Source organism: Mobula hypostoma, chromosome 4, assembly GCF_963921235.1.
Source record: "Mobula hypostoma chromosome 4, sMobHyp1.1, whole genome shotgun sequence".
Taxonomy (NCBI): domain Eukaryota; kingdom Metazoa; phylum Chordata; class Chondrichthyes; order Myliobatiformes; family Myliobatidae; genus Mobula; species Mobula hypostoma.
The window spans coordinates 2,760,001-3,012,094 of NC_086100.1; the positions used below are offsets into that span (position 1 = coordinate 2,760,001).

The following is a 252,094-nucleotide window of genomic DNA, read 5'->3' on the forward strand; positions in this document are numbered from 1 at the left end:
ATTCTCTGTACTCTTTCCTGTAGGCAGGTGACCAAAACTATGCACAACACTCCAGATCAAGGCTCACCAATGTCTTCTACAACTTCAACATAACATCCCAGCTCCTGTACTCAGTGCTTTAATTTATGAAAGCCAATGTACCAAAAGCTCTCTTTATGACCTATCTACCTGTGACACCACCTTCATTGAATTATGGAGCTGGAAGATTGAAACAAGATGCTGGTATCCAGAAAGAAAGTCAAGCAGTTGGACGAACTCAGTGGGTGAGGCAGAACCTGTGGAGCAGAGAAATGGTGAACATTTCAGGTTGAAGCCTAGCATCAGGATTAGGCGGAATTATATTTACAAAGATCTCCTTTCTAACAAATATTGGATAAATCTTGAGTGCAGATTTGGAAGATGTGGATCACACGTGAAGTTGTGTGGGGCTGGCGGTTGCTCTGTACGTTTGGGGTGTGTAAATGTGTGCCTGACATTCCTGGGAGCTGTGACGTTATCAGCTGCTGGTTAGGAGAGGTTGGAGCTGTCTTGTGTCGCTGCATTCCGTACTGGGTGGGGCTGCCCCTCCCACTGGTACTGCCTGGGTGGGGCTGCCCCTCCAGTGTCCACCCAGTGGAATACAAGTCTGCTTGTGTTCATCTGCAGCTGCCCTTGCGCAGGTTGAGATGTACAGGCTCAACTCCAGGACCACAGCCATGCAGCATCAGTCCAACCATGATGCTCAGGGACTGGGGCTTGACTTTTTAATATATTATCTGTAACTGTATGACTTTCTGCTGCCACGATTACACGTGCCCTGCGCTGCTGGTGCTGCAGTTTGCACCTTGGCCCCTGGCCCCGGTGGAACACCGTTTCATTTGGCGGTATTCATGTGTGTGGTTGAATAACAATTAAACTTGAAGCTGAACTTGAACTTCTGTCTCTTCTCTTTCAGACCATCGATGCAGTCACAACAATCGTTTGGGCCTTCGCCCCCGCCGATGAATAAAATGCACAGCACCGGGAACAAGCTGCCGTCTGTCAGTCAGCTGATCAGCCCTCAGCGCAACACTCTCACGCAGGCAGCCATGCCGGGGAGTATGGGTAAGAGTGATCTCCACGCGGCTTGACCAGTCTCACTCGAGAGATTCATCTCTCCCCTACACAAGCACAAATGTCATCTCTCCCATCTCCCTGCCAACCATTACCAATGCCCTTGTCTGGGGTTGATCGTAGATGTTGTGTCCTAGCTGTCTATGTACTCAAGCCAGGGCAGCACAATATTGAGAGCAAGCTGTTGCCCATGTAGCAGGCACCCCTCTCCAAACAGCTGATGAATCCAGAGACACGTACAGTTTGGCACAAGTGTGGAAGTTGCTAATTAGTGTTGAACTCAATGTAGATCAGCCTTAGGAATTCCAGCTCTGGGTAAAGCCACCAGCCAGAGGAGATCAGACTTTTCTTTCCCCGAGATGAGCTGCCATCACGGCTGCTGAGCCCATCTCCCCGAGGTGCCAGTAACCCGCCTTTGCTCTTTCTCCTCAGTAGAAATAATTCAGAGGGGTGTAGTAGCTAGTGAAGGCCAGGAACTGGACTTGGCTCTCAGAGACTATTTGAGACGCATGCCATTGGGAACATTTAATAGGTAGTGGGAGCTTGTACCCACTACCACCCCTCACCCATTCTTTATGGGCTATGACAACCTTAAGGTATCCACCTATACCAAATCCACCTGAAAACCACTGAGCCCACCTTTGCCTCCCATGGTCTTTCCCTCTGATTTGCCAACCTGGTCATTTGCCTGAATGATCAATAAGCAAATACAATATTTAGGAACACTTCTAATCAGACCATACGACATAGGCAGAATTAGGCCACTCAGCCCATTGAGCCTACTCCGCCATTCCATCACGCCTGATTTATTATCCCCCTCAACCCATTTCTCCAGTCTTCTCCCCATGACTTTTCATGCCTTTACTAATTAAGAACCTATCAACCAACGTCTTAAATATACCCAATGACTTGGCCTCCACAGCTGGCTATGGCAATGAATTCCACAGATTCACCACCCTCTGGCTAAAGAAATTCCTCCTCATCTCTGTTCTAAATGAAGATAGTTCCCATGTCCTCCATCTCTAGGTTAAGTAGCTTATTCCCATAGCGTATACCCCAGTGTTCCTGGTGGGCTTGACATTTCATCCTCATCCCTTCAGTCCCTGGAGTCATAAGTCAGTAGCCAATCTTCTGTCCATGCTAGCATCTTTCCTGTAATACCGTGGGCCCTTATCTTGTTCATTAAGTGATAGATCACCAGAACACAGACGTCGGCCCTTTGGCTGAACTATTAATCTGCCTGGTTCCGTCCCCGTCCCATCCACGTACATCCAAACTTCACTTAAATGTTGAAATGGAACTCACATCCGCTGTTTCCACTGGCAGCTCGTTCCACACTCTCACCACCCTCAGAGTGAAGTTCCCGCAGGCTCTCCTTAAACATTTCACCATTCACCCAGAACCTCTAGTTCTAGTCTCACCCAACCTCAGTGGAAAAAAAACTGATGAAGGGTCTCAACCCAAAACAATACTTTATTCATTTGCATAGATGCTGCCTATAAACTGTTGAGTTCCTCTATCATTTTGTGAGTGTTACTCTGGAAACAACCTGCTTGAATTTACCCTATGTATATCCCTTATAATTCTGCACACCTCTATAATATCTCCACTCATTCTCCTGCGCTCCAGAGAATAGAGTCCTAACCTACTCAACCTTGCCCTATTACTCGGGTTCTCAAGTCCTAGCAGTTCCACAAAGGGGTTTCTCCAGCCTCCCCCTACCTACATCTAGAAAGGAGATAGGCACAAGGGAGAGAAACTCCTCTCTCACATGCTGTCCTCTTGTTCAAGGGTATGTTTACTAATGGGTCAGAATCAGAACGAGTGTACAAGACCCTGAAAGTGACTAAGAAGGCATATGGCATCTTCGCCTTTATTAGTTGAGGCATTGACATCAAAAGTCAGGAAGTTACGCTGCAACTTCATAAAGCTTTCGTTAGACCACATCTGGAGTATTGCTTATAGTTCTGGTCACCCCACTATAGGAAGGATGTCGAGGGTGCAGGATGCTGCCTGGATTAGAGGGTGTGTGCTATCACAAGAGGCTGGATAAACTAGACTGTTTTGACATCCCTCCCTTACTTTCCTCCAATCATCTCAAAATTATGCCCCCTCGTATTAGCCATTTCCACCCTAGGAAAAAAGTCTCTAGCTGTCCACTTGATCTGTGCCTGTTATCATCGATCAAGTCACCTCTCATCCAAGTTCAAGTTTCTGGTCATCTGACGGTACGTATATACAACCAAGCGAAATATCATTCCTCAGGACCACGTACACCACAAAACATATATCACACTCAACACATAAAGCAGAGTATTACCACAAATAAATCAATGAAATATAATTCAAAATGCATGTGGTGCACAGCACAGGTAAAGAGTAAACAGCTCGCTATCCTAGTGACGAGACCTCGGTGATGGCAGGGTATTCATTAGTCTCACAGTCTGAGGGAAGGAGTCTGACATTCCTATTCCTGAGGTTCCTGTACCTCTCTCCTAATGGTAATGGGTCGAAGAGATGGGTGGATGCAGCACTGGTAAAGAGTAAACAGTTCACTGTCCTAGTGACGAGATCGCAGGGTAGCGGCGTATTCATTAGTCTCACAGAAGCATCCTTGATGGAGGTGAAGGCTAGTTTTGAGTCTCCTGTTAGTGGTGAAACAGACCCTGTGTTTCAGACTGCTTCCGCCACCTAAAATGTAGTGGGAAGAGCCTGAGGAAGCTCGGTCTGCGCCCTGTACAGCCACACCACACACCGGGGTTGAACAGAGGAGTGTAACCCCTGCCTGCCTGCATTGTCACGTGATATGGAATCTCCAAAGTATCGGACCACAAGACCAGCAGAGGATAGTAGGATAGTAAAATCGATCAGAACATTGTAAAAACAGGCGTAGACGAGTGTGTCCCCACAAAATAATTCAGAGTCATCCTCAACCAGAAGTCCTGGATGAACCATGATGTCCTCAGTCTGCTGAGGGCCAGATCAGTGGCATTCAGGTCTGCCAAAAGGTCCAGGTACAATATCCAGAAAGCCATCTCACAGGCAAAGTGGCAATTCTGGATTAAACTTAAAGGATGCTCGACAGCAGCTTGAATGCCATTACCTCTTACAAAACGAAACCAAGTGACGTAGTGACAACAAGGCTTCGCTTCCAGATGAGTTCAGTGCCTTTTATGCTCACTTTGACCAGCTTTCATGAGCTCCCACGGTCGCTCATGACCCTGTGAGTTCAGTTTCTGAGGCCGATGTGAGAGCATTCTTTAGGAGTGTGAACCCACAGAAACCATCTGGCCGTGATGGGCTACCTGACCGAGTACTAAAGACCTGTGTTGATCAACTGGCTGGAGTATTCACTGAGATCTTTAACCTCTTGTTTTGGCGGTCTGAGGTCCCTACATGCTTGAAGCAGGCTGCAATTATACCGGTGCCCAAGAAGAGTGTGGTGACCTGCCTGAATGACTGTCATCCAGCAGCACTTACATCCACAGTGATGAAGTGTTTTGAGAGGTTGGTGATAAAACATATCAGCTTCTGCCTGAGAAGCAATTTGGATCTGCTCCAGTTTGCCTACCAGACAACAGGCCCACAGCAGATGGCATTTCATTGGCTCTTCACTCAACCCTGGAACATCTGGACAGCAAAGGTGCATGGATCGGGATGCTGTTTATGGACTCCAGCGTGACCTTCAGTACCATCATCCCCTCAAAACTAATCAATAAGCTTCAACACCTTGGCCTCAATACCTCTTGATGCAATTGGATCCTGGATTTCCTCACTTGCAAACCCCAGTCAGTTCGGATTGGCAACAACAGTTCACAAGGCTGTGTGCTTAGCCCCCTGCTCTACTCACTTTATACTTATGACTGTGAAGCTAAGCACAGCTCCAGTGTCATATTTAAGTTTGCTGAGGACACCACTGTCATTGGCCAAGTCAGAGGTGGTGACGAACCAGCGTACAGGAGGGAGATTGACAATCTGGCTGAGTGATGCCACAACCATAACCTCTCACTCAATGTCAGCAAGACCAAGGAGCTGATTATTGACCTCAGGAGGAGGAAACCAGAGGTCCGTGAGCCAGTCCATCATCAGAGGATCAGAGGTGGCGAGGGTCGGCAACTTCAAATTCCTCGGTGTGATCATTTCAGACTGTGGGCATGTGGCCAAGTTGTTTAGGGCATTGGACCAGCGACCTGAAGGTCGTGAGTTTGAGCCCCAGCCGAGGGAACGTGTTATGTCCTTGAGCAAGACACTTAACCACACATTGCTCTGCGACGACACTGGTGCCAAGCTGTATGGGTCCTAATGCCCTTCGCTTGGACAACATCGGTGTCATGGAAAAGGGAGACTTGCAGCATGGGCAACTGCTGGTCTTCCATACAATCTTGCCCAGGCCTGCGCCCTGGAGAGTGAAGACTTTCCAGGCGCAGATTCATGGTCTCGCAAGACTAACGGATGCCTTTAAAAAATCATTTCAGAGGATTTGTCCTGGACAGTTATGAAGAAAGCACGGCAGCACCTCTACTTTCTTAGAAATTTGCAAAGATTCGGCATGACATATAAAACTTTGAAAAACTTGCAGTATAGAGCTGTGTAGTGGAGAGTATATTGAAATTGCATAAAAATTATAAATTAAAAGAAGAAATCCATCATTAGAGCCCCCCATGCGCTCTTCTCACTGCTGCCATCAGGAAGGGGGTACAGGAGCCTCAGGACCCACATCACCAGGAGCAGTTATTACCCCTCAACCATCAGGCTCTGGAATCAGAGGGGATAACTTCACTCACCCCAGCACTGAACTGTTCCCACAACCTATGGACTCACTTTCAAGGACTCTTCATCTCATCTTCTCCATACTTATTGTTTACTTATTTATTATTTTTTTTTACCTTTGTGTTTACACAGTTTGTTGTCTTTTGTACATGGGTTGCTTATCCTGTTGGGTGCAGTCTTTCACTGATTATGATTGATTTACTGTGAATGCCCACAAGGAAACAAATCTCAGGTTGTATATGGTGACATATGTGTACTTTGACAATAAATTTGCTTTGAACTTTTTGCACTTTGAGAGGATCGCTGGGATCTCCCTCCCCATTATTTCTCATAATTAGCGAGAGTGTAACGGCAGAAGAGTCGAAAACATTGTTGAGCACCCCCCCCACCCATCCCACAAACTCCTTGACCCAGTACTGTCAGGAAGGAGGTACAGGAACACCAGGACCAGGACTGTCAGACTGGGAAACAGTTTCTTCCCTCAGACTGTGAGACTAATGAATACCCTGTCACCACTGAGATCTCATCATGAGGACAGTGAGCTGTTTACTGTTTACCTGTGCTGCATGCATTTTGAATTATATTTTATTAACTTATCAATAATCGTATTTAGTTTTGTGTGCTGTGAGTGATCTGTGTTTTATGGGTGACTGTGATCTGGAGGAACATTGTTTCGTTTGGTTGTATATATCACACCTTCTGCCTGCTCCTGTAGCAATGGGATTTTACGATATGGGGTTGCTAGTCCCATACCCAACTCTCTTCCTTTTGCAACCGGGATTTGGGACCATCCACAGTGGAGTGTCTGTCTTATGTGATGTAACTGATATATGTTGTAAGGGTACACTGTGTTCTGGAGGAATGTTGTTTTGGTTGGCTGTATATTTGTACAGTCAGATGGCAATTAACGCGAACCTCCAGTGAGCCAGCTGTTGTTTTATGTACAACACACTCCCTTACTCTGTGACTAGTGGTGTGCCACAGGGATCAGTGCTGGGTCCATTGTTATTTGTCATCTATATCAATGATCTGGATGATAATGTGGTAAATTGGATCAGCAAGTTTGCTGATGATACAAAGATTGGAGGTGTAGTAGACAGTGAGGAAGGTTTTCAGAGCCTGCAGAGGGACTTGGACCAACTGGAAAAATGGGCTGAAAAATGGCAGATGGAGTTTAATACTGACAAGTGTGAGGTATTGCACGTTGGAAGGACAAACCAACGTAGAACATACAGGGTTAATGGTAAGGCACTGAGGAATGCAGTGGAACAGAGGGATCTGGGAATACAAATACAAAATTCCCAAAAAGTCTCGTCACAGGTAGATAGGGTCGTAAAGAGAGCTTTTGGTACATTGGCCTTTATTAATCGAAGTATTGAGTATAAGAGCTGGAATGTTATGATGAGGTTGTATAAGGCATTGGTGAGGCCGAATCTGGAGTATTGTGTTCAATTTTGGTCACCAAATTACAGGAAGGATATAAATAGGGTTGAAAGAGTGCAGAGAAGGTTTACAAGGATGTTGCCGGGACTTGAGAAACTCAGTTACAGAGAAAGGTTGAATAGGTTAGGACTTTATTCCCTGGAGCGTAGAAGAATGAGGGGAGATTTGATAGAGGTATATAAAATTATGATGGGTATAGATAGAGTGACTGCAAGCAGGCTTTTTCCACTGAGGCAAGGGGAGAAAAAAACCAGAGGACATGGGTTAAGGGTGAGGGGGGAAAAGTTTAAAGGGAACATTAGGGGGGGCTTCTTCACACAGAGAGTGGTGGGAGTATGGAATGAGCTGCCAGACGAGGTGGTAAATGCGGGTTCTTTTTTAACATTTAAGAATAAATTGGACAGATACATGGATGGGAGGTGTATGGAGGGATATGGTCCGTGTGCAGGTCAGTGGGACTAGGCAGAAAATGGTTCGGCACAGCTGAGAAGGGCCAAAGGGCCTGTTTCTGTGCTGTAGTTTCTATGGTTTACCCTGTGGGTATGGAAGGTTGTGTGGGTGGATTACTTCAGTGACATAGTTGTGGAATAATTCTCATCGTCTCCTTTCTCTCTTTTCAGTTGCTCCGATGATGAACATCCCAATGCAGATGAATGGGGAAATGAATGGTCTGAGCCCAACGCAGGGGTTGTCTTCTCCAATGGCATCGACCTCTCACTGCACGCCCCCACCGCCGTACCCGTCTGACAACAGCATCTCCAGGTCAGAGGTGGTGATTCGATTAATGACTTACTCTTCTGGCTAGCTATTGAGGGTGAAGCCTGCTTCTTACACTTCTTGTGAAATCCCAGACCCCACATCCGCTCCCCCATCGCTTCACTGACAGCTCAGCTTTCCTGCTCTGTGTCACTCTCCTGGAATGAACCTTCAGCTTGAAACGTTGCTCCTTGGAAGGCAAACATAAAGAGACAGTACACTGTTAAAGGCAAGATGCTTAACAGTATTGATGAGCAGAGCGATCTTGGCATTCAAGTTCGGAGCTCCCCGAAAGTGTCTACACAGGTTGGTAGGGTGGTTCAGAAGGCATTTGACATGCTTCCCTTTATTAATTGAGACATTGAGTTGAAAGCTCAGGAAGTTATGTTGCAGCTTTATAAAGCTCTAGTTTGGCCACATCTCGAGTTGCATACATTTCCGGTTACCCCATTATCGGAAGGATATCGAGGTTTTGGAGAGGGTGCAGAGGAGGTTCATCAGGGTGCTGCCTGGTTTAGAGGGCATGAGCTGTAACGAGAGGTTGGACAGACTTGGGTTGTTTTCTCTGGAGTGGCAGAGGGTGAGGGGAGATCTGACAGAGGTTTATAAGATTATGAGAGTCATAGATAGAGTGGACAGGCAGTATCCTTTTCCCAGGATTGAAATGTCTAATACCAGAGGGCATGCATTTAAGGTGAGAGGGGGTAATTTCAAAACCGATGTGAGGGACAAGTTATTTTTACACAGAGAGTGGTGGGTGCCTGGAATGCGCTACCTGGGGTGGTGATACATCAGAGACTTTTCAGAGATGTTTAGATAGTCACATGAATGTGAGGAAAATGGAAGGATATGAATGTTGTGTAGTCAGAAGAGATTAGTTTGCCATTTGATTACTAATTGATTTGGTTGAGCACAACATTGTGGGCTGAAGGCCCTGTTCCTGTTCTGTGCTGTTTCAAAACAAGTCACCCTGCTTCTCGTAATGACCTTGATTATGTCCCATCTGGCCCCTGGGATTCATCTTTCATGACTTAAAATTACTTCTTCTGCCGTGCATGGACTTTCGCTTGGCATGTTTTCTGTCATGTGTTGTTTTCATTGGCTGGTTGTATGTGACTTTGGTGAGCTATAGCCAGCATTCAGAGATGTTAAAGACTCGGAGAAGAATGCATTGCTGACCGATCCTACCCTCTCTGCCCACAGTTTCCTGACGAGAGCTGGTTGTGCGTCATGCCTGGAGTATTTCACCACCCAGGGACTGATGAATGTTTACCAGATCGAACATTTTACCATGGATGTGAGTAGCTCTCATTGCCCTTTGTGCCTCCAGTTCTCCCCGTTTCTCCTCAAGCTGTCTACATTATAAGCTTGGCATTGTGTCAGCTATCTGTCAGGCCAAAGTCCTCAATGTCTGGACCTTGACTTTGAGAAGGCAATGTAATGAATCTGAATCAGGTTAATATCAGTGTTGTATGTTGTGAAACTTGTTGTTCTGTGGCAGCAGTACCTTGTAATATATAATTAAAAAAACTATAACTTACAATAAGAAATCCATTCTTTAAATATCACCTTAATAAGTGGTGCAAAAAGTGCAAAAATAAACTGAGTTAGTGTTCATGGGTTCATTGTCTATTCAGAAATCCGCTGGTGGAGAGGAACAAGCTTTTCTGAAACATTGAGTGTGCCTCCTCCCTGATGGTAGCGATGGGAAGAGGGCAGGTCCTGGGTGAGGAGGCTCCTTAATGACAAATGGCGCCTTTCTGAGGCATCGCCTTTTGAAGGTGTCCTGGCTGATGGAGAGGCGGATGCCCGTGGCTGAGCTTACAACTCTCCGCGGCTCTTTCCGATCCCGTGCAGAGACCCCTCCATACCAGACAATGTTGCAACCAGTTACAATGCTCTCCACAGTACATCTGTAGACATTTGCTGGAGTCTTTGGTGACAAACCAAGTCTCCTCAAACTGCTAATGAAATATAGCCACCATCGTGCCTTCTTTGCTTTAGACCAGAGGCTGCCAACCATTTTTATGCCATGGACCAGCACCATTAAGCAAGGGGTCTGTGAACCCTGGGTTGGGAACTCCTGTTAAGACATAGGAGCAGAATTAGGCTTTTTGGCCCATTGAGGCTGCTCCACTATAACATTGACTGAGTTATTATCCCTCTCTTGCCTTCTCCCTGTAACCTTTGGTGCCCTGACTGATCAAGAACCCATCAATCTCCACTTTAAATATACCTTTCCTCCACAGGCATCTGTGGCAATGAGTTTCACAGATTCACCACCCTCTAGCTAAAACAAAATACTCCTCATCTCTTCTAAATGGGCATCCACTCTACCTAGGCCATTCAATATTCAATACGTTTCATTAATGGCATCAATATGTTGGCCCAGGATAGATCTTCAGAAATGTTGACACCCAAGGAGGTGAAATTCCTCACCTGTTCCACCGCAGATTTGTCAATAAGGACTAGTGTGTGTGCCCTTGACTAGTTGTTTAACATGGTTTGGAAACTCTGTGGTTTTTCGATTTCTCACTTTCCTGGTCTTTAGATCTTGGACAAGATCTCTACAGGAAATCTGGCAATCTTTTTGCATCCATCCATACCTTTGCTGCAGATTACCAGAGAGAGGATGTGGATGGAGTGTGTCCCCAGCTTGGTCTCAGCGTGCGGAACAGGAGCACCTGACCAGCTCGGCCTCAATCCCACCCGCCCAGCTCGTGGCTGGTTTGTCCCATTCCCATCAGGGAGGAGGCTACATAGCATCCACACCAGGACCACCAGACTTAAAGACAGTTACTTTCCCCAAGTAGTAAGACTGATCAACACCTCCACCCAGTAACCCACCCCTCCACACCCCCAAACACCACTACTTTATCATTTCCTGTCAGTCACAGACACTCCTGTGCCTAGTGTCACTTTATCAACCTACTATCCACGTATGTAACTATCTTGTGTATTTATATTGATTGTGTTTTTATTATGATTGTGTTCTTTATCTTATTGTGTTTTTTTTGTGCTGCATAGGATCCGGAGTGACAGTTATTTCGTTCTTCTTTACACTTGTGTACTGGAAATGGCATTAAACAATCTTGAATATTGAAAATATCCCGGCTCCTATCTGTCAATAATCAACATCCTTCCTTCCACCTTGTTCCCAGGACCTGATCAGCCTGAAGATCCCCGAGCAGTACAGGCATGCCATCTGGAAAGGAATATTGGACCACAGACAGTCCCTCGACTTTGCCAACACCCCCCAGCTCCTGAGAAACACCAGCAGCAGCTCCACCGCCAGCCTGGGCTCCCAGAGCGAGACGCGGGGCGAGCGTGTAATCGACGCCGTCCGCTTCACCCTGCGCCAGACCATCTCCTTCCCTCCCCGTGATGACTGGAACGACTTCGGGTTCGATGTGGACGGCCGTCGCAGTAAGCAGCGGATCAAAGAGGAAGGAGAGTGATGTGGCAGCCATCATGGCCAGATTCATCCCCAAAGGACGATGTTCCAAGCTCTTTACCAAGCATAACAAATCGAGGGGACACTGTTGGAACAGTTTCTGTACGCGCACTCGCAATCATCTGGTTGCACTTAACCTAGTTTTGTTTTCCGTCTTTATTTTTACATTTTTTTTTGTCTTAAGCCCAAACGGCCCATTATTTTGGTAGCTGTATGAAAGCTTATAGGGTGCTTGAGGGGCTATGTGGGGTTTGCATCAGCTGTATTTTATACATCTCTTCCTGTTCGAAATGGATCGTTTCCATCAGATGCACAAAGGAGTGGGGTGAGCGGACAGTCACAGGCATCCTTCCTCACTACACCCCTGGCTAGATGTACTTTGGAGAGGACACCAGGACATTCCACACAACCAGGGGAGATGTCACTGATTGTCATTGTAACAGTGGTGGTCAGTCTCTCAGTGGGAGGCTGTGCTGTCGATTGTAGTAACTGTATCGAATCTGTCCGCCTGTGGGGTTTTGAACTCAGTTTCAGTCCTGCAGTGATAAGCTTGCTACTAAACCTGCCACCAGCCGGTGTCTGGTGAGAAATGGCTAGGCACTGCCCCCTGTTCCGAAGGTTCTTCTGGCTGACCCAGTCTCCCTGAGTAAGCCTACTCTGGGGTAGCTGTGGTGAAAACCTGCAGCTTTCCGATACCAGCTCAGAACGTTACCATTGCGGAGAGAATATTGCTCCCAGCACTGGGCTGTTGACTGACCCAGATGAATACTGACTCAGTCATGTGAGTTAGCCCAAAGTTAGAAGGGCTGAGGGAAAAAATGTTTGATTTCAATGTTTAATTTTATAACTTTTCAGAATGAAATGTTGGGACCTGTCTCCATGTGCATTTCAGTTGTGGGAAGCTGCAGGATGTGAGATTTTCCTGACCCTATAGGTGCAGCCCAGACTCTGAGGGACACTGGAGAGCACGTCCAGTTCCACACTGTCCCAGTGTCAGTCCGACACTGGAGAACATGTCCAGTTCCACACTGTCCCAGTGTCAGTCCGACACTGGAGAACATGTCCAGTTCCACACTGTCCCAGTGTCAGTCCGACACTGGAGAACATGTCCAGTTCCACACTGTCCCAGTGTCAGTCTGCCACTGGAGAGCATGTCCAGTTCCACGCTGTCCCAGTGTCAGTCCACCACTGGAGAACATGTCCAGTTCCACACTGTCCCAGTGTCAGTTTGCCACTGGAGAGCATGTCCAGTTCCACACTGTCCCAGTGTCAGTCCACCACTGGAGAACATGTCCAGTTCCACACTGTCCCAGTGTCAGTTTGCCACTGGAGAGCATGTCCAGTTCCACGCTGTCCCAGTGTCAGTCCGACACTGGAGAGCCTGTCCAGTTCCACGCTGTCCCAGTGTCAGTCTGCCACTGGAGAGAACATCCAGTTCCACACTGTCCTAGTGCCAGACTGTCACTGGAGAGAACATCCAGTTCCACACTGTCCCAGTGTCAGTCCGTCACTGGATGTGCTCGGAAACCCCCCCTCCCCCCAGTTATGACAGTGTGCAGAGGACACTGGATAATTAGTACACCTTTCTGAGGCAGTGTCAAATCTGGACAGTGACTGATAACTATAATAGTCATTCCTGGATCCCATGTCATGTGGAAATTAGGTGATAAAAATGTGTGACAGCCTGTTAATCTTACACTTCATAGCACTGTCACCTGGTTACATGCTAGTGGGTAGTCTGGCCTGATTTGGCATGAAGAAGATGTTAAACGAGAGACTTTGTTAAAACATTGACTGAAGCCACCACTTGTCTGGTGACTGTTTGTGTATGGTGCCATTGTGTTTCCTGCTTGAACGGGCTGTCTGTCTGTTAACCATTTTGTATCTGAGTCCTAGATTTCAATGTTATATGCAATGATCTTTTGATATTTTGCTATAGAGACTGAAGCTGTCCTGCTGGTGAACTCCAAGCATTTTGGTGCTATTGTCTGAAGGGGAGGGGGTCATCTAATTCCTCACAAACTGTGCGGTGAGGTGAAGTCTGCAACAGCTACACTCAAACTTGCACTTCAACAGTTTACAATTGTTCTAAACTTCCTGCTAAGCCCATCGCCCCTACTGGGGCGCAGGCCACCGAGACCAGCTGGCTGGGGTCCTCCGTCCTGGGGCAGTCGTTCAGGTTGTCCCCAGGTATAGCCCATCTTCTTGGTGTTCTTCCCTCCAGGGATGAGGACTTTGGAACTTCTGTTGCACTGTTCTACCTATCAAACCTATTCCCCGCAGTTTCTGTGGCATATACAGAGAGACCATTTAAGCTCTGGTAATTTTGACCACTTCGAAAACTGATTGATTTCCAGAGTTTAGGTCCACCACTGAGGAATTGTCGGCCAGCCTCTTCTCTGCGTCATCGGGGTGGGAGGGGAGTCTGTAATGTTGCACAGACCAGCAAGGTCAGCCGGAGAGAGGGAGGGACGAAAAGCATGAGCATTTCACGCAAGGCCTGCGTTGTGTGACGTGCCAGACACCCCAGTGGATGAGGCTAGAAACAGTTTTGAGATGCTCTCTGTGCAGGCAAGGAGGAACATAACTGATGTTTTCTGCAGAGTACAGACGTGGCTGGGACAGACTTCAATATATTACAGATATTTGTTAACATTTAAATGGGAGTTCTTCTACAATGGATTTCAGAATCATTAACAAACTGGTCAGTCTTCATTTCACATTATTGTAAATATATCATTGGAATATTTTGTCATTTTCAATATATAAAAAGATAAATATATTTGTTTAAGGTGGTCTAATCGGTAACTAACTTGGTCAACTGTGCGTGCACCAACACTGGCGGTTACGGGTCCCGGAGAGAAAGAGAGTGGGTATTTTTTACCCACTGTTTTAAGCCTGGGTCTGCAGTAAGGCTGCAAAGAGGGTTGGTGAACAATGGATGCTATTTTCATTCAGACTGTTTTGCTGCGTAGGTAATTGGCTGTTGTGAACAGCAGGTGTTGGGGCTGCCGGCAGGTGCATTGTCGTGTTTGGAAGTGGTATTTACATTTCAGCCTGTGTAACTCTGCCGTCATGTGTTGGATTTGATGCACTTTACTGTCGTCTGTGTTAAATTCCACCACAATACTGATTTTTTTTCTTTTTGCAGTATTACGCATTCAATTAAAACTCTCGAGATTCCTTTGACTGTTGTTTCAATTTTTATTTTGTCATAACATAATGATTTTTAGCAAAAGACACTGAGACACTTGAATAGGAAAGCTTTAGAGCGGGGTTCCCAACCTGGGATTCACCGACTCCTTACTTGCTGGTATTGGTCCATGGCATAAACAAGGTTTAGAGGGATAAGGGCCAAAAGACACAGGAGCAGGATTAGGCCACTCAGCCCATTGAGTCTGCTCTGCCTTTCCATCATGGCTGATTTATTATCCCTTTCAACCAAATTCTCCTGCTGTCCTCCTGTAACTTTTGACACCTGACTAATCAAGAATTTATCAACCTCTGCCTTCAATATACCCAATGACTTGTCCTCCATAGCCATCTGTGACAATGAATTCCACAGATTGGCTATCCTCTGGCTAAAGAAGTTTCTCCTCATCTCCCACTATTCTGAGGCTGTGCCCTCTGATCCTAGACTCTCCCAGTATTGGAAACATCCTCTCCACATTCCCTTTATCTCAGTCTTTCAATATTTGATAGGTTTCAGTGAGATCCCCTCTCATTCTTCTGAAAGCTTTTGTTGGATTCTGATGGTTTGAGTCATTTATATAGTGATAGTGTGCTGAGTAGACCCTTCTGGCCCACGAGCCACGTCAGCCCAGCAACCCAACAACCCTGATCTCTGACCTAATCATGGGACAACTAACAGTGACCAGTTTACCTACTCGTTACCTCCTTGGGCTGTGGGAGGAAATCCACACATTCCACAGGGAGGATGCCAACTCCGACACCCCAATCTGTAATAGGGTTCCGCTAACCGCTACACTAATGTGGTGCCCACGGTTCTGTCAGAAGTCAGTGAAGAGGCACAATACTTCTTGCTTCATGATCGTTTTTTTAAGCACTCACAGAGCAAAGGGCATTGGAGATGGGAGAAGCAGACGTCTAGTAGGGGATGGGAAATGGGAGAAGCAGACGTCTAGTAGGGGATGGGAAATGGGAGAAGTAGACGTCTAGTTGGGGAAGGGAAATGGGAGAAGCAGACGTCTAGTAGGGGATGGGAAATGGGAGAAGCAGACGTCTAGTAGGGGAAGGGAATTGGGAGAAGCAGACGTCTAGTAGGGGAAGGGAAATGGGAGAAGCAGACGTCTAGTAGAGGAAGGGAAATGGGAGAAGCAGACGTCTAGTAGGGGATGGGAAATGGGAGAAGCAGACATCGAGTAGGGGATGAGAAATGGGAGAAGCAGACATCGAGTAGGGGATGGGAAATGGGAGAAGCAGACGTCTAGTAGGGGATGGGAAATGGGAGAAGCAGACGTCTAGTAGGGGATGGGAAATGGGAGAAGCAGACGTCTAGTAGGGGATGGGAAATGGGAGAAGTAGACGTCTAGTTGGGGAAGGGAAATGGGAGAAGCAGACGTCTAGTAGGGGATGGGAAATGGGAGAAGCAGACGTCTAGTAGGGGAAGGGAATTGGGAGAAGCAGACGTCTAGTAGGGGAAGGGAAATGGGAGAAGCAGACGTCTAGTAGAGGAAGGGAAATGGGAGAAGCAGACGTCTAGTAGGGGATGGGAAATGGGAGAAGCAGACATCGAGTAGGGGATGAGAAATGGGAGAAGCAGACATCGAGTAGGGGATGGGAAATGGGAGAAGCAGACATCTAGTAGGGGATGGGAAATGGGAGAAGCAGACGTCTAGTAGGGGAAGGGAAATGGGAGAAGCAGACGTCTAGTAGGGGAAGGGAAATGGGAGAAGCAGACGTCTAGTAGGGGATGGGAAATGGGAGAAGCAGACGTCTAGTAGGGGAAGGGAAATGGGAGAAGCAGACGTCTAGTAGGGGATGGGAAATGGGAGAAGCAGACATCTAGTAGGGGATGGGAAATGGGAGAAGCAGACGTCCAGTAGGGGAAGGGAAATGGGAGAAGCAGACGTCTAGTAGGGGATGGGAAATGGGAGAAGCAGACGTCTAGTAGGGGAAGGGAAATGGGAGAAGCAGACGTCTAGTAGGGGAAGGGAAATGGGAGAAGCAGACGTCTAGTAGAGGAAGGGAAATGGGAGAAGCAGACGTCTAGTAGGGGATGGGAAATGGGAGAAGCAGACATCGAGTAGGGGATGAGAAATGGGAGAAGCAGACATCGAGTAGGGGATGGGAAATGGGAGAAGCAGACGTCTAGTTGGGAAATGGGAGAAGCAGACGTCTAGTGGGGAAGAGAAATGGGAGAAGCAGACGTCTAGTAGGGGAAGAGAAATGGGAGAAGCAGACGTCTAGTAGAGGATGGGAAATGGGAGAAGCAGACGTCTAGTAGGGGAAGAGAAATGGGAGAAGCAGACGTCTAGTAGGGGAAGGCAAATGGGAGAAGCAGACGTCTAGTAGAGGAAGGGAAATGGGAGAAGCAGACGTCTAGTAGGGGATGGGAAATGGGAGAAGCAGACATCGAGTAGGGGATGAGAAATGGGAGAAGCAGACATCGAGTAGGGGATGGGAAATGGGAGAAGCAGACGTCTAGTAGGGGAAGGGAAATGGGAGAAGCAGACGTCTAGTAGGGGATGGGAAATGGGAGAAGCAGACGTCTAGTAGGGGAAGGGAAATGGGAGAAGCAGACGTCTAGTAGGGGATGGGAAATGGGAGAAGCAGACATCTAGTAGGGGATGGGAAATGGGAGAAGCAGACGTCCAGTAGGGGAAGGGAAATGGGAGAAGCAGACGTCTAGTAGGGGATGGGAAATGGGAGAAGCAGACGTCTAGTAGGGGAAGGGAAATGGGAGAAGCAGACGTCTAGTAGGGGAAGGGAAATGGGAGAAGCAGACGTCTAGTAGAGGAAGGGAAATGGGAGAAGCAGACGTCTAGTAGGGGATGGGAAATGGGAGAAGCAGACATCGAGTAGGGGATGAGAAATGGGAGAAGCAGACATCGAGTAGGGGATGGGAAATGGGAGAAGCAGACGTCCAGTTGGGAAATGGGAGAAGCAGACGTCTAGTGGGGAAGAGAAATGGGAGAAGCAGACGTCTAGTAGGGGAAGAGAAATGGGAGAAGCAGACGTCTAGTAGAGGATGGGAAATGGGAGAAGCAGACGTCTAGTAGGGGAAGAGAAATGGGAGAAGCAGACGTCTAGTAGGGGAAGGCAAATGGGAGAAGCAGACGTCTAGTAGGGGATGGCAAATGGGAGAAGCAGACGTCCAGTAGGGGTTGGGAAATGGGAGAAGCAGACGTCTAGTAGGGGAAGGGAAATGGGAGAAGTAGACGTCTAGTAGGGGAAGGGAAATGGGAGAAGCAGACGTCTAGTAGGGGAAGGCAAATGGGAGAAGCAGACGTCCAGTAGGGGAAGGGAAATGGGAGAAGCAGACGTCTAGTAGGGGATGGGAAATGGGAGAAGCAGATGTCTAGTAGGGGAAGGGAAATGGGAGAAGCAGACATCGAGTAGGGGAAGGGAAGGAAACAAGACTAACTGTGGTGCAGCAATGCTGCCTATCTTTTATCCCAGATAAGCAAGCGATTGTAGAAAAGGTTTCACCTATCAGCCCCTATCAAATAATGCAATCCCAAGAGAAGCTTCTGAAAAGAGACCAATAACTTCTAATTATGAGGGAACACACTGAACAATTGCAGATATATACTGACCACCTCTGGTGATGGGGCAGCTCACTCACCTTTGATCTGCACTGGACACTCAGCTCTCACTTGTGGCTCCACGTAGCTGTTTGCCTGTGACAGCGCCCATAGCCTGGTACCCGGCTTCGGTAGGCAGGCTAACCCAAGTGAGGGTAGCCGGTGGGACATAACTCGGTGAGATAGGGACATGCCTAGCCTGGAACGTGAGATCAGCTCCGCCAGACTGTGTGGATAAGACCCTAAGACGTAGGAGCAAAATGAGGCCATTTGGCCAATTGAGAGCTCTGCTGTTCCATCATGGCTGATCCAATTTTCCTCTCAGACCCAATCTCCTGCCTTCTCATATCCCTTCATGCCCTGACCAATCAAGAATCTATCTACCCCTGCCTTAAATATACAGAAAGACTTGGCCTCCACAGCCGCCTGTAGCAAAGAATTCCACAGATTCACCACCCTCTGGCTAAAAAATTCCTCCTCACTCCATTCTAAAAGGATGCCCCTCTATTCGGAGGTAGTGTTCTCTGGTCTAGACTCTCCTGCCATAGGACACATTCTCTCCACATCCACTCTATCGAGGCCTTTCACCATTCAATGGGTTTCAGTGAGGTCCCCCCTCATTCTCCTGAACTCCAGTCTATGCAGACCCAGAGCCATCCAACACTCCTTGTACGACAAGCCATTCAATCCTGGAATCATTTTCATCAACCTCCTTTGAACCCTCTCCAGTTTCAGCACATCCTTTCTAAGGTAAGGGTACCAAAAACCTGCCAACAAATCTCCAAGAGAGGCCTCACGAGTGCTGTATAAAGTTCCAACATTACATCCTTGCTTTTATATTCTAGTCCTCTGGAAATGAAGGCTAACATTGCACTCACCTGCCTCGCCACGGACTCAACCTGCAAATTAACCTTTAAGGAATGCTGAACTAGGACTCCCAAGTCCCTTTGCACCTCATTATTTTGTATTTCTCTCCATTTAGAAAATAGTGAAACCTTTTATTTTTTCTTCCAAAGTGTGACAATACACTTCCTGACACCGTATTCCATCTGCCTTTTTTTTGCCCATTCTCCTAATCTGTCTGTCCTTCTGTAGCCTCTCTACCTCCTCAAAACTACCTGCCCCTCCACCTATCTTCTTATCGTCTGCAATCTTTGCACCAAAGCCATCAATTTTATTATCTAAATCATTGACATATAACTTAAAAAGAATCGTTCCCAATACAGACCCCTGCAGAACACCACTAGTCACCGGCAGCCAGTCAGGAAGGGCTCCCTTTATTCCCACCCTGCCTCCTGCCAATCAGTCAATGCTTTTTATCCATGATAGAATCTTTCCTCTAATACCATGGGCTCATAGCTTGTTAAGCATCTTTATGTGTTCACCTTGTCAAATGCCTTCTGAAAATGCAAGTACACACTATCAACCTTTGTCCTTTGTCTATCCTGCTTGTAATTTCTTCAAAAAATTCTATCAAATTTGTCAGTTAAGATTTTCCCTTGAGGAAACCATGCTAACTACAGTCTTTATCATGTGTCTCCAAGTACCCCATAACTACATCCTCAACAATCTACTCCAACATATTCCCAACCACTGAGGTCAGACTAATTGGCCTATAGTTTCCTTTCTTCTTCCTCTTCCCCTTCTTGTAGCGTGGAGTGACATTTGCATTTTTCTAGTCTTCCGGAACCATTCCAGGAACTAGTGATTCTTGAAAGATCATCACTAATGCCTCCATGATCTCTTCAGTCCCCTTCTTCAGAACTCTGGAGTGTACACCATCTGGTCCTGGTGACTTATCTACCTTCAGACCTTTCAGCTTCCCAAGAACCTTCTCCCTAGTAATGATAACTGCACACACTTCATGCCCTCTAACACCTGGAACTTCCACCATCCTGCTGGCATCTTCAACAGTAAAGACTGATGGAAAATACTTATTCAGTTTGTCCCCCATTACTGCCTCTTCAGCATTGTTTTCCAGCGGACTGATATCCAATCTCATCTCTCTTTTACATTTTAAGTACAGTGCCTAGAAGTATTCAACCACACCCCCAAAGGTTTTCCCTGTTTTATTGTTTTTTCACACTGATCAACAGAAAAAGACTCTTTCGTGTCAAAGTGAAAACTGACCTCTACGAAGTGATCGAAATTAACTACAAACATAAAACACAAAATAATTGATTGCATATGGATTCACCCCTTTAATATGACACATCATATCATCACTGGTGCAGCCAATTGGTTTTAGAAGTCACATAATTAGTTAAATGGAGATGACCTGTGTGTGGTCAAGGTGTTTCAGTTGATTGTGGTAAAAAACACACCTGTATCTGGAAAGTGCAACTGCTGGCTGGTTGAAGAGGAGGCTGCCAGGGGCGAGAGGTTCCTGACTGCAAGGGAGTTGGAAATATCTTACCCAGATTCAGCTGAGTAGTTTGGAAAGGGTTAGTTTGTAGCCTATGGCTGCAAAAGGGTGTGGGGGGGTGAGATTGAAGGGGGAGACTGTGGATACTCCAGAAGTAAGGGTAGCCAAAAAAGGGGTGCATCAAGTGAAAGACCCGAAGTAATTGGGGACAACAAATTGAGGGAAATGAGTGAATTTGAGGAATTTATAGTTCTGTATAAAATTAAACGTCAGAAGGAAGGAGGAGGAGGATTTAGAGTCCTTAATCCTTTGAAAGTGGCAGCAGCATTAGAGAACCAAATAGGTAAAGGATTCCAGGCCAAGATTTTGTCTAATAGATTGCTGAAAATTTGTTGCAAAGATATTGATTTTAGTGCTAAAATGGTGGGAAAATTGGTTGTGAAAGTGGAGTGTATTACTCTGAAAGAAAGGAAGGGAGTTGGGGGGTAGTGTATGGTATTTGGTCTGGAATGACTGAAAAGGAAATTTTGGACAATATTAACGGTGGTTGAGTGATTGAAGCCAAATGATTAAAATCAAGAGAAGGTGGTAATTGGGATTCTCCTGTTCTTCTGGTTTTTGCAGGTGATGTTCTTCCAACTAGAGTCTATCTTGGGTGCATGTCTTATCAAGTTAGAGAATACACTAGAGCTCCCTTGCGCTGTTATAATTGCCAGAGATTTGGACACGTTGCTGGTTCATGTCGAGGTAAAAGAAGATGTGTGAAATGTGGAGAGGATCATGATATTAAAGCATGTAAGGCAGCGGTGCCTAAATGCAGTAACTGTGGAGGGGACCATATACCGGCGTTCAGAGGATGTGAGTATTTCAGTAAGGCAAAGCAGATTCAGGATGTTAGTATCCAACAAAAAATAGAAAGTTGATAGAGAGCAAAGGATAAGTAAAGAAAAGATTGGAACGATGGGGAGTCAGCACATTCTGAGTTCTCCAACTATGGTTCCTTCAGGCATGTTGTTGATGACTAAAGAGTCTTTTTTGGCGTTTGTTGTTGATGTACTGGTCGGGGTTAAAACTACAACCAAGAGATCAGGTATGATAAAAGTAGTTGTTGGAGCTGCAGAGATTCCTTGATATGAAATGGATTTTGCTGGAAAAATTACATGAGTATATGACAGACAAACAATCACTGAATATTTCCCAATTGTCGGGATCAGAGAGCACGGGGGAGCTTTATGTGGATGAAGAGGCCAATAATTAGTATTTGGATGTTTTTAATATTACAATGAAATGCAAGAAGTTTATCTGCAAATGGTCGAGAATTAAAAAGATTTGTTGGAACTTTTAAATACAAGCCTGATTTGATCTGTATACAGGAGACATTTAGATTTTGTGATCCCTGGATATGATAGTTTGAGAGCTGACAGAACAGGTAAATCTGGTGGAGGGTGTGAAACTTTCATAAAAACAGGACTTCAGTTTAGAAGACTTGATTTTAAATCTAACCTTGAAATTGTGGCTGTGGAGGTTTGGAGCTCTCGTGGTCAAACAACTGTGATTAACTTTTATAATCCAGGTAATATGATGTTATCAGATTTGGATGAAATTATGAATAAGGTAGGATCCCCAGTAATCTGGGTTGGAGATTTCAATGCCCATAATCCTATATGGGGCAGTGAAAGGAAAGATAGTAATGGAGCAGTAATAGAGGGGTTTCTAGATAAATACAACATGGTACTGCTAAATGATGGAAGGCCTACAAGATTTAATATTGTAAAGAATACTTGTAGTCACTTAGACTTATCTATCACTTCCTCCCCCTCCCTTCCCCTATCCCTATGTCACTCTGCCCCCTCCCCCAGCTGCCTACCACCTCCCTCATGGTTCCATCTTCTTCTACTACCCATTGTGTTTTCCCCTATTCCTTCTTCACCTTTCCTGCCTGTCACCTCCCTGCTTCCCCTCCCCCCCCTTTAACTTTCCCCTTACTGGTTTTTCACCTGGAACCTACCAGCCTTCTCCTTCCCACCCTCCCCCACCTTCTTTATAGGGCCTTCGCCCCTTCCCTCTTCAGTCCTGACGAAGGGTTCTGGCCCGAACCGTTGACTGATCGTTTCCACGGATGCTGCCTGACCTGCTGAGTTCCTCCAGCGTGTTGTGAGTGTTGCTTTGACCCCAGCATCTGCAGAGTATTTTGTGTTTTCTATCACTTCCTCAAACTTAGCTAGGGTTGGGGAGTGGGATGTTATGGACAGATACACACTAGGAAGTGATCACTATCCTATATTATGTAGATTTGGTAGAAATTTGATAGTAGAAGTTGAGGAGAGGTCTGCTGGGTATAATTTTTCTTTGGCCCATTGGAATGAGTACCAGGAGAAAGCTGTGGATATAATAGAAGAGATTAATAGTGAGGGCTCCATAGACGATTGGAATGAATCCCTCTGTTCTATAATTCATAAAGCTGCTCAGTTGACTATTCCGCTACAGAATGTACTTAAGGCTCGAGCGTTAGTTCCATGGTGGAATAAAAATTGTGATATAGCAGTAAGAAACAGAAATAGAGCTTACAGGAAATTAAGAAAGTACCCAGTGTTAGATAGTGTTATGGATTATAAAAAGGAAAGAGCAGTAGCAAGGAGAGTAATTAAAAATGCAAAGAGGGATAGTTGGAGAAGATCTTGTGGAATCCTGGGCCCTGAGACACCTATAAAGCAGCTATGGACGATCATTCACAGAATGTCAGGGATATATAGGAAACCATCTATCCCAGCTTTGCTGGAAGGAGATATTGAAGCTATAACCAATAAGGAAAAGGCTGATATGTTTGTAGAGGTGTTCCAAGCGTTACACAGTTCTGGAGAGTTAGGTGATTTGAGAAAGGAAATTATGTTAAAGGAAAGTTGGAAATTGGACAGGAGTTTGGATGATAATAGCTCCATAAATTTGTTTTTTCTCCCTTCAGGAATTGCAGGAAGCTGTCCAGTCAGGTTGAAACACTTCTCCTGGTAGGGATGGACTGTGTTATGAATTGCTTAAGCATTTAGATGACTCTGTATTAATAGAAATTCTAGCATTGTTTAATTCAGTGTGGAAAGGAGGAGAATTACCAGTAGAATGGAAGCATGCAGCAGTAGTTCCAGTTTTAAAGCCAGGTAAGGACGTGTCTAGTCCTAGTTCGTATCGGCCTATAGCTTTAACGCCAGTGCTTTGTAAAACTATGGAACGAATGGTCACCAACAGACTTGTTTATTTTTTGGAAAATAAGAGACGTTTTGCTGCCTATCAAAGTGGTTTTAGAACTGGAAGATCAACAATGGAATCTGTTGCCCTTTTAGATCATGATATTAAAAAAGAGTTTCAAAATAGAGAAGTAATGGTAAGTGTATTTCTAGATATTGAAAGAGCATATAACTCGCTATGGAAGGATGGCTTATTAATTAAACTCTATGATGCGGGAATTAGAGGTAGAATGTTTAATTGGATCAAAGATTTCCTTAAGGAAAGGCCAATTCAAGTAAGAATAGGCGGAACAAGCTCCAAGTCAGTTAAAATAGGTAATGGTACCCCTCAAGGAAGTGTCATTAGTCCAGTTCTTTTTAATGTCATGATAAATGATATCTTTGATCAGGTAGAGACAGGATTTGGCAAATCATTGTTTGCAGACGATGGTACCATCTGGAAAAGAGGAAGAAATGTCAAGTATATATTAAGGCAGGTACAAAAGGCTTTAAGATCAGTTGAAAACTGGGCTAATAAATGGGGTTTCAGGTTTTCTGCTTCTAAGTCCAAATACATGATTTTGGGCTTTAGAAGAAAGATTCCTGATTGTGAATTGTGTCTATATGATTCTCCACTAGAAAGAGTCAAGGTATTCAAGTTTTTAGGTGTCTGGTTTGATGAAAGACTTACTTGGAGGGTTCATATAGATAAACAATTGGAAAGTGTGAGAAAGTTTTAAATGTTATGAGAAGTATTGCTGGATGTGACTGGGGAGCAGGGCGGGAAACTATGTACTTAATATATCTAGCTATGATTAGATCAGTTATTGATTATGGTTGTATTGCTTATGGTTCTACTGCTACGGCGGTGCTTGGAAAACTAGACACTGTGCAGTCAAAAGCACTTAGACTCTGTTGTGGAGCTTTTAGAACAACATCAGTCCTGGTATTACGTGTGGAGATGGGAGAAGTGCCTCTGCTTAAGACAAGTTTTTCTTCGGCAGATGAACGGGGCATGACTGCGCAAGCGTGTGTAAGTTGGACCGTGAGGCAGCGGGAGTGTTTAAAAGCGAGAAGATTAACAAAGCGGGCGACGGAGTGGAGGGAGACAGAGTAGGAAGGCTTTGGCTCCTGAGGCTTCGGCGAGCAGAGGCTGAGGAAGAGCTTCATTCCAAGTGAGGAAAGGCCGGATAAGTTCCTTTAATAAATCTAATTACCTTAGGAGTAGGTAATGGAGGCAGCAGTTAGGGCAGTTGAGTGCTCCGTTTGCAGGATGGGGGAAGTCAGGGAGAGCACAATTGTCCCTGATGACTACACCTGTAAATTCCCCTTCCCTCTCCTGGCAGTCACCCAGCTACCTGTCTTCTGACTCTTAAGAGTGACCATCTCCCTGTAACTCCTCTCTATTTCTGCCTCGGCCTCCTGAATGATCCGAAGTTCATCCAGCTCCAGCTCCCTAACTCGGCTTGTCAGGAGCTGCAGCTGGAAGCACTTTTTACAGGTCTGCAAGCCTCCAGGCAGACATGGTGGGACATCATGAAGGCTTCTCTGTCTTGGGGAACACAGAGACCTTAGGGTCCACATTCCTAGATCCCTCAAAGTTGCGATACAAGTTGATAGGCTTGTTAAGAAGGCGTATGGACTGTTGCCTCTCATTAGTCAGGGAGGGGAGCTGGGGTGGGGGGATTGAGATCAAGGTAATGTTGCAGCTCTATAAAAACCCTGGTCAGACCACACTTGGAATATTGTGTTCAGTTCTGGTCACCTCATTATAAGAAGGATGTGCAGAGGAGAATTACCAGGATGCTGTCTGAATTAGACAGCAAGTCTCATGAGGAAAGGTTGTGCGAGCTTGGGCTTTTCTCTTTGGAGCAAAGGAGGATGAGAGGTGTACAAGATGTTAAGAGACATAAATTATGTGAATGGCCAGACATTTTCCCAGGTTGGAAATGGCTAATATGAGGAGGACATAATTTGAAGCTGACTTGGGGCAAGTATATGGGTGTGCCAGAAGTTGTTCATTTGTACACAGAGTGGAGGGGCCATGGAATGTGCTCTCCAGAGGGCTGGTAGAGGCAAATATATTAGAGGCATTTAAGAAACTCCTAGATAGGCACATGGATGATAAAAAAAATGAAAGGTTATGGGCTGTGTGGGAGGGAAGGGTTAGGTTGATCTTGGAGCAGGTATTCTAAGGGTATGTAAGTATTTGGACAGACAGGCTGATTAGAGATGGTCAACGTGAATGGTAGGCCTTGTCTAACCAATCTTAGAGTTTTCTGAGGAAGTTGATTGAGACAAGGCAGTGAATTTTAAATAGAACTTTCATGGGATATTGGCTTTTGTTGGCGGCACAGTCACGATTCATCAACAAGGGCAAATAAAAATAAGGCAGGGACAAGTGGAGAGGCCATTGTGTGAGTGAACCAGGGTTAGAGTGGAGAGGCTTTTGTTCATCAGGTTTGGGCAAGGTAAGTATCCGGTGAGTTTCTTCATTCTTCGTCTGTGCACAGTTAGAGCGATGGGAATGGCTCCAGGGGCTGTGTTGTGTTAGTAGTAGTCATACTTTATTGATCCCGGGAGAAATTGGTTTTCGTTACAGTTGCACCATAAATAATAAATAGTAATAAAACCATAAATAGTTAAATAGTAATATGTAAATTATGCCAGTAAATTATGAAATAAGTCCAGGACCAGCCTATTGGCTCAGGGTGTCCGACCCCTTGTGTGAGATATGGGAATTCTGAGAGACCTCCAGCCTCTCAGATAACTACTTCTGCACCAGATGCACTGAGCTGCAGCTCCTCAGAACGTGTTAAGGAACCGGAGCTGCAGCTCGATTACCTTCAACTCGTACAGGAGAATGAGGAGGTGATAGATAGAAGCTACAGGCAGGTAGTCAACCCTAGATTGCAGGAGGCAGGTAACTGGGTGACTGTCCGGAGAAGGAAGGGAAATGGACAGCCAGCGCAGAGTCCCCCTGTGGCCATTCCCCTCCATAATACATATACTGTACGACTTTAGATACTGTTGGTAATGAGACCTACCGAGGGGGAGCCCCAGTGACCGGACACAAATCGGCAGCTGAGAAGAAAGGCAGTGCCAATCACACCGAATGTTCAAAACAGATTGAAAAAGTCAACTCTCAGCTCAGAGAGGAGTGATAAATGCATCTGGTGCGAGGGGGTGATGACGGTGGTGATATAGATTGGGTTGACTTAGATCGATGCTGCTCAGAGAGGAGTGATAGGTGCATCTGGTGCGAGGGCTGATGATATAGATTGGGGTGTTTGGTGTGTAGGGTGCGACACTATAGTAGTGAGGATGATTGGGGAAGTGCGCTTCCTTTCTATCAACACCCGCTGCCCCAGTGGCGCCCGTTGTAACAGAGAGAGTTCAGAAAACACCACAGCCAGGGGCACCAGTTGTGACATGGCATTCTACCCCTTCCATGTGGCTCAATTGATTGTTATAACTGCGAATACACCAAAGTGTGGAATTGGGAGACGATCCACAGGAACTTCTCCAGTGCATTCAACAGCACAAGATAACTCATGGTTCAGATGAAGCAGAGGAATGGTAGTTAACCGTTCTGTCCCACCAGAGGATCAGGCACAAGGCCAGGGACACTGGGTGATCTACAGAGGCTAATCGAGGTGACCTGGTGGAGGTTTTGCGCAGGTGCAGATAGCGCAGAGGAGAGCATTTGTGGCCACGTTGTGGCTGGTTTTCCAGTGTTCATGGTCCTACTTTGCATCGGTAGTATTTGACCCAGCGACTGAGTAGTGACTGGCTGAGGACCTTGGTATCACACAGTACTGACGAGAGCAAAAGAGTGCTAGAACTGTTTGATCCCAGTGACCCTGCACACACTGAGGCGTGGGTGCTTAGGAAAATGATTGGAGCTTGGGAGAAGTTTGTGCAGGAGTTAGATTTCAATTTTAGGAATATTTCAGACAGCTGAAGTGTTGTACCCTCAAAGTATTGTGTAGTGAGATACAGGTCAGGATAGAAGCTGGCAGAGAAATTGCTGGACTGAAGTAACACAGCGTTGGAGTGCATTTTCACCAAATCAGGGAGGCTGTTGTCTGTGGCAAGCTTCCCAGTGCAGTACTCAAATCTGCTGGTAATGTGGGTCACTATGCTAGAGCTGTACAGACAAAACAGTTCATTTAATCTGAATCCCAACATAGATCAGCGACTGGAGTTAGAGAAAGGTCAGGATATGCTGGAATGTTGGTTAATCTGGGGATTTCTGTGTTTTAATCTTGTTGAATTTTCAGAAGGCCTTTGATGAGGTGCCACACATGAGGCTGCTTAACAAGTGAACTGCTATGCTTTTACAGGAAAGTTACTAGCATGGATAAAGCAGGAAACAAAGAGTGGGAATAAAGGGAGCCTTTTCTAGTTGCCTGCTGGTGTTACGAGAATACACATAAAATTAAGATGTTTGCTGGCCTGGGCTAGCATCAGTGGCATCAGCAGTTGGTCTGCCACCTGCCCTCAGGGGAAGGAGAGATGAGGAACAATGGAGCAGCGTCTGGAGATGTGTAATGAAGGGACGGGGGAGAGAGAGCTGTCTGGAGCAGCTCCCCCTTTGAACCCTGAACTGTTTGAAGTGATGGACAGGCGATACCCCAGCAGGGGGATAAAAAGGGACAGGTTCGCTAAGACAAGCACACACGCCACCCGAGGTAACGAGACCCTGGAAGCGGTGCGCCTCTCACGAGTGGGTGAGAAGTACCAGACAACGACAAGGGTGGAAAGGTATGATCAGCGGGAACCCGGTGTGTGTCCGCCCTTGCCTGGGTGCCGGGTTCACTGCAGAGGATCGACCGCATCTGGAGGAGGGGTCACAGTCGGTGACCTCAGGTGACATCACCAAGGACCCGCCCAAAAGCTGTTTGTGAGCAATCTCGCCGGTCCGTGAGTGAAGCCGTGTCTGAATGATCAGTTGTTCCTGTTCTATCTCTCTCTTCCCCCACGTTGTCCATCGCCATGGCAACGATTACTGCGAACTGAACTGGACTGAACTTTGAGTCATTTTGAAATTTGGTCATTTACCCCTAGACAACGATAGAGCTTGATTGATGCTGTTATCTTAATTCTGTGCACATGTGCGTTTATCATCGCTGAACTGTTGCATTTATTATCCTTCCGATTACTGTGTTGCTCGTTTCTTTAATAAAACTTTCTTAGTTCTAGTACTCCAGACTCCAACTGAGTGATCCATTTCTGCTGGTTTGGCAACCTAGTTACGGGGTACATAACACTGGTGACTAGTGGTCATGATGTAATGGTCTTGTGGAGGTCACATGATGACCTGCTCTCAACAGGTATATAAAGGGAAACACTGGTGATGCAGTTAGTTTCAGTTGAGTTGTTGTTTGCTTTGTTAGTTACTCCGTTATGCCGCGCATTTGTCATGACGCAGTTTTGTTTTCCTGTCTATTTTAAAGTGCAAAGATTGGTGCTGGCAGTTTCACCAATTACTGCCAGGTTTGTGTGTTGCATCTATAATTTTCCCTTTTCAGTACTGGAGAGTGAAGACTTTATTAAAGGCTGTGAACCTGAAGGATCGGAATAAAGTTGGAGTCCTTTGGTGGTTTTATAAAGGATTGACCTTATTGAGGATTAGTTTCAGAAATGGTGGCCTGTATCTGAGATAACTGCCGCAAGAGCAGAGAAGTCCCCAGCAAAAGGTCAGTTCCTTTAAGCGGTTTTATTTCCTTCGTCGTGAATGCTTTGGAGAATCAGCAGTAACGTCACGTCTTTGAAGAAATTCGTTTCCAGAAGTCTCTCCTTATTGACTCTGTGAATCAATTGGACTTTTGAATTTACCACTTTAAGAACTGTTTCAGAGTTGCCATATAGCAGTTAACTTCTGGTTAAGTTAGTCGCTTGAATGCTATTTGTTGAGTGGAGTTTAATAAATGTTTGTTTTTATAATTGATAATTCATTGTTGCCGATCACGTGACCCTGTTCTGTTTTTCTTCAGTGCAGGGAGGGGGAGTTTTTTGGGGTTAATGATCATGCTGCCTTTCTTTTCTTGGTTTCATGGCTACCTGGAGAAGAAGAATTTCAAGTTGTATGCTTTGATACTAAATTAACCTTTGAATGTCATCAGCAGTAGGACCTGTCCTGCGGTGTACTAAACATGTATTCTGTGCAACAGAAATGGCCACACACAGCTGAATTTTAACTTTTATTCATAGATTCAAGTCTTTCACTTTTCACAAAGTATTAATCTTTAAAAATTCTCATCATATATTCAAATAATATGAACCAGTAACCCGTGTCATCCCCCCAGTTGCTAGAAGGGTACAGGAAGCAGGGAGTTGATCAGACAGACCAGGTAACAGGGACAAGGCACTACAACGGATCAAGACTGCCCACCACATCACCTGCACCAACCTACCCCAGCAAATACAGAGAAAAGGCCCAGTAACATCATGAAGGATCCCACCCACCCTGCTCATGGCCTGTTTGTCCCACGCCAGGACCACCAGACTCAAAAACAGTTACTTTCCCCAAGACTGACGAACACCTCCACCCACTAACCCACCCTCCACTTTATCATCTCCTGTACGGCCACTCAATCTATGGATATAAGCTATCTTATGAATTTATTGTTAGTGTCCCTTTTTTGTGCTGAATCAGATCCAGAGTAATAGTTATTTTGTTCACCTTTAGACTTGTGTACTGGAAATGACATTAAGCAATCTGGAGTCTTGAGACCAAATCACAGTACATTATCATTGCTACAAACCTCAGCATTGTGAAACCCATCCAAATCCTGGCATTGACCCAGAGGGGCAAAACAAATGAACAGTCCCAGAGTGGGGTGTGAGGCCACTTACGCTACCCAAGACTGGTGACAGTGAAGCCCACACACTTCACAGACTCACCAACATAATACATTTCCATAGTATCTGCAAAATATTCATTTTATAAATAATCTGTTAACCACAATATCATAAATTCCTGTGCAGGGTGTAAATACATTGCACTCAGATAAACCAGACCACAAACTCAGAACACACCACAGTGACCCCGTCGCCTTCCCTAGGGTGTGGCGCAGTCGGGGCACAACTCCTCATCTCCAGAGCCATGGGAATTTCGTATCGTCTGCACTTCAGAATGAGTTTCCCTCCACACCGACCATCTGACGCCGAGTGAAGCTTTCCACCATTCAGTTGCACGCTCCCCGATGGGACAGGCTGGCTAGTGATGGAATGAAGCTCTGTTGTCAGTGGTGACGATGGGGAACGGGAGGTGAATGGCCAGGGAACGAGTCTGCCTGTGAAGCAGACACCATCCGCAGACCGGACATACCTGGAACTACCTCCTGAGGCAGAACAATTGATGTGCTCACACTGTGAAGTTTAAAACTTAAATAATCTTTTTACAGAAAATTAGAATTTCTACGGGGGTTGCCAGAGATTTAAATAAATATATTCTAAACCAGGATTCATAATTCATCTCGTGGGTTTATATGGAATTTGTTGTCCAAACTCTGTTGGAGAGAGATGAGCTGAACCACCTCGTCGGCCCGGATCCGCTCCTGTGGGGCAAAGGGAGGCAACTATGTGAGAACAGGGACACTGAGGGGGTGTTGTCAGTGTCTGGCTCACACCCACTGACCCCTACACCCAGACCCAAACCATTAGTCATAGTCATAGTCATACTTTATTGATCTCGGGGGAAATTGGTTGGGAAATTACCCCCACACCTCTTCTTCCTCCCTCCTCTCCTTTCCACCTTCCCCCCAGACCCCTGACCCAAACCATTACCCCTACACCTCTCCCTCCGCCCCCCCCCCAGACTGCGCTGGACTCACCTGCTCGCGGAAGCGGGGGTTGAGGGTGAACCAAAGAGCGACAGCACATCTCTGACCCCGGGTGACAGCCATCACCCCGTGAGGGTTCTCTCCCCCCGAGGAGAAGCTCACCACCCTTCCACAGCGCGGCTTCACCGCGGCCTATGGGGGGGGGCGGGGGAGGAAGGGAAGGGAGACGGGGAAGTGGGGAGAAATGGGGCAGATGGGGGGACAGAAGGGGGCAAGGAAGAAAATTAGTTTTGTTACTGAACCACAATCCAGTGAAAAGCTAGTCTGACAGATCAGATCATTACACAGAATGCTGGAGAGACTTAGCAGGTCAGGCAGCATCTATGGAGGGGAATGAACCCATTCATCAGGGTTGGAAGCACAGCGAGGGCAGAACAACAGGAAACGACGACAGAATGAAATGTAACAGTTACAGAGAAAGTGCAGTGCAGATAAACCATATGATGCTGATTCAGAACAAGGTACATTGTGAAATTGAGTCCAATTCTCCGCTCAAAAGTTTTAGAACAGCAGGAAGCCTTTCCGGAGGACAGAACAGAGGATGCCCACTGAGCAGAGGAGAGGAAAGGGGTTGGCAGAAGGACACACTCACCGTGATTGTTTTAGCATCAGCTTCGGTGAATATAAATTCACCGCCTTCAAAATCTCCATTCAAATAGAGGATGGCACTGCAGAGAAAGCAGGAACTGTTACTGGCGTACTGGACGGAGGGGAGAGGAAACACTGACAACACGACAGCAGTCAGAGATATACATAGGCTGTGTGTGTGGTCACACTGTGCTGGGGGGGGTCGCGCGGCTGCTCAGTGAGTGGGGGGTGTGGAGGGGTGGTGATACTTGTAGTCGCAGTGTGTGTGGGGGGGTGGTGATACTTGTAGTCGCGGTGTGTGTGGGGGGGTGATGATACCTGTAGTCATGGTGTGTGTGGGGGGGTGGTGATACCTGTAGTCGCAGTGTGTGTGTGTGGGGGGGATGATACCTGTAGTCATGGTGTGTGTGTGTGGGGGGGTGATACCTGTAGTCACGGTGTGTGGGGGGGTGATACCTGTAGTCGCGGTGTGTGTGTGTGGGGGGGTGATACCTGTAGTCGCGGTGTGTGTAGGCAGGCGGCTCCTTCCAACACTCCTGTGCGTCGGGGTCCAGGAGGCAGTTGTCGGCGTGGATTGGGTGACTAAGGTCGTTGCGATTGTCCTGTTGACCTAGAATGCCATTGACAACAGCAGGAAAACCATGAACAACACATCCTGTAGCATTGTCTGTGTCACTGTGCGGAAGGTGGTGCGAGGAGAAGAGTCTCTGAACGGGAAGGAGGGTGGGTGAATCCTATCGAATACTGAGCGGCCTCGATACAGCGGATGTGCAGATGCTGTTTCCTGAGGTGGAAGTGTTTAGGACAAGAGTGCTCAGCCTCAGAGTAGAGGGATGTTCATTTGGAACAGAGATGAGGAGGAATTTCTTTAGCCAGAAACTGCTGAATTTGTGCAATTCACAGCCTCAGGCAGCTGTGGAGACCAAGACATTCGGTATATTTAAATCAGAGGCTGACAGGTTCTTGATTAGTGAGGGTGTCAAAGGTTATGGGGAGAAGGCTGGAGAATGGGGTTGAGAGGGATAACAGATCAGCCAGGAGGGTCTGAGTTCTGCTCCGTGCTCTCATCAACACAGTAGCCTAACAATTAGTGTCGTCAATGATCGATCAGCTTTCAATTGCCATCACAGTCTGCAAGGAGTTCACACGTTTTACCCACTAATGTGTGACATTGCTTATGCATTCCAGCACAACATACAGGAGAGGGTTAATGAATTGTGGTCAGGAGCCAGTGAGTGACGGTGTTAATCGACAACGGTTCAGAGTGGCAAACGCTGAGGAAGAAAATACTTCAGCGAGGATAATGGAGAGACAGACAATCCAACCGGTCATCACCCCCTCCCTCCCTCCCCCGGACAATCCCACCGGTCATCACCCCCTCCCTCCCTCCCCCGGACAATCCCACCGGTCATCACCCCCTCCCTCCCTCCCTCCCCCGGACAATCCCACCGGTCATCACCCCCTCCCTCCCTCCCCCGGACAATCCCACCGGTCATCACCCCCTCCCTCCCTCCCCCGGACAATCCCACCGGTCATCACCCCCTCCCTCCCTCCCTCCCCCAGACAATCCCACCGGTCATCACCCCCTCCCTCCCTCCCTCCCTCCCCCAGACAATCCCACCGGTCATCACCCCCTCCCTCCCTCCCTCCCCCAGACAATCCCACCGGTCATCACCCCCTCCCTCCCTCCCTCCCCCAGACAATCCCACCGGTCATCACCCCCTCCCTCCCCCAGACAATCCCACCGGTCATCACCCCGCCCCTCCCTCCCTCCCCCGGACAATCCCACCGGTCATCACCCCGCCCCTCCCTCCCTCCCCCGGACAATCCCACCGGTCATCACCCCGCCCCTCCCTCCCTCCCCCGGACAATCCCACCGGTCATCACCCCCTCCCTCCCTCCCCCGGACAATCCCACCGGTCATCACCCCCTCCCTCCCTCCCCCGGACAATCCAACCGGTCATCACCCCCTCCCTCCCTCGGACAATCCAACCGGTCATCACCCCCTCCCCCCCCCGGACAATCCAACCGGTCATCACCCCCTCCCTCCCTCGGACAATCCAACCGGTCATCACCCCCTCCCTCCCTCGGACAATCCAACCGGTCATCACCCCCTCCCTCCCTCCCCCGGACAATCCCAACGGTCATCACCCCCTCCCCCCCGGACAATCCCACCGGTCATCACCCCCTCCCCCACCAGACAATCCCATCGGTCATCACCCCCTCCCTCCCTCCCTCGGACAATCCAATCGGTCATCACTCCCTCCCTCCCTCCCCCAGACAATCCAACCGGTCAACAGCCCCTCCCTCCCTCTCTCCCCCAGACTATCCCACCGGTCATCACCCCCTCCCTCCCCTGGACAATCCAACCGGTCATCACCCCCTCCCTCCCTCCCCTGGACAATCCAATCGGTCATCACTCCCTCCCTCCCTCCCCCGGACAATCCAACCGGTCATCACCCTCTCCCTCCCCTGTACAATCCCGCCGGTCAACACCCCCTCCCCCTCCCCCCGACAATCCCACCGGTCAAGAACCCCTCCCTCCCTCCCTCCTCCATATTGTGTCAAGAAACCTTCCTGAACACACCTAATAAACTCCACCCCATCTAAACCCCTTGCTCTAGGGAGATGCCAATCAATATTTAGGAAATTAAAATCTCCCATCATGAAAACTCTTATTATTGCACCCCCTCAACTCTGTTCTAAAGTTCACCCCTCAATTTTGAGGCTGTGCCCTCCAGTTCTGGATACCCCCCCACCATAGGAAATATCCTCTCCACATCCACCCTATCTAGTCCTTTCAACATTCTATAGGTTTCAATGAGATCCCCCACGTTCTTCTAAATTCCGGTGAGTACAGGCCCAAAGCTGCCAAATGCTCGTGTTAACCCCTTCATTCCTGGAATCATCCTCCATGACTTTTCCAATCACAACACATCTTTTCTGAGATACAGGGCCCAAAACTGTTGACAATACTCCAAGTGCGGCCTGACTAGTGTCTTACAAAGGCTCAGCATTATTTCTTGTTTTTATATTCTGTTCTCCTTGAAATAAATGCCAACATTGCATTTGCCTTCTTTACCACAGACTCAACCTTCTGGGAGCCTTGTATGAGGACTCCTAAGTCTCTCTGCACCTCTGATGTTTGAACCTTCTCCCCATTCCTATAATAGTCTGTACTTTTGCTCCTTTTACCAAAAAGCATTATCGTACATTTTCCAACACTGTATTCCATCTGCCACTTTTTTGCCCATTCTTCCAATTTGTCTAAGTCCTGCTATAATCACATTGCTTCCTCAGCACTTCCTACCCCTCCACCTATCTTTGTATCATCTGCAAACTTTACCACAAAGCCATCAATCCCATTATCTAAATCATTGACAAACAATGTGAAAAGTAACAGTCCCAATACTGACCCCTGAGGAACACCACTAGCCACTGGCAGCCAACCAGAAAAGGCTCCTTTTATTCCCATTCACTGCCTGCTGCCTGTCAGCCATTCCTCTATCCACACCAGTATCTTTCCTGTAACACCATAGGATTTTATATTGTTAAGCAGCCTCATGTGTGGCACCTTATCAAATGCCTTCTGAAAATCCATGTAAATGACATCCACTGCCTCTCCTTTCTCCACCCTGCTTGTTACTTCCACGGACTCTAACAGATTTGTCAGGCAAGATTTCCCTTTACAGAAACCATGCTGACTTTGACTTATTTCAATAGGTACATTTAATGTCAGAGAAATGTATAGAATATACATCCTGAAATCATTATTAGTCTCCAACGAACTGCATCGTCTAGCACCCCACTGACTTGACCCGACCCTAATCACCGGATCACTTACAATGACCAGTGAATCTACAAACCAGTACGTCTCTGGACTGTGGGAGCTAATCGTGCATCCGGAGGAAACCCTCAAACGCATGGGAAAGGCTTAGAAACTCATCACAGGGGACAGCAGAACTGAACTGTGAAATGCCCCGAGTGGTAAGAGTGTCGTACTGACCGCTACGCTACAGTGGCGCCACACTAAGGGGAGAAGAGAACGGCCTTACCTTCGATGGCCGTGCGGCACACCAGGTGTGTGAACGAGAAGTAGAGGGTGGAGTTCAGCATGAAGTAAGACTGGACAATCCGGCGAACCCTCTCACTCACGTCATAGAACAGCTTAGCTGCACGCATCGAGATCCGGCCCTCGAATCCGTACTGAAAGACAGCAGATCAGAACTAGTTAACCACTGGCACATGCACCATTAGCAAAAAAAAATGTGCTGGCATTGGAGAATGATTCCAGGAATGAAAGGATTAACATATGCGGATCATTTGACTGCTCTGGGTCTGTACTCACTGGAGTTTAGAAGAGACAGGGGATCTCACTGAAAGGCCAAGATAGAGTGGATGTGGAGAGGATGTTTCCTGTAGTGGGGGAGTCTAGGACCAGAGGCCACAACCTCTCAATAGAGAGACGGCCATAGCGAGGAATTTCTTTAGCCAGAAGGTGGTAAATGTGTGGAATTCACTGCCACAAATGGCTGTGGAGACCAGATCGTTGGGTATATTTGAAGCAGAGGTTGATAGGTTCTTGATTATTAAGGGTGTCAAAGGTTATGGGGAGAGGGCAGGAGAATGGGGTTGGGAAGAATAATAAATCAGTTATGACAGACTGAGCAGACTCAATGAGACGAATGGCCTAATTCAGTTCCAATCTTATACTCTAATTGTACCGAGGGAGGGTGGAAAACTGTCCTTACAATCAAAAATGATTTAAGATTGTCATATGTACTGAGATAACAGTGAGAAGTTTGTCTGGCATACCAGTCGTACTAACCGATCATTACACAGTGAACTGAGGTGGAATAAGGTAAAACAATAACAGAATGTTACAGTCACCGTGAGTGAACATAGAACAGTATAGTCAAGTACAGGAACAGGCCCTTCAGCCCACAATGCTGAATCAATTAAATCAGTAATCAAATGGCCAACTAAACTAACCTCTTCTGCCCACACAATGTCCATGTCCTTCCGTTTTCCTCACATCCATCTGCCTATCAAAACGTCTCTTAAAAGTCTCGAATGTATCTGCCTCTACCACCACCCCAGGGAGCAAATTCCAAACACCCACCCCTCTGTGTGTAAAAAAATCACCCCTCACACCTCCTGTGAAATTACCTCCTCTCACCTTAAATGCATGTCCTCTGGTATTACACATTTCAACCATGGGAGATCAATACTGTCTGTCTATTCTATCTCTGCCTCTCATAATCTTATAAACCTCTATCAGATCTCCCCTCAGCCTCCAGCACTGCAGAGAAAACGACCAGGTTCTCATGATAAGCTCATGCCCTCTAATCCAGGCAACATTTGTTGAACCTCTTCTGCACCCTCTCCTAAGCCTCGACATCCTTCCAAAAATGGGGTAACCAGAATTGTATACAATACTCCAGATGCGGCCTAACTAGTTTTATGAAGTTGCAGCATAAACTCCTGACTTTTGAACCTGTGGGTGTTGTAGTATGTCTCTCCGTCCCCATGCCAGACTGCTGTCTGGGATATGGTGACAGGCTGCACTGGGAAAATCGGTGGTGGAGAGGGTGTACCTTTAAACTCCTGGGCATTAACCTATCAGATGACCTGTTCTGTGCCCAGAATACTGATACAGTCACGAGGAAGGCAGGCCAGTATCTGTGGAGTCATGGAACAGAAACAGCCCCATCTGGTCCATGCGAGATTAATCTGCCTAGTCTCGTCGACCTGCACCCAGATTATGGCCCACTGTACCCTATCCACATGTTAAAATCATCCCCACATCCAGCACTTGCCCAGGCAGCTCGTTCCACACTCCCACCACCCTCTGAGTGAAGAACCTCCCCTCATGTTCCCCTTGAACAGACGTTTCAAATATTTCCGCTGGAGCCCTGCAATTTCTGCACTTGCCTCCCACAGAGTCCGAGGGAACACCTCGTCGTGCTCTGGGGATTTATCCACCCTAATTCACCCAAAGACAGCAAACACCTTCTCCTCCGTAATCTGTATAGGGTCTATGACCTCGCTGCGGCACAACCTCAATTCCATAGACTCTGTGTCCACATAGGAGATTAGTGTGCAAACTTAAAGCACACGGTATTGGGGGTAAGGTATTGGTGTGGGTGGAGAATTGGTTAGCAGACAGGAAGCAAAGAGTGGGAATAAACGGGACCTTTTCAGAATGGCAGGCGGTGACTAGTGGGGTACCGCAAGGCTCAGTGCTGGGACCCCAGTTGTTTACAATATATATTAATGACTTGGATGAGGGAATTAAATGCAGCATCTCCAAGTTTGCGGATGACACGAAGCTGGGTGGCAGTGTTAGCAGTGAGGAGGATGCTAAGAGGATGCAGGGTGACTTGGATAGGTTGGGTGAGTGGGCAAACTCATGGCAGATGCAATTTAATGTGGATAAATGTGAAGTTATCCACTTTGGTGGCAAAAATAGGAAAACAGATTATTATCTGAATGGTGGCCGATTAGGAAAAGGGGAGGTGCAACGAGACCTGGGTGTCATTATACACCAGTCATTGAAAGTGGGCATGCAGGTACAGCAGGCGGTGAAAAAGGCGAACGGTATGCTGGCATTTATAGCGAGAGGATTCGAGTACAGGAGCAGGGAGGTACTACTGCAGTTGTACAAGGCCTTGGTGAGACCACACCTGGAGTATTGTGTGCAGTTTTGGTCCCCTAATCTGAGGAAAGACATCTTTGCCATAGAGGGAGTACAAAGAAGGTTCACCAGATTGATTCCTGGGATGGCAGGTCTTTCATATGAAGAAAGACTGGATGAACTGGGCTTGTACTCGTTGGAATTTAGAAGATTGAGGGGGGATCTGATTGAAACGTATAAGATCCTAAAGGGATTGGACAGGCTAGATGCAGGAAGATTGTTCCCGATGTTGGGGAGGTCTAGAACGAGGGGTCACAGTTTGAGGATAGAGGGGAAGCCTTTTAGGACCGAGGTTAGGAAAAACTTCTTCACACAGAGAGTGGTGAATCTGTGGAATTCTCTGCCACAGCAAACTGTTGAGGCCAGTTCATTAGCTATGTTTAAAAGGAAGTTAGATATGGCCCTTGTGGCTACAGGGGTCAGGGGGTATGGAGGGAAGGCTGGGTTCTGAGTTGGATGATCAGCCATGATCATAATAAATGGCGGTGCAGGCTCGAAGGGCCGAATGGCCTACTCCTGCACCTATTTTCTATGTTTCTATGTTTCTATCTCCTGAGTAAACACAGATGCAAAAATCTATTTCAGCTCTGCCCCATCTCTTTTGGCTCCATGCATGGATTACCATTCTGGTCTTCCAGGGGACCAATTTTGTCCCTTGAAATCCTTTTGCTCTTCACATACCTGTAGATTCCCTAAGGATTCTCCTTCACCTTGTCTGCTAGGGCAACCTCATGTCTTCTTTTAGCCCCCATGATTTCTTTCTGAAGTGTTCTCTTGCATTTCTTATACTCAAGTACCTCATTTGCTCCTGCCTATCCCGGGGGTCAAACATTTTAATTCCCATTCCAACATGTCGGTCCGTCACCTCCTCTTGTGCCAAAATAAGGCCACACTCGGGGTGGAGGAGCAACACCTTATATTCTCTCCAGGTGGTCCCTAACCTGATGGCAGAGACTGATTTCTTCTTCCAGTAATACAAACTTTTTCTCTCCTCCTCCCCTCTTCTTCTATTCCCCATTCTAGCCTCCTACCTCATGTAACCCACCTATCACCTCGCCCAGCTTCCCTCCTCCCTCCTTCCCTTTCTCCTGTGGTGTACTTGAATAAGATTCCCTCCTCCTCAGCCCTTTATCTTTCCAACCACTTGGCTTCATCTATCACCTTTTCACTATCCTCCCTTCTCCCACCCCTCCCCACCATTTTATTCCCCTTTCCTTTCCAGTCCTGAAGACTGGTTTGACTGGTTCAAACCATCGACTGTTTACTCTTTTCCATAGATGCTGCCTGACCTACTGAGTTCCTCCACCATTTTGTGTGTTGCTCTGGATTTCCAGTATCTGCAGAATTCCGCGTGTTTAAACTTCCACAGAAGTTTTGAACATACCCTGACAGGCTGCATCATGTCCTGGGTACGGCAATTTGAATGTGCAGGAAATTAAAAAGCTGCATAGCGCAGTGGACTCTGAGCAAAACGTCACAGGCACATCTCTCCCCAGCACGGTTAGTTTCTACAGGGCAGCATTTATCAAAGACCCCCAACAGGCCACCTTCTCACAGCTACAATCGCACAGGAGGAAACCTCCAGTCCCACATCAGCAGCTCCTTTTCCTCAACCATTCGGTTCTGGAAGAACCCAGCACAACCCCAATCACTACCTCACTACAACACCAGCATTTTGTACTAAAATGGAGTTTTGTTTTCCTGAAAGTTCCCTGCATAAATTTCAAAGATTTATGTTGATATTTTGCTGTGAGGTAATGCTGCAACTCGTTAAAAGCCTGGTTAGACCACACTCAGAATACTGTGTTCGGTTCTGGTCGCCTCATTATAGGAAAGATGTGGAAGCTTTAGAAAAGGTGCAAAGATTTTCCAGGACGCTGCCTGGACTAGAGAGTATGTCTTATGATGAGAGGTTGAGTGAGCTAGGGGTTTTACTCTTTGGAGCGGAGAATGAGAGGTGACTTGATAAAGATGTACAAGTTGATCAGAGACAGAGATCGAGGGGATAGCCAGAGACTTTTTCCTAGGGAAGAAAGATAGAGGATTGGGAAGCTTTTAAAACCCTACAGAGAGCAACTGTAAGACTCATTAGAAGGGTAAAGATGAAATATGAAAGCAAGCTACCAAACAACATCAAAGTGAAAAGTAAATGCTTTTTCATATAAAAAATAAAAGAGAGACAAGAGTGGATATAGTGCCACTAGAAAATGAGGCTGGACAAATAATAACAGGGGCCAAGAAGATGGCAGATGAACTAAATAAGCACTTTGCTTCAGTCTTTACTGTGAATGGTACTAGCAGTGTGTCAGACGTTGAAGGGTGTGAGGGAAGAGAAGTGAGTGCAGTTACTATGACAACGGAGAAGACTAAGAGTACATAAGTCACCTGGACCAGATGAACTGCACCCTAGGATTCTGAAAGAGATTGTGGATGTATTAGTATTGATTTTTCAAAAATCATCGGACTCTGGCATGGTGCCAGAGCACTGGAAAATAGCAAATGTCACTCCCCTCTTTAAGAAAGGAGGGTGGCAGCAGAAATGAAATTATAGACCAGGGGTCCCCAACCTTTTTTGCGCTGTGGACCGTTTTAATATCGACAATACTCTTGCGGACCGGCCGACCCGGGGGAAGGGGGTAGGGTTGCCAACGGACAAGAATAGCAGTCAAAAAATACATTGGGTTTACCGTGAGAAAGACTACAATGACCATGAAGCCTTGCGCGGGCACCAGTGCGCATGCGTGACCTGAGCATGTGTGTACCTGCCGATATTATTCTCTGCAAACCGTTTTTGGCGATTCTGTTCGGGGGGGGGTGTTAATCATGACCGGAATATTGGTAATAAGGGGCTAATACATTCAATTTTGTTTCTAAAAGGGTTTATCTAACGAATTTAATATTAAACACACAGCGCATATTTTCCTCGCAATGAATATAGTGATAAGTCAATCATCAGGGGAGGATGGGGGAGCTTGAAGTAAGTGTTGAACGAACTTCCAGTAGAAGTGGTAGAGGCAGGTTCGATATTATCATTTAAAGAAAAATTGGATAGGTATATGGACAGGAAAGGAATGGAAGGTTATGGGCTGAGTGCAGGTCGGTGGGACTAGGTGAGAATAGCTTTCAGCACGGACTAGAAGGGCCGAGATCACCTATTTCCGTGCTGTAATTGTTATATGGTTATATACGTCACTTATCAGTCAATAGCATCATAACATTTTAAGTAACATTTGGATATTAAACACACGGCACATATTTTCCCCGTATGAACATATAAAATCATTGCAACACACCAATATCGCTGAATCAGTGGGAGCCCTGGACTTGTTTTCCTGCAACAACACGGTCCTATCGAGGGGTGATGGGAGACAGCGATACTCGAAGGGGGTTCCTTATGTCCAGTCTATTCCGCAATTTAGTTCTCGTTGCATTCATTGCAGAGATATGTTGGAAATGGAAGCAACGTTTTCAGTGCTTTCGTGGCTATCTCAGGATATTTAGCCTTGACTTTGATCCAGAATGCCGGCAGAGATGTTATGTCAAACGTACTTTTCAGCCCGCCGTCATTTGCAAGCTCGAGGATTTGATCTTCTTCCCGCGCTGACATGGATGACGCGCGGGTAATGACCTCGCATGCGTTCAAGCTCAACAGTGGGCGTGACAGGGAATGAGGAACGGTGCAGCTGACTCATACCGTTTCCTCGCGGCCCGGTAGCAAATGCTCTGCGGCCCGGTACTGGTCCGCGGCCCGGTGATTGGGGACCGCTGTTATAGACCAGTTAGCCTGACCTCAAGTTAAGGATGAGGTGATAGAGTTCTTGGTGACACAGGAAAAGATAGGACAAAGTCAGCATGGTTTCCTTCAGGGAAAATCCTGCCTGATGAACCTGTTGGAATTCTTTGAGGAGATTAAAAGTAGGATTGATAAAGGGAAATGTAGTGGATGTTGTATATTTGGACTTTCAGAAGGCCTTTGACAAGGTGCCACACATGAGGCTGCTTACCAAGTTAAGAGCCCATGGTATTACAGGAAAGTTACTAAGGTGGTTAAAGCAATGGCTGGTTGGTAGGAGGCAGCAAATGGGAATAAAAGGATCCTTGTCTGGTTGGCTGCCAGTGACTAGTGGTGTTCCGCAGGGGTTGCTGTTGGAACTATTTCTTTTTATGCTGTATATAAATGATTGAGATGACAGAATAGACGGCCTTGTTGCCAAGTTTGCAGAGGATACGAAGACTGGTGGAAGGGCAGGTAGTGTTGAGGAAATAGGTATGATGCAGAAGCACTTAGACAGATGAGGAGAATGGGCAAGAAAATGGCAAATGAAATTCAATGTTGGAAAATTTATAGTCATGCACTTTGGTAATAGAAATAAATGTGCAAACTATTTTCTAAATGGGGAGAAATTCCAAAAATTGGAGATGCAAAGGAACTTGGGAGTCCTTCTGCACAACACCCTGAAGGTTAACTTGCAGGTTGAGTCGGTGTTGAGGAAGGCAAATGTCATGTTAGCATTCATTTCAAGAGGTCTAGAATACAAGAACAAGGATGTGATGCTGAGTCTTTATAAGGCACCGGTGAGGCCTCACCTTGAGTATTGTGAACAGTTTTGGGCCCCTCATTGTGGAAAAGATTTGCTGGCATTGGAGAGGGTTCACAGGAGGTTCACAAGGATGATTCCAGGAGTGAAAGGATTATCATACGAGGAATGTTTGATGGCTCTGGGTCTGTACTCGCTGGATGGGGGAGGGGGGGATCTCATTGAAACCTTTTGAATGTTGGAAGGCCAAGACAGAGTAGATGTGGAAACGATATTTCTGATCGTGGGCAAGTCTAGGACAAGAGGGCACAGCTTCAGGATAGAGGGCGTCTATTTAAAATGGATGCAGACAAGTTTCTTTAGCCAGAGGGTGGTGAATTTGTGTAATTTATTTCCACATGCAGCTGTGGAGGCCAGGTCATTAGGTGTAAGGCAGAGATTGATAGGTTCTTGACTGGACACAGCATCAAAGGTTACAGAGTGAAGGCTGTGGAGTGGGGCTGAGGAGGGGAAAAGGATCAGCCATGGTTGAATGGCAGAGCAGACTCGATGGGCCAAATGGCCTAATTCTGCTCCTGTGTCTTAAGGTCTTATGGAAAAGGCTAATACAAGGGGGCATAATTTTAGTGATTGGAGGGAAGTACAGGGGTATGTCAGGGGTAATTTTAGTGATTGGAGGGAAGTACAGGGATATGTCGGGTAATTTTAGTGATTGGAGGGAGGTACAGGGGTATGTCGGGTAATTTTAGTGATTGGAGGGAAGTATCGGGGTATGTCAGGGGTAAGTTTTGTGCACGGAATGCCTTGCTAGCGGTGGTGGTAGGGGCATTTAACAGACTCAAACACGGATGATAAAAAGATGTTGGACTATGTGGGAAGGAAGGGTTAGATTGATGTTGAGTACGATTAAGGGGTCAGCACAACATTGTGGGCTGAAGGGCCTGTACTGTTGTAAATTGCATGGAGTGCACATAATAGATGATCTAATTTAGACCCACAACTCCTCCTCACCAGTCAGGAAGGCACAGCAGCCTCTACACTGAGGAGACTGAAGAATTGCAAGGCTCCGCACCCCATTCCAACAACTTCCTACAGGAGCACCATCGAGCCTGTCCTGACCGGCTGCATCATTGTGTGGTACGGAAGCTGCAAGGCATCGGACAGCAAGAACTTACAGAGGACAGTAAAAACTGCTGAGACGATCACCAGGATCTCCCTCCCTCCTCCCAAATGGTGACATTTACCAGGATCATTGTAAAGGGCGCAAAGTATCATTAAGGATCCCACAATCTCTTTGACCACTACCGTCAGGAAGGAGGTACAGGAGCATCAGGACTAGGACTGTCAGTCTGAGTTTCCCTGCGCCTGTGACGCTGTGTTTCCCTGCGCCTGTGAGTCTCCCTGCGCCTGTGACGCTGTGTTTCCCTGCGCCTGTGAGGCTGTTTCCCTGCGCCTGTGAGTCTCCCTGCGCCTGTGAGTTTCCCTGCGTCTGTGACGCTGTCAGTTTCCCTGCGCCTGTGACGTTGTCAGTTTCCCTGCGCCTGTGACGCTGTGTTTCCCTGCACCTGTGACGCTGTGTTTCCCTGCGCCTGTGACGCTGTGAGTTTCCCTGCGCCTGTGACGCTGTGTTTCCCTATGCCTGTGAGTCTCCCTGCGCCTGTGACGCTGTGTTTCCCTGCGCCTGTGAGGCTGTTTCCCTGCGCCTGTGAGTCTCCCTGCGCCTGTGAGTTTCCCTGCGCCTGTGACGCTGTCAGTTTCCCTGCGCCTGTGAGTCTCCCTGCGCCTGTGACGCTGTGAGTTTCCCTGCGCCTGTGACGCTGTGTTTCCCTATGCCTGTGAGTCTCCCTGCGCCTGTGACGCTGTGTTTCCCGGCGCCTGTGAGGCTGTTTCCCTGCGCCTGTGAGTCTCCCTGCGCCTGTGACGTTGTCAGTTTCCCTGCACCTGTGCACAAGTGCAGGGGTCCCCAACCTCTTTTGCACCACAGACCCATTTAATATTGACAATATTTTTGCCGACCGGGGGGGGGGCGGGGGGTGTTCAAGTGGGGTTAAACTCACCTCAACATGTCTTTTACAGTTAGGGTTGCCAACTTTCTCACTCTGAAATAAGGGACACAAGTAGCAGTCAAATCCTGGGACACTTTACCCCAGGAAAGACTACCATGACCATGAAGCCTTGCGCGGGCACCTGCATGCACATGCGTGACGTGCCGATATTTTCCCCACAAATCGGTTTTGCCTTCATCTTCCCGACTATACTGTACATACATTATTTCTACTTTATATAGGCTGTGTATTTATCTTATCATTCCTGCTTTTACTATATGTTAGTGTTATTTTAGGTCTTATGTGTTATTTGGTTTGATTTGGTAGTTTTTTTGAGTCTGGGAACGCTCAAAAATTTTTCCCATATAAATTAATGGTAATTGCTTCTTCGCTTTACGCCATTTCGGCATGAAAGGTTTCATAGGAACGCTCTACCTTAGCGAGGGAAGTACGGGACAAACCAATTTAGTCCAATATATGGGATGTCCCGGCAAGTACGGGACAGTTGGCAACCCTATGTTCAAGTTCAGCCATGATCATAATAAATGGCGGTGCAGGCTCGAAGGGCCGAATGGCCTACTCCTGCACCTATTTTCTATGTTTCTGTGTTTCAACAGTGCCTGACAGGGAATGAGAAAAGGTGCAGCTGACTCATATCGTTTCCTCACGGCCCGGTGGTTGGGGACCGCTGCTCAAGTGGACTCATGTAGAGGGAACATCGTGCAGACAACAGCTAAGCTCAGCTTTGTTTTTAGTGAACAGTTGACAACGTGTCTCACCGTCAGGGCCCGGTACACTGTTGCTCCCTCAAAGCGCTCATTGGGTGTGTGAGGGGACATCTTCCCTCGGTAGCCGTCCCCCTCCGTGGCGATTCTCTACGGAAACAGGAGAGACAGGGCTGGAAGTAAGGATGGGCTCTGAGGCTGTGTCGCTGACGGGGACGGAGAGACAACGCACCAGGCCACTTACGTTGGCCACGCGGTACAACTCCCGACACTCCTGGGCAGTGAGGACGTCATCAAGCAGCACCCGCTGCGTCCCGTTCAGCTCCTGGGAGTTGTGAACGACCTTCACATGCTTGAAAAGCACTGGCCCACCTGGAACGGGAGAGTCAGTAGTGGGTCACGTTTCATTACAACAACAGGTTCTTGGAATCAACTTGATGAGACAGAAAGACACAACTTCCAAATCAACACACAAAATCCTACAGGAACACAGGACAGGCAGTGTCTTCCAGTTATCTACAAACACCAACTATCTACTGAGAACAACAGAACTAAATTGGGACAAAAGTAGAATGTTTCTGGGAAGGAAAGGGTTAATGTATGAGTTGCGTTGGATGGCACTGGGCCTGTACTTGCTGGAATTTAAATGAATGAAAGGGGGAGTGAGAATCTAACTGAGACCCATCAGACACTGAAAGGCCTAAACAGAGTCCGGGACTGAAGGAGGCTGACAGTTTCTTGACTAGGGTGTCAAAGGTTACAGGCGGAGAAGAATGGGGTTGAGAGTGATAATAAATCAGCATGATGGAATGGTGGGGCAGACTCGATGGGCTGAATGGCCTAATTCTGCTCCCAGGTTTTATGGTCAAACAGTACAAGTATTAAAATACTGATCTCAACACACACAGACCCTCTCACGACAGCACTCTCCCATTCCACAGCGCCATTCATGAGCAGCCCATCAGTAACGACCTGAGAGAACTGACCCCCCCTCCCACCCTCAACTGCTGTGTTCAGAACATCAGCACAGGTGTGAAAACTGAACCCCCGTCCGACCGTTCTGATTCCACACCCCCTCCACAGGTGTGAAAACTGACCCGAAACCCCCCACCCCGATCGTTCTGATTCCCCACCCCCTCCACAGGTGTGAAAACTGACCCGAGACCCCCCCGGATCGTTCTGATTCCCCACCCCCTCCACAGGTGTGAAAACTGACCCGAGAACCCCCCCCACGATCGTTCTGATTCCCCACCCCCTCCACAGGTGTGAAAACTGACCCGAGACCCCTCACCCGACCGTTCTGATTCCACACCCCCTCTACAGGTATGAACTTCCGCTTTTAGTATACCCAGTGACAGCCTCCACAGCATCTGTGGCAATGAATTCCACTGATTCACCACCTCTGGCTGAAGAAATTCCTCCTCATCCCTGATCTAAACGGACATCTCTCTGCTCCGAGGCCCTGCTTTCTGTTCCTCATCTCTCCCACTGTAGCAAATACCCTTTCCATATCCACTCTACCCAGGCCTTTCAATATTCAACAGGTTTCAATGAGATCTCTTCTCATTCTTCTAAACTGCAGTGACTACAGGCTCAGAGACTTCGAATGCTCCTCATATATTAGTTAACCCCTCATTTGCGTGAGCCTCCTCTGGGCCTTCCCCGATGTCAGCACTTTCTTTCTTGGATAGGAAACTGCTCCCAGTACCCCAGGTGAGGTCTGAGCAGTGCTTTGTGAAGCCTCAGTATTACACTCGTCAATGCTGACATGGCAACCGTCAGGGGCCAGAGCCATTCGTGGCACTCAGCTGTGGTCACAAAATGCCACACGAGGCACCCGGCATGCCCTCTCACAGAGCAGTCTTTATCACAGGGTCTTCTGCTCTGTATTGAGGTTGAATGAGGTGGGGAGATGGCCGGGGTCTGTCTGACCCAGTAAGATCATTGCTGCTAGCCAGAGAGAAGATTGTCTTCCTCCCTCCCTCTCCTTGAAGGAGGACTATTCCAGGGCCAACATATTGACAAAGAAGGTACAACAGCAGCTATATTCCGTTAGGAGTTTGAGGACACTTGGTTTGGTCACCAAAGACTCACAAATTTCTACAGATGTACTATGGAGAGCATAGTAACTGGTTGCATTGCCGTCTAGTATGGAGGGGTCACTGCACAGAGCTGCAGAAAGTTGTAAACTCAGCCAGCTCCATCATGGGTATTAGCATCTCCAGCATCGAGGACAGCTTCAAAAGGACGGCTTCTATCATTAAGGACCCCATTCACCCAGGACAGGCCCTCTTCTAATTGCTGCCATCAGGGCGGAGGTACAGCAGCCTGAAGACACACACTCATTGTTTCAGGAACAGCTTCTTCTCCTCCACCATCAGATTTCTGAGTGGACAATGAACCCATGAACACTACCTCACTATTTATTTTCCTTTCTTTTTTGTTTTGGTTATTTATTGCAATGTACTGTTGCAAAAACAGCACATTTTACGACACATGCCACTGACATTAAACCTGCTTCTGACTCTGAACTCCCTAACCTGTCAGCTTCCTCCATCTGCCTCACCCCAGAGGTGAATTCATTAGTCCATAACACCATACGACAAGGAGCCGAATTAGGCCATTCCGTCATTCTATTACGGCTGATTTAGAAATTACTGGTCACATGCACGTTGAAGAAAGCTAAAGTATAGACTGAAGTGTGCCACTTGTGTCAATGACCAATACAGTTGCAGGGTGTGCTCGGGGCAGCCTGCACGCGACACCCTGCTTCCAGCACCAACGTCCCACCACTCACTAACCCTGACCGATGTGTCTTTGGGCTGTGGGAGAAACCCATGCGACAAGGAGCAGAATTAGACCATTCTGTCATTCTATTACGGCTGATTTAGAAATTACTTGTCACGTGCACGTTGAAGAAAGCTAGAGAACGTACAAAACCTGACAGACAGCGGCAGGATATGAACCCTGATTGCAGAGGCCCTATCAGCAGCAGGAGCAGAAGACTGCAAACTAAATAAAAGTACAGGAGGGACAAGCGGAGCACCCATTGTCAGGGTGGCCATTGTTGGGGATAGGCCAGTGGCAAGAGTAGAAACATCAGGTTTTGGTTCAAAGGAGGCTTCGGCTTGGAAGAGGCATGGGCTCTGGGTAGGTTTTGTTTTGTTCTTCTCTTACTGTACCTGGCGGTTGTGTGTTCTTCGTACCGGATGTTGGAGTCCTGGAAGAACCAGAGTCTCTCTGGGAACTACATCTGTGTGAAGTGCATCCGGCTGCAGCTCCTTGGAGACCGTGTTAGGGATCTGGAGCAGCAGCTGAATGACCTTCGGCTCGTACGGAGAGTGAGGAGATAATCGATCAGAGCTACAGGGAAGTAGTCACCCGAAGTTGCAGGAGGCGAGTAGCTGGGTGACTGTCAGGAGGAATGGAAATGTGAATAGGCAGTTAGAGCAGAGCACACCTGTGGCCATTCCCCTCGATAATACCACTTTGGATACATAAGTGGGGGATGACCTCCCGGGAGAATGCCACGGCGACCGGGTTACAGGCACTGAGCATGGGTCTGTCGTGCAGAAGGGAAAGAGGGAGAAGAAGGGAGTGGTGGTGATAGGGGACTCAATAGTCAGGGGAACAGACAGGAGATTCTGTGGACGTGAACGGGACACCCAGATGGTATGTTGCCTCCCAGGTGCCAGGGTCAGGGACATTTCAGATTGTGTCCACAATATTTTGGAGAGAGGGGGAGCAGCCAGATGAATTAGTACATATTGGTACCAATGACATTGGATGAAAAAGCAAAGAGGTCCTGAAAAGAGAATTTAGAGAGCTAGGTAGAAAGCTGAGAAGCAGGACCTCCAGGGTAGTAATTTCTGGATTGCTGCCTGTGCCACACGCCGGTGAGGGTAAAAACAGGATGATTTGGCAGATAAATGCGTGGCTGAGAAGCTGGTCCAGGGGGCAGGGCTTCAGGTTCTTGGGTCATTGGGATCTCTTCTGGGGGAGGTATGACCTGTTCAAAGGTGACGGGTTGCACCTGAACCTGAGGGGAACCAATATTCTCAAGGGCAGGTTTATTAAAGCTGTTGGGGAGGGTTTAAACTAACCTGGAAGGGGGGTGGGAACTGGAGTGATTGAGACGCAGGACAGATTGTAAAAAAGTAAAGATAGCGTGCAGCCAGACTATCAGGAAGGGCAGGCAGGCGATGGGACACAGTCGCAGACAACAGGGTGAGTATCAAAACATTAGGGATGCAGAATCAAAAAAGGGTAGCAAATACGGTACTCAAGGTGCTCGATCTCAAGGCAAAGAGTATAAGAAATAAGGTGGATGATCTTTTTACACTATTATAGATTGCCAGGTATGATGATGTGGCCATCACTGAATCGTGGCTGAATGATTGTTGTAGTTGGGAGCTGAATGTCCAAGGCTACACATTGTATCGGAGGGACAGGAAGGTAGGCAGAGGGGGTGGTGTGGCTCTGCTGGTAAAGAATGGCATCAAATCAGTAGAAAGATGTGACATAGGATCAGAAGATGTTGAATCCTTGTGGGCTGAGTTAAGAAACTGCAAGGATAAACGGACCTTGATGAAAGTTATATACAGGCCTCCCAACAGTGGCTGGGAGGTGGACCACAGGTTACAACAGGAAATAGAAAAATGGTGTCAAAAGGGCAATGTTATGGTAGTCACAATCAAATCAGGTTGGTAATGGATCTCGAGACTGAGCTTGGTGAATGCCTACGAGATGGCTTTTTACAGCAGTTCGTTGTTGAGCCTACTACGTTCAGCTATACTGGGTTGGGTGTTATGTAATGAACCGGAGGCGATTAGGGAGCTTAAGGTAAAAGAACCCCTAGGAACCAGTGATCATAATATGATTGTGTTCAACTTGAGATTTGATAGGGAGACAGTAAAGTCTGATGTAGCAGTGGAGTAAGGGAAATTACACTGGTATTAGAGTAACCAAAGTTGACCAAAGTAAATTGGCAGGGATGTCAGCAGAGCCGCAATGCCGTGCATTTCTGGGGAAAATGAGGAAGGTGCAGGACATGTGTATTCCAAAAATGAAGAAATGCTCAAATGGTAAAATCGTACAACCGTGGCTGACAGGGGAAGTCAAAGCTAATGTAAAAGCAAAAAAAAAAGATATACAACAAAGCAAAAATTAGTGGGAAGATAGAGGATTGGAAAGTTTTAAAAAACCTGTAGAGAGCAACTAAAAGAATCATTAGAAGGGAAAAGATGTAATATGAAAGCAAACTAGCAAATAACATCAAAGTAGATAGTAAAAGTTTTTTCAAGTATGTAAAAAGTAAAAGAAAGATAAGAGTGGATATAGGACCACTAGAAAATGAGGCAGGAGGAATAAAAATGGGGGATAAGGGGAAGGTTGATGAACTAAATGAGTATTTTGCGTCAGTCTTCACTGTGGAAGACACTAGCAGTATGCCTGATGTTGTCGAGTGTGAAGGAAGAGAAGTGGGTGCAGTTACTGTTACAAGAGAGAAGGTGCTCAAAAAGCTGGAAGACCTAAAGGTACAATAGTCACCTGGACCAGAGGACCTGCACCCTAGGTTCTGAAAGAGGTGGTGTTAAGAGACTGTGGTGGCATTAGAAATGATCTTTCAAAAATCATTGGACTTTGCCGTGGTGCCAGAGGACTGGAAAATTGCAAATGTCACTCTGCTCTTTAAGAAAGGAGGAAGGCAGCAGAAAGGAAATTATAGACCAGTTAGCCTGACCTCAGCGTTTGGGAAGACGTTGGAGTCAATTGTTAAGGATGAGGTGATGGAGTACTTGGTGACACAGGAAAAGATAGGACAAAGTCAGCATGGTTTACTTAAGGGAAAATCCTGCCTGATGATCCTGTTGGAATTCTTTGAGGAGATTATATGGTTATGGTGATATAGATTACAAGTAGGATAGATAAAGGGGATGCAGTGGATGTTGTATATTTGGACTTTCAGAAGGCCTTTGACAAGGTGCCACATGAGGCTGCTTACCAAGTTAAGAGCCCATGGTATTACAGGAAAGTTACTAACATTGTTAGAGCATTGGCTGATTGGTAGGACACAGTGAGTGGGAATAAAAGGATCCTTGTCTGGTTGGCTGCCAGTGACTAGTGGTGTTCCACAGGGGTCGGTTTTGGGACAACTTCATTTTCTGCTGTATATAAACGATTTTGAAAATGAAATAGATGGCTTTGTTGCCAAGTTAGCAGATGGTACAAAGACTGGTGGAGGGGCAGATAGTGTTGAGGAAACAGGTAGGATGCAGAAAGACTTAGACATATTAGGAGAACGGGCAAGAAAGTGGTAAATGAAATACAATGTTGGAAAATGCACGGTCATGCACTTTGGCAGTGTAAATAAATCTGCAGACTATTTTCTAAAAGTGGAGAAAATTAAAATATCTGAGATGCAAAGGGACTTGGGAGTCCTTGTGCAGAATACCCTAAAGGTTAACTTGCAGGTTGAGTCAGGGGTGAGGAAGGCAAATGCAAAGTTAGCATTCATTTTAAGAGGTCTAGAATACAAGAGCAGGGATGTGATGCTGAGGCTGTATAAGGCACTGGTGAGGCCTCACCTTGAGTATTGTGAACAGTTTTGTGCCCCTCATCTTAGAAAAGATGTGCTGGCATTGGAGAGGGTCCAGAGGTTCACAAGGGTCATTCCTGGAATGAAAGGGTTATCATTTGAGGAACGTTTGATGGCTCTGGGTCTGTACTCACTGGAATTTAGAAGGATGGGGGGGGTGGGATCTCATTGAAACCTTTCGAATGTTGAGAGACCTAGACAGAGTAGATGTGGAAAGGATGTTTCCCATGGTGGGGGAGTCTAGGAAAAGAGGGCACAGCCTCAGGATAGAGGGGCTTCCATTCAAAACAGATGTGGAAAAATTTCTTTAGCCAGAGGGTGGTGAATTTGTGAAATTTCTTGCAACGTGAAGCTGTGGAGGCCAGGTCATTTGGTGTATTTAAGGCAGAGATCGATAGGTTCTTGATCGGACATGGCATCAATGGTTACGGGGAGAGGGCCAGGAAATGGGGTTGAGAAAGATACCTGCATGTCTTTTCATAGATAAGGAGCTCAGTATTCCAACTGTGATCTGACCAATGTCTGATAAAGCCTCAGCATTACCTCTTTGCGTTCTTTCTAAATGGATGTCCCTCTGGTGCCAGACTTCCCAGCACTAGAAACATCCTCTGAACAGCCACTCTATTGGTAGGTTTCAATCTCGTACCTTCATGCAGATTTCGCTCAGCCTTCCTTTCTGTCCTCTTCTTCTGCATTACCGGTGCCGGTGGTGCCTTCAGGGTATTCACCTCAGTTGCTGGGGACCTGTGGACAGGAGGAACAGGAGTTAGCTGGCACAGCCAGGAGCTCAATGGAAGGTCGTTCCAACACCTCATCCCCATCCCACTGGTGTGTCCATCTGTCCTGTGGCCAAGGGCTACACCCCACTCTATCCCACACAGGGGCACTGAGACCTTCCAGGACATGGGCTCTACAACAACTTACTTTGTGGGACAACGTACCACGTGTGGATGCTGAGACTCTGCTCATAAAGCACCTTCGAGTGGGGGTGCGGTGGGGGGGCGGTTGCTCGGAGAGGAGGTCGGGGGCTAACGCCCTGAAGAAAGCTCTCAGGCTGAAACACCCGTACACGCTGCCTGACCTGCTTAGTTCCTCCAGCATTAGGTGCACGTTACCACGGGCAGGCAGTAACACTGGATGCCACCGCACAAAATGCTAGAAGAACTCAGCACCGATGGAAGGTGTCCGATTTTCAGAAGGCCTTTGACAAGATGCCACAAATGAGGCTACTGAACCAGCTACGAGCCCATGGTATTACAGAAAAGATTCTAGCATGGATAAAGCAGTGGCTGATTGGCAGGAAGCAAAGAGTAGGAATATAAGGAGCCTTTCCTGACTGGCTGCCAGTGACTAGTGGTGTTCCTCAGGGATCTGCGTTGGGACAGTTTCTTTTTGATACACGTCAATAATTTGGAGGAAGGAATTCATGGCTTTGTTGCAAAGTTTGCAGACGATATGAAGATAGGTGGAGGGGCAGATAGTTTTGAAGAAGTAGAGAGGTTACAGAAGGACTTGGACAGATTATGGATGAAGAAGTGGCAGATGGAATACAGTGTCAGGAAGTGTATGGTCATGCACTTTGGTAGAAGAAATGAAAGGCCTATTCACTAAATGTAGAGAAATTACAAAAAACTGAGATGCAAAGGGACTTAGGAGTCCTTCCATAGGATTCCCTAAAGGTTAATTTGCAGGTTGAGTCTGTGGTGAGGAAGACAAATTCATAATTCATAAGACAAAGGAGAATTAGGCCATTCAGCCCATCGAGTCTGCTCCACCATTCTATCATGGCTGATCCCGGATCCCACTCAACCCCATACACCTGCCTTCTCACCATATCCTTTGATGTCATGACCAATCAGGAAATGATCAACTTCTGTTTTAAATATACGCATGGACTTGGCCTCTATCGCTGTCTGTGGCAGAGCATTCCACAGATTCACTGCTCTGTCCAAAAAAATTCCTCCTTACCTCTATTCTAAAAGGTCGCCCCTCAATTTTGAGGCTGTGCCTATAGTTCTGGATATCTTCACCATAGGAAGCATCCTCCCCACATCCACCCAAAAAAGCCTTTCAACATTCAGTAGGTTTCAATGCGATCCCCCCTCCCCCATTCTTCTAAATTCCAGTGATTACTGCCAAATGCTCCTCATATGTTAACCCCTTCATTCCCAGAATCATCCTCGTGAGCCTCCTCTGAACTCTCTCTCCAATGGACTTCTCTGGACATAGCAATAAGACTACAAAATAAAAGAGAGGATATAATGTTGAAACTTCATAAATTACCAGTGAGCCCTCAGCAGAATATTGTGAGTGGGTTTGGGTGCCTTATCTTAGAAAGGATGTGCTGAAACTGGAGAGGGTTCAAAGGAGGTTCATTAAAATGATTCCAGGATTGAATGGCTTGTCATATGAAGAGCATTTGATGGCTCTGGGCCCATATTCACTGGAATAAGAAGAATGAGGGGTGACCTCATTGAAACCTATCAAATGGTGAAAGGCCTTGATAGAGTGGATGTGAGAGGATGTTTCCTACGGTGGGAGAGTCTAAGACCAAAGAACAGACCCTCAGTATCTCCCAGGGAACAACATCTGCTGCAGCTCCTTGAAGTCCATGTTAGGAATCTGGAGCAGCAGCTGGATGACCTTCAGCCTGTACGGGAGAGTGAGGAGATAATTGATCAGAGTTACACGGAAGCAGTCACCCCAAAGTTGCAGGAGGCGAGTAGCTGGGTGACTGTCAGGAGAAATAGAAATGGGATAGTCATGGGAGATTTCAACATGCAGGTTGATTGGGATTATCAGTTGGTAATGGATCTCAAGAGAGTGAGTTTGTTGAATGCCTATGTGATGGCTTTTTAAAGCAGTTTGTCGTTGAGCCTACTTGGGGATCAGCTATACTGAATTGGTTGTTATATAATGAACCGGAGGTGATTAGGGAGTTTAAGATAAAGGAACCGTTAGGAGCTATCAGCCATGATCATAATAAATGGCAGTGCAGGCTCGAAGGGCCAAATGGCCTACTCCTGCACCTATTTTCTATGTTTCTATGAGACAGTAATCACAATATGACTGAGTTCAACTTGAGATTTGATAGGGAGAAAGTAAAGTCTGATGTAGCAGTATTTCAGTGGAGTTAGGGAAATTACAGTGGTATGAGAGAGGAGTTGGCCAAAATAAGCTGGCAGGGATGTCAGCAGAGCTGCAATGCCGTACATTTCTGGGGAAAATGAGGAAGGTGCAGAACATGGGTATTCCAAAACTGAAGAAATACTCAAATGGCAAAATAGTACAACCATGGCTGACCAGGGAAGTCAAAGCTAATGTAAAACCAAAAGACAGAGTATACAATAAAGCAAAAATTAGTGGGAAGATAGCGAGAGCAATTTAAAAACCTACAAATGAATCAATAGGAGGGAAAAGATGATATATGAAAGCAAGCTAGCAAACAATATCAAAGTGGATAGTAGATGCTTTTTTTAAGTGTATAAAAAATAAAAAGAGAGATGAGAGTGGATAAAGGACCACTAGAAAATGAGGCTGGAGAAACAATAACAGGGGCCAAGGAGATGACAGATGAACTAAATGAGTATTTTGCATCAGTCTTCACTGTGGAAGACATTAACAGTGTGACAGATGTTGAGGGGTGAGGGGTGTGAAGGAAGAGGAGTGAGTGCAGTTACTATTACCAGGGAGAAGGTGCTCAAAAAGCTGAAGGTCCTAAGGGTAGGTAAGTCACTCCGACCAGATGAACTGCAGCTTAGGGTTCTGAATGAGGTAGCAGCAGAGATTGTAGATGCATTAGTAATGATCTTTCGAAAATCATTGGACTCTGTCGTGGTGCCAGAGGACTAGAAAATAGCAAATGTCACTTCACCGTTTAAGAAAGGAGGAAGGCAGCAGAAAGGAAATTATAGACCAGTTAGCCTGACGTCAGTGGTTGGGAAGATGTTAGAATCAATTGTTAAGGATGAGGTTATGGAGTACTTGGTGACACAGGACAAGATAGGACAAAGTCAGCATGGTTTCCTTCAGGGAAAATCCTGCCTGACAAACCTGTCGAATTCTTTGAGCAGATTAGCTAAAGGGGATGCAGTGGATGTTGTATATTTGGACTTTCAGAAGGCAGCGAGTGGGAATAAAAGGAAAATTGTCTGGTTGGCTGCCAGTGACTAGTGGTGTTCCACAGGGGTCAGTGTTGGGACCATTTCTTTTTATGCGAAATATAAATGATTTAGATGATGGAATAGATGGCCTTGTTGCCAGGTTTGCAGATGATATGAAGATTGGTGGAGGGGCAGGTAGTGTTCAGGAAACGGGTAGGATGCAGGAAGACTGAGACAGATTAGGAGAATGGGCAAGAAAGTGGCAAATGAAATACAATGTTGAAAAACGCATGGTCATGCACTTTGGTAGTAGAAATAAATGTGCAGACTGTTTTCTAAACAAAGAGAAAATCCAGAAATCTGAGATGCAGAGGGATTTGGGAGTCCTTATGCAGACACCCAGAAGGTTAACTTGCAGGTTGAGTCGGTGGTGAGGAGGGCAAATGCCATGTTAGCATTCATTTCCAGAGGTCTAGAATACAACAGCAGGAATGTGATGCTGAGGCTTTAGGAGGCACTGGTGAGGCCTCACCTTGAGTATTGGGAACAGTTTTGAAAAGATGTGCTGACATTGGACAGGGTTCAGAGGAGGTTCACAAGGATGATTCAAGGAATGAAAGGGTTATCATATGAGGAACGTCTGATGGCTCTGGGTCTGTACTCGCTGGAATTTAGAAGGATGAGGTGGGATCTCATTCAAGTCTTTCGAATGTTGAAAGGCCGAGACAGAGTAGATATGGAAAGGATGTTTCCCATTGTGGAGGAGTCTAGGACAAGAGGGCACAGCCTCAGGATAGAGGGGCGCCCATTTAAAACAGAGATGCGGAGAAATTTCTTTAGCCAGAGTGTGGTATGTTTGTGGAATTTATTACCACAGGCAGCTGTGGAGGCCAGGTCGTTGGGTGTATTTAAGATAGAGGTTGTTATGTTCTTGATTGGACATGGCATCAAAGGTTACAGGGAGAAGGCTGGGGAGTGGGGCTGAGGAAGGGGAAAACAGATCAGCCATGATGGAATGGCACAGCAGACTCGATGGGCCAAATGGCCTAATTCTGCTCCTATGTCTTATAACACTTACAATAAAGGGGCAATCTTTTAGAATGGAGATGAGGAGGTATTTCTTTAGCCATACGGTGGTGAATCTGTGGAATTCTTTGCAACAGGCAGCTGTGGCTGCAATGTCATTGGGTACATCTAAGGTAGAGGTTGATAGGTTCTTGATTGGCATGAAGGGATACGGGGAAAATTGGATCAGCCATGATGAAATGACGGAGCAGACTCGATGGGCCAAATGGCCTAATTCTCCTCCAGTCTCTTGTGCTGTTGGGAAGGAAAGATGTTTGGCTCCCTATCGGCTCCCAAGGATCAATATGGACATCCCAGAGCATCTCTCCTCTGCTGAAACGAGCTGACTTCGGATGTTGAGATAGTTCATTACAGCAGAAGGCATCTGACCACAGGACGTCCTGCTGACAGGATATCAAGGATATTTATCAGGAGCCTTGTCAATAATTTCTCCATCCATCCATCCAACAATTGATTTGTCCCCTCCATCAAGCAGGAGGTAACTTAGCATTAGGACAAGGGCTGTTCGGATGGGAAAGAGCTTCTTCCCCTGGGCCGTGAGTCTATTGAACTCTCTGCCACCAACCAGGTCTCATCACACATGAACAGCCAGTAGAGTAACACTGATCACTTTCCAGCTTGTGTGTTAAACGCACCTTCCTATTTGTGGTAATATTACCTTGTGTGCTGTCTGTGAGTTACCCGTACTGTGTTGAATGCCTTGGTCCGGAGTAAAGTTGTTTCACTGTGTGTGAGTTGCATGTACTGTGTTGCATACCTTGGTCCAGAGGAACGTTTTGTTTGACAGTATACGTGTGTAAAACTGAATGACAATAAACTGAACTTGAAATTGAAGTGCTGCTAATTGTCTTAAGATGTATGAGGGTGAATAAATCCCCTGGGCCTAGTCCGGTACGGTGTGAGGGTGACTAAATTCCCTGGGTCTGGTCTGGTACAGTGTGAGGGTGAATAAGTCCCCTGGGTCTGGTCTGGTGTGAGGGTGAATAAATCCCCTGGGCCTAGTCCGGTACGGTGTGAGGGTGAATAAATCCCCTGGGTCTGGTCCGGTACAGTGTGAGGGTGAATAAATCCCCCGGGCCGGGTCTGGTACAGTGTGAGGGTGAATAAATCCCCTGGGTCTGGTCCGGTACGGTGTGAGGGTGAATAAATCCACTGGGCCTGGTCCGGTACGGTGTGAGGGTGACTAAATTCCCTGGGTCTGGTCCGGTACAGTGACAGGGTGAATAAATCCCCTGGGTCTGGTCTGGTGTGAGGGTGAATAAATCCCCTGGGCCTAGTCCGGTACGGTGTGAGGGTGAATAAATCCCCTGGGTCTGGTCCGGTACAGTGTGAGGGTGAATAAATCCCCCGGGCCGGGTCTGGTACAGTGTGAGGGTGAATAAATCCCCTGGGCCTGGTCCGGTACAGTGACAGGGTGAATAAATCCCCTGGGCCGGGTCTGGTACAGTGAGAGGGTGAATAAATTCCCCGGGCCGGGTCCGGTACGGTGTGAGGGTGAATAAATTTCCCGGGCCGGGTCCGGTACGGTGTGAGGGTGAATAAATCCCCTGGGTCTGGTCTGGTACAGGACGGTGTGAGGGTGAATAATTCCCCTGGGCCGGGTCTGGTACAGTGAGAGGGTGAATAAATCCCCTGGGTCTGGTCCGGTACGGTGTGAGGGTGAATAAATCCCCTGGGCCTGGTCCGGTACGGTGTGAGGGTGAATAAATCCCCTGGGCCTGGTCCGGTACAGTGTGAGGGTGAATAAATCCCCTGGGTCTGGTCCGGTACAGTGAGAGGGTGAATAAATCCCCTGGGCCGGGTCTGGTACAGTGTGAGGGTGAATAAATCCCCTGGGTCTGGTCTGGTACGGTGTGAGGGTGAATAAATCCCCTGGGCCTGGTCTGGTGTGAGGGTGAATAAATCCCCCGGGCCGGGTCTGGTACAGTGTGAGGGTGAATAAATTCCCCGGGCCGGGTCCGGTACGGTGTGAGGGTGAATAAATCCCCTGGGTCTGGTCCGGTACAGTGACAGGGTGAATAAATCCCCTGGGCCGGGTCTGGTACAGTGAGAGGGTGAATAAATCCCCTGGGTCTGGTCTGGTACAGTGTGAGGGTGAATAAATCCCCTGGGCCTGGTCCGGTACGGTGTGAGGGTGAATAAATCCCCTGGGTCTGGTCCGGTACAGTGACAGGGTGAATAAATCCCCTGGGCCGGGTCTGGTACAGTGAGAGGGTGAATAGATCCCCTGGGCCTGGTCTGGTACAGTATGTTCAACAACAGTGGGAAACTAGAGAGGATTTTGCAAGAGACCTGGCTGTGATGTGTGCATCATCTTGTTGGGAAATTGGAGGGTGACTAAAATTGGGCTTGTAATTAACAAGGATGGTGAAGAATATTAAGGGAACTGTAGAGCAGGGAACCTAACATCTGTGGTCGCTACCTGTAGGTGACTAGAGGGGATTCTGAGGGGTCAAAAATCCGAGGTGCAAAGGGACCTCCTCGTACAGGAGTCCCTGAAGGTTAATTTACAGGTTGAGTTGGTGGTGAGGAAGGCATTCATCTCAAGAGGACTCGAATATAAGAGCAAGGATTTGATGCTGAGGCTTCATAAGGCATTGGTCAGTCCACATTGGGAGTATAATGAGCAGCCTTGGACCCCTGATCTAAGAAAGGATGTGCAGAAATTGGGATGCTCCAGAGCAGTTCACGAGAACGATCCGGGAATGAAAGGGTTAGTGTATGAGGATTCGATGGGTCTGGGCCTGCGCTCGCTGGAGATTAGAAGAATGAGGGAGATCTCACTGAAGCCTAGATAGAGTGGATGTGGAGAGGGTGTTTCCTACAGAGGGGGTTCAACAACAGAGGGCACAGCCTCAGAATAGAGAGACGTCCATTTAGAACAGAGATGAAGAGGAATTTCTTTAGCCAGAGGGTGGAGAATCTGTGGAATTTATTGTCACAGATGGCTGTGGAGGCCAAGTTACTTGGTATATTTAAAGCTGAGGTTGACCAATTCTTAATTAGTCAGAACGTCAAGAGGTCACAGGGAGAAGGCAGGAGAATGGGACTGAGAGAGTTAATAAATCAGCCATGATGGAATGACAGACCAGACTCGATGGGCCAAATGGACTGATTGTGCTCCTGTTTCTTACGCTCGTACGTCATACAGTCCTTTGCATGGAGAACGTAATCTGACAGCCCCCCACCTGTCTGCACGGCGCTCATCTTCGCTCTTCTCTTGGGACACACTCCAGCTCATCTGCCGACAACAAAGAAATTCTATTCAGTCACACAGCACGGGCATTCAGAGTTCAAGGTTCAATGAGGCACGATCAGGTTGTATGTAACCAGGGAATGAGTCAAACAACACACTGGTCTTCACCAACTCAGAGACGAGAACCTCTCGTGGTTCCGGAACATATCCTACTCACTTGGGAAAGCTCACAACACCTCTCCATTACGAGGAGGCGTTGCACATCTATACTCACGTCCTTCTACCACATGGGGAAAGGAACTGTCTGAGCCTGGTGGTCCTGGTGTGGATGCTACGTAGCCTCCTCCCTGATGGGAGTGGGACAAACAGTCCATGAGCAGGGTGGGTGGGATCCTTCATGACGTTACTGGCCCTTTTCCAGCACCTTTCTGTTTATATGTCGTTGATGGCGGGGAGACTCCTGCTGGTGAGACGTTGGGCAGTTTTGACTACCTGTCTGCAGCAATACAGTTTCCGTAGCAAACAGTGACACAGCTTTTTAGGATGCTGTCTACAGTACAACCACAGAATGCCGTGAGAATGGACATGCAAGGCCCAGTTCTCCTCAGAGAGTAGAGGGTGCTCGTGAACTTTCCTAACTGAGGAGGATGTGTTGGGTGTGATGTGCACTCTCAGGGGTTTGAAACTCCTTGCAGCTCCCTGAGGGGTGTGAGTGGTGCCAAATCTCCTGAAGCTGATGAACATCTCCTTCATCCTGTTGACATTGAGCAGGAAGTTATTTGCTGGGCATTCGGCCTCAGGGAGGAGATCATAATGGGAATGGTATGAGGGTGGGGACTGAACCAGGATGGGAACAGTCTGGTCTGGAGAGGCCACTGCACAGGGTCAGAAAAAGCTGCAGGAAGTTGTAAACTCAGTCAGCTCCATCACGGGCACCAGACTCCCCAGCATCCAGGACAGCTTCAAAAGGTGACGCCTCAGGAAGGCAGCTTTCATCATTAAGGACCCCATCACCCAGGATATTCTCTCTTCTCATTGCCACCATCAAGGCGGAGGTACAGAAGCCTGAAGACACACTCAACGTTTCAGGAACAGCTTCGTTCCCTCTGGCATCAGATTTCTGACTGGACAATGAATACAACCTCACTATTTCTTCTCTTTTTATACCAGTTATTTAATTTTTAATTTATCTTTCAGATTGCAATTTATAGCTTCATCATTACATATTGCAATGTACTGCTGCCACAAAATAACATATTTCACAACATCTGCCAGTGATATTAAACCTTATTCTGACTCTGGGATCACATTCACTTTCCTGGCAGTTCCCCCAAACCACCACAGGGTGGCAGCAGTGATCTGTCCGCAGCATCAGCAGGAAATCAAAATGTGGCAGCCACAGGAACCCTGAGATAAACGCTGGAAACACTCATCTGTGGAGGGAGTGACTCTTTGCCTCAGCTTCACACCCTTCATCAGAGATCCCGATCAGGTAGTGCCAACTCTCTCCACCTTCCCACCATGTGTCCTGTACCTCCTGTACACAACTTTTCCACCAACAGCCCATGCAGCTTTATGGCAAGGTCTGCACACCATCGCAGACTTCAAAGCTAAACGCAGTGGAGTTTCCAACATTGATGCCTCTCTCCCAGACAAGCCAAATCTTTTTCACGCTCAATTCAATGTCGCCAGTACTGAGCCCCTGAGGAGACCTGCAGAGGATGCGACCACCAGCTTGGTCATCTCCGAGGCTGAGTACGCAGGTGTTTCCGAGTGGACAGTCGCCAAGGCTGCAGGACCGGACGGCATCCCAAGACGGGTACGCAGGACGTGCGCAGCACAACTGGCAGGTGTGCTTACAGATATTTTTAATCTCTCCCTCTCCTGCTTCAAAACATCCACCATTGCCCTGTCCCTAACAAGGCTAAGGTAACATGTCTGAACGACTGGTGTCCTGTCACACTCATCTCAATAAGCAAATGCTTTGAGAGGCTGGTCAAGGATTACATCTGCAGCTTGCCACCACCCAAACTGGACACCCTACAATTCACCCACCGACACAACCGATTGACAGATAACGTAATAGCCACTGCTCTACGTACCGTCCTTACACATCTGGAGGAGGAGGATTATGTGAGAATGCTGTTCTTGGACTACAGTTCAGCATTCAACATAATTCCCTCCAGGCTTGACAAGAAGCTCAGAGGCCTCGGCCTTCACCCAGCCTTGTGCAGCTGGATCCTGGACTCCCTGTCAGATCACTGGCAGGTGGTAAGAGTGGGCTCCCTGACCTCTGCCCCTCTGACTCAATACAGGAGCCCCTCAGGGCTGTGAACTAAGCCCCCTCCTTTACTCTCTGTATACCCTTGACTGTGTCACCACCCACAGCTCCAATCTGCTAATTAAATCTGCTGATGACACTACACTGATTGGCCTAATCTCAAACAATACTGAGGTGGCCTACAGGGAAGAAAGAAGTCATCTCTCTGACACAGTGGTGTCAAGAAAGCAACCTCCCCCTCAATGTCGCAAAAACAAAGGAGCTGATTGTGGACTACAGGAGGAATGGAGACGGGCTAATCCCTATTGACGTCAATGGATCTGGGGTTGAGAGGGTGAACAGCTTTAAGTTCCTCGGCATCCACATCACTGAGAATCTCATGTGGTCTGTACATACTGTCTTTGTGGTGAAAAAGGCACAACAGCACCTCTTTCACCTCAGACGGGTGAAGAAGTTTGGTATGGGCCCCCAAATTCTAAGAACTTTCTACAGGGGCACGATTGAGAGCATCCTGACTGGCTGCATCACTGCCTGGTATGGGAACTGTACCTCCCTCAATCGCAGGACTCTGCAGAGAGTGGTGCGGACAGCCCAGCGCATCTGTAGATGTGAACTTCCCATGACTCAGGACATTTACAAGAACGGGCGTGTAAAATGGGCCTGAAGGATCATTGGGGACCTGAGTCACCCCAACCACAAACTGTTCCAGCTGCTACCATCTGGGAAACGGTACCGCAGCATAAAAGCCAGGACCAACAGGCTCCGGGACAGCTTCTTCCACCAGGCCATCAGACTGATTAATTCATGCTGACACAATTGTATTCCTATGTTATATGACTATCCTGTTGTACATAATATTTATTATTAATTACTATAAATTGCACATTGCACATTTAAACAGAAACGTAATGTGAAGATTTTTACTCTTCATGTATGTGAAGGATGTAAGTAATAAAGTCAATTCAATTCAATTTTGTTGACTGGTCAGCAGCAGCACTGTGGGCCGAAGGGCTTGTCCTTGTGCCGTTTGTTCAATGTTCTATGGTCACTTGAGAACAACTGCCCCAGAGGCTAGACCTTTCCAACCCATGGCACACACCCCCCTCCACACACACAGCCCTGTCTCACTCCCTATCAATCTCCAGCTGCCTCTGCCCATTCCTGTCCTGTGCCTGTTTCAGCCCCTGCTCCTGCCCCCGTGGTTCAGGTGGGAGATCTTGACGCTACGTGCAGGGGGGTTCTGGCAGGGGACGGGGTGCAGCCTGTTCGGGGCAAGAAAGCGGAGAAGAAATATTTTTGCATCTCCCCCTCCCCCTCCAGCTTTCAAATCCCTTACTCACTCTTCCTTCAGTTAGTCCTGACGAAGGGTCTCGGCCTGAAACGTCGACTGCGCCTCTTCCTATAGATGCTGCCTGGCCTGCTGCGTTCACCAGCAACTTTGATGTATGTTGGTTGAAGAAATATAAACCCCATTTCCAGAAAAGTTGGGATATTTTCCAAAATGCAATAAAAACAAAAATCTGTGATATGTTAATTCACGTGAAACTTTATTTAACTGACAAAAGTACAAAGAAAAGATTTTCAATAGTTTTACTGACCAACTTAATTGTATTTTGTAAATATACACAAATTTAGAATTTGATGGCTGCAACACATTCAACAAAAGTTGGGACAGAGTTAAAATAAGATTGAAAAGTGCACAGAATATTCAAGTAACACTGGTTTGGAAGACTCCACATTAAGCAGGCTAATTGGTAGCAGGTGACGTATCATGACTGGGTATAAAAGTAGCGTCCATCAAAGGCTCAGTCTTTGCAAGCAAGGATGGGTCGTGGCTCACCCCTTTGTGCCAAAATTCGTGAGAGAATTGTTAGTCAGTTCAAAAGGAACATTTCTCAACGGAAGATTGCAGAGAATTTAGGTCTTTCAACATTTACAGTACCTAATATTGTGAAAAGATTCAGAGAATTCAGAGACATCTCAGTGTGTAAAGGGCAAGGTCAGAAACCACTGTTGAATGCGCGTGATCTTCGAGCCCTCAGGCGGCACTGCCTAAGAAACCGTCATGCTATTGTGACAATTATAGCCACCTGGGCTCGGGAGTACTTCGGAAAACCATTGTCACTCAACACAGTCCGTTGCTGCATCCAGAAGTGCAACTTGAAACTGTATTACGCAAGGAGGAAGCCATACATCTACGCTATGCAGAATCGCCAGCGAGTTCTCTCGGCCTGAACTCATCTCAGATGGACCGAAGGACTGTGGAACCATGTGCTGTGGTCAGATGAGTCCACATTTCAGCTAGTTTTCGGAAAAAACGGGCGTCGAGTTCTCTGTGACAAAGATGAAAACGACCATCCAGATTGTTATCAGCGAAAGGTGCAAAAGCCAGCATCTGTGATGGTATGGGGGTGCATCAGTGCCCACGGCATGGGTGAGTTGCATGTATGTGAAGGTACCATTGACTCTGAGGCGTATATTAGGATTTTAGAGAGACATATGTTGCCATCAAGGCGACGCCTCTTCCTGGTACGTCCATGCTTATTTCAGCAGGACAATGCCAGACCACATTCTGCACGGGCTACAACAGCGTGGCTTTGTAGACACAGAGTGCATGTGCTTGACTGGCCTGCTGCCAGTCCAGATCTATCTCCTATTGAAAATGTATGGTGCAACATGAAGAGGAGAATCAGACAACGGAGACCACGGACTGTTGAGCAGCTGAAGTCTTATATCAAGTAAGAACGGACAAAATTTCCAATTGCAAATCTACTACAATTAGTATCCTCAGTTCCAAAACGATTAAAAAGTGTTATTAGAAGGAAAGGTGATGTAACACAATGGCAAACATGCCTCTGTCCCAATTTTTGTTGAGTGCGTTGCAGCCATCAAATTCTAAATTTGTGTATGTTTACAAAATACAATTAAGTTGGTCAGTAAAACTATTGAAAATCTTTTCTTTGTACTTTTGTCAGTTAGATAGAGGTTCACGTGAATTAACATATCACAGATTTTTGTTTTAATTGCATTTTGGAAAATATCCCAACTTTTCTGGAAAAGGGATTTGTACAAACACCCTAACAAGTCGGACCCCGAGAACGCAGAGCCCAGGCCCACTTGCCCTGAAGTGGAGCGGGAAGTTCGGGGAAGTGGCGATGGAATTGGAGAGTGTCGCTGCATCAGTGAACCCTGCAGCGTGTGCCCCTCCGGCGTGAAGAGGAGACGGGAATGTTCCCCCAAGAGGGCAGGGCAAGAGGGTAGGTGCGGGGGAGTCCCAGGAAGAGGTGGGAATCCGGGTGGAGGTTGGTTCCAGACCTGAATCCCCAGATGTAGCCTCCAGTACTGTGGTAGGTGGAGTGCTTGTGCAGAAAGGTAGTGTTAGCCCTGTTTGCACAACTGAGACAGCCCTGGAGCCCTTCACCCAGGACTGAGCAGTTAGTGCCTCCCTGGAGGCAAGTGTATTGAATAATGCAAGTGCAGAGGAGAGAGCGGCCTCAGGCTGCTGGTTGACCCCTAGGACCAGAGTTACTGGGGTCCACCTCGTACCCGTCTCCTGGGGAGGGTGACGTACTCTGCATGCCGATCCCATCAACTAGTCCCTGGGGATTATCCCTCCATTGTCGTAACTGTGGATAAGGCTGATGCGACGGTGGAGCGGGCAGGTATGAGTGAGGTACCCGCTGTGCAGTGTGGGTTACAAGTGCAGCCGTCTATTAGAAAACACGGGGAGGAAGATGGGGGTGTGGGAGACCCCTTTGATAGCGAGACAATGAACATCCTCACCCCTCCTGAGAAATCGGTATTGATACCTGTGGAGGAAATCAGAAAGCTCATTCTCACCTCTGAGGGTGAAGCATCGGCCGAAACTAGCCTCTCTTTGTTGGTCTAGATTGCCGAGGCTGGTCAAGTCTCTGCCCGTCACCCTCAGATGGAAGGGGGAGGGGAAGAGGAATGCTGTGTCAGGGAATAACAGGCGACAGCTGAATCCTTCCTGGATGACCTGGTGAGGGAAGCAGCCTCGCTCCTTTGGGAGATGACGGGTCACAGGGTGGCGTTGGCAACACTCGGGCCCGGACAGCAAAGAGCATTCTTGCTTTTCTTCGGGATATTGTGGTTGAGAGCTCCTCCACTCTCACCGGGAAGGGTACTGGTGCCGAGGCCTAGTGTACTCCTGACATGAAGCTCACCATAGCTAGTCTAAACATGGATGGTAGCAGGGGCCCTCTCCACAGATATAACAATCTCTCAGTCCTCAGGGATGGGAGATGTGCGATGAGTTTCCTGCAGGAAACCCATACCATCCCGGGGGACGAGTCCGCTTGACTCATGGAGTGGCAGGGCGGGGTCTACATGAGCTACCTCAGCTCCAACTCTAACGGGGTGGCGATCCTGTTGGCCCGGACCTTCCAGCCAGAAATCCTAAGAGTCCAGGATGTCGTGCCCGGCCGCCTGCTCCACCTGGCTGTGCGCCTGGATGATATACCTCTTTATTTTATCAATGTGTATGCTCCGAGGCGTGGGGTGATGCAGACGCGCCTATTCTGTCAGCTGTCCACTCTGCTGAGTTCCATCGATCCTGGGGACCGCATCATCCTCGGGGGAGGCTTCAACTGTACCCTCGAGGTGGAGGACCGCTCGGGCCTCCAACGCGACCCAGCACCGGCGAAAAAGTTAAAGGAGCTAGTTGGCTCCTTTGACTTGGTGGACAGCTGGCGGAATCTTCACCCCGACTCTAGCGCCTTCTCGAGAAGGTCTGGAGAGGGAGGTTCCCGCATAGACCGCCTGTATATCTCTCGGGCTCACATCTCCCACGTGTCGGCGTCCTCCATGCGGCCAGTGTCATGCTCGGATCCGGGTATTGGCATTTTAACAACCGGCTGCTGGAGGACAGCCGATTCCAGGATTTGTTCCGAGCGTTCTGGGTCACCTGGAGAGAGAAACGGGCAGATTTCTGCTCCCTTCGGCTATGGTGGGATGTGGGCAAAGCCCACATCCATTTTTTATGTCGGGAGTACACTAGGGGGTTGACAGAGGCGGGGCTCTGAGATTCAGTGGCTTGAGAGAGCATTGCTTGACCTAAAGTCCCGTCTTGGTCTGACCACTGGGACCAACTTCCATGGCAGGAACACCAGGAGAAGAAGGACGCACTAAGGAATCTGCAGTTCCAGCAGTCCCGAGGTGCAGGATTTGGACCGTGGCTCACCCTTCTTCTACTCGTTGGAGAGGTGGCGGGGAGTTCAAAAGCAGCTAGTGGAATTACTGGCTGCTGATGGCTTCTCCATCACGGACCCTGATGAAATCAATAAAGAAGTCCGCTCATTCTATCGGTCCTTATTCTCACCAGATCTGTCAAATGCAGAGGCGTGCAGTGAGGTCTGGAAAGATTTGCCTAAGGTCAGCCCAGAGGATGCACCCCTGGCTCGGGAGGAGTTGTCCACTGCCCTTCAGCAACTCCAGAGGGGCAAGTCCCCTGGCTTAGATGGACTGAGTGTAGAGTTTTATCAGGCTTTCTGGGATGTCCTGGGAGATGATTACAGTCTTGTCCTAGGGGAGACCTAGCCACCGGGGAAATGCTTCTCTCATGGCGGAGAACTGTTGTGGTCTTACTGCCCAAGAAGGGAGACCTCCGCCTGCTAAAGAACTGGAGGCCGGTCTCCCTCTTGTGCGCGGACTACAAGATCTTCGCCCGGGCAATGGCCAACTGTTTTGGTTCAGTACTGAGACAGGTGATTCATCCTGACCAATCTTACACAGTCCAGGGCCGCTCCATCCAGGACAATGCCCACTTAGTACGGGACCTGATTCACCTGCAACAGGAGACTGGGTCCCCGGCAGCATTTCTTTCTCTTGGCCAGGAGAAGGCATTTGACTGGGTAGACCAGTTTCCTGGTGGACACTCTGCAAGGTTTTGGGCTCGGACAACACTTTGTGGCCCGAGTTCGGCTCCTATACTCTGCCGCAGAGCGCCTTGTTAAGATCAACGGATCACTGACAGCACCTGTTCCCTTCAGAAGAGGAGTACGTCAGGGGTGCCCCATATCCGGCCAATTGTATGCGACCTGTGTCGAGCCATTCCTGAGCCTTCTTTGGCGAAGGCTGACAGGTCTGGTTCTGCGTGAACCGGACATGGAGGTCGTCCTCTTGGCCTACACCGACGACGTACTCCTCATGGTGACAGATCCCAGTGATCTGCAGAGGGTGCGCGAATGCCAAGAAGTTTTCTCGGCGGCACCCTCCACTAGATCAACTGGGCGAAACGTTCCAGACTCTTAGTGGGTCAGTGGCAAGTGGATCCCCTGACGGAGGAGGTTAAAGCTTTTGAGTGAAGCACCAGACGTCTCCTCTATCTGGGAGCCTACTTGAGTCCTTCTGGGGAGACCTGGCTGGCGGACTGGCAGGACCTGGAGACGAAAGTCATGGCCCGGCTGGGGCACTGGTTAGGCCTTCTCAGGGTGCTTTCCTATCGAGGCAGGGTGGTGGTCATAAACCAGCTGGTGGTCTCCATGTTGTGGTACCAGATGGTCACCTTGGCCCCTCCTGCCCCTTTAGTTGCGAGAATGCAGAGGAAGTTAGTGGATTTCTTCTGGGGTAACAGGAAACACTGGGTCTCTGCAGCGGTTCTGAGTCTCCCAGTGGGAGAGGGAGGACAGTCGCTGGTGTGTGTACGTACGCGACTGGTGGCTCTCCGCCTCTGGACTCTGCAGAGATTCCTGTACGCCGAACACCCTCCCAGGTGGCACGTGTTGGCAACTTTCTTCCTCCGGAGGGGCTGCTGTCTTCACGAAGACACGCAGCTACCACTGGCGGGCGTCAGCCATGCTGCTTTGCGGAGTCTGCCCGGCTTCTATCAGGACCTACTGAGAGTCTGGAACATGGTTGCCTCACGCCGGGAATCCCCTCCTCTGGCAGAGGGCGGAGTCCTGGCCGACCCTTGCCCTACCTCAACGGATGTCAGTGCGGCTCGGGTATGTGGATCGACTCAAGCTGAGCTGCTGGTCGGGCCCAGGCCCCGCAGCCTTATCCGAGAGACGAATCCACACAATTTGAGCCGTCTTTCATCAACACCCACAATCCCATTCAGGGATACAAGTTGGAGGTATCTGTATGGGCTGCTGCTCCACACCCTCCACTTCCTTGCCCTTGTCCACCGTCCCGACACGCCATGGCGGTCAGTCTTTCCACCTGGAGGTGAGGGGGTCCCCGGTGGAAGTCCTTTTACGAGGGAGTTCTTCCCATTCACCTGGGAAATCTGGGTGGAGGCTTCTGCACAGAGCGGTGAACTGCAATAAGTTCTTTAGTTTGTACACGGATCTCCCAGCTGCATGTCACTTCTACGGGATGGAGGAGACCGTGTACCACATGTACATGGAGTGTGTGAGACTGCAACCCCTTTTTGTGTATCTGCGTGGGCTGTTTCTCACCTTCTGGGTACACTTTAGCCCCACCCTATTTACATACGGTCATCCAGTAAAGAGGGGGGCATGGAGGGATGAGGATGTCCTTGTCAACTTGCTCCTGGGGCTGGTGAAATCAGCCATCCGTGGCTCCTGCAAACGGGTGGTGGGAGGATCTGCCCGGGTAGACTGCCTGGCCATGCTTAGGGGGTATGTTCGTGCTCGGGAAAATATTGAGAAGGAACACGCGCTCTCCATGGCCACCGTAGAGGCGTTCTGGGACCGTTGGGCTCCGCGGGAGGAGGGGGGTGTTATTGCCGTCATTGACGGAGATGGAAACATTTTAGTTTAATGTCATTTGTCTATTTGTAGTGTAGTAATTCTGTTAGTCACTGGTTTGAATATATTGTAGAAATGAATTTGTAATAAAGATATTATGTAAAAAAAGAGTCAGACACAGAGTGAATCTCCCTCCACACACCATCAGGGTCAGACACAGAGTGAATCTCCCTTCACACACCATCACGGTTAGACACGGAGTGAGGCTCCCCGGCACTATACTGTTCTGTAACTACCTGCCACCATCCCATCCTGTCCCAAATCATGAGACACAGACTGCACAGTCCCTGCTGTAGCCTTCCAACATTGTCACACTTTTGGCCCAACAAGCCGCAGCCTCATCTCAGGACAATTTAAAATGACCAATTCACAACCGGCACGTCGTCGTATCGTGGGAGGAAATCGCAGGTAGAATGGAGAAACTTGCGTGCAGAGGATATCAGAACTGCACACTGACGGTCCGAGCTGAGACACCATAGGGCAAACCGTTACGTTAGGGTGGTGCCCTGTGATCTCCCCCTCCCCCACCCCAGCCGGATTACAGAGGCATGGGCTCATCCTCTCCCACCTACCGGATCCACGTACGTGAATTCCCAATCCACTGCGAGGGACTGTAAGAGCTTCTTCTCCAGCCGATACCTCTCCATGTACTGGACCAGCTCCTGCGCACACACACACACCGACAACAGGCGTCACTCACAGGCACTGCACACAGCACTGGCTGTTCCCCGAGACTGGGCTGACAGGGCCATGTGTGCTGAGAGGGGGAGGGATTCTTCAGTCATTTGTGAGGAAGGCTAATTCAATGTTGGCATTCATTTTGAGAGGACTGGAACGTAAAAGCAAGGATGTAATGCTGAGGCTTTATAACACATTGGTCAGACTTCACCAAGTATTCTGAGAGTTTTGGGCCCCTTATCTAAAAAAGATGTACTGGCATTGAAGAGGGGCCAGAGGATGTTCACAAGAATGATTATGGGAATGAAAGGGTCAATGTATGAGGTGTATTTGATAGCTCTGCGCCTGTACTTGCTGGAATTTAAAAGAATGAGGGGTGATCTCATTGAAACATATGACTATTGAAAGGTCTAGATAGGGTGGATGTGGAGAGGGTATTTCCTATTGCAGGGAAGTCTAGGACTAGAGGGCACAGCCTCAGAATACAGCGATGTCCATTGGAAGGGGAATTTCTTTAGGCAGGGGATGGTGAATCTGTGGAATTCATTGCCACAGGTGGCTGTGGAGGACAAGTCAATGGGTATATTTAAAACTGAAGATGACCAGTTCTTAATTAGTCAGGGTGTCAAAAGGTTATGAGGAGAAGGCAGGAGATTGGCGTTGAGTGGGACAATAAACCAGCCATGATGGAATGGCAGAGCAGACTTGATAGGCCGAATGGTCTAATTCTGCTCCGATGTCTTATGGTCTTAACTGCCCACCCCTGCCTGCCCCAGAGATGGGCCGAATAGCCCTGTGTGTATGTGTGTGTGGGGGGCTTTGGGTGCAGTTGGTTTGTGGGGAGGGGTTGGTGGCATTCCTGGGTGGGTGGGACCGGCGGTGGACAGCACAGACCTGGCGAGGGTCGACAAAGGCAGGGTCTCTCTCCCGCTGAAGCAGATGCTGGTGGGAGGCTACGCTTGCCAGCATGTCCGCATCCTCAGGCACCAGTAGCAGGTATGACCGCGCGGCCTCCAGTGACTTCTTGTAGTCTTTCACTGCAGAGGGAGAGAGGGAGAGGTGAGTCGGGGCCTGGACTCTGGCCAGAGGTCACCACACAGGAAAGTGTACAATTGAAAAGGACAACACACACAAAATTCTGGAGGAACTCAGCAGGTCGGGCAGCATCTACAGAAATGAATAACCAGCTGACGTTTTGGGCCCAGATCCTTCATCAGGACTGGAGAGGAAGGAGGACGGAGCCCGAATGTGGGGGTGGGAGGGAAGAAGGGCAACCTAGAAGGTGATAGATGGAGCCAAGTGGGTGGAGGAGGGGGGGAATGAAGCAAGAAGCTGGGTCTTATGGTCATATCACAAGCTGGAAATGTCAGTGGATTCTTGGTGAGGGTATTGGGACGGACACGGCCCGGGTCGGCGTGTGGTGTACGCGGTCCGGGTCGGCGTGCGGTGTACGCGGTCCAGGTCTGTGTGCGGTGTGCAGTCTCACCCTTGTAGTAGGAATACTGCAGGCAGTGGTAGTGCAGGGGCAGGTAGCTGTCAATGGGCGAGAGTCGGCCTGCGCGCGTCGAGAGCTCCCTCACACAGCTGTGTTCACACACCAGCACCTGTAGGTAGTGAGCTGGAGGGGGGGGGGAGAGGAGGAGGAAGGGTTACAGTACACTCCATAAGCACCTCATTTGTTCCTACCTGCCTATACCTGCTCTGCACCTTTTTCCTCTTAACCAGGGCCTCAACATCTCTTGAAAAACAACACTCCACACATCCGTTGTCTGTATCTTTTATTCTGACGGGCACATACGAGCTTTGTACTCTCAAAATTTCATTTTTGAAGGCCTCCCACTTACCAAGTAGATCTTTGCCAGAAAACAGCCTGTCTCAATCCGCACTTGCCAGATCATTTCTGATAGTCAAAATTGTCCTTTCTTTAAATTAGAACTTCACCCTGTGAACTAGACCTATCTCTTTGTATATTCTTTGAAACTAATGGCATTGTGGTCACTGGATACAAAGCGTTCCCCTACACAGACTTCTGTCACCTGCTCTGCCTCATTCCCTACCAGCAGATCCAGTATCACACGCTCTCTCATTGGGACTTCTACGTACTGAAAGAAACTTTCCTGAACACATTTGACAAACTCTATCCCACCTAATCCTTTTACAAGTAAGGGATTCCCAGTCAATATGAAAAGTTAAAATCACCTACTATAACAGCCTTACATTTCTTACAACAGTCTGCGATCTTTACAAATCTGTTCTTCTAAATTCCAAGGCCTGTTGGGTGGTCTGTAATATAGCCCCATTAACATAGCCATACCTTTCTTATTTCTCCAGTTCACCTATCATGCTTCACTGGTCTAGCTCTCCGGTCTGTCCTGACGCAGCACCGTATGACGCTCTCCTGTCTGTCCTGTGTGACACTCTCCTGTCTGTCCTGTGTGACGCTCTCCTGTCTGTCCTGACGCAGCACTGTGTGACGCTCTCCGGTCCGTCCTGACTTAGCACCGTGTGACGCTCTCCGGTCCGTCCTGACTTAGCACCGTGTGACGCTCTCCTGTCTGTCCCGTGTGACGCTCTCCGGTCTGTCCCGTGTGACACTCTCCGGTCTGTCCTGACTTAGCACCGTGTGACGCTCTCCGGTCCGTCCTGACTTAGCACCGTGTGACGCTCTCCGGTCCGTCCTGACGCAGCACCGTGTGACGCTCTCCGGTCTGTCCTGATGCAGCACTGTGACATTTTCCCTGACTAACAATGCCACCCCTCTTCCCGCTTTGCCAGGTATGAAACAATGGAACCCTGGAACTCTGAGTCCTACCCCTCCTGCAACCAAGTCTCACCGCTGGCTACAACGTCGTAATTCCAGCGGCTGATTCATGCCCTGAGCTCGTCTACCTTTCCTATAATACCACTTGCTTTGAAATGTACGCAGCTCAGGACACTAGTCGCACCATGCAGAACTTTTTAATTCCTGACTTTGTCTGAGATCTTACCAACATCTGCCTTCACAACTTCTCCACTCATTGCTCAGGCATTCTGGTTCTTTCTGCAACTCTCCTTTAAATCCCACCGTGCAGCATTAACAAACATTCACACTAGGATATTGGTTCCCTTCCTGTTCAGGTGCAAACCGTCCCACTTTCCCTGGTGTAGCATCCTAACATGCTATATCACTGCAGGGTATGGAAACTACATCATGACAGACAGGAAAGCTCTACAATGGGTCATCAGAACTGCCCAACGCATCACCAGCACCAGCCTACCTGCTATTGAGGACATTTATACAGAAAGATGCCAGAAACATCATGAAGGGTCCCACCCACCCTGCTCATGGACTGTCTGTCCCACTCCCATCAGGGAGGAGGTTATGTAGCATCCACACCAGGACCACCAGACTCAAAAACAGTTACTTTCCACAAGCAGCAAGTCTGATCAACACCTCCACCCACTAACCCACCCCTCCACACCTCCAACCACCACTATTTTATCATTTCCTGTCAGAGTCACCTTATGTACAGACACTCCTGTGCCTAGTGTCACTTTATGGACATAATATCAATCTGTGTAGTGCTTTTTTAAAATTATTATTGTGTTCTTTATCTTATTATGTTTTTTCTGCTGTATCGGATCCAGAGTAACAATTATTTTATTGTACTGGAAATGACATTAAACAATCTTGAATTGGAACAATTAAGACAGGTACATGGATAAAAAAATTTACAACAGGGATTCCCAACCATTAACCATGGGCACCCTGTTCAGTATGGGCAGATGTACTGAATGGCATGTTTCTGCGCTGTTTTATACCAGGAATATTTAACATCCTGCCCTTTCCACCTTCCCCAGTCCATCTCTACATTTACACAGAGCGCTGTCACAGGAGAACAGCATCCATCATCAGGGACCCCACACCCAGGTCATGCTCTCTTCTCACTGCTGCCATCAGGAAGGAGATACTGGAGCCTCAGAACCCACACCACCGGGTTCAGGAATATTTATTACCCCTCAACCATCAGATTCCTGAACCAGAGGGGATAATTTCACTCAACGTCACTTGACCCATCAACCAATGGACTCACTGTCAAGGATTATTCATCTCATGTTTTCGGTTGATTGCTTACTTATTTATCTGTTTATTTTTATTTATTATTATAATTTCTTTATTTCTATTTTTATATTTACAGTTTGTTGACTTTTACACATTGCTTGTTTGCCCATCCTGTTGTGTGTGGTTTTTCATTGATTCCATTGTGTTTCTTTGTATTTACTGTGAATATCCACTGGAAAATGAATCTCAGGGTTGTGTAAGGTGACGTATAATACTTTGGTAATAAATTTACTTTGAACTTTCACACTGACAGGCTGTTTCCCTACTGAGGGAATGGTGGACTCCCAGTAAAGACAAACACAGACATACCTGTGATAATTTCATAGAGGTGCAGGCCCCGCCACTGCTGGGTCCGACTGTCAAACACCAGCGGGCCCTGACAATAGGCCCTGCACTCCTTTTCCGCCTGCCAGAACTGACTCAGGGCCTCTTCAAGCGCAGTGATGGCCAGACCGTACTCCTCCTCCTCAAAGTGCTTCAGCCCCCTGTTAAAGGCCTCCTGCCAATGAAGCAGCCATGGGACAGCTCACACAGAACTTCAACTGCACCCTCCGCACCCATACCCCCACCCTCACCCCACCGTGCCAAAACCAGCAGTCCCCCACACCCACCACCGGTGATTGCTGTTCACTGACCAACACCGACATTGCTGGGACCCCTGACCCCACTGTGACCTCTGACCCTGACCTCACCAGGATCCTGAAGACTGGGGGACCACTTGGTCAAGCATCTCAGCTCCAACTGCAGAAATCAGGATTTCCCAGTGGCCAATCACTTTAATTCCAATCCCCACTCCCATTCTGACATGTCACACCATGGCTTCCTCTACTTCCACGACACAGGCCATACACCAGTTCCACTCGCTCCGTCCATCGGGAAGGCAATGCCAGTGGCCCACTGGTTGCCTGTCAATGCACAGTGTCCCAGCCTGGTACAGCCCAGTCAAGAGAACAATGATTCCTTGGGTGACATCTTCCAGATAGTCAATCACTTCAGCTTTGCTATGTCTCCCACTTACTGTTAACATTTTAATTGTTTTGAAACTGTTGAGCCCTGTGACTAAGAGTCTGCAGTTCAATTGAGCGAGCTAGCACTCTACTGTCCTAAGAAAGCTCCAGGAGACAAATGTGAGCACGAGGAGAAGCTCAGAGATGAGACAAAGGACCATAACTGACAATATTTCTCACTGATTAAAACATCAAGTAAAATTGAAACATCAAGGCAAATGCAGAGGACAGCAAGCCGCTGTCCTTGGGAGGGGCCACTGGTTCCGGTCACGGTCCTCGGAGGGGTCGCTGGTTCGAGTCACTGTCCTTGGGAGGGGCCACTAGTTCGAGTCACTGTCCTGGGAGGGGCTGCTGGCTGGGCTACTGCCCTTGGGAGTGGCCACTGGATCGAGTCAAAGCCCTTGGAGGATCGCAATGATCACGGAGATGCTATCGAAATTCTGAGATTTATGGATTGGACCAGTTTAAACTAACTGTAGTTCACAACCTCTTTCAGGTCTGTGTTTTTATCTTCTTCAGTTCTCACCCTTTCTTTCTTGTTGCAGCTTGGAGCGCTGAGAGTTTGGAGTTTGATGTTCTTGTTCTCCCTCCTTGTGGGTGATCTGTTAGTTTTCGTGCAAGGGAGGGGTTTGCAAGTTTTTCTTTTTCTTTTCATGCAGGGTGTGATTGATGTCTTTCGTTCAACTACTTCTATGGTTTCCTGTATTTTGTGGCTATCTGGGGAAGACAAATCTCAGGGTTGTATTCTGCATGCATACTTTGAAAATAAGGTGAACCTTTGAACCTGGAACCCCCATCACTAGACATCCAGCTACCTACACACCGGCCCACTGGATGGCAGATTCCCAGAAGGCAGGGACTGACAATCTCCACCGTCCCTAGCCCCAGCACACCCTACCATGTACGGTCGTATCTCCCGGTCGGCGAAGTGGCTCTCCTGGACGCCCTCCATCTGCCTGTAGCGCTCAAGGCTCTGCCTCATCTCCACGTGCTCGGGGTTGGCCAAGAAGAAGGTGTGGGCAGCAGCTGCTGCCTTGTCCAGTTCACCCAGCTGGAAGAGACACATAGTGCATTACCCACATTTACACTTGCAAATTTCTAGGAATACCATGGAAAGCATTTTTAAAAACCAATAGAAGGCAGCTGAAAGTCATTAAGGCAAAGATGGAATACGAAAAGTAAGCTAGCCAATAATATTAAAGAGGATACCAAAAGTTTCTTCACATAGTGTACATAAAGTGTGAAAGAGAGCCGAGAGTGGATACCAGATCACTGGAAAACCATACTGGAGAGGTAGTAATGGGGGACAACAATATGGCTGATGAACTGAATAAGTGTTTTGCATCAGTCTTCAATTTGGAAGACACTAGCAGTATGGTAGAATTTCCAGGAGTCAGGGAGCACGAAGTATGTGAAGTTACCATAACTAGACAAAATGTTCTTGGGAAACTGAAAGGTCTGAAGGTAGATAAGTCACCCAGACCAGATGGTGTACCCCCCAGAATTCTGAAAGAGGTGGCTGAAGAGATTGTGGAGACATTAGTAATGATCTTTCTAGAATCACAAGATTCTGGAATGGTTCCAAAAAGACTAGAAAATTGCATATGTCACTCCACTCTTCAGAAAGGGATAGAGACAGAAAAAAGGAAATTAATGGCAGGTTAGTCTGACCTCAATGGTTGGGAAGATTGTGGAGTCAATTGTTAAGGATGTTGTGGTTTCGTGGTACTTGGAAGCACATGTTAAAATAGGCTGTAGTCAGCATGGTCTCCTCAAGGGAAAATCTTGCCTGACAAATCTTCTTTGAAGAAATAACAAACGGGAAAGACAAAGGAGAATTGGTTGATGTTGTGTACTTGGATTTTCAGAAGTCCTTTGACGAGGTTCCACACACAAGGCTGCTGAACAAGCTACGAGCCCAAGGTATTACAGGAAATATCCTACCATAGATTGGCAGGAGGCAAAGAGTGGGAATAAAGGGAGCCTTTTCTGGCTGGCTGCCAGAGACCAGTGGTGTTCCACAGGGGTTTGTGTTGGATCCCATTCTTTTTATCTTACATGGTGTTGATTTGGATGATGGAACTCATGGCTTTGTTGCAAAGATTGCAGACAATATGAAGATGGGTGGAGGGGCAGGTAATTTGAGGAAGTAGAGAGGCTACAAGAGTACTTAGACAGATTAGGAGAATGGGCAAAGAAATAGCAGATGGAATACAGTGTCGGGAAGTGTATGGCCATGGAGCTGGTGGAGGAAATGAAAGGGTTGATTATCTTCTAAATGGAGAGAAAATACAAAAAACTGAGGCACAACAGGACTTGGGAGTCCTTGTGTAGAATTCCCTGAAGGTTAACTTGCAGGTTGAGCCTGTGGTGAGGAAAGCAAATGCAATGTCAGCATACATTTCAAGAGGACTAGGATATAAAAGCAGGGATTTAATGTTGAGACTTTATAAAGCACTGGTGAGGTCTCACTTGGAGTATTGTGAGCAGGTTCGGGCTCCTTATCTTAGAAAGGATGTGCTGAAACTGGAAAATGTTCAAAGGAGGTTCATGAAGATGATTTCAGGATTGAATGGCTTGTCATATGAAGAGCGTTGGTGGCTCTGGGCCTGTATTCACCAGAATTCAGAAGAATGAGGGGTGACCTTATTGAAACCCATCGAATGTTGAAAGGCCTTGATAGAGTGGATGTGGAGAGGATGTTTCCTCCGGTGGGAGAGTGTAGGTCCTGTGGCCGACCCTATTAACAATAAGTACTCCATTTTGAATACTGTTGGGCGGCGGGGGGAGCCTACACTCACTGAAGAGGATGGCAGCAGTGATACGGGACTCTATAGTCGGGGGACAGATAGGCGATTCTGTGGATGTAAAAAGGAAACACAGACGGTTCTTTGTCTCTCAGGTGCCAGGGTTGGTGATGATTCTGAATGTGTACACAATATCTGGAAAAGGGAGAGTGAGCAGCCAGAAGCCATGGTACATATTGGTACCAATGACATAGGAAGAAAAAGGGAGGAGGTCCTGAAAAAAGAACACAGGGAGTTAGGAAGGAAGCTGAGAAGCAGGACCTCAAGGGTAGTAATCTCAGGATTGCTGCCTGTGCCATGCGGCAGTGAGGGTAGGAATAGAGTGAGGTGGCAGATAAATGCGTGGCTGAAGAATTGGAGCAGGGCGCAGGGATTCAGATTTCTGGAGAATTGGGACTTGTTCTGGGGCAGGTGGGACCTGTACAAAAGCGACAGGTTGCACTTGAATCCGAGGGGAACCAATATTCTTGCAGGCAGGTTTTGTAGAGCTGTTGGGAGTAGTTTAAACTAATATGACAGTGGGGTGGGAACCAGTATGATAGAGCTGAGGGTGAGCCAGCAGGTTTACAAGTAGATGATGGGTGTACCATGAATGTAAGGAAGGACAAGGCAATGACTGGGAACAAATGCAGACAGAGCAAAGAGTTCAATTGTACCACGGAGGCAAAATTCAGAAAGGGCGAAGAATGTAGGACTGATGGTGCTGTGTTTGAATGTGCGTAGCATTCCGAATAAGATGGACGAACTCGTGACGCAACTAGAGATTAGTTGGAACAACGTTATGGGTATCACTGATTGTGGCTGAACTAAGGCCACAGTTGGGAAATTAACATCAAAGGATGTACTTTGTATTGACAGGAAAGCATAGGTGGCGGTGTGGCTCTGTTGGTAAGAGATGGAAACTGCTCACAACACGACAAGAGAAGGAATTACATCTTTAGAAAGAGGTGACATAGGTCAGAGAATGTTGAATCTTTGTGGGCGGAATTAAGAAACTGCAAGGGTAAAAAATAACATTATAGGAATCATATATAGACTTCCAAATAGTAGCCAAGATGTGGGGTTGAGATTGCAGAAAGAGCTGGAAAGGGTAATGACACAATTGTAATGGGGGACTTCAATATGCAAGGGGGTTGGAAAAATCAAGTTGGTGTCAGATCACAAGAGAGGGAACTTGTTGAATGCCCATGAGATGGCTTTTTAGAGCAGCTTGTGCTTGAGCTTATTCAGAGAAAGGCTATCTTAGATTGAGTGTTGTGTAGTAACCCAGATCTTATTTGGAAGTTTATCATAAAGGGATCCTTAGGAGACAGTGATCATAATATGATTGAATTCATACTGCAGTTTAAGAGGGAGAAGCATAAATTAGATGTATCAGTATCACAATGGAATAAAGGGAATTACAGAGGGATGAAAGAGGGACTTGTCCTGCTGGATTGGAGGAGGATACAGGTGGAGGTGACAGCAGAGCAGAGATGGCTGAAGTTTCTGGGAATACTTCACAAGGTGCAGGATAGATATGTCCCACAGAAGAAGTTGTTCTCAAATGGCAGAACTAGGCAACCGTGGTTGACAAGGGAAAATAAGGACTGCATAAAATCCAAGAAAAGGGTATATAAGGTAGCAAAAATCAGTGGGAGTTGGATGATTGGGAAGCTTTTAAAATCCAACAAAAGGCTACTAAAAATCTATAAGAAGGGAAAAGATGAAACATGAGGGCAGACCAGTCAGTAACAGAAAGTAGGATACCAAAAGTTTTTATAGTTTATATAACGAGTAAATGGGAGGTGAGAGTTGATATTGGACCACTGGAAAATGATGCTGGGGAGGTAGTAATGGAGGACAAAGAAATGGCAGATGAACTTAATGGGTACTTTGCACCTGTCTTCACTGTGGAAGACACTAGCAGTGTGCCAGAGGTCCGTGAGTGTCAGGGAGCAGGAGTGAGTGACATTGCTATTACAAAGGAAAATGTACTCGGCAAACTCAAAGGTGTTAAAGTAGGAAAGTCACCTGGGCCAGATGGACTACATTCCAGGGTCCTGAGAGAGGTTGCTGAAGAGATAATGGATGCATTGGTCATGATCTTTCAAGAATCACTTGATTCTGGCATGGTCCTGGAGGATTGGAAGATTGCAAATGTCACTCCAGTCTTTAAGAAGAGAGGAATGCAAAAGAAAGGAAATTATAGGTCAGTTAGCCTAACCTCAGTGGTTGTGGAAGTGTTGGAGTCTATTATTAAGAATGAGGTTTTGGGGTTCTTGGAGACTAATGATAAAAATAAGTTAAAGTTAGTATGGTTTCTGTAAAGGGAAATCTTGCCTGACGAATCTTTTATAGAGTTCTTCGAGGCAGTAACAAGCAGGCTGGACAAAGGAGAAGTAGTGGATATCATTTAATTGGATTTTCAGAAGGCATTTGATAAGTGCCACACATGAGGCTGCTTAACAAGATAAATTCCCATGGCATTACAGGATAGATACTGGCATGGATAGAGGAATGGCTGACAGGCAGGGGATAGTGAGTGGGAATAAAAGGGGCCTTTTCTGGTTGGCTGCCAGTGACTAGTGGTGTTCCTCAGGGGTCAGTATTGGGACCGCTACCTTTCACATTGTTTATCAATGATTTAGATAATGGAATTGATGGCTTTGTGGCAAAGTTTGCAGATGATATGAAGATAGGTGGAGGGGTAGGTAGTGCTGAGGAAGCAATGTGCTTATAGCAGGACTTAGACAAATTGGAAGAATGGGCAAAAAAAGTGTCAAATGGAATACAGTGTTGGGAAATGTACGATAACGTATTTTGGTAAAAGGAACAACAGTGTAGACCATTCTCTAAATGGGGAGAAGATACAAACATCAGAGGTGCAGAGGGCCTTAGGAGTCCTCATTCAAGACTCCCAGAAGGTTAATTTACTGGTTGAGACTGTGGTAAAGAAGGCAAATGCAATGTTGGCATTTATTTCAAGGTGAATTAAAAATAAAAGCAAGGAGTTAATGCTGGGCCTTTACAAGACACTGGTCAGGCCGCACTTGGAGTATTGTCAACAGTTTTGGGCCTCGTATCTCAGAAAGGATGTGTTGTCATTGGAGAGAGTCCAGAGGAGGTTCATGAGGATGATTCTGGAATGAAAGGGTTAACACATGAGGAGCATTTGGCAGCTTTGGGGCTGTACTCACTGGAATTTAGAAGAATACGTGGAGATCTCATTGAAACCTACCAAATGTTGAAAGGACTAGATAGGGTAGATGTGGAGAGGATATTTCCTTTGCTGGGGGTATCCAGAACTAGAGGGCACAGCCTCAAACCTGAGGGACATGGTGGAGGAACAGAGCAACTCAATGGGCTGAATGGCCTAATTCTGCTCCTATGTCTTATGGTCTTAAGACCTCAGAATACACGGGCGTCCTTTTAGAATGGAGATGAGGAGGAATTTTTTTTAATCCAGAGGGTAGTGAATCTGTGGAATTCGCTGACACTGGAGGCCAGTTTTTATGTATATTTAGGGCAGAAGTTGAAGGGCAGAACGGGATACAGGGAGTAGCAGGAGATTGGGGCTGAGAAGGAAAATGGATCAGCCATGATGAAATAGTGGCAGAGCCTCGACTGGCCAAATGTCCAAATTCTGATGGTCCTATAATATGGAGGGGCTACTGCACAGGATTAGAAAAAGCTGCAGAAAGTTGTAAACTCAGCCAGCTCCATCATGGGCACCAGTCTCCCCAGCATCCAGGACATCTTCAAATGGTATATAAATCTATCATACTGTAATGTTATTGTTTTGTTACTATGGGTCACACTGTACTTCTGCAAACAACAGATTTCATGAAACGTGCCAGTGATATGGAACCTGATTCTGATTCTGGACTCACTGCTGGAAACACCTTTCAGCCTGTTGAGTCCTGCTAGCCCACAGTAATTCCACCAATCTCACTATTTCCCTCTGACCCAATCTCTTTACCACATCCAGAATCCCTCCAGTTCTTCCAGAACCCTGTGACGTAGGAGCAGAAATCACACCACTTGGCCCATCGAGTCTACTCTGCTATGGGTGGTGGGCGCCTCAGTAGTGTAGCAGTTAGCACGGTGCGGAGTTCAGAGTTCAATTCCGGCGTTGACTGCGGATCCTCCCCACGGAATGTGAGGGTTTTCACCAACAGTAGAAAGACAGAGCAGGTAGGTTACCTGACTGTAAATTCTCCCATGATTCCTTTCAGGTTAGAATGGGTGTCGCCTGGGTTACTGGCCTACTCCCTGATTCCTGGGATGGCAGGACTTTCATATGATGAAAGACTGGATCGCCTAGGCTTATACTCATTAGAATTTAGAAGATTGAGGGGGGATCTTATTGAAACATATAAAATCCTAAAGGGATTGGACAGGCTAGATGCAGGAAGATTGTTCTCGATGTTGGGGAAGTCCAGAACGAGGGGTCACAGTTTGAGGATAAAAGGGAAGCCTTTTAGGACCGAGATTAGGAAAAACTTCTTCACACAGAGAGTGGTGAATCTGTGGAATTCTCTGCCACAGGAAACAGTTGAGGCCAGTTCATTGGCTATATTTAAGAGGGAGTTAGATATGGCCCTTATGGCTAAAGGAATCGGGGGGTATGGAGGGAAGGCTGGTACAGGGTTCTGAGTTGGATGATCAGCCATGATCATACTGAATGGCGGTGCAGGCTCGAAGGGCCAAATGGCCTACTCCTGCACCTATTTTCTATGTTTCTATATCGCTAAATAAATAGAGGCAGATACATTTGGGACATTGAAAGACTCTTTGATAGCCTTATGGATGATAGAAAAATGGAGGGCTTTGGGAGAGGGAACGGTTAGACTGATCTTGGAGTAAGTTAGAGGTCAGTACAATATCGTGAGCGGAAAGGCCCGTACTGTGCTGCAGTGTTCGGTGTTCTGTTCAGTGGAGAAACAGGGAAGGCTGATGAGGCTGGCTGTTGCTGTGGCATCTTCACTCCCCAGACAGGGCAACAACAGAAAGACACCCTCACAGCACCTGCACCCTGCTAACCAACATGATGAACCTTCAGATGAATGGTTCATAGTTTAAAGTAAATGTATTATCAAAGTGTATATATATATACTGTACACATCACCGAATACAACCCCAAGAACATACACAGTAAATACAAAGAGAAAACACAAAATAGTAATAATAATAAGCAAAAATACTGAGAACATGAGATGGACAGTCCTTGAAAGTGAGTCCATAGGTTGTGGGAGCAGTTCAGTGATGGGGTGAGTGAAGTTATCCCCCCGGTTCAAGACCCTGATGGTTGAGGGGTAATAACTGTTCCTATACAGCTCTTCCAGATGGCAGCAGTGAGAAGAGAGCATGGCCTGGGTGGTGGGGGTCCCTGACGATGGACGCTGCTTTCCTACGACAATGCTCCATGTGCTGAATGGTGGGGAGGGCTTCACCCATGATGGATTAAGCCGTATCCCCTACGATTTTCCATACAAGTGCACTGGCGTTTCCATACCAGGCAGTGACACAGCCAGTCACACAACTATAAAGTTTGTCAAAGTTTTAGATGACATCACATATCCTCAACAACCTCTAAGGAAGTAGAGCCAGTTTTAACTGAAGTTCCCCACACCACTTCTCTTGTTTGTAAAAGCGAGTTGCTCTTGGCCGGGAAGATTGAGAAGTGATAAACATTTGCTCTGCTCCAGCCCACACAGTAGTACGTGCTCATTCACACTGCAGGAATGCGAGACGTACCAGCAAACTTCTGGAATACAGGATGCAGCTCGTCTCTCAGCAGCCCAGACACGGCTGCATCCACACACAAACGCAAGCGCGTACACACACACACAAACACACACACACACCGCACACACACACAAACACATACACACACACAAACACACACACACACCCACCGCACACACACACACACACCCACCACACACACACAAACACACACATCCACACACCCACCCACACAAACACACACACACACACAAAAACACACCCACACACACACACCACACACACCCACACACCCACCCACACACACACACAAACACACACCCACACCACACACACACACACATCCACACACACCCACCCACACACACACACAAACACACACCACACACACACACACACACACCCCCACACACACAAACAAATGCTGAGCATTTTGACAGACTTTGTGGAGGGGCAGGTAGTGTTGAAGAAGCACGGTATCTGCAGAAGGACAGACAGATAGGGAGAATGGGCAAAGAAAGGGCAGACGGAATACAGTGTCAGGAAGTGTACGGTCATGCACTTTGGTAGAAGAAATGAAAGCATAGTCTATTTACTAGATGGAGTGAAAATTCAAAAATCTGAGGTGCAAAGGCAAATGCGATGTTAGCATCTATTTCGAATATCACAAGATCACACAAGATCACAAGACAAAGGAGCATCGATTCTGCTCTGCTATTCCACCATGAGCTAAACTATTCTCGCATCTAGTTCCAATTTCCCGCTTTTTCCCTATATCCCTTGATACCCTGACTAATTAGATACCTATCAATCTCCTCCTTAAACCCGCTCAATGATCGGGCCTCCACAGCTGTATGTGGCAACGAATTCCATAAATCCACGACCCTCTGGCTAAAAAAATTTCTCCTCATCTCTGTTTTAAATGGGTACCCCCTAATTCTAAGACTGTGGACTCTTGTCCTGGACTCACCCACCAAGGGAAACAGCCTTTCCACATCTACTCTGTCCAACCCTTTCAACATTCGAAATGTTTCTATGAGATTCCCTCTCATTCTTCTACACTCTAATGAATACAGTCCAAGAGCCGACAAACGCTCCTCATATGTTAGCCCCTGCATTCCAGAAACCATCCTCGTAAATCTTCTCTGAACTCTCTCCAACATCAGTACATCCCTTCTAAGATAGGGACCCAAAACTGCACACAGTATTCCAAATGAGGTCTCACCAGTGCCCCATAGAGCCTCATTAATGCCTCCTCACTCTTATATACTATTCCTCTTGAAATGAATGCCAACATAGCATTCACTTTCCTTACTGCCAATCCAACCTGGTGGTTAACCTTTAGGGTATCCTGCCTGAGGGCGCCCCCCCCAAAGTCCCTTTGCACTCCCAATTTTTGAATTTTCTCCCCACCTAAATAATAATCTGCCCAATTATTTCTTTTTCCAAAATGTATAACCGTACATTTCTCAACATTGTATCTCATCACCCACTCTCCTAAACTGACCAAGTCTCTCTGCAACCTTTCCGTTTCTTCAACACTTCCTGCTCCTCCACCTATCTTGGTGTCATCCGCAAACTTAGCCACAAAACCACTTAATCCATGATTTAAATCATCAATATACATTGTTAAAAGAAGTGACCCCAATACCGACCCCTGCGGAACACCACTAGTAACCGACAACCAATCAGAATGGGATCCCTTTATTCCCACCCTTTGCTTTCTGCCTATCAGCCAATGCTCCACCCATTCCAATATTTTTCGTTATTCTATGGGCTCTCATCTTATTAAGAAGCCTCTTATGCAGCACCTTATCGAAAGCCTTTTGAAAATCCAAATATTCAACATCCACAGCCTCTCCCTTGTCAATCTTATTTGCGATTACCTCAAAAAATTCCAATAGGTTGGTGAGGCAGAATCTTCCCTTCATGAAACCACACTGAGTTGGGCCTATCTTGTCATGCACCTCGAGGTATTTCATAACTTCGTCCTTGAGGATCGACTCCAATAACTTTCCAACTACCAATGTCAGACTAATAGGTCTGTAATTTTCTTTTTGCTGCCTCCCTCCTTTCTTAAACAGCGGAACTACATTTGTGACCTTCCAGTCCTCTGAAACCATGCCAGAGTCTATTGATTCCTGGAAGATCATTTCTAATGCCTCCACAATCTACAAAGCCACCTCCTTCAGAACCCATGGGTGCACCTCATCTGGTCCGGGAGACTTACCTATTCTTAGTCCATTTAGCTTCCCAAGTACTTTCTCTCTAGTAATCTTGACTGTAGCTAATTCTATTCCCTGAGACCTCTGGCTATCAGGTATGTTGCTAATGTCTTCCACTGTGAAGAAAATACTCACTTAGTTTCTCTGTCATCTCTTTGTTACCCATTATAATTTCTCCAGCATCATTTTCAATCGGTCTTATATCTACCCGTGTCACTCTTTTACTCTTCATATATTTAAAAAAACTCCTAGTATCCTTTTTTATGTTAATTGCCAACTTCCTTTCATAATTCATCTTTTCTTTCCTAATGACTTTCTTAGTTTCCTTCTGTAAGTTTTTAAAAGTCATCCAGTCTGTTTTCCCACTAATTTTTGCTTCCTTGTATGCCGTCTCTTTTGCTTTTATTTTAGCCTTAACCTCTCTTGTTAGGCACATTCATGCCATTTTTCCACTCATGATTTTCTTTTTTCTTGGAATATATTTTTCCTGCACTTTCCTTATTTCTTGTAGGAATTTCTTCCAATTCTGCTCTACTGTCCCTCTATCTAGCTTACTTTTCCACTCGACTTGGGCCAGTTCCTCTCAATGCCACTGTAATTTCCTTTGTTCCACTGAAATATCGATACACCTGATACCAGCTTCTCCTTTTCAAATTTGAAACGGAACTCAATCATATTATGATCACTACTTCCAAGGGGTTTCACTACCTCCAGCTCCCTAATCGCCTCAGGTTCGTTACACAGCACCCAATCCAAAACAGCCGGTCCCCTGGTGGGCTTGTGGTCAAGCTGCTCCAAAAAGCCATCCCGTAGGCATTCTACAAACTCCCTCTCCTGAGATCCAGTACCTTCCTGACTTTCCCAATTCACTTGCATATTAAAATTCCCATAATTATCTTGACATTTTCCTTCTGACACGCTTTTTCTATTTTCAGCTGTAACTTGTAGTGCACATCCTGGCTGCTGTTTATATATAAACTGAATATAAAAGCAAGGATTATTCCCAAGGCTCTGTAAGGCATCCATCAGACTGCACGTGGAGTATTGTGAGCAGTTTTGGTCCCCTTATCTAAGAAAAGGTGTGCTGGCATTGGAGAGGGTCCAGAGGAAGTTCATGAGAATGATTCTGGGAATGGAAGGGTTAACATATGAAACGTATTTGATGCCTCTGGGCCTATACTCGCTGGAGTTTAGAAGAATAAGGGGGATCTGACTGAAACCTATCGAATGTTGATAAGCCTCAATAGAGTGGATGTGGAGAGGATGTTCCCTATAGTGGGGGGGGTGGGGGTGGTCTAGGCCAGAGGACACAGTCTTCGAATAGAGGGACATCCATTTAGAACAGGGATGAGAAGGAATTGCTTTAGCCAGAGAGCGGTGAATTGGGGAATTGTGGCTGTGGAGGCAAAATTGCTGGGTATATTTTAAAGCAGAGGTTGATCATTTCTTACAGCTTAAAGTTATGGGGAGGAAGGCGGGTTGAGAGGGATAGTAAATCAGCCACGATGAAGTGGCAAGCAGACTTAATGGGCCGAATGGCCTAATTCTGCACCTATGCTTGTGGTTAAGCATCTTGCCCTTAACCACGTACTTTTTTTTTTTAACTTTTGAACTACCAAGGTGCAGTATTGAGGATAAAGGGGAAGCCTTTGAGGACCGAGATTAGGAAAAACTTCTTCACACAGAGAGTGGTGAATCTGTGGAATTCTCTGCCACAGGAAACAGTTGAGGCCAGTTCATTGGCTATATTTAAGAGGGAGTTAGATAAGGCCCTTGTGGCTAAAGGGATCGGGGGTATGGGGGGAAGGCTGGTACAGGGTTCTGAGTTGGATGATCAGCCATGATCATACTGAATGGCAGTGCAGGCTCGAAGGGCCGAATGGCCTACTCCCGCACCTATTTGCTATGTTTCTATGTATTGCACATTCGGTCGGTTAAACTCCATCTGCCATTTCTCCACCCATATCTGCAACTGATCTATATCCCACTGTACTTCTACCACCTTCAAATACTCCTGTGGTTGGGGAGGGGGTAATATACTGGAGGGGTGCAGCACTGTTTGCAAAACTGGTTCAGTTATTACCCCTCCACCATCAGGCTCTTGAACCAAAGGGGTTAACTTCACTTGCTCCATCACTGAAATGCTCCTACAACCTATCGACTCACTTTCAAGGACTCATCTCATCTACTCAATATTTATTGTTTATTTATTTATTAATATTTTTCTTTTTATATTGCACAGTGGTTGGACGCCCAAGTTGGCACGGTTCTGTTAATGGTTATTACTCTATTATGGATTTACTGAGTGTGCCCACAAGAAAATGAATCTCAGGGTTGTATGGTGACATATATATACTTTGATAATAAATCTACTTTCAACATTGAAAACACTCTCTTTGTATGACAAGACCATGATATACTGAAGCAGAACTTGGCCTATTGTACTGACAGAGCGGTACCAGCAGGATTTTCCGTCACCAGCTAGACAGACTGGGAGCAGTTTCTACACAGGGAAACTTCTCCTACCCGATGGCAGGTGTCTGTTGGAGCCCTCATGCATCACTGACGAAGGTCCTCAGTCCGAAACCTGGCCAACTACTGCTGCATTGACGGAGACTTTCCTTTCGGCCTGAGGCGAGATGTGAGATCTTCACTACCCAGTGTTCCCACCCGTCAGCCCAGTGACTGAAACCGCCCACACCTCCCTGCAGCAAGGCATGGACAGTCCTTACGCACAGACATGAGAAGACTCACAACACAACTGTCCATAAAAACTACGCCATTCAGTCCATCGAGTCAGTTCTGTCATTCCATCATGGCTGATTTATTATCTCTCTCAACCCCATTCTCCTCTCTTTTCTCAATAACCCTTGATGCCATCACTAATCAAGAACCAATCAACCTCTGCTTTAAATACACGCAATGACCTGGCCTCCACAGCCGTCCGTGGCAATAAATAACAGACTCTCCACCCTCTGGCTAAAGAAATTCCTTCTCACCTCTGTTCGAAATGGACATCCTTCTATTCTGAGGGTGTTCCCTCTGGTCGTAGACTCCCTCACTATAAGAAACATCCTCTCCACACTCACTCTACCTAGGCCTTCCAATATTTGATAGGTTTCAATGACGTCCCTCCTCATTCTTCTAAACTCCAGAGTGTACAGGCCCAGAGCCATCAAATGTTCCCCATACGTTAACCCGTTCTTTCCCAGAATCATTCTCGTGAACTTCCTCTGGACCCTCTCCAACCTTTTTTTAGATAAGCGGCGCAGAACTGCTCTCAATACTCCAAGTGAGGTCTGACCAATGCTTCAGAAAGCCTCAGCATTGCATCCATGTTTTAATGTTCTATAGAAGATGAGATAAGGGAGAGGACAGAGCCAGCCTCAGCCATGCTTTGCTTCACACACTGCCCACTGCCTCCACTCTCTCTGGGTCTCCTGGATGGGCAGGGGCCTATGCTGGAAGGAGGGGCGGGCAGTTAACTTGGACAAAACACCCACTGCCTCCCTCGGCCTGGTGGTGGAGCTGACCGACAAGGAGACCTCTCACTGATACCACCTTCACTATAACCCCCCTCCTCCATAACAGCCCCACGCAGCAGTGTTTTGGCTCAAATTCTGGTTGCTGTAGCAACAGCGAGATTCTTATGTAATTCCTAAAGAATTCAAGTCTGCCACGGTCCAATGGAAAAGTTTTCACAATCCACATTCCAGAGTTAGAGGGGGCGAGTTAACCCTTTCCAGCCTGCTCAAATCTAGGCATCCAACCCACACTTGTCAACACTGTCTCCTTACCTGTCCCCCAACAGGTCAGACTCTCTGAACAGCCAAGTAGTGGTGCGGAAAGCCTCGCTCCCACCCTTTTCCACTCCGTCCATTAGTGTGGGAGTGTAGAGATGTTTCCCCCTCCAAGGTTAACCACGAAGGGAATCTATTGACTCCAGGAATGAAAGTGTTAACTTATGAGGAGCATTTCATGGCTCTGAGTCTATAGTCACTGGAGTTTAGAAGAATGAGAGGGACGTCGATGAAACCTGTGAATACTGAAAGGTCTGGCTAGAGTGGATGTGGAGAGGATGTTTCCTATAGTGGGAGAGTCTGGGACCAGAGGGCACAGATAGAGTGGATGTGGAGAGGATGTTTCCTATAGTGGGGGAGTCTGGGACCAGAGGACACAGATAGAGTGGATGTGGAGAGGATGTTTCCTATAGTGGAGGAGTCTGGAACCAGAGGACACAGCTGGAGTAGATGTGGAGAGGATGTTTCCTATAGTGGGGGAGTCTGGGACCAGAGGACACAGATAGAGTGGATGTGGATGTGGAGAGGATGTTTCCTATAGAGGGGAGTCTAGGACCAGAGGACACAGATAGAGTGGATGTGGAGAAGATGTTTCCTATAGTAGGGGAGTCTAGGACCAGAGGGCAAAGGTGGAGTGGATGTGGACAGAATGTTTCCTATAGTGGGGGAGTCTGGAACCAGAGGGCACGGATAGAGTGGATGTGGAGAGAATGTTTCCTATAGTGGGAGAGTCTGGGACCAGAGGGCACAGATAGAGTGGATGTGGAGAGGATGTTTCCTATAGTGGGGGAGTCTGGGACCGGAGGGCACAGGTAGAGTGGATGTGGAGAGGATGTTTCCTATAGTGGGAGAGTCTGGGACCAGAGGGCACAGATAGAGTGGGTGTGGAGAGGATGTTTCCTATAGTGGGGGAGTCTAAGACCAGAGGACACAGATAGAGTCGATGTGGAGAGGATGTTTCCTATAGTGGGAGAGTCTAGGACCAGAAGGCACAGCCTCAGAGCAGAAGGGCGTCCACTTAGAACAGGGACAAGGAGGAATTTCTTTAGCCAGACGGTGGTGGAATTGTGGAATTCATTGCCACAGTCAGTTGTGGAGGCCAAGTCATTGAGGGTACTTAAAGTGGAGGTTGCTAGATTCTTGATTAGTCAGGGCATCAAAGGCTATGGGAAAGAAAGCGGGAGAGTGGAGTGAACAGCGGGGCAGACTTGATAGGCCGAATGGCCTAGTTCTGTTCTTATGTCTCATAGAATTGAACTTACTGTAGAACATAGATTAGAGCACAGGACAGGCTCCCAGGCCATCAATGTTGCACAGATCTTTTAACCTACTCCAAGATTAATCTAACCTTTCCCTCCCACGTAACCCTCCAATTTTCTATCTTCTACAGTATGTGCTGTCTAAGTGCCTCTCAAATATCGTTAAAGTTTCTGCCTTTACCACCACTCCTAGCAGGGTGCTCCAGTCACCCACCACTGTAAAATCTTACCCCTGACATCCCCACTGTACTTTCCTCCAATCAGCCTAAAATGATGCCCCCTCATGTTCGCCATGTCCTCCCTGGGAAAAGTACCTGACTTTCCACTCAATCTATGCCTCTTATTCCGTACACCTCAATCAAGTCACCTCTCATCCTTTTTCACTCCAAAGAGAAAAACCCTAACTCACTCAGCCTATACTCATAAAACATGCTTTCTAACCCAGGCAACATCCTAGAAAATCTCTCCTGCATCCATATCCCATCCTTCCTATACAGAGTCTATGAACATCATTGCTTAGGGTCCTGAAGACAAAACTGTTCTCTGCCCAAGCTCTGAGCCAGAAGTCATTTGCTTATAGCACCAGTAGTTTCCGTTAGATGTCTGTGCCTGGAGGAACAGCTGTCCCGGTGGCTCTGATTGCCACCGTCACAATTTCAACCACTAGGTGTATGTACAGAGAAAGGTGCCGGAAGAGGGCCAGTAACATCATGAAGGATCCCACCTACCCTGTTCACGGACGGTTTATCCCACTCCCATCAAATACCCCTCATTCTTCTAAACTCCAGCAAGAACAAGCCCAGGGACCAGAGCCATCAAACACTCCTCGTACATTAACCCTTTCATTTCCATGAACCTCCTCTAAATCCTCTCCAGTGCCAACCCATCTTTTCTCAAAACATTAAAAATTTTTAAATGTTAGCTCTTTTCTTAAATAAATCTGTACCTGTGAACTGAATTTGATTTTTACAACCTTAAGTTACATCTACTAATCACTGCTTGGTACGGAAACTGCACTGCAGTGGAAATGAACGTTTGACAACGTGAGTCACAACTACCCAACGTATAAATAAGTACTGCAAGAAGAGAGCAGTAGCAAGGTACTGTACATGGGGTCATTGTCCGTTCAGAAATTGGATGGTAAAGGGCAGGAAGCTGCTCCTGAAACACTGAGTGTGTGGCTTCAGGCTCCTGTACCACCTTCTTGATGGTGGTATTGAGAAGAGGGCAGGCCAGGTGATGGGCTCCTCAGTGGTGGATACTTGATGGTAGCACTGAGAAGAGGGCAGGCCAGGTGATGGGCTCCTCAGTGATGGATGCCGGTTTGAGGCATCACCTTTTGAAGTGTACTCGATGCCGGGGAGGCTGGTGCCCATGATGGAGCCGAATGAGTTTACAACTTTCCACAGATTTTTCCGATCCCGTGCAGTGGCCCCTCCATACCAGACAGAATGTTCTCCACCGTACACTTGCAGAAATTTGTTAAAGACTTTTTTTGACATACCAAATCCCTCAAACTCCTAATGACACGTAGCCAGTGGTGCACCTTCTTTGCGATTGCATCAATATGTTTGGACAGACCTTGGACAGATCTTCTGGGATGTTGATACATTACCCCTCACCTTCACTCAAAGGGCACAGTTTACGACAGCTGCGTAACTTCCCAACATGCACACATCTGTGATGTGGAAGGTCAGAGCTGTGAGATGCAGAGGGTTCTGGGTGCTTGGACAACTAGAATATGGGTGCATCCAACTAGTGAGCATCACTTAGCAACACACACAAAATGCTGGAGGAGCTCAGCAGGTCAGGCAGCATCTGTGGAAATGAACAAACAGTCAATGTTTTGGCCTGAGACCCGTTTTCAGAACTGGAAAGCAAGGGGGAAGATGTCAGAATGAGAAGGTGGTGCGGAAAGGGGGAGGAGGACAAGCTAGAATCTGATAGGTGGGTGGGGAGGGAGAATAAAGTAAGAAGCTGGCAGTTGATAGGTGGAAGAGGTAAAGGGCTGGAGAAGAAGGAATCTGATAGGAGAGTGGACCATGGGAGAAAGGGAAGGAGGAGGGGCACTGGGGAAGGTGATAGGCAGATGAGGAGCAAAGGTAGTCAGAGTGGTGAATTGAAGGAGGAGGAAGGGGTAAGGGGGACAGGTAAAGAAAGTTTAAGAATCCATATTTATGCCATCAGATTCAAGGGTACTTAGACAGAAATATAAGGTGTTGTTCCTCCAACCTGAGAGTGGCCTCATCATGATAGAAAAGAGGCTATGGACTGACATACTGGAATGGGAACGGAGATTGGAATTTCAATGGTTGGCCATCATGAAACAGATGGTGCACAGGTGCTTGGCAAAGGGGTCCCCCAGTCTATGTAGGGTCTCATCAACGTAGAGGAGGCTACATTGGGAACACTGGATGCAGATGAACGGGCTCAGCCCGGAACATTGACTGTTCATTGCTCTGCAGACAGGCTGCTGAGCTGCAGCATTGTGTGTGTCGCTCGGGATTTGCAGAATCTGCTGTGTCGGGACATTATACTGGTATAACACGTGGCATTAATGAGATCAAATGTGGAGTATTGTGTATACCATTTATTCACTGTGTTAAGGTCTGCAGTCCTTCCCTCTCCCACTGTGAAGAACATGATCTGATATTTCTTTAGCAGGAGCTAAGGAACGCTCGCAGAAGGCCAAACGGAAGCGTGTTAAATCACTCAAGCACTGAGAGAGTCAGACAGGAACAGCATCTCATCAGATTTCTGAATGGAATATGAATCCATCTATGTTACCTCACTTTTTTCTCTTTATTTTGCTCTTTTTACACTGCTTATTGAATTTGATTGTTTAATATATTTATTGTATTTTATTGACAGGCCCTTCCACCTATCTAACCCTTAGCTTAATCACAGGACAATTTACAATGACCAATTAACCTTTGAACTGTGGGAGGAAACCAGGAAACCCATGTGGTCACCGGGAGAAAATACAAACTTTCTTACAGAAGATGTGGGAATTGAACTCCAAACTCAGACACCCTGAGCTGTAACAGCGTTGTGCTAACCGCTTTGCCTCTGTATCTTTTTTGTTCTGTACTGCTGTCACATATTTCACAACAAACACTCGCTTCTGATAATAGACTGGATTTGCATTCTGCTCCTGAGGCAAGAGGCAGTCACCCACACAATCTGTGCGGCAGATAGTGCACACTCTACCAGTAGCCTGGTCCGTGAAAGGACATCGTGTGGAGTTCTCAACATCACAGCCATTCAGCACAAGCCTCACATTCTTACCTTCCGGCTTCTCAGAAACCATGCCACCTCTGGAAATAAAAGCTCCTCTGGCCAACTTCACATCAAAGGAAAGTGGTATGCAGACATTCTAAACAGATCCCACTGTGGGGACCGCAGCAATGCCCGATCCAAGGGCCTATATCCGAAAGACATGGTGAATGGGTCCTTTGAAAGACTGGGCACACGATCAGCAGCTGTTCACGTGCCTGCTGAGCAGCATTTTCCTCCACAGGAATTTGGGAATCAAACACCAGCTCACTCTTTCCTCTCATTACCCGAGTATTGCCGCGGATGACAGCCTGCGAGAGAGTATGGGTACCACGCTAGCATAGTGGTCAGTGTGACACTTAAAGCTGGGGGTGGAGTTTGGAGTTCGATTCCAGCGACCCCTAAAGAAAGTTTGTACATTCTCCCAGTCTGTGCGTGGGTTTCCCCTGCGTGCTCCAGTTTCCTCCCACAGTCCAAAGACGTTCCAATGAGTAGATTAATTGGTCATTGCAAATTGTCCTGTGATTAGGCTAGGGTTAAATCGGTGGGTTGCCGGGCAGTGTGGCTCATTGCCTGGAAAGACCTGTCCTGCACTCTATCGAGAAATGCTCCCTAAAGTGACTGGGGAGTCTAGGACCAGAGGGCACAGCCTCAGAAATGAGGATGTTCATTTAGTACAGAGATGAGGAGGAATTTCTTTAGCCAGAGTGTGGTGAATCTGTGGAATTCACTGCCAAAGATGGCTGAGGAGACCAAATCATTGGGTATATTCAAAATGGATGCTGATAGAGTCTTGATTAATCAGGACGTCAAAGATTACAGGGAGAAGGCAGAAGAATGGTGTTGAGAAGGATGATAAATGGGCTGAACGGCCTAATTCTGCTCCCATGTGTTTGTGGTCAGTAGAGCAGCCCAGCAGTTAGTGTAACAATTGACAGCGCCAGCCACTGGAAGATTGGGTTTCCATTCCCACCGCTGTCCTTTCTCCCAGTGACAGTGTGGGTTTCCTTCAGTTTACTCCCACATTCCAGAAAGACGCAACTGGTTAGGGTTAATGAGTTGTGGGCATGCTGTGTTGGTGCCAGACAGGTGGTTACACCTGCAGGCTGCCCCCACCAATCCCTGGAGTGTTGAAGTAAATGACAAAATTCGCCGTATTTCGATATACCTGTGACAAATAAAGCTAATTTTTAACGTGGAACCTAGAATGCGACAGCGCAGTAACAGGCCCTTCTGCCCACAATGCTGTGCTGACCTTCGCTAAGAGCAATCTAACCCTTCCCTCCCATTTTTCCATCTGTACCTGAATTCAGAGCAGGCAGGGGATAGGATATCCTGTCTCAGAACCTGCCCACCAGAGAAGTAACACCCAGGGCTATCCCTACTCCCTTTCTTGAACAAAGAAGTAACATCCCTCAAAGTTGCCTGCAAGCTGATAGGGTGGTTACACAGGCATAAAGTGTATTAGCCTTTCATTACTCAGGGGATTTGAGTTCAAGTGCCGTGAGGTAATGTAGTACTTCGATAAGATTAGTTAGACCACACTTGGAATGTTGTGTTCAGTTCTGATTGCCTCATTGTAGGAAGGATGTGAAAGCTTTAGAGAGGGTGCAGAGGAGATTCACCAGGTGCTGCCTGGATTAGAGAGGGTGCCGAGGAGATTTACCAGGGTGCTGCTTGGATTAGAGAGGGTACCAAGGAGATTTACCAGGATGCTACCTGGATTAGAGGAGGTGCAGAGGAGATTTACCAGGGTGCTGCTTGGATTAGAGAGGGTACCAAGGAGATTTACCAGGATGCTACCTGGATTAGAGGAGGTGCAGAGGAGATTTACCAGGATGTCGCCTGGATTAGAGAGGGTGCAGAGGAGTTTTACCAGGATGCTGCCTGGATTAGAGAGGGCGCCAAGGAGATTTACCAGGATGCTGCCTGGATTAGAGAGGGTGCCGAGGAGATTCACCAGGATGCTGCCTGGATTAGAGAGCATGGTTTATGAGTATAGGTTAGGTGAGTTGGGGATTTTCTCAGAGCAGGAGGTGGCAACTCACACAAAGGGCACACATAAAACACACAGCAGGCTGGGCAGCATCTATGGAAGAGGGTAAATAGACGATATTCTGGGCCAAGACCCTTCATCAGGATGAGAGGTGATTGATAGAGCTGTAAAAGATGATAAAATACTGCACATCCAGAGACATTTTCCCTGGGTGGAACAAGCAGGTGTAGTTTTAAGGTGATAGGAGGAAAGTATGGGGGGACAGGGAGCTGTCAGAGGTAAATTCTTTACAGTGGAGTGGTGGGTATGTGGACACACTGCCCGGGGTTGGTGGTAGACGTGGGTACATTATGGGCATTTGTTAAACAAAATATGCATTTATATAGAAACCATAGAAATTACAGCACAGAAACAGGCCTTTTGGCCCTTCTTGGCTGTGCTGAACCATTTTCTGCCTAGTCCCACTGACCTGCACATGGACCATATCCCTCCATACACCTCCCATCCATGTATCTGTCCAATTTATTCTTAAATGTTACAAAAGAACCCGCATTTACCACCTCGTCTGGCAGCTCATTCCACACTCCCACCACTCTCCGTGTGAAGAAGCCCCCCCTAATGTTCCCTTTAAACTTTCCCCCCTCACCCTTAACCCCTGTCCTCTGGTTTTTTTCTCCCCTTGCCTCAGTGGAAAAAGCCTGCTTGCATTCACTCTATCTATACCCATCATAATTTTATATACCTCTATCAAATCTCCCCTCATTCTTCTACGCTCCAGGGAATAAAGTCCTAACCTATTCAACCTTTCTCTGTAACTGAGTTTCTCAAGTCCCGGCAACATCCTTGTAAACCTTCCCTGCACTCTTTCAACCTTATTTATATCCTTCCTGTAATATGGTGACCAAAACTGAACACAATACTCCAGATTCGGCCTCACCAATGCCTTATACAACCTCATCATAACATTCCAGCTCTTATACTCAATACTTTGATTAATAAAGGCCAATGTACCAAAAGCTCTCTTTACGACCCTATCTACCTGTGACGACACTTTTAGGGAATTTTGTATCTGTATTCCCAGATCCCTCTGTTCCACTGCACTCCTCAGTGCCTTACCATTAACCCTGTATGTTCTACCTTGGTTTGTCCTTCCAACGTGCAGTACCTCACACTTGTCAGTATTAAACTCCATCTGCCATTTTTCAGCCCATTTTTCCAGCTGGTCCAAGTCCCTCTGCAGGCTCTGAAAACCTTCCTCACTGTCTACTACACCTCCAATCTTTGTATCATCAGCAAACTTGCTGATCCAATTTACCACATTATCATCCAGATCATTGATATAGATGACAAATAACAATGGACCCAGCACTGATCCCTGTGGCACACCACTAGTCACAGGCCTCCACTCAGAGAAGCAATTCTCTACCACCACTCTCCGGCTTCTTCCATCGAGCCAATGTCTAATCCAATTTACCACCTCTCCATGTATACCTAGCGACTGAATTTTCCTAACTAATCTCCCATGCGGGACCTTGTCAAAGGCCTTACTGACGTCCATGTGGACAATATCCACTGCCTTCCCTTCATCCACTTTCCTGGTAACCTCCTCGAAAAACTCCAACAGATTGGTCAAACATGACCTACCACGCACAAAGCCATGTTGACTCTCCCTAATAAGCCCCTGTCTATCCAAATGCTTGTAGATTCTGTCTCTTAGTACTCCCTCCAATAACTTACCTACTACTGACGTTAAACTCACCGGCCTATAATTTCCCGGATTACTTTTCGATCCTTTTTTAAACAATGGAACAACATGAGCCACTCTCCAATCCTCCGGCACTTCACCCGTAGACAGCGACATTTTAAATATTTCTGCCAGGGCCCCCGCAATTTCAACACTAGTCTCCTTCAAGGTCCGAGGGAACACTCTGTCAGGTCCCGGGGATTTATCCACTTTAATTTTCCTCAAGACAGCAAGGACCTCCTCCTTTTCAATCTGTACAGTTTCCATGGTCTCACGACTTGATTCCCTCAATTCCATAGATTTCATGCCAGCTTCCTTAGTAAATACAGACGCAAAAAACCTATTTAAGATCTCCCCCATTTCCTTTGGTTCCGCACAAAGCCGAACACTCTGATCTTCAAGAGGACCGATTTTATCCCATACAATCCTTTTGCTCTTAATATACTTGTAAAAGCTCTTTGGATTATCCTTCACTTTGACTGCCAAGGCAACCTCATGTCTTCTTTTAGCCCTCCTGATTTCTTTCTTAAGTATTTTCTTGCACTTCTTATACTCCTCAAGCACCTGATTTACCCCCTGTTTCCTATACATTTCATACAACTCCCTCTTCTTATCAGAGTTGCAATATCCCTTGAGAACCAAGGTTCCTTATTCCTATTCAATTTGCCTTTAATCCTGACAGGAACATACAAACTCTGCACTCTCAAAATTTCCCCTTTGAAGGCTTCCCACCGACCAATCACATCTTTGCCAGAGAACAACCTGTCCCAATCCACGCTTTTTAGATCCTTTCTCATTTCTTCAAATTTGGCCTTCTTCCAGTTCAAAACCTCAACCCTCGGACCAGATCTATCCTTGTCCATGATCAAATTGAAACTAATGGTGTTATGATCACTGGAACCAAAGTGCTCTCCTACACAGACTTCCGTCACTTGCCCTAATTCATTACCTAACAGGAGATCCAATATAGGCATATAGATGATGGAAACGTTCAGTGTTATGCAGGAGGGAAGGGTTAGATTGATGTTAGAGTAGGTGAGAAGGTCAGTAAGACACAAAGGGCCTGCACTGTGCTGTAATGTTCGATGTCGAATCCAACCTTCTGGAACTATGCACGTGGCCAGTGAGGACTCTGTATGTGACCAACCACCTTTACGGCCCACCCGTCTGCCACTTGCTTGCAAAATCAAAGACACCTCAGCCAGATGCAGGAATACCTCCCTTGAGCATATGATCAGAGCCAAGCCTTGGGCGCTGTGGCCAAGCCCGATGCTGGGCTGCACAAGGCCACTGTGATCGCTAGCCAAGAGCAGCACACATCTGAGGGACACTAAAGAAACTTTGATTACGTTTCTAACTCGGTCTGTGAGTTTTCAAACACGGTCTGTCTGATATTTGAAAGGAATGATTACTGACTGCAGGCATTTGCACTCTTAGGTAATTTTTTCCACCAGGAAGTACACTTACAGGTAACTCTCAGAATGGGTCACAGAGACATTCGATTTCGTAACAGCACAAGACATAGGAGGTGGTTTAGGCCATTCAGCCCATCAAGTCTGCTGTGCCATTCCCTGATACCCGATTTAGAATCAAAATCAGGTTTAGTATCACTGGCAAATGTCATATTGTTTATTTATCCCTCTCAACCCCATTCTCCTGTCTTCTCCCCATAACCTTTGACACCATGACTAATCAAACACCTATCAACCTCTGCTTTAAATATATCCGATGACTTGGCCTCCACAGCCGCCTGTGGCAGTGAATTCCACAGATTCACTACCCTCTGGATAAAGAAATTTCCCCTCGTCTCCATTCTAAATGGACGTCCCTCTATTCTGAGGGTGCGCCCTCTGGTCCTAGACTTCCCCACTATAGGGAACATTCTCATCACATCCACTCTATCTAAACTTTTCAATATGCAATAGGTTTCAATGAGATTCCCGCTCATTTTTCTAAAGTCCAACGGGCACAGGCCCAGAACCATTAAACACTCTGTATACATTAACCCCTTCGTTCCCAGATTCATTCTCATTAAATTCCTCAGTTAAATTTACTTCAGTAAATATAAATATATTTAAGACAAGGTTGGATAGATTTTTACACAGCAGGGGAATTAAGGGTTTATGGGGAAAAGGCAGGTAGGTGGAGATGAGTCCGTGGCCAGATCAGCCACAATCTTATTGAATGGTGGAACAGGCTCGACAGCTGACTCCTGCTCTTGTTTCTTATGTCCTGTCGACCCTCTCCAATGCCTCTACTTAGATAAGGGACCCAGAATGACTGACAATACTCCAAGTGCCGTGACTGTTTTACCTTGTTCTGCCTGTATGATGATCTGATGTGTATGGACAGTAATGAATCAATGGGAATTCTCAAGCTCAGTTCTGGACAGTCAACCTTGAATTCTGAGACTACGCCTAACTGCTGTGCACCGGGACGGGCACAGAATCAAGCACTGGCCAGACATAGAATTGTCTTTGAATTGTAAAAAAACAAATTTATAAAGAGAAAAGCACCTTTGGGTGGCCTTTGAGGGACCGCTACATTCGCACATGCTGCCAAAAGGTGTGGAGAGTGGAGAGGATGTTTCCTACAGTGGGGGAGTCTACGACCAGAGGGCACAACCTCAGATTAGAGGGACATCTATTTCAAACAGAGATGAGGAGGAATTTCTAGCCAGAGGGTGGTGAATCTGTGGAATTCATTGCCACAGGTGGCTGTGGAGGCCAAGTCATTGGATATATTTAAAGTGGAGGTTGAAAGGTTCTTGATTAGTCAGGATGTCAAAGGTTACGAGGAGAAGGCAGGAGAATGGGATTCAGAGGGATAATGAATCAGCCACGATGGAATGCCTATTTCTGCTCCTATGGTCTTATCCTGGCCACCATCTTGCTTAGTCATCCTCAACCCCCACACCTATATTCCCAGAGGGCCACACAGACAGCTGCCTGTGTGGAGATCAGCCATGATTCTCCGACTAACGGCAATGGGAAGGCTACATTTTCATATCCAACACGAGCACCAGCCTCCCCAGCACTGAGGCCATCTTCAGAAGGATCTTCCAGTAACACGAAGGCATTTTTGATCACAGCAGTTTCTACAGGGTCAACCAAAGGTGCTATTGTCCTTTTTAAACATCATTTTTACCATCTTAAGGCCCTGCTGGACATCAAGAACTGAAGGTACTGCAGGTCTACCTCATCAGTGAGTTGTTCATTGGCAGAGGAACTGAAGGAGCCAAACTTGGTACGGTTCGAGCTGCTGACTGTGTCTGAGGGGCTTCTGAGGAGCTGATACAGGAAGGAAGCGTGCAGGCCTACAGCAGTGATTCTCTCGGTCGTTTTCTTTTGACCGCAAGATCCTGCTGGGCATTGTTAATGTGGAATGCTGCAGGTCTGAGTCGCTGGTTCACTGGTGGACAGCAGGGGAGCTGTGTGGCCTTGCTTGTAGTGAGGACCAGGCCTTAGGCCACAGTCTCACCTGCCGACAGCCACTCAGGAGAGAGGCATTGGAGTTGGTGCACTCCAACAGAGACAGTGTGGCGCAGTGTCCGTGATGGAGTCAGTGCTGCCCCCCAGTGTTCACTTGGCAGAAGGCAAGTTGTATTGTGTTTGACTGCAGACTGCTGCAACATTCATGGACTCAGGGACTAGGGCTATTTTTTTCGTGTGACTGTATTTCACTGATATTTTATAATGCTTGCTATCTTATACGTGCCTTGTGCTGTGTGTGACTGTTGCACTGTTTCACAACTTGGCCCCAGAGTAACACTGTTTCATTTAGCTGTATTCATGAGTATTCACGTGTGGTTGAATGACAACTTGAACTTCAAAAGGCGGCACCTGTTGTGAAGGGCCTCCATCACCCAGGAGATGCCCTCTCCTCATTGCTACCACCAAAGGCTCTCACAGATGTCTGCAGATGGAGGCATTCTGACCGGCTGCATCACCCAGGACATTTTTAGAAAACATAGAAAACCTACAACACAATATAGGCCCTTCGGCCCATAAAGCTGTGTCGAATGTGTCCATGCCTTACAAATTACCTAGGGTTACCAATAACCCTCTATTTCTCTAAGCTCCATGTATCCATCCAGGAGTCTGTTAAAAGACCCTATCATATCCACCTCCACCACCGTCGCCGGTAGCCCATTCCACGCACTCACCATTCTCGGCATAAAAAAAACTTACCCCTGACATCTCCTCTGTACTTACGTCCAAGCACCTTAAACCTGTGCCCTCTTGTGTAGCCATTTCAACCCTGGGAAAAAGCCTCTGACTATCCACACGATCAATGCCTCTCATCATCTTATAGACCTCTATCAGGTCACCTCTCATTTTTATTCAATGTTTATTTTTACGTTAGTGATAGACCGTACAGTAGGTCCTTTTGGCCCTTCAGGCTATGCCTCCCCAGCAAACCCAAATCATGGGACAATTTGTAATGACCAGTTAACCTTCTCTGTTTGACTTTCGACGGTGAGAGGAGTCCGAAGCACACGGGGAAAATTCACACGTGCCACGGAGAGAACATACAGAGACTCCTGACAGAGCGGCGCAGAACTGAACTCTGAACTCTGATGCCACGAGGTGCAATGCCGTCGTGTAAACTGCTACACTACTGTGACCTGCCCTCTTCACACTGCTACCATCAGGGAGGAGGCACAGGACCCTGAAGACACACACTCAGCGTTTCAGGAACAGCTTCTTCCCCTCGGCCATCAGATTTCTGAATGGACAGTAAACCTGTCAACACTACCTCATTATTTCCTTTTCTTTTATTGGTCTCTTTTTGCACTACTCGTGTAATTTAATTTTGTATATTTCTTATTGTAATTTATAAATGTTTTAATCTTTTGAAGGCGTGCTGGATACTGGAGAGGATAGTGCCGATGAACGAGCTGGCTGAGTTTACAACTTCCTGCAGGGGGTTCCTGTGGGAGAACCAGCTGATTTATAGTCTCTCCCGAGCCAACCATACACACGCCAAACAATCAGGTCTGTGTGGCAGTTAATGAGCCTAGTTTTCCACTCCTGCCCATTCATTTAAAACCTTTCTTCTTTGCAAAAACATCCCTGGATTGAGGAGAATTTGAAAGACTTTGAAGCCAGCTCTCCACGGTCACTACAAACACCAGCATAATGCAGCTGTTATGACTGCATGCCTGTTGGGGAGATGCCGGAGAGCCAGTGGCGGGAGTGGGGGCCTGCAGGTAGTAGGCAGATGATGCAGGGCAGGACAGCCCGGGGGGTGGGGGGGCGCGGCGGTTCAGGAAAAATTATCCTTTTTTCCCTGGGTGGAAATGGCTAAAACAAGGGAGCATAATTATCAATTGATTGGAGGAAAGTATTGGGGGGACGATGGGGGGGAATAGCAGAGGTAGATTTTCCCCCCACACACACACAAAGAATGGTAAGAATTTTCTGTACGTTTTACAAGATTTCTAGTATTTGTAAAATGTCTTCTTTTTCTGATCAACTTTAGAGAGAGTGCAGAGGAGATTTACCAGGATGCTGCCTGGGTTGGAGAGCGTGTTTTATGACGAGCGGCTGAGTTAGCGAGGACTTTTCTCTTTGGTGTGTTAGAAGATGAGAGGCAACTTGACTGAGGTGGTACAAGATGACGAGGCATGGATCAAGTCGAAAGCCATACCTCTTTCTCAGGAGAGAAATGGCTAATACCAGGGGGCATAATTTTAAGGTGAAAGTACAGGGGTGTTTTATTTTACACACAGAGTGGGGGGTGTGTAGAATGTGGTACAGGCAGATACATTAGAGATATTCAAAAGACTCTTAGACACATGGATGATAGAAATGTGGAGGGTTTTGTAGGAGAGAAGGTTGAGATCGATCTTGGAGTCAGTCAAAAAGATCAGCACAACTTTGTGGGCCAAAGGACCTGCACTGTGCTGTAGTGTTCCAAGTTTGCTTATTGTCATCTGACTACGTACACATAACCAAATGGAACGTTCTCTGGACCATGGTGCAAGCACACAACATATATCACACACAGCACAACAAAATATCATAAACAGCTTAATAAAATAAAATTCCACACGCATGTCGTACACAGCTCAGGTAAACAGCACATAGAATGTAGAACAGTACAGTACGGGAACAGGCCATTCGGCCCACAATGTTGTGCTGAACCAGCTAAAAAGCAAATCAAAAACACCCAAACACTAATCTCTCCTGCCTACACCATGCCCAGATCCCTCTATCTTCCTTATATCCAAACATCTCTTAAAAGCCTCTATGAATTCACCTCTACCACCACACCAGGCAGCATATTCCAGGTATTCACCACTCTCCGAGTAGCCCTCACATCCCTTTTGAATCTATCCCTTCTCACCTTCCATGCATGCTCTCTAGTATGGACATTTGAACTCTGGGAAACACACACTCTCTGTCCACTCTATCTATACATCTTGTAAACCTGTCGGATCTCCCATCGGCGCCTGCCTCTCCAGAGAAAACAAATCAAGTCACTTTTTTTCCCCCAAGTTTACCCAGCCTCTCGTGATAGCACATGCCCTCAATACCAGGCAGCATCCCAGTAAACCTCTTCTGCACCCTCTCCAAAGCCTCAACATCCTGCCCATAGTGGGACAACCCGAACAGCTGTCTTAGTGACGACACCTCAGTGGTGGCAGGGTATTCATTAGTCTGACAGTCTGCGGGAAGGAGCTGTTTCCCAGTTCACTGTCTGAGTGACGACACCTCAGTGGTGGCAGGGTATTCATTAGTCTGACAGTCTGCGGGAAGGAGCTGTTTCCCAGTTCACTGTCTGAGTGACGACACCTCAGTGGTGGCAGGGTATTCATTAGTCTGACAGTCTGAGGGAAGAATCTGTTACTTAGTCCTGACGCTCCTGACCGGAGTCGGTCAGAGAGATTGTGGGATGGGTGGTAGGGATCCTCAATGATACGTTGGGCTCTTTGTCCTCAACACTCTGGTAAATGTCATAAATAGCGGGGGGGGGGGGGCGACCCCAGTGAGTCTCTCAATGGTTTTATGGGGGGGGGGGGAGAGAGACAGACCCCAATGAGTCTCTCAATGGTTTTATGGGGGGGGGAGAGACAGACCCCAATGAGTCTCTCAATGGTTTTATGTGGGGGGGGGAGGAGAGAGAGACAGACCCCGGTGAGCCTCTCAACAGTTTTATGGGGGAGGGGAGAGAGAGAGACAGATCCCAGCAAGCCTCTCAATGGTTTTACGGAGGGGGGGTGACCCCTGTGATGACATCCCTCACTGTACCTACACTCCGACCCCACTCTGAGTAATGACATCCCTTACATTACCTACACTCCCACAGTATAGCACACTTGACCAACACCCCCTGGAAGCGAGTCACACCAACCCACCAAACACTGTAATGACATAACCACCCCCCCCCCATACTTTCCTCTAATCACCTAAAAAATGAAAGAAATAGGAACAGAATTAGGCTAATCAGCCCTTCGAGTCTGTTCTGCCATTCCATCATGTCAGATTTATTATCCCTCTCAACCCCATACTCCTGTCTTCTCCCTGTAACCTTTGACACCCTGACTAATCAAGAACCTCAGCTTTAAATCCACCCAGGGACTTGTCCTCCACAGCCGTCTGTGGCAATGAATTCCACAGATTCGCCACTTCTGGCTAAAGAAATTACTCATCACTGATCTAAATGTACATCCCTCTATTCTAAGTCTACGCCCTCTCGCCCTAGACCCTGCTACTATAGAAAACATCCTCTCCACATTCACTCTATCTAGGCCTTTTGATATTTGATAGGCTTCAATGAGAACCCTCATTCTTCAGGCCGAGACATCAAACACTCCTCATACATATCCCTTTCATTCGCAGAATCATTTTCATGAACCCCCACTAGCCATTCTCCAATGCCAGCATATCTTTTCTTAGATAAAAGGCCCAAAACCACTGATTATGCCCTCGCAGATACCCCAGTTGCATCCTGGGAAAGTATCTCTGCTATCTGTGCTTCTTATCATCTTGTATCCCCTCTCATCGTCTTTGCTGCTCTGTACGGCTGCGATAAGTAGTGCTCCACGTAAGCAGTTTGACCAGTGCTTTGGATCGGGAGGCACGTTGTGTGCAGCGGAGAGAATGCGATCCACGATGTCGTCACAAGAGATAACAAGGACTGGTTTCTGTGCTGACATCATCGAGGGGCTGCTCGTGAGAAGCTTCAAGTTCCTGGGTGTCAATATCTCTGAAAATCTAGCCTGGGTCCAACATATTGATGCAATTACAAAGAAGGCACAGCAGTAGCTATATTGCATTAGGAGTCTGAGGAGATTTAGTATGTCACTAAAGACTCTTGCAAATTTGTACGGATGTACCATGGAGAGGATTCCAAGTGGTTACACCACTATCTCTGACTGAGGACTGAAATAGGCTGCAGAAAGTTGCAAACTCAGCCAACTCCATCAGGGGTACTAGCCACCAGAGGATCGAAGATACCTTCAAAAGGTGATGTCTCAAAAAGGTGGCATCCATCATTAATGGCCCCCATCACCCAGCACATCCCTCTTCTCATTGCTACCATCAGGGAGGAGGTACAGGAGCCTGAAGACACACACTCAACATTTCAGGAACAGCTTCTTCCCCTCCGTCATCAGATTTCTGAATGGACAATCAACCCATGTACACCACCTCACTGTTTGACTTTACTTGCACTACTTATTTTTTATATTTTTTATGCAAGTGATTTTTCACTATGTATTTCACTGTACTTCTGCTGCAAATTTCATGACATATTTGGTATATTTAGAGTGAAGCCTGATAGGTTCTTGATCAGTCAGGGTGACAAAGGCTACAGGAAGAAGGTAGGAAAATGGGGCTGGATGGCAGAGCAGACTCAATGGGCCAAACAGCCTATTTCTGTTCCTATGTCTTAGGGGCATTTTTCAGTAATAAACCTTATTCTGATTCAAAAGTTTATTCTCATCTGCATGAGTGAGTGATTGAAAAACTGACTTGCAACAGCATTGCAGGCACAGAGCGTCAGAGACACAACATTCATGAGAAAAGCATCAATTAAACACAATTTATTCACATTTTTTACAAGAAAACAGTCAGAAGAAAACCAGATGATTTTATTGCTAAGTGATTGTAGTGGCCCTGGGGTTGCTGTATTGCAGTGGTGTTCAGCGTTGTTCAAACACTGAATGGTTGAAGGAGGGACTGTTCGTGAATCTGGGCTGGTGTGGGACGCAGGCTTCTGTAGCTCCTGCTCGATGGCAGCTGTGATAAATGAATAGACCAGATGGCGGGGATCTCTGACGGTGCACACTTATCACAGTCCATATACCACTGAGAATTACTATCCTATAGGCCTTTACAGGATATAATAATAACTCAGTTATAGAGCACTTTTCATACAATCCAGGTCAAATTGCTTTACAATGGGATGAAGTGCAAACAGGAAACTAAAATAAAAAATAAAAATTAACATGAAAATAAAAGACAAAAAGGTGTTCATTAAAAGCAAGGTTAAATAAATAGGTTTTGAGCTGTTTAAAAGTGTTGACTGGGTCTGCATCCCTTACAGTTTTAGGTACTGAATTCCACAGTTTAGGAGCAAAGTTCAAAAAAAAAAGCTGAGCTAATTATCTTTTGAGGGAGACCCTGCAAAAGAAAACCCTGCTCAGGCAGAATTAGAAATCAGTCCCCACAGTTGAGAGCTTTAAGAGAACTTTAAAATCAATTGTAAAAGATACAGGAAGCCGATGCAGAGTAGCTGGGATGGGAATTGATATGTTCTCTCACCCTGGTTTTAGTTCAAAGTCTAGCAGCAGCAGTGTTCTCAATGAGTTGAAGTTCATCAATAGATTGTTCTGGAAGGCCAATAAAGTGTATTTACAGCAATCTAGTCTATTCGATATAAAGGTGTGAATTAGTTTTTCAGCATCATTACGGGACAGAAACAGACGTATTGTAAACAAATCCAAAAGCACACAAAATGCTGGAGGAACTCAGCAGGTCAGGCGGTGTCTATGGAAATGAATAAACAGTCGACGTTTCAGACACTTCAGGAAGTAGAATACAATATTTTTGAAATAAGCATACAAAAAACCTGCCAAAAAACCAACGTGTAAAAGACGATAAATTGTGCAAAGATAATTAAGGCTGAGAGCGCGAGTTGCAGAAGCTTTGAGAGGTTGCTGAATCAGTTTAGAGTCGAGGTGAGTGAAGTTATCCACGCCGGTTCAACAGCCTGGTGGTTGAAGGTTAATAACCCAGTGGGTTGGAACCTGAGGTTCATTTTAAACATTTAAGTTTCTCTTCACCCTTTGGAGGCCAGATGGTGCTGATGAACCACAGAGACATTCTGTGGTCTACGTACAAGATTTCAGAATGAACCTCTCAAAATTTATTGCTTATTCTTAATTTATTATTACTTTCCTTTTGTATTTGCACCATTTGTGTTTAGTACACTGGTTGCAGTTTTTCATTGAGTCTGTTATAGTTATTATTCTATTCTGAATTTATTGAGTATGGTGACATACATGTACTTTGATAATAAATTTACTTTGAATTTTGAAGACTAGTCCCAAAGAAAGGTCTCAACCCAAAACGTCAACTGTTTGTTTAGTCCCATAGAGGCTGCCTGACCTGCAGAGTTCCTCCAGAATTGTGTGTGTGTTGCTCTGGATTTCCAGCGACAGCAGAATATTGTGTTTGTAAGTTTAGAAATGTGTGCTTGTTTCTTCATGAGGCAAATGACCCTGTCAGAACATGCCAGCTGAGGAATTAACTGAGTTCTTTGCAGGAGACGAACACCTCTTCCTGCTGCTGTCAGGGTTGTGCAGACATGTTGAGTTTCAGCTGCCAAAGGGATGCTCACGCTCCCATTAACATGGGCGTTGTAAAAGAGGGAGAGAATTTAGCTCATATCTAAAGCTCAGCTTAGCAGAGGACGGTACACCTCGCCCCTGTGATTCAGTTATCCAGCAATGCAGAGCTGAACCTAATCACAGGGTGTGATCTCCAATCTGTTGTACACAGAGTGGTAACGGATGGAATTGAATTTTATTAACTTATTTGTGGTAATATTTTGCTGTGTGTGATCTATGTGGTGCATGATGGTCCGGAGGGACATTGTTTCATTTGGTTGTCTACATGCAGTCAGATGACAAAACTTGACTGTGAACTTGAGTGTTGTTCCAGGGACCTCTGTTCTATAAAACTTTCGTCAGAACACACTTGGATCCCTCATAACAGGAAGGATGTGGACGCTTTAGAGTGGGTGCAGAGGAGATTCACAAGGACGCTGCCTGAATTAGAGAGCTTGTCATGAGGATAGGTTAAGAGAGTTGGGGTTTCCTCTTTGGAGCAAGGAGGATGAGATCTGACTTCATAGAGGTGTAAAGTATGCTAAGAGGCAGAGACAGAGCGGACAGACAGCAGGGAGGAAATACCAAACCACATCCATTTAGGTGACTGGAGGGAAGTTTCGGGGGGCAGGATGTCAGGGGTAATATTCCATTTAGGTGATTGGAGGGAAATTCGGGGGGGTGGGGGGGCGGGGAATACCAGAGGTAGTTTTTAAAATTTTACACAGTGGTAGAACACACAGCCATGGGTGGTAGTGGAGTCAGATAATTACAGTAAGAAACTCTGGCACAAGGAGAGCTACGTGGGAGGAAGGGGTTCGATTGACCTTAGAGTAGATTAAATGGTCATGGGCCAGAAGGTCAGCTGTTCACAGAGAGCGATAGGAGCGCAGAATGCACTGCTGGCACTGGTGGTACAGGCAGATACATTAGAGACATTTCAGAGACCCTGAGATAGACACATGAATGAAAGAAAAATAGACGGAAGGGTTAGTGTGACTATGGTATGGTTTTATATGGATCAAGTTCTTGTCATTCAGCCGGTCACATATACAACCAAATGAAACAGCGTTCCTCAGGAACAAGATACGCAACACAGTTATTTGTGGTAACATTATTTTGTGTTGTGTGAGAGTTACTGTACAGTGTCCTGTGTTACTGTACAGTGTCCCACACACACAGGATACTGTACAGTAACACACACACACAACACAAAGTAATGTTACCACAAATAATACATAAAACACCGATGCCTTTGAAGAAAAATCCGACAGGAAGTGGTGGACAGAGCCGAGGCCACCATGGGGAAAGTCCTCCCCACCACTGCACAACAACATGGAGCGTTGTCACAGGAAAGCAGCATCTATCATCTGGGACCCCCACCACCTCTTCTCGTGGCTGCCATTAGGAAGGTGGTATAGGAGTCTCAGGACTATTACCCCCAGAACCATCAGCCTCACTAGCCTCATAATTGAAATGTTACCCTCAACCTACGGACTCACTTTTCAGGACCCTTCATCTCACATTCTCGATATTTAATGCCTATTTATGATTCTTATTTCTTTCATTTTGTATTTGCACAGTCTGTGTTTAGTACACTGGCTGCAGTCTTTCATTGGTTCTGTAATGGTCAATTATTCTATGATGGATTTATTGAGTATGCCTGCAAGGAAATGAATCTCAGGCTTGACATACATATACTTTAATAAGTTTACTTAGAACTCTGACAAATATAATTAGGTGCATTTACCACTCAAGTTACAAAGTAAATAGGGTACCACAGCTGGTGCTTCATACATGATGAGGTCTGGGTGGTGGCAAGTTGTTCTGTAGTCTCACGGCCTGGGGGAAGAAGCTCTTTCCCATCCTAACAGTCCTTGTCCTAATGCTACGGTAGGTACATCCTACCTGATTGTTGGGGGTCAAAGATAGTTAGAGGGACGAGGGGGATCACTGACAATGCTAAAGGCCCTGGGGACACAGTGCTCCTGATAAAGTATCTCTGATAAGTGAGAGAGATCACAGCGACCTTCTCAGCAGACCTCGTAGCACAACACTGTGGGCCAAAGAGCCTTACTGTTCACTATCCATAGTAACCTGCATCACCGTCTGGACACATCTGAACAAAACCACTAATCATTCCCACCATCTCTCATCTCCCACCGTGTGACATACAAAACCAAGCACATTGACACCAGGTCCCTAAAGACAGTGCCCAACTGTACCTCTGTTACGCCAGACCTCCCACACCAGTCCTCCAATCACCTCACTGACTGAAGTTCCCATCACACAGACACAGAGAGAATCGCCCTCTACACCTTCCCATCAGATACTCCCAGGGTCAGACAGAGTGAAGCTCCCTCTACACTATCCCATCACACACTCCTGGGGTCAGATATGGAGTGAATTTCCACAGATGCACCGTGCAGAGCATTCTAACTGCTTTCATTACTGTCTGGTATGGAGGGGCCACTGCACAATAAGCTGCAAACTCAGCCAGCTTTATCACAGGCACTAACCCCCCCAGCACTGAGGACACCTTCAAAAGGCAATGCCTCAACAAGGCAGCATCCATCAAGGACCCCCATCACCCAGGACATCCCTCTTCTCATCAAGGAGGTGGTCCAAGAGCTTGAAGATACACATTCACCATTTTGACAACAGCTTCTTCCCCTCTGCCATCAGATTTCTGAATGGACAATGAACCCATGAACTCTACCTCTTTCTTTTACTCCATTTTGCACGACTGATTTAATTTCATACATAAACAGTACTGTGAAATGGGACAGCAAGTTTGTAAGTCTGGTGGGAGCAAAGGATGTTGGGAATGGTGAGGGTGGAACACTATGGGAGGGGTGCGGGACAGAGAGCTGAGAAGATATGCCAGCAGCAGGTTTGTGGGGCGGGGGGTCAAGTGATGTGGGTACAGACACACCCACCTGAGATACCATGCAAGGTCACTTGATTCCAAACAGCTGATTTATTGATCATTACAGAATGTGTCTCCGGTGCTTCCCATTCCCTCATCTCTCCCTTCCCTTTTCCCCAACCATGATTCACCCCTCCTTGCCCTTCTCCCACTTTCAGCCCACAATAGAGACCCATGTCATAGAAACATAGAAAACCTACAGCACAATACAGGGCCTTGTGTCAAACATGTACTTACTTAGAAATTCCCTAAGGTTACCCATAGCCCTCTATTTTTTCCAGACACTTATTTCAGAATCACGTTTATCATCACATCTGTCATGAAGTTTGTTTTTGGTGTAACTGCAGTACAGAGCAACATATTTCATGACATATGACAGTGATATTAAAGTACACTGCCCCATCACACACCTCTGGGGGCAGACAGACAGTGAAAGTCTCTACACTCACAGGGCAGGTACAGAGCTTGAGACAAGGATTTAAAATCTAACATACCGACTCCATGATGCTGAGATACATCCTGGGGTATACTTGGATACGTCACCAGTGCTGTAAGCTGGGGCCATCGAGTGTTTCAGGTCTTTCAACATCAGGCACTCTAGCGCAGGTGATCCAGCCAGGGTTGATCAAGTGCTGGATTATGGTGTGGGATAGCACAGCAATATTTCAGACAGACCAATGTTAGTGATGGGTCTCTGCAAGTGAGCTGATGTAATTATAGGAGGGAGAATCTGGGTCTGACCATAATTACAGGTGTACAGTAGGAATATACGGAACCTGGCCTGATCCCAGCAAGAAAGAACAGAAGAAATGAAGGATTAAACTTCTCCATTTCTCTGCATCGACTCTTACCCAAACCTTTCCCACAACGGTAACAGGTTCTGGCATTTAGAGATTTGGTGTGGCACAGGCCATCTCAGCCAGAGCCACACCACCCAATTTCACCTTGGGGCAAATTAAATGACCAACACACCTTCGGGCAGTGAGAGGGAACTGGAGCGCCCAGGCAGGACATACAAATTCCGGGATGACCTCTGAACTCTGACAGCCCGAGGAGTAATAGCGCTGTGCTAACCTCTACCCTACGGTATTTTCAATTGGTTCAGACTGGCTAAACTGGAATGAGTGGGTAGGGGTGGGGAAACTATACTCATCACAAAAGACAATGTTGTTATGGTCGGGGGTCAATCCTCTCCTCCACAGAGATTTTCAGGGTAGTGTCCTAGGCCCCACCACAGTCATAGAGGACTTCAGCACAGAAACAGGCCCTTCGGTCCATTGAATCCATGGTGAAATGTTAGTCTTGTCCCTCTGACCCATATCCAGACCACAGGCCTTCATAACTCTTCCTCCCACGTACTTAACCAAATTTCTCTTAAATTGAACCCCCATTCACCACTTCCACTGGCATTTTGTTCGTTCTACACTCACCACTACAGACAGAAGTTTGCCCTCATGTTCCCCTTAAACATTTCACCTTTCACCCTTAACCCATGTTGTAGTCTCATCCAATCTTAGTGGAAAAAGCCTGCATTTACCCTATCTATACTCTACATAATTTTGAATGCCTGTCAAATCTCCGCTCAATTTGCTACACTCCGGGGAGTGAAGCCCTAACCTATTCAGCCTTTCCCTATAACTCAGTTCCTCAAATCCCAGCAACATCCCAGTAAATTTTCTCTGCACTTTTTCAAAGCTCTCTTTATGACCTTATCTACCTGTGATGCAACTTTCAAGAAATTATGGACCTGTATTCCCAGATCCCTCCGATCTACTGCACTCCTCAGTGCCCTACTGTTCACTGTGTAAGACATAACCTGGTTTCTCTATCTTCGGTCATTAGTCACTGATGTTCATTCAGTTAAAAGTCTGCCCTGTCCAGCTGCATTATTGTGTGGAATGGACGCTACAAGGCATCAGACAGCAAGACACTACAGAGGACAGTAAAAATCACCGAGATCACCGGGATCTCCTTCTTCCCAAATTGTGATATTTACCGGTGGTGTTGCAGACGAAGGGCCCCAAAGCATTGTTGTGCATCCCCACCACCCATCCCACAATCTCTTGGACCCACTATTGTCAGGAAGGAGGTACAGGAGCATCAGGACTAGGACTGTCAGAGTGGGTAACAGCTTCTTCCCTCAGGCTGTGAGACTAATGAATACCCTGTCACCACTGGAGTCTTGTCACCAGGACAGTGAACTGTTTACCTGTGCTGTGCACTACAGCTGTTGAATTACACTTTATTCACTTTGGTTTACGTGCTGTGTGTGATGTATGTTTTTGTGGGGACACCATGGTCCGAAGGAATGTTGTTGCATCTAGTTGCATTTACAATGCCTATAAAATGTATTCATGTCCCTTTGGAAGTTTTCATGTTTTATTGTTTTACAACATTGAATCACAGTGATTGAATTTGGCTTTTTTTTGACACTGATCAATATAAAGACTTGTGTCAAAGTGAAAACAGATCTGTACAAACAGCAGGGCTGGGACAGGATAAATGCTGGCCAATGTTGAAATCCAGGAGGAAATCCCCAGTCATGACCCCTAACACTAGGTGACATTACCATCACTGAAACCCCCACTATCAATATTTTGGCAGTTACAATTACAGTCACCATGCACACAGTGCGACCACAGGCTGGGGATCCTAAGTGAGCAACTCACTTAACTCCCTATAGCCTGTCCACCAGCTAGAACCTGAGTTGGGAGCAACAGAATGAGTGTAGCTTCAACAACAGTCACACCCCTCGATACCATTCAGGACACAACAGCCCATCTCATCTACAACCATCCGAGATGGTTTCTGATTTGTTCCTTTGTCCAGCAGACATGGAGAGACATACACCAAAAGATGGTGGCATATCAGTTGGCAGAACACCAATCCACTCCCAGCGATCTGGGTTCCATTCCTGCCACTGGCTGTAGGGAGATTGTACCTTCTCCACGTGTCAGTGTGGATTTCCTCCGGGTGCTCTGGTTTCCTCCCACATATCCAACGAACCTGAATTAGGGGTCGCTACAGCTGGCGCTGTTAGTGCAACACTATTACAGCTCAGAGTTCTGAGTTCAATTCCGGGCTCCTCTGTAAGCAAGTTTGTACGTTCTTCCCATGTGCATGTCAGTTTCCTCCAGGGCTCCAAGAAATAACATTAAATTATTAGAAAGTGATGACATAGGATCAGAAGGTGTAGAGTCTCTATGGGTTGAGTTAAGAAATGGCAAGGGCAAAAGGACCCCAATGGCAGTTGCATATAGGCCTCCAAACAGCAGCCGGGATGTGGATTGCAAATTACAGCAGGAGATAGAAAAGGCATGTCAGAAAGGCAGTATCATGATAATCATTAGGGATTTTAATATGAAAGTGGATTGGGAAAACCAGACCAGTACTTCAGTACTGGACCTCAAGAAAAAGAATTTGTAGAATGTCTAAGGGATGGCTTTTTAGAACAGCTTGTTGTTGAGCCCACGAGGGGATCGGCTGTGCTGGATTGGGTGTTTTTGAGAGGGAAAAAATAAAATCCAGTGTATTGGTATTTCAGTGGAATAAAGGAAATTACAATGGCATGAGAGGGGAACTGGCCAAGGTTGATGCGAAAGGGACATTTGCAGGAAGGACAGCAGAGCAGCAATGCTGGAGTTTCTGTGAAAAATAGGGAAGCGCAAGACAGATATATTCCAAATTAGAAGAAATTTTTGAAGGGAAGAAGGACACTACCGTGGCTGACAAGTGAAGTCAGAGCCAAAAAGTAAAAGCAAAAGAGAGGGCATACAAGGAAACCAGAGCTAGTGAGAAGATAGAGGATTGGGAAGCTTTTAAAAACTTGCAGAAGGAAACTAAAAAGGTCATTAGGAAGGAAAAGATGAATTATTAAAGTAAGCTGGTGACTAATATCAAAGAAGATACTAAAAGCTTTTTTTTTAAAGTATATCGGCAATCGCCTCTGATCTGGGCCGACATTTACGTGCCAGGCAGCACCTAACTAATTAGCTTGTTTATTTCAGCCTTTTTTCTTAAAGATGTGCTGGGTGCATCCCGGCCACCGCTGCATTCTCCATGGCAATGTATCGGTCCGCGGCCCAGGGGTTGGAGTGGTGGGACACTGGGGTGTCATCTCATTGTTGTGTTTCCATCAGGGCAGGCAGGTCATTTTCTTCTATGTCTGCCTGCCTCGATGTCGAAGGGCGAGGTCCGTCGTCTGCTGTGGCTGATGCGGGAGGCTTGAAAAATGACAGTATGCTTGACTGCTTAGCTTTGCGCGTTTTTCTATCATACAGTTCTTTGTAAGCACTCAAACCATCTTGCAAATAAGCCCTAAAGCTACGTATCCTTCCAAAATTAGTCATACTTTTCTGCAATCATTGCAGCAGAAACCTCACGCAGTTGCTTCATGTTCAGTTCCTGGACGACTTCACTTTCGGTCTGTCTGCTACTGCATTCAGTTTCGATTGTTATCCTTTCCTCTTCCAATTTCATCAGCTCTTCAACTATCAGTTCTTGGTCATGGGATGCCAAAACCTCTTCAACATCATCTTCGTCAACTTCCATAAGCCAAACTCACTCCTTACTTCGTTCACCACGATCGAAATGCTTAATTATGTCTAGTTTTACACTAAGTGTAACACCCTTATGAGCTCTTTTAGGCTTTTCTGATACCTTAGAACTCATCTTGCTCACAGGCACGTGTTTAAGCAATGCCGGCTAAAATGCAGTTCCGGGGGAGGAGCTTGGCTGCTCGGGGCACGCGCTACATTTTTCGCACGCTGTATTTTTTCGTAACAGTATAACACCTTCTGTTAGCGAAAACAGGTAACTAATGTAGGTCTTTCGTAACAGCGAGGTTTCGTAAAGCGAACGTTCGAAAAGCGAGGAACACCTGTAAAGGGTAAAAGAAAGTCAAGGGTATATAGAGGACCAGTACAAATGAATGCTGGAGATATTGTAATGAGAGATGCAGAGATGGCAGAGGAACTGAATGCATATTTTGCATCAGCCTTCACAGTGGAAGACATCTGCAGTATACCGGACATTCAAGAGTGTCAGGGAAGTGAAGTATGTGCAGTGAAAATTACAATTGAGAATGTGCTCAGGAAGCTTAATAGTTTGAGGGTGGATAAATCTCCTGGACCTGATGGAATGCACCCTCGGGTTCTGAAGGAAGTAGCTGGAGAGATTGCGGCGGCATTAACGATGATCTTTCAAGAATCGATAGATTCTGGCATTGTACCGGATGACTGGTAAATTGCAAATGTTACTCTGCTATTTAAGGGTGGGAGGCAGCAGAAAGGAATCTATAGACCTGTTCGCCTGACATCAGTAGTTGGGAAGTTGTTGGAATCGATCATTAGGGATAAGATTACGGAGTACCTGGAGGCATATGACAAGATAGGCCAAAGCCAGCATGGTTTCCTGAAATGAAAATCCTGCCTGACAAACCTACTGCAATTTTTTTGAGGAAATTACAAGCAGGGTAGACAAAGGAGATGCAGTAGATGTGGTGTACTTGGATTTACAGAAGGCCTTTGACAAGGTGCTGCACAGGAGGCTGCTTAACAAGATAAGAGCCCATGGAATTACAGAGGAGTTACTTGCATGGGTGGAGTATGGCTGATGGCAGAAAACAGAGTGGGAATAAAGGGACACACATCAAAGTTGCTGGTGAACGCAGCAGGCCAGGCAGCATCTGTAGGAAGAGGTGCAGTCGACGTTTCAGGCCGAGACCCTTCGTCAGGACTAACTGAAGGAAGAGTGAGTAAGAGATTTGAAAGTTGGAGGGGGAGGGGGAGATCCAAAATGATAGGAGAAGACAGGAGGGGGAGGGATGGAGCCAAGAGCTGGACAGGTGATAGGCAAAAGGGATACGAGAGGATCATGGGACAGGAGGTCCAGGAAGAAAGACAAGGGGGGGGGACCCAGAGGATGGGCAAGAGGTATATTCAGAGGGACAGAGGGAGAAAAAGGAGAGTGAGAGAAAGAATGTGTGCATAAAAATAAGTAACAGATGGGGTACGAGGGGGAGGTGGGGCCTTAGCGGAAGTTAGAGAAGTCAATGTTCATGCCATCAGGTTGGAGGCTACCCAGACGGAATATAAGGTGTTGTTCCTCCAACCTGAGTGTGGCTTCATCTTTACAGTAGAGGAGGCCGTGGATAGACATGTCAGAATGGGAATGGGATGTGGAATTAAAATGTGTGGCCACTGGGAGATCCTGCTTTCTCTGGCGGACAGAGCGTAGATGTTCAGCAAAGCGGTCTCCCAGTCTGCGTCGGGTCTCACCAATATATAAAAGGCCACATCGGGAGCACCGGACATAGTATATCACCCCAGTCGACTCACAGGTGAAGTGTTGCCTCACCTGGAAGGACTGTTTGGGGCCCTGAATGGTGGTAAGGGAGGAAGTGTAAGGGCATGTGTAGCACTTGTTCCGCTTACACGGATAAGTGCCAGGAGGGAGATCAGTGGGGAGGGATGGGGGGGACGAGTGGACAAGGGAGTTGCGTAGGGAGCGATCCCTGCGGATTGCGGGGGGGGGGGGGGAGGAAAGATGTGCTCAGTGGTGGGATCCCGTTGGAGGTGGCGGAAGTTACGGAGAATAATATGTTGGACCCGGAGGCTGGTGGAGTGGTAGGTGAGGACCAGGGGAACCCTATTCCTAGTGGGGTGGTGGGAGGATGGAGTGAGAGCAGATGTACGTGAAATGGGGGAGATGCGTTTAAGAGCAGAGTTGATAGTGGAGGAAGGGAAGCCCCTTTCTTTAAAAAAGGAAGACATCTCCCTCGTCCTAGAATGAAAAGCCTCCTCCTGAGAGCAGATGCGGCGGAGACGGAGGAATTGAGAGAAGGGGATGGCGTTTTTGCAAGAGACAGGGTGAGAGGAGGAATAGTCCAGATAGCTGAGAGAGTCAGTAGGCTTATAGTAGACATCAGTGGATAAGCTGTCTCCAGAGACAGAAAGATCTAGAAAGGGGAGGGAGGTGTCGGAAATGGACCAGATAAACTTGAGGGCAGGGTGAAAGTTGGAGGCAAAGTTAATAAAGTCAACGAGTTCTGCATGCGTGCAGGAAGCAGCGCCAATGCAGTCATCGATATAGCGAAGGAAAAGTGGGGGACAGATACCAGAATAGGCACGGAACATAGATTGTTCCACAAACCCAACAAAAAGGCAGGCATAGCTAGGACCCATACGGGTGCCCATAGCTACACCTTTAGTTTGGAGGAAATGGGAGGAGCAAAAGGAGAAATTATTAAGAGTAAGGACTAATTCCGCTAGATGGAGCAGAGTGGTGGTAGAGGGGAACTGATTAGGTCTGGAATCCAAAAAGAAGCGTAGAGCTTTGAGACCATCCTGATGGGGGATGGAAGTATATAAGGACTGGCCATCCATGGTGAAAATAAAGCGGTGGGGGCCAGGGAACTTAAAATCATCGAAAAGTTTAAGAGCGTGAGAAGTGTCACGAACATAGGTCGGAAGGGATTGAACAAGGGGTGATAAAACCGTGTCGAGGTATGCAGAAACGAGTTCGGTGGGGCAGGAGCAAGCTGAGACAATAGGTCGGCCAGGACAGGCAGGTTTGTGGATCTTGGGTGGGAGGTAGAAACGGGAAGTGCGGGGTGTGGGAACTATAAGGTTGGTATTTGAAAGTTGGAGGGGGAGGGGGAGATCCAAAATGATAGGAGAAGACAGGAGGGGGAGGGATAGAGCCAAGAGCTGGACAGGTGATAGGCAAAAGGGGATACGACAGGATCATGGGACAGGAGGTCCGGGAAGAAAGACAAAGGGTGGGGGGGACCCAGAGGATGGGCAAGAGGTATATTCAGAGGTTTGAAAGTTGGAGGGGGAGGGGGAGATCCAAAATGATAGGTTTTCTAACTTCTCTAACTTCCGCTAAGGCCCCACCTCCCCCTCGTACCCCATCTGTTACTTATTTTTATGCACACATTCTTTCTCTCACTCTGCTTTTTCTCCCTCTGTCCCTCTGAATATACCTCTTGCCCATCCTCTGGGTCAACCCCCCCCCACCTTGTCTTTCTTCCAGGACCTCCTGTCCCATGATCCTCTCGTATCCCCTTTTGCCTATCACCTGTCCAGCTCTCGGCTCCATCCCTCCCCCTCCTGTCTTCTCCTATCATTTTGGATCTCCCCCTCCCCCTCCAACTTTCAAATCCCTTACTCACTCTTCCTTCAGTTAGTCCTGACGAAGGGTCTCGGCCTGAAACGTCGACTGCACCTCTTCCTACAGATGCTGCTTGGCCTGCTGCGTTCACCAGCAACTTTGATGTGTGTTGCTTGAATTTCCAGCATCTGCAGAATTCCTGTTGTTTGCATATAAAGGGATCCTATTCTGGCTGGCTGCCAGTTACCAGTTACCACAGGGGTCAGTGTTGGGGCCACTGCTTTTTACAATGTATGTCAATAATTTGGACTACAGTATTAATGGATTTGTGGCTAAATTTGCCAATGATACAAAGATAGGCGGAGGTGCAGATAGTGTTGAGGAAATAGAGAGCTTGCAGAGAGACTTAGATAGTTTAGGAAAATGGGCAAAGTGGCAAATGAAATACAATGTTGGAAAGTGTAAGGTCATGCACTTTGGTGGAAGAAATAAACAGGCAGACTATTCACAGGAGAGAATGCAAATGCAAAATACGGAGATGCAAATGGACTTGGGAGTCCTTGTGCAGGATACCCTAAAGGTTAACCTCCAGGTTGAGTCGGTGGTGAAGAAGGCGAATGCAATGTCGAGGCTCGATAAGGCACTAGTGAGACAACACTTGGAGTATTATGTGCAGTTTTGGGCTCCTTATTTTAGAAAAGATACACTGACATTGGAGAGGGTTCAGAGAATGATTATGGGAATAAAAGGGTTACTTTATGAGGAACGTCTGGCAGCTTTTGGGCTGTATTCCCTGGAGTTCAGGAGAATGAGGGGGGATCTCATTGAAACATTCCGAATGTTAGAAGGCCTGAACAGATTAGATATGGCAAAATTATTTCCCATGGTAGGTGAGTCTAGAATAAGAGGGCACGACTTCAGGATTGAAGGACGTCCTTTTAGAACAGATGTGGAGAAACTACTTTAGTCAGAGGGTGGTAAATCTGTGGAATTTGTTGCCACGAACAGCTGTGGAGGCCAAGTCATTGGATGTATCTAAGGCAGAGATAGATACGTTCTTGATTAGCCACGGCATCAAAGAGTATAGGGTGAAAGCAGGAGAGTGGGGATGACTGGAAGAATTGGATCAGCCATAATTGAATGGCAGAGCAGACTCGATGGACCGAATGGCCTACTTCTGCTCCTGTATCTTACGGTCTTAATGCGTGGTTAAGGAGTTGGTGAAGGAGGGAGAGCATCAGATTTTTGGATCATTGGGCTCTCTTCCAGGAAAGATGGAGAATATACAGAAGGGACTGGAGGGAGACTAATATCCTACCAGGAAGGTTTGTTAATGCCGCAAGGTTGGGTATAAAATAAAGTTAGGCCATAAGACCATAAGGTATAGGAGCAGAAGTAGGCCATTTGGCCCATCAAATCTGCTCCACCATTCAATCATGGGCTGATCCAATTCTTCCAGTCATCCCTACTTCCCTGCCTTCTCTCCATACCCTTTGATGCCCTGTCTAATCAAGAACCCATCTCTGCCTTAAATGCACTCAATGACTTGGCCTCCACAGCCTCTCGTGCCAACAAATTAGATATGGCAAAGTTATTTCCCATAATAGGGGAGTCTAGGACAAGAGAGCACGAATTCAAGATTGAACGATGTCCATTTAGAACAGAGATGAGCAGAAATTACTTCAGTCAGAGGGCGGTAAATCTGTGGAATTTGTTGCCACGAGCAGCTGTGGAGTCCAAGTCATTGGGTGTATTTAAGGCAGAGACAGATAGGTTCTTGATTATCCAGGACATCAAGGGGTATGGGGAGAAGGCAGGGGAGTGGGGATGACTGGAAGAATTGGATCAGCCAATGACTGAATGGTGGAACAGACTCGATGGGCCAAATGGCCTACTTCTGCTCCTATATCTTATGGCTCCAGTTTCCTCCCACTGTCCAAAGATGTACTGGTTAGTAAGTTAAATGGTAACTAAATTGTCCTGTGACTAGACAAGGGTTAAATCGTTAGGGTGCAGTTGGGCTGGGAGGATCCGTTTCCAGATGTATCTCTAAATAAATTAACACAAAAGACGGAACATCACGGTGAGCCAAGGGGACTATTTGCTGCTTCCCTAACAACAGACCGTGGGTCACCAGTGACCTAAAGGCCCTTCTCAACCACAAAAACAGAGCCTTTAGATCAGGGGACAGGGAGGGATTAAACGTGCAGAGGGAGTTAAAAGAGAAGATCAAGGAGGCTAAAGAGGAATTCGGGAAAGAGCTTGAGAACAAGCTTGGGCAGAGTAGCACACGGGAGGTGTGGAAAGGCGTGAAGAACATCACCGGCTTCAATCAGACTCACTGTAGAGCCTCGGAATGCAGCTGTGAATGGGCTAATGAGTTAAACCAATTCTTCAATAACTTTGACAATTCACCTCCTGTTCAAACCCCCTCAGTACGCCAATGCTCCCTCAGCACCAACACCTCCCCTCCTCCCTCCAGTTCAACACATGAACAACAGACTACCACCGTCTACATCCCCTCCTTGCCCTGCACCTACCATTCACACCTCCACGTACCGACTGCTATTGGCCCAATCTTCACCTCCTCCAGCCCTAACTTTCACCAACTCCCCAATCATCACGGACTCACCTTCACTACTGAGCGGGTGAGAAGGGCTCTGAGGGAAACGCGGACACGGCAAAGCATTGGGGCTGGATGGTGTGAACTCCAAAGTCTTGAAGGAGTGTGCTGATCGGCTATGTGGAGTTCTCCAGCGTGTTATCAATTAGTCTCAGCCTGGAAAAGGTCCTGACCGTGTGGAAAACATCATGTGTTGTCCCAGTACCGAAGGGCTGACCGACAGTCTTGAATGACTACCGTCCAGTGGCCCTGACCTTGCACATCATGAAGACCCTAAAGAGGCTTGGCTCACCTTCAACCCCTGATCCCCTGCAGTTTGCCTACCAGGAGCACACTGGAGTCAACAATGCTGTTATCTACCTGCTGAACAGAGCCTGCTCCCATTTGGATAAGCACAGCAGCACTGTGAGGATCATCGTTTGATTTCTCAAGTGCCTTCAATACCACACAGCCCTCATTGCTGGGGCAAAAGCTCCGTTCAATGTCGGTATTCTGGATAATGGACTACCTGACTGGCAGACCACAGTGTGTGCGCAGCAGAGCTGCATGTCAGATGTGGTTATAAACAGCACTGGGGCCCACAGGGCATGGTATTGGAGTCCCTTCCTGTTTACCCTGTACACCTGGGACTTTAGATACAACACTGAGTCATGTCATCTGCAGAAATTCTCTGACGACTCAGCAATCGCTGGGTGTACAAGTGAAGGACTGGTGGATGAATACAGGGCTCTAGTGAGGACTTTGTCCAATGGAGCAAGTTGAATCATCTTCAGCTCAACATCAGTCAGACAAAGGGGATGGTAATGAACTTTTGAAAGACTAAGCCTGCAGGGCTCCCTGTTATTACTGATGTTCAGGACGTGGGTGTGGTGAGGACCTACAAGTACCTGGGGGTGCATGGACAACAGACTTGAGTGGAGCACCAACACAGGTTGTGTAAAAGGGCCAGGGTTGCTTCTACCTCCTGAGGAGACTGAGGTCCTTTGGAGTATGCAGGCCTCTCCTTCACTTGTTCTACCAGTCTGTTGTCACCAGTACAATATTCAATGCTGGGGCAATGGCATCAACACAGGTGATACCAACAGACTCAACAAACTGATTAGAAAGGATGCTCTGTTATAGGAGTCAAACTGAGCACACTGGCGGCTGTGGTAGAACAAAGGACCCGACGTAAAATCCCAGCAATTCTGGACAGTGTTTCTCACCCACTGCCTACCACCTTGGCTGAACAGAGGAGCTCTTTCGGTAATAGACCAAGACAACTGCGCTGCTCTGAAGAGCGCTATACGAGGCCATTCCTACCCTCAGCCATCAGACTCTATAATGAGTCAACCTATAGCCGAAGATGTAATCTTGTAATGTTTAACTTGTATATCTAGTACATCTTATTTTTAAAGTATTTTTTTTTTAAATTCTTTTTTACTTCTCTTCTAATATTTGTATATCTGTGCACATGCAATGCTACTGTGACACTAATTTCCTTTGGGATCAATAAAGTACCCATCTGTCTGATCGGCACTGTTGTATCCTGCATTGTCACACCACTCCCTCAACTCGGACGGTCACTCCACTGAACAAAGCACATTAAATGGTCTTTAAACATATATAATGGCTTGCTGCAGGAGTGTTCAATAGCAGTAAAGCATTTGTAGGATTGTGAAGGCTTCACTGCCCAGCCCCAGTACCTTCGGCAGATGGAGAAGGATTTGGCCAGCTGCCCGAGCGGGGGATCGGAGCTGAGAGAGGAACGCTGCTTGGCTGCAGACAAGTACAGTCACGGAGAAGGCAGCCAAACCTCAGCGGGAGCCCAGCCAAGAGCTCCTGTCTCACGCCAGCACTGAAACCTAGCCCCACATCGCTTGCAGGTTGAGCCGGTGGCGAGGAAGGCATTACGAGAGGACTAGAATATAAGATTCAAGATTCAAGACTCAAAAAACTTTATTGTCATTCTAACCATACATCAGCTCTGCAGGGCAGAATGAGACAACATCTCTCAGGGGCAGTGCAATCATAACAGAACAAACGCAATACCAAATGCAAAGATATAACGCTGAGGTTTTATAAAGCATTGGTCAGACCACACTCCGAGTATTCGGAGCATTTCTGTGCCCTCTAAGAAAAGGTGTGCTGGCATTGGAGAGGGTTCCAAGGAAGTTCACAAAAATGATTCCAAGAATGCAAGGGTTAAAGTACGAGAAGCATTTGATGGTATTGGGCCTATACTCACTGAGGCTTAGAAGCATGAGGGCCTTGCTTAGTCACGGTATCAAAAGTTCTGGGGAGAAGCACAGCTTAGTAGGCTAGAAGGCATGTTCTGTGCTGTACCGTACTGCTCTGTGTGAATGTCTTGATGAACCCTCGAATCTCGAGATCTAGGAGGCTACAGGCCATGTGATGGGCATAGGATTAATACTGACAGGCCTGAGGGGGAGCTTCTTCAGAGAGTGGTGAGAGTGTGGAATAAACTGCCAGAGGAAGTTGTGGATGAGGGTTTGTTTGCAATACTTGAGTGAAGTTTGGATAGGTACATGGATGGGAGGAGTATGGAGGGCGATATTGCAGATGCGGGTCAAGCGCACTGGGCAGATTAATGGTTTTGCATAGACTAGACGGGCTGAAGGGCCCACTTCTGGTGCTCTATGACTACTCACAGGTCAGCATGGACGAGGCGGGTCAGATGGCTTGTTTCCATGTGTAAGGGAGAGTGCAGAGGATGAAGATAGGGAGGAATAAACTCTTCTCAGGCGTCCATCTGGGTAACGGTATCAATTATAACCAAAGTTTCGATGACAAATTCCGCCATCACAGATGAAGATGGCAGAGATGGTCACTGAAACTGTTATAATCGATACCTGTACCCGGCTGGAAGTCTGAGTAGAGTTTATTTGTCACATATGCTGGGAAAGCACTAGAGGATAGGGAGCTTATATATCAAAACATACAATGAAACAGGCTTTGTCTGTGTCAATGATCAACGCAGGTCGAGGATGTGCTGAGGGCAGCTCACAAGTGTCGCCAATATAACATACCCTCAGCTGATTAACCCTAACCCTGACTTCTTTGGACTGTGGGAGGAAACCAGAGCACCCGGTAGAAATCCACACGGTCATGAGTGAACGTACAAACTCCTTACAGACAGCAGTGGGTATTGACCCCTCTCCCTCCCAGATCTTACTGTGGCAATCTCACTGTGTTGTAGACTGTGACAATCTCACTGTGTTATTGTGCAGCCCAGTAAACAGTGACTGGGGGGAGGTGAGTGTAACTGTGGAATGATAATGTCAGTTGTTAAGGCAGCCAGTGGACCTGCCAGGGACTACGCAGAATGTGAAGACCAAGCCTACGAGGAATACTCAGGCCTGGGCAATCTGGAGGGATGATCCAGACTTCCTGAAAATGCTAACAGAGGGCTGATCTCAGCCCACCAGGAGGTTTTAGACTTGGGATAACTGTAGGATCCATCTACTCCACAACAGTTTCATGGGCTGGGACCAAAAGAGAGGGAAGAGGGATTGTAATGTGTCAGTGGTGCTGCACACAGAGAGGACTCACCACTGGCCAGGGCACCAAACAAGAGACTGTCAAAACAGACAGACGGGTGAAGGAGATGGTTTGTTACAGCTGACCTCACAGGCCATAGCCAGAGGCAATGTTGCAAGGAGGAAAGCTGGTGTAATCACCCAACCAAGACAGGCGGAAACTCCACACCCACACTGAGCAGAGTATAGACCTAGTAGAGCCAGCATCCGTCAGTTAGCTGTTGGCAGCCGCCATTGCCTGTCCTGTTCACCCATGGTGCACACAGTTGGGGACTGCAATGTGATATTAGTGGACACAGGGGTTTCAGTATCCATAACTGACCCGCCTTTGCCCACAACTGGAGAGGCTTTTTATTTTGCAGGTGTAAGGGGGTAGCAATGAGGTCGGGAAGAAAGGAGCCGCAGGTACCTGGGAGAGATGGAGTGCACTTTCAGTGGATATCTGAGAACGGCTGAACAATGAAGTTACTCTCCTGGGGAGATATGCACTTGATAAGGCAGGTGCTGGCATAGATTTAGGGACAGATTACATGGACAAATCAATGTAGCACTCACAAAATTCACAGAACTGACAATATGGCCACAGAAGCCCCGATCAGCAGGGACCGGATGGTGTACATAGATTATGTCAAGATCCCAGGGTGAGGGGTGAACACAAACAAGATTGCGAGCCAGTCAGAATAAATGCAATTAGAACACACCGAGTGGGAGCAAAGGCGAGAACTAAGGGATGGTCCTAGAAGGACCAGTTGTTCTAAAGTTAAGCACATTGTCCAAGACCGAGAACAACAGGTCACATCATCAGAACTTTATAGAGTTCAATCTGAGGAAGCTCAGATGTTGGAAATTTGCTAGATATAATGTTTGCTAGGCCATGACGGCTAATTTCTGGTATTGTTTATTTCAAACCCTTAAGATCTGAGACTCGGGGAAGTGGTTGTGAGTGTCTGTTTCAAAATGTTTTGCTGAATGTTTAACCACTAAAATTAACTACAACATGAATGGTTTGAGTTGGGGGGGAGGGGGCAAGGGGGGTGAGAGGGAAAGGATGAGCGCAAGGTCATGTTTGTAAAATCTGTCTTGGAAGGGTGTTTGAATTCATCCAAGAGGGAGATCTGTGTTGCAGAAGCCCCAGCTGTCCAAATTTTCCTACTCCTTTCATCTTTGGAATGTGTTTATTGTGCATTAAATGCTTGTTCCAAGTTTCTGTTAGTTTGTGAAGCTCAGAAGGAAAGTGTGAGCATAAATTTTGTTCTGTCTTATCTGTCTTTTAAGTTCATGTCCATTTATTTCTTTACTTTAAAATCAGTATTAAAGTGAGAGAGACCAGATTCCACAATGGCCACGTGCAATCCAGGTTAAGGGAACAGACATGTGAGTGTCTTGATAACAGATACAGGATTTCCACATTCTAGAGAGGAAGTGTACACTCAAATTGGGAATTCTAGACAGAACATCAGATTTGTGAATACTCAAATTGGGAATTTTTAATTTAAGCTGCTGGAGGGAGATTAGAATTCTTGGTGAGTGATCAGAAAAATTACTTTTTTTGATATGATGTGCTGACATCGGAGAAGGCCCAGAGGAGGTTCATGAGATTGATTCCAGAAATGAAAGGGTCTTCTTCTTACCGTGTCCACGGACAGTCTATACGTGGCCCAGCCAGAACTGGACACATTTTTGCGCCTTGTTATTGAATTTGGCAAGATCTGTAACAGTACAGGGTTCCTCTAGCGACGGGCATTGCAGGAGATGTTGCATAGATTGTGGCTCAGTTCCACATTCACAAGTTGTCGGGCTGGTTGTATATCCCCATTTGCTTAGTGACACCTTTGAACGACCTATACCAGTCCTAAGTCTGTTTAGGCACTTCCAGGTTGCCCATTTGCAATTAGCTCCTGGGGGAAGGCTTTCATCCGGTGGAATCTCCATCATTGGGGTTTGTTTGAGACTGGCGAGCTGGTCTTTCCACAAGGTGATGAGGGCTTCAGATGGGGTTGATTGCAATGAAACAACACCGTTCATGAAGCTCTTCCTTGACTTTAGGCGGCTGGGTGTATGACCATGTAGAGGGTGCCTCTCATCTGATGTTTGACGTTCTTTTTTGCTGGCTAGACCTTGAAAGGGTGAATGTATGAGGAGTATTTGATGGTTCTGGGCCTGTACACACTGGAGTTCAGAAGAATGAGGAGGAGATCTTATTGAAACCTATCAAATAATGAAAGGGCTAGATAAAGTGGGGGTGGAGAGGATGTTCCCTTGAGTAGGGGAGTCCAGGGCCAAGGGCACAGCCTCAGAACAGAGGAATGTCCATTTACAACAGAGATGAGGAGGAATTTCTTTAGCCAGAGAATAGTGAATCTGTGGAATTCTTTGCCACAGGCAGCTGTGGAGGCCAGGTCTTTGGGTAGGTTTAAATCAGAGTTTGATAAGTTCTTGATTGGTCAAAGAACTAAAGGTTACAGGAAGAAGGCAGAAGAATGGTGTTGAGAGGAATAATAAATCAGACATGACAGAATGCAGGAGCAGACTTGATGGGCTGAATAACCTCATTGTGCTGTGACTTGTTATGGATAATGACAGGATTTGGAGTATGTGGCAATGACTCTGCTTGGAGATGCTGTCCATAGCATTTGGGACTGTGGTTTACCTCAGACTGGGCCGTGCCCAGGGACAACACGGAAGGAAACACTCAGCAGTTTGGTCAGGATGTGTGTGGATAGAGCATCACTGTTAGAGAAAGGGAGGGGTGAATTTATTCCTTGGATGAGCACACCCACATAGCAAATTTGTTCCGATCAAGCACAGAGGAGCAGTTCATTCACCAAGGGACCGGATATCCACCCAAGGCAGGAGATACCCTGCTGACTCTGACAGACCTCCAGAAAAAAGCAAAGCTTCCATAACACCTGGAGCCTTGTCATTAGACTATAGGACATAGGAGAGAACTCGTCAATTTCATATGGCTGATTTATTATCCCTCTCAACCCCATTCTCCTGCCTTCACCCTGTAATCTTTGACATGCTGACTAATCAAGAACCTATCAATGTTCACTTTAAATATACCTAATGGCTTGGCTCCACAGATTCGTCACCCCCTGGCTGAAGAAATTCCTTCTCACCCGTTCTTAATGGGCGTCCCCCCATTCTGAGGCTGTGCCCTGTAGTCCAAGACTCCCCGTCTATAGGAAACATCTTCTCTGCATCTGCTCTATCTAGGCCTTTCAATATTCAACAGGTTTCAATGAGATCACCCCCTCTTTCTTCCAAACTCCACTGAGCAGAGCCGTCAAATGCTCCCCACACATTAACTCTTTTGTTTCCAGAGTAATTCTCATGAGCTTCCTCTGAACCAACTGCGATACTCGGGAACTGAAGTTTACTGTTGGAACCTTGAACACCACAAAGCCTGTTCTGGTAGCTCCAACAGGGACCATCCTTCAAGCGAGGGAGACTGGTGTTGTACTGGATTTTAGAACGGAGGTGGTCCAGTCCAACATACAACTCTCAACAGGATGCCATGGAAGTGATATCACAAGCCTGGAGTGGCCACGGAATAGGACTGGAAAAAAAACTGCTCCCGAACGTTGTAAACTCAGCCAGCTCCATCACGGGCACCAGCCTCCCCAGCATCGAGGACAGCTTCGAAAGGTGATGCCTCAGGAAGGCAGCTTTCATTATTAAGGACCCCCATCACCCAGGATATACCCTCTTCTCATTGCTACCATCAGGGAGAAAGTACAGGAGCCTGAAGACACACACTCAACATTTCAGGAACAGCCTCTTCCCCTCCATGTCTCTTAAAAAGCTCCTCACGTTTCTCCCTCTACCACCAGCCCAGGCAGCGCATTCCAGGTACCCTCCACTCTGTTTAAAAAAAACTGTGCCTCACATCTCCTTTGAAATTACTCCCTCTCACTTTAAATACATTCCCTCTACTATTAGATATTTTAACCCTGGGAAAAAGATACTCCTTGTCCACTCTATCTATGCCTCTCGTAACATTATGAACCTCTGTCTGATCTTTGCTCATCTGATCGGTGCTCCAGAGAAAACACCCCGGTCTGTCCAGCCTCTCACTATACCACATGCCCTCTAATCCAGGGTAGATCGAAAGGCCAACACAACATCACAGGCTGAAGGGCCTGTACTCTATTGTAACGCAGTGTTCTAAGTAACCCAGGATGGTAACACATGGAGAGGCCAGTCAGCCCATCGATGTTATACTAGATCTACAAAGAACCTTTGGCCCTTCTTTTACCATCACCCCTCCATGTCTCCACTCGCTCTTGACCCTCCCACCAAATGAGAAGTTTCTCTCTCTAGTTCTCTGGATATTGAATCTCTCCACCAGCTCCTGCCCCGTAGTTACAGATACAGCACAGTAACAGTGCCTTCCAGCCCGGTGAGCCCATGTCACCCAGTTAACCCAGCCTGAATGTCTGTGGAATGTGGGGTAGTACTCAGCAGAAACCCACGTGGTCATGAGGAAAGCGTAGAAAATCAGTCATAGAAAAGGCCCTTTGGCCCATCTAATATGTGCCAAACCATTGAACTGCCTACTTCCATCGACCTGCACCACTTGGCCCATCGTGTCTGCTCTGCCTTTTCATCATACTTGATCCAATTTTCCTCTCAGCACCAAACTCCTGCCTTCTCCCTATATCCCATCATATTCTGACCAATCAAGAATCTATCTACCTCTGTCTTAAATATACATGAAGACTTGGCCTTCACAGCTGCCTGTGGCAAAGAATTCCACAGATTCACCACTCTCTGGTTAAAGAAATCCTTCATCTCCTTTCTAAAAGGACACTCCTCTATTCTGAGTCTGTGTCATCTGGACCTAGACTCTCCCACCATAGGAAACATCCTCTCCACATCCACTCTATCAAGGCCTTTCACCATCTGATAGGTTTCAATGAGGTCACCCCTCATTCTTCTGAATTCTAATGAATACAGGCCCAGAGCCATCAGACAGTCTTCATAAGACAAGCCATTCAATCCTGGAATCATTTTCATGAATCTCCTTTGAATCTTCTCCAGTTTCAGCACATCCTTTCTGATAGGGTGTCCATACCTGCTCACAATACTCCAAGTGGGGCCTCACCAGTGCTTTATAAAATCTCAACATTACCTCTTTATCCAAATTTCTCTTAAATGTTGAAATCGAGCTGAGATGGACCACTTGTACTGGCAGCTCAGTTCACACTCTCACCACCCTCTGAGTGAAGTTTCCCTTCATATTCTCCTTAAACTTATCACCTTTCACCCTTAGTCCCACCCAACCTCAGTGGAAAAAGCCTGCTTGCATTTACCCTATCTGTACCCCTCAATTTTGTATACCTCTATCAAATCTCCTCTCAATCTTCTATAGTCTAAATATAGTCCTAAGCTATTCGATCTTTCCTTATAACTCAGGTCCTCCAGACCCAGCAACAACCTTGTAAATTTTCTCTGTACTCTTTCAACCTTATTTTCGCCTTTCCTGTGGGTGCAGGACATGCAGTCCTTGCAGACAGCAATGGATTTAAGCGGGTTTGCTGGCACTGTAAATGGGACACTAACCACTAGGCTGGCGTGCCACTCTCTCTCCCCACACGTCACAACTGGAAATCTTTCTGCCAACCCCTATTCACCACAGAAATTACACAACTCAATGGTATACCCAAACAGACTTAAAGTTAGACTATAACACATAGGAGCAGAATCAGGCCATTTAGCCCATCGAGTCTGTTCCCCCAGTCCCTCATGGCTGATTTATCAACCCTCTCAACCCCATTCTCCTGCCCTCTCTCCATTACCTGACTAATCTAGAACCTATCAACTGCGACTTTAAATATACTCAACTTCTTGGCGCCCACAGCCGTTTGTGGTAGTGAATTGCACAGATTCACCACCCTCTGGCTAAAGAAATTCCTCATCTGTTCTAAATGGACGTCCCTCTGTGCTGAGGCTTTGCCCTCTGGTCCCAGACTCCCCCACTACAGGACACATCCACTCCATGTCCACTCTGTGTAGGTCTTTCAGCACAGACAGATTGTTTTTATTGGCAGATTAGTGAGAGGAAAGAGGATGTGATCTAAAAATGAGTAGCAGATATTGAAGCACAGAGGTAAGTTCTCTGGAGATTCTGGAATGAAAGCTGGCCTGCCAGAAGCAGTGAACGTTGCATCGATTGCAGAACTCAAGTGACAGGAGAGAGGCCAAAATCCAAAGTTAATGCAAAATAAGGAATAAATGCATTCTTTCTCTGCCAAACTTGATCCCACACCAGCCCTCCCATCACTGACTTCCCCCCTCCCCCAAACTTCCTCCGCCAAATGCAAGCAGAGAGGAATGTCTTTGTTTAACATAGTTGAACCCCAGGAATACAAAACCAAGAGGCAAACAGCGATATTATCCTTCTCAAATCCCATTCTCCTGCCTTTTCCTTGTAACCTTTGTTGCCCTAACGATTCAAGAACCTATCAACCGTGTTAAAAATATACCCAATGACTTGACCTCCACAGCTGCCTGTGGCAATTAATTTCACAGATTTACCAGCCTATAGCTAAAGAAATTCCTCTTTATTTCTGTTCTACAAAGACGTCCATTCTGAGGCTGTGCCCTCAGATCCTAGACTCTCCCACTATAGGAGACATCCTCTCCATCTACAGCTTTTAATATTCAATAGGCTTCAATTTTCTTCTAAACTCCAGCAAGTACAGGCCCAGAGCCACCAAATGTTCCCCAAACTTTAACTCTTTCATTCCTGGGATCAATCTCACAAAACTCCACTGGACCCTCTACAATGCCAACAATGTCTTTTCTTAGATAAGGGGCTAGAATCTGTTCACAATGTGGTCTGAACAATACCATATGCCACACATTATCAAGTTATTTACCACAGTATTTCTCAGGAGGGAGGACAAAAAAAATGCAAAGCAACTTCCTTCAAGCATGATTGGGTGGATTAATGAGTTAACACTATCAGCATTCTACAGAACCAGAGGAACATTGGTGAAGCAGCCTACAGCTCACCTCGGAGACAAAACATCTGGAAAGTTCTGCACAGCTGGTCACAGCCACACACTTGAACGGAAAATACAACAAGTAGTGTATATGGCCTAGTAGGTTACAGGTAAAACCCTCCCTACCACTGAGCACATCTACATGAAATGGTGCTGCAGGAAAGCAGTATCCATCGGGGCCCACACCACCCAGGCCATGCTCTCTTCTCGCTGCTGCCATCAGGAAGGAGGTACAGGAGCCTCAGGGCCCCAACAACCATCAAGACCATGCTCTCGTCTTGCTGCTGCCTTCAGGGAGGATGAACAGGAGCCTCAGGGCCCACACCACAAGGTTCAGGAAGTTATTACCCTTCAGCAATCAGGCTCTTGAACCAGACAGACAACTTCACTCACCACAGCATTGAACTGTTCCTACAACCCACACACTCACTTTCAAGGACTCTTCATCTCATGTTCTCGATATTTATTGCCTATTTATTAATTTTTCTTTTCTTTTTGTATTGGCACAGTTTATCGTTTTCTGCACACTAGTCGTTGTTTGCCCATCTAATTATCTAATTGCACGTGGTTTCTCATTGATACTACTGCCTGTCTCGTGAACGTCCTAAAGAAAATGAATCTCGGGGCGGGTTTGGTGACAAATATGTACTTTGATAATAAGTTTACTATGGTCAGAGAGGCAGGCTTCCTGCTTATGACGTGCACCCGACTGTCTAGACTTCTCATTGTTGGGTAAAGCAGTCCCACATCAGGGACATGCTCTCCCCTCGCCCCTCCCATTAGGCAGAAAAGAGAAAAGCCTGAGATCACATTCCTTCAGGCTGAGGAATAGGTTCTACCCCAGTGTGGAAAGACGGACTCAACCTCAATTTACCTCGTTAATGGCTCGCTCCTAATTGTCTGCCTGCACTGCACTCCCTCTGTAGCTGTTACACTTTATTCTGTACTCTGTTATTGTTTTACCTTGTTCTACCTCAGTGAACCACATAATGAATCCATCCACAAGGACGGCATGCAATATTGTCTCAAGATTCAAAATAGTTTGTTATTTCCAGTACACAAGTGTAAAGGAGAACAAAATAATTATTATTCTGGATCCAAGGCAGCACAAAAAAATTAAGATAAAGAATACATTAAATATAAATATGTAAGATAGCTTGTATACCGCTTTGAAAGGGCCCAGGTTACAGACAGGTACAACTGGTCCGTTAAGTAGTGTCAGCTGCTGGTGTGCCAGCAGGAATGGAGCAACAGGGAGCTTGGACAAGGTGGGACGGCACAACGAAGCACCAGATCTCCTGATCAACATCTGGCAGGCAGAACTCCAGGACACTGAGGAAAGGGAAGCAGAATAAAGGGTGTAAAGACAGTAAGGTAGAAGGGCTAAAGTGTGTGTACCTCAATGCAGGAAGTATCAGGAACAAAGGTGATGAACTGAGAGCTTGGATACATACATGGAATTATAATGTAGTGGCCATTACAGGGACTTGGCTGGCACCAGGGCGGGAATGGATTCTCAATATTCCTGGATTTCAGTGCTTTAAAAGGGATAGAGAGGGTGGAAAAAGGGGAGGAGGGGTGGCATTACTGGTCAGGGATACTATTACAGCTACAGAAAGGGTGGGTAATGTAGCAGGATCCTCTTTTGAGTCAATATGGGTGGAAGTCAGGAACAGGAAGGGAGCAGTTACTCTACTGGGGGTATTCTATAGGCCCCCTGGTAGCAGCAGAGATACGGAGGAGCAGATTGGAAGGCAGATTTTGGAAAGGTGAAAAAATAACAGAGCGGTTATCATGGGTGAGTTTAACTTCTCTAATATTGATTGGCACCTGATTAGTTCCAATGGTTTAGACGGGGAAAAGTTTGTAAATCGTGTCCAGGACGGATTCTTGTCACAGTATGTGGACAGGCCGACCGGGGGAATGCCATACCAGATCTAGTATTAGGTAATGAACCAGGTCAGGTCACAGATCTCTCAGTGGGTGAGCATCTGGGGGACAGTGACCACCGCTCCCTGGCCTTTAATATTATCATGGAAAAGGAAAGAATCAGAGAGGACAGGAAAATTTTTAACTGGGGAAGGGCAAATTATGAGGCTATAAGGCTAGAACTTGCGGGTGTGAATTGGGATGATGTTTTTGCAGGGAAATGTACTATAGACATGTGGTTGATGTTTAGAGATCTCTTGCAGGATGTTAGGGATAAATTTGTCCCATTGAGGAAGATAAGGAATGGTAGGGTGAAGGAATCATGGGTGACAAGTAAGGTGGAAAATCTAGTCAGGTGGAAGAAGGCAGCATACATGAGGTTTAGGAAGCAAGGATCAGATGGGTCTATTGAGGAAAATAGTGTACCAAGAAAGAAGCTTAAGAAGGGGCTGAGAAGAGCAAGAAGGGGGCATGAGAAGGCCTTGGCGAGTAGGGTAAAGGAAAACCCCAAGGCATTCTTTAATTATGTGAAGAACAAAAGGATGACAGCAGTGAAGGTAGGACCGATTAGAGATAAAGGTGGGAAGATATGCCTGGAGGCTGTGGAAGTGAGTGAGGTCCTCAATGAATACTTCTCTTCGGTATTCATCAATAAGAGGGAACTTGATGACGGTGAGGACAATATGAGTGAGGTTGATGTTCTGGAGCATGTTGATATTAAGGTTGAGGAGGTGTTGGAGTTGTTAAAATACATTAGGACAGATAAGTCCCCGGGGCCTGACAGAATATTCCCCAGGCTGCTCCACGAGGCGAGGGAAGACATTGCTGAGCCTCTGGCTAGGATCTTCATGTCCTCATTGTCCACAGGAATGGTACCGGAGGATTGGAGGGAGCCGAAAGTTGTCCCTTTGTTCAAAAAAGGTAGTAGGGATAGTTCAGGTAATTATAGACCAGTGAGCCTTACGTCTGTGGTGGGAAAGCTGTTGGAAAAGATTCTTAGAGATAGGATCTATGAGCATTTAGAGAATCATGGTCTGATCAGGGACAGTCAGCATGGCTTTGTGAAGGGCCGGTCCTGTCTAACAAGCCTGATAGAGTTCTTTGAGGTGGTGACCAGGCATATAGATGAGGGTAGTGCAGTGGATGTGATCTACATGGATTTTAGTAAGGCATTTGACAAGGTTCCACACAGTAGGCTTATTCAGAAAGTCAGAAGGCATGGAAGGGAAGTTTGGCCAGGTGGATTCAGAATTGGCTTGCCTGCAGAAAGCTGAGGGTCGTGGTGGAGGGAGCACATTTGGATTGGAGGGTTGTGACTAGTGGTGTCCCACAAGCATTGGTTCTGGGACCTCTACTTTTAGTGATTTTTATTAACAACCTGGATGTGGGGGTAGTGGGGTAGTAGGGTAGTAGGGTAGGTTGGCAAGTTTGCAGACGACACAAAGGTTGGTGGTGTTGTGGATAGGATAGAGGATTGTCGAAGATTGCAGGGAGATATTGATAAGATGCAGAAGTGGGCTGAGAAGTGACAGATGGAGTTCAACCCGGAGAAGTGTGAGGTGGTACACTTTGGAAGGAGAAACTCCAAGGCAGAGTACAAAGTAAATGACAGGATACTTGGAAGTGTGGAGGAGCAGAGGGATCTGGGGATACATGTCCCCAGATCCCTGAAAGTTGCCTCACAGGTAGATAGGGTAGTTAAGCTTCTGGAGTGTTAGCTTTCATAAGTAGAGGGACAGAGTTTAAGAGTCGCGGGGTAATGATGCAGCTCTATAAAACTCTGGTTAGGCCACACTTGGAGTACTGTGTCCAGTTCTGGTCACCTCACTATAGGAAAGATGTGGAAGCATTGGAAAGGGTACAGAGGAGAATTACCAGGATGCTGCCTGGTGTAGAAAGTATGCATTATGATCAGAGATTAATGGAGCTAGGGCTTTACTCTTTGGAGAGGAGGAGGATGACAGGAGACATGATAGAGGTGTACAAGATAATAAGAGGAATAGATAGAGTGGACAGCCAGCACCTCTTCCCCAGGGCACCACTGCTCAATACAAGAGGACATGGCTTTAAGGTAAGGGGTGGGAAGTTCAAGGGGGATATTAGAGGAAGGTTTTTTTACTCACCGAGTGGTTGGTGCGTGGAATGCATTGCCTGAGTCAGTGGTGGAGGCAGATACACTAGTGAAGTTTAAGAGACTACTAGACAGGTATATGGAGGAATTTAAGGTGGGGGTTATATGGGAGGCAGGGTTTAAGAGTCGGCACAAAATTATGGGCCAAAGGACCTGTACTGTGCTGTACTGTTCTATAACATCAAGTTCATGATACAGACTGTGTACAACATCCTTCCTAGTCCAGCAAACCTTTTTGCTCGGGGCAAGTGAAGCTCCATCATGTCCTCTCTGCTCTGGCAGATGGACCCTGAAACGCATCCCCAGCAGCTACCCAAAAGCCCTGGGAGAAGGCCACTACAGCAGGTGCCATGACCAGGTGCTGAAGGCAGCGGCAGAAAGCATCTCCTCAGCCATTAGCAACAGAAGGCATCTGTCAACCCAGAAAGCCCCGTGGCCTTTGTCAAAGGTGGGGACCAACTGCAGCCTCAGACCAGATCACCAGCAGGCCTGCTCACCACTGCGTCTGACTGACAACTGAAAGGCGATCTTGGCAAGCAATTACCCTAACTCCATCGCATCATCAGTGAGGCCTGATATGGTGCTTCTGTCAGAAAACCTGAAGCAGGTGAAAGTGCCTTGGGAAGACTAAATTGAGGAGGCACCTGAACACAAGAAAGCCAAAGACCAGGAGCTGGTAGCAGCAGTACCAAAGAGGGGTGGAGGGCACGATGCGAGCCTACAGTGGTTTTGCTGTCTGCTCGCTCTGTAGGAACGACTCTCTCTTTGGCATTACGGGGACTGCAAAGAAAAGAGCCATCAGGACCGTGACAGAGCCTGCAGAGCAAGCCTCCAGAGTGTGTGACCCGTGGACCAATACGGCTGGGGCACAAGCCAGGACCTGAGCAACCCTGGCTCGGTCGCCTGGGCGAGAGTACCTGATGTTGAAAGACCCCAAACACTCAATCATGAACAAGAGAAAATCTGCAGATGCTGGAAATCCGAGCAACACATACAAAATGCTGGAGGAACTCAGCAGGCCAGGCAACATCTATGGAAAAAAGTACAGTCGACGTTTCAGGCTAAAATCCTTGGCAGGACTGGAGAAAAACGGCTGAGGAGTAGGGGGAGGAGAGAGAGAACCACCTGGAGGGGGAGGGATGAAGTAAAGAGCTGGGAAGTTGATTGGTGAAAGAGACAGAAGGCCAAGGAAAGAAGAAAAAGGGGGAAGGAGCACCAGAGGGAGGCGATGAGCAAGGAGATGAGGTGAGGGAGGGAAAGGGGGATGGGAAATGGTGAAAGGAGGGGGTGGAGGCATTACTGGATGTTTGAGAAATCAATGTTCATGCCATCAGGTTGGAGGCTACCCAAACGAAATACAAGTTTTTGTTGCTTCAACCTGTGTCCTCATCACGACAGTGGATGAGGCCATGGATGGACATATCAGAATGGGAAATGGAATTAAAATGGGTGGCTACTGGGAGATCTCGCTTGTTCTGGTGGATAGAGCGTAGATGCTCGGTGAAGTGGTCTCCCAATCTACGCCGGCTCTCACTGATATACAGGAGGCCACACCGGGAACACTGAACACAGCAAATGACCCCAACAGACTCACAGGTGAAGTGTCATCTCACCTGGAAGGACTGTTTATGACCCTGAAAGGTAGCAAAGGAGGTGGTGTAGGGGCAGGTGTAGCACTTCTACAGATGCAGAGTGGAAAGAGTATTGACTGGTTGGAAACACTAATGCCCATGAATGGAAAAGGCTACAGAAAGTGATGCCCAGTCCATCATGGGTTAGGGACTCACGACCATGAACACATCGATAGGGAGCGCTGTCGTAGGAAAGCAGCATCCAAAATCAAGGAACCCCACCATCCAGGCCAGGCTGATGTCATTGGGCAGGAGGCACAGGAACTTCAGGACTCACACCACCAGTTTAGGGACAGTTACAACCCCTCTACCATCAGGATCTTAAACACAGGGGATAACTTCACTCAGCACAACTCTGAACTGTTTCCACAACCTATAGTCTCGCTTTCAAGGACTCTACACTCACGTTCACAGTATTTTTTTATCTACATAGTTTATCTTCTTTTGCACATTGGTTGTCAGCCTGTTACGGATTTTTGTAAATTCTATGTATTCCTTATTTTCCTGTAACACCCTGCCAGGGATGGAGGTAAAGGCAGATATATTAGGGACAACAGACTCAGGTAAGCACATGAACAATAGAAAAAAAAAGGAGGGCTCTGTAGGAGGGAGGGATAGATTGATCTTGGAGTAGGCAAAAAGGTCAGCACAACATCACGGGCTGAAGGGCCTGGACTGCAATGCTCTAGTTTTGTTTGAAATGGTCCCTGTTACCTGGAGTTGTTTTAATGTTCCCCTTTCAATTACTGGTTCCAGCCCTCTGAAACTTGCCTTAAAGGTTGTCACACAGCGCCCCAGTCACTGGCCGGCTGTTTTTGTTTGTTAGACTTCTCCTCTGGGATTAGTTGCCCATAGCCTCTGGCATAGGGAACAGCTGTTTGCTCCACCACAAGCCTTCATGATTCTGAACATCTATAACCACCCTTCGAGCTCTCCTTCAAAGCAAATAATCTGAGATTCTGTAGCTTCTCCTCACAACTGAAGCCCTTTCATTCCCAAAACTCTCCTCGCCAGTTTCTGTTTCCATATAAAGACCCATCCTTCGCAGTGTGAGATCAGAACTGACCCTACTCTCCATCCGGGGTTAGCCAGTGTTTTTACATGGGCATTGCTTCCTTGTTTTCTGTCCGCCTGCGGTGCCTCTATAAATAGGACCAGGCTCCAAGCAGCTTTCTCAAGTTCTCCACTGGGTTTGGAAACATTATTACCTCACACCATCAGGCTTCTAAACCAATGTGGATAATGTAGAACACAGAAGGTGGGCTGCCTCCCACATTTCAAAGGGATACGGATTAGGGTTAGCGAGCTGAAGGCCTGCTACGTTGTCGCTGGAAGCGTGGTGACACTTGCGGGCTGCCACCAGCTCATCCTCAGACTGTCAGTCATTGGCACAAATAACATGTTTCAATGTATATACGACAAAGTGAATCCCTCCTTCTGCTTCCTGGCCCAGACCCCTCCCTCTAATATCCATGTGAACGGTCAGGATTTGCTGCTTGAAACAACGCTTTGGCTTTGTGGAAGGCACCATGCAAATTCAGGCTACATCTCTGCCCTGCACACCGGGTGAAGATATGTGACCATTCCCACAGCAGGCAATACTGACACCCAGCTCCCCTGGGCACTGACCTGTAGGGTTTAGCAACCCCTGGGCACAGTACCCACTCCCTGCAGGGTCCAGTTGTGTATCTTGTGCCTCACCCCATCTCCCGGGTACGGAGGGGCCACTGCACAGGATCAGAAAAAACTGCATACAGTTGTAAACTCAGTCACTTCCTCACGGGCACCAGGACATCTTCAAAAGGCAATGCCTCAAAAAGGCAGCATCTGTCCACAGAGCCTCTCGTCACCATGACATGCCCTCTTCTCATCACCTTCCTCAAGCCAGACCAACCATCACATTTCTGAATGGACAATGAACACTACCTCACTTCTTTGAACTCTTTTTGCACTACTAATTTAATTTTTAATCTATATTTGTCATTGTAATTTATAGTTATTTTATTATGTATTGCAATATACCGCAGTCACAAAATACAGATTTGACAACATATTAAACACTATTCCAGTTTGGGTGGGACTGGGACAGGGTATCACACGTACACATGACCTATCACCACGTTTCCACCAGGGCCTGTGAGCGGCAAAGGAGTTGTGGATGGGGACGGGAAACACCATGAGGAGAAGGAGTAGGTGAGGGAGGAAGTGACAACAGAGGGTGAGTGGGTGCAAAGGGGAAGGGGGCACAGAGAAACAATGTGAGACTGGATACAAGGACATGGGAATGGACAGAGGGTCATTGGCCTGGCATTACTCACACCGATTTGTGCAGCACCAAACTATAATAGACACTAATTATGGGCCACTCAACTTCCTCGTCCTGCTGTCTGCCCCCAACCCCAGCACCAGACTGCCCCGAGCCCATCAAAACCACCCCCCCACCAACCGTCCCAGGGAGACTCACACCACACCCCATTCTCCCGGTCCCGTCTCCCCCCCACCCCCCATCCCCCAGGTCCCGCCTTCCACACCCCTGCCCCCCCCCCGGCCTCCCCGTTCCCCCGGTCCAGTCTTCCCAACCCCCCCCCCAGTCTTCCCGTTCCCCCGGTCCAGTCTCTCCCCGTCCCCGTCCCAGTCTCCCCCCCCCCCTCCGGTCTCCCCGTTCCAGTCTCTCCTCCCCCCCCCCGTCCCCTCGGTCCAGTCTCTCCCCCCCCGCCCCCCCCCGGTCTCCCCGTTCCCGTCTCCCGATTCTCCCGGTCTCCCTGTTCATAGTCATAATCATACTTTATTGATCCCGGGGGAAATTAGTTTTCGTTACAGTTGCACCATAAATAATTATATAGTAATAAAACCATAGATAATTAAATAGCAATATGTAAATTATGCCAGGAAATAAGTCCAGGACCAGCCCAGGTCTTCCCGTCTTCTTCTCCCCCCGGCTCCGGTCCCCCCCGTTCTCCGGATCCCATCTCCCGGTTCTCCGGGTACCTCTTACCTTGTAGTAAGCCAGCTGCAGGTAGTTGTAGGGGCCGCGCCGCTCGAACTCGTGTTCTATGTCCGAGCTAACCCGGTAGATGGAGGCCGGCCCCATGTAGCCGGTCTGGCACCGGCGGATGCAGTTTGCCCGGTGCAGGACGGCGGCAACCAGCTGGTCTCCGGACTGCCCCAGGCCGTGACGGGCGGCGCACTCCAGCCGGCAGCGCACCTGGAGCCGCCGCAGTTGCCGGTAGCTGTCGACCGCTGCCTCCATGGCCCGCACCACCTCCGGCCAGTCACTCCGGTAATAGGCGCGGATGCCTTCCTCGTAGAGTAGATCGAAGGGCTCCAGCAGAGGACCGTCGGCCACCCCACAGCCGAGGTACAGCGCCAGGCTGAGCAGCGACAACATCCCCCCCATCACTCTCTCCCTCCCGCCCACCACACCGAATGAGGAGCGTCCGCCCCACTCTGCTCTTATATAGGCCAGACCACAACAACCGAGTCCCGAACAACGCATCTGGCCAGCCCTGATAATCGCCCCCAGATCATCCAAAGTGCAAACTGATTACCAAAGTACACATATGTCACCATATAAAACCGTCAGATTCATTTCCTTACGGGCATTCACAGTAAATAAAAATAAACAGATAGTAATAACAAACAAGCAATAAATATCGACAACAAGAGGTTGAAGATTCAAGATTGTTTAATGTCATTTCCAGTACACAAATGTAAAGAACAAAATAATTGTTATTCCGAATCCAATGCAGCACAACATATAAATCACATAAGATAAAGAACACAATAATAATGTTCTTTATATTTATAAATACAACACAATAAATATAAATATATAGCTTATATACATAGATTGATTGTATGTCCATAAAGTGACGCTAGGTACAGGAGTATCTGTACATAAAGTTGTGGTGATGTTGCTTTACCCTGAGAAACAATCCAACACATTAACGGATTCTGTAGTTGGTTAACACAATCTGATTACTTACACATGCACAATCAAGTGGCAAGCATCCTTCACCAAAACCTGGCTTTAGAATACAAACCCATAAAAGACACCATACCTCACTGTAAATACAAGCCTGCTCCAGTTTTAGAGTCAGTCCCACAAATTATATTACAACCATAGTCATAGTAGTCATAGTCATACTTTATTAATCCCAGGGGAAATTGGTTAAATATGTAAACTATGCCAGTAAATTATGAAATAAGTCCAGGACCAGCCTATCGGCTCAGGGTGTCTGACCCTCCAAGGGAGGAGTTGTAAAGTTTGATGGCCACAGGCAGGAATGACTTCCTATGATGCTCTGTGTTGCACCTTGGTGGAATGAGTCTCTGGCTGAATGTACTCCTGTGCCTACCCAGTACATTATGTAGTGGATGGGAGACATTGGCCAAGATGGCATGCAACTTGGACAGCATCCTCTTTTTAGACACCACCGTCAGAGAGTCCAGTTCCATCCCCACAACATCACTGGCCTTACGAATGAGTTTGTTGATTCTGTTGGTGTCTGCCACCCTCAGCCTGCTGCTCCAGCACACAACAGCAAACATGATCGCACTGGCCACCACAGACTCATAAAACCAATCCATTATTACAGATAAGACAATCCATAGTAACTCTCCAGATACGATATGCAGGATAAACAAGCAAGATCAACTTATTTAATCGATATATCCATTCCAAACACACATAACATGCAGAAATCAGTACGTGAAAAACAACAGAAATATGCTGAATTAAAAAAGAAATTGAAAGACTCTGGTTGTATATTGTCCCGATGGTAATATCTGCAACTGGTATCACCCCAAAGTCACTACACAATAGTATTAAACAATTAGTCCTACAAAGCAATATTTATGTAAATCTCCAGAGAGCCACAATACTAAACACCACTGGAAAAGACAATAGACAATAGGTGCAGGAGTAGGCCATTCGGCCCTTTGAGCCAGCACCGCCATTCACTGTGATCATGGCTGATCACCCACAATCAGTATCCAGTTCCTGCCTTATCCCCATAACCTTTGATTCCGCTACCTTTAAGAGCTCTATCCATCTCCTTCTTGAAGCATCCAGAGACTTGGCCTCCACAGCCTTCTGGGGCAGAGCATTCCATATATCCACCACTCTCTGGGTGAAAAAGTTTTTCATCAACTCCGTTCTAAATTGCCTACCCCTTATTCTTAAACTGTGGCCTCTGGTTCTGGACTCAACCATCAGCAGGAACATGCTTCCTGCCTGCAGTGTGTCCAATCCCTTAATAATCTTATATGTTTCAATAAGATCCCCTCTCAGCTTTCTAAATTCCACCGTATACAAACCCAGTTGCTCCAATCTTTCAACATATGACAGTCCCACCATCCCGGGAATTAACCTTGTGAACCTACGCTGCACTCCCTCAATAGCAAGAATGTCCTTCCTCAAATTTGGAGACCAAAACTGTACACAATACTCCAGGTGTGGTCTCACCAGGGCCCTGTACAGCTGCAGAAGGACCTCTTTGCTCTTATACTCAATTCCCCTTGTTATGAAGGCCAGCATGCCATTAGCTTTCTTCACTGCCTGCTGTACTTGCATGCTTGCTTTCAGTGAGTGATGTACAAGAACACCCAGATCTCGTTGTGCTTCCCCTTTTCCTAACTTGACTCCATTTAGATAATAATCTGCCTTCCTGTTCTTACCACCAAAGTGGATAACCTCACATTTATCCACATTAAACTGCATCTGCCATGCATCTGCCCACTCACCCAGCCTGTCCATTCTAGCATCCTCCTTCCTCCCCCCACCCCACCTTCTAATTCTGGCCTCTTCCCCCTTCTGTTCCAGTCCTGAAGAAGAGTCCTGGCCAGAAATGTTGACTAATTATTCCTCTCCACAGACACTGCCTGATCTGCTGAGCTCCTCCAGCATTTTGTGTGTGTTGCTTAGGAAAGGGAGAGGCTTGGAAGAGGGAGGATTTGAGATGTTGGAGGAGGGGAGGACCAGAGGAGGGAAGGTAAGTGGGCAGATGGGCAGAATGGCTGTGGAGTGGCAGGGCAGCTGGGGATTGGGATGGGGGGAGGGGGGAGGTCATGTTCTTTGTGGTCTGTGAACATGTCCTTGACTTATTAATTTAATTTGTAATTCATGCCTTCACAGCATATTTGTGAAACAAAGCATGTCGTATTTGAGTGCTAATGTCTTTACAAACTTCTATAGAAGTGTAGTGGAGAGCATATTGACTGGTTGTATCACAGCCCGGTATAGAAACGCCAATGCCCTTGAACGGAAAATCCTATAAAAAGTAGTCGATGCAGTTCAGTCCTTCATGAATAATGCCCCCCAATCATTGAACACATGTACACAGAGCATCATTGAAAGGGAATCATCAGAGACCCCCACCACCCTCGCTATGACATCAGAGACCCCCACCACCCTTGCTATGACATCAGAGACCCCCACCACCCTCGCTATGATCTCTTCTCAGTGCTGCCATTAGAAAGAAGATACAGGAGCCTCAGAACTCACACCACCGGGTTCAGGAACAGTCAACCATCAGGCTGTTGAACCGGAGGGGACAACTTCACTCAACTTCACTCACCCCACAACCTATAGACTCCCTTTCAAAGACTCTTCATCTCATGTTTTCAATATTTATTGCTTATTTAATTAATATTACTTTTGTTATATTTTTATTTTTTATCAGTTCAAGCTAGTAAAACCTGAGGGACGGGCATAGCCAAACAGTCATTTCTCAATTGCTAGACACTTTTGGACTATGATAAATTTTAATCTACAATTTGAGAGGGAGAAGGGAAACTCAGAAGTGTCAGTATTACAGTTGAACAAAGGGAACTATGGTGCTATGAGGGAGGAGCTGGCCAAAGTTCAATGGAACAATACCCTAGCAGGGATGACAGTGGAACAACAATGGCAAGTGTTTCTGGGAATAATGCAGAAGGTGCAGGATCAGTTCGTTCCAAAGAGGAAGAAAGATCCTAAGGGGAGTAAGGGGAGGCCGTGGCTGACAAAGGAAGTAATGGACAGTATAAAAATAAAAGAGAGGAAGTATAACATAGCAAAGATGAGTGGGAAGCCAGAGGATTGGGAAACTTTTAAGAGCAACAGAAGGTAACTAAAAAGGCAATATGCAGAGCAAAAATGAGGTACGAAGGTAAACTAGCCAAGAATATAAAGGAGGATAGTAAAAGCTTCTTTAGGTACGTGAAAAGGAAAAAAATAGTTAAGACCAAAATTGGGCCCTTGAAGACAGAAGCGGGTGAATTTATTATGGGGAACAAGGAAATGGCAGACGAGTTGAACAGGTACTTTGGATCGGTCTTCACTAGGGAAGAAACAAACAATCTCCCGGATGTAATGGTGGCCAGAGGACCTAGGGTAATGGATGAATTGAAGGAAATTTATATTAGGCAGGAAATGGTGTTGGATAGGCTGTTCGGTCTGAAGGCTGATAAGTCCCCCGGGACCTGATGGTCTGCATCCCAGGGTACTTAAGGAGGTGGCTTTAGAAATCGTGGATGCATTGGTAATCATTTTCCAATGTTCTATAGATTCAGGATCAGTTCCTGTAGATTGGAGGGTGGCTAATGTTGTCCCTCTCTTCAAGAAGGGAGGAAGAGAGAAAACAGGGAATTATAGACCAGTTAGCCTGACGTCGGTGATGGGAAAGATGCTGGAGTCAATTAAAAAAGATGAAATTACGACACATTTGGATAGCAGTAACAGGATTGGTCCGAGTCAGCATGGATTTATGAAGGGGAAATCGTGCTTGACTAATCTTCTGGAATTTTTTGAGGAGTGCAGCGTAGGTTCACAAGGTTAATTCCCGGGATGGCGGGACTGTCATATGTCGAAAGGTTGGAGCGACTGGGCTTGTATACTCTGGAACTTAGAAGGCTGAGAGGGGATCTTATTGAAACATATAAGATTATTAAGGGATTGGACACGCTGGAGGCAGGAAGCATGTTCCCGCTGATGGGTGAGTCCAGAACCAGAGGCCACAGTTTAAGAATTAGGGGTAGGCCATTTAGAACGGAGTGGAGGAAAAACTTTTTCACCCAGAGAGTGGAGGATATATGGAATGCTCTGCCCCAGAAGGCTGTGGAGGCCAAGTCTCTGGATGCTTTCAAAAAAGAGATGGATAGAGCTCTTAAAGATAGCGGAATCAAAGGTTGTGGGGATAAGGCAGGAACTGGATACTGATTGTGGATGATCAGCCATGATCACAGTGAATGGCGGTGCTGGCTCAAAGGGTCGAATGGCCTACTCCTGCACCTATTGTCTATAATATGATAGGTGAAGCCAGGTGGGTGAGGATGAAGCAAGAAGCTGGGAGGTGAAGGTTTCCTAAACCTCTTTCCCAATCTCCAGCTTTCAGGAACTCTCCCATTTCCAACTGCAACCCTCTTCCAAACTCTTTGTTTTCTAAATTCCCTATTCCTATTCCTCCCCCCTCCCAGTCTCATCCGTTCCCAACCACACCTTTTCTCATCCTTTCCCAACCACTTTCCCATAATGTACTCCTTTACCTTCCAAAGACAGGAATTACTCCATCCAGCCCCCAACTACTTAAATAATGGGCCCTCTCCTCCCCAGCATTGAGGACATCTTCAAAAGGCAGCATCCATCATTAAGGACCCCAATCCCCCAGGACGTGCCCTCTTCTCATTGCTACCATCAGGGAGGAGGTACAGGATCCTGAAGACACACACTCAATGTTTTGGGAACAGCTTCTACCCCTTGGCTATCAGATTCGTGAATGGACAACGAACCCATGGACACACCTCCTTTTACTTTCCTCTCTTTTTTCATGACTTGTTTAATTTATTTTATATACTGTGTATATGTATTGTAATTTATAGTTTTTATTATCATGTGCTGCTGCCACAAAACAGCAAGTTTCACAGTATGTGCCTGAGACGTTAAACCTGATTCTGACTCTGAACGACTGGCATGCTGTTAAGGTCGTGGGGTTAAGGAGATGAGCAGGACGGTTTTTACACAGAGAGGGGTGGGTGTCTGCGATGTGCAGCCTGGAGTGGTAGCAGGGGCAGAGACATTCCAGAGGGTCTCACAGAGGGACATCAATGTGAGGAAAATGGGCATTGTGTTAGCAGAGATGAGTTTACTTGGCCATTTGATCATTAATGTATTTGGTTTGGCAGAGCATTGTTCCTGTGCAGTACTGTTCTATTTCATACATAACATGAACAGTGGTTAACTATTCACATATAACAATCTGTACAATGAGTTCATTATTTATCAATGTTTACACATAAATATCTACAAACTAATCCAGTCTCCTCACCTCATACAAAACACGTCACTCTGAATGTTAACTGTTCACTCCCCACTGATAATTCCACCTATCACCTCTCCAGGCCGCCTGTTCACAGTCAGCCTTATAGCCTGTTCAGCAGCTGTTATTTCAACACAATTGTTTTCATCAGCTTGAATACAGTATTACATATTCGACATTCCAAGCTGTGCACACAGAACGTACCTCGTTTATCAGATACCACACCATATCGCTATGCTCCTGTACATCATCAACTCACTCACAACAATCTCTGGCTGCCTCTCAAGGCTTCCATCCCCTGGCACTGTTCTGATGTGATCTGCACCCTCTCTGACTGCCCACAAACCTCTGTCTATTGCAGACAGTGTCAGCCTGTCCGAGCTGACCATGGTGCCCACCAAACCAGTCCTGTTTGCACCATTGTTTCTCTAAACCTTTCCTATCCACGTACCTGTCCAAATTCCTTGTTACTGACCCTCCTTTGCCAGTTGGTCTGGCAACGTGCTCCATATACTGCACCCATCATCTCCTGCCTGGAAGTCTTTACCCCTCAGCTCCCATTTAAATTTCTCCCCTCCCTCCTTCCAACCTGTGTCCTCTAGTTCTCAGTTTCCATCTCTGGGAAAAAGACTGTCCCCTTCACATATGTGTGCATCTCATGAGTTTGTAAAGATTTTCAAGGTCACTCCACATCTCCTAAATTCCTAGTATTAATATCTGTGATAGTCCAGCTTTTATTTATGAGGAAGTTGCCAGGCCAGCGAGTCCTGGCAATATATTTGTAAACGTTCTCCCCCTCCTTCCAGCATAATGATGTCTTTCCTACAACAGAGTGACCAAAACTGTACACTGCACTTTGAGTGTGGTCTCACAAATGTCCTGTACAAATGGAATGAAACATCCTCATAGAGTCATAGGAAAGTACAGCACAGAAACAGGCCCTTCTGCCCATCTAGTCCAGGCCAATCCATTTAAACTGCCTACTCCCATTGACCAGCACCGGGAACTTAGCCTCTATCATCATCATCAGGTGCCGTGTCCAGTTTGAGCTTTGACTGCCATGGCCCACACACTCCTGTTTCGGGTCAAGTGAATCAATTCATTGGTATTCATTTCCAGTTCTCTGGCTGCTGTCTCCATCATCATTTGTCTTCCCTTCCTTTTGCTTTCTTCCCTTCAATCTGTCCCATAATTACCGTACATTCTAACTCCTCTTTCCTAATCACATGTCCAATGAGGTTACGTTGACTTTTCAGGATCTCATACATTATTTCTCTTTTTGTGTTTGCTCTGTTCATGACATCCTCGTTAGATATTCGTTTCTTCCGTGATATTCTTTGCATCCTCCTCAAAAACCACATCTCTGCTGCTTCAATTCGTTTCCTCATGTTACTAGATATTGTCCAACATTCTGAGCTATATAATATAACTGGATAAATATAACATTTCAGTACTCTGAGGTGGGTTGTCATGCCTAGTTTAGTTTTGGTCAGTATACTCTTCATTCTGGTAAAGGTGTCTTTTGCCATCCCTATTCTTCTTTTGATGTCCATGTCACACCTACCATCTGATGTCACCCAGCTTCCTAAGTAGCAAAAGTTCTGTACTTGTTTTATGTCTTCCCCATTTATTCTCAGCCTGCAGATAGGATTCTCCTTCTTTTTGGATATCACCCTACGTTCTGTCTTTTTGCAATTGATAGATAGACCCATTTTTGCACATTCTTTAACAATTATATCAATTAAGCTTTGTAGTTCTTCCTCCGTACTTGCAATTAACACAGTGTCATCTGCATATCTAAAATTATTGATGTTTTCACCGCCAACTTTGATTTCTAAAATGTCTCTTATTTTTTTGTAATATTGTTTCACTGTACACATTAAATAAATCAGAGGAGAAAACACACCCTTGTCTAACGCCTCTCTTGATTTTCATAAACTGACTCACTTCCCCATCTATTCTTACAGCGGCAGTTTGTTCCCAGTACAGATTTCTGATTAGGCGGAGGTCTTTCAAATCCAGATCTAGAGTTTCCTGTAATATTTCAAATAATTTATTGTGCTTCACTTTATCAAATGCTTTTATGTAGTCCATAAAACAAACAATTTTTTTTTGCATTTGAATAGCTCCTTCTGATAGTATCCTGAACATCAATATCGTCTTTCTTGTACCTTTGTCTTTCACAAAACCACATTGTTCTTTACCTATTTCAGCTTGTATCTTACTTTTAGCTCTTGTCATCAAAATTCTTAGAAGTATCTTAGTGATATGACTCACCAAACTTATGGTCCTATGTAACTCACATTCTATTGCTCCATGTTTCTTAGGAAGAGTGATAAATACTGATTTTTTCATCTCTTCTAGTATTATTCTAGTCTCATAAATGTCATTGATTAAATCGGTAAGTTTTTCAATTCCATAATCTTCAAGGGCGATAATTTGTTCAATTACTAATTCATCAGGACCTGCTGCCTTTCCTTTCTTCATCTTATTTATTGCATTACGAACTTCAGATTTTAAAATACTTGGACCTTCAACGTTCTTCTTGATTTCTGTTTTTTTGCCTCGATCGTCTTCATACAATTCCTGAATATACTCAGTCCATCTGTTCATAATCTCATTTTTTTCCATGATAATGGTACCGTCCTTTGCTTTAAAACATCCACCTGAAGAGCAGAGGAGCTTTTTACCAGTGATATTCTTGATTTGTTGATGATGAAGAGATATGAGAACACTCAGTCCTCTTTTATTGTCATTTAGAAATTCATACATGCATTAAGAAATGAAACAACGTTTCTCCGGAGTTAAAGGCATCCGTTAGTTTTGGGAGACCATGGATCTGCACCTGGAAAGTCTTCACTCTCCAGGGCGCAGACCTGGGCAAGGTTGTATGGAAGACCAGCAGTTGCCCATGCTGCAAGTCTCTCCTCTCCACGACACCAATGTTGTCCAAGGGAAGGGCATTAGGACCCATACAGCTTGGCACCGGTGTCGTCGCAGAGCAATGTGCTATTAAGTGCCTTGCTCAAGGACACAACATGTTCCCTTGGCTGTGGCTCGAACTCACGACCTTCAGGTAGCTAGCCTAATGCCTTAACCACTTGGCCACGTGCCCATGGTAGTGGAGTGATATCTGCAGATATCTCCGGAGTGATATCACAGAAAACAGGACAAACCAAAGACTAACACTGACAGAACCACATAATTACAGCAGTGCAAAGCAATACCATAATTTGACGAAGAACAAACCATGGGCACGGTAAAAATAGTCTCAAAGTCCCTGAGTCGATTGACTCCCAAGTCCTCGGTAGCAGGCGGCAAAAGGGAGAAACTCCCTGCCATTAACCTCCAGGCACCATCAACTTGCCGATGCCTTGGAAGCAGCCGACACTGAGTCTGTCCGTCCAAAAACTTCGAGCTTCTGACCAGCCCTTCCGATACAGCCTCCTGAGCGCCATCCTCTGCCGAGCGCCTTCGACCTAGCCCCGGCTGCTGAAACAAGCAAAGCCCAGGTTTCGGGGCCTTCTGCTCCAGAGATTCCGGTTACCACACAGTAGCAGCGACAGCGAAGCGGGCATTTCAGAAGTTTTCCAGCTGTTCCTCCATACTCTCACGTCTGTCTCCATCAAATCAGAATTGTGCACGGCATCCTACTTGACAGATAACAGATATTCATCACCGGAGAGGCCGCGCGTGCTGCCGTCGCGTCACCATCTTCTTCTCCTCTTCTTTGGCTTTTTGACATAAGCTTTTAACATTTTTATTTAAGGACTTATATTCTATAGAATTTGCTTTCTTCAGTCTCCTTTCTTCCATTAGATTTTTGATTTAGTCTGACATTCTTTGTGCTTTTTTCTTTTTTAGGAATCACTGACTTTGCTGATTCTATCAAGGCATCCTTCAGAGAGTTAAACTTCATTTCTATGTGTTTGCTATCATCTTCAACAGATTCTATTTCTAGACTTTGAAATCTATTCCTTACTTCAATTGTAAATTTTTGTCTTAAGTTTTCTTCTTTAATTAATTACAAGTAGTCAAGGGATTGTTCAGGTTTTTGCTTCTCGTCACCGGTTGCAGTTTAGAGTCATACTCAGGACTATAGCTGTCCATACCCCCTGTCTATTTCCTGGTGAACGATAACTGTGTACAAGGCAGCATTTACACAACATTCACAGACATCCCACCTCTCCCGGAAGTTCCGGGAGTCTCCCGCATATTAATAGTGTCTCCCTGATGCCCGCAAATTATATACAATATCAGGGAAATCGATTTTTTTGAGAGCGAGCAAGAGAGAGTGTGAGAGTGACCACGAGAGAGAGTGCACGCGAGCGAGAGAGAGCGAGAGAGAAAGCAAGCGAGAGCACGCGAGCGAGAGAGCGAGAGAGCACGCGAGCGACCACGAGAGAGAGGGAGAGCGCGAGCGAGAGCGCGCCATGGCAGAGTGTTCCAAAAAATATATAAAACGTACGTCACCCCAGACTACCCTAAAGTGTACCCCTGCCTAATAGGGGTCAAAAATAATGACAGTGTTGCTCGCTGCACTGTTTGCAACAGTGACTTTTCTATTGCCCATGGTGGGTTAAGACTGTAAAAGACATGTTGAGGTGAGTTTAACAGGTGTCATTCGTTCATTAGCATAGCTAACGTTATTTAAACTAGCTGGTTGGCTGCTAAGGAGCTACTCTATTGCAGACATCCCACCTCTCCCGCAAGTCTCCTGCAAATTGATGGTGCTACCTCCCTGAAATGAGTTTTTGCAGGGTGGGATGTCTGCATTCACTCCAATCAGTTGGAACATCCCAGCTTTCCTGTGTGGTTGAAGCCCAAAACAATGGATGTATGTTAACATGAGGAAATCTGCAGATGCTGGAATTTCAAGCAACACACATAAAAGTTGCTGGTGAATGCAGCAGGCCAGGCAGCATCTCTAGGAAGAGGTACAGTCGACGTTTCGGGCCGAGACCCTTTGTCAGGACTAACTGAAAGAAGAGCTAGTAAGAGATTTGAAAGTGGGAGGGGGAGGGAGATCCAAAATCATAGGAGAAGACAGGAGGGGGAGGGATGGAGCCAAGAGCTGGACAGGTGATAGGCAAAAGGGATATGAGAGGATCATGGGACAGGAGGCCCAGAGAGAAAGAAAAGGGGGAGGGGGGGGAGAAACCAGAGGATGGGCAAGGAGTATAGTGAGAGGGACAGAGGAAGAAAAAGGAGAGCGAGAAGAAGAATGTGTGTATAAATAAATAACAGATGGGGTACAAGGGGGAGGTCGGGCATTAACAAAAGTTAGAGAAGTCAATGTTCATGCCATCAGGTTGGAGGCTACCCAGACGGAATATAAGGTGTTGTTCTTCCAACCTGAGTGTGGCTTCATCTTTACAGTAGAGGAGTCTGTGGATAGACATATCAGAATGGGAACGGGACGTGGAATTAAAATGTGTAGCCACTGGGAGATCCTGCTTTCTCCAGCGGACAGAGCGTAGATGTTCAGCAAAATGATCTCCTAGTCTGTGTCGGGTCTTGCTAATCTATAGAAGGCCACATCGGGAGCACCGGATGCAGTATATCACCCCAGCCGACTCACAGGTGAAGTGTTGCCTCACCTGGAAGGACTGTCTGGGGCCCTGAATGGTGGTAAGGGAGGAAGTGTAAGGGCATGTGTAGCACTTGTTCCGCTTACAAGGATAAGTGCCAGGAGGGAGATCGGTGGGGAGGGATGGGGGGGACGAATGGACAAGGGAGTTGCGTAGGGAGCGATCCCTGTGGAAAGCAGAGGGGGAGGGGAGGGAAAGATGTGCTTAATGGTGGGATTCCGTTGGAGGTGGCGGAAATTACAGAGAATTATAGGTTGGACCTGGAGGCTGGTGGGGTGGTAGGTGAGGACAAGGGGAACCCTATTCCTAGTGGGGTGGCAGGAGGATGGAGTGAGAGCAGATGTGCGTGAAATGGGGGAGGTGCGTTTGAGAGCAGAGTTGATGGTGGAGGAAGGGAAGCCCCTTTCTTAAAAAAGGAGGACATTTCCCTTGTCCTGGAATGAAAAGCCTCATCCTAAGAGCAGATGCTGCGGAGACGGAGGAATTGCGAGAAGGGGATGGCATTTTTGCAAGAGACAGGGTGAGAAGAGGAATAGTCCAGATAGCTGTGAGAGTCAGTAGGCTTATAGTAGACATCAGTGGATAAGCTGTCTCCAGAGATAGAGACAGAAAGATCTAGAAAGGGGAGGGAGGTGTCGGAAATGGACCAGGTAAACTTGAGGGCAGGGTGAAAGTTGGAGGCAAAGTTAACGAAGTCAACGAGCTCAGCATGCGTGCAGGAAGCAGCGCCAATGCAGTCGTCGATGTAGCGAAGGAAAAGTGGGGGACAGATACCAGAATAGGTTTGGAACATAGATTGTTCCACAAAGCCAACAAAAACGCAGGCATAGCTAGGACCCATACGGGTGCCCATAGCTGTACCTTTAGTTTGGAGGAAGTGGGAGGAGCCAAAGGAGAAATTATTAAGAGTAAGGACTAATTCCGCTAGATGGAGCAGAGTGGTGGTAGAGGGGAACTGATTAGGTCTGGAATCCAAAAAGAAGCGGAGAGCTTTGAGACCTTCCTGATGGGGGATGGAAGTATATAGGGACTGGACATCCATGGTGAAAATAAAGCGGTGGGGGCCAGGGAACTTAAAATCATCGAAAAGTTTAAGAGCGTGAGAAGTGTCACGAACATAAGTAGGAAGGGATTGAACAATGGGGGATAAAACAGTGTCGAGGTATGCAGAAATGAGTTCGCTGGGGCAGGAGCAAGCTGAGACAATAGGTCTAACTGGACAGGCAGGTTTGTGGATCTTGGGTGGGAGGTAGAAATGGGAAGTGCGAGGTGTGGGAACTATAAGGTTGGTAGCAGTGGATAGGAGATCCCCTGAGTGGATAAAGTTGGTGATGGTGTGGGAGACAATGGCCTGGTGCTCCTTCGTGGGGTCACGATCGAGGGGTAAATAAGAGGAGGTATCCGCGAGTTGTCGCTGTGCCTTGGCAAGGTAGAGGTCAGTACGCCAGACTACAACAGCACCCCCCTTATCGGCGGGTTTAATAATAAGGTTAGGATTAGTGCGGAGGGAGTGGAGAGCAGAGCGTTCGGAAGGAGTGAGGTTGGAATTGGAACAAGGTGCGGTGAAGTCGAGACAGTTGATGTCTCGTCGGCAGTTAGCAATAAAGAGATCCAGAGCAGGCAGAAGACCAGAGTGGGGCCTCCATGAAGAGGAGGAGGATTGAAGACAGGAGAAGGGGTCATCGGTGGGGGTGGAAGAGTCCTTGCCGAAGAAGTAGGCTCAGAGACGGAGACGGCGGAAGAAGAGTTCAGTGTCATGGCGAACACGGAATTCGCTGAGGTGTGGGCGAAGTGGAACAAAGGTGAGGCCCTTACTGAGACAGCTGAAGGTCGGAGGGGATGGTAAAGACCACGCACGGATGAGAGCTGGGATGAGAGGGGGGAGGCTGGGGGTGTCAATGGAAAGGGGAGAGTTGGGGTGAGAGGAAGATGGAGCCTCTGAGGACCCAGGAGCTGACGGTGGGATCTGAGGGAGACAGGATTGCAGAGTATTGGTGGGGGAAGGGGAGACGGGAGTCACAATAGCAGCACATAAAGACCTGGCCTGGAGTTCAAGGCTGGAGTCGCAGTTGGTGGTTGCGCAATCGCTGTGAAGGTGTCCATGGTCGTTGCTGGAGTCCGGGTTTTGAATGTCCCGAAGGTGTGGAAGGGTCTGGGATGGGGACGCCATGGCGGAGAGGGTCGCCTTCAGAGCTTGATGGGAGAAACGACAAGAGGCAGAGTCAATAAAATGTGAGTACCTGGGATCCTCAGAAGGTCCAAATTGAGAGCCTCGGAAACAAATCCTAAAGCCAACTGGAGTAAGTTGGCGACGGAGGCACGTTCCAAGGAAGGATATATGGCTGCGATAGCGAGTCTGAGTCAAAATGTGGTCGAAAAGTTGAGGAGCCCAAGAAATTACAGATGGGGAGCAGTGAGAGATGGTGACGGGGAGCAGTGAGAGATGGTGACGGGGAGCAGTGAGAGATGGTGATGGGGAGCAGTGCGAGATGGTGATGGCGAGCAGTGAGAGATGGTGACGGCGAGCAGTGAGAGATGGTGACGGGGAGCAGTGAGAGATGGTGACGGCGAGCAGTGAGAGATGGTGACGGCGAGCAGTGAGAGATGGTGACGGGGAGCAGGGCGAGATGGTGACGGGGAGCAGTGAGAGATGGTGACGGGGAGCAGTGAGAGATAGTGACGGCGAGCAGTGAGAGATGGTGACGGGGAGCAGTGAGAGATGGTGACGGGGAGCAGTGCGAGATGGTGACGGGGAGCAGTGAGAGATGGTGACGGGGAGCAGTGAGAGATGGTGATGGCGAGCAGTGAGAGATGGTGACGGGGAGCAGTGAGAGATGGTGACGGGGAGCAGTGAGAGATGGTGACGGGGAGCAGTGAGAGATGGTGACGGCGAGCAGTGAGAGATGGTGACGGGGAGCAGTGAGAGATGGTGACGGGGAGCAGTGAGAGATGGTGATGGCGAGCAGTGAGAGATGGTGACGGGGAGCACTGAGAGATGGTGATGGGGAGCAGTGAGAGATGGTGACGGGGAGCAGTGAGAGATGGTGATGGGGAGCAGTGAGAGATGGTGATGGGGAGCAGTGAGAGATGGTGATGGGGAGCAGTGAGAGATGGTGATGGGGAGCACTGAGAGATGGTGATGGCGAGCAGTGAGAGATGGTGACGGGGAGCAGTGAGAGATGGTGATGGCGAGCAGTGAGAGATGGTGACGGGGAGCAGTGAGAGATGGTGACGGGGAGCAGTGAGAGATGGTGACGGGGAGCAGTGAGAGATGGTGATGGCGAGCAGTGAGAGATGGTGACGGGGAGCAGTGAGAGATGGTGACGGGGAGCAGTGAGAGATGGTGACGGGGAGCAGTGAGAGATGGTGATGGCGAGCAGTGAGAGATGGTGACGGGGAGCAGTGAGAGATGGTGACGGGGAGCAGTGAGAGATGGTGATGGGGAGCACTGAGGGATGGTGATGGGGAGCAGTGAGAGATGGTGACGGGGAGCAGTGAGAGATGGTGATGGGGAGCAGTGAGAGATGGTGATGGGGAGCAGTGAGAGATGGTGATGGGGAGCAGTGAGAGATGGTGATGGGGAGCACTGAGAGATGGTGATGGCGAGCAGTGAGAGATGGTGACGGGGAGCAGTGAGAGATGGTGATGGCGAGCAGTGAGAGATGGTGACGGGGAGCAGTGAGAGATGGTGATGGGGAGCAGTGAGAGATGGATGTATGTTGTTTATGAGGGGTGGCTTTTCCACCACGGACTCACATGGCTGTTTGCAGAGTTAGCAAGTTTGTATACGAGCCCTGTGAGTGGTTACATTGAGGGGACTCATGCGCGGTCGGATGCCGTATAAGCATTGATTAAGCAGTTTATTTGTGTATTTAAGCCAGTGTTTAAACTAGTGTTTGTGGAAAGTGAGGTGTGTCATAGTTAAGGTATGTTATGGATGCCACAGGGGTTAAGGTCTGGTGCAATATGAAGAGGGTATCCACACGTAATGCTTGTGTTCTGAGCAGGGTGGACATCTGAATTCCCAACGAACTGCTACTTAGAGCACTGAGTTCTGTGAAAGTGTTGGGAGAAATTACACTGATTGAATGATGTCTTGGTACAGAAGTTGCGTTAGTCCAGACCACCAGTGTCATGACTGAAGTCACACTGCCCGATAGGATGGGCACCTGGAGAGGTGCGGTGGGGGGGCGGGGTTATGGCCAGTTCATATCTCCAGAGAAGTGGGGAATGTAGCTGAGTGCGAAAACTTTAAAGACAAGCTGTTCTCATTTCTGTGAAGTGAGGAAAAGGGAGTTGTCTGATGTGAGAAGTCTAATAAGTCTTTCAGCTGTTGGACTGAGCTGGTTTCGGCTAGTACATCAGTGGTTGATAAATGCCAACGTGTACCTGCGGAGAGCCAAAGTTATCGTAGGCTGAGAATGTTCTCTGGGGTCAAGCCCATGCTGGATGGGGAAGAAGAATCTGAGGCTTGGGCTGAGTTACTGGAGGAATGGCAGAGCTCAGATAATATGAAAAACAGAGACTGGTAGAGAGTTTAAAGGGACTGGCAGCTGATAGAGAGAGTTTCCCAAAGGCAGAAAACCCATTAGCCACGTCAGCTCACTACATGCAAGTTCTGGAAGAGGACCAAGCTCTGATGTATCTGTACAGATTGAAGACATTTATGCCAGAGAATTACTTGACACAGGTTCTCAAGTTACTTTCCTTTTACAACCGGTATTTGATGCATTTACCATTGATGCCACTCTGTGCCCTTGAGATTTTGGGGCTTAGTGCTGATGGGTACTTAGATCAGGGGGCTTAAAAAGAGGATTTTCATAGCAGTCATAGAGTCCATTCTCACGTACGGATGCGAGACGTGGACACTCACCAAGACTATGCGAAAGTCTCTAGATGGTTGCTATACACGAATGCTCCGGATGGCTCTTGACGTGAGTTGGCAACAGCACATGACGAACGTCGAGCTCTATAACGACCTACAGATGCTCACCACTAAAATTGAGGCGAGAAGACTGCAACTAGTGGGGCACTGTCTACGCCATCCCGAGCTACCTGCCAGCCTAGTCATCATATGGGAGCCCAAGCGTGGGAGGAGGAACCCTGGGCGCCCTCCCAAGACTATGGTCAACACACTCCTAGAAGACAGCGGCGCGGCTAATGTAGATGAACTGAACACACTGATGAGGGAGAGGGAGAAGAGAGTCCATCATCGTGCCCGACGCCGGCCCCCTAGGCCTGAGTCAACGTAGTAGTAGTAGTACTGATGGGGGCCCACACGATGGTTACTTGTCATTGAAACTGGAGTTTTCGGAAGCAGATGTTGGAGTAACTTAGACTATTGACACACCAGTGTTGGTTTGCCCGGATCCGGTTGAAAAAAGTGAAGCTTCCATTTTTTGTGGGAACAAATATTCCCATTGTGAGAAGGCTTGTGGGAGCATGCAAGGAGAGAAATGGAGAGAATTTTTTGAAGACCTTTTCCATTCACCCAGTGTTCAGAGCTGATTTTGAGAAGCTGCTCATTGTCCTCCTAAGCAGGATGATGAGCAGAAACAAGGAACTGTGTGGTGCATCCCATGTAAACCTGCCATGTTTGTCCCGGAGCAGTAGCTAGAGTGACAGAGCACAACCCTTTCCAAGAGAGGTTGAAGACGTTCGGCAGCACCTGCTTAAACTGAAGGAAACTGAGTTCAGTCAGAGGTTGGAGGAATTGAATCACCGGGAGGTACGAGTGATAGGGGAAGCATCCCCAAGTAATCAGGAAGAGCTATGAAGAGTGCCTGAGGGTGAAGAAGCTGAAGATGAGATACAAAGATGTCAGAGGGTCAGGAAATCTCCAGATAGCCTGGCATATGATGCACTGGGAAAACAGAGTGTTGCATCTATCCCACCAGTGAGATACCTTACTGCCATTTACAAAGGGATTGGGGGTCCTGAAATCATAAAATTCATTTGAATATTGTGTTATAAATAATGGTTCCAAAATCATGAGGACAGGACTATTTTTTGGTGGAAGAAGAATGTAATGACCTGGTTAAGATTTCTACTGCTATGCTATGAGGTATTTTATTTTAGCAGTTTTTTGTAAAATAGATAGATAGACACGCTTTATTGATCCTGAGGGAAATTGGGTTTCGTTACAGTTGCACCAACCAAGAATAGAGTATAAATATAGCAATATAAAACCATAAATAACTAAGTAGTAATATGTAAACTATGCCAGATGGAAATAAGTCCAGGACCAGCCTATTGGCTCAGGGTGTCTGACCCTCCAAGGGAGGAGTTGTAAAGTTTGATGGCCACAGGCAGGAATGACTTCCTATGATGCTCTGTGTTGCATCTTGGTGGAATGAGTCTCTGGCTGAATGTACTCCTGTGCCCATCCAGTACATTATGTAGTGGATGGCAGACATTGTCCAACATGGCATGCAACTTGGACAGCATCCTCTTTTCAGACACCACCGTCAGAGAGTCCATTTCCATCCCCACAACATCACTGGCCTTACGAATGAGTTTGTTGATTCTGTTGGTGTCTGCTACCCTCAGCCTGCTGTCCCAGCACACAACAGCAAACATGAGCGCACTGGCCACCACAGACTCATAGAACATCCTCAGCATTGTCCGACATCGTTAAAGGATCTCAGTCTCCTCAGGAAATAGAGACGGCTCTGACCCTTCTTGTAGACAGCCTCAGTGTTCTTTGACCAGTCCCGTTTATTGTCAATTTGTATCCCCAGGTATTTGTAATCCTCCACCATGTCCACACTGACCCCCTGGATGGAAACAAGGGTCACCGGTACCTTAGCTCTCCTCAGGTCTACCACCAGCTCTTTAGTCTTTTTCACATTAAGCTGCAGATAATTCTGCTCACACCATGTGGCAAAGTTTCCCACCGTAGCCCTGTACTCAGCCTCAACTCCCTTGCTGAGCAATAGGTCCTGCTAGTAAGAGTGTTTTGGCTTCAGCTAAAGATAAGAAGCTTATCTTTAAATTATTCAATTCCTCCAAACCCTGACTGAAGCTTGTCCAACTTAAGAATGTTATGTCAGCCATATGGGTTGCAACTTTCTACCCAGTGGGACGCCATGGAACATTCGAGAGACAATAGACAATAGTCAATAGACAATAGGTGCAGGAGTAGGCCATTCGGCCCTTCGAGCCAGCACCGCCATTCACTGTGATCATGGCTGATCATCCACAATCAGTATCCAGTTCCTTCCTTATCCCCATAACCTTTGATTCCGCTATCTTTAAGAGCTCTATCCATCTCTTTCTTGAAAGCATCCAGAGACTTGGCCTCCACAGCTTCTGGGACAGAGCATTCCATATATTCACCACTCTCTGAGTGAAAAAGTTTTTCCTCAACTCCATTCTAAATGGCCTACCCCTTATTCTTAAACTGTGGCCTCTGGTTCTGGACTCACCCATCAGCGGGAACATGCTTCCTACCTCCAGCGTGTCCAATCCCTTAATAATCTTATTTGTTTCAATAAGACCCTAGATGTATATTGTTTACGAACCCGAGGCGTATATTGTTTATGAAAGGTGGCCTTCTCACTGCTGAATCACGTGGCCGTTAGCAGAGTTAGCGATTGGGTCTAGTGAAAGCGTTGCACTAACTATACTCTACATAATTTTGTTTACCCTATCAAATCTCCCCTCAAGGAATAAAGTCCTAACCTATTCAATCTTTCCTTATATCTCAGGTCCTCCAGACCTGGCAACATCCTTGTAAAATTTCTCTGCACTTTTTCAATCTTATTTATATCTTTCCTCTAGGCAGGTGGCCAAAACTGCACAAAAATACTCCAATTAGGCCTCACCAACATCTTATATATCTTCAGCATAACACCCCAACTCCTGTACTCAGTAGTTTGATTTGTAACGGGGTTTTGCCTTTTACTGCATAGGCTAATTAAAATGGGTTCTTTGTTATGTTAAATGCTGAGAAAGTCTCCAGCTAGACATTTGCTTGGGTTGATACAGACAGCAGGGTGCTATTAACCAATTGGGATAGTTGTTATGATTTTGGTGTATCTGGGAGATTTGTATGCGCGAGGTTTTGGGGCAGAAGGCAGGAGAGCGAGACAGAGGATGGAGGTGCTGTGATGTCCGCTAACAGGGTCGGACCCCGAGGAGGGCATTCGGCGGGGAGACGGAGACGGACTCGTGTGGAGCGTCTGGTCGACCACCATTGTTGGTCCCAGGCGACCGGTCGAGGTGGTCCGAGGGGTCGCAGGGTGAAGAAGAAGGGTCCTGAGCTCCAGCTGTTTTGTGCACGAAGAGATTGAACTTTGATAAGTGTGGCGCCTTTTATTTTCCTTTTATATTTTATTGTCTATTAATTATATAGTTCCAGTAATAGCTATAAACTGTAAATCATTTAATCGTATCTGGTGTATTGTCTGTTATTTGGGCGGGGTGGGGTACATCACACAGCATCCACACAAACGAATTACCCAGTTTGGCAGGGCCGAGGCTGTTTCCCTAGACGACAGCGAGCTGAGCGACCCTGAGGGTGGCCAGGAGGGCTACAGATTTATGAAGGCCAATCTGCTAAGAGCTTTCTTTATGACCCTATCTACCTGTGAAGCCACTTTCAATGATTTATGGACCTGTATTACCAGATCCCTTTGCTCCACCACACCTTCAGTGCCCTACCGTTCACTGTGTCAGACCTACCCCGGTTGGTGCTACCGAAGTGTAGCATCTCCACTCCGACTCCTACCATGAGTGGTGGGCAAACTAATGGAGTGGATTCTCAGAGACAGAATTTACAGCATTTGGAGAGGAGTAGAATTTTAAAACAATGATGTGATGCTGAGGCTTTATAAAGTTTTGCTCAGCCAACACTTGGAGCATTGTGAGCAGTTCTGGGCCCCTTATCTAAGAAAAGATGTGCTGGCATTGGAGAGGATCCAGAGGAGGTGCATAAGAATGATTTTGGGAATGCAAGGGTTAATGCATGAGGAGTGTTTGATGGCTCGGGCCTGTACTTGCTGGAGTTTAAAAGAATGAGGGGGATCTCATTGAAACCTATTGAATATTGAAAGGTCTAGATAGAATGGATGTGGAGAGGATGTTTCCTATTGTAGGGGAGTCTAGGACCAGTGGGCACTGCTTCAGAATTGATGGACTTGCATTTAGAACAAAAATTAAGAGGAATTTCTTTAGCCAGAGGGTGGTGAATCTGTGGAATTTATTGCCAAGTACATCTGTGGAGGCCAAGACATTGGGTATATCTAAAGCAGAGGTTGATAGGTTCTTGATTAGCCAGGGAGTCAAAGGTTATGGGGAGAAGGCAGAGGGATAGGTTTGAGAGGGATAATAAATCAGGCGTGATGGAATGGTGGAGCAGACACAATGGCCTAATTCTTCTTCAATGTTTAATGGTGCTATGGGTAGTCAGGTCTTCAAGGCTTTGTGACGGACAGATCCTATCTCGTGAGCCTGATTGACTTTATTTGGGAAGCGGCAAAACCTAGTGATGAAGATACATAAATGGCTGCATGTTGGGTAACAGAGTGCGAAGGCTGAAGGTTGTTTCTCAGACTGGAACAGTGAGTCCTCAGGCCACCCGGGCTCTGTGCTGGGACCTTTGGCCATTTACACCTCCTCTACCTAAATAACTGGCCACTGAGTGGATGTTTGTGGACTTCTGCTGTTGTAGCCCACCCACTTCAAGGTTTGACGTGTTGTGCATTCAGAGATGCTCCTCTGTGCATCACTGTCGTTATGTGTGATTTTCAGAGTCACTGTCGTCTTCCTGGCAGTTTGGACTGGTCTGGCTGTTCTCCTCTGACCTCTCTCATTAACAAGACATTTTCACCCACAGAAATGCTGTTCATTTGATTTTTTTTTTGTTTCTTGCACCATTCTCTGTAAACTCTAGAGAATCAATCAGAATCAGTATCAGAATCCGGTTTATTATCACGGGCACGTGACGTGAAATTTGTTAAATTAGCAGCAGCAGTTCAATGCAATATGTAATCTAGCAGAGACAGGAAAAAAATAGTCATAATAAATAAAATAAAAAATAATAAATAAACAAGTAAATTACACATATTGAATAGATTATTAAAAAATGTGCAAAAACAGAAATGCTGTACACTATATTAAAAAAGTGAGGTAGTGTCCAAAGCTTCAAAGTCCATTCAGAAATTGGATGGCAGAGGAGAAGAAGCTGTTCCTGAATCGCTGAGTGTGTGCCTTCAGGCTTCTGTATCTCCTACCTGATGGTAACAGTGAGAAAAGGGCATGCCCTGGGTGCTGGAGGTCCTTAATAATGGACGCTGCCTTTCTGAGACACTAGTCCCTAAAGATGTCCTGGGTACTTTGTAGGCTAGTGCCCAAGATGGAGCTGACTAGATTTACAACCTTAAACATAGAAACACAGAAAACCTACAGCACAATACAGGCCCTTTGTCCCATAAAGTTGTGCCAAATATGTCCCTACCTTAGAAATTACTTGGGTTACTCACAGCCCTCTATTTTTCTAAGCTCCATGTACCTGTCCAGGAGTCTCTTAAAAGACCCTATCGTATCCACCTCCACCACCATTGCTGGCAGCCCATTCCACGCACTCACCACTCTCTGCGTAAAAAAACTTTCCCCTGTAATCACCTCTATACCTACTCCCCAGCACTTTAAACCTGTGTCTTCTTGTGGCAGCCCTGGGAAAGAGCCTTTGACTATCCACACAATCAATGCCTCTCATCATCTTATACACCTCTATCAGGTCACCTCTCATCCTCTGTCGCTCCAAGGAGAAAAGGCCGAGTTCACTCAACCTATTCTCATAAGGCATGCTCCCCAATCCAGGCAACATCCGTGTAAATCTCCTCTGCACCCTTTCTATGCTTTCCACATCCTTTCTGTAGTGAGGTGACCAGAACTGAGCACAGTACTCCAAGTGGGGTCTGACCATGGTCCTATATAGCTGCAACATTACCTCTCGGCTCCTAAATTCAATTCCACGATTGATGAAGGCCAATGCACCATATGCCTTCTCAACCACAGAGTCAACCTACGCAGCAGCTTTGAGTGTCCTATAGACTCAGACCTCAAGATCCCTCTGATCCTCCACACTGCCAAGAGTCTTACCTTTAATACTATGTTCTGCCATCATATTTGACCTACCAAAACAAACCAATTCACACTTATCTGGGTTGAACTCCATCTGCCACTTCTCAGCCCAGTTTTGCATCCTATCAATGTCCTGCTGTAACCTCTGACAACCCTCCGCACTATCCACAACACCCCCAACCTTTGTGTCATCAGCAAACTTACTAACCCATCCCTCCACTTCCTCATGCAGATAATTTATAAAAATCACGAAGAGTAAGGGTCCCAGAGCAGTTCCCTGAGACACATCACTGGTCACTGAACTCCATGCAGAATATGACCCGTCTACAACCACTCTTTGCCTTCTGTGGGCAAGTCAGTTCTGGATCCACAAAGCAATGTCCCCTTGGATCTCATGCCTCCTTACTTTCTCAATAAGCCTTGCATGGGGTACCTTATCAAATGCCTTGCTGAACTCCATATACGCTACATCTCCTGCTCTACCTTCATCACTGTGTTTAGTCACATCCTCAAAAAATTCAATCAGGCTTGTAAGGCATGACCTGCCCTTGACAAAACCATACTGACTATTCCTAATCATATTATGCCTCTCCAAATGTTCATAAATCCCGCCTCTCAGGATCTTCTCCATCAACTTACCAACCACTGAAGTAAAACTCACTGGTTTATAATTTCCTGGGCTATCCGTACTCCCTTTCTTGAATAATGGAACAACATCCGCAACACTCCAATCCTCTGGAACATCTCCCATCACCATTGATGATGCAAAGATCATCGCCAGAGGCTCAGCAATCTCCTCCCTCGCCTCCCACAGTAGCCTGGGGTACATCTCATCTGGTCCCGGTGACTTATCCAACTTGATGCTTTCCAAAAGCTCCAGCACATCCTCTTTCTTAATATCTACATGCTCAAGCTTTTCAGTCTGCTGCAAGTCATCACTACAATCACCAAGATCCTTTTCCACAGTGAATACTGAAGTAAAGTATTCATTAAGTACTCTGCTATTTCCTCCGGTTGCATACACACTTTCCCACCGTCACACTTGATTTCCCACTGTCATACTTGACAGCTTCTTTCGGTCCTGTGCAGTGGCCCCTCCCCATACCAGACAGTGATGCAGCCTGTCAGAATGCTGTCCACGGTACAACTATGGAAGTTTTTGAGTGTATTTGTTGACTGACAAATCTCTTCAAATTCCTAATGAAGTATAGCTGCTGTCTTGTCTTCTTTATGATGACATCAATGTGTTGGGACCAGGTTCGATCCTCAGAGACTGCTATGCATGAAAATCCCAAAAGATCAGCCATTTCTGAGATACTCAAACCACCCCGTCTGGCACCCATCATCATTTCACAAAATCATTTAGACCACATTTCTTCTCAATTCCGATGTTTGGTCTGAACAACAACTGAACCACTTGTCTGCATGCTTTTATACTTACATTGATGACCAGGTGTACAGGTGTACCTGATAAAGTGGGCACTGAGTGTATGTTATTTGTATGTTACTCTAGTGGTCATTTTATCTGCTGAGGGTGTTTTCTGCCTATATCCTGGTCATGGTGTAGACTCCAGCTCAGGCCAATGTCAGGTTGTCACGGCAGAAGCTGAGTACCATGATCAGCAGTCAGGAAACAGCCCACGTCCATTACAGGAGGCCTCAACCAGGCCAGCTTGAAGAAGCCACCAGCACATCACCAGTGGAAGCAGAGGAGCCCACACATTTAATCACTGTTACACCACCACCTGCTGTGCCATCCTATGCCCACACCTTGACAAGTCCAACCACCTGGCTGTACTTCTCCTCCTGAGGTATAGGCAGAGACTAAAGACAGCAGCACCAGTGGTGAGGACCAAGAAGCTAATGTCTAGGAATGATTACAGGACTGCTTTGAGCTGGTGGACTGGACAATATTCAGAATCTGAAAGAATACGCCACAGTTTTCACCGACTTCAAAAAGATCTGCATGGATGAGTGTGGGCCTTTGGCTCCTCTACCTTCAGCAATTTGTTTTGTCATTTCCTCAGGCTCGTGAGGTATGACCTGTCCCTCACAGAGCCATGCTGACCACCTCTTCTCCAAATGCTGTAAATCCTGCCTCTAAGAATCCTCCCTGTCAGCTTTCCCACCATTGACATAAGACATAAGAGTGACGATGTTATGTTGCAATTCAAAGTTCAAAGTAAGTTTATTATCAATTTATATCATAAAATAAACATATCTATATCACCATATACGCACCATCCTGAGACTCACTTTCCCTGTGGGCAATCACAGTCAATTCAAGAGAAACAATCGGATCAACGAAAGACCACACCCAACAGACAACAAACTCTGCAAATACAAAAGGGAAAAGAAATAAGAAAAACAATAATAAATAAATAAACAATAAATATGGAGAACATGAGATGAAGAGTCCTTGAAAGTGAGTCCATAGGTTGTGGGAACAGTTCAGTGATGTGAGGAGTGAGGTTGAGTGAAGTTACGCCCTCTGGTTCAAGAGCCTGATGGTTGAGGGGTAATAACTGTTCCTGAACCTGGTGGTGTGGGACCTGATGGTTGTAGGGTAATAACTGTTCCTGAACCTGGTGGTGTGGGACCTGATGGTTGAGGGGTAATAACTGTTCCTGAACCTGGTGGTGTGGGACCTGATGGTTGAGGGGTATTAACTGTTCCTGAACCTGGTGGTGTGGGACCTGATGGTTGAGGGGTAATAACTGTTCCTGAACCTGGTGGTGTGGGTGCTGATGGTTGAGGGGTAATAACTGTCCCTGAGCCTGGTGGTGTGGGACCTGATGGTTGAGGGGTAATAACTGTTCCTGATCCTGGTGGTGTGGGACCTGAGGCTCCTGTACCTTCACCCTGATGGTTGAGAGGTAATAACTGCTCCTGAGCCTGGTGGTGTGGGTGCTGAGGCTCCTGTACCTCCTTCCTGTTGGCAGCAGTGGGGAAGGAGCATGGCCTGGGTGTTGGGTCCCTGGTGATAGATGCTGCTTTCTTGTGACAGCACTCTGTGTAGATGTGCTCAATGATGGAGAGGACTTTACCTGTGTTTAACTGGTCTGTATCCTCTACTTGTTATAGTTGTACAAGACTTAAAGCAGGTCAGCAACATATATCAAAGTTGCTGGTGAACGCAGCAGGCCAAGCAGCATCTATAGGAAGAGGTGCAGTCGACGTTTCAGGCCGAGACCCTTCATCAGGACTAACTGAAGGAAGAGTGAGTAAGGGATTTGAAAGTTGGAGGGGGAAGGGGAGATTCAAAATGATAGGAGAAGACAGGAGGGGGAGGGATAGAGCTGAGAGCTGGACAGGTGATAGGCAAAAGGGGATACGAGAGGATCATGGGACAGGAGGTCCGGGAAGAAAGACAAGGAGGGAGGGGTGTGACCCAGAGGATGGGCAAGAGGTATATTCAGAGGGACAGAGGGAGAAAAAGGAGAGTGAGAGAAAGAATGTGTGCATAAAAATGAGTAACAGATGGGGTACGAGGGGGAGGTGGGGCCTTAGCGGAAGTTAGAGAAGTCGATGTTCATGCCATCAGGTTGGAGGCTACCCAGACGGAAGATAAGGTGTTGTTCCTCCAACCTGAGTGTGGCTTCATCTTTACAGTAGAGGAGGCCGTGGATAGACATGTCAGAATGGGAATGGGACGTGGAATTAAAATGTGTGGCCACTGGGAGATCCTGCTTTCTCTGGCGGACAGAGCGTAGACCAATTTTGGTCATCCTGTTATGTAAAGACATCATTAAACTGGAAAGAGTGGGGAGATAGTTTATGAAGATGTTGCCAGGACTCGAGGAGCTGGCAACTTCCTCAGAAATAAATGATGGACAGTCTAGGAAATTATCGCTTGGAATGAAGGGGATTGTGGGGTGACCTGATGTTGGTTGTCCATTGTATCCAGCCATGACGGCAGAGTTTTTAAAGTGGGAGAGCCGTTGCACTCTCTCGACCTCAGAAGTCCGGGACCAGTGGTACGAGTAGTCATCACAAACTGGGGTTCCTTGTTGCAATGGATGGCCTTGATGTCTTGTGTGCCTTGTCATGCCCTTTGCTCTCCGCGGAGCGTTACAGAACCACCTTCCTGGTCATTGGTTTGCACTGTTGATCCCGTCAGCTCAGCCCGCCAGAGCTGACCGTGCATGCAAAGACAGCCATGTCGCTTTCGTAGTGGGGTACGAGGCTACTGGCTGCTCTCAGCTGGCTTAGCCTGGCTTTTCGAAGCAAACAGCTACTTGGAGCCATGGGTGAGAATTAGAACCAGAATCAGGGTTAATACTGTACCACCGGCATATGACATGACATCAGTTGTTTTGCAGCAGCCGTACATTGCAACTCATGATAATAAAACTATAAATCACAATAAGTGTATTGTGAGGGGATCCAGGAGTGCCCCTATTAACTATTTGAAGAGAGACATTCATCATTGATGGTTTGTTTGGAAAGGAGAGAGAGACGAAGATTAACGGTTGGACTGTCACTTTAAGACATTGGAAGTAACTGTGGATTTCTACTGAGTTGGGTTTGGAGACAGCACCGAGCAGCTCGAAAGTTGCTATGGTGACCGACAGGACATTATTGATGTTACTTCCAAGGACTTGTTGCCTGCTCGCATCCCTTTACAGACAAAGGAGGGAGGGACTCTTTGAATGACAGGTGATGCTCAGCACAGAGAAATAAATAGGAGGTCAGATGATACAGACCTCAGACACATGATCTGGACACTGAATGAGCATTGTTGTGCCCGCAGAGAAAGTGGGTTTTGGAGGATCAATCAGGCGGATTGATCCAAATTGCTATTCCAGCGGTGAAGAAGGGGTTGACCGGTGGGGAGTTGTCGATGTTTCCACCCTCGCCTGGGTGATAGCTCCACCACAGGAAAACCGGTCCCCCTGGTTAAAGTCACAGTCGGTGACTTGTAAAGGATTTCGGAGGACGACGAAAAGATCGACAGCAACAGCTCACCTGAAGACGCAACTCACACTCTCTCTCTCTCCGTCGCTGCTCAACTAAATACCACGAACTGAACTGAACTGAACTTTACTCAACATCGTAAGACTGTATCTTTTTACCCCTAGACTTAAAGAAGCTATATATATTCCACACTTACTTTTATATATAATCATTGCTAACCTGTGTGATTTATTTACATTTATATTACTGTATTGCATCGTTACTAATAAATATTTAGTAGTTTATAGCAATACGAGACTCCAAAGTGGTTTCTATTTCTGCCGGTTCTTTATCCCCGTCACGGGGTCCATGACATAAATTGGGGCCTGCGTCCGTGATATGAACAATTGGCGGGAGGCTGGTTTGAATTGATTGGGGGAAAATCCCTTTTGAATTTGGACTTTTGATTTGGTTGTGTGGAAAAAACAGCAGAAATGGATGTTAGAGACTTTCTGAAATCACCAGACCTGGTGACTCTGAAGTTTGCTAAAACATACGAGTTGCAGGACATTGCTAAAGAATTGAGAATTGAGGTAAAGAAGGGTGTAAGTAAGGTAGAAATTCAAAGGAAAAGAGTTGAATATTATATTGATAAGGGAACATTTGAGGAGGAGGCGTTAGAGTTGTTCGTGGAAGGTGAACCTGCTGAGGATGAGTTTCAGCTTCTGTTGGAAATATTCAACAGGGAGCATGAACTGAAATTAAAACAGCTGGAGAGAGAGGCCAGAGAGGCAGAGAAACGGAGAGCAGAGACAGAAAGACAGAGGCAGCTCGAGAGGGAGAAATGGCCACGTGAAGATCACGTGGCAGAAAGGCAGAGACGGTTTAAAAGGGAGAGGTTGCAGCAAAGAGGCTTAGTGTCGGACCCTGATGATTTTTACAGCTCGGAAGGGCTAGTTTTGTGTGATGAATTTAAAAGTTGTGTTCCTGATGAGGTAAGGGCATACCCAGTGACAGAGGATGCCCCTACCCTGAGGGGGTCTGTTAAGAAAGCAGACGAAGAAGTTTTAACCCATGAGATTGAGTTTACTCCAGAAAGGAGTTGGCCAGAGAATAGCTGGGAGGTTCGAGATGACCTTGAATTTGAAACTGGGACAAGTGATGACAGCCCAGAAGACACAGTCGTTCGATTGAATGTGTTCAGGTTGTTGAAATACCTGTGAGTTCACAGGATTCTGAACATGATGTTGAGGATCAGTTGAAGTCTGAGGTGCCTGACTTGGTTGGAAAGGAATGCAGTTTTTGTGCATCAGATGGTTCAGTGAATAAGGGGTTAATCTTGGTACCAGTGGAATGTGAGGATTCTCAGTCATTTGTATCTGACCGTGTTTTAAAAGTTGGTCATGAAGTGGAACCTGGTGAGGTCAGTGTTGTTGGAAATAATGGCAAAAGTGCTGTTCCTGGACTTTTGGATAAAGTGCTGGAAAACGTTGGGATGGTTGCGCGACCTTTAACCCTGCTTGCAGGACAAAGGCCTGCTGAGAGTGGATGTGCCGCTCTGTTGGATTTTGTTTGGACATTCAGAAGTAAGCACCTGCAAGATCATGCTGTTATTCAGGGTGATGTTATGAAGGAGGAAAAGAATAATTGTTATGGTTTTGGAGTGGAAGTTGCTATGGATACAAGTTGAAGTATAGGTCATAATCAGATGGGTAGTTTGCTTGGTCTCTTTCATGATGTATACATGATTCTGATCAGCGTGATGATGGTGCTGAGTTTGATAAACAATGGAGGCATGTTGACAGCTCTCCAAGATAAGAGTGTTTCAGCAATTCAGCTGATGAGCAAAGTTACTATTGAGACTTGTGATAGAAAAACCAAAGGTTTAAATTATAATGATGTGTCACAGACTTTTCTACCTTCCAGATTTCAGCAGGACTTAGAGGGTAGTACAATTGATAAGAGTAAGGTGTATAAGAAAGGTTTGTCTTTATTGAGGAAGGGATTTACAGAGGAACAGAAGCGAGATTCTGGAATGGTGGCTTTAAGGGAGATGGCTCTCACAGGAGAGGAGGTTCAGAGAGAGTCAGTGGGATGTTACCTTAAAGATGGGGTGTTGATGAGGAGGTGGAGACCAGCCACAGTGCCTGCAAGTCACGTGGTGATTTTGAAAGGTTACAGGGCTGAAATTTTAAACATGGCTTACGGTATGCCTTTAGGTGGACATCATTGTGTGAGAAATGAGGAAAATGGGAACGAGGGGGTTCCCCTCTTATTAGGTGGTGGAGATTCAATTCAGAAGGCAGTGAAGGATAATTTGTTGGAACCTGTGTTCAGTTACAGGCCAAAAGGACCTTTGACCCTGCTCAGAGAACTCTGGAAGGGAGTTAGTAGCTTTGTGACTTTGCTAAGGAAAGTTTACAAAATGGTCTAGTCAAAATAAGACACTCGTTTACTGGAATTGCAGCTGGGAGAATTGTTGTAGCACGAAATGGAATCATGAAATCTGATAATGGAATGGAAAGGCATGTTTGCCCATGAATCTAGACTCACCAAAATGTCAGAATTCCATTGTTTTGGAAAATATTACTGATAAGGTCCACCAGTTGGATCCAAAACCGAAAAAACAAGTAAAAGGACTAACTGGTGTTTTGAAATGGGGCACAGGTGCAGTGCATCACGTCATTATGAATTTAGGCCAGCTTATGAAATAGCATCTTCACAGAGTGAACTTTGAGGAAAGTAAAAGGGTTGAACAAGGAATTAAGAACAAGAAAGAACAAGGAAAGAGAATGGATGACTGTATTGATAGAGTGGGGAAGGCTAAATACCTTATTAAGATTGACTTGTTAAAAGGATACCAGGGTGTTCCTTTAACAGAGAGGGTTAAAGAGATATCAATATTTGTGACACCGTCGAGACTGTATGAATACAATGTTTTACACTTTGGGATGAAAAATCCTCTAGAAACGTTTCAAAGAATGATCAATTCTGTGATTAGAGGGTTAGGAAGCACAGGAGTTCATATCAATGACATAGTGGTCTGGAATGACACGTGGGAAGAGCATATTGCAGCTGTAGAAAAACGGTTTGACAGACCTTCTAAGGCCACTCTTACCGTGAACCTCGCTAAAAGTGAGTTTGGCCATGCCACAGTTACATATCTGGGGTATGTGGTGGGCCAAGGCCAGCTGGCTCCTGTACAAGGTTCCAAGGTTCAAGCGATTGCTGAAGTTCCTGTTCTGACCAACAAGAAAGCTTTGAGAAGATTTTAGGAATGGTTGGGTCTTATAAATTCTGTAAAAACTTTGCTGACATCGCTCTCCCCCTAACAAAACTTCTAGGGAAGAGTGAAAGATTTGAATGGAGTGACCTTTGCCAGGAGGCGTTTGAACATTTGAAAACCATCCTGTGTTATCATCCTGTGCTCAAAGCAGCAGATTTCTCGAAACCATTCTCGATCGCAACAGATGCTGGTGATGAAGCTGCTGGGGCAGTACTGTTACAGAAGGGAGTGGATGACATTGAACATCCAGTAGCTTATTTCTCTAGAAATTTAATGTGAACCAGAAAAATTATTCAACTGTTGAGAAGGAGTTATCGGCACCTATTCTGGCCTTGTAAGTTTTTGAGGTTTATATTTGTCCTGCTCAGAGACCACTTGTTGATGTTTTTAAATAAAATGAAAGATAAAAATAGGAGTTTGTTAAATTGGAGTCTAGTATTGCAAGAATTTGATTTGATAATCAAACATGTAAAAGGTACTGATAACATCATAGCTGATTGCTTATCCCGATGTTAAGTTGAAAACTGTAACCATTTTTGCTTTGTCATCTGATGTTTTTCCCTGTATTGTTTAAAACCCTGTGATGGACATTTTAAAAAAATCATCTTCGACAATTTTTTTTCCCTGAGGAAGGGGGAGTGTGAGGGGATCCAAGAGTGCCCCTATTAACTGTTTGAAGAGAGACAGAGAGAGACATTCATCATTGATGGTTTGTTTTGAAAGGAGAGAGAGACGAAGATTAACGGTTGGACTGTCACTTTAAGGCATTGGAAGTAACTTTGGATTTCTACTGAGTTTGGAGTTGGAGGCAGCACCGAGCAGCTCGAAGGTTGCTATGGTGACCAAAGGCAGGTTGTTGATATTTCTTCAAGGACTTGTTGCCTGTTTGTGCATTTCTTTGCAGGCAAAGGAAGGAGGGACTCTTTGAATGACAGGTGATGCTCAGCCTGGTGAAATAAATGGGAGGTCAGATGATACAGACCTCAGACACATGATCTGGACACTGAATGAGCATTGTTGTGCCCGCAGAGAAAGTGGGTTTTGGAGGATCAATCAGGTGGATTGATCCAAATTGCTATTCCAGCGGTGAAGAAGGGGTTGACTGGTGGGGAGTTGTCTATGTGTCCACCCTCGCCTGGGTGATAGCTCCACCACAGGAAAACCGGCCCCCCTGGTTAAAGTCACAGTCGGTGACTTGTAAAGGATTTCGGAGGACAACGAGAAGATCAACGTCATCAGCTCACCTGAAGACTCAACTCTCTCTCTCTCTCCATCACTACTCAACTAAATACCACGAACTGAACTGAACTGAACTTTACTCAACATCGTAAGACTGTATCTTTTTACCCCTAGACTTAAAGAGGCTTGGTTTTTCATACATATATATTTCCACGCTTACTGATTTGTGTACTTATATATATAATCATTGCTAACCTGTGTGATTTATTTACATTGATATTACTGTATTGTGTAGTTACTAATAAATATTAGTAGTTTATAGCAATACTGGACTCCAAAGTGTTTTCTATTTCTGCTGGTTTCTTTATCCCTGTCACTGGGTACGTGACGGTATATAATAACACATTCAATACGTAGTGCAAATTGAGAGGGAGAGGTACTGAAATAGTGTCCCTAGGTTCATTGTCCATTCAGAAACCCGGTGGTGGAGGGAAGGAGCTGTTCCTGAAACATTGAGTGTGTGTCTTCAGGCTAATGGAAAGAGAGAATGTCCTGGGTGATGGGGGTCGTTAATGACGAATGCCGCCTTCCTGAGGCATCACCTGTTCAAGATGTTCTCGATACTGGGAAGGCTGTGCCAATGATGGAAATGGGTGAATTTCCAGCTTTTTCTGATCCTGTGCAGTGGCTGCTCCAAACAGACAGTGACACAACCAATTTGAATGCTCTCCATGGTTGGTCTGTAGAAATTGCTGAGGGTCTTTGGTGACGTACCAAATCTCCTCAAACTCCTAATGAAATATAGTCCCTATCATAACTTCTTCGTAATTGCATTGACATGCTGGGCCCAGCAAGCTTGTCCATTTGCCCCATACATCTCCAAACTTGCTCTGGAGCTTGGCAGTGCATGCTTCCCTACCCATGTATCTGTCCAAATGTTGTAATTGTACCACCTCTGACAGCTCGTTCCATAAACCCACCCACCACCCTCTGCGAGAAAACGTTGTTTTGCGGGCCCTATTTAAATGTGACCCCTCTCACCTTTTATCTGCACCTTCTGTATAGTTCATGAGTTTACAAGCTGTCTCCCATTATAAGAAAGTCATCGTCACGTCTTCCTCACACCACAGCGATATTGGGCACCACCACATGGTGACGGTTAGCATGAGGCTATTAGAGCTCAGGGTGTCAGAGTTCAGAGTTCAACCACAACGTCTCTGTAAGGAGTCTCTGTATGCCCTCCCCATGGAACGCCTGGCTTTCCTCCCACAGTCCAAAGTCATGCAGTTAGTAGGTTAATTGGTCAGTGTAAATTGTCCTGTGCTTAAGCTAGGGTTAAATCAGCAGGTTTCTGGATGGCAGGCTCGAAGGGCCAGAAGGATCTAAATTTTTTTTAAAATTATGCTGTAAGAGAGAGGGGAGACTGTTTATGAAAATGTTGCCAGGACTCACTGGCCTGGCAACTTCCTCATAAATAAAAGCTGGACTATCACGGATGTTAATACTAGGAATGTAGGAGATGTGGAGTGACCTTGAAAATCTTTACAAACTCATGAGATGCACACATATGTGAAGGGGACAGTCTTTTTCCCAGAGATGGAAACTGAGAACTAGAGGACACAGGTTGGAAGGAGGGAGGGGAGAAATTTAAATGGGAGCTGAGGGGCAAAGACTTCCAGGCAGGAGATGATGGGTGCAGTATATGGAGCACGTTGCCAGACCAACTGGCAAAGGAGGGTCAGTAACAAGGGATTTGGACAGGTACGTGGATAGAAACATAGAAACATAGAAAATAGGTGCAGGAGTAGGCCATTCGGCCCTTCGAGCCTGCACCGCCATTTATTATGATCATGGCTGATCATCCAACTCAGAACCCAGCCTTCCCTCCATACCCCCTGACCCCTGTAGCCACAAGGGCCATATCTAACTCCCTCTTAAACATAGCCAATGAACTGGCCTCAACAGTTTGCTGTGGCAGAGAATTCCACAGATTCACCACTCTCTGTGTGAAGAGGTTTTTCCTAATCTTGGTCCTAAAAGGCTTCCCCTCTATCCTCAAACTGTGACCCCTCGTTCTGGACCTCCCCAACATCGGGAACAATCTTCCCGCATCTAGCCTGTCCAATCCCTTTAGGATCTTATACGTTTCAATCAGATCCCCCCTCAATCTTCTAAATTCCAACGAGTACAAGCCCAGTTCATTCAGTCTTTCTTCATATGAAAGACCTGCCATCCAGGGATAGGAAAGGGTTAGAGAAACAATGGTGCAAACAGGACTGGTTTGGTGGGCACCATGGTCAGCTCGGACAGGCTGACACCGTCTGCAATAGACAGAGGTTTGTGGGCAGTCAGAGAGGGTGCAGATCACATCAGAACAGTGCCAGGGGATGGAAGCCTTGAGAGGCAGCCAGAGATTGTTGTGAGTGAGTTGATGATGTACAGGAGCATAGCGATATGGTGTGGTATCTGATAAACGAGGTACGTTCTGTGTGCACAGCTTGGAATGTCGAATATGTAATACTGTATTCAAGCTGATGAAAACAATTGTGTTGAAATAACAGCTGCTGAACAGGTGGCCTGGAGAGGTGATAGATGGAATTATCAGTGGGGAGTGAACAGTTAACATTCAGAGTGACGTGTTTTGTATGAGGTGAGGAGACTGGATAGTTTGTGGATATTTATGTGTTGATTTCATGTTGCTGAGGCTGGCTTATCTCGACCGCTAAGGCACAATATCCATGGTCAACTCTGACCAACAGAGGCCGTCACCTCACCTCATTTATGTGTAAACGCCCATAAATAATGAATTTATTGCACAGATTGCTACATGTGAATAGTTAGCAACTGTTCATGTGTTGTATGAAACTGAATAGAATTGAATTGACTTTATTTCTTACATCCTTCACATACATGAGTAAAAATCTTTACATCTTTGTCTGAATGTACAAATTATATTAATTTGTAATAAGTAGTATGTACAGTAAGATATACAACAGAACAGTCAATATAGCTTAGAAATACATGTCAGCATGAGTTCATCAGTCTGCTGGTCTGGTGGAAGAAGCTGTCCCGGAGCCTGTTGGTCCTGGCTTTTATGCTGCAGTACTGTTTCCCAGATGGTAGCAGCTGGAACAGTTTGCAGTTATGGTGACTTGGGTCACAATAGAAGCAATGATAAACCACACACAACAATATGGACAGTGTGCAAAAGACAAAGTGTGCAAATACTGCAATAATGATAAATAACCATGCAATGAATATTGAGAACATGAGATGAAGAGTCCTTGAAAGTGAGTCCACAGGTTGTGGGAACAGCTCAGTGTTGGGGTGAGTGATGTTATCCCCTCTGGTTCAAGAGGCTGATGGTTGAGTGGTAATAACTGTTCCTGAACCTGGTGGTGTGGTGGCTTGGGAGGCGATTCTGTGCCTGAGGGTGACCACAGACAGCAACACGGAATCAAAACCAGGCTCCCATGTCTGCTGTCCATAAAATGGTACAGGCCCTTCAGCCCACTATGTTGTGCTGTCCGCTTAATCTTTTCCAAGATCCATCCAGTCATTCCCTACAACATAGGTATCCATTTTTCTTTTGTCCATAAGACATGGGAGCAGAATTAGGCCATTCAGCCCATCAAGTCTGCTTCACCATTCCATCATGGCTGATTTATTATCCCTCTCAATCCCATTCTGCTGATTCTCCCCATAACCTTTGATGCCCTGACTAATCAAGACCCTATCAACCTCCTCTTTAAATAGACTCAATGATTTGGCATCCACCGCTATGAATTCAGTTGTGTATTTAATATTTCCGGCTCTGTCATTCAGAAGGGGAGGGGGAGAAGAGGCTGTGGTGATAGTGGATACGTTAGTTAGGGGAATGGGCAGGAAGTTCTGGGGGCAAGAACAAAATTCCTGGATGGTGCGTGGCCTCCCAGGTGCCAGGGCCTGGGATATCTCAGACTGAGTCTTCAGATTGTTCAGTGGGAGGGCGAGCAACCAGAGGCCTTGGTTCATGTACCTGTAGGTACTAATGACACAGGGAGGGAAAGTGACAAGGTTCTGCAAAGTGAGTTCAGCGAGTTAGGTGCCAAGCTAAAGGACGTGACCTCCAGGGTAGTGATCTCAGGATTGCTACCTGTGCCGTGTGAGAGTGAGGCCAGAAACAGGAAGATCATACAGTTTAATAAGTGACTAAGGAGTAGGTGAGGGGGGTCCACAAGCCAGGGAAGGAAGGACCTGTACAGAGACGGTTTGCCACCAGTCTGGAGGGGGACTGATATCCCAGCGGAAAGGTTTGTTAATGCTGCACGGTGGGGTTTAAACTAGAGTTGCAGGGGGATGGGAACCAGAATGCCAGAACAGTTTGTGGAGAGGTTGTGAAGACAGATATTAAGATGTCAGACAAAGCCAGGAATCAAAAAGTTGAGCATGGTGCAACTAATGTCCTGAGCTGTTTATATTTCAATGCAAGGAGTATTGTAGAAAAAGCAGGTGAGCTGAGGGCATGGATCAACACCCAGAATTATGATATTGCAGCCTTTAGTGAGACTTGGTTGCAGGAGGGGTTCAGCTGTTTTAGACACCGAGTGGGAGGGATTAAAGGAGGAGGGGTGACATTACTAGTCAGGGAAATGTCACAGCAGTGCTCAGTCAGGACGGACTGGAGAACTTGTCTAGTGAGGCTTTATGGGTGGAATTGAGGAATATGAAAGGTATGACCATGTTAATGACACCCTATTACAGACCACCCAACAGATTTAGAGGAACAAGTTTGTAAAGCACTCACAGACTGTTGCAAGAAACACAAGGCTGTATACTCTTCCTTCAGTTAGTCCTGACGAAGGGTCTCGGCCTGAAACGTCGACTGCGCCTCTTCCTATAGATGCTGCTTGGCCTGCTGCGTTCACCAGCAACTTTGATGTATATAGGCTGTATACTAGGTGATTTTAATTTTCCACATATTGACTAGGAATACCATTCTGTGGAAGGACTAACAACACACATCAAAGTTGCTGGTGAACGCAGCAGGCCAGGCAGCATCTCTAGGAAGAGGTGCAGTCGACATTTCAGGCCGAGACCCTTCGTCAGGACTAGCTGAAAGAAGAGCTAGTAAGAGATTTGAAAGTTGGAGGAGGAGGGAAGATCCAAAATGATAGGAGAAGACAGGAGAGGGAGGGATGGAGCCAAGAGCTGGACAGGTGATTAGCAAAAGGGATATGAGAGGATCATGGGACAGGAGGCCCAGGGAGAAGGAAAAGGGGGATGGGGGGAGAAACCCAGAGGATGGGCAAGGGGTATAGTCAGAGGGACAGAGGGAGAAAAAGGAGAGAGAGAAAAAGAATGTGTGTATATAAATAAATAACGGATGGGGTACGAGGGGGAGATGGCGCATTAGCAGAAGTTATTTATTTATATACACACATTCTTTCTCTCTCCCTCCTTTTTCTCCCTCTGTCCCTCTGACTATACCCCTTGCCCATCCTCTGGGTTTTTTCCCCCCTCCCCCTTTTCTTTCTCTCTGGGCCTCCTGTCCCATGATCCTCTCATATCCCTTTTGCCAATCACCTGTCCAGCTCTTGGCTCCACCCCTCCCCCTCCTGTCTTCTCCTATCATTTTGGATCTCCCCCTCCCCCTCCAACTTTCAAATCTCTTACTAACTCTTCCTTCAGTTAGTCCTGACGAAGGGTCTCGGCCTGAAACGTTGACTGTACCTCTTCCTGGAGATGCTGCCTGGCCTGCTGCGTTCACCAGCAACTTTGATGTGTGTTGCTTGAATTTCCAGCATCTGCAGAATTCCTCGTGTTTGTGGAAGGACTAGATGGAATAGAGTTTGTCAAATGTGTTCAGGGAAGTTTCCTTCATCTGTACGTAGGAGTCCCAATGAAAGCACATGCGATACTAGATCTGCTATTAGGGAATGAGGCAGAGCAGGTGACAGGTTTGTGTCACCTGCTCCTCATCTTAGAAAAGATGTGCTGGCATTGGAGAGGGTCCAGAGGAGGTTCATGAGGATGATTCCAGGAATGAAAGGGTTATCATACGAGGAATGTTTAGTTGCTCTGTGTCTGTACTTGCTGGAATTTGGAAGGATGAGAGGGGCTGTCATTGAAATCTTTTGAATGTTGAAAGGCCTAGACAGAGTAGATGTGGAAAGGATGTTTCCCATGGTGGGGGAGTCTAGGACAAGAGGGCACAGCCTCGGGATAGAGGGGTGTCCTTTTAAAACAGAGATGTGGAGAAATTTCTTTAGCCAGAGGGTGGTGAATTTGTTGAATTTATTACCACAGGCTGCTGTGGAGGCCAGGTCATTGGGTGTATTTAAGGCAGAGATTGATAGGTTCTTGATTGGACATGGCATCAAAGGTTACGGAGTGAAGGCTGTGGAGTGGGGCTGAGGAGGGGAAAAGGATCAGCCATGATTGAATGGCAGAGCAGAGTTGATGGGCCAAATGGCCTAATTCTGCTCCTATGTCTTATGATACTAACATGTCAGAGAACACTTTGCATCTAGTGATCATAATGCCATTTGTTTCATAGCAAGTATGGAAAAAGATAGGTCTGAACTGGAGGCTGAGGTTCTAAATTTGAGCAAGGCCAATTTTGATGGTATCAGAAAGGACCTGGCAAGTGTGGATTGGGACAGGCTGTTTTCTGTCAAAAGTGTACCTGGTAAGTGGGAGGCCTTCAAAAATGAAATCTTGAGAGTACAAAGCTCGTATGTGCCTGTCAGGAAAAAAAGGTAATGGTAACAGGTTTAGGGAACCTTAGTTGAGATGCTGGTTAAGGAAAAAAAGCAGGTATAGGCAGGTAGGAACAAATGGGGTGCTTATGGAATACAAGAAATGCAAGAGAACACTTAAGGAAATGAGGACAGCTAAAAGAAGGCATGGAGTTTCTCTAGCAGGCAAGAGCAAAAGGATTGCAAAGGGCAATGGGTTCCCTGGAAGATCAGAACAGTAAACAATGCAAAGAGCCAAAATAGATGGGGGGAACTTATTTTGCATTTGCATTTACCCAGCTGGATGCAGAGTCTATAGAAGTGAGGACAAGCAGCAGCAAGATCATTGAACCTGTGCAGATTGCAGAGGAAAGGGTGTTTACTGTCTTGAGGCAAATTGCGGATGACACTGAGATTGGGGATGCAGTGGACAGTGGGGAAAGATATCGTGGCTTGCAGAGGGATCTGTATCAGCTAGAAGAACGGCAGATGGAATTTAATGCAGACAAGTGCAGGGTGTTGCACTGCAGTAGGAACAACTAGGGTTGGTCTTAGTGAACAGTATTGAATACAGGAGATGGATGTTATGCTGAAGTTGTATAAGACGTTGGTGAGGCCTAATTAGGAGTATTGCATACAGTTTTGGTCACCTACCAACAGGAAAGGTGTAAATAAGGTTGAAAGGGTGCAGAAAATTTACAAGGTTTTTGCTGGGTCTCAAAGATTGAGGGGAGATTTGATAGAAGTATAAAATTATGAGAGGTATAGATAGAGTTCTTTTGTTTGGGAGTTCTTTAAGGATGTGACTAGTAGAATTGAAAAAGGAGGAGCCAAGCTGAGTTAATGGTCGTCAGAGTGGACTGAATCAGAGTGGGACTGCTTTGGCTCAACAGGCTTTGGCGTACACAGGCAGAGGCGAGGGTAGTTTCCGAATTTCAGTCCTGGGTAAGTCCATGTCTAAACTGCACCTGGTGATGAGGCTGATTGGGGACTTTCAGAGCTTTGGGGAAAGTGGAGTTGCCCCTTAGTCATTCATTGCTCCCAGGGCTGCTCTGACCTGGAACGGTAGCACCTGCCAGGATTCCTGCTCAGGATACGAGCGAAGGCCAACGGCAGATCTGGGAGGTTCAGTAACTGAACTTATGACAGAGAAGGCGGATGAGCTTGGACCTCAAACGTCAACGGCTATAGCATAGGTGGATGAACATTTGGGAGGAGAAATAGCGATTTCTTTAGTTCGCCCAATGGTAGGCAATAGCAAACCACTGTTGATATTTGCTGAGAAAACCATGGTCAAACTCACAAAATGTATCACACAACAACAGCGTCAAGAGGACCTTCAGGACAACTCTGAAGATGCTTTGCTTGGCAGGGTTGATTCTGGCCAGCAGGGGATCCCTGACCGTCATCAAGCTACTGCTCATAAAATTAAAGTAACACAAAAGAAAATTATTGCCACTTGGAATGTAAGAACCCTATATCAAGCAGGAAGATTGGACAATGTGATAAATGAAACAGGAAGACTAAAGATTAACATCATGGGAAATAGCAAAGTTCGTTGGATAAGTGCTGGAACATGTCAAATTAGAAATAAAACACTAGTTTATTCTTGGGGAACATCCCATACTAATGGAGTAGGAATTCTTATGGATGAAAACATGGCAAAAAGTGTTTTAGGACATTGGGCAATATCAGAAAGAGTGTTCCTTGTTAGATTCAGAGGACAACCATTTGATTTAGCAATTATACAGGTATATGTACCAACACCAGATGGAACAAATGAAGATATAGTTAAATTCTATGAAGAGCTTGAACAAGCAAAGGATGGATGCAAATCTCAAGATATTGTTATTGTCATGGGAGATCTAAATGCTAAAGTAGGACAAGGTGCTGATGGAAATACCATAGGAAAATTTGGACTAGGGGAAAGAAATGAAAGAGGTGAGAAATGGGTGGAATGGTGCAAAATGAATAATCAAGTCATCATGAATATCTACTTTAAAAACCATCCAAGACGCTTGTGGACCTGGAAAAGTCCAGGTGATAACACCAGAAATCAAATTGACTTTATTACTATAAACCAAAGATTTAGAAACTCAGTGACTCAATGCAAAACATATCCAGGTGCAGACTGTAATAGTGACCATAACCCAGTAGTATGTCATGTAAAAGTAAAACTTAAAAAACTAAAGAAGCAAAAACCTGAACAATCCCTTGACTACTTGCAATTAATTAAAGAAGAAAACTTAAGACAAAATTTTACAATTGAAGTAAGGAATAGATTTCAAAGTCTAGAAATAGAATCTATTGAAGATGATAGCAAACACATAGAAATGAAATTTAACTCTCTGAAGGATGCCTTGGTAGAATCAGCAAAGTCAGTGACTCCTAAAAAAGAAAAAAGCACAAAGAATAAATGGATGACAGATGAAATCAAAAATCTAATGGAAGAAAGGAGACAGAAGAAAGCAAATCCTATAGAATATAAGTCCTTAGATAAAAAAGTTAAAAGCTTACGTCAAAAAGCCAAAGAAGAATGGTTAAACCAGGAATGTGAGCAAATAGAAAGAATCCCTATTACTGATCCAAAAAGGTTACATCAACAAATCAAGAATATCACTGGTAAAAAGCTCCTCTGTTCTTCAGGTGGATGTTTGAAAGCAAAGGACGGTACCATTATCATGGAAAAAGATTAGATTATGAACAGATGGACTGAGTATATTCAGGAATTGTTTGAAGACGATCGAGGCAAAAAACCAGAAATTAAGAAAAACATTGAAGATCCAAGTATTTTAAAATCTGAAGTTCGTAATGCAATAAATAAGATGAAGAAAGGAAAGGCAGCAGGTACCGATGAATTAGTAATAGAACAAATTATCGCCCTTGAAGATGATGGAATTGAAAAACTTGCTGATTTAATCAATGACATTTATGAGACTGAAATAGTACTTTCTACTTTATACATTACTGTCACCAAACAATTGGTACTACAGCGTACAATCCCTGGATTACAAATATTAAATATTAAAAATAGTTAAAATTAGTAAATATTAAAAATTTAAATTATAAATAAAAAATAGAAAAATGTAAGGTAGTGCAAAAAAACCGAGAGACAGGTCCGGATATTTGGAGGGTATGGCCCAGATCCGGGTCAGGTTCCATTCAACAGTCTTATCACAGTTGGAAAGAAGCTGTTCCCAAATCTGGCTGTATGAGTTTTCAAGCTCCTGAGCCTTCTCCCGGAGGGAAGAGGGACGAAAAGTATGTTGGCTGGGTGGGTCATGCCCTTGATTATCCCGGCAGCACTGCTCCGACAGCGTGCAGTGTAAAGTGAGTCCACGGACAGAAGATTGGTTTGTGTGATGTGCTGCGCCGTGTTCACAATCTTCTGCAGCTTCTTTTGGTCTTGGACAGGACAACTTCCATACCAGGTTGTGATGCACCCTAGAAGAATGCTTTCTATGGTGCATCTATAAAAATTAGTGAGGATTTTAGGGGACAGGCCAAATTTCTTTAGTTTTCTCAGGAAGTAAAGGTGCTGGTGGGCCTTCTTGGCCGCGAACTCTGCTAGGTTGGACCAAGTCAGGTCATTTGTGATATTGACCCCGAGGAACTTAAGGCTTTTGACCTATTCCACTTGCGCACCACCGATGTAAATTGGGTCGTGTGGTCCGCTACTCCTTCTGAAGTCAACAACCAATTCCTTCGTCTTGCTGACGTTGAGGGATAGGTTATTGTCTTCACACCATGCCACCAGGTTCTTAATTTCCTCTCTGTACTCAAACTCATCATTACCCGAGATACGACCTACAATTGTGTCATCAGCAAACTTATATGTTGAGTTTGATGGAAACTTGGCCGCACAATCATGGGTGTATGGTGAGTACAGCAGGGGGCTGAGTACACAGCCTTGTGGGGCACCGGTGCTCAGAGTGATTGTAGAGGAGAGCTTGTCCCCTATTTGTACAGCCTGGGTCCTGTCTGTGAGGAAGTTGAAGATCCAGCTGCAGATCTGAGTGCTAAGGCCCAGGTTCCGGTGTCATGGTTCCGTTTGGTTGTTCCCCTTTAACGCTCCTTTCTCCCTGATTATGCCCTAATTACAGCCATTAGATTTCCAATTGCTGCTAGTTTACCTAGTTATGGTACACCTGGTTTGCATCAGACTGTGAAATAAGTACGATGGCATCACTACACAGGTCGCCAGTTTGTTAGTCTATTCTTGTGCGATACTTCGTTCTCTCGTCCGCTTAGAACCATTAGTTCCAAGTTTAGTTCCAAGTTCTGCTCCAGTTTCAAGATAGTCCCTGTAGATCCCGTCTCCTTGTCAAGATTCCTCCGGTTTGCTGTTCTACGTTCACGTCTACGCCAGCATCCCCAACTCAGTCGACGTGCCGGAGTCCTGCACTTGGGTTCTCCTCAGTCGCCCCGTGCAACATCCGGAACTTAGGAATCAGTTTATTTGGAATGATGGTGTTAAAGGCAGAGCTGTAGTCAATGAAAAGGAGCCTTACGTATGCGTCTTTATTCTCCAGGTGTTCTAGGGAGGAACGTAGGGCCAGAGAGATGGCATCTGCCATTTACCTGTTGCTCCAGTAGGCGAATTGCAAAGCGTCGAGGTTGAACGGTAGGTTGTGGTTGATGTGTGCCATAACCAATCTCTCGAAGCACTTCATAGCAATTGATGTCAGAGCCACAGGTCGATAGTCATTCAGACATGCCACCTTGCTCTTCTTCGGCACTGGGATTATCGTTGCCTTCTTAAAACACGGGGGATCTTAGACTGAAGCAAGGAGCAGTTGAAGATGTCAGCAAACACTCCGGCTAGCTCGCTTGCACAGGCCCGGAGAACCCGTCCTGGGACACCATCTGGGCCCGTCGCCTTCCTTGGATTTATTTTCAGGAAGGACCTTCTAACGTCCTCCTCGGTGACGATGAATCTTTTTGCCACCAGGTCCGGTTCATCCGCAGGGAGCGGGACGCTCCTCTTCTGTTCGAATCTTGCGTAGAATACGTTAAGTTCGTCAGGAAGAGAAGCGCCACAGTTATTAATATTCCCAGTCTTTTCTTTGCACCCAGTGATCTCATTTAGACCCTGCCATGGTCTACTGGCATCCCTCTGGTTAGCCTGGGCTTCCAACTTGGCTCGATATTGTCTCTTGGCACCCTTAATGGCTTTCTGGAGTTCACGCCTGGATTCCGTGTAGCGGCTCGTATCCCCGGACCTGAAAGCCGCAGCTCTAGCCTTTAAAAGGGACTTGACCTCATAATTCATCCAAGGTTTCCGGTTAGGGAACACCCGGATTGTCTTGTGATACACACAGTCCTCCGTGCATTTCCAAATAAAGTCTGTGACAGCTGAGGCATACTCATCGAGGTTAGCTGCCGAGTCCTTGAATACTAACCAGTCCACCGATTCAAAGCAGGCACGGAGGACCTCATCTGTTTCCTCCGTCCAACACGACACCATTTTTGACACCGTGTCCTCCCGCTTCAGTTTCTGTTTGTAAGCCGGGAGGAGGAGTACGGCCTGATGGTCCGATTTTCCGAAGTGAGGTCGTGGGACGGAACGGTAGGCATCCTTGACTGCTGTGTAGCAGTGGTCAAGTATATTCGGGCCTCTAGTGGGGCAGGAGACATGTTGGTATAACTTTGGCAGTGCCGTTCTGAGGTTGGCCTGGTTAAAGTCCCCGGCTGTAATAACCAAAGCCTCCAGATACCTGGTCTCAAGTTCACTGATGTTGGCATACAGTATGTTCACAGCACACTCCACGTCCGCCTGGGGGTGAATGTAGACCGCTGTCAGTACGATCGAGGTGAATTCCCATGGCAGATAGTAGAGACGACACTTCACCGACAGGTGTTCCAGGTCCGGGCTGCAGGAAATTGTCAGTGCCACTGTGTCCCAGCACCACACAGTGTTGATCAGTAGGCAGACACCACCTCCCCTTGTCTTGCCCCAAGATGCCGTGTAGTCCATCCGATGGATCGAAAATCCCTCCGGTCGGATGGCACAGTCGGGGGGTGGCAGGGGAGAGCCAGGTCTCGGTGAAACAGAATACACAGCAGTTCTGCATCTCCCTGCAGTAGGTGAGTCTCCCTTTACGATCATCCACCTTGTTCTCTGTGGTGGGCACAGGGACCCTGAAGCCCCTCAGCTTCAATCTGACCAGCAGCCCAGCTCTTTTCCCATGCTTCCTTGGTAAATAGTGAATCTTTCCAGGTTTCCATCGATGCAGTGTGTTGTCAGCTCTTTGAGGTTGGTGGACGCGTCCCGCAGGAATCGATCGGCGGGTCACATCGTCATGCGCTCTGGGTCAGGCCGGGTAATGGGGGAGGCTCCGCTGCCACTTCCAGCTGCCGGGGGCCCGGGCTGTCAATTGGGTCGGACCCCGAAGCCGACACTTAATCCCGGATGGCCGGGCTCCTGGCTGAAACAAGTCCTTAAGCTGAGTCACGCTTGTGGAGGCCTCCGCTCCAGTCGAGCCTCGGGCTCGATTTCCGAGGTCGGTCGCGGAGGCCTCACTTCTGGTAGCTGTGGATGTCCACCAACGGGGCTTTACGGTGGTCGCTCCAGGGAAGCATCTGGGGCACTTTGAGGTCTGCGGCGTCACTTCTGCGTCGTTGTCTGCTCCGGAAAGGTGCTGGTCGGAATGGGCCGTGTCTCCAAGCGCTCTGGCACGGTAGCAGACCGCGGGTCTCCGGGAACATGGTGGGCCTCGTTGGTCAGGTCCAGGTGCGGTCCGGAGTTTAAGAAGCAGTTCTGGCACGGTGGTCTCCAGCTGGGTCAGTAGCTTCGCCAGGGTGTTGTTGATCTTGATCTTGCTAGATTGGAGGTTTAGAAGGGTTTCTCGGGTATAGGATAGTGGAGAGGGCAGTTTGCTCAGGAGAGTACGCGCAGAGTCGCCAGTTACCGCCATCTTTAATGGAAACATTAACGAATTATACCAGAAGAGATGAAAAAATCAGTACTTATCACTCTTCCTAAGAAACCTGGAGCAATACATGGGACCATAAGTTTAATGTGTCATATCACCAAGATACTTCTAAGAATTTTGATGACAACAGCTAAAAGTCAGATACAAGCTAAAATAGGCAAAGAACAATGTGGTTTTGTGAAAGACAAAGGTACAAGAAACACAATATTGATGTTAAGGATACTATCAGAACGAGCTATTCAAGTGCAAAAAGATTTGTTTGTTTGTTTTATCGACTACACAAAAACATTTGATAAAGTGAAGCACAATAAATTACTTGAAACATTACAGGAAACTCTAAATTTAGATTCGAAGGACCTCCACCTAATCAGAAATCTTTACTGGGAACAAAGTACCACTGTAAGAATAGATGGAGAAGTGAATCAGTTTACAAAAATCAAGAGAGGCGACAGACAAGGGTGTGTTTTCTCCCCTGATTTATTTAATGTGTACAGTGAAACAATATTACAAAAAATAAGAGATATCTTGGGAATCAAAGTTGGCGGAGAAAACATCAATAATTTCAGATATGCAGATGACACTGTGTTAATTGCAGGTACGGAAGAAGAACTACAAACCTTGATCGATATAATTGTTGAAGAAAGTACAAAAATGGGTCTATCTATCAATTGCAAAAGGACAAAATGTATGGTGATATCCAAAAAGAAGCAGGATCCTATCTGCTGGCTGAGAATAAATGGGGAAGACATAAAACAAGTACAGAACTTTTGCTACTTAGGAAGCTGGGTGACATCAGATGGCAGGTGTGACATGGACATCAAAAGAAGAATAGGGATGGCAAAAGACACCTTTACGAGAATGATGAGTATACTGACCAATAGTAAACTAGGCATGACAACCCGCCTCAGAGTACTGAAATGTTACATTTATCCAGTTATGTTATATGGCTCAGAATGTTGGACAATATCTATAACATGAGGAAACGAATTGAAGCAGCAGAGATGTGGTTTCTGAGGAGGTTGCAAAGAATATCATGGACGCAACGAATATCTAACGAGGATGTCATGAACAGAACAAACACAAAAAGAGAAATAACGTATGAGATCATGAAAAGACAACGTAACTTCATTGGACATGTGATTAGGAAAGAGGAGTTAGAATGCACGGTAATTACGGGAAAGATTGAAGGGAAGAAAGCAAGAGGAAGACAAAGACAAATGATGATGGAGACAGCATCCAGAGAACTGGAAATGAATACCAATGAATTGATCCACTTGACCCGAAACAGGAGTATGTGGGCCATGGCAGTCAAAGCTCAAACTGGGCACGGCACCTGATGATGATGATGATAGATAAGGTAAATGCAAGCAGGCTTTTCCACTGAGGTTGGAAGGGACTACAACTTGAGGTGATAGGTTAAGGTTGAAAGGTGAAAAGTTTAACGGGATCATGAGGGGGAATTTCTTCACTCAGAGGGCTGTGAGAGTATGGAACGAGCTGCCAGCGGACGTGGTGCATGCAAAGCTCAAACTTTAAGAGAGGCTTGGATAGGTGCATGGATGGTAGGGGTATGGAGGCATATGGACCCTGTCAGGTTCATGTGAGGAGGCAGTTTAAATGGTTTTGGCATGGACTCTGACTCTACTTCAGTATTATTTGAGTAAAATTGTAAATCTGTTGTGTGATTAAGCATTCTTGTTCACTTAAATAAATCATTATGGGTTAAATGTAAAAATAAGTGAATGAAGTCATGATGCCATCATATAGAGTCTCTCAAAAGCAGAGGTGGAGGAGTATGCCTCATGATCAACTCCTCTTGGTGCACAAGTATATCAGTGCTGTCCCAATTCTGCTCCCCAGACCTGGAATATCTTGTAATTAAATGCTGTCCATTTTACCTAACAAGGGAATTCTCCGGGGCCATTTTGGTAGCAGTATACATTCCACCTCAGGCCAATGTCAATAAGGCTTTAGATAATCTGAGCAATGGGATCAACATGCGTGAAACAGCACACCCCAACGCTTTCAACATCGTTTTGGGGGGATTTTAACAAGGCCAGTCTAACAAAAAAATCACTTAACAATTACCATCAACAGATCACTTGCAATACCAGAGGAAACAACACACTGGACCATTGCTACACCACCATCAAGAATGCCGACCGTGCTATTCCACACCCTCACTTCGGGAAGTCTGAGTATAGGCAGAGACTGAAGACGGTAGCACCAGCAGTGAGGACCAAGAAGGTTTGGACAAGGGAAGCACAGGAGCGCTTACATGACTGCTTTGAATTGGTGGACTGGACTGTATTCAGGAATTCACTTCAGATCTGGATGAGTATGCTGCAGTTGTTACCGACTTCATTAAAACCTGTGTGGATGAGTGTGTGCCCACAAAGACTTACTGTACATTCCCAAACCAAAAGCCATGGATGAACCAGGAGGCACCTCATCTGCTGAAGGCTGGATCTGTGGCATTCTGGTCTGGCAACCCAGGTATGACTTGTGGAGGGCTACTTCAAGGTTGAAGAGACAGTTTTGAATGAGGTTGGAGGCAACATCAGATACACAACTCTGGTAGGGTTTGCAAGACGTTACTTCCTATGAAGTGAAACCCATGAATGTCAGCAATGCTTCACTACCAGATGAACTCAACACCTTCTATGCCCGCTTTGAAAGGGAGACTATAACTACAGCTGTGAAGATCCCTGCTGCACCTGATGACCCTGTGATCTCCATCTCAGAGGCCGATGTTAGACTGTCTTTAAAGAGGGTGAACCCTTGCAAGGCAGAAGGTCCCAATGGAGTACCTGCCAAGGTTCTGAAAATTTGTGCCAACCAACTGGCGGGAGTATTCAAGGACATTTTCAACCTCTCACTGCTATGGGTGGAAGTTCCCACTTGCTTCAAAAAGGCAACAATTATATCAGTGGCCAAGAAGAATAATGTGAGCTGTCTTAATGACTATCACCCGGTAGCACTCACATCTACAGTGATGAAATGCTTGGAGAGGTTGGTCATGACTAGACTGAACTCTTGCCTCAGCAAGGACCTGGAGCCATTGCAGTTTGCCTATCACCATAATAGGTCAACAGCAGACACAATCTCAATGGCTCTCCACACGACTTTAGACCACCTGCACACTACAAACACCCATATCAGGTTGTTGTTCATTGAATATAGCTCAACATTTAACACCGTTCCCACAATCCTGATTGATAAGTTACAGAATCTGGGCCTCTACCTCCCTCTGCAGTTGAATCCTCAACTTCCTAACTGGAAGACCACAATCTGTGCAAATTGGTGATAATATCTCCTCCTCACTGATGATCAACACTGGTGCACCTCAGGGGTGTGTGCTCTACCCTCTCTATGCCCATGACTTTGTGGCTAGGCATAGTTCAAATACCATCTATAAATTTGTTGACAATACAACCACTGTTGGTAGAATCTCAGATAGTGATGAGAGGGTGTACGGGAGTGAGATATGCCAACTAGTGGAGTGGTGTCGCAGCAACAACCTGGCACTCAATGTCAGTTAGACAAAAAAGCTGATTGTGGACTTCAGGAAGGGTAAGACGAAGGAACACACCAATCCTCATAGAGGGATCAGAAGTGAAGAGAGTGAGCAGTTTCAACTTCCTGGATGTCAAGATCTCTGAGGACCTAACCTGGTCCCAGCATATTGATGAAACTGTAGCGATGTGCTACACACAGCGCTAGAATAACCACACGGAGTCGGTGAGTTGGAGTTGCGATGAAAGAGGTTTATTCAAACTTGGCGGCCCGCTTTAAAGCCTTCCCGTTCCCGCCCTTTTTGCTGCCGGCCCTCTGCCTGCGCGCGCTGTTTCATGAGCCAGTTCGTGGGTGTCAGAAAGTGGGTCGCCACATAACCCCCCCCCCCAGAACCGGCGATACCTCCCCCAATGTCCACAGTCTGGATCGGCCTCTGTTTGGGAGGTCTGCCCCTGCGCCGCGGTGCCTGAGCCTGGACCGGTTGCGCCAAGTCCACAAGGGCCGGTTTGAGTCGGTCCACCGTGAATACCTCCTCTCTCCCCCCAATGTCCAGCATGAACGTGGACCCGTTGTTCCTGATTACCTTAAACGGTCCCTCGTAGGGCCGCTGTAGCGGTGCCCGGTGTCCGCCCCGTCGTACAAAAAGAAACTTACAGTTCTGCAGGTCTTTGGGTACGCAGGTCGGGCTCTGTCCGTGCTGTGAAGTGGGTATGGGGGCCAGGTTACCGAGCCTCTCCCGTAGTCTGTCCAGGACTGCTGTGGGTTCTTCCTCTTGCCCCCTTGGGGCTGGTATGAACTCTCCTGGGACGACCAGGGGTGCGCCGTACACCAACTCGGCCGACGAGATGTGTAGATCCTCTTTGGGCACCGTGCGGATTCCGAGCAGGACCCAGGGAAGTTCGTCCACCCAGTTAGGCCCCTCCAGGCGGGCCATGAGAGCCGATTTCAGGTGACGGTGGAAGCGCTCCACTAGTCCGTTTGACTGTGGGTGGTAGGCAGTTGTGTGGTGTAGCTGTGTTCCTAAAAGGCTGGCCATAGCCGACCATAGGCTGGAGGTGAACTGGGCGCCCCTGTCGGAGGTAATGTGGGCCGGTACCCCAAAGCATGCTACCCAGGTTGCGATCAGTGCTCGGGCGCAGGATTCGGAGGTGGTGTCGCTGAGCGGGACTGCCTCTGGCCATCTGGTGAACCGGTCTATCATAGTTAGGAGGTACCGCGCTCCTCGTGACACTGGCAGGGGCCCCACGATATCCACATGGATGTGGTCGAACCTCCGGTGGGTGGGTTCGAACTGCTGCGGCGGAGCCTTGGTGTGCCACTGCACCTTGGCCGTTTGGCACTGCATGCACATTTTGGCCCATTCACTGACCTGCTTACGAAGTCCATGCCACACGAACCTGTTGGAGACCAGCCGGACGGTTGTCCTGATGGAGGGGTGCGCTAAGTTGTGAATGGATTCGAAAACCCGCCGGCGCCAGGCTGCTGGGACGACGGGGCGGGGTTGGCCGGTAGCTACGTCACATAGTAGGGTCCTCTCACCTGGGCCTACAGGGAGGTCTTGGAGCTGCAAACCGGAAACTGCAGTCCTGTAACTGGGGATCTCAGCGTCTGCCTGCTGTGCCTCTGCCAGCACTGCATAGTCCACCCCCTGGGACAGGGCCTGTATGGTAGGTCTAGAAAGTGCGTCAGCCACGACGTCGTCCTTTCCAGAGACATGCCGGATGTCGTAACTCGTTGGAGGTAAGACGCTGATCTCCGCTCCGGTGTCGACCAAAAAGCGGCGTCCCGACTGCTTGTCCCAGACGTACAGGAGGCTGTCCTGATGGCCAGCCGCTGTAGCGATCGGCAGCGGCTGGGCCTTGGCGTTTCCCGGGAATTTGCAGGGCGGTCTGCAGCGGCGGGCCTCCATGCCCCACCGCTGGTGGTAGAAACACCATTGTTCGTTGGGCTCCTCACTCCCGTTGCCGGGTTTTGTAGGCTCTGCTGCCGGGCCCGGTTTGGTCTGTCGTTGGGCAGGCGGCTTGGTGATCTGTGTGACGGATGCCCCTCTCTCCTTCCGGGCATTCCACAGCACATCTGCTCGGGCCGCCACCTCCCGGGGGTTTCTGAAATCTGCGTCGGACAGCAGCAGCATATGTCCTCGGGCAGTTGCTCTAGGAACGCCTGCTCAAACATGAGGCAGGGTTTGTGTCCTTCAGCCAGGGCCAGCATCTCGTTCATTAATGCTGACGGCGGCCTGTCTCCCAAACCATCCAGGTGCATTAAGCGGCGTGCTCGTTCGCGCCGTGAGAGTCTGAAAGTCCTTATGAGCAGGGTTTTGAATGCTGTGTATTTGCCGTCCTCCGGGGGCGACTGTATAAACTCCTCAACTTGTGCAGCAGTCTCCTGGTCGAGGGAGCTCAGCACGTAGTAGTAGCGAGTGGACTCCGAGGTTATCTGCTGAATGTGGAATTGTGCTTCTGCTTGTGCGAACCATAAATGGGGTCGCAGCGTCCAGAAGCTTGGCAGTTTTAACGAAACTGCGTGAACAGATGCAGCGTCGGTCATCTCTGGTCCAAATATCGTTTGGGCCGTCGGGGTCACCAATTGTAGCGATGTGCTACACACAGCGCTAGAATAACCACACGGAGTCAGTGAGTTGGAGTTGCGATGAGAGAGGTTTATTCAAACTTCGCAGCCCGCTTTAAAGCCTTCCCGTTCCCGCCCTTTTTGCTGCCCGCCCTCTGCCTGCGCGCGCTGTTTCGTGAGCCCGTTCGTGGGTGTCAGAAAGTGGGTCGCCACAAAACGATAAAGAAGGCGAGACGACGACTATACTTCATTAGGAGTTTGAAGAGATTTTGTATGTCAACAAATACACTCAAAAACTTCTAAAGATGTATCATGGAGAGCATTCTGACAGGCTGCATCACTGTCTGGTGTGGTGGGGGGGTCGTTGGCTACTGCACAGGACCGAAAGAAGCTGCAGAGGATTGTAAGTTTATTCAGCTCCATCAGGCAGGAGGTACCGAAGCCTGAAGGCACACACTCAGTGATTCAGGAACAGCTTCTTCCCCTCTGCCATCCGATTCCTAAATGGACATTGAACACATGAACACACTGCCTCACATTAATATATAATATTTCTGTTTTTGCATAATCTTTAATGGATTCAATACACATGTAGTGATTGATTTACTTATTTTTACTGATTTTTTCCTTCTATATTATGTATTTCATTGAGCTGCTGCTACTAAGTTGACAAATTTCACGATACATGCCAGTGATAATAAACCTAATTCTGATGCATGCACAACTTTCTTAAAGTAAACACGAAGTTAGGTATATTACTCTGGACTCACTTGTTTTTATTTTGATTAGTTTTATGTTTTGGAGTTATAAAGCATAAATAGTGACCAAGGTATTCTTGAAACAAACTCGAGACAACTCCCTACCAATGGAAGCACAGCCAGATGCTGGAGTTTTAAAAAAGATCAGCGCAGCACATACAGAGTTTGTAGAGTTAAAAAAAAGCAGAAAATGGAAAGATTCATGGGTTCATCAGCAGTAAGTACAGAGTAATAATAATAATAATTAAAATAAATAGTAAAAATGTCTGGCTGCATTAGAATGATTGACACATGCAATTGCACAGAGAGAACTGGATATTGTATACTGAGCAAATTGGAGAGTAATTTGAAAGAAATGAAATAGCCAATGAGAAACAAGAACCCATTTTGCTGAGGTCATTGGGATTAAAGGTATACAGTTTGCTTCAAAGTTAGTTGGAATAAGGGGAATTGTGAGGTTATCAGGCAGAAAATTGGAAGCTTAAATTGGGAACAGATGTTCTCAGGGAACAGTACAAAAGAAATGTGACAAATGTTCAGGGAATATTTGTGTGGAGTTCTGCATGGGTATGTTCCAATGAGACAGGGAAAGGATGGTAGGGTACAGGAACCATGGTGTACAAAGGCTGTAATAAATCTAGTCAAGAAGAAAAGAAAAGCTTACAAAAGATTCAGAGAGTTAGGTAATGTTAGGGATCTAGAAGATTATAAGGCTAACAGGAAGGAGCTTGAAAAGGAAATTGGGAGAGCCAGAAGGGGCCATGAGAAGGCCTTGGCAGACAGGATAAGGAAAACCCCAAGGCATTCTACAAGTATGTGAAGATAAGACGTGAAAGAATAGGACCTATCAAGTGTGACAGTGGGAAAGTGTGTATGGAACAGGAGGAAATAGCAGAGGTACTTAATGAATATTTTACTTCAGTATTCAGTATGGAAAAGGATCTTGGTGATTGTATTCCAAACCTATTCTGGTGCTTTGTGGAACAATCTATGTTCCACATCTATTCTGGTATCTGTCCCCCACTTTTCCTTCGCTACATCGGCGACTGCATTGGCGCTGCTTCCTGCATGCATGCTGAGCTCGTTGTCTTCATTAAGTTTGCTTCCAACTTTCACCCTGCCCTCAAGTTTACCTGGTCCATTTCCGACACCTCCCTCCCCTATCTAGATCTTTCTGTCTCTATCTCTGGAGACAGCTTATCTACTGATGTCTACTATAAGCCTACTGACTCTCACAGCTATCTGGACTATTCATCTTCTCACCCGGTCTCTTGCAAAAATGCCATCCCCTTCTTGCAATTCCTCCATCTCCGCCGCGACTGCTCTCAGGATGAGGCTTTTCATTCCAGGACAAGGGAGATGTCTTCCTTTTTTAAAGAAAGGGGCTTCCCTTCCTCCACCATCAACTCTGCTCTCAAATGCATCTCCCCCATTTCACGCACATCTACTCCCACTCCATCCTCCCGCTACCCCACTAGGAATAGGGTTCCCCTTGTCCTCACCTACCACCCTACCAGCCTCCGGGTCCAACATATTAATCTCCGTAACTTCTGCCACCTCCAACGGGATCCCATCACTAAGCACATCTTTCCCTCCCACCCCTCTGCTTTCCACAGGGATCGCTCCCTACGCGACTCCTTTGTCCATTCGTCCCCCCCATCCCTCCCCACCGATCTCCCTCCTGGCACTTATCCTTGTAAGCGGAACAAGTGCTACACATGCCCTTACACTTCCTCCCTTACCACCATTCAGGGCCCCAGACAGTCCTTCCAGGTGAGGTGACACTTCACCTGTGAGATGGCTGGGGTGATATACTGTGTCTGGTGCTCCCGATGTGGCCTTCTATATATTAGCCAGACCCGACGCAGACTGGGAGATCATTTCGCTGAACACCTATGCTCTGTCCGCCAGAGAAAGCAGGATCTCCCAGTGGCCACACATTTTAATTCCACGTCCCATTCTGATTCTGATATGTCTATCTACTGCCTCCTCTACTGTAAAGATGAAGCCACACTCAGGTTGGAGGAACAACACCTTATATTCTGTCTGGATAGCCTCCAACCTGATGGTATGAACATTGACTTCTCAGACTTCCGCTAATGCCCCAACTCCCCCTCGTACCCCATCTGTTATTTATTTATATACACACATTCTTTTTCTCTCTCTCCTTTTTCTCCCTCTGTCCCTCTGACTATACCCCTTGCCCATCCTCTGGGTTTCTCCCCCCATCCCCCTTTTCCTTCTCCCTGGGCCTCCTGTCCCATGATCCTCTCATATCCCTTTTGCTAATCACCTGTCCAGCTCTCGGCTCTATCCCTCCCCCTCCTGTCTTCTCCTATCATTTTGGATCTCCCCCTCCCCCTCCAACTTTCAAATCCCTTACTCACTCTTCCTTCAGTTAGTCCTGACGAAGGGTCTCGGCCTGAAACGTTGACTGTACCTCTTCCTGGAGATGCTGCCTGGCCTGCTGCTTTCACCAGCAACTTTGGTGTGTGTTACTTGAATTTCCAGCATCTGCAGAATTCCTGTTGTTTATATTATTTTATAATAGTTTTCCATATTTTAAGAGTCTATTTCACCCACGGGTTATCAGCTGTATTTATGTAACTCTGTAGGTTGTTATCAGCCAAAATTGCCTGTATGGGGATGGAAAGTATCCTCTCCTCAATGTTTTTCCATTGAGTGTCATATGATGGGTTGCACCAGCATATCACAGCTCTCAACTGTGCTGCAAAATAATAATCTCTATAAGAAGGTGGGCCCCATTCCCCCCTTTTCCCTGGCTAATTGCAAAGTTTTGAGATGAACCCTAGGCCTTTTACTCTGCCATATATATCTTGATAGCATCTTGTTCCATTCATTGAATTGATTTTGGTTAATCTCTATTGGTAGGGTCTGAAAGAGATATAGTAGTCTGGGCAGTATATTCATATTAATAGATTCAATCCTTGAACTGAGACCAAGAAAAGGAATTAGGTTCCATCTGGTTATATCTTCCTTAATTTTTATATATAGGCTGATAATTTCATTCTGGTAATTTTGCCAGATCTTTTGGCTTAATGATGCCCAAATATTTGACAGACTCTGTTTGCCATGCTCAAGGATATCTACTTTCAATTTCTCTTGGTGGGCTATAGTTATATGAAAGTAGTTGGGTTTTATCTATGTTGATCTTGTATCCTGATAATTCGTCATATTGTTCAGAGGATTGCATCAATTTAGGTAAAGAGTATGTTGATTGCCCTAGATAGATCAAAATGTCATCGACATAACAGGCCAATTTATGCTCTGTCCCTTTAATAGTAATTCCCCTGATATCTTCATTTTGTCTGATGTATTAAGCCAATGGTTCCAGATATAATGCGAAGAGTAGCGGTGACCATGCACAACCCTGTTTCGTGCCCCTTTCTAGGGTAAAGCTATTAGATAAATATCCATTGATTTTAATCCTAGCAGTAGGATTGTCATATAGTGCCTGTATAGTTTTAATAATTGTGTCATGTAGACCAAATCTATGTAAAACTCTGTAAAGAAAATTCCAATTAACTGAATCAAATGCCTTTTCAGCGTCCACGCTCATCACTATTGCTTCAATTTCATTTTTCTATATGGTCCACAATGTGAAGTGTCCTTCGTATATTGTCTTGTGTTGGCATTGTTGTATAAAACCCGTCTGATCATTATGTATCAGTGTGGGTAGAAACTCTTCTAATTGTTTGGCCATGATGGAGGTAAATATTCTATAATCCACATTAAGAACAGATATTGGTCTAAATGATCCACATTCCATTTTATCCTTGTTTTCTTTCGGTGTAGCTGAGGTTATCGCCTCCTTCCAGCTGGGTGGCATTTGTGCCTTTCTTAGAGCCCAGTTCAGTGTGGGGAGTAAAACAGGGATTAACTCACTTCTAAACTCTTTATACCACTCTGCCGTATATCCATCTGACCCTGGTGACTTGCTTAATTTAAGCCTACTAATTACAGTTTTTAGTTCAGCTTCAGTTATGTCAGCAGTCATCGTTCTATTTTGTTCTTTGCTTAAAGTGGGTAACTCTAAAGAATTCAGGAAAGTGTCAATCTGGGTTATGCTTCCCCCTGGAACTTTGGAATATAGAGTTTTGTAGAACATTTCAACAGCTTCTTGAATTTCACTTAGCCTAATTCTATGAGTTGTATTTTCTGCTATCTTTATTTTCAGTTTCCACACCAGTATTTTCATTGATTTAGATCCACTTTCATAGTGTCTCTGTTTCAGAAACGTTTATTTTTTTCTAATTTCTTGTGTAGCCAAACTATTAATTTCATTTCTAATTTTTAAAATTTCCTATAGTGTATCCTGTGCCAAACTCATTTGTGTTTTTTTTCTAGTTCCTTCAGCTAATTTTGTAATTCCTCTAATGTTTTATTCCTTATTTTTTTCTTATATGAAGATATTGCTATAATTTTCCCTCTTAATACAGCCTTCATAGTATCCCATAGAATGGGAGGTGAAACCCTCTCCGTTATCATTGCATTCTAAGTAAAGACCAATTTCTTTTTTAATTTGTTCCTTAAGATAGGGATCATTGAGTAGACTTGAATTTAGTTTCCAAATAGTATTCTTTGGTTGTAAGTCAAAATCAACAGGTAAATATATAGTTGCATCGTCACTTGCATCTATTATCCCAATTCCACAGGTGATTATTTTGCCTTTATCTTTTCCAAATGTTATGAAATAGTCTATTCTTGTATATACGGAATGGGGGGCAAAATAATGAGTGTAATCCCTTCTGTCGGGGAAAAGGTCCCTCCATATATCAGTTAGACCAACATAAGACCATAAGACAAAGGAGCAGAAGTAGGCCATTCGGCCCATCGAGTCTGTTCCGCTATTTTATCATGAGCTGATCCATTTTCTCCTATTTAGTCCCACTCCCCTGCCTTCTCACCATAACCTTTGATGCCCTGGCTACTCAGATACCTATCAATCTCTGCCTTAAATACACCCAATGACTTGGCCTCCACTGCTGCCTGTGGCAACAAATTCCATAGATTCACCACCCTCTGACTAAAAAAATTTCTTCGCATTTCTGTTCTGAAAGGGCGCCCTTCAATCCTGAAGTCATGCCCTCTCGTACTAGACTCCCCCATCATGGGAAACAACTTTGCCACATCCACTCTGTCCATGCCTTTTAACATTCGAAATGTTTCTATGAGGTCTCCCCTCATTCTTCTAAACTCCAAGGAATACAGTCCAAGAACAGACAAACGTTCCTCATATGTTAACGCTCTTATTCCCGGAATCATTCCAGTACATCCTCAAAAAGAGTGTTAACTTTCTTATGTAAGAACTTTGTTTCATAAGTTTTTCTATTGGAAGAGTCTAACTTTGGTTGTAATTGTAAATTTAAGTCTCCCCACATATCAAGAGACCTTCTCTTTCTGTTACCATAATATTAGTAATTTTCTGGAAGAAACTAATATCACTTCCTGGGGGTGTGTATATATTCAATAAAGTAACTGGATTTCTGTCTATATTCCCCCTTACCAGAATATATCTGCCCTCATTATTTCCCATTTCAAATACTTTTTCAAAGTTAAGCTTGCTTGAGATGAGAATAGCAACTCCTCTTCTATGTCCTGATTTATATGAGGAGAAAAACAAATTAGTGAAGCCCATTCTCTTTAATTTTCCATGCTCATTATCACTTAAGTGAGTTTCCTGTAAATATACTACATGGGTTTGTTCTTTTTTCATTTTTGATAGAATTTTAATGTGCTTGACTGGATTCAACAGCCCATTGATATTAAAAGAAATGAATTTTACTTTGTCCTTAGCCATGTGTATTTATCTGTTAGTATAACTTTGAAATTTGCAGAATATAACTTTATCGATCCACTCCCTGAACAAATAAGAGCTAAGAAACGCCAATAATAAAAAAAAGGTAACAAAGGTGTGATTCCAAGGCTGGGGTCTCTAGATGACCCCGGGTTGAGCTAGAAGAAACGTCTAGCTGTGGGGGGATAGCCCCTCCTACCTGTGAGTTGAGGGTCCCCGCTGCAGTACCTATAAGAGTAAGGAAAAAAAATCTATGTCCATTATACAGAAATGATTTCCCTGTGTATTCCTTCCCATATATATATATATATATATATATATATATATATTCTCATTTAGGTGGGGAAAAAGGAGTGAATGAATGAATAAAAAAAATTGAGTAATATAAAATCCACATTATGATACGTATTTCTCGAGATAGGTATAACACCGTCTATTTTTGCTTTCATTTAGTTTATCAACACTTTTAAAGTTAGCCAAACCTTATGGCTCTTCTGGAGGAGGTGAGGGCTGTCCTCAGAGAACTCACAGTCTCTTCCTAATATCCTTCTCTCGTCCTGCTCCCGTCCCCTGCTTTCTCGGTTCCCTTACTATTTCCCAAGCGGATCGGGATAACTGCTCAGCCAGACTTTCCCTTGGTTTGACCACATGGACAGTCCTCTGTTCTTCATGTCTGTAGTTGCCTCTTCCACCGTCTGATATAACCGTATCCTTTCTTCGTAAAACACCCTCAGTTTAGCAGGGTACGGGGTTTGGAATTTAATCTTTTATTGCTTTAATATTCGTTTCATTTCGGAATATTCCTTCCATTTCTGTAGGACCACTGTGGGGTAACCATGATTGAAGTATATTAACTTCTGGTTCCAAAACACCCTCTTCTTACCCCAGGCCTTTCGTAGAATTTCCGCCTTGCTCTTGAATCGAAGGAATTTAAGTACTATTGAGCGCGGCTTACTTTCTCTGTCTCCAGAAGGCCTCCGGACTGAGGAGACAGAGGTTCTTTAACATCTGCCGGATGATGCTGAGGATGTTCTACGAGTCTGTGGTGGCCAGTGCTATCATGTTTGCTGTTGTGTGCTGGGGCAGCAGGCTGAGGGTAGCAGACACCAACAGAATCAACAAACTCATTCGTAAGGCCAGTGATGTTGTGGGGATGAAACTGGACTCTCTGACGGTGGTGTCTGAAAAGAGGATGCTGTCTAAGTTGCATGTCATCTTGGTAAATGTCTCCCATCCACTACATAACGTATTCGGTGGGCACAGGAGTACATTCAGCCAGAGACTCATTCCACCGAGATGCAACACAGAGCGTCATAGGAAGTCATTCCTGCCTGTGGCCATCAAACTTTACAACTCCTCCCTTGGAGGGTCAGACACCCTGAGCCAATAGGCTGGTCCTGGACTTATTTCCTGGCATAATTTACATATTACTATTTAACTATTTTTGGTTTTATTACTATTTAATTATTTATGGTGCAACTGTAACGAAAACCAATTTCCCCTGGGATCAATAAAGTATGACTACGACTATGACTACGACTATGATGAACGCACAATGCGCCCTCTCAATTTCAATCTCCATAGTCTGGGGAATCTCCAGCGCTTCCCGCAGTAACTTTCCTGCGAACTCCATCATCGACAAACCCTGCTCCTTCGGGAACATTATAAATCCTGATATTTTTCCGTTGCGATCTTCCCTCCTGGTCAAGCAATTTACTTTCCTGTTGATTTAATATTTTTATCACCTTACTTAGTATCCGTTCCACGTTTTGCATGCAATCTCCCACCTCAATTCGTGTGTCTGCCACCACTATTTTCTGATTGACATTGGTAAGCTCTGACTTTGTATCATTGAGTTGCTGTTTTATATCTTTCTGGACATCCCTTATCTCTTCCAGAATCCTTATCATATTTGCCGCTTCGCCTGCACGAGGCCCTGCGTCAGCCTCGCCCCACGCGCACATGTAGGAGAGCTGCGCGGTGCACCTCTCTCTTCCATAGGCTCCGCAGTGGTGCTTTTTTATCTCCATTCTTGCCCCCCTAATCAATTCAGATATTTTCGAAAGATCTTATATTTGATGGATTAACGGGGCAAAATATGCATTTTTCCGGAGGAGCTATTGATTTAAGCTGCCATTTTGGATGATGACATCACTGGAACCCCTGCTGTAGGTTTTCTATGTTTAACTGTTCCAACCAAGCCAGCAGAAATTAACTTTGCTGAAATGGTGAAAGTAATGCAAGATTGTTTAGAACCAAATACATTGTTGGTTGCAGAATGCCTTAGGTTTCCTCCATAAATGGAATAAAAAAAAGGGGAGTCCACTTGAGTGTGCGTGGATGAATTGAAGAGATTGTCTGAGCATTGCCAGTCAGCAGTGGGCTCAGTGATACAGTGAGAGATCGCTGACTTTGTGGAATCTTACAAGAAAGCATTCAAACTTCAACTCGGGAAATGCTTGGTCGGTATTGTCTGTCCAATGGAATCCTGCTGAGGTCTTGCTGGTGAGTGCATTTATAGGAGTGCCATAGAGCCAGAATTCCAGATGAAGCAGTGATAAAAGTTCACAAACCCCATTAAGCGCCATACCTGTTTGGCTGTAGATGGTTTGGGCCACTCTGTAACTGCCTAGTGTCCATTTGAACACTGGATGGGGTAAGTATATAGGCCGAAAACGATACCTGGTCTTTATGGAACTCACATTTTTTGGGTTTGGTGTACAGGTTATTTTCAGGAGCTACCTGAGAACACTCCGGACATGCTGGACATGTTCCTGAGGAGAGTGGGAATAGATAAGGATGTCATCTAAACATACAACACAAACAGGTTCAACATGTTCCTGAGCACATGGTAAACCAAGGCCTGGAATACAGTTGGTCAGACCAAAAGGCATCACCAGGTACTCATAGAGGCCGTTAGAGGAGCTGAAAGCTGTTTTCCACCATCCCTTCTCTTACGCGAACCAGATTGTAAGCATTGCGCAGATCAATTTTGGAAAATATTGTTGCTCCCTGGAGATGTTCAAATGAAGATGCCAACAAGAGAAGACAGTAGCGGTTCTTCACAGTGAAGTTGTTCAGGGGCCGATAATCGATGCAGGGACGGAGCTGGCCATCTTTCTTGCTCACTAGAAGCCCGCTCCTGCCGGCGAGGTTGACAGACAGATAATCCCCACGGCCAATGTTTCCTTGATGTATTCCTCCATGGCCACCGTTTTAGGACAAGAGAGGGAAAAGAGCTGGCCCCGGGGAGGACTAGTGCCAGGTAGAAAATAGAAAATAGAAAAGGGAAAGTAAGGTAGTGCAAAAAATCGAGAGGCAGGTCCGGATATTTGGAGGGTACGGCCCAGATCCGAGTCAGGATCCATTCAGCAGTCTTATCACAGTTGGAAAGAAGCTGTTTCCAAATCTGGCCGTACAAGTCTTCAAGCTCCTGAGCCTTCTCCCGGAGGGAAGAGGGACGAGAAGTGTGTTGGCTGGGTGGGTCGTGTCCTTAATTATCCTGGCAGCACTGCTCCGACAGCGTGCGGTGTAAAGTGAGTCCATGGACGGAAGATTGGTTTGTGTGATGTGCTGCGCCGTGCTCACGATCTTCTGCAGCTTCTTTCGGTCTTGGACAGGACAACTTCCATACCAGGTTGTGATGCAACCTAGAAGAATGCTTTCTACTGTGCCCATCTATAACAACAATATTAGTACAAAGAGATTGGGATTACATTATTGATAATTAACATATGCAAATATAAACTACAGATAACACAAGTATACCAAGCCTCCCAAACTCTTAATGTAATTAAACATGATAAAAAGAAAAATGAAAAAATGTCAAGAAAAAAAACCCAAATTAGAAAAAAAACTGAACTGAACTAAACAAAACTAAACTAAACAAAGCTGGGCTATTATATTACATTGGATACAATCATTAGTGTTATTAACTTCGCTCCTCTATCCATATATTTAAGGTTAATAAAAAGGATTCAGAAAAGGTCAAGTTACATTATATGAAAGTGTTGAATAAATGGCCTTCAAGTCTCTTCAAATTTGACCGAAGGACCAAAAGTGACACTTCTGATTTTTCCTAAATTTAAACAAGATATATCTTGGGAAAACTATTGAAATGCAGTAGGAGGATTAATCTCTTTCCAATTCAATAAATGGATCTTCTAGCCATTAATGTAGCAAATGCAATCATCCGATGAGCTGAAGAGAATAAATAACTCTGTTCCGTCATTGGTAAACCAAAAATTGCAGTAATAGGATGAGGTTTTAAATCAATATGCAAAACTGTTGAAATAGTATCAAAAATGTCTTTCCAATATTTTTCCAAAAGAGGACAAGACCAAAACATATGAGTCAAAGAAGCCACCTCAGAATGACATCTGTCACAGACAGGACTTATATGAGAGTAAAAACGAGCTAGTTTATATTTAAACATGTGGGCACTATGTACCACCTCAAATTGTATCGAGGCATGTTTAGTACATATAGAGCAAAAGTTAACTGATTGGAAAATTTTCTCCCACTTCTCTATAGGTAAGAGAAGTTGATGTTCCTTTTCCCATTCATTCTTAATTTTATTAGATATACTTGGCTGTATTTTCATAATCATATCATAAATAGTTGCTGTTAAACCCTTCTGATATGGGGTTAAACCTAAAATTTTTCCATGATATCAGTTGGACATGAAGTCGGAGAAGTAAGTAGAATAGTATTTAAAAAGTTTCTAATTTGTAATTATCTAAAAAAATGGGATCTGGGCAAATTATATTCATTAGACAACTGCTCAAAAGACATGAACAGTTATCCAAGAATAAGTCACAAAAATATATTATTCTACCCTTCATTTTCCAGACCAAAGAGGCTTGATCCATAACAGAGGGTTGGGAAAAAAATTAGATATAATAGGGCTTGATAAAATAAATTTGTTCAAACCAAAAAATTTACAAAATTGAAACCATATTCATAATGTATAGTTAATTATTGAATTGACCATTTGTTTATTCAATTTGGAAAGAACAAAGGGAAGCAAAGTTCCTAAAATAGAAACCAATGAAAACCCTTGTACAGATTTACATTCAAGGTTTACCCATTGTATCCAAATCCTTTGTTTAAAATATTAAATATCAGATATTAATTGCCCAGTAATAAAACCTTAAATTCGGCAGTGCCAAACCACCATCCTTTATAGACTTCAGTAAGTATTTTTTACTTAGCCTAGAATTTTTATTCTGCCATATATATGAAGAAATTTTAGAGTCAACAGCATCAAAAAAGGATTTAGAAATAAAAATTGGTATTGCTTGAAATAGATATAGAAATTTAGGTAGAATAATCATCTTAATAGCATTGATTCGACCAATCAGTGAAAAAGACAATGGGGACCACTTAGTAAGCAATTGTTTAACCTGATTAATTAAAGGCAGAAAATTGACCTTAAATAAATCCTTATGCTTCTTAGTAATTTTAACACCCAGATAAGTAAAATAGTCAGTAACTAATCTAAATGGTGAACGTCTATAAATTGGAACCTGCATATTTAATGGAAAAAGTTCACTCTTATTAAGATTCAGTTTGTAGCCAGAAAAGTTACTAAACTGAGCAAGCAGGGATATTACTACAGGAATGGATTTCTCAGGGTTAGAGATATACAGTAACAGATCATCTGCATATAGTGATAACTTGTGTATCCCAATCACCCAGACATTGATCACCAGCATTATTACACTGGGCTGAGACAGTCCAGTCAGACGTCAACCATCACCCAGACATTGATCACCAGTATTATCATACAGGGTCGAGACAGTTCAGTCAGATGTCAAGGATCACCCAGACATTGATCACCAATATTATCATACGGGGCCGAGACAGATCAGTTGGTTGAGTGGTGTTACACCAACAACCTTGCACTGAACAACAGTAACACCAAGGAACATACATCAAAGTTGCTGGTGAATGCAGCAGGCCAAGCAGCATCTATAGGAAGAGGCGCAGTCGACGTTTCAGGCCGAGACCCTCCTTCAGGACGAAGGGTCTCGGCCTGAAACGTCGACTGCGCCTCTTCCTATAGATGCTGCTTGGCCTGCTGCGTTCACCAGCAACCTTGATGTATGTTGCTTGAATTTCCAGCATCTGCAGAATTCCTGTTGTTTGCGAGTAACACCAAGGAACTGAGTTTGGGCTCAGGAAGGGGAAGATGAGGGAACATATATCAGTATCCACTGGGGGATCAGCAGTGGAAAGAGTGAGCAGTTTCAACTTTGGGTGTCAACATCTCTGAAGATCTCTCCGCAGCCCAAAATATCGATGCAATTACAAAGAATGCACAACAGCAGCTATATTTCTTTAGAATTTTGAGGAGACTTTGTCTGTCACCAAAGACTCTTGCAATTTTCTACAGATGTACTGTGGAGAGCATTCTAACTGGCTGCACACAGGGGCCACTGCACAGGATCAGAAAAAGCTGCAGAAAGTTGTAAACTCAGCCAGCTCCATCATGGGCACTGGCTCCCCAGCACTGAGGCCAACTTCAAAATCTGATGCCTCAGAAAAGTGGCACCCAGCATTAGCAAACTCAGTCACACAGGACCTGTCCTCTTCTCATTGATCTTCTACATCAAGGAGGAGATTCAGCAGTTTGAAGAAACACACTCAACATTTTGGGAACATCCTCTTCACTTCTATCATCAGATTTCTGAATGGACATGAACCCATGAACACAACATTTATATATTTTTTGTTTTTTTCTCTCATTTTGCACTTATAATTTAATTTAATTTGAGATCTATTGTGGCTGAAGACAAGGTGCAGGAGGGAGGGCTTCAGATTTATAGATAATTGGACAGTTTTCCAGGGAAGGTGGGACCTGTTCCGGTGGGATGGTCTACATCTGAACTGGAGGGGGACAAATATTCTTGCAGGTAGGTTTGCTAGAGAGGCTCTGGTGGATTTAAAATAGATACAAGGGGGGTGAGGAAACAGAGTGTAGGAACAGAGGTAGGGGAGAAGGAAGAAAAAGAAATAATAAAGTTGTTTGCACCATTAGTGATAAACAGACAGTAAGAGGTGGAAAATTTCTTAAATGCATTTGTTTTAATGCTAGGAGCATTATAAGAAAGGTGGATGAGCTTAAAGCATGGATTGATACCTGGAAGTATGATGTGGTAGCTATTAGTGAAACATGGCTACAGGAGGGGTGTGATTGGCAACTAAATATTCCTGGATTTAATTGTTTCAGGTGTGATAGAATTGGAGGGACAAGAGGGGGAGGTGTTGCATTGCTTGTTAGAGAAATTATTAAAGCAGTGCTGTAGCAGGATAGATTAGAGGGCTCGTCTAGAGAGGCTATTTGGGTGGAATTGAGGAATGGGAAAGGTGTAGTAACACTTATGAGGGTGTATTATAGACCACCAAATGGGGAGCGAGAATTGGAGGAGCAAATTTGTAAGGAGATAGCAGATATTTGTAGTAAGCACAAGGTTGTGATTGTGGGAGATTTTAATTTTCCACACATAGACTGGGAAGCCCATACTGTAAAAGGGCTGGATGGTTTGGAGTTTGTAAAATGTGTGCAGGATAGTTTTTTGCAGCAATACATAGAGGTACCAACTAGAGAAGGGACAGTGTTGGATCTCCTGTTAGGGAATGAGATAGGTCAGGTGACGGAGATTTGTGTTGGGGAGCACTTTGGGTCCAGTGATCACAATGCTATTAGTTTCAATATAATTATGGAGAAGGATAGGTCTGGACCCAGAGTTGAGATTTTTGACTGCAGAAAGGTTAACTTTGAAGAGATGCGAAAGGATTTAGAAGGAGTGGATTGGGACAATTTGTTTTATGGGAAGGATGTAATAGAGAAATGGAAGTCATTTAAAGCTGAAATTTTGAGGGTACAGAATCTTTATGTTCCTGTTAGGTTGAAAGGAAAGGTTAAAAGTTTGAGAGAGCGATGGTTCGCAAGGGATATTGGAAACTTGGTTCAGAAAGAGAGAGATATCTACAATAAATATAGACAGCATGGAGTAAATGAGGTGCTCGAGGAATATAAAGAATGTAAAAAGAATCTTAAGAAAGAAGTTAGAAAAGCTAAAAGAAGATACGAGGTTGCTTTGGCAAGTAGGGTGAAAATAAATCCAAAGGGTTTCTACAGTTATATTAATAGCAAAAGGATAGTGAGGGATAACATTGGTCCCTTAGAGAATCAGAGTGGACAGCTATTTGAGGAGCCAAAAGAGATGGGGGAGATTTTGAACCATTTCTTTTCTTCGGTATTCACTAAGGAGAAGGATATTGAATTGTGTAAGATAAGGGAAACAGGTAGGGAAGTTATGGAAACTATGATGATTAAAGAAGAGGAAATACTGGCGCTTTTAAGGAATATGAAAGTGGATAAGTCTCTGGGTCCTGACAGGATATTCCCTAGGATCTTGAGGGAAATTAGTATGGAAATAGCAAATAGCAGGGGCTCTGACAGAAATATTTCAAATGTCATTAGAAACGGGGATGGTGCCGGAGGATTGGCGTATTGCTCATGTTGTTCCATTGTTTAAAAAGGGTTCTAAGAGTAAACCTAGCAATTATTGGCCTGTGAGTTTGACGTCAGTGGTGGGTAAATTGATGGAAAGTATTCTTAGAGATGGTATATATAATTATCTGGATAGACAGGGTCTGAGTAGGAACAGCAAACATGGATTTGTGCGTGGAAGATCATGTTTGACAAATCTTATTGAATTTTTTGAAGGGGTTACTAGGAAAGTTGACGAGGGTAAAGCGGTGGATGTTGTCTATATGGACTTTAGTAAGGCCTTTGATAAAGTTCCTCAAGGAAGGTTAGTTAGGAAGGTTCAATTGTTAGGTATTAATATTGAAGTAGTAAAATGGATTCAACAGTGGCTGGATGGGAGATGCCAGACAGTAGTGGTGGATAACTGTTTGTCAGATTGCAGGCCAGTGACTAGTGGTGTGTCTCAGGGATCTGTACTGGGTCCAATGTTGTTTGTCATATACATTAATGATCTGGATCATGGGCTGGTAAATTGGATGAGTAAGTATGCAGATGATACTAAGATAGATGGAGTTGTGGATAATGAAGTAGGTTTTCAAAGCTTACAGAGAGATTTAGGCCAGTTAGAAGAGTGGGCTGAAAGATTCCAGATGGAGTTTAATGCTGATAAATGTGAGGTGCTACATTTTGGTAGGACTGATCAAAATAGGACATACATGGTAAATGGTAGGGCATTGAAGAATGCAGTAGAACAGAGGGATCTAGGAATAATGGTGCATAGTTCCCTGAAGGTGGAATCTCATGTGGATAGGGTGGTGAAGAAAGCTTTTGGTATGCTGGCCTTTATAAATCAGAGCATTGAGTATAGGAGTTGGGATGTAATGTTGAAATTGTACAAGGCATTGGTGAGGCCAAATTTGGAGTATTGTGTACAGTTTCGGTCACTGAATTATAGGAAAGATGTCAACAAAATAAAGAGAGTACAGAGAAGATTTACTACAATGTTACCTGGGTCTCATCACCTAAGTTACAGAGAAAGGTTGAACAAGTTAGGTCTTTATTCTTTGGAGCGTAGAAGGTTGAGGGGGGACTTGATAGAGATATTTAAAATTATGAGGGGGATAGATAGAATTGATGTGGATAGGCTTTTTCCATTGAGAGTGGGGGAGATTCAAGCAAGAGAACATGAGTTGAGAGTTAAAGGGCAACAGTTTAGGGGTAACACGAGGGGGAACTTTACTCAGAGAGTTGTAGCTGTGTGGAACTAGCTTCCAACAGAAGTGGTTGAGGCAGGTTCAATGTTGTCGTTTAAAGTTAAATTGGATAGACATATGGACAGGAAAGGAATGGAGGGTTATGGGCTGAGTGCAGGTCGGTGGGACTGGGTGAGAGTAAGAGTTCGGCACGGACTAGAAGGACCGAGATGGCCTGTTTCGATGCTGTAATTGTTATATAGTAGTGGTCACCAACCTTTTTAAGCCCAAGATCCCCTACCTCAACCTCAGTGAAAGGCAAGATCTACCTACTAAATTGTTTAGAGAAAAAACAGCTCAGATTGTACTTCCAATTTGAGGCCTTTTATTTGGGTGAATTGTATTTGAATTACACAAAATACTTTTGTCAAACTTTCAAATTAATTCAAACAAGAAAACACTGTAACTAGCATATCAAACTAGCATAGCTGTCTTTCTTTAAGAATATTACGATACTTCACACCTTTAATTCTAAGTTTCATTATTTAATTTTATTTCAACACGAAAAATAAATGAATAAAAATTGACTGTTGCACTCAGTGTGATGACTGGGGCTGAATACTTTCTGCTAGTTCCCTGAAATTTTGCTCATAACTACAGACAGCCAGTCTGAGACAGTCTGTGAGGTGTAAGGTTGCCAACTGTCCCGTATTTCCCCCGCTAAGGTAGAACGTTCTTATGAAACCTTTCGTGCCGAAATGCTTTTCGCCGAAGAAGCAATTACCATTAATTCAAATGGAAAAAATTTTGAGCGTTCCCAGACCCAAAAAATTAACCTACCAAATCATACCAAATAACACACAAAACCTAAAATAACACTAACATATAGTTAAAGCAGGAATGATATGATAAATACACAGCCTATATAAAGTAGAAATAATGAAGATTAAGCCAAAACCGATTCGTGGGGTAAAAAAAATCGGCACATCACGCATGCGCACACAGGTGCCAGCGCAAGGCTTCATGGTCATTGTAGTCTTTTTTGGGGTAAACCCAAATGCCTCGGGATTTGACTGCTACTTTTGTCCCTTATTTGAGAGTGAGAAAGTTGGCAACCCTAGTGAGGTGTCTGTCAGTAAGTCAGCTCCTGTACTTAGATTTAATAATTTTCATCTGTGAAAATGCAATTTCACATAGATAAGTTGACCCGAAGTAGGCACTGACTTTCAGTGCTATAAAACTAATGCGCACACTGTGCGCTGCTCGGCCCCATCAGTAGTAATTGCCACCAGTTTATGAATAGGGATGTCATTTTCACGGACATTTTTTTAACTTATTGTAAATATCCTCACCTCTCGTTCTTTCCTTTAATTGCAAAAGAGTGAGGAAGTCCTCCTTTGTTGTAAAATCCTGTAAAGCCATTCTGACAAATACAACAAGCTGAGCTGTTTGCATTACATCCAGGGATTCGTCGAACTGTAGTGAAAAAATATTCACAGAGTGACAAGTCGATCCACAAACTCTGACAGTGACTCTACCCTCCTTGTCACTGTTGCAGGGCCAAGCGGTATATTATGTGTTGCGGTTGTGATGTCGTTTTTGTTTTTAAAGTCATTAAAAACAGTCTCTGCGGTAATGGCCATTGCTTCCTTGAATAAATCGCCATCTGTAAAAGGCTTCTTGTGTTTAGCCAAAAGGTGACTTACACGAAATGATGCTTCAATAGCAGAGTTATTTTGAGCAGCATGTTTTGTGGAAAACGATTGCTGGGCCTTCAACCCCGATTTCGGCTCAACTTTCCAGGCACGAATTGTGCTCTTTGGGGGGTAGGTGTCTTTAAATTCCTGGTGGTTGGTGTTGTGGTGCCGCTCCAGATTCCCTCTTTTAGTCAGTGCTTGTGTTTGGTGGCACAACATACTTGTCTTTCACCAAGGTAAATAGAAATTCCGCTTCCCATTCTGGATGGAATTTGTTTTTTTCGCCTTCCTTCGTGGAGCCTCCGCCATGCTATCAGGATATCACGAGCGATTGCCGATTGTGTTGCCTCTGATCTGAGCTGACATTCACCTAATTAATTAGCTTGTTTATTTCGGCTTTTTTTTTAAAGATGTTCTGTGTGCATCCCGACTACCGCTGCACCCCTGCATGCTTTGCGGCCCGGAAGTTGGGGACACTGCCGTACATTCACGTTTGCGACAGTCCGTACTGTTACCTAATCTGATTGGTCACTTTGATGCAGCGCAGGCTACACTGAAAACACGGTGCATAGCGGGGGAGCTACACACATGCGCACTGGGCAGAAAGAACGGAACTAAACCCCCGCAACCCAGAAACAATCTCTCTTTACAAACAGCTTTTTAGTGAAAATATTGCTATATTACCATTATCCTAACTAGTATTACTCACGTTTATAATGCTCACATTACAACAGTACTTGTGTATTTATTTTTGATTTTTCTTCGGGATCTACTGGGAAAGTCTCAAAGATTGACTGGTCGATCACGATCGATGGGTTGGCGACCCCTAAATGGTTATATGGTTACTCTAATGTATATGTTTTACTGATGTATTGCTTCTAGCAAGCCGTGCAGATTGGATGTGGAGAGGATGTTTCCAACAATGGGTGAGTCCAAGACACTAGGTGGCGTAGCCTCGGATGGATGTTGAGGATATGAAGTGTCTGAGGAAGGTCTGCAACTGCCAGCACCGTCACCAGGGGGGGAGCCTGGGAGCTGCTCAGCACCGAACTCAGGATCAAATCCTCGAAACTGCCACATTATACCACCTTCCCTCAAATCCCTCACTATCCTCACCTTCCCTCAATTCCATCACTATCCCCAGTGTCCCTCAAGTCCCTCACAATTCCCAACTTCCCTCACAATCCTCACCTTTCTTCAAATCCCTCACTATCCTCACCTTCCCTCAAATCCCTCACTATCTATACCACCCCTCAAATTCCTCAACTTTCACACCTTCCCTCAAATCCATCTCTATCATCACCTTCCATCAAATCCCTCACTACCTCTACCTTCCCTCAAATCCATCACTATCTGCACCTTCTCTAAAATCCCTCACTATCTCTACCGTCCCTCAAATTTGAATTTGAATTGACTTTATTACTTACATCTTTCATATACATGAGGAGTAAAAATCTTCATGTTACGTCTCTGTTTGAAACAGCTGAAACAGTTTATGATTGGGGTGAGTTGGGTCCCCAGTGATCCTTCGCGTCTTTTTACACGCCCGTCCTTGTAAATGTCCTGAGTCATGGGAAGTTCACAACTACAGATGCGCTGGGCTGTCCACACCACTCTCTGCAGAGTCCTGAGACTAAGGGAGGTACAGTTCCCATACCAGGCAGTGATGCAGCCAGTCAGGATGCTCTCAGTTGTGCCCTTGTAGAAAGTTTTTAGGATTTGGGGGCCCATAGCAAACTTCCTCAACCATCTGAGGTGAAAGAGGCGCTGTTGTGCCTTTTTACCACACAGCTGGTGTGCACAGACCACACAAGGTCCTCGGTGATGTGGATGCTGAGGAACTTAAAGCTGTTTACCCTGTCAACCCCAGATCCATTGATGACAATAAGGGTTAGCCTGTCTCCATTCCTCCTGTAGTCCACAACCAGCTCCTTTGTTTTTGTGACATTGAGAGAGAGGTTGTTTTCTTGCTATTACTTCTTGACACCATCCCTCACTATCTGTACCTTCCCTCAAACCCCCCCCACTATCCTCATCTTTTCTCAAATCCCTCACTATCCCTACTGTCCCTCAAATCCCTCGCAATCCCCAACTTCCCTCAAACACCTCACTATCCCCAACTTCACTCAAATCCATCACTGTCCCCACCGTTATTCAAATCCCTCACTATCCCCACCTACCTTCAAATCCCTCACTATGCTTTACCATCCCTCAAATCCCTCACTATCCTTACTGTTCCTCCCATCACTCAACATCCTTCACATTTCCCCAATCCCTCACTATACTTCACTGTTCCTCATATCCCACATTACCCTCAAATCCCTCAGTATCACCACTGCCCATCAAATCCATCACTATCCTCACCTTCCCTCACTATCCTTTTGTCCCTCAAACCTTCACTACCCTCACTGTTCTTCAAATCCCTCGCTATCATTCAAATCCTTCACTATTCTCACTTTCCCTCGAATCTCCCACCATCCCCACCTTCTCTTAACAACCTCACAATATTCACCTTCCCTCAGATCCCTCACTATCCCCACCATTCCTCCAACCCTTCAGTATCCATCACCGTCCCTCAAATCCCTCACTATACTCAGATTCCCTCAAATCCCTTACCATCCCAACCTTGCCTCAATTCCCTCATTATCCACACCTACCCTCAAATCCTTCACTATCCTCAGCTTCCCTCAATTCCCTCACTACCTGTCACTGTCCCACAAATCTCCCACTATCCTGACCCACCCTCAAATTTCTCAGAATCCTACACCATCCCTCAAATCCCTCATGATCCTCATTGTCCATCAAACTCCTTCCTATCCTTTTTGTCCCATAAATCCCTCACTACCCTTCACCTTCCCTCAAATCCTTCACTATCCTTCACATTCTCTCAAATCCCTTACTATGCTTCATCATCCCTGAACCCCTCACGATCCTCACCTTCCCTCAAATCCCTCAGTATTCTACACTCTCACTCAAATCCCTCACTATCCTCACCATCTATCAAAAACCTCACTCTCCAACCTTCCCTCAAATCCCCCAATGTCCTCACCGTCCCTCAAATCTCTCAATATCTTCACCTTCCCCCAAATTGCTCTCTATCCTCACCTTTCATCAAAACACCCACTACCCTCACCTATCCTCATAAGTAAAGGCATCCATTAGTCTTGCGAGACCATGGATCTGCGCCTGGAAAGTCTTCACTCTCCAGGGCGCAGGCCTGGGCAAGGTTGTATGGAAGATCGGCAGTTGCCCATGCTGCAAGTCTCCCCTCTCCACAACATTGATGTTGTCCAAGGGAAGGGCATTAGGACCCATACAGCTTGGCACCGGTGTCGTCACAGAACAATGTGTGATTAAGTGCCTTGCTCAAGGACACAACACGTTCCCTCGGCTGGGGCTCGAACTCACAACCTTCAGGTAGCTCGTCCAATGCCTTAACCATTTGGCCACGTGCCCACACCTTTCCTCAAACCCCTCACTATCCATAATTTCCTTGAAATTCCTCACTATCCCAACCATCCCTCAAATCCTTTACAATCCTTCAGCATTTTCAAATTCCTCACTATCCTCGGCTTCCCTCAAATCCATCACTATCCTTCAGAGTTCCTCAAATTCTTCACTATCTGCATATTCCTAAAAATCCCTCACCACCTTCATCTTCCCTCAAATTCCTCACTATCCCCACCTTCCCTTAAACCTGTCATTATCCTCACTGTCCCTCAAATCAATCACTGCCATTCCCTCATTCCCTCACATTCTTCACTTTCCGTCAACTCCCTCTAAATCCTCACCTTCCCTCAAATCTCTCATTATCCTCACCTTCCCCCAATTGCCTCATTCTCCTCTCGTCCTTCAACTCCAACACAATCCTCAGTTTCCCTCAAAACCCATGTTATCTGAAATCCCTTACTATACTCATCGTCCCTCAAATCCTTCACTATCTTCTCCTTTGCTCTTTCCATAATTATCCTCACTGCCTCTCAAATCCTTCACTATCCTCACCTTCCCTCAAATGCCTCACCATCCTTACCATACCTCGAATCCATCACTATCCTCCAGCGTCCATTAAATCCCTCACAATCTGCACCTTCCCTCAAATCACTCACTATTCCCACCGTACCTCAAATACCTCACTTTCCTCACCTTCCCTCAAATCCATCACTATCGTTATCTTCCCTCAAGTCCGTCACTATCCCCACTCTCACTCAAATCCCTCACTATCCTCATCTTGTCTCAAATCCTTCACCATCCTTCACTGTCCCTCAAATCCCTCACTATCTGCACCATCCCACAAATCCCGCAATACTCACACCTTTCCTCAAATCCCTCACTATTCTCACCGTCCCTCAAATCCATCAATATCCTTCACCGTCTCTCAAATTCTTCACTATCCTCACCTTCCATAAATCACACTATCCTCAAGTTCCCTCATATGCCTCACCATCTTTAACTTCCTTCAAATTCACCACCATCCCCACTGTCACTCAAATCCCTCATTACCCTTACCTTCCCTCAAACCCGCACAATCCATCACATTCCCTCAAATCCATCACTATCCACACCGTCTCACAACTCCCTCCCTATCCTCACCTTCGTCAAATCCCTCAATATCATTCAGTGTTTCTCAACTCACACACAATCCTCACCTTTCCTCAAACCCCTCACTAACCCCACTGCGCCTCAAATCCCTCACTATCCTTACCTGCATTCAAATCCCTCAATATTCCCACCATCACTCAAATCCCTTACCATCCTCACCTCCCCTAAAATTCCTCAGTATTCTCCTTCAATTCTCTGATCATCCATGTCCCTCAAATCCCTGAGTACCCTCAGCTTCACAGTACTCACCTTCCTTCAAATCCTTCACTACTGCCACAGTCATTCAAATCCCGCATTATTCTAAACTTCCCTCAAATCCCTCATATCCTCACCTACCCTCAAAACCCTCACTATCCTTCACTAATACCCCCTCCCTTTTCTACTCTCCCGATCGCTTCCCACTCTTCTGCCCCTCCCTGTCTGACCCTCTCCAACCCGCATCAGCACCTCCCAGTCCATTCCTCCCCTCCCCGTCCTACTCTCCACTTTCCCTCCTCCTTGTCATTCCCTCCTTGTCCACACTCCGCTCCCCATCAAAACCCTCCCTGTCTTACTCACCCCTCCGCCTCATCTCTCCTTTCAAGTTCTACCCACTCCTCCACATTGTCTCCCCTTCCCAGTTCTACCCTCTCCTCCCCATCGTCACCTCTTCCCAGTTCTACACTCCCCTCCCCATCGTCTCTCCTTCCCAGTTCTACACACCCTCCTCATTGTCTTCCCTTCCCAGTTCTACACACACTCCTCATTGTCTCCCCTTCCCAGTTCTACACTCATCCTCATTGCCTCCCCTTCCCAGATCTACCTTCCCCTCCCCTTCGTCTCCCCTTTCCAGTTCTACCCTCTCCTCCCCATCGTCGCCCCTTCCCAGTTCTACCCGCTCCTCCCCATTGTCTCCCCTTCCCAGTTCCACACTCCCCTCCCCATCGTCTCTCCTTCCCAGTTCTACACACCCTCCTCATTGTCTCCCCTTCCCAGTTCTACACACACACCTCATCGTCTCCCCTTCCCAGTTCCACACTCCCCTCCTCATCGTCTCCCCTTCCCAGTTCCACACTCCCCTCCTCATCGTCTCCCCTTCCGAGTTCTACAGCCTCCTCCCCATCGTCTCCCCTTCCCAGTTCTACACTCCTCCTCATCGTATCCCCTTCCCAGTTCTACACACCCCTCCTCATCGTCTCCCCTTCCCAGTTCTACACTCTCCTCCTCATCATCTCTCCTTCCCAGTTCTACACTCCCCTCCTCATCGTCTCCCCTTCCCAGTTCTACACTCCCCTCCTCATCGTCTCCACTTCCCAGTTCTACACTCACCTCCTCATCGTCTCCCCTTCCCAGTTCTATACTCCCATCCTCATCGTCTCCCCTTCCCAGTTCTACACTCCCCTCCCCATCGTCTCCCCTTCCAAGTTCTACTCTCCCCTCCTGATCGTCTCCCCTTCCCAGTTCTACACTCCCCTCCTCATCGTCTCCCCCTCCCAGTTCTACACTCCACTCCTCATCGTCTCTCCTTCCCAGTTCTACACTCCCCACCTCAACATCTCCCCTTCCCAGTTCTACACTCCCCTCCTCATCATCTCCCCTTCCCAGTTCTACACTCCCCTCCTCATTGTCTCCCCTTCCCAGTTCTACACTCTCCTCCTCATCGTCTCCCCTTCCCAGTTCTACACTTCTCCTCATCGTCTCCCCTTTCCAGTTCGACACTCCCCTCCTCATTGTCTCCCCTTCTCAGTTCTACACTTCTATCCTCATCGTCTCCCCTTCCCAGTTCTACACTACCCTCCTATTTGTCTCTCCATCCCAGTTCTACACTCCCCTCCTCATCATCTCCCCTTCCCAGTTCTACACTCCTCCTCATCGTCTCCCCTTCCCGGTTCTACACTCCCCTCCTCATTGTCTCCCCTTCCCAGGTCTACACTCCCCTCCTATTTGTCTCTCCTTCCCAGTTCCACACTCCCCTCCTCATCGTCTCCCCTTCCCAGTTCTACACTCCCCTCCTCAACATCTCCCCTTCCGAGTTCTGCACTCCCCTCCTCATCATCTCCCCTTCCCACTTCTTCACTCCCCTCCTCATCGTCTCCCCTTCCAAGTTCTACACTCTCCTCCTCATCGTCTCCCCTTCCCAGTTCTACACTCCTCCTCATCGTCTCCCCTTCCCAGTTCTACACTCCCCTCCTCATTGTCTACCCATCCCAGTTCTACACTCCCCTCCTCATCGTCTGCCCTTCCCAGTTCCACACTCCCCTCCTCATCGTCTCCCCTTCTCAGTTCTACACTCCCATCCTCATCGTCTCCCCTTCCCAGTTCTACACTCCCCTCCTCATCGTCTCCCCTTCTCATTTCTACACTCCCCTCCTCATCGTCTCCCCTTCCCAGTTCTACACTCCCCTCCTCATCGTTTCCCCTTCCCAGTTCTACATTCCCCTCCTCATCGTCTCCCCATCCCAGTTCTACACTCCCCTCCTTCATCGTCTCCCCTTCCCAGTTCCACACTCTCCTCCTCATCGTCTCCCCAAACCAGTTCTACATTCCCTCCCCATCGTCTCCCCTTCCCAGTTCTACAGTCCCCTCCTCATCGTCTCCCCTTCCCAGTTCTACACTCCCCTCCTTATCGTCTCCCCTTCCCAGTTCTACACTCCCCTCCTCATCGTCTCCCCAACCCAGTTCTACACTCCACTCCCATCGTCTCCCCTTCCCAGTTCTACACTCCCCTCCTCATCGTCTCCCCTTCCCAGTTCTACACTCCCCTCCTCATCGTCTCCCCTTCCCAGTTCTACACTCCCCTCCTCATCGTCTCCCCTTCCCAGTTCTACACTTCTCCTCATCGTCTCCCCTTCCCAGTTCTACACTCCCCTCCTCATGTCTCCCCTTCCCAGTTCTACACTCCCCTCCTCATCGTCTCCCCTTCCCAGTTCTACACTCCCCTCCTCATCGTCTCCCCTTCCCAGTTCTACACTCCTCCTCATCGTCTCCCCTTCCCAGTTCTACACTCCCCTCCTCATCGTCTCCCCTTCCCAGTTCTACACTCCCCTCCTCATCGTCTCCCCTTCCCAGGTCTACACTCCCCTCCTCATCGTCTCCCCTTCCCAGTTCCACACTCCCCTCCTCATCGTCTCCCCTTCCCAGTTCTACACTCCCCTCCTCAACATCTCCCCTTCCGAGTTCTGCACTCCCCTCCTCATCATCTCCCCTTCCCAGTTCTACACTCCCCTCCTCATCGTCTCCCCTTCCCAGTTCTACACTCTCCTCCTCATCGTCTCCCCTTCCCAGTTCTACACTCCCCTCCTCATTGTCTACCCATCCCAGTTCTACACTCCCCTCCTCATCGTCTGCCCTTCCCAGTTCCACACTCCCCTCCTCATCGTCTCCCCTTCTCAGTTCTACACTCCCATCCTCATCGTCTCCCCTTCCCAGTTCTTCACTCCCCTCCTCATCGTCTCCCCTTCTCATTTCTACACTCCCCTCCTCATCGTCTCCCCTTCCCAGTTCTACACTCCCCTCCTCATCGTTTCCCCTTCCCAGTTCTGCATTCCCCTCCTCATCGTCTCCCCATCCCAGTTCTACACTCCCCTCTTCATCGTCTCCCCTTCCCAGTTCCACACTCTCCTCCTCATCGTCTCCCCAAACCAGTTCTACATTCCTCCCCATCGTTTCCCCTTCCCAGTTCAACAGTCCCCTCCTCATCGTCTCCCCTTCCCAGTTCTACACTCCCCTCTTTATCGTCTCCCCTTCCCAGTTCTACACTCTCCTCCTCATCGTCTCCCCTTCCCAGTTCTACACTCTCCTCCTCATCGTCTCCCCTTCCCAGTTCTACACTCCCCTCCTCATCGTCTCCCCTTCCCAGTTCTACACTCCCCTCCTCATCGTCTCCCCTTCCCAGTTCTACACTCCCCTCCTGATGGTCTCCCCTTCCCAGTTCCGCGCTCTCATCCTCATCGTCTCCCCTTCCCAGTTCTACACTCCCCTCCTCATCGTCTCCCCTTCCCAGTTCTACACTCTCCTCCTCATCGTCTCCCCTTCCCAGTTCTACACTCCTCCTCATCGTCTCCCCTTCCCAGTTCTACACTCCCCTCCTCATTGTCTACCCATCCCAGTTCTACACTCCCCTCCTCATCGTCTGCCCTTCCCAGTTCCACACTCCCCTCCTCATCGTCTCCCCTTCTCAGTTCTACACTCCCATCCTCATCGTCTCCCCTTCCCAGTTCTACACTCCCCTCCTCATCGTCTCCCCTTCTCATTTCTACACTCCCCTCCTCATCGTCTCCCCTTCCCAGTTCTACACTCCCCTCCTCATCGTTTCCCCTTCCCAGTTCTGCATTCCCCTCCTCATCATCTCCCCTTCCCAGTTCTACACTCCCCTCCTCATTGTCTCCCCTTCCCAGTTCTACACTCTCCTCCTCATCGTCTCCCCTTCCCAGTTCTACACTTCTCCTCATCGTCTCCCCTTTCCAGTTCGACACTCCCCTCCTCAGTTCTACACTCCCCTCCTCATCATCTCCCCTTCCCAGTTCTACACTCCTCCTCATCGTCTCCCCTTCCCAGTTCTACACTGCCCTCCTCATTGTCTCCCCTTCCCAGGTCTACACTCCCCTCCTATTCGTCTCTCCTTCCCAGTTCCACACTCCCCTCCTCATCGTCTCCACTTCCCAGTTCTACACTCCCCTCCTCAACATCTCCCCTTCCGAGTTCTGCACTCCCCTCCTCATCATCTCCCCTTCCCACTTCTTCACTCCCCTCCTCATCGTCTCCCCTTCCAAGTTCTACACTCTCCTCCTCATCGTCTCCCCTTCCCAGTTCTACACTCCTCCTCATCGTCTCCCCTTCCAAGTTCTACACTCCCCTCCTCATTGTCTACCCATCCCAGTTCTACACTCCCCTCCTCATCGTCTGCCCTTCCCAGTTCCACACTCCCCTCCTCATCGTCTCCCCTTCTCAGTTCTACACTCCCATCCTCATCGTCTCCCCTTCCCAGTTCAACAGTCCCCTCCTCATCGTCTCCCCTTCCCAGTTCTACACTCCCCTCTTTATCGTCTCCCCTTCCCAGTTCTACACTCTCCTCCTCATCGTCTCCCCAACCCAGTTCTACACCCTCCTCCCCATCGTCTCCCCTTCCCAGTTCTACACTCCCCTCTTCATCGTCTCCCTTTCCGAGTTCTACACTCCTCTCCCCATCGTCTCCCCTTCCCAGTTCTACACTCCCCTCCTGATGGTCTCCCTTCCCAGTTCCGCGCTCTCATCCTCATCGTCTCCCCTTCCCAGTTCTACACTCCCGTCCTCATCGTCTCCCCTTCCCAGTTCCACACTCTCATCCTCATCGTCTCCCCTTCCCAGTTCTACACTCCCGTCCTCATCGTCTCCCCTTCCCAGTTCTACACTCCCCTCCTCATCGTCTCCCCTTCCCAGTTCTACACTCCTCCTCATCGTCTCCCCTTCCCTGTTCTACACTCCCCTCCTCATTGTCTCCCCTTCTCAGTTCTACACTCCCATCCTCATCGTCTCCCCTTCCCAGTTCTGCACTGCCCTCCTATTTGTCTCTCCTTCCCAGTTCCACAGTCCCCTCCTCATCGTCTCCCCTTCCCAGTTCTACACTCCCCTCCTCAGTTCTACACTCCCCTCCTCATCGTCTCCCCTTCCCAGTTCTACACTCCTCCTCATCGTCTCCCCTTCCCAGTTCTACACTCCCCTCCTCATTGTCTCCCCTTCCCAGTTCTACACACCCCTCCTCATCGTCTCCCCTTCCCATTTCTACACTCCCCTCCTCATCGTCACTCCTTCCCAGTTCTACACTGCCCTCCTATTCGTCTATCCTTCCCAGTTCCACACTCCCCTCCTCATCGTCTCCCCTTCCCAGTTCTACACTCCCCTCCTCAACATCTCCCCTTCCGAGTTCTGCACTCCCCTCCTCATCATCTCCCCTTCCCACTTCTTCACTCCCCTCCTCATCGTCTCCCCTTCCAAGTTCTACACTCTCCTCCTCATCGTCTCCCCTTCCCAGTTCTACACTCCTCCTCATCGTCTCCCCTTCCCAGTTCTACACTCCCCTACTCATTGTCTACCGATCCCTGTTCTACACTCCCCTCCTCATCGTCTGCCCTTCCCAGTTCCACACTCCCCTCCTCATCGTCTCCCCTTCGCAGTTCTACACTCCCATCCTCATCGTCTCCCCTTCCCAGTTCTACACTCCCCTCCTCATCGTCTCCCCTTCTCATTTCTACACTCCCCTCCTCATCGTCTCCCCTTCCCAGTTCTACACTCCCCTCCTCATCGTTTCCCCTTCCCAGTTCTACATTCCCCTCCTCATCGTCTCCCCATCCCAGTTCTACACTCCCCTCTTCATCGTCTCCCCTTCCCAGTTCCACACTCTCCTCCTCATCGTCTCCCCAAACCAGTTCTACATTCCTCCCCATCGTTTCCCCTTCCCAGTTCAACAGTCCCCTCCTCATCGTCTCCCCTTCCCAGTTCTACACTCCCCTCCTCAGTTCTACACTCCCCTCCTCATCATCTCCCCTTCCCAGTTCTACACTCCTCCTCATCGTCTCCCCTTCCCAGTTCTACACTCCCCTCCTCATCGTCTCCCCTTCCCAGTTCTACACTCCCCTCCTCATCGTCTCTCCTTCCCAGTTCTACACTCCCCTCCTCATCGTCTCCCCTTCCCAGTTCTACACTCCCCTCCTCAACATCTCCCCTTCCCAGTTCTACACTCCCCTCCTCATCATCTCCCCTTCCCACTTCTTCACTCCCCTCCTCATCGTCTCCCCTTCCCAGTTCTACACTCTCCTCCTCATCGTCTCCCCTTCCCAGTTCTACACTCCTCCTCATCGTCTCCCCTTCCCAGTTCTACACTCCCCTCCTCATTGTCTACCCATCCCAGTTCTACACTCCCCTCCTCATCGTCTGCCCTTCCCAGTTCCACACTCCCCTCCTCATCGTCTCCCCTTCTCAGTTCTACACTCCCATCCTCATCGTCTCCCCTTCCCAGTTCTACACTCCCCTCCTCATCGTCTCCCCTTCTCATTTCTACACTCCCCTCCTCATCGTCTCCCCTTCCCAGTTCTACACTCCCCTCCTCATCGTTTCCCCTTCCCAGTTCTGCATTCCCCTCCTCATCGTCTCCCCATCCCAGTTCTACACTCCCCTCTTCATCGTCTCCCCTTCCCAGTTCCACACTCTCCTCCTCATCGTCTCCCCAAACCAGTTCTACATTCCTCCCCATCGTCTCCCCTTCCCAGTTCAAAACTCCCCTCCTCATCGTCTCCCCTTCCCAGTTCTACACTCCCATCCTCATCGTCTCCCCTTCCCAGTTCCACACTCTCATCCTCATCGTCTCCCCTTCCCAGTTCTACACTCCCCTCCTCATCGTCTCCCCTTCCCAGTTCTACACTCCCCTCCTCATCGTCTCCCCTTCCCAGTTCTACACTCCTCCTCATCGTCTCCCCTTCCCAGTTCTACACTCCCCTCCTCATTGTCTCCCCTTCTCAGTTCTACACTCCCATCCTCATCGTCTCCCCTTCCCAGTTCTGCACTGCCCTCCTATTTGTCTCTCCATCCCAGTTCCACAGTCCCCTCCTCATCGACTCCCCTTCCCAGTTCTACACTCCCCTCCTCAGTTCTACACTCCCCTCCTCATCGTCACCCCTTCCCAGTTCTACACTCCTCCTCATCGTCTCCCCTTCCCAGTTCTACACTCCCCTCCTCATCGTCTCCCCTTCCCAGTTCTACACACCCCTCCTCATCGTCTCCCCTTCCCAGTTCTACACTCCCCTCCTCATCGTCTCCCCTTCCCAGTTCTACACTGCCCTCCTATTCGTCTATCCTTCCCAGTTCCACACTCCCCTCCTCATCGTCTCCCCTTCCCAGTTCTACACTCCCCTCCTCAACATCTCCCCTTCCGAGTTCTGCACTCCCCTCCTCATCATCTCCCCTTCCCACTTCTTCACTCCCCTCCTCATCGTCTCCCCTTCCAAGTTCTACACTCTCCTCCTCATCGTCTCCCCTTCCCAGTTCTACACTCCTCCTCATCGTCTCCCCTTCCCAGTTCTACACTCCCCTCCTCATTGTCTACCCTTCCCAGTTCTACACTCCCCTCCTCATCGTCTCCCCTTCCCAGTTCCACACTCCCCTCCTCATCGTCTCCCCTTCTCAGTTCTACACTCCCATCCTCATCGTCTCCCCTTCCCAGTTCTACACTCCCCTCCTCATCGTCTCCCCTTCTCAGTTCTACACTCCCCTCCTCATCGTCTCCCCTTCCCAGTTCTACACTCCCCTCCTCATCGTCTCCCCTTCCCAGTTCTACACTCCCCTCCTCATCGTCTCCCCATCCCAGTTCTACACTCCCCTCTTCATCGTCTCCCCTTCCCAGTTCCACACTCTCCTCCTCATCGTCTCCCCAAACCAGTTCTACATTCCTCCCCATCGTTTCCCCTTCCCAGTTCAACAGTCCCCTCCTCATCGTCTCCCCTTCCCAGTTCTACACTCCCCTCTTTATCGTCTCCCCTTCCCAGTTCTACACTCTCCTCCTCATCGTCTCCCCAACCCAGTTCTACACCCTCCTCCCCATCGTCTCCCCTTCCCAGTTCTACACTCCCCTCTTCATCGTCTCCCTTTCCGAGTTCTACACTCCCCTCCCCATCGTCTCCCCTTCCCAGTTCTACACTCCCCTCCTGATGGTCTCCCCTTCCCAGTTCCACACTCTCATCCTCATCGTCTCCCCTTCCCAGTTCTACACTCCCGTCCTCATCGTCTCCTCTTCCCAGTTCCACGCTCTCATCCTCATCGTCTCCCCTTCCCAGTTCTACACTCACGTCCTCATCGTCTCCCCTTCCCAGTTCTACACTCCCCTCCTCATCGTCTCCAACTCCCAGTTCTACACTCCCCTCCTCATCGTCTGCCCTTCCCAGTTCCACACTCCCCTCCTCATCGTCTCCCCTTCTCAGTTCTACACTCCCATCCTCATCGTCTCCCCTTCCCAGTTCTACACTCCCCTCCTCATCGTCTCCCCTTCTCATTTCTACACTCCCCTCCTCATCGTCTCCCCTTCCCAGTTCTACACTCCCCTCCTCATCGTTTCCCCTTCCCAGTTCTACATTCCCCTCCTCATCGTCTCCCCATCCCAGTTCTACACTCCCCTCTTCATCGTCTCCCCTTCCCAGTTCCACACTCTCCTCCTCATCGTCTCCCCAAACCAGTTCTACATTCCTCCCCATCGTTTCCCCTTCCCAGTTCAACAGTCCCCTCCTCATCGTCTCCCCTTCCCAGTTCTACACTCCCCTCTTTATCGTCTCCCCTTCCCAGTTCTGCACCCTCCTCCCCATCGTCTCCCCTTCCCAGTTCTACACTCCCCTCTTCATCGTCTCCCTTTCCCAGTTCTACACTCCCGTCCTCATCGTCTCCTCTTCCCAGTTCCACGCTCTCATCCTCATCGTCTCCCCTTCCCAGTTCTACACTCACGTCCTCATCGTCTCCCCTTCCCAGTTCTACACTCCCCTCCTCATCGTCTCCCCTTCCCAGTTCTACACTCCCCTCCTCATCGTCTCCCCTTCCCAGTTCCACACTCCCCTCCTCATCGTCTCCCCTTCCCAGTTCTACACTCCCCTCGTCATCGTCTCCCCTTCCCAGTTCTACACTCCCCTCCTCATCGTCTCCCCTTCCCAGTTCTACACTCCCCTCCTCATCGTCTCCCCTTCCCAGTTCTACACTCCCCTCCTCATCGTCTCCCCTTCCCAGTTCCACACTCCCCTCCTCATCGTCTCCCCTTCCCAGTTCTACACTCCCATCCTCATCGTCTCCCCTTCCCAGTTCTACACTCCCCTCCTCATCGTCTCCCCTTCCCAGTTCTACACTCCTCCTCATCGTCTCCCCTTCCCAGTTCTACACTCCCCTCCTCATTGTCTCCCCTTCCCAGTTCTACACTCCCATCCTCATCGTCTCCCCTTCCCAGTTCTACACTGCCCTCCTATTTGTCTCTCCTTCCCAGTTCCACAGTCCCCTCCTCATCGTCTCCCCTTCCCAGTTCTACACTCCCCTCCTCAGTTCTACACTCCCCTCCTCATCGTCTCCCCTTCCCAGTTCTACACTCCCCTCCTCATCGTCTCCCCTTCCCAGTTCTACACTCCCCTCCTCATTGTCTCCCCTTCCCAGTTCTACACACCCCTCCTCATCGTCTCCCCTTCCCATTTCTACACTCCCCTCCTCATCGTCACTCCTTCCCAGTTCTACACTGCCCTCCTATTCGTCTATCCTTCCCAGTTCCACACTCCCCTCCTCATCGTCTCCCCTTCCCAGTTCTACACTCCCCTCCTCAACATCTCCCCTTCCGAGTTCTGCACTCCCCTCCTCATCATCTCCCCTTCCCACTTCTTCACTCCCCTCCTCATCGTCTCCCCTTCCAAGTTCTACACTCTCCTCCTCATCGTCTCCCCTTCCCAGTTCTACACTCCTCCTCATCGTCTCCCCTTCCCAGTTCTACACTCCCCTACTCATTGTCTACCGATCCCTGTTCTGCACTCCCCTCCTCATCGTCTGCCCTTCCCAGTTCCACACTCCCCTCCTCATCGTCTCCCCTTCTCAGTTCTACACTCCCATCCTCATCGTCTCCCCTTCCCAGTTCTACACTCCCCTCCTCATCGTCTCCCCTTCTCATTTCTACACTCCCCTCCTCATCGTCTCCCCTTCCCAGTTCTACACTCCCCTCCTCATCGTCTCCCCTTCCCAGTTCTACACTCCCCTCCTCATCGTCTCCCCTTCCCAGTTCTACACTCCCCTCCTCATCGTCTCCCCTTCCCAGTTCCACACTCTCCTCCTCATCGTCTCCCCAAACCAGCTCTACATTCCTCCCCATCGTTTCCCCTTCCCAGTTCAACAGTCCCCTCCTCATCGTCTCCCCTTCCCAGTTCTACACTCCCCTCTTTATCGTCTCCCCTTCCCAGTTCTGCACCCTCCTCCCCATCGTCTCCCCTTCCCAGTTCTACACTCCCCTCTTCATCGTCTCCCTTTCCGAGTTCTACACTCCCCTCCCCATCGTCTCCCCTTCCCAGTTCTACACTCCCCTCCTGATGGTCTCCCCTTCCCAGTTCCACACTCTCATCCTCATCGTCTCCCCTTCCCAGTTCTACACTCCCGTCCTCATCGTCTCCTCTTCCCAGTTCCACGCTCTCATCCTCATCGTCTCCCCTTCCCAGTTCTACACTCACGTCCTCATCGTCTCCCCTTCCCAGTTCTACACTCCCCTCCTCATCGTCTCCAACTCCCAGTTCTACACTCCCCTCCTCATCGTCGACCTTTCCCAGTTCTACACTCTCCTCCTCATCGTCTCCCCACCCAGTTCTACACTCCTCCCCATCGTCTCCCCTTCCGAGTTCAACAGTCCCCTCCTCATCGTCTCCCCTTCCCAGTTCTACACTCCTCTCTTTATCGTCTCCCCTTCCCAGTTCTACACTCTCCTCCTTATCGTCTCCCCAACCCAGTCCGACACTCCCCTCCTCATCGTCTCCACTTCCCAGTTCTACACTCACCTCCTCATCGTCTCCCCTTCCCAGTTCTACACTCCCCTCCTCATCATCTCCCCTTCCCAGTTCTACACTCTCCTCCTCATCGTCTCCCCTTCCCAGTTCTACACTCCCCTCCTCATCGTCTCTCCTTCCCAGTTCTACACTCCACTCCTCATCGTCTCTCCTTCCCAGTTCTACACTCCCCACATCAACATCTCCCCTTCCCAGTTCTACACTCCCCTCATCATCATTTCCCCTTCCCACTTCTTCACTCCCCTCCTCATCGTCTCCCCTTCCCAGTTCTACATTCTCCTCCTTATCGTCTCCCCTTCCCAGTTCTACACTCCTCCTCATTGTCTCCCCTTCCCAGTTCTACACTCCCCTCCTCATTGTCTACCCTTCCCAGTTCCACACTCCCCTCCTCATCGTCTCCCCTTCTCAATTCTGCACTCCCATCCTCATTGTCTCCCCTTCCCAGTTCTACACTCCCCTCCTCATCATCTACCCTTCCCAGTTCTACACTCCCCTCTTCATCGTCTCCCCTTCCCAGTTCCACACTCTCCTCCTCATCGTCTCCCCAAACCAGTTCCACATTCCTCCCCATCGTTTCCCCTTCCCAGTTCAACAGTCCCCTCCTCATCGTCTCCCCTTCCCAGTTCTACACTCCCCTCTTTATCGTCTCCCCTTCCCAGTTCTGCACCCTCCTCCCCATCGTCTCCCCTTCCCAGTTCAACACTCCCCTCTTCATCGTCTCCCTTTCCGAGTTCTACACTCCCCTCCCCATCGTCTCCCCTTCCCAGTTCTACACTCCCCTCCTGATGGTCTCCCCTTCCCAGTTCCACACTCTCATCCTCATCGTCTCCCCTTCCCAGTTCTACACTCCCGTCCTCATCGTCTCCCCTTCCCAGTTCCACACTCTCATCCTCATCGTCTCCCCTTCCCAGTTCTACACTCACGTCCTCATCGTCTCCCCTTCCCAGTTCTACACTCCCCTCCTCATCGTCTCCAACTCCCAGTTCTACACTCCCCTCCTCATCGTCTCCCCTTCCCAGTTCTACACTCCCCTCCTCATCATCTCCCCTTCCCAGTTCTAAAATCCCCTCCTTATCGTCCCCATATCCCAGTTCTACACTCCCCTCTTCATCGTCTCCCCTTCCCAGTTCCACACTCTCCTCCTCATCGTCTCCCCAAACCAGTTCTACATTCCTCCCCATCGTTTCCCCTTCCCAGTTCAACAGTCCCCTCCTCATCGTCTCCCCTTCCCAGTTCTACACTCCCCTGCTCATCGTCTCCCCTTCCCAGTTCTACATTCCCCTCCTTATCGTCTCCATATCCCAGTTCTACACTCCTCCCCATCGTCTCCCCTTCCCAGTTCTACACTCACCTCCTCATCATCTCCCCTTCCCAGTTCTACACTCCCCTCCTCATCGTCTCACCTTCCCAGTTCTACACTACCCTCCTCATCGTCTCTCCTTCCCAGTTCTAGACTCCCCTCCTATTTGTCTCTCCTTCCCTGTTCCACACTCCCCTTCTCATCGTCTCCCCTTCCCAGTTCTACACTCCCCTCCTCATCGTCTCCCCTTCCCAGTTCTACACTCCTCCTCATCGTCTCCCCTTCCCAGTCCTACACACCCCTCCTCATTGTCTCCCCTTCCCAGTTCTACACACCCCTCCTCATCGTCTCCCCTTCCCAGTTCTACACTCCCCTCCTCAACATCTCGCCTTCCGAGTTCTACACGCCCCTCCTCATCATCTCCCCTTCCCACTTCTTCACTCCCCTCCTCATCGTCTCCCCTTCCCAGTTCTACACTCTCCTCCTTATCGTCTCCCCTTCCCAGTTCTACACTCCTCCTCATCGTCTCCCCTTCCCAGTTCTACACTCCCCTCCTCATTGTCTACCCTTCCCAGTTCCACACTCCCCTCCTCATCGTCTCCCCTTCCCTGTTCTACATTCCCCTCCTTATCGTCTCCATATCCCAGTTCTACACTCCTCCCTATCGTCTCCCCTTCCCAGTTCTACACTCACCTCCTCATCATGTCCCCTTCCCAGTTCTACACTCCCCTCCTCATTGTCTCCCCTTCCCAGTTCTACTCTCTCCTCCTCATCGTCTCCACAACCCAGTTCTACACCCTCCTCCCATCTTCTCCCCTTCCCAATTCTACACTCCCTCCTCATCGTCTCCCCTTCCCAGTTCCTCACTCCCCTCCTCATCGTCTACCCTTCCCAGTTCTACATTCCCCTCCTTATCGTCTCCATATCCCAGTTCTACACTCCTCCCCATCGTCTCCCCTTCCCAGTTCTACACTCACCTCCTCATCATCTCCCCTTCCCAGTTCTACACTCCCCTCCTCATAGTCTCCCCTTCCCAGTTCCTCACTCCCCTCCTCATCATCTCCCCTTCCCACTTCTTCACTCCCCTCCTCATCGTCTCCCCTTCCCAGTTCTACACTCTCCTCCTCATCGTCTCCCCTTCCCAGTTCTACACTCCCCTCCTCAACATCTCGCCTTCCGATTTCTACACGCCCCTCCTCATCATCTCCCCTTCCCACTTCTTCACTCCCCTCCTCATCGTCTCCCCTTCCCAGTTCTACACTCTCCTCCTTATCGTCTCCCCTTCCCAGTTCTACACTCCTCCTCATCGTCTCCCCTTCCCAGTTCTACACTCCCCTCCTCATTGTCTACCCTTCCCAGTTCCACACTCCCCTCCTCATCGTCTCCCCTTCCCAGTTCTACATTCCCCTCCTTATCGTCTCCATATCCCAGTTCTACACTCCTCCCCATCGTCTCCCCTTCCCAGTTCTACACTCACCTCCTCATCATCTCCCCTTCCCAGTTCTACACTCCCCTCCTCATAGTCTCCCCTTCCCAGTTCCTCACTCCCCTCCTCATCATCTCCCCTTCCCACTTCTTCACTCCCCTCCTCATCGTCTCCCCTTCCCAGTTCTACACTCTCCTCCTCATCGTCTCCCCTTCCCAGTTCTACACTCCTCCTCATCGTCTCCCCTTCCCAGTTCTACACTCCCCTCCTCATTGTCTACCCTTCCCAGTTCTACACTCCTCCTCATCGTCTCCCCTTCCCAGTTCTACACTCCCCTCCTCATTGTCTACCCTTCCCAGTTCCACACTCCCCTCCTCATCGTCTCCCCTTCCCAGTTCTACATTCCCCTCCTTATCGTCTCCATATCCCAGTTCTACACTCCTCCCCATCGTCTCCCCTTCCCAGTTCTACACTCCCCTCCTCATCGTCTACCCTTCCCAGTTCTACACTCCCCTCCTCATCGTCTCCCCTTCCCAGTTCCTCACTCCCCTCCTCATCATCTCCCCTTCCCACTTCTTCACTCCCCTCCTCATCGTCTCCCCTTCCCAGTTCTACACTCTCCTCCTTATCGTCTCCCCTTCCCAGTTCTACACTCCTCCTCATCGTCTCCCCTTCCCAGTTCTACACTCCCCTCCTCATTGTCTACCCTTCCCAGTTCTACACTCCCCTCCTCATTGTCTACCCTTCCCAGTTCTACACTCCCCTCCTCATTGTCTACCCTTCCCAGTTCCACACTCCCCTCCTCATCGTCTCCCCTTCTCAGTTCTACACTCCCATCCTCATCGTCTCCCCTTCCCAGTTCTACACTCCCCTCCTCATCGTCTACCCTTCCCAGTTCTACACTCCCATCTTCATCGTCTCCCCTTCCCAGTTCAACAGTCCCCTCCTCATCGTCTCCCCTTCCCAGTTCTACACTCCCCTCTCCATCGTCTCCCCATCGCAGTTGTACACTCCCCTCCTCATCGTCGCCTTCCCAGTTCTACACTCCCATCCTCATCGTCTCCCTTTTCCCAGTTCCACACTCCCCTCTTTATCGTCTCCCCTTCCCAGTTCTACACTCTCCTCCTCATCGTCTCCCCAACCCAGTTCTACACCCTCCTCCCCATCGTCTCCCCTTCCCAGTTCTACACTCCCCTCTTCATCGTCTCCCCTTCCGAGTTCTACATTCCCATCTTCATCGTCTCCTTTTCCGAGTTCTACACTCCCCTCCCCATCGTCTCCCCTTCCCAGTTCTACACTCCCCTCCTGATGGTCTCCCCTTCCCAGTTCCACACTCTCATCCTCATAGTCTCCCCTTCCCTGTTCTACACTCCCGTCCTCATCGTCTCCCCTTCCCAGTTCCACACTCTGATCCTCATCGTCTCCCCTTCCCAGTTCTATACTCACGTCCTCATCGTCTCCCCTTCCCAGTTCTACACTCCCCTCCTCATCGTCTGCCCTTCCCAGTTCTACACTCCCCTCCTCATCTTCTACCCTTCCCAGTTCTACACTCCCATCTTCATCGTCTGCCCTTCCCAGTTCAACAGTCCCCTCCTCATCGTCTTCCCTTCCCAGTTCTACACTCTCCTCCTCATCGTCTCCCCAACCCAGTTCTACACTCCTCCCCATCGTCTCCTCTTCCGAGTTCGACAGTCCCCTCCTCATCATCTCCCTATCCCAGTTCTACACTCGTCTCTTCATCGTCTCCCCTTCCCAGTTCTACACTCTCCTCCTCATCGTCTCCCCAACCCAGTTCTACACTCTCCTCCCCATCGTCTCCCCTTCCCAGTTCTACACTCCACTCTTCATCGTCTCCCCTTCAGAGTTCTACATTCCCATCTTCATCGTCTCCCTTTCCGAGTTCTACACTCCCCTCCCCATCGTCTCCCCATCGCAGTTCTACAGTCCCCTCCTCATCGTCGCCTTCCCAGTTCTACACTCCCATCCTCATCGTCTCCCCTTCCCAGTTCTACACTCCTCCTCATCCTCTCCCCTTCCCAGCTCTACACTCCCCTCCTCATCGTCTCCCCTTCCCAGTTCGACACTCCACTCCTCATCGTCTCCCCTTCCCAGTTCTACACTCCCATCCTCATTGTTTCCACTTCCCAGTTCTACATTCGCTTCTTCATCGTCTCCCCTTCCCAGTTCTACACTCCCCTCCTCATCGTCTCCCCTTCCCAGTTCTACATTCCCCTCCTCATCGTCTCTCCTTCCCAGTTCTAGACTCCCCTCCTATTTGTCTCTCCTTCCCAGTTCCACACTCCCCTTCTCATCGTCTCCCCTTCCCAGTTCTACACTCCCCTCCTCATCGTCTCCCCTTCCCAGTTCTACACTCCTCCTCATCGTCTCCCCTTCCCAGTCCTACACACCCCTCCTCATTGTCTCCCCTTCCCAGTTCTACACACCCCTCCTCATCGTCTCCCCTTCCCAGTTCTACACTCCCCTCCTCAACATCTCGCCTTCCGAGTTCTACACGCCCCTCCTCATCATCTCCCCTTCCCACTTCTTCACTCCCCTCCTCATCGTCTCCCCTTCCCAGTTCTACACTCTCCTCCTTATCGTCTCCCCTTCCCAGTTCTACACTCCTCCTCATCGTCTCCCCTTCCCAGTTCTACACTCCCCTCCTCATTGTCTACCCTTCCCAGTTCCACACTCCCCTCCTCATCGTCTCCCCTTCCCAGTTCTACATTCCCCTCCTTATCGTCTCCATATCCCAGTTCTACACTCCTCCCCATCGTCTCCCCTTCCCAGTTCTACACTCACCTCCTCATCATCTCCCCTTCCCAGTTCTACACTCCCCTCCTCATCGTCTCCCCTTCCCAGTTCTACTCTCTCCTCCTCATCGTCTCCACAACCCAGTTCTACACCCTCCTCCCATCTTCTCCCCTTCCCAATTCTACACTCCCTCCTCATCGTCTCCCCTTCCCAGTTCCTCACTCCCCTCCTCATCGTCTACCCTTCCCAGTTCTACACTCCCATCCTCATCGTCTCCCCTTCCCAGTTCTACACTCCCATCCTCATCGTCTCCCCTTCTCAGTTCTACACTCCCCTCCTCATCGTCTCTCCTTCCCAGTTCTACACTCCCCTCCTCATAGTCTCCCCTTCCCAGTTCCTCACTCCCCTCCTCATCATCTCCCCTTCCCACTTCTTCACTCCCCTCCTCATCGTCTCCCCTTCCCAGTTCTACACTCTCCTCCTCATCGTCTCCCCTTCCCAGTTCTACACTCCTCCTCATCGTCTCCCCTTCCCAGTTCTACACTCCCCTCCTCATTGTCTACCCTTCCCAGTTCTACACTCCCCTCCTCATTGTCTACCCTTCCCAGTTCCACACTCCCCTCCTCATCGTCTCCCCTTCTCAGTTCTACACTCCCATCCTCATCGTCTCCCCTTCCCAGTTCTACACTCCCCTCCTCATCGTCTACCCTTCCCAGTTCTACACTCCCATCTTCATCGTCTCCCCTTCCCAGTTCAACAGTCCCCTCCTCATCGTCTCCCCTTCCCAGTTCTACACTCCCCTCTCCATCGTCTCCCCATCGCAGTTGTACACTCCCCTCCTCATCGTCGCCTTCCGAGTTCTACACTCCCATCCTCATCGTCTTCCTTTTCCCAGTTCTACACTCCCCTCTTTATCGTCTCCCCTGCCCAGTTCTACACTCTCCTCCTCATCGGCTCCCCAACCCAGTTCTACACCCTCCTCCCCATCGTCTCCCCTTCCCAGTTCTACACTCCCCTCTTCATCGTCTCCCCTTCCGAGTTCTACATTCCCATCTTCATCGTCTCCTTTTCCGAGTTCTACACTCCCCTCCCCATCGTCTCCCCTTCCCAGTTCTACACTCCCCTCCTGATGGTCTCCCCTTCCCAGTTCCACACTCTCATCCTCATCGTCTCCCCTTCCCAGTTCTACACTCCCGTCCTCATCGTCTCCCCTTCCCAGTTCCACACTCTGATCCTCATCGTCTCCCCTTCCCAGTTCTATACTCACGTCCTCTTCGTCTCCCCTTCCCAGTTCTACACTCCCCTCCTCATCGTCTGCCCTTCCCAGTTCTACACTCCCCTCCTCATCGTCTCCACTTCCCAGTTCTACACTCCCCTCCTCATCGTCTACCCTTCCCAGTTCTACACTCCCATCTTCATCGTCTCCCCTTCCCAGTTCAACAGTCCCCTCCTCATCGTCTTCCCTTCCCAGTTCTACACTCTCCTCCTCATCGTCTCCCCAACCCAGTTCTACACTCCTCCCCATCGTCTCCCCTTCCGAGTTCAACAGTCCCCTCATCATCGTCTCCCTTTCCCAGTTCTACACTCGTCTCTTCATCGTCTCCCCTTCCCAGTTCTACACTCCCATCCTCATCGTCTCCCCTTCCCAGTTCTACACTCCCCTCCTCATCGTCTACCCTTCCCAGTTCTACACTCCCATCTTCATCGTCTCCCCTTCCCAGTTCGACAGTCCCCTCCTCATCGTCACCCCTTCCCAGTTCTACACTCCCATCCTCATTGTTTCCACTTTCGTTCTACATTCGCTTCCTCATTGTCTCCCCTTCCCAGTTCTACACTCCCCTCCTTATCGTCTCCATATCCCAGTTCTACACTCTCTTTCTCATCGTCTCCACAACCCAGTTCTACACCCTCCTCCCATCTTCTCCCCTTCCCAATTCTACACTCCCTCCTCATCGTCTCCCCTTCCCAGTTCCTCACTCCCCTCCTCATCGTCTACCCTTCCCAGTTCTACACTCCCATCCTCATCGTCTCCCCTTCCCAGTTCTACACTCCCATCCTCATCGTCTCCCCTTCTCAGTTCTACACTCCCCTCCTCATCGTCTCTCCTTCCCAGTTCTACACTCTCCTCCTCATAGTCTCCCCTTCCCAGTTCCTCACTCCCCTCCTCATCATCTCCCCTTCCCACTATTTCACTCCCCTCCTCATCGTCTCCCCTTCCCAGTTCTACACTCTCCTCCTCATCGTCTCCCCTTCCCAGTTCTACACTCCTCCTCATCATCTCCCCTTCCCAGTTCTACACTCCCCTCCTCATTGTCTACCCTTCCCAGTTCTACACTCCCCTCCTCATTGTCTACTCTTCCCAGTTCCACAGTCCCCTCCTCATCGTCTCCCCTTCTCAGTTCTACACTCCCATCCTCATCGTCTACCCTTCCCAGTTCTACACTCCCATCTTCATCGTCCTCCCTTCCCAGTTCAACAGTCCCCTCCTCATCGTCTCCCCTTCCCAGTTCTACACTCCCCTCTCCATCGTCTCCCCATCGCAGTTCTACACTCCCCTCCTCATCGTCGCCTTCCCAGTTCTACACTCCCATCCTCATCGTCTCCCTTTTCCCAGTTCTACACTCCCCTCTTTATCGTCTCCCCTTCCCAGTTCTACACTCTCCTCCTCATCGTCTCCCCAACCCAGTTCTACACCCTCCTCCCCATCGTCTCCCCTTCCCAGTTCTACACTCCCCTCTTCATCGTCTCCCCTTCCGAGTTGTACATTCCCATCTTCATCGTCTCCTTTTCCGAGTTCTACACTCCCCTCCCCATCGTCTCCCCTTCCCAGTTCTACACTCCCCTCCTGATCGTCTCCCCTTCCCAGTTCCACACTCTCATCCTCATCGTCTCCCCTTCCCAGTTCTACACTCCCGTCCTCATCGTCTCCCCTTCCCAGTTCCACACTCTGATCCTCATCGTCTCCCCTTCCCAGTTCTATACTTACGTCCTCATCGTCTCCCCTTCCCAGTTCTACACTCCCCTCCTCATCGTCTGCCCTTCCCAGTTCTACACTCCCCTCCTCATCGTCTCCACTTCCCAGTTCTACACTCCCCTCCTCATCGTCTACCCTTCCCAGTTCTACACTCCCATCTTCATCGTCTCCCCTTCCCAGTTCAACAGTCCCCTCCTCATCGTCTTCCCTTCCCAGTTCTACACTTGTCTCTTCATCGTCTCCCCTTCCCCGTTCTACACTCTCCTCCTCATCGTCTCCCCAACCCAGTTCTACACTCTCCTCCCCATCGTCTCCCCTTCCCATTTCTACAGTCCACTCTTCATCGTCTCCCCTTCAGAGTTCTACATTCCCATCTTCATCGTCTCCCTTTCCGAGTTCTACACTCCCCTCCCCATCGTCTCCCCATCGCAGTTCTACAGTCCCCTCCTCATCGTCGCCTTCCCAGTTCTACACTCCCATCCTCATTGTTTCCACTTCCCAGTTCTACATTCGCTTCTTCATCGTCTCCCCTTCCCAGTTCTACACTCCCCTCCTCATCATCTCCCCTTCCCAGTTCTACAATCCCCTCCTTATCGTCCCCATATCCCAGTTCTACACTCCCCTCTTCATCGTCTCCCCTTCCCAGTTCCACACTCTCCTCCTCATCGTCTCCCCAAACCAGTTCTACATTCCTCCCCATCGTTTTTCTTTCCAAGTTCAACAGTCCCCTCCTCATCGTCTCCCCTTCCCAGTTCTACACTCCCCTCCTCATCGTCTCCCCTTCCCAGTTCTACATTCCCCTCCTTATCGTCTCCATATCCCAGTTCTACACTCCTCCCCATCGTCTCCCCTTCCCAGTTCTACACTCACCTCCTCATCATCTCCCCTTCCCAGTTCTACACTCCCCTCCTCATCGTCTCCCCTTCCCAGTTCTACACTCTCCTCCTCATCGTCTCCACAACCCAGTTCTACACCCTCCTCCCATCTTCTCCCCTTCCCAATTCTACACTCCGTCCTCATAGTCTCCCCTTCCCAGTTCCTCACTCCCCTCCTCATCATCTCCCCTTCCCACTTCTTCACTCCCCTCCTCATCGTCTCCCCTTCCCAGTTCTACACTCTCCTCCTCATCGTCTCCCCTTCCCAGTTCTACACTCCTCCTCATCGTCTCCCCTTCCCAGTTCTACACTCCCCTCCTCATTGTCTACCCTTCCCAGTTCTACATTCCCCTCCTCATTGTCTACCCTTCCCAGTTCCACACTCCCCTCCTCATCGTCTCCTCTTCTCAGTTCTACACTCTCATCCTCATCGTCTCCCCTTCCCAGTTCTACACTCCCCTCCTCATCGTCTACCCTTCCCAGTTCTACACTCCCATCTTCATCGTCGCCTTCCCAGTTCTACACTCCCATCCTCATCGTCTCCCTTTTCCCAGTTCTACACTAACCTCTTTATCGTCTCCCCTTACCAGTTCTACACTCTCCTCCTCATCGTCTCCCCAACCCAGTTCTACACCCTCTTCCCCATCGTCTCCCCTTCCCAGTTCTACACTCCCCTCTTCATCGTCTCCCCTTCCGAGTTCTACATTCCCATCTTCATCGTCTCCTTTTCCGAGTTCTACACTCCCCTCCCCATCGTCTCCCCTTCCCAGTTCTACACTCCCCTCCTGATGGTCTCCCCTTCCCAGTTCCACACTCTCATCCTCATCGTCTCCCCTTCCCAGTTCTACACTCCCGTCCTCATCGTCTACCCTTCCCAGTTCCAAACTCTGATCCTCATCGTCTCCCCTTCCCAGTTCTATACTCACGTCCTCATCGTCTCCCCATCCCAGTTCCACACTCTCATCCTCATCGTCTACCCTTCCCAGTTCTACACTCCCGTCCTCATCGTCTCCCCTTCCCAGTTCTACACTCCCCTCCTCATCGTCTGCCCTTCCCAGTTCTACACTCCCCTCTTCATCGTCTCCACTTCCCAGTTCTACACTCCCCTCATCATCGTCTACCCTTCCCAGTTCTACACTCCCATCTTCATCGTCTCCCCTTCCCAGTTCAACAGTCCCCTCCTCATCGTCTCCCCTTCCCAGTTCTACACTCTCCTCCTCCTCGTCTCCCCAACCCAGTTCTATACTCCTCCCCATCGTCTCCCCTTCCGAGTTCAACAGTCCCCTCCTCATCGTCTCCCCTTCCCAGTTCTACACTCCTCTCTTCGTCGTTTCCCCTTCCCAGTTCTACACTCTCCTCCTCATCGTCTCCCCAACCCAGTTCTACACCCTCCTCCCCATCTTCTCCCCTTCCCAGTTCTACACTCCACTCTTCATCGTCTCCCCTTCAGAGTTCTACATTCCCATCCTCATCGTCTCCCCTTCCCAGTTCTACACTCCCATCCTCATTGTTTCCACTTCCCAGTTCTACATTCGCTTCTTCATCGTCTCCCCTTCCCAGTTCTACACTCCCCTCCTCATCATCTCCCCTTCCCAGTTCTACAATCCCCTCCTTATCGTCCCCATATCCCAGTTCTACACTCCCCTCTTCATCGTCTCCCCTTCCCAGTTCCACACTCTCCTCCTCATCGTCTCCCCAAACCAGTTCTGCATTCCTCCCCATCGTTTCCCCTTCCCAGTTCAACAGTACCCTCCTCATCATCTCCCCTTCCCAGTTCTACACTCCCCTCTTTATCGTCTCCCCTTCCCAGCTCTACACTCTCCTCCTCATCGTCTCCCCAACCCAGTTCTACACCCTCCTCCCCATCATCTCCCCTTCCCAGTTCTACACTCCCCTCTTCATAGTCTCCCCTTCCGAGTTCTACATTCCCATCTTCATCGTCTCCCTTTCCGAGTTCTACACTCCCCTCCCCATCGTCTCCCCTTCCCAGTTCTACACTCCCCTCCTGATGGTCTCCCCTTCCCAGTTCCACGCTCTCATCCTCATCGTCTCCCCTTCCCAGTTCTACACTCCCGTCCTCATCGTCTCCCCTTCCCAGTTCTACACTCCCCTCCTCATCGTCTCCCCTTCCCAGTTCTACACTCCCCTCCTCATCGTCTCCACTTCCCAGTTCTACACTCCCCTCATCATCGTCTACCCTTCCCAGTTCTACACTCCCCTCCTCATCGTCTCCCCTTCCCAGTTCTACACTCTCCTCCTCATCGTCTCCCCAACCCAGTTCTACACTCCTCCCCATCGTCTCCCCTTCCGAGTTCAACAGTCCCCTCCTCATCGTCTCCCCTTCCCAGTTCTACACTCCTCTCTTCGTCGTCTCCCCTTCCCAGTTCTACACTCTCCTCCTCATCGTCTCCCCAGCCCAGTTCTACACCCTCCTCCCCATCGTCTCCCCTTCCCAGTTCTACACTCCACTCTTCATCGTCTCCCCTTCAGAGTTCTACATTCCCATCTTCATCGTCTCCCTTTCCGAGTTCTACACTCCCCTCCTCATCGTCGCCTTCCCAGTTCTACACTCCCATCCTCATCGTCTCCCCTTCCCAGTTCTACACTCCCATCCTCATCGTCTCCCCTTCCGAGTTCTACACTCTCCTTCTGATGGTCTCCCCTTCCCAGTTCCACACTCTCATCCTCATCGTCTCCCCTTCCCAGTTCTAGACTCCCGTCCTCATCGTCTCCCCTTCCAAGGTCTACACTCCCCTCCTCATCGTAGCCCTTCCCAGTTCTACACTCCCCTCCTCATCGTCTCCACTTCCCAGTTCTGCACTCCCCTCCTCATCGTCTACCCTTCCCAGTTCTACACTCCCATCTTCATCGTCTCCCCTTCCCAGTTCAACAGTCCCCTCCTCACGTCTCCCCTTCCCAGTTCTACACTCTCCTCCTCATCTTCTCCCCAACCCAGTTCTACACTCCTTCCCGTCGTCTCCCTTTTCGAGTTCAACAGTCCCCTCCTCATCGTCACCCCTTCCCAGTTCTACACTCCCCTCCCCATCGTCTCCCCTTCCCAGTTCTACACTCCCCTCTTCATCGTCTCCCCTTCCGAGTTCTACATTCCAATCTTCATCGTCTCCCTTTCCGAGTTCTACACTCCCCTCCCCATCGTCTCCCCATCGCAGTTCCACACTCCCCTCCTCAGTGTCGCCTTCCCAGTTCTACACTCCCATCCTCATCGTCTCCCCAGTTCTACACACCAATCCTCATCGTCTCCCCTTCCCAGTTGTACACTCCCCTCCTGATGGTCTCCCCTTCCCAGTTCCACACTCTCATCCTCATCGTCTCCCCTTCCCAGTTCCACACTCCCCTCTTTATCGTCTCCCCTTCCCAGTTCTACACTCTCCTCATCGTCTCCCCTTCCCAGCTGTACACTCCCCTCCTGATGGTCTCCCCTTGCCAGTTCCACACTCTCATCCTCATCGTCTCCCCTTCTCAGTTCCACACTCCCCTCTTCATCGTCTCCCCTTCCCAGTTCTACACTCTCCTCCTCATCGTCTCCCCAACCCAGTTCTACACCCTTCTCCCCATCGTCTCCCCTTCCCAGTTCTACACTCCCCTCTTCATCGTCTCCCTTTCCGAGTTCTACACTCCCCTCCCCATCGTCTCCCCATCGCAGTTCTACACTCCCCTCCTCATCGTTGCCTTCCCAGTTCTTTACTCCCATCCTCATCGTCTCCCCTTCCCAGTTCTACACTTCCATCCTCATCGACTCCCTTTCCCAGTTCTACACTCCCCTCCTCATGGTCTCCCCTTCCCAGTTCTACACTCCCCTCCTCATCGTCTGCCCTTCCCAGTTCTACACTCCACTCTTCATCGTCTCCCCTTCAGAGTTCTACATTCCCATCTTCATCGTCTCCCTTTCCGAGTTCTACACTCCCCTCCCCATCGTCTCCCCATCGCAGTTCTACACTCCCCTCCTCATCGTCGCCTTCCCAGTTCTACACTCCCATCCTCATCGTCTCCCCTTCCCAGTTCTACACTCCTCCTCATCCTCTCCCCTTCCCAGCTCTACACTCCCCTCCTCATCGTCTCCCCTTCCCAGTTCGACACTCCACTCCTCATCGTCTCCCCTTCCCAGTTCTACACTCCCATCCTCATTGTTTCCACTTCCCAGTTCTACATTCGCTTCTTCATCGTCTCCCCTTCCCAGTTCTACACTCCCCTCCTCATCATCTCCCCTTCCCAGTTCTACAATCCCCTCCTTATCGTCCCCATATCCCAGTTCTACACTCCCCTCTTCATCGTCTCCCCTTCCCAGTTCCACACTCTCCTCCTCATCGTCTCCCCAAACCAGTTCTACATTCCTCCCCATCGTTTCCCCTTCCCAGTTCAACAGTCCCCTCCTCATCGTCTCCCCTTCCCAGTTCTACACTCCCCTCCGCATCGTCTCTCCTTCCCAGTTCTACATTCCCCTCCTTATCGTCTCCATATCCCAGTTCTACACTCCTCCCCATCGTCTCCCCTTCCCACTTCTACACTCACCTCCTCATCATCTCCCCTTCCCAGTTCTACACTCACCTCCTCATCATCTCCCCTTCCCAGTTCTACACTCCCCTCTTCATCGTCTCCCCTTCCGAGTTCTACATTCCAATCTTCATCGTCTCCCTTTCCGAGTTCTACACTCCCCTCCCCATCGTCTCCCCATCGCAGTTCCACACTCCCCTCCTCAGTGTCGCCTTCCCAGTTCTACACTCCCATCCTCATCGTCTCCCCAGTTCTACACACCAATCCTCATCGTCTCCCCTTCCCAGTTGTACACTCCCCTCCTGATGGTCTCCCCTTCCCAGTTCCACACTCTCATCCTCATCGTCTCCCCTTCCCAGTTCCACACTCCCCTCTTTATCGTCTCCCCTTCCCAGTTCTACACTCTCCTCATCGTCTCCCCTTCCCAGCTGTACACTCCCCTCCTGATGGTCTCCCCTTGCCAGTTCCACACTCTCATCCTCATCGTCTCCCCTTCTCAGTTCCACACTCCCCTCTTCATCGTCTCCCCTTCCCAGTTCTACACTCTCCTCCTCATCGTCTCCCCAACCCAGTTCTACACCCTTCTCCCCATCGTCTCCCCTTCCCAGTTCTACACTCCCCACTTCATCGTCTCGCCTTCCGAGTTCTACATTAACATCTTCATCGTCTCCCTTTCCGAGTTCTACACTCCCCTCCCCATCGTCTCCCCATCGCAGTTCTACACTCCCCTCCTCATCGTTGCCTTCCCAGTTCTTTACTCCCATCCTCATCGTCTCCCCTTCCCAGTTCTACACTTCCATCCTCATCGACTCCCTTTCCCAGTTCTACACTCCCCTCCTGATGGTCTCCCTTTCCCAGTTCTACACTCCCCTCCTCATCGTCTGCCCTTCCCAGTTCTACACTCCACTCTTCATCGTCTCCCCTTCAGAGTTCTACATTCCCATCTTCATCGTCTCCATTTCCGAGTTCTACACTCCCCTCCCCATCGTCTCCCCATCGCAGTTCTACACTCCCCTCCTCATCGTCGCCTTCCCAGTTCTACACTCCCATCCTCATCGTCTCCCCTTCCCAGTTCTACACTCCTCCTCATCCTCTCCCCTTCCCAGCTCTACACTCCCCTCCTCATCGTCTCCCCTTCCCAGTTCGACACTCCACTCCTCATCGTCTCCCCTTCCCAGTTCTACACTCCCATCCTCATTGTTTCCACTTCCCAGTTCTACATTCGCTTCTTCATCGTCTCCCCTTCCCAGTTCTACACTCCCCTCCTCATCATATCCCCTTCCCAGTTCTACAATCCCCTCCTTATCGTCCCCATATCCCAGTTCTACACTCCCCTCTTCATCGTCTCCCCTTCCCAGTTCCACACTCTCCTCCTCATCGTCTCCCCAAACCAGTTCTACATTCCTCCCCATCGTTTCCCCTTCCCAGTTCAACAGTCCCCTCCTCATCGTCTCCCCTTCCCAGTTCTACACTCCCCTCCTCATCGTCTCCCCTTCCCAGTTCTACATTCCCCTCCTTATCGTCTCCATATCCCAGTTCTACACTCCTCCCCATCGTCTCCCCTTCCCACTTCTACACTCACCTCCTCATCATCTCCCCTTCCCAGTTCTACACTCCCCTCCTCATCGTCTCCCCTTCCCAGTTCTACACTCTCCTCCTCATCGTCTCCACAACCCAGTTCTACACCCTCCTCCCATCTTCTCCCCTTCCCAATTCTACACTCCCTCCTCATCGTCTCCCGTTCCCAGTTCCTCACTCCCCTCCTCATCGTCTCTCCTTCCCAGTTCTACACTCCCCTCCCCATCGTCTCCCCTTCCCAGTTCTACACTCCCCTCCTGATGGTCTCCCCTTCCCAGTTCAACACTCTCATCCTCATCGTCTCCCCTTCCCAGTTCTACACTCCCGTCCTCATCGTCTCCCCTTCCCAGTTCCACACTCTCATCCTCATCGTCTCCCCTTCCCAGTTCTACACTCCCGTCCTCATCGTCTCCCCTTCCCAGTTCTACACTCCCCTACTCATCGTCTGCTCTTCCCAGTTCTACACTCCCCTCTTCACCGTCTCCACTTTCCAGTTCTACACTCCCCTCCTCATCGTCTACCCTTCCCAGTTCTACACTCCCATCTTCATCGTCTCCCCTTCCCAGTTCAACAGTCCCCTCCTCATCGTCTCCCCTTCCCAGTTCTACACTCCTCCTCATCGTCTCCCCTTCCCAGTTCTGCACTCCCCTCCTCATTGTCTACCCTTCCCAGTTCTACACTCCCGTCCTCATCGTCTCCCCTTCCCAGTTCTACACTCCCCTCCTCATCGTCTGCCCTTCCCAGTTCTACAGTCTCCTCCTTATCGTCTCCCCTTCCCAGTTCTACACTCCTCCTCATCGTCTCCCCTTCCCAGTTCTACACTCCCCTCCTCATTGTCTACCCTTCCCAGTTCCACACTCCCCTCCTCATCATCTACCCTTCCCAGTTCTACACTCCCATCTTCAACGTCTCCCCTTCCCAGTTCAACAGTCCCCTCCTCATCGTCTCCCCTTCCCAGTTCTATACTCCCCTCCCCATCGTCTCCCCATCGCAGTTCTACACTCCCCTCCTCATCGTTGCCTTCCCAGTTCTTTACTCCCATCCTCATCGTCTCCCCTTCCCAGTTCTACACTTCCATCCTCATCGACTCCCCTTCCCAGTTCTACACTCCCATCCTGATGGTCTCCCTTTCCCAGTTCTACACTCCCCTCCTCATCGTCAGCCCTTCCCAGTTCTACACTCCTCCCCATCGTCTCCCCTGCCGAGTTCAACAGTCCCCTCCTCATTGTCTACCCTTCCCAGTTCCACACTCCCCTCCTCATCGTCTCCCCTTCTCAATTCTACACTCCCATCCTCATCGTCTCCCCTTCCCAGTTCTGCACTCCCCTCCTCATCATCTACCCTTCCCAGTTCTACACTCCCATCTTCAACGTCTCCCCTTCCCAGTTGAACAGTCCCCTCCTCATCGTCTTCCCTTCCCAGTTCGACACTCCCCTCTTCATCGTCTCCCCTTCCCAGTTCCACACTCTGCTCCTCATCGTCTCCCCAAACCAGTTCTATATTCCTCCCCATCGTTTCCCCTTCCCAGTTCTACACTCTCCTCCTCATCGTCTCCCCTTCCGAGATCTACATTCCCATCTTCATCGTCTCCCTTTCCGAGTTCTACACTCCCCTCCCCATCGTCTCCCCTTCGCAGTTCTACACTCCCCTCCTGACGGTCTCCCCTTCCCAGTTCCACACTCTCATCCTCATCGTCTCCCCTTCCCAGTTCTGCACTCCCGTCCTCATCGTCTCCCCTTCCCAGTTCCACACTCTCATCCTCATCGTCTCCCCTTCCCAGTTCTACACTCCTCCTCATCCTCTCCCCTTCCCAGTTCTACACTCCCCTCCTCATCGTCTCCCCTTCCCAGTTCGACACTCCACTCCTCATCGTCAGCCCTTCCCAGTTCTACACTCCCATCCTCATTGTTTCCACTTCCGTTCTACATTCGCTTCCTCATCGTCTCCCCTTCCCAGTTCTACACTCCCCTCCTCATCGTCTCCCCTTCCCAGTTCTACACTCCCATCCTCATTGTTTCCACCTCCGTTCTACATTCGCTTCCTCATCGTCTCCCCTTCCCAGTTCTACACTCCCCTCCTCATCGTCTCCCCTTCCCAGTTCTACATTCCCCTCCTTATCGTCTCCATATCCCAGTTCTACACTCCTCCCCATCGTCTCCCCTTCCCAGTTCTACACTCACCTCCTCATCATCTCCCCTTCCCAGTTCTACACTCCCCTCCTCATCGTCTCCCCTTCCCAGTTCTACACTCCCCTCCTCATAGTCTCCCCTTCCCAGTTCCTCACTCCCCTCCTCATCATCTCCCCTTCCCACTTCTTCACTCCCCTCCTCATCGTCTCCCCTTCCCAGTTCTACACTCTCCTCCTCATCGTCTCCCCTTCCCAGTTCTACACTCCTCCTCATCGTCTCCCCTTCCCAGTTCTACACTCCCCTCCTCATTGTCTACCCTTCCCAGTTCTACACTCCCCTCCTCATTGTCTACCCTTCCCAGTTCCACACTCCCCTCCTCATCGTCTCCCCTTCTCAGTTCTACACTCCCATCCTCATCGTCTCCCCTTCCCAGTTCTACACTCCCCTCCTCATCGTCTACCCTTCCCAGTTCTACACTCCCATCTTCATCGTCTCCCCTTCCCAGTTCAACAGTCCCCTCCTCATCGTCTCCCCTTCCCAGTTCTACACTCCCCTCTCCATCGTCTCCCCATCGCAGTTGTACACTCCCCTCCTCATCGTCGCCTTCCCAGTTCTACACTCCCATCCTCATCGTCTCCCCTTCCCAGTTCTACACTCCCATCCTCATCGTCTCCCCTTCTCAGTTCTACACTCCCCTCCTCATCGTCTCTCCTTCCCAGTTCTACACTCCACTCCTCATCGTCTCCCCTTCCCAGTTCTACACTCCCCTCCTCATCGTCTCCCCTTCCCAGTTCCTCACTCCCCTCCTCATAGTCTCCCCTTCCCAGTTCCTCACTCCCCTCCTCATCATCTCGCCTTCCCACTTCTTCACTCCCCTCCTCATCGTCTCCCCTACCCAGTTCTACACTCTCCTCCTCATCGTCTCCCCTTCCCAGTTCTACACTCCTCCTCATCGTCTCCCCTTCCCAGTTCTACACTCCCCTCCTCATCGTCTCCCCTTCCCAGTTCTACACTCCCCTCCTCATCGTCTCCCCTTCCCAGTTCTACACTCCTCCTCATCGTCTCCCCTTCCCAGTTCTACACTCCCCTCCTCATCGTCTCCCCTTCCCAGTTCTACACTCCCCTCCTCATCGTCTACCCTTCCCAGTTCTACACTCCCATCTTCATCGTCTCCCCTTCCCAGTTCAACAGACCCCTCCTCATCGTCTCCCCATCGCAGTTGTACACTCCCCTCCTCATCGTCTCCCCTTCCCAGTTCTACACTCCCCTCCTCATCGTCGCCTTCCCAGTTCTACACTCCCATCCTCATCGTCTCCCCTTCCCAGTTCTACACTCCCCTCCTCATCGTCTCCCCTTCCCAGTTCTACACTCCCATCCTCATCGTCTCCCCTTCCCAGTTCTACACTCCCCTCCTCATCGTCTCCCCTTCCCAGTTCTACACTCCTCCTCATCGTCTCCCCTTCCCAGTTCTACACTCCCCTCCTCATCGTCTCCCCTTCCCAGTTCTACACTCCCCTCCTCATCGTCTCCCCTTCCCAGTTCTACACTCCCCTCCTCATCGTCTCCCCTTCCCAGTTCTACACTCCCCTCCTCATCGTCTACCCTTCCCAGTTCTACACTCCCATCTTCATCGTCTCCCCTTCCCAGTTCAACAGTCCCCTCCTCATCGTCTCCCCTTCCCAGTTCTACACTCCCCTCTTCATCGTCTCCCCTTCCCAGTTCTACACTCTCCTCCTCATCGTCTCCCCAACCCAGTTCTACACTCCTCCCCATCGTCTCCCCTTCCCAGTTCTACACTCCCCTCCTCATCGTCTCCCCTTCCCAGTTCTACATTCCCATCTTCATCGTCTCCCTTTCCGAGTTCTACACTCCCCTCCCCATCGTCTCCCCTTCCCAGTTCTACACTCCCCTCCTCATCGTCTCCCCTTCCCAGTTCTACACTCCCCTCCTCATCGTCTCCCCTTCCCAGTTCTACACTCCCCTCCTCATCGTCTCCCCTTCCCAGTTCTACACTCCCATCCTCATCGTCTCCCCTTCCCAGTTCTACACTCCTCCTCATCGTCTCCCCTTCCCAGTTCTACACTCCCCTCCTCATCGTCTCCCCTTCCCAGTTCTACACTCCCCTCCTCATCGTCTCCCCTTCCCAGTTCTACACTCCCATCCTCATCGTTTCCACTTCCCAGTTCTACATTCGCTTCCTCATCGTCTCCCCTTCCCAGTTCTACACTCCCCTCCTCATCGTCTCCCCTTCCCAGTTCTACACTCCCATCCTCATCGTCTCCCCTTCCCAGTTCTACACTCCCCTCCTCATCGTCTCCCCTTCCCAGTTCTACACTCCCCTCCTCATCGTCTCCCCTTCCCAGTTCTACATTCCCCTCCTTATCGTCTCCATATCCCAGTTCTACACTCCTCCCCATCGTCTCCCCTTCCCAGTTCTACACTCACCTCCTCATCATCTCCCCTTCCCAGTTCTACACTCCCCTCCTCATCGTCTCCCCTTCCCAGTTCTACACTCCCCTCCTCATCGTCTCCCCTTCCCAGTTCCTCACTCCCCTCCTCATCATCTCCCCTTCCCACTTCTTCACTCCCCTCCTCATCGTCTCCCCTTCCCAGTTCTACACTCTCCTCCTCATCGTCTCCCCTTCCCAGTTCTACACTCCCATCCTCATCGTCTCCCCTTCCCAGTTCTACACTCCCCTCCTCATCGTCTACCCTTCCCAGTTCTACACTCCCATCCTCATCGTCTCCCCTTCCCAGTTCAACAGTCCCCTCCTCATCGTCTCCCCTTCCCAGTTCTACACTCCCCTCTCCATCGTCTCCCCATCGCAGTTGTACACTCCCCTCCTCATCGTCGCCTTCCCAGTTCTACACTCCCATCCTCATCGTCTCCCCTTCCCAGTTCTACACTCCCATCCTCATCGTCTCCCCTTCTCAGTTCTACACTCCCCTCCTCATCGTCTCCCCTTCCCAGTTCTACACTCCCCTCCTCATCGTCTCCCCTTCCCAGTTCTACACTCCCCTCCTCATCGTCTCCCCTTCCCAGTTCCTCACTCCCCTCCTCATAGTCTCCCCTTCCCAGTTCCTCACTCCCCTCCTCATCATCTCCCCTTCCCACTTCTTCACTCCCCTCCTCATCGTCTCCCCTTCCCAGTTCTACACTCTCCTCCTCATCGTCTCCCCTTCCCAGTTCTACACTCCTCCTCATCGTCTCCCCTTCCCAGTTCTACACTCCCCTCCTCATTGTCTACCCTTCCCAGTTCTACACTCCCCTCCTCATTGTCTACCCTTCCCAGTTCCACACTCCCCTCCTCATCGTCTCCCCTTCTCAGTTCTACACTCCCATCCTCATCGTCTCCCCTTCCCAGTTCTACACTCCCCTCCTCATCGTCTACCCTTCCCAGTTCTACACTCCCCTCCTCATCGTCTCCCCTTCCCAGTTCTACACTCTCCTCCTCATCGTCTCCCCAACCCAGTTCTACACCCTCCTCCCCATCGTCTCCCCTTCCCAGTTCTACACTCCCCTCCTCATCGTCTCCCCTTCCGAGTTCTACATTCCCATCTTCATCGTCTCCTTTTCCGAGTTCTACACTCCCCTCCCCATCGTCTCCCCTTCCCAGTTCTACACTCCCCTCCTCATCGTCTCCCCTTCCCAGTTCTACACTCTCATCCTCATCGTCTCCCCTTCCCAGTTCTACACTCCCCTCCTCATCGTCTCCCCTTCCCAGTTCTACACTCCCCTCCTCATCGTCTCCCCTTCCCAGTTCTACACTCACCTCCTCATCGTCTCCCCTTCCCAGTTCTACACTCCCCTCCTCATCGTCTCCCCTTCCCAGTTCTACACTCCCCTCCTCATCGTCTCCCCTTCCCAGTTCTACACTCCCCTCCTCATCGTCTCCCCTTCCCAGTTCTACACTCCCATCCTCATCGTCTCCCCTTCCCAGTTCTACACTCCCCTCCTCATCGTCTTCCCTTCCCAGTTCAACACTCTTCCTCAACGTCTCCCCTTCCCAGTTCTACACTCCCATCTTCATCGTCTCCCCTTCCCAGTTCTACACTCCCCTCCTCATCGTCTCCCCTTCCCAGTTCTACACTCCCCTCCTCATCGTCTCCCCTTCCCAGTTCTACACTCCCATCCTCATCGTCTCCCCTTCCCAGTTCTACACTCCCCTCCTCATCGTCTCCCCTTCCCAGTTCTACACTCTCCTCCTCATCGTCTCCCCAACCCAGTTCTACACTCCTCCCCATCGTCTCCCCTTCCGAGTTCGACAGTCCCCTCCTCATCGTCTCCCTTTCCCAGTTCTACACTCGTCTCTTCATCGTCTCCCCTTCCCAGTTCTACACTCTCCTCCTCATCGTCTCCCCAACCCAGTTCTACACCCTCCTCCCCATCGTCTCCCCTTCCCAGTTCTACACTCCACTCTTCATCGTCTCCCTTTCCGAGTTCTACACTCCCCTCCCCATCGTCTCCCCATCGCAGTTCTACACTCCCCTCCTCATCGTCTCCCCTTCCCAGTTCTACACTCCCATTCTCATCGTCTCCCCTTCCCAGTTCTACACTCCTCCTCATCGTCTCCCCTTCCCAGCTCTACACTCCCCTCCTCATCGTCTCCCCTTCCCAGTTCGACACTCCACTCCTCATCGTCTCCCCTTCCCAGTTCTACACTCCCATCCTCATTGTTTCCACTTCCCAGTTCTACATTCGCTTCTTCATCGTC

At 47.6% G+C, this 252,094-nt stretch overlaps 2 protein-coding genes across 6 annotated transcripts in view; one reads left to right on the forward strand and one right to left on the reverse strand.

Annotated features, from left to right (window-relative positions):
* tp63 (tumor protein p63) overlaps positions 1–14,940 on the forward strand; it is a 444,822-nt gene extending 429,882 nt beyond the window's left edge. For 3 of the 4 annotated variants that reach the window (XM_063045240.1, XM_063045241.1, XM_063045243.1), the window contains 4 exons: positions 935–1,083; positions 7,926–8,067; positions 9,265–9,358; positions 11,223–14,940. In XM_063045240.1, coding sequence (XP_062901310.1) covers positions 935–1,083; positions 7,926–8,067; positions 9,265–9,358; positions 11,223–11,519 — 682 coding nt within the window. In that variant the 3' untranslated portion in view covers positions 11,520–14,940. Of the gene's footprint in view, positions 1–934; positions 1,084–7,925; positions 8,075–9,264; positions 9,359–11,222 lie in introns of all 4 variants that reach the window. The other variant, XM_063045242.1, reaches the window with a different exon arrangement.
* Positions 14,941–30,044: 15,104 nt separating this feature from the next.
* Positions 30,045–144,067, reverse strand: p3h2 (prolyl 3-hydroxylase 2). 2 transcript variants are annotated; one of them, XM_063045246.1, is made up of 16 exons: positions 143,675–144,067; positions 77,991–78,143; positions 76,395–76,584; positions 73,470–73,601; positions 72,878–73,020; positions 71,878–71,967; positions 64,913–65,008; positions 61,284–61,336; positions 53,553–53,650; positions 46,553–46,680; positions 46,363–46,458; positions 36,359–36,509; positions 32,796–32,913; positions 32,308–32,383; positions 31,707–31,847; positions 30,045–31,430 (listed from the first exon to the last, which is right to left on the reverse strand). In XM_063045246.1, the coding sequence occupies exons 1-16, from the start codon at positions 144,065–144,067 to the stop codon at positions 31,338–31,340; spliced, it is 2,151 nt and encodes a 716-aa protein (XP_062901316.1). In that variant the 3' UTR covers positions 30,045–31,337. The 2 variants fall into 2 exon arrangements, with proteins under 2 accessions (XP_062901316.1, XP_062901317.1); XM_063045247.1 differs by lacking the exon at positions 64,913–65,008 and having other exon boundaries at positions 30,048–31,430.
* Positions 144,068–252,094: the final 108,027 nt, after the last annotated feature.

What these genes read in the sequence shown, in the direction of transcription:
- p3h2 (XM_063045246.1), bottom strand. Translation starts at nt 144,067, where the DNA reads ATGTTGTCGCTGCTCAGCCTGGCGCTGTACCTCGGCTGTGGGGTGGCC. An exon ending in CAGTGTACCGGGCCCTGACG is followed by an intron (nt 36,510 to 46,362) that starts GTGAGACACGTT and finishes GCTGTCTTTCAG; the next exon opens with TACGGATTCGAGGGCCGGAT. An exon ending in CTGATGCTAAAACAATCACG is followed by an intron (nt 31,848 to 32,307) that starts GTGAGTGTGTCC and finishes CCCCCCCCATAG; the next exon opens with GCCGCGGTGAAGCCGCGCTG.